Source organism: Aquarana catesbeiana, linkage group LG03 (genome assembly GCF_042186555.1).
Source record: "Aquarana catesbeiana isolate 2022-GZ linkage group LG03, ASM4218655v1, whole genome shotgun sequence".
Taxonomy (NCBI): domain Eukaryota; kingdom Metazoa; phylum Chordata; class Amphibia; order Anura; family Ranidae; genus Aquarana; species Aquarana catesbeiana.
The window spans coordinates 107,342,448-107,630,805 of record NC_133326.1 but is presented as its reverse complement, the minus strand read 5'-3'; the positions used below and the strand labels follow the sequence as shown (position 1 = coordinate 107,630,805).

General features: G+C 43.6%; 2 protein-coding genes across 10 annotated transcripts; both read right to left on the bottom strand.

The window, feature by feature from the left end:
* Positions 1-66,952: 66,952 nt before the first annotated feature.
* LOC141131536 (proto-oncogene Mas-like) lies at positions 66,953-191,798 on the bottom strand. Of its 8 annotated transcripts, none has more exons than XM_073618911.1 (4): positions 191,390-191,798; positions 105,013-105,103; positions 101,464-101,565; positions 66,953-70,779 (listed from the first exon to the last, which is right to left on the bottom strand). In XM_073618911.1, the coding sequence occupies exon 4, from the start codon at positions 70,562-70,564 to the stop codon at positions 69,533-69,535; it is 1,032 nt and encodes a 343-aa protein (XP_073475012.1). In that variant the 5' UTR covers positions 70,565-70,779; positions 101,464-101,565; positions 105,013-105,103; positions 191,390-191,798; the 3' UTR covers positions 66,953-69,532. The 8 variants fall into 8 exon arrangements, with proteins under 8 accessions (XP_073475012.1, XP_073475013.1, XP_073475017.1 ...); XM_073618912.1 differs by lacking the exon at positions 191,390-191,798 and adding an exon at positions 186,703-186,778; XM_073618916.1 differs by lacking the exon at positions 101,464-101,565.
* Positions 191,799-245,601: 53,803 nt separating this feature from the next.
* MRPL18 (mitochondrial ribosomal protein L18) lies at positions 245,602-269,481 on the bottom strand. Of its 2 annotated transcripts, XR_012242789.1 has the most exons (5): positions 269,253-269,481; positions 261,246-261,432; positions 254,842-255,073; positions 253,639-253,747; positions 245,602-246,171 (listed from the first exon to the last, which is right to left on the bottom strand). XR_012242789.1 is itself a non-coding variant. In XM_073618909.1 (4 exons), exons 1-4 carry the CDS (start codon positions 269,287-269,289, stop codon positions 246,100-246,102), a joined length of 528 nt encoding a protein of 175 aa, XP_073475010.1. In that variant the 5' UTR covers positions 269,290-269,481; the 3' UTR covers positions 245,602-246,099. The 2 variants fall into 2 exon arrangements, 1 of the variants encoding a protein (XP_073475010.1); XM_073618909.1 differs by lacking the exon at positions 253,639-253,747.
* Positions 269,482-288,358: the final 18,877 nt, after the last annotated feature.

The window sequence follows — 288,358 nt, the reverse complement described above, 5'->3', positions numbered from 1 at the left end:
AGTCAGACATGTCATCTGATTTATGAACTCGTCCCATCACTGATTTCACTTTACTTCCTATAATCTGATGTGTCAGAACAGAAACAAGTCTGAACTCAGCAAAGCTTACTGTAACATGCCGGACACATTGCTTACCAGAAGCTGCACCAACATTCTTACCAATCAGAAATGATTTCCTAGCTAAAGTAATAAACCCTATCACACATCAAAACTGAAACATCTATAACTGAATACATATTGTTCATAAATAGGAATCGTGTTTTTTCCAAGACCATATCAGTGCTCCTTAACTGATCTACACAGATAATCTGGGATTAGTGTTGATGATAAGATAAGATATGTATACAGAGGCCATCCAGATGATATACCAGTCTGAGTTTGTATTCCATTTGCTTTATGTGTTGTATTCTCATTCATACTGTAGAATACTGTGTACTGCTTCTGTTTTAATAACAGAAATGAATTATTCCTAAAGTGACCCACCAGGCCGTACAATACAGTGCTAAGGCAGGATAGTACAAAGGGATCACTGTCATTCTTTTATCCAAACTGTGCAGGTTTTGTGGAACTCCTTAACCACTTGCGCTCTGGATTTTACCCCCTTAATGACCAGGCCATTTTTTTGCTGTTCAGCACTGCGCTACATTAAATGGTAATTGTGCGGTCATGCAACGCTGTACCCAAAAGAAGTTTATGTAATTTTTTTTCACACAAGTAGAGTGGTATTTGATCAACACTAGGTTTTTTATTTGTTTGCGATGCAAAAAAAAAAAGACTGAACATTTTGAAAAAAAAATACAATATTTTTTACTTTCTGCTACAAAACATATCCAATATAAAAATGTAAAAAAATGTAATTTCTTCATAAATTTTGGCCAAAATATATTCTGCTACATGTTTATATTGATTGGTTTGCATGGAAGTTATAGCGTCTACAAACTATGTTATATATATTGGAATTTTAAAAGATTTTTTTATACTACTATATGGCAGTGATCAGCGACTTATAATAGGACTTTGATAGTGCAGCAGACAATCTGACACTACCTAACATGTGGGGGCAACTGATTAATTGCCACTGACATGACCAGTGATATTAATGCTTAGTACACACTGGCCGAATGCTGGAAGATATTGGTCGGTTCAATAAAAGCTGGCCAACATTCAGACCTTGTGTATGTCGTCCGGTCCAACAGAAGCCGACTGTTATGCCCCGTACACACAGTCGTATTTTCCGACAGAAAATGTGTGATAGGACCTTGTTGTCGGAAATTCCGACCGTGTGTAGGCTCCATCACACATTTTCCATCGGATTTTCCGACACACAAAGTTTGAGAGCAGGATATAAAATTTTCCGACAACAAAATCCGTTGTCGGAAATTCCGATCGTGTGTACGCAAATCCGACGGACAAAGTGCCACGCATGCTCAGAATAAATAAAGAGATGAAAGCTATTGGCCACTGCCCCGTTTATAGACCCGACGTACGTGTTTTACGTCACCGCGTTTAGAACGATCGGATTTTCCGACAACTTTGTGTGACTGTGTGTATGCAAGACAAGTTTGAGCCAACATCCGTCTGAAAAAATCCTAGGATTTTGTTGTCGGAATGTCCGAACAAAGTCCGACCGTGTGTACAGGGCATTAGGCCAGCTTCTGTTGTACAAGCATGCTGGAAAACCAGCAGCCGTCCGGCTCCGGATCAGTGCTCTCAGCCAATGGCAGAGAGCATTGATTGGAGTGTTCTGGCGGGAGCCGTCCCCCTATCAGAACACAACAGCTTAGCGTGGAAATCGCTGTACTAACGTTGGATCATTAGTACAGCGGCTCCCACCGGAACTGTCAGGTTTTTTTTTTCATTTAACCCGCTACGCTAATAAAGTGAACATAATGTTGTACATGCTTCTGGTACATCAAACTCTTTATGTCATATACTCTTGTAGCGCTACTCCACAGGGGCCACTTAATTATGTTCAGTCCCATACTCTGCCTCTCAACTCCAAGAATAGCCTCAGTCCCTCTAATACATCTGGCAATAGTGTAAGTGCAGGGACCAATGAAACCACACACATTATAAGAAAACACAGAAATGATCTTTACTGCACTACTTCTGTGGAAAAGGGTAACAGACAATAACAGTATATATTCAAGCAATGCCACTGAAGAGCAATAACTGAGATCAAGAGCAATATAGCTCAATACTGTATTAAGGCTGCTTTAAGGGGATTCCAAACCTGAGAATATCCCCAATAGCAGAGGCACACTTAAATGGCAAATAAATCACATATATCTGACACTTTATATCGTATTGATTACCTCTACTCGAATTTGGCTCTATAAGTCAACACAACTGGCCCGGATTATCAAGTAAAGAATGCAGGAGCTTCCTCAGCAAGGTGAAAGGACAATGGTGTCTGTATACAGTGTCTCTGTATCTGAATGGCCTTGTGTCCTGTGGCACTACAGGTGTCAGCAAGGTGGCTAAGAGCAATGATGTCTGTATACAGTGTTCATAAAGCCAGATGGTCAAAGTAAAACAACTCTGTGTGCAGTGTCCTTGTTTCCTGCAAATGGGCAAGTGCCCCCTCACCAAATCCTGCGGTCACCTCACACTGGAACGCTTCACACTGTCAGTGCAAGTGTGCCTGGATATGCACCTGATCCCCTCTCTCAGGCTGGATGTTTCTGACCGGCTGTGGAACTTGTAAATAAGTTATGGAATGATCCGGGAGGCAACATCTCTCCCCTGAGTCCAATCTCTTCCCCTGCCTTGTGGTAAGTGAACTTCCCCAGACAAACAAAATGGAGCCTTAAGTTCCTTTTCTCCCAGGCATGCTGGGTTCTTTAGTTCCTGCCACCATATAAGCCTATGGGGCAATTTGGTATGGGGACTACATGTCCTAGAATGCTTTTCTGCTGCTGCTCATTGGCTCTCTCCTCCTGCCAATAGGGATGTAGGGGAGGGAGCAGAACGGGTGGCCGTAGCTGTGAGAGCGCCGCTAGCCTTCACAGTGTGAGTGAAGAGGCGGGGGGGGAAATCCCCCACAGGAGCTGACAAGCGGCTCTCTCCCTGTGGAGAGATGGTGTCCATTCCAGCGGCAGCTGGCAGGAATTGTGGGCAACCCACTACACTCTATACTAAATTATTTTGAAAGAAACAAAAACAAAACAGTTGATATAACCCTATTATTTCTTCATACCTGTTACCTAAGGGGCAAAAACGTTACTTCCCATTTTATAGGTTTTCTGTCTGTGACCCCCCGTTGGGGAGATTTTCCTTCACTTCCTATCCTTGTGACTCTCATACAAGAACTGAGGGTGTGAGAGTAATCAGAACAAGAAGGCATTGATAAGGTTGGAAATAATGGACTAGAGTTCTACTTAAGTTGTTTTTCATTTCTCTGCATTATGTGTACGTGTCAGCATATGTTGCAAGACTAGCTTAAGGTTTTCCAGATGAAAGTCCAGCGTGATGTATGTTGAAATATACTGCTTGTTACCTTATATGGAAATTTGCTGAAACATATGTTTCTGTAACCAGCCCTATAAATGCTTAAATAAAGCAGGTCAGTTCAGTACGGGACCTTTAATGCTCGGAACTGACATACAGATACTCCTGATTCTGTGTCTTACTTCTTTGAGAGCTAAATTTGGCAAAGCAATATAAACTAGAGGCAATTCAGTTGAGAATTGCACTTAACATTTCTGGCGCCCGAAAACAGGGACTTACCGATGATACTACAAGAGGTGGATGAATGAGACTGACGGAACAAAAGGACAGGCATTCCGGGAACCACAGATTGAAAACCTGGCCAGGTAAGAAAAAGCTTTATTTTTCTTATATTCTGTGCTCCCCTGATTTGTGCCTATCCGTTCTGTCAGTTACGGTTCTCCTGGTTTTAAAACACCAGCCTCTGTAGTGGTGAGTCTAGAATTACTGCACATTTTGGTTTATATTGCTGGAATTATTTGTTGTTTTTTGTCTGTCTGTCTTGTTGAGAAAGTGAATGAGCCTTGTCAAGGATGGCATGAGTTAGAAGGTGATTGCCGAACTAAGCAACGGAATGCGCCCTTCCGGGGGGTCTGACGCTTATACTTAACCTCACATCTAATTCATAAACCATAGGCGGGTTGAGAGTATAAGCCCTGTCTGCTCCATAAAGCAGGGATAAGAGTGCATGAGAGGGATCCCAGATACGGGGGGGAATAAGGTCTCCATAAGCCCGGAGATCTAGTCGGATACCTGGTCACTTAAAGGAATGCTTGTATATGTTGTAGCTGTCAGTCTGATCATAATATTTGTCAGTTGGCTAGCATATAAAGTAATTCGATTTAAGAAATCTCATCCTGGAGAGGTTTTTAGTATTCTGGCACCCTAGGAGGAACGCAACGAGGAACTAGTGTAGCTTTTTCAGTGTTTTATATTGTACACTAAGTGTCCCACACGCTACCTAGGCACGGACTGTCAGAATGGGCCAGCAGAACACGAAACCCCGTCAGGGAATTGTGGCGCATTATACGGTGCCACAGATAATTAAAAACATCTATGGGAAAGATGAAGCGCTGGACTTAAAGGATGTCCTTCGTAAATTTAAGGTGAAAGGAGCAGCGGGTTTACACCCAGATGTATGGAGTGAAATAAAAAGGGACAGACAAGGAGAGGTGTTAGAGAAGCAATGGATGCGTCAGGTTCAATGCTTAATTAAGGTCTCAAATAGAGCGAAAGAAGAGGGGTGGAAATATAATCCAGATTGTGACAAAAAATGTTGAGGCTCTGATTGACCGCAGCTCAGCCATCCCACCCCCATATACTGACATAGAATGTAAACCACACAAGATATATCCAGTACTTGAGGGGAGAATGGGTACCACCTGATTCCTGTGTATTGTTACAATATGTGGATGATTTATTGTTATGCTGCCCGGACAAGGAAACTTGTTTGGCCACCACCCTTAATTTGTTGCGATTTTTGGCAGAAAAAGGTTGCAAGGTTAATAAGAAAAAGTTGCAAGTGTGTCAATTATCTTTTTGGGACATTGTATATCACAGGGTACAAGACATCTCACTGAGGAGAGGGTTCAAGTGATAAAGGGAATGTTACCCCCACGGAATTTCAAACAATTGCGTATGTTTTTAGGTATTGTGTCATATTGTAGACAATGGATACCACACGCTAGCGCTTTGATGCAGCCATTATACGATTGTTTGAAAATTGTACCGTATATGCTTACTTTTCAGCAGCATTAGATCCAGTGTCCAGAGGTTCACCGTCCTGTGTACGGGCGGTAGCAGCGGTGTCGATAATCCTACATAAGTCATCAGAAATTGTTCTAGACAATCCAGTTGTAGTGCACACCACACATGACATACATGCAATCTTGTCTCAAGTTCAGCCCAAACACATTTCAATGGCTAGGCAATTAAGGTTACAGTGTACTTTACTTTTACCTCCAAATGTCACTTTTCAGCGCTGTACAACTTTAAATTTGGCCACCTTTTTGCCTCTTCAGTCACCAGATTTGGCAAGGGGGAATAATAGTGCTAATAAGGAAGGAGATGAGGAAACTGACACCCTTCTGTTTAAAGAGATAGATGAGCACGATTGTTTTCAGCTCATGGAACAGGAGACAGTGGGATTCCCACATGTTACAGATACACCAATCTTAAACGCTGAGCACACTTTGTACATAGATGGCAGCAGGTTTGCTGATGACAAGGGTAAATATCACACAGGGTATGCTGTAGTGACTGATACACAGGTGATTGAAGCACAGCCCTTACCAGCCCACATGTGAGCACAAGAAGCAGAATTAAAAGCTTTAGAACAAGCCCTAGAATATTTAAAAGGACGAGAAGGGAATATTTATACTGACTCTGCCTACGCTTATGGTGTAGTGCACGATTATGGCCACATATGGAGGGCTAGAGGTTATCTGACAGCAGCAGGTACACCTGTAAAACATGGAGAAGGGATTAAGAGAGTCATGAACAATCTTCAAAAGGTTAAACGAGTGGCCATTATGAAGATAGCGGCACACACGAGCGCAAAAACAATTGAGGCAAAAGGAAATGCATTTGCAGATTTGACTGCAAAACAGGCAGCTCTAGGGGAAGGAAGCGCTGAGACCTTAGCAGCGGTAGAGGTGAGTATCCCAGAACCAACATGGCAGCAGCTGAGTAAATTACAGGAGTAAGCAGGGGAGAGCGAGAAAGATAAGTGGGTCAGGATGGGAGCAGCACCAGACCTTGACAGTGTATGGAGGGAAGGAGGCAAAGTATGCCTACCTGCCTCTCTGTACCCAGCAATGGCAGCGGCAGTTCACCTACCCACACATGTCAGTTCCAATTCCATGTATAGGATTGTGAACCAAGGATGGCTCGCCCCTGGATTCAGTAGTACTGCGAGAAACTACTGTGCAGCCTGCCAAATCTGTCTCCTGAATAACCCAGGACAGAGAGTAAAAACCCCACAAAAACACCAGGTCCGGGTCCAATACCCCTTCCAGAGACTGCAAATTGACTACATACAAATGCCTAAGAGCGGCCCCTTTGAATTTGTCCTCGTGTGTATCGATTTATTTTCAGGTTGGCCCGAAAGCTATCCAGTAAAATCAGCTACAGCAAAAGCCACAGCCAAGAAACTGATCACTGAGTTAATACCTAGGTTTGGTCTTCCTGAAACCATAGAATCAGATAGGGGGACACACTTTACAGGAGAAATCATGAAGAATGTGATGACCATGTTAGGGGTTCAACAAAGTTTCCACACCCCTTACCACCCACAGAGTTCAGGATCAGTGGAAAGAGTAAATGGGACAATAAAGTTGAAAATACAAAAAGCCATGCAAGAGTTAAACAAGCCATGGCCAGAATGCCTGCCTTTGGCTTTGTTCTCCATAAGATACACTCCAACAGGGAAAACAGGATTGTCCCCATATGAAATACTTTTTGGGAATGCATCTAGATTAGGTCTATACTTTCCACAGAGTATGCAATTGCAATGTGATAGTTTGACTGCATATGTGATACAATTACAACAACGTCTAACTAAGATCCACAAAAGTGTGTATTCTTCTCTTCCAGACCCTAACTCAATAGCAGGTACACATACACTGCTACCAGGAGATTATGTATATGTTAAGAAACACACCAGAAAGACATTGGAACCTAGATTTGAAGGTCCTTATCAAGTGCTTTTGACCACAGCCACCTCAGTGAAATTGGAAGGAAAAGCAGCCTGGATCCACACATCACACTGCAAAAAGAGTCCTGAACCGAGAGAAACAGAATGAAGATCCTTCTAACTATGATAATAGTGCTTGAATGTTTTCAAATGTTTGTTTATACATGGACTCCTGGTATTAATGTAACAGTTCATGAAAATAGTACTGATCTTAGATGGGTAAATCAGGATAAGAGTATAACGCAATGTCCTTACTACGAATGGTATACGGTAGAAAATTTCACGGTGTCAGGACAGGAGGGTCCTTTTTACATGATGCAGAATATGGAATCACCAGTAGTGTGGATAAAAGCCAAATCACAAGCACAAGTAAACATAACTTTCCATTGGAGGGACAATTTAACATGGCCCTTTAATAACACACCGCATAAATGTCATAAGTTAGGTCCATCTGAAACATGGAGAGAAGTAAAAGACAAATTACTACAGTTACTTAGAACTCCGAACTCAAAAGAATACGAGACAGCACAGAAGGAAAAAGGTCCTAGACCAGCAAGGGGAAGTTGGCAATTCAATCTAATAGGTCCTCTTAGTACCAATCAATCTGCAACTTATATTTGTACAGCATGGTATTTTGTACCAGTAAGGAAATGGGAAAACACAACAGGAGAATATATACAATGGCAACATTATGGTTTCAATATAAAGATAGAGGATGCTCTACCCACCATCTTCGAATCCTCTGTATTAACTCCTATTCCTAGATCTTGCATAAATGTTTCGGTATCACAACAGAAAACAAAAATCTAATTTAATGTAGGTATCGCCGAGAATGGTATGATACAGTTCTCGGGGCTGCAGGAACCGGAATGGGAATAATGAATGGGATACAGATGGAAATGATACAAAATAAGTGGAAACGTGCAGGAAGTCACATAGCTGATAGTTTAATAATCACAAGCAAATGGTTACCTACAACATTCGAAACACAAATTAGCCAGGTACAATTAACTAAATATCTCAATATTATGGTTAATCACACAGCACTAGCCAGTCTGGAGTTGTGGAAAGCAAATCAGAAGTTCATAAACATTACTCAATGTGTTTTTTCTACACTATCTTATCACATTCAAATTAATAGAGCTCGAGATGAGCTACGATTAGGGAATTATCGCACTTGGATGAACTATTTCAAGGGTTTAAATTTAGAAAGTACATGGTTTGAAGTACCAGGAAAAGAAGTTGAATGTGAGGAAAGATGGTGTGCTGGAAGGTTTGATGTATACAAAGTGGAGGAGGTCCAGGTAATGTGTAAGTTAATAGTGATGCCACTCCTGATAGGAAAGGATCTACCTGAATTTTGGTACCCTGAGATTTATGGACACTATGTAGATACACAAAACATGACTCATGATCTAAGTCTATGTGCTAAAACTAATAAGGGAATAGTCTGTGGAAGAAGTTCTCCAGTCTATGAACCTTGCTTATAGAAACATCAATCTAACATATGTAAGTTTCAGAGATTACCAGTAGGTGTAGGAAACAGATTTATGGAGATAGGACCACAACATATTTGTTTAGTCACAAATGATCAGGAAACTATGGAAAGTTTAACCACTTGACAACTGGGCACTTAAACCCCCTTCCTAACCAGACCAATTTTCAGCTTTTGGTGCTCTCACATTTTGAATGACAATTACTCAGTCATGCAACACTGTATCTTTATGAAATTTTTGTCCTTTTTTTCACACAAATAGAGCTTTCTTTTGGTGGTATTTAATCACTGCTGGGTTCTTTATTTTTTGCGCCGTAAAAGAAAAAAGACCGAAAAATCTGTAAAAAAATACATTTTTCTTCATTTCTGTTATAATATTTTGCAAATTAGTAATTTTTCTTCATATATTTTGGCCAAAATTTATACCGCTACATATCTTTGGTAAAAATAACCCAAATCGGTGGATATTATTTGGTCTTTTTGAAAGTTATAGAGTCCAAAAGCTATGGTGCGAATATCTGAAAATTGATCACACCTGAAGTACTGACGGCCTATCTCATTTCTTGAGACCCTAACATGCCAGAAAAGTACAAATACCCCCCAAATGACCCCTTTTTGGAAAGAAGACATTCCAAGGTATTTAGAAAGATGCATGGTGAGTTTTTTGAAGTTGTCATTTTTTCCCACAATTCTTTGCAAAATCAAGGTTTTTTTTTTTACTTTTTTTTTTTTTCCACAAAATTGTCATATTAGCAGGGTATTTCTCACAGACCGCATATGCATACCACAAATTACACCACAAAACACATTCTGCTATTACTCCCGAGTATGGTGATACCACATGTGTGAGACTTTTACACAGCGTGGCCACATACAGAGGCCCAACATGCAGGGGAGCACCTTCAGGCGTTCTGGAGCACCCAGGCCAATTCTGACATTTCTCTCCTACATGTAATAATCATCATTTATTAGCTAGAAAATTACTTAGAACCCCAAAACATTATATTTGTTTTTTTAGCAAAGACCCTAGAGAATACAATGGCGGTTGTTGCAACTTTTTATCTTGCACGGTATTTGCGCAGCTCGCACGGTGCTTTACAAAAACCAAAACAGTAAAGTTAGCCCAATGTTTTTGCATAATGTGAAAGATGAAGTTACGCCGAGTAAATAGATACCCAACATGTCACCCTTCAAAATTGCACGCGCTTGTGGAATGGCGCCAAACTTTGCTACTCAAAAATCCCCATAGGCGACGCTTTAAAATTTTTTACTGGTTACATGTTTTGAGTTACAGAGGAGGTCTAGGGCCAAAATTATTGCTCTCGCTCTACCGATCGCAGCGATACCTCACATGTGTGGTTTGAATGGCGGGGGCATTGCAGAGTATTGTGGGGGCATTGCAGAGTATTGCACAGCATTGCAGAGTATTGTGGGGGCATTGCAGAGTATTGCACAGCATTGCAGAGTATTGCACAGCATTGCAGAGTATTGTGGGGGCATTGCAGAGTATTGCACAGCATTGCAGAGTATTGTGGGGGCATTGCAGAGTATTGTGGGGGCATTGCAGAGTATTCCACAGCATTGCAGAGTATTGTGGGGGTATTGCAGAGTATTGTGGGGTATTGCAGAGTATTGTGGGGGTATTGCAGAGTATTGTGGGGTATTGCAGAGTATTGTGGGGGTATTGCAGAGTATTGCACAACATTGCAGAGTATTGTGGGGGTATTGCAGAGTATTGCACAGCATTGCAGAGTATTGTGGGGGTATTGCAGAGTATTGTGGGGGTATTGCAGAGTATTGCACAGCATTAGTAGTGAGGGATGGCTGAGCATGGATGGATGGATGTCTCTGTGCAGCGCTGTGGGCACTACACATACAGCCCACAGCGCTGCAGACATCCATCCATCCCCCTCCCCGCTCACAGTGTACCGATCGGTGCACAGGAGGGGAGGAGAGGAACCGGCGTCATCAGATGACGCCGGTCTGTTTACATGTGATCGCGCCGTCATTTGACGGCGCGATCACATGGTAAACGGCCGCGATCAGCGGCCATTTACCGGGATCCGTGATGCGCCGGGTCCCCTGGACCCGGCGGTCACGGATATGTTCGGGTGCGCGCCCCAGGGGGCGCGCGAGAGGGGAATTCTGGGAGGACGTCATAGTACGTCCACCCAGAGTTATCCAACCGCCCTGCAGCCGTCATTCGGCTATGGGCCGGTTGGTAACTGGTTAAATAAAACGGCCCCTTTTTCAGGATGCGTAAAGAATGTTAAAATGCTTAAATGGCAAAATGACACTTTCCTTTTTGAACCAGATGCACATAGAATATTTAATCTAGAATGGACGGTAGATAATCTTACTGATACTACACCTTTTATAATATCATTAGAGCCCTTACGGCAAATCTTAAATGAGTCCGAAATACTTAGAAAACACATAGAGACACAAGAACATACCCTTCAAAATAATCTAATATCTGCGGTTATAGATAAAGGGAAATTAATACATTTATCTTCACAAATAAGAGATGAAACAACACATCATTGGTATGATGTATTTGCTGGATGGTCACCCACTGCTACGGCAATTCTTAACTGGATGCTTAATCCGATACTTATTCTAATTTTAGCTTTTGTACTGCTTACCGTGATAAACTGTTGCTTATATAGGAAGATTAAGGCACGAACAAACAGAATAGAAAGAGAAAGGTATTAGGAACTCTAATGACAAAAAGGGTAACTTGACATCACCCCTTTTCTATTCTCTTTGCTTATAAGATGCAGGTATGGATTTGAGGGATGAGGGTAAATAGAGAAGACTTATCCTCCTCTGACAACCCGCGGTCAGGGATAGTACTCTTTGAAGTATCGGCTGTTCACTTGTTTGCAAGGACCCAGAATCGTGGAGGGGATGATGTCAAAGGGGGAAATTGATAAGGTTGGAAATAATGGACTAGAGTTCTACTTAAGTTGTTTTTCATTTCTCTGCATTATGTGTACGTGTCAGCATATGTTGCAAGACTAGCTTAAGGTTTTCCAGATGAAAGTCCAGCGTGATGTATGTTGAAATATACTGCTTGTTACCTTATATGGAAATTTGCTGAAACATATGTTTCTGTAACCAGCCCTATAAATGTTTAAATAAAGCAGGTCAGTTCAGTACGGGACCTTTAATGCTCAGAACTGACATACAGATACTCCTGATTCTGTGTCTTACTTCTTTGAGAGCTAAATTTGGCAAAGCAATATAAACTAGAGGCAATTCAGTTGAGAATTGCACTTAACAGCATTAAAATCAATGAAAAAAATCATCAAAAGATGTAACCCTTCTTCACTCTATTAAAAATGTGTTTTAGTTTTGTCTCTGTCACTACTGGAGAAATATATCCCGTTACTTCCATAAGGGTTACTTGCATATTAACCCTTAAAATTAGCACTTTTGATTTTTCACGTTCGTGTCCCATAGACTTTAACAGTGTTCGCGCTTTCACAAATTTTTTTTGCCTGTTCGCATATTCTGCTGCAAACTGAACCGGGGGGTGTTCAGGTCATCACTAATCACAATGTGTAAAAAAAAAATATTGATCCCCTCCCCAGAGTAGTACAATGTTACTATGGTAACATTATATTGCTCTGGTAACAGTGTGTTAAAAAAAATTTAAAAAAAAAAAGAAAAAAATGTAAGAAAAGGGAAAAAAGAAACTGAAAAAAATGTTCTTTTTTTTTTTTTGCATACTGTTGCCAGTCAATGTCCCTTGTAACCACCACACCAGTTATGCGATGATGCTCTGCTGCACTGGTGACAGTATGCAAAAAAAAACTGTGAACATTCTTTTTTTCGATTTTTTCATTTTTTTTTCATTTTTATGCCAAAAAAATACAACTCCAAAAAACCCACAATGCCTCTTACTAAATACCTTGGAGTATCTACTTTCCAAAAAGTGGTCATTTGGGGGATATCTGTACTGTCCTGATATTTTTGGGCCTCAGGCTGTTAGTACATGATTTATTGAGGATTGATCAATTGTCAGATATATATACCATAGTTTGTGGACTCTATAACTTTCCTACAGACTAATATATACACTGACTAAATCATGAAATAAAATTCACCACGCAACACTTGGGTAAAGTAATAACAAGCCCCATACTTACCCTAATAGGGCCAGGTGTGGTCTCTTAAGGGAAAAACAACATATAAAAAAGAAGGATTGCAGATCCCCAAGATTACCTTATGCAGAGACAACAGGGAGTTGTTGCAAAATAGAAAATAGAAAAACACACACTACCACCAGTGCAAAGAATTAAAAATGACAACATTGACAGATCAGTTTAGAGAAACTGCTAGCAGCACCCCACAGTCACACACAACTCTCATATAAACATTTGGGAAATGGGGAGAAGGGGCATAGGGAGTCCAGTCTGATTATATTTTATATTTTGCAACATTGTTTAAATAAAGCCATTTAATTACTAACTCCCTGTTGTCTCTGCGTAAGGTAATCTTGGGGATCTGCAATCTTTCTTTTTTGTAATATATACACTGATTTGGGTTACTTTCACCAAATATAGCAGAATACATTTTGGCCTAAATTTTTGAAGAACAATTATTTATTTACAAAATTTCATAACAGAAATGAAGAAAAACATGTTTTGTTTTTTTTTTCAAATTTTTTGCTTATGTAGCAAAAAATGAAAAACCCAGTGGTGAATAAATACCACCCAAAAAAATCTCTAGTTGTGTGAAAAAAATGATAAAAATGTAGTTTGGGTACAGTGTTGCGTGACTGCGCACTTGTCATTCAAAGTGTGACAGCGCTTAAAGCTGATAATTGGCCTTAGCAGGGAGGGGGTAAATGTGCCCTGTATTCAAAGTGGTTAATAAAGGATCTGGAAGCAGGAAAACCTCTTTTTGGAATGACAAACAAGGAATCAATGTTCCTGAAAGAAGCAGTGGCCAAACAGTAAACCCTGATGGCCCTCACCACACTCAGACTGTGGAGAGAGATCTTCATAGAGAAAACATGGTGCTGAAAAGAAGGATAGTAAAATAAAATACTCATGGAGGTGAAAACCAGAACAGGGCAATGTTGATAACTCGTAAACCCCTCTGGCCAATGTGATGGGTATAAGGAAGGCAACCCGATGGGATAAGAACATTTGAGGAGATGTCCTGAATAGAATTTGAGGGTGGTCTTTGAACCACCGCTAAACATGTAAAACTCATGAAGCGGTGGCCTTACAGGGAGAGCAATGAGTGCAACCCCAGGTAGGACAGTAGAAATCAGTGAATTATTAGCAAGAGGACATTGAAAACAATAGGACAGGGCAGACACCTGAGTATTGATGGGTCTAAGGCTCAAGTGTTGTTCTACCCCTAACTGAAGAAAGGAAAGAACCCTAAACTTCAGAGACTAAAACCAGTGAAAATCTGTTTTCCATATGTGGCATTTACTTCCTAGGAAGCTGCTGGATGCCCAGTGGTGGCCCATCCTAAAAAGCCCTGTAGGAAAGGAACTACGTAACTAGGTTTAATAATAGCAGAGTCAATGAGTTATTAACCACTTAAGCCCTGGACCATTTGGCTGCCCAAAGACCAGAGCACTTTTTGCGATTCGGCACTGTGTCGCTTTAACTGACGCGGTCGTGCGACGTGGCTCCCAAACAAAATTGACGTCCTTTTTTCCCTACAAATAGAGCTTTCTTTTGGTGGTATTCGTTCACCTCTGCGGGTTTTATTTTTTGCGCTATAAACAAAAAAAGCGACAATTTTGAAAAAAATGCATTATTTTTTTACTTTTTGCTATATTAAATATCCCCAAAAAATATATAAAAAAAACCCCATTTTTTTCCCTCAGTTTAGGCCAATACATATTCTTCTACATATTTTTGGTAAAAAAAATCGGGGATAGTTTTATGCCATTTTTATTAATAATATTTTTTTACTAGTAATGGCGGCGATCAGCGTTTTTTATCATGACTGCAACATTATGGAGGACAGATCGGGCACTTTTGGCGTGATTTTGGGACCATTCACATTTATACAGCGATCAGTGCAATTAAAAATTCATTGATTACTGTGTAAATGTGACTGTCAGTGAAGGGGTTAACCACTAGGTGGTGCTGTAGGGGTTAAGTGTGTCCTAGGGAGTGATTCTAACTGTGGGGGGGAGGGGCTATGTGTGACACGATGATCACCGCTCCCGATTACAGGGAGCGGTGATCAGTGTCAGTGTCACTTGTGTTTACAGTGTTTACATCAGCATTTCCCCATTCTTCCTCTCTGTGAGACGATCGCGGGTATCCCCGCGGACATCGAGTCCACGGGACCCACGGACATCGAGTCCACGGGACCTGCGAGCACACTCACGGAGGTCGTTTGTTAAAGGGCAACGTACAGGTACGTTAATCTGCCTGTACGTGCCCTTCTACCGACGTATATCAGCGTGAGCCGGTCGGCAAGCGGTTAAAGTATAACTAAAGGAAAACTTTTTTTTCAGTTTTAGAGTGGAGATGGATTAGAACACCTGCCAGTTTTTCTTGCTGTCTGTGCCCCCATTCGGGAGCTTCATCCTCTCTATGTGTCCTATTTACGTTTATCATTGAAAGTGAAAGTAAATCAAAGTCCCAAATTTTGGGTTGTGCCCACAAAAGTAAAAGAGGGGAAAACTTCCAATGAGAACAATAGTTCCGGTGACCTGGGATTCCCCAGAAAATTCCCTTAATTTGCAGAGATTTCCTCTCACATCCTGTGTGGCTATGAGACAGAAAGTGGAGGGAAATCACCGCAATGGGACACAGATGGTGAAAAAAGGGTTATAACCCTCCCTTACTCAACCCAAAATGAAAAAAACAACATCAACGTCTGGAAAATGAGTGACGAGATGAGCAATAGTTGAAAGCAATGTAGCGCTGGTAGATTTTTTTTATCTACCGCTGATAGGTAAATTTAGTGGGTCGCTTATTATAGGAAGTTAGATTTGCCTCTGTTCCAGCTTGGCTGACGTTGCATGCAGTTCCACATTGTGCCAGTGGGTGTCGTTGTCACCATCGGCAGGTGTTGGAAAAGCAACGTGTTGAAGCGAATGAGTGCGCCTCAGTCCCCGAGATAACTCGGTGGAGGTGGTCCTCCGAGTTGCATTCTGGGAGAGGGTATTTATGGGACAGACGCCATGTTTTAGGGTTCATTTTCAGCCACTTGCTGGCCCTCCTGGCCAACAGGTATGCACTAGGAATAACACCTTGTGGTCCTCCATTCCGGAGGGCCGCATCGCTGCGGCGTGTGGGTGGGCCCAGAAGCCTGTCTGGAGCCTACCACAGCAGCGGAGGAATGGTCCTGAGCTGTCTATCCTGAGTGAAGAAGCTGGACAACCGAGAAGATCCCAGGGGAGGACCCGTCATGGAAGGATCATGCAGAGTGCTGGTCTGGAGAGGGGCCTGGTGACTCGGTTGGAGGACGCATTCCGAAGTAATCTTACAGTATAGTACTGCCGGGTTGGCTTAAAGGTTCAAGTACTGTATCTGACATTCATCACAAACCCATACATCCTGTGGCAGAGGATCGTATGGGTTTTATTCCAGATAAGTCTGTGGCAGAGACTTTTGTTCGTGCCACGTGCTGGCTGCTAGGCAAGTGAGAGATGTCTATCCAGGCGGGCAAAGATTGAATCCTATGAAAGGGGGACTATTCAATTACAAGTGTTCAGTTCTAAAGAAATACAACAGAAAGGTATTTGAGCTTCCCTGCAGCTTTCCTGCTGCCTCTTTCCTGCTACTTCCGTTGTTCGTTTTATTAAAGCATTGGAAAACCTACTCAAGTGTTTGGTGCTTATATCGTCCAGAGGTAAACTCAATGGAACCCTAGACCCGGTGCCGGTGAAACAGAGGTATCGAGAGTGAAGGTAACAAGCCCGCTTAAACCAGCAGCTCCACCGAGAGTTATTGCTACATGTGGGGGCGTCGTCCGGGATTTGTTAGCCATCAATTCTCACAACCTGGAGAGGTGTTTCACCGGGAGTTTACGGTGAGAACTGGACTTTGTCATTTTCTCAGGAGAAGAAGAGGTTAAAAGTTGCAGGACTTTATTCCTGAGTGCGTAGGCGGCGGGCGCCAGTAAAAGCCCGGGAGCTACGTGATCAGAAGAACAAGTGGGAGGAGCCTACCCTACTTGATGCTGCGTGGGATGTGTTTGGCGCCAGAGAAGAAGAGAGGCCTCGTGATCGTGCTGAAAAGATCAGAGTGTGGCCATGTCTTTTTCGGCGATGCAGTCAATTATGGGACCAAGAATGTTCCCAGCGAGCACCATGTCGAGTACTGTGTTGACCGGAACCCTGCTTACAGATACTGGTATTCGTCTGAAGCCGCAGGGGAGGTTTGTTCTCGACACTGTTGGCGATATCGAAGGGCTGGGCATGATTTGCCACAAATGTGAGGGACTGGCCGTACATCTCCGTCCATTTGGTTGCTGCCCGCAATGTGGAGAATATTTGTTTGTGGTGGAGCAACCTACCATGTTGCCCCGTGCTTATCGTATGGACTGGGCTACAGGTGTCGCCACAGTAGAAGCTGCTACTTCTGCTGGAAGAGAACGGCAGGCCGTGACTTTGCCTGTTGCTACCGAGAGTATTCCGGAGAGAGACACTGCTGTTACCGATTCATCAGCGGACATTACTTTGATTTCCGCGTCCACTACACCTATCCCTGTTGTACCTGTCCAGAGGAGGGTGGGATATGTGAAGGCTTCCCGCGGCCGTGGTCGAGGCCTACCCCAAGACTATCCCGAACCGGATCCAACAAAGTGCACATCAGGAACGGGTGAGCAATTGTTGGGGAATGTATCTGGGACTGTAAATAGATATCTGCCAGCAGAAGAACTGGGAGATTCAGAGATAGAATGCATGTCGGGTCTCTCCGGTGATGATGACCTATTTGAGACTATGTCATAAGAACTGTTATGGGCCCAAGGCGAGGATGTCGCCTCTGCCATGACTTTCCCTGAATGGACAGCCCTGAGTTCTGGGAAGACGTCACCCTGTGTGGAGCCACACAGCACTGTAAATGAGACATTGTCAAAAGTTACTAGTTCACTTCAGACACCGGCTGGGTCTATGGTGAGCAAGTCATTGGATTCATGCGTGCCTCCTGGTATGGGGAAAAATAGATCCTTACCGAAACTTGCACGTTTGCAGAGAATGTTGAACAAGCGTGTAGCTACGGAGTATGTTTTGGAGTTCCCATATGTCCCTCTGGACATAATGCAAGTGATTGAAGCTAACCGGGAGCTTTGGTAAAGTGAAGCTGTTTTGGACTATTTGTCTGTGCCTAAGCCTTTCCGGAAAACTGGTTGTTCTGTTGCTATGGATGAACGCTTCATGTTTTATGCACTGGAATTGTGGTCGGCACATTCATGCTGACAAAGTGGTCATTTGCAGACCCGGAAAAGATGAAGTTGTGTATTTCATCACTACAGTGGATAAACTGGGAAAGACACTGATATTGCCAGATCCCTGGTTTTATTGGTAATTATGGACAAAAGAACTTTGAGTTAGTTAGTTAGTTAGTGTCAGTGCATAGAGGTCTTCGTGGTCAAGATCTGAATACTCATCTCAGTGTTTTAAATCGAAGGACTTCTTTTTTGCTAGCCGGATTTTCTTTAAGAAAAAATTGTGTATATATAGGGATGGACTCCTAAAGATTAATCTGATATAGATAATGGGAAGAGAGTTTCATTTTTTTTCAAATGAGACTTTGCTCCTGAAACAGTATAGGTTGCATGTATGTTTAATATGTTTTCCTTTTCAGGAACTATTTGATCCCCTATCAAGCTGTTAGGCTTTTCAGCTAAAATAGATAGTGAGGTTGTGTACAGTCATAGGATGGTTTTGTTTGCGGATGTGAACATAATGTTTTACAAATGTTGATCTTAAAATGTCTTTCTACTGTCTTTCTTTCTTCTTTAACTAAATCCAAGTTTTAAGCTCAAATACCTACTCTCAGGCTTGGGAGTTATTGTTTTGTTACAGACGTTGAGGACAACATCTATTGTACTGGGGGGAGTATGTAGCGCTGGTAGATTTTTTTTATCTACCGCTGATAGGTAAATTTAGTGGGTCGCTTATTATAGGAAGTTAAATTTGCCTCTGTTCCAGCTTGGCTGACGTTGCATGCAGTTCCACATTGTGCCGGTGGGTGTCGTTGTCACCATCGGCAGGTGTTGGAAAAGCAAGGTGTTGAAGCAAATGAGTGCTCCTCTGTCCCGGAGACAACTCGGTGGAGGTGGTCCTCCGAGTTGCATTCTGGGAGAGGGTATTTATGGGACAGACGCCATGTTTTAGGGTTCATTTTCAGCCACCTGCTGGCCCTCCTGGCCGACAGGTATGCACTAGGAATACCACCTTGTGGTCCTCCGTTCCGGAGGCCCGCATCGCTGCGGCGTGTGGGTGGGCCCAGAAGCCTGTCTGGGGCCTACCACAGCAGCGGAGGAATGGTCCTGAGCTGTCTATCCTGAGTGAAGAAGCTGGACAATTGAGAAGATCCCACGGGAAGACCCGTCATGGAAGGATCATGCAGAGTGCTGGTCTGGGGAGGGGCCTGGTGGCTCGGTTGGAGGACGCATTCCGAAGTAATCTTACAGTATAGTACTGCCGGGTTGGCTTAAAGGTTCAAGTACTGTGTCTGACATTCATCGCAAACCCATACATCCTGTGGCAGAGGATCATACGGGTTTTATTTCAGATAAGTCTGTGGCAGAGACTTTTGTTAGTGCTACGTGCTGGCTGCTAGGCAAGTGAGAGATGTCTATCCAGGCGGGCAAAGACTGAATCCTACGAAAGGGGGACTATTCAATTACAAGTGTTCAATTACAAAGAATGTTCTAAAGAAATACAACAGAAAGGTATTTGAGCTTCCCTGCAGCTTTCCTACTGCCTCTTTCCTGCTACTTCCGTTGTTCGTTTTATTAAAGCATTGGAAAACCTACTCAAGTGTTTGGTGCTTATATCGTCCAGAGGTAAACTCAACGGAACCCTAGACCTGGTGCCGGTGAAACAGAGGTGTCGAGAGTGAAGGTAACAAGCCTGCTTAAACCAGCAGCTCCACCGAGAGTTATTGCTACAGCAGTATATGTAATGAACTCGGAAAATGATGGCTAATTGGATATACTTCCAGGATTCCCAATATCTGGCATGAATCTCTACCAGTGGATGTTGATAGTGGAAAAATCCTCCAATTCAAGCAAAAAAATACAGCAGAAAGGAAAAAGACATTTATTCTCCTAATAGTAGATGTGAGGTGAGAGGAGCTATAGCCCTAGGCAAGATTTCTATGTGCCTAGTGTGTATTTATCCTGTAGGCAGCAGTATAACCTTAGATTTCCTATTTATTGTCAGGTTGTGTCCCTCAATGGATGGTATAGAAACGAACATTTGAAATTTGGCATAACAGATCCACTTAAATGTTCCATTGTACAGGACTAGCACTATATTGTGGTAAGTTAGTTGTCAGGATCTGTTTTACAGATATGTCAGTGAATGATACAGTTGCTTGACTGTTCAGGATCATAATATTCATGTGTTGACACTATAGAAGCTTCCTTGCAGACCATGATGTGCAAACAACGGTTAAATGGATATATTTATAGTACACTAATCAGTACATCTATGAAAGCTAATCTAGGGTTGCGCAATGTTTAGAAAATGAGGATATTGTTATATTTTGGCATTGTGTCATCCTGTTCTGGGAAATATTTAGCCTGTTAGGATAGGTGTTCAAAACAAACACAATCAAAAATCTGAAGAGGAAAACTAAATAGAGGCTGCTTAATAAGGGGATTTTGAAATCCAAACTATTGTGCTACTGGGTTTTATAATAACCTTAATATATCAAAGTCATCTCCAGCCGCGTGTTTCTCTAGGTTAAGTGTTCTCAGGGCCCATTTGGAAATCGTAAACAATGAAGAAAGGAATTCTGTTACAGAAGGTGGAAGTTGTCTGGTGACGTCATTTCTTGATTATTTCTTAATGATTGATGATCCATTTAATAGGTCAGACCACCCAAAATGGATATATTTATTTTGGGTAGATCTTGGAAAGTTAAAATTGCATACGAAAGAACAACCAGAGATCCAGCTCTCAAAAGGATAGTCACCAAACCAGGACAATGTGGTCTATAATCCCTCTGGAACAATGCTTCGGAGGTGAAGCCCGCCTCAGACAGGGGAATACAACCACATACAGCAAAAGAACACACAGGGGGCGCAAACGCCAAGTGCATTACCCAAGGTTTACTAAAAAAACAAAACTAAATAGCCAATTGAATACTCACAAAGAACAGAAGCAACATGCATAACAACAATCTCCGATGGTCAATCATTGTGGCAATGAGTGGTTGACAAGCTGTCAAGCTGGAGCATTTTGAGGACACATCCCCTTCCTTAACCGCTTCAGCCCTGGAAGATTTTACCCCCTTCCTGACCAGAGCATGTTTTACAATTTGGCACTGCATCGCTTCAACTGACAATTGCGCGGTCATGCAATGCTGTACTCAAATTAAATTTGCGAATATTTTTTCCCACAAATATAGCTTACTCTTGGTGGTATTTGATCACATCTGCGTTTTTTATTTTTTACGCTATAAACAAAAAAACAGCAACAATTTTGAAAAAAAAAAAAAATTTTTACTTTTTGCTATAATAAATATCCCCAAAAATGAATGTGTTTAAAAAACACATTTCTTCATGAGTTTAGGCCAATATATATTCTTCTACATATTTTTGGTAAAAAAAAACGCAATAAGCGTGTATTGATTGGTTTGCGTAAAAGTTATAGCGTCTACAAACTATGGGAAAGATTTATGGCATTATTATTATTTTTTTTTTTTAACTAGTAATGGCAGTGATCTGTGAATTTAAGCGGTACTGCGATATTGAGGCGGACAGATCGGACACTTTTGACACATTTTTGGGACCATTGACATTTATACAGCGGTCAGTGCTATAAAAATGCACTGATTACTTAGTAAATGTCACTGGCAGGGAAGGGGTAACACTAGGGGGCGATCAAGGGGTGATCAAGGGGCTCAAACCGTGTTCCCTAGTTAGTGTTTCTAACTGTATGGGGATAGGACTGACTGGGGGAGGAGACATACCGCTGTTCCTACTTAGTAGGAACAAACGATATGTCTCCTCTCCCCTGACAGAACAGGGATTTGTGTATTTACAGACACAAATCCCTGTGCTGGCTCTCGTGCCCGCGATCACAGGTAGCTGGTGGCAATCGCACCCGTCGGCCTCGCACATTGGGTCCCTCCGCCGAGCAGCGGCCATGCGTGTGCCTGCCTCCGGTGGCATGCACGAGCACCTCGGCAGCTCTTAAAGGGAACAATGTACCCATACGGGGTTTTGCCCAGCAAAGCCATTCTGCCGACGTATATCGGCATGAGCCGCCGGTTGTCAAGCGGTTAAAGCTCAAGCCAACCATTTCTATTTCTATTATTCCATGTAACTATAATAATAATATATATATATATATATATATATATATATATATATATATATATATATATATATATATAATATGTATAATATACAGTATCTCACAAAAGTGAGTAAACCCCTTACATTTATGTAAATATTTTATTATATCTTTTCATGTGACAACACTAAAGAAATTACACTTTGCTACAATGTAAAATAGTGAGTGAACAGCTTTTATAACAGTGTAAATTTGCTGTCTCCTCAAAATATCTCAACACACAGCCATTAATGTCTAAACCGTTGGCAACAAAAGTGAGTACACCCCTAAGTGAAAAGGTCCAAATTGGGCCCAAGTAGCCATTTTCCCTCCCCATGTGTCATGTGACTTGGTAGTGTTACAAGGTCTCATGTGTGAATGGGGAGCAGGTGTGTTAAATTTGGTATTATCGCTCTCACTATATAGTTGCATAGTTACATAGTTAGTAGATAGTTACACTATAGTGGTCACTGGAAGTTCAACATGGCACCTCATGGCAAAGAATTCTCTGAGGATCTGAAAAAAAGAATCGTTGCTCTACATAAAGATGGCCTAGGCTATAAGAAGATTGCCAAGACCCTGAAAATGAGCTGCAGCACAGTGGCCAAGACGATGAAGCAGTTTAACAGGACAGGTTCCATTCAGAACAGGCCTCGCCATGATTGAACAAAGCAGTTGAGTGTATGTGCTCAGCATCATATCCAGAGGTTGTCTTTGGGAAATAGACGTATGAGTGCATTGCTGCAGAGGTTGAAGGGGTGGGTGGTCAGCCTGTCAGTGCTCAGACTATATGCTACACACTGCATCAAATTGGTCTGCATGGCATCGTCCCAGAAGGAAACCTCTTCTAAAGATGATGCTCAAGAAGGCCCGCAAACAGTTTGCTGAAGACAGGCAGACTAAGGACATGGATTACTGGAACCATGTCCTGTGGTCTGATGAGAGCAAGATAAACGTATTTGGTACAGATGGTGTCAATCATGTGTGGCGGAAACCAGGTGAGGAGTACAAAGACAAATGTTTCTTGCCTACAATTAAGTATGGAGGTGGGAGTTTCATGGTCTGGGGCTGAATGAGTTCTGCCGGTACTGGGGAGCTACAGTTCATTGAGGGAACCATGAATGCCAACATATACTGTGACATATTGAAGAAGAGCATGATCCCCTCCCTTCGAAGACTGGGCCGCAGGGCAATATTCCAACATGATAACTATCCCAAGCACACCTCCAAGATGACCACTGCCTTGCTAAAGAAGCTGAAGGTAAAGGTGATGGACTGGCCAAGCATGTCTCCAGACCTAAACCCTATTGAGCATCTGTGGGGCATTCTCAAACAGAAGTTGGAGGAGCGGAAGGTCTCTAACATCCACCAGCTCCGTGATGTCGTCATGGAGGAGTGGCAGAGGACTCCAGTGACAACCTTTGAAACTCTGGTGAACTCCATGCCCAAGAGGGCTAAGGCAGTGGTGGAAAATAATGGGGGCCACACAAAATATTTACACTTTGGGCCCAGTTTGGGCATTTTCACTTAGGTTTGTACTCACTTTTGTTGCCAGCGGTTTAGACGTTAATGGCTGTGTGTTGAGTTATTTTGAGGGGACAGCAAATTTACACAAGCTGTACACTCACTACTTTACATTGTAGCAAAGTGTCATTTCTTCAGTGTTGTCACATTAAAAGAAATAATAAAATATTTACAAAAAATATGAGGGGTGTACTCACTTTTGTCACACACATTACAATCTTCGGTGGATGATCACGGAAATACCAATGGCCAGCCTCATCCATACATCCCCTTTTCAAAAAGTGACTTTTTCATTATTATTATAAATATTAATTTTATAATTTAATAGACTATAATTATTTTTTTTTTTTTTTAGTTAAAGCCCCCCCACCCCCGCTATAATCTAATATAATCTAATATATATGCTCAATACAACTAATATGATGACCTTTGATGATGAGTCTGATACTGCAACGCCCCGCCTAATTGGGGGGTGGAGCTATAAGGTGCCTGTTGTATTTATTAGGAGGCAAACTCCAGTTGGCTTTGAGCTCTGAGGAAGGGGATGCATCCCCGAAGCGCGTCAACTTGCCAACATCGCCTATAGCCTGGTCACTCATTGCTACACTGGTTGACCATCGAAGATTGTTCTTATGTATGTTGCTACTGTCCTTTGTGAGTATTCAATGGACTATTTTTTTTTTTTTTAATAAACCTTGGGTAATGCTCTTACTTGCATTTGTGTCCGACTCTTTTCTTCCTTTGGGGTTCAGGAACACCTGTTCCCAGTGTCTGAGGTAGGACGAGGAGGGCTTACCCGTACAGTGTCCTCAACCCTCCTCACCCATCTTTGAGGATTGATAAGGCCAAGGCTGAGTTCAGGTTAGGGAATGGAAATCCCTGAGGTTTGAGGCTTTGTTTTCCTTTCCCTGGATTAAAGGTGAACTACGGGAAGACCCGCAAAATGGTACAAGATCATTACTTGCAGGCTTTAAAACTCGACAATTTGCATATCTTGCTGTTTTGTAAATGGACAGTTGTAAAAATACTCCAGTTATTTCTTCTATACTATTTTTTTCATTCCATATACTGTGAAAACTTCAAAATAAAGAATTAAAAAGAAAAAAACCTGGCAATTTCTTATATCTCATGAGTACTCTCTTGGTTTCTGACTCTAGACGTGTGTTGTGGCTATTATGAAAATATTCCTGTTGGCTTTAATTTTTTTTTTTACGTTATGGAGTAACCAAATGGAATAGCTGGAACATGCAAAAGAGTTAAAAGACGTCCCAGGTGGGCAAGAAAATGTTCCATTTGTAACTAAAATATAACATACAACTGAAGCCTAAGGTAACAATGTATGATAAAATATACCTTTTGAAGCAAAAAATAGATTTCCTAATATCACTATAAGCTAGTTATAATAATTTTCCAACAGTACAGTTTTATTCAAAAACAGGGCGACCATTGATACAGGTTTTCATAAGAAATAAGCAGAGGTTATTTGTAGGTATCGGACAGTGTCTTCACCGATATTGTAATGTACAGTGGATATAAAAAGTCTACACACCCCTGTTAAAATGTCAGGTTTCTGTGATGTAAAAAAAATGAGACAAAGATAAATCATTTCAGAACTTTTTTGACCTTTAACTGCTTGCCGACCAGCCACGGCAGTTCTACTGCGGCAGAATGGCACGGCTGGGCGAAATTACCTTACGTCGCTTCACCTTTTGGCCACTAGGGACGTGCATGCCGGCAGCGTGTGCACGGAGCCGATGCGAGTGCCGGCAGGCCTGATGACCGCCGGGCACCGCGATCGCTCGTGACAGAGTGAGGACCGGGATCTGTGTGTGTAAACACACAAATTCCGGTTCTTTCAGGGGAGTAGAGAGAGATCGTGTGTTCATACTATGTATGAACTCCGATCTCTCTCTCCTCCTAGACAGTCCTATCCCCCCGTACAGTTTGAACACTCCTAGGGAACAGTTAACCCCTTGATCGCCCCCTAGTGTTAACCCCTTCCCTGCCAGTGACATTTATACAGTAATCAGTGCATTTTTATAGCACTGATCGCTGTATAATTATCAATGGTCCCAAAAATGTGTCAAAAGTGTCCAATTTGTCCACCGCAATATGGCAGTCCCGATAAAAATCGCAGATTGCTGCCATTACTAGTAAAAAAAAAAAAAAATAATAAAAATGCCATAAATCTATCCCCTATTTTGTAGACGCAATAACTTTTGCGCAAACCAATCAATATACGCTTATTGTGATTTTTTTTTTACCAAAAATATGTAGAAGAATACATATCGGTGTAAACTGAGGAAAAAATTAGTTTTTTTGATAAAAAACGTGGGATAGTTATTATATTTTTCAAAATTATCACTCTTCTTTTGTTTATAGCACAAAAAATAAAAACCACAGAGGTGATCAAATACCACCAAAAGAAAGCTCTATTTGTAGGAAAAGAAGGACATCAATTTTGTTTGGGTACAGCGTCGCATGACCGTGCAATTGTCAGTTAAAGCGACGCAGTGCCATATCGCAAAAAATGGCCTAGTCAATGAGCAGCCAAATCTTCCGGGGCTGAAGTGGTTAATGTGACCTATAAACTGTACAACTCACTTAAACAACAAACTGAAATCTTTTAGGTGGAGGGAAGTAAAAATAAAAAAAATTAACTAATATGTTTGCATACGTGTGCACACCCTTGAACTGATACTTTATTGAAGCACCTTTTGATTTTATTACAGCACTCAGTCTTTTTGGGTATGAGTCTATCAGCATGGCACATCTTGACTTGGCAATATTTGCCCACTCTTCTTTGCAAAAACAAACAAAATCTGTCAGATTGTGAGGGCATCTCCTGTTCACAGCCCTCTTCAGATCACCCCACAGAATCTGATTCAAGTCTGGGCTCTGGCTGGGCCATTCCAAAACTTTAATCTTCTTCTGGTGAAGCCATTCCTTTGTTGATTTGGATGTATGCTTTGGGTCATTGTCATGCTAAAAGATGAAGTTCCTCTTCATGATCATCTTTCTAGCAGAAGCCTGAGGGTTTTGTGTCAATATTGACTGGTATTTGGAACTGTTCATAATTCCCTCTACCTTGACTAAGGCCCGAATTCCAGCTGAAGAAAAACAGCTCCAAAGAATGATGCTGCCACCACCATGCTTCACTGTGGGTATAGCATGTTCTTTTGGTGATGTGTTGTGTTGTTGTTGCGCCAAACATCTTTTGGAATTATGGCCAAAAAGTTCAACCTTGGTTTCATCAGACCATAACACATTTTCCCACATGCTTTTGGGAGACTTCGCATGTGTTTTTGCAAAAATTTAGCTGGGCTTGGATGTTTTTCTTTGTAAGAAAAGGCTTCCATCTTGCCACTCTACCCCATAGCCCAGACATATGAAGAATACAGGAGATTGTTTCACATGTACCACACAGCCAGTACTTGCCAGATATTCCTGCAGCTCCTTTAATGTTGCTGTAGGCCTCTTGGCAGCTTCCCTGACCAGTTTTCTTCTCGTCTCTTCATCAATTTTGGAGAGACGTCCAGTTCTTGGTAATGTCACTGTTGTGCCATATTTTCTCCACTTGATGATAACTGTCTTCACTGTGTTCCATGGTATATCTAATGCCTTGGAAATTATTTTGTACCCTTCTCCTAACTGATACTTTTTAACAATGAGATCCCTCTGATGCGTTGGAAGCTCTCTGTGGATCATGGCTTTTGCTGTAAGATGTGACTATGAAAATGTCAGGAAAGACCTACTAGAACAGCTGAACTTTATTTGGGGTTAATCAGAGGCACTTTAAATGATGGCAGGTGTGCACTGACTCCTATTTAACATGAGTTTGAATGTGATTGCTCAATTCTGAACACAGCTGCATCCCCAGTTATAAGAGGGTGTGCACATTTATGCAACCACATTTTTTTTGTAATTATTTTTACTTACTCCCCTAAAAGATTTAAGTTTGTTTTTCAATTGAGTTGTAGAGTTTATAGGTCACATTAATCTCTTAATGCCCGCGCTATAACCGAAAGACGGCTAGAGCGTGGGTCTAAATTGCCGGGAGGGCGTCCATGAAAGTCCTCGTGTGTATGAGCTGCCTGGTGGCGCGCTCTGTGATCAGCAAGTCAATGAAACTCTGCTGATAACAGATCAGAGTAAGGGGATGATCCCAGCCCCTTACCACGTGATCAGCTGTCAGCCAATGTGTGATCGTAGTCAGCTGACAGTGTGAGGAGAAAAAAAAAGCCAATTACCGGCTTCTGTCAGAGGGACATTGGGACATTGGTCCCGCACATGGACACCCACTGCTGCTAAGCAGTGCATATCAGTGCTGCCTATCAGTGCCACCTACCAGTGCCACCTATCAATGCCCACCAGTGCCACCTATCAGTGCCCATCAGTGCAGCCTATCAGTGCCCATCAGTGCAGCCTCATCAGCGCACATCCATGAAGGAGAAAAATTACCTGTTTGCAAAATTGTATTAAAAAATTACAGTTACATAGTTAGGTTGAAAAAAGACACAAGTCCATCTGGTTCAACCATTAAAAAAAAAAAAGAAATCTTACAATCCTTACAATCCTTACAGTGCCCTTCGCTGCACTTTCTCCAGTTCCCCGATAACCTTTCAGAGAACTGGTGCTCAAAACTGAACTGCATATTCCAGATGAGGTCTTACTAGTGATTTGTACAGGGGCAAAATTATATCTCTCTCTCTGGAGTCCATACCTCTCTTAATACAAGAAAGGACTTTGCTCACTTTGGAAATTACAGCTTGGCTCTGCATGCTATTATTAAGATTATGATCTACCAAAAAACCCCAGATCCTTCTCAACTATGGATTCCCCCAGTTGTACTCCCCCTAATATGTATGATGCATCTATATTCTTAACCCCATTTTTTGCGATACAGCACTGCATCACTTTAACTGACAATTGCGCGGTCGTGCAACGCTGTACCCAAGTGACAATTTTGAAAAAAAAAATTTTTTTTTACTTTTTGCTATAATACATATTAAAAAAAAAAATGTATTCATCAGTTTAGGCCGATATATATCTTCTACATATTTTTGGGGAAAAAAATCGCAATAGGCGAATATTGATTGGTTTGCGCAAAATGTATCTCGTCTACAAACTGTGGGATAGATTTAGGGACTTTTATTTACTTTTTATTGTTTTAACTGATATTGGCGGCGATGTGTGACATTGCGGCGAACAAATCTGACCCCAAATTACACTTTTTCGGGACCAGTGACGTTATTACATTGATCAGTGCTTTAAAAATGCACTGATCAATGTAAAAATTACACTGGCAGTGAAGGGGTTAATACTAGGGGGCGATCAAGAGGTTAACTGTTTCCCTCAGCGTGTTCTAACTGTAGGGGGGATGGGCTACCAGGGACATGACAGAGATCACTATTTCCGATCACTGGGAACAGAAGATCTCTGACATGTCCCCTGTCACAAGAGGGAATCACCTTGTTTACAAAGGCAGATCCCCGTTCTAAGTATAAACAGAAAAGTAAGTGCTACTACCCATACAACACATAGATAGCAGAGCTCCCGGGTGCTCCATCCACAGTCATTGGCTGAGTAGAGTAATGTAGGAAAAATGATCCACACTCCGGTTGCGGCGGATTCACAGCGAGATCACTTTTATCGGTGGCGGGAGAGGCCCCCCTGCTGCCCTCCGGTGCCCTCCGCGGCTTACCGGAGCTGTCAGCAGCAGCGGATCCTCTTCCTTGCTGGGTATAGAGATGAACGAGGGGAACATGGCCCCCACCCATCTCCATACCATTGCAGGGCGGAAGCGATGTCAAAATGTCACTTCAGCCCATAGCTCTTAAAGGGACTTTTTTTTTTTTTTTTTTAATGACAACATTTTTTTTTTTTTATTGCATTTTAGTGTAAATATGAGATCTAAGGTCTTTTTGACCCCATATCTCATATTTAAGATTATGTGTACATTCCTTGTAATAGGAATAAAAGTGACGCAATTTTTTTTTCTAAAAAACAGTGTAAAAAAAAAAAAAAAGTAAAATAAATAAGAAAAAAAAGAATTTTTTAAACGCGCCCCGTCCCGCCGAGCTTGCGCGCAGAAGCGAACGCATACGTGAGTAGCGCCCACATATGAAAACGGTGTTCAAACCACACATGTGAGGTATTGCCGCGATCGATAGAGTGAGATAAATAATTCTAGCCCTAGACCTCCTCTATAACTCAAAACATGCAACCTGTATAATTTTTAAAACGTCGCCTATGGAGATTTTTAAGGGTAAAAGTTTGTCGCCATTCCACGAGCGGGCACAATTTTGAAGCGTGACATGTTGAGTATCAATTTACTCAGTGTAACATTATCTTTCACAATATAAAAAAAATTGGGCTAACTTTAATGTTGTCTTATTTTTTAATTAAAAAAAGTGTATTTTTTCCAAAAGAAGTGTGCTTGTAAGACCGCTGCGCAAATATGGTGGGACAGAAAGTATTGCAACGACCGCCATTTCATTCTCTAGGGTGAAAAAAAAAAGTATAATGTTTGGGGGTTCTAAGTAATTTTCTAGCAAAAAAAACTGTTTTTAACTTGTAAACAACAAATCTCAAAAAGAGGCTCGGTCCTTAAGTGGTTAAAAAACAAATTTCTTCATCAGTTTAGGCCAATATATATTCTTCTACATATTTTTGGCTTACAAAATCGCAATAAGCTTATATTGTTTGGTTTGCGCAAAAGTTATAGCGTCTACAAACTATGGGAAAGATTTATGGCACTTTTGCAACATTTTTGGGACCATTGACATTTATACAGTGATCAGTGCTATAAAATGCACTGATTACTTTGTAAATGTCACTGGTATTGAAGGGGTTAACACTAGGGGGCGATCAAAGGGTTAAATGTGTTCCCTAGATGTGTTCTAACTGTATAGGGATGTGACTGACTGGGGGAGGAGACATATTGTTGTTCCTACTTAGTAAGAACAAACGATATGTCTCCTCTCCCCTGACAGAACAGGGATTTGTTTACACACACAAATCCCCGTGCTGGCGCTCGTGCCCGCTATCGGGTCCCCCCACTGTGCAGCGGGTGCGCGCACTCTTACGGCTCTTAAAGGGTGCAACGTATCCCATACGGGGTTTTGCGGAGCAGAGCCATTCTGCCAACGTATATCGTCCCGGGCCAGTTGGCAAGAGGTTAAACAGTGCATTGAGGTCAGCTTGTAAATTGGAGACATCCTGTAAGGACGTTATTCCACTGCATAGCTTGGTGTCATCTGCAAACACTGAAATTGTACTTTTAATCTATGAAACTTTTAATATTTTAAACCTATGAAGTGGTTTTGTTTTTTTCAAAAATTTTCTCCCTTTTTGTGCTTTTTTGCAAAAAATAAACAACCCAGCAGTGATCAAATACCACCAAAAGAAAGCTCTATTTCATTTGGATACAGTGTTGTATGACCGCGCAATTGTCATTCAAAGAGTGACAGCACTGAAAGTTGAAAATTGGCCTGGGCAGGAAGGGGATTTAAGTTCCCAGTAAGCAAGTGGTTAAAGGTGGAAACAGTTCTGAAATGATTTATCTTTGTCTCATATTTTTACACCACAGAAACCTGACATTTTAACAGGGGAGTGTAGCCTGTTTATATCCACTGTAGTTGCTTATCTTATGACTTCCAAAGTAAATGAAAAAAGTACAAAAGTGGGGACTTTTTGAAGGTACTTATATGTATTTTAAATCACAGCAAGTGTTGAAAACAAATGTGACTACGTAACGTCACAAATATGAAACGTACAAAAATTTTCTGAATGATAAGAGCTTGTAAAAAGTGGGGAAGTAAGGAAGTAAACTTTGCCAGAAGTGACTGTAACTGAGAAAATAGTGTTGCTATTGTAGTTAGTAAATATTGGTCTCTCATGTTTCGTTCGAATGAAGTGTCTGGAAGTAGATTACAATGGGTCAAGTGTGTAGTCTGAAGGAAGCAAGAAGGTGATGAAATTATGAATGCAATTTTTAAGAAGATTTGAGAACAAAAAATGGAAGAGAAAATGTTATAATACACGTAAAAGAAACATATATAACTTGAAATTCATGTTATGTAAAACAAAGATATGGTTAACCCTTTGATGCCTAAACCTATTTCTGACAATTGTTACTTACAAGTTAAAATCTGTATTTATTGCTATAAAATTACTTAGAACCCCCAAACATTATATATATATATATATATATATATATATATATATATATATATATTTTAGCAGACACCCTAGAGAATAGAATGGCGATAGCTGCAAATTTTTTATGTCACACAATATTTGCGCAGTAGTCTTTCAAACGCAATTTTTTGGGAAAAAAGATACTTTCATGAATTCAAAAAAAAAAAAAAAACAGTAAAGTTAGCCCAATTTTTTGTATAATGTGAAAGATGATGTTACGCCGAGTAAATAGATACCTAACATGTCACGCTTTAAAATTGCGCACACTCTTGGAATAGCGACAAACTATGGTACTTGAAAAGCTTTAAAAAAAATGTAACAGTTACCATGTTAGAGTTACAGAGGAGGTCTTTTGCTAGAATCATTGCTCTCACTCGGCGATTGCGGCAATACCTCACATGTGTGATTTGAACACCGTTTACATTTGTGGGCGCAACTAACATATGTGTTTTGTTCTTATTTATTTATTTATTTATTTTTAACATTGTCCCTTTAAAAAAAAAAAAAAATCTGATCACTTTTATTGCTGTCACAAGGAATGTAAACATCCCTTGTGACAGTAATAGGTGGTGACAGATACTCTTTATGGAGGGATCGGGGATCTAAAAGACTCCATATCCCTCCTTTGCACTTTTCAGATCGCCAAAATCGGCGTTACTAAATACTGTTATTTTTTTTAAATCAGTGCCATTGGCAGCCTAGTAAATTGGAAGTGATATCATAATGTCGCTTCTGGGATTTTACATCGGCGACCCGATCAAAGCCGAATTCAGCTTTTTTTCTGGTCTCAGCCTAGCCAGCTGATGTGCTGGCTGGTGGCTCGGGTCTCCCGGTGGGACAGGAGGCCTAGGAAGAGCAGCGGGAGGGGGGACGTCCCCTACTGCTCCTTCAGGATAACAGCCGAGCTGCTTTTATCCGCATCGGTTGTTATCACTAAAAAGCCAACCACTGGCTCTTAAAAACAGTAGCGGGGTGATGCCCCTTCAAGCCATGAACGCATATTTGCGTACGGTTGGCATGAAAGGGTTGAAGTTCACCTTCAGCTTTAAAGTGGACCTTCCCCAACAAAAACAAATGTATTGTATCAAACTTCAGCCCCCTCCCTCTCCCACAGTAGGATATCTTTACTGATTTATTTTTACCTCTTTTTGTGTTGCAGGGCAGCACTTCTGCCTTTTTCACCTAGGCAAGAATTACGCTGCACCAAAGCAACATATGCTCAAATTTTCTGAAGGGCTCTGCCCGGCTTTCATTGCCCTGCAAAGGCCTTCATCACTTGTGCCAACCTACGGATGCTCCCCGCCCATGAGTGAACACAACACAATTAGGAAGGTACTACACATGCCCCAAAAAATCAGCTCATGCTCAGATTGAACATAGTACTTCCTAATTGTGCAGCACTTGCGCATTCCGTGTGCCGTTGGCACATCTGCTCATGCATGTCAGGGGGGACAGATTGGGCATAGCTCCCAAGGGTCCATAATTCAGAACAAAATCCCTCTGTCTCTCTTTCCTCCTCATTTGTCCCTCATTTTGGTCTGATCTATGGTATATAGTTGTACATAAAATGCACTTTTTAACTTTTTAAAAAGTGCTAAACCTTTCATCCAATTTCTAAATTGAAGCATTTGTAAATTTCACAAACCAATATAAAGGAATAGTAGTGGTAAAAAAAGCACTTGTGGGTTTAACCAATCTTTTTTTGTATAATTCTCCTTTAGGGGGGCGTGGCAGGGGGTGTGCCCTATGCCTACATACTTTTGCTGATAGGTGTCCCTCATTCCCATCTCAAAAAGTTGGGAGGTAGAAGATTAGGTTTCCTCTTATTTCAAATTGTTCATAGTAGCTTGCAGGCCCAAGACTTGCTTCAGACAAACACCTCGAAATGTAAGAAATGTTTTTTTTATATTTTAGGTGCATTAGTGTGTATAGCATGGGAAGCTTGCACATCTGGAAAGGCACAATCAATGCTGGAAGATATACAGTGGAACCTTGGATTACGAGCATAAGCCATTCCAGGAGAATACTTGTAATCCAAAGCTCTGGCATATCAAAGCGAGTTTCTCCACAGAAGTCAATGGAAATTAAGATAATTTGTTCTGCATTGACTTCTATTGCATGTAATACCTACTGCATGTCCCCAGAGGTGGGGAGGGGGGCGCCGGAGAGCCTTGGAAATACTGAGGGACAGCTCGGCTGAACTTGGAAACCCTCAGAAAGGCTCAGAAACCCTTGGGAACAGAGTATTTCCGATTTTTTCTGAATATTTCTGAGTGATTTCGAGTATTTCTGAACGGCTCCTAACGGCTCCGAACCATTCCGAATGCGGTACTGCACACCCCATTAGCTTGAATTCTGCTTGTTTTGCGAGGCAACACTCGCAAACCGAGTCAGGATTTTTTTTAAAAAGTTGCTCGTCTTTCAAAACGCACGTTAACCATGTTACTCGTTAACCAAGGTTCCACTATATCCAGGTTTTAGGACAGCATATGCTCAGGCAAGAATGGGACAACATTCCTCCCCCAAAACTCCAGTAAGTGGTTTCCTGAGTTCCAAGATGTTTAGGCTCCGCTCACACTGGCACAAACCCCTGCCATTCCTGGCGGGTCCCTGCATCCCATCTGAAACGCAGGTGGTTCACACTGACATCTGCAAACCGCTGCGGGTGTTAATGTAAAGGGAATGAAACCCCCCCAAATCCGTTCACAGAACGCAGTGCAAACCGTGGAATCAGATGAGTCTGAACAACATGCGATCTGATTCGTGTGGACCAAAAAAAGGCTCCTGCACCATTTTGGTGCGAATGCAATGTGATTTCAGCCATACAAACTGTATGAATTCACATCGCACAGACATCGCATGTGATGTGCCCAGGAATGCGGTGCGAATCACATGCGATGTCTGGCATCGCATAAGTGTGAACCTAGCCTTATAGAGTTTTGTTAAAAGAAGAGGGTTACACCGTGGTAAACATGACCCTGTCCCAACTTTTTTGAAATTGGGGTTGTACTTTGCCACCTGTCAAATCGCATGTCAAATTGTGTCGATGTGAACGGGGGCTTATTGTCAAATCAGAGCCTATTGCCGGCAATAGGAGCATCCCAATCGGTGCAACGTCGACTTTGTAGTGCCTCACTGATTTACAAAAGTATTTCCTGCACTACTTTTGGTGACTTCGGGGGGCGATTTCACTAGACATCTGTGCATGAACCCACACAGATGTCTTTCAAGTCGCCCCTGAAGTCGGACTGAAATGCAGCTTTGAAATCATGTGAGTTCAGATGAACTTGCACAATTTCAAAGCCGTGTTCAGTATGAACGAGGGCTAAGGTCTGGTTCACACCAGCACGACTTGTCATGCGACTTGACAGTTCACCCCATTGCGGCAATGGAACCATTCAAATTGCTACGACTCAAGTCACAGCGACTTTGAAAAAGGTTCCTGCGCTATTTCTGGGGGAATTCAGTGCAACTTGCATTGATATCTGTTAAATGAATTTGCACTAATATCAGCAAGCTGCACATGAAATTGAACTGCTTTGAAGTCGCGCTGAAGTAGCCAGGGCTAAAACCTGGAAGCTGATTGGTTTCTATGCAGAGTTGTACTAGATTTTGCACCCTCCAATTTTAGTAAATTAATCCCATTGACCCAACATTTTTGGAATTGGGGTTGTACATGTGAGAATACATTGCCACTTTCATGGATACTCAGAGCATATGAGATCATCTGCATTTAACTTCCAGCATAGTCCAACATAAATTTAGTATGAAATATGTTATCTGCTTTCCTAATGACATAGAAGCTTTGTTTTATATCATAAAGTGGGGTGGCACAGTGGTGTAGTGGGTAGCACTTTCACCTAGCAGTAAGAAGGGTTGCTGGTTTGAATCCCAACCATGACACTACCTGCCTGGAGTTTGCATGTTCTCCCTGTTCCTGCGTGCCTGCGTGCATAGGTGTGCACAGCCTATTGCATTAGGGTGTGCACCCCACAGCTTAAACACATATGTGTGTGTATATATACTGATGGTGTCAGTAGGGCAGAGATTGGTGTCAGTAGGACAGTGAACGGTATTGGAGTCCTGTTAGGGGGCTTTGGTGAAATATTATGGGTCTAAATCTGGAATCTGCACCACATGGTGTGATTAGGGTGTGCCCAAGTACACCCGGCACACCCTGTGCGCACACCTATGCCTGCGTGGGTTTTCTCCGGGTACTCCGGTTTCCTCCCACACTCCAAAGACATGCTGGTAAGTTGATTGGATCCTGTCTAAATTGTGAGTTAGGTACCTTAGATTGTAAGCTCCTTGAGGGTAGGGACTGATGTGAATGTACAATGTACAATGTATATGTATATGTAAAAAAGTGCTGCGTAAATTGATGGCACTATATACGTACCATAAAAAAATAAAATCAAGTGTAGACAAGTTCTCATTTTGTACCTGTATTTAACACCACAGAAGTACTTTAGCAGCCACTGTGATTATTAAGTGGGCCAAGCAGTATCAGTGTCCCTGGTTAGTACTGTCTGATGGAAACACATGTATGCCCTACCTGTTCATCACGTAGTTTAATGTAATTTCCTACCTTGAGTAAGCAGAGTGAAAAGGATTAGAGAGAGCGGTACTGTTTTCTATTTTTCTATACAAGATAATGAGTCATTGTATTCTACTGCATATTCTGGATACCGCAGGAAAATCCTTGTGGCTTCTGGGGTGAGCATGGAGTCTGCTGGATAGAACATGCAGTATAACTGAATAATTTTTTCTGTTCAACTACTGCTGTGCAGTTATTGACTTGCCAATTGTTCCGTTCTTTGAGTGGGCTTCAGCCTGTGAAATGATTTTATTGTATATATTAATAGAGAAGTACAGCATACCTTTTTAGAGTGCATAGTTTGAGCTATTTTGCAATGTTAACCTTACATCAATTTTGGATATGAGTTTCACATTTCAGCAAATTTGCATTTATGTTTTGTTAGGTGTTAAAGTGATGTTAAATAATATATCCTTATTCTCCAAAAATCATCCATATAGATCCACTACGTAATGGCCTCTTCTATTTTTGATTAAATAGTGTCTTATTGTGTTTGTCTGCCTCCTTGTAACATCATTCATGAACCCCTGAACCTCTTGATTTCTCCCTCACTTCCATTTGTTTGCAATGAGCAGTGCATGTTAGTTGCATTCATGCACACTACAACAGTCCCTTGTACACAGTTCATAGTCCCTAGTCCATGTTGGGCGTGGGCAAGAGAAGGTGGCTACATTCCTAAATATAGAGGGACTATGGAGAATGAATGTAGTCACCATCTAACAGGAAGTTGTAATACAGCAGCAAAAAAAACAGGAATTTGGAGGTGGCTGAGAGTAATAGAAGGTACTTTCGATTTAACTATACTTTATATACTTGAATAAAATTTTGTTTTTTAAACTGGACTTTAGTGTCCTCCTGATTATAGGACCCCCTATTATCACCAACTGTCTAGGCTTTCCTCATTGCCTTCACTACCCCTACTAGATGTTATGCTCTCCTATCTATCAGACATAGCAGTTACATCTAGGGCTGCTACCTTTGGGTTTGTTTGTGTGCTCAGACACAGGACTGGCCTTCCTTTGCTGTGATCCCCTACCACTCTTTTTAACTACAGTAACCCAGCTTCCTAACTGATCATCCAGTAATAGGCTTGGAACTGTATGCCTAGCATAAGAGGAGGGCCTTCCATAACTGAGTTTGCAGTCTAGGCTGTAGTCAGGCAGGTTAAATGATTTGGATTTAAAAAGAAGATAAACTTCACAAGCCCTCCCTCCCCTCATCGTTACGGTTTGGTTGGTTTACCCTCCTCTTTTTTCTTTTTTGTTTTTCCTTGACTGTGTTTGGTGAGTGTTGGGGTGCATGTTTCTTTTGCAATCTCTATGCAAGTAGGGTCTGGTTGAGTCATAGCAGGCAGAGATCTCAGGGTTTTAAAGACAGCTATGGTCAAAAAAGGCTTTGGAGAATGATGTGTTGGGCCCATCTCTGGTATGGGTGTATAGTAGCAATAACTGTCAGCGCAGGATACAGTGTAATATACAATAAAATAAATTAGAGTGGTAGTGATAAAAACATTAGTACTCAATATAACTTAGATGGGGGATCATAAGTTCATAAATATGATAGTGGTAGTCCAAATATACAGGTGGTGATGAGGTAATTAGGGAGGCTGCTGTCATCAGAGATCTGGCTCTGTATGCAGAAAAATAAGGGGGAGAGAACAAAGAAAGAGCCACCTAAGTGCAGTATTAAAGCTGATTTTTAATTGCACAGTATACAAGAAACACTCACAAGAGGTAGATAAAGTACGGGCTCATCTGTATGTATTATCCTGGAGATTCCTCGGATCCGAAAATGGTTCCTGGTACGTGGTGTTGCTATAGCGGATCTCCCTATTCTTGCCCATCTAGAGGAACTATATGCAGATAACTGTTATGAAGATTTAGAGTGACTCACCCAACACTGTCCTACCTCACCCCCCGGTCAGACATACTACATTACGGCCCAAATCTGTTTTTACCCCACACACAATAAAGGCCCGTACCTTCAGACCTTTTACCAGGTAGTTTATTCTGATCTACTAAAAATGTGCCAATCTGACTCTTTGAAAATCCATTTTAAATCCAACCTTCATCCTTTGAAACACAAGGCCCTTGAACAACTGACTCACAATGAGTCTATTGTTATTAAACCAGCCGACAAAGGTGACAGTATAGTGGTTCAGGACAAAGATGATTATGTCCTAGAATCACGTAGGTTATTATCAGATAGTATCACCTACCAAAATTTCCCTAGTGATCCCACCTCACAGTTTGCTGTAGAAGCCAACAAACTTATACAGAAAGCCCTTGATGATGAGATTATCTCTAAAATTGAAGCATCCTTTCTCAAAAAAAGCTTCTACAAAATCCTATATTTTTATCATTTACTCAAAGTCCACAAGGACCTTACCAACCCCCCTGGCCACCCTATCGTGGCGGCCATGGACAGTGTTACAAGTGGTTTCTTTGTTTATATCGACCAATTTCTTCAACCCTTGGCACAACACCTATCCTTATATATACAGGATGGACCCCACCTAATCGACATGCTCAAACCACATATATGGGAGCACACCTATTGGTGGCTTTCTTTAGCTGTGTCATCTTTATACACATCAATCCCCCATGAAGTAGGGTTACAAGCCGTTGAGCATTTTTTGGCTAATGACCCTTACACTAACTCCGGCAAGCCCATTTCATTTTGGAGGCCTTACAATTTTGCCTTAAACACAATTACTTTGAATCTGATGGTACCCATTTTTTACAGATCAATGGCACAGCTATGGGGGCGAACTTTGCGCCCAGCTATGCTAATCTTTCGATGGGTTTCTGGGAACACATGTATCTCATTGTCAATCACCCCTTTGCCGCCAATGTGATCTACTATAGTCGTTACATCGATGACATCGTGATCATATGGGATGGTTCATCGCAGGACGTAAATTCTTTGTGCAAAATTGCAATTTCTCTCATTTACTCATGTTGCCGATCCCAACACCCTTGCCTTTTTAGAATTAGAGCTATCTCACGACAATGGAGTCATATACGCAAAAAATGTTATCAAACCTACAGCAAGGAATTCTTTTATTCATTTCAATAGATGCCACCACCCCAGATGGGTCAGTAACATCCCGCGCCGCCAATTTTGTCGGCTTCACCGTAATTGTACCAGAGATATAGACTATGACCATCATGGCCAACTTCTTTCTAAAAAATGTATTGATAAAGGTTACCCAGTCTCACTAGTAGATCAAGCTTTTGAGAACTCCTGTAGCCTGCTAACTGATTCTCGCACACCAACATCCCCAGCTGCTAAACAACCCACAAGATTTATCACACAATTTCATACCAAATACAAGCAAATGGAAAAAATTCTAGCCGCACACTGGTCCATCCTACTTGAAGATCCTCATCTAAAGACTACAGTTACCACCAAACCCAAAATAGCCTATAGGAAGGCCTGAAACATCAAAAGTCGAACCATACCCAGAAAAATCCAACCCTACCTATCTATTTCTGCAGCCCCGATTCTCATCCCACTAATGGGGATGTATCAGTGCAAAAAAACCCTTTGCCTGATATGTAAATGTATTCACCATAGGCAAAAATCCTTCACAGTAAAAGGGAAAAATGACACAATTAAAGAATTCTACAACTGCTCCACGGACTATGTTGTATATTGTCTCACATATCCGTGCGGACTGTTTTATGTTGGGAGAACCATCAGGGCTCTCAGAGTGCGATTTGGTGAGCACATCCGCTTTATTGAAATGGGCCGCGACCACCATAGTGTTCCTAAGCATTTTTTAATACATCATAACCAGTCCACAGTTGGACTGAGAGTGTGGGTCATTGAGTCCATTCCAGGGTCATTTCCTGCAGCCGAACGATACAAACGTTTGTAGGAAAATTTTTGGATTTATTCTCTAGGTACTTTAACGCCGGGGGGGGGGTTAAATGAGGACATCGAGGTACACACAGTTTTGTGAGCCTCCTTGGCTCCATGGGACCCTCCATGCACACAAGTATGTGTTTGCATATGCCTTTATGTGAATGTGTGTATATACGTACATGCATGTACATTTATTTCTTTTTAATTAATACCGTCATCTTTTTTTGTAGCAGACCCATTCCATCATTTTACTACCATGATCCACTACCATAGTAAGTACAGTAATGCTAAGGCCCACATAGTGATAATAATGATAAATTGTGTTTCACGTGTCCCCCCCCTCACTTTTTCTTCCCCAGCATGTTGGACGCATGTATATGTTTGGGTGCCTCCATATGTGCTTGTGCATGCATGGGTATGTATGCCCTTGCACATAGATCTGTGTGTATATATATATATATATATATATATATATATATATATATATATATATATATATATGTGTGTGTGTGTGTGTATAGTGGTGTTATATATAGGCATGACTATTCCCTCCATTTAGGTATAACCAAGTAGTCAATCATTTTAATAACATACATTAACCCCTTGCCGACCGGCTCACGCCGATATATGTCGGCAGAAGGGAACGTACAGGCATATTAACGTACCTGTACGTTGCCTTTAAGATGCAGCATTGTGGGCGCGCCGCAAGCTCTGTGAGTGTGATCACGGGTCCTGCGGACTCCATGTCCGCGAGGATACCCGGATACCCGTAATCGTCTCACGTAGAGGAAGAACGGGGAAATGCTGATGTAAACAAGCATTTCCCCATTCTTCCTAGTGACAGGGCACTGATCACAGCTCCCTGTGACCGGGAACGGTGATCAGTGTCGTGTCACATGTAGCCCATCCCCCCCACAGTTAGAATCACTCCCTAGGACACATTTAACCCCTGCAGCGCCCCTAGTGGTTAACCCCTTCCCTGCCAGTCACATTTACACAGTAATCAGTGCATTTTTAATCGCACTGATCACTGTATAAATGTGAATGGTCCCAAAATAGCGTCAAAAGTGTCCGATCTGTCAGCCATAATGTTGCAGTCACGATAAAAGTCGCAGATTCCCGCCATTACTAGTTAAAGAAAAATGTTTAAATTATTAATAAAAATGCCATAAAACTATTATTTTGTATTATTATTTTATAGACGGTAGAACTTTTGCACAAACCAATCAATAAACGCTTATTGTGATTTTTTTTACCAGAAATATGTAGAAGAATATGTATCGGCCTAAACCGAGGAAAAAAAAATTTCTTTATATATTTTTGGGGGGTATTTATTATAGCAAAAAGTAAAAAATATTGCTTTTTTTTCAAAATTGTCGCTCTTTTTTTGTTTATAGCGCAAAAAATAAAAAAATGCAGAGGTGATCAAATACCACCAATAGAAAGCTCTATTTGTGGGGAAAAAAGGACATCAATTTTGTTTGGGAGCCAAGTCGCATGACCGCGCAATTGTCAGTTAAAGCTACACAGTGTCGAATCGCAAAAAACGCTGTGGCCAGCCAAATGTGTGTGTATATATATATATGTAAATGTGTGTGTGTGTGTATATATATATATATATATATATATATATATATATATATATATATATATATGTTAGAAGGCCAGTGTGCTGGCCTGAATTTATGGGAGGAGCCCGGAGGGTATTTAAGCTGACCACTTCCCCTTCCTCTTTGTCAGTTTCAGTGCACGATACCACATGTCACTGTGCTGACTCTTCCCAGCTTACCTTGTGTTCATAAGTCTGTGCGTTCGATTACAAGTGGGTTGCGGCGTCTTCGTCGGCGGTTCTCGCTTGCTGTTGCAGGTAGGGTTCAAACCTTTTTGTTCATATGCAATGTTACCATTGGATATGTTTCCTATACCTGCAAACTTGGATTTGCAGGCTCGCTCTGCCTTGCTTGTCATCCTATCCACAAACATACGATTCATTCGTAGATCCAAGGCTCTGAGCCATTGTCGGTTGTTCTCTGATATCACTCGATACAGGCTTCATTTTCTCATAGGATTCACTGTCTATGGGGTTGCCATCTCATCCATTTGGAGATCAGCATGTATTATTTGCATGGGTTTTGTGTCTGATTGAGGTGGTAATTAGACCCACATGGGGCCTTGTCTGCACTTTGATTAGCCTGGGGGGCTGGGTGGTTGGAATCTGTTCGGTTTTAGAAGTAAGGTGTGGTATACACGCTGCAACCGATTTGTATTGGATTCACTTCATACATCTTACAACCGATTTGTATCAGTGCCATCTCTTTACAACCGATTCATATTGCATACCTGCTACAATCCGATTCGAATCTAGTCGCATCGGCAGCACAACGGTTCGCATCGGATGCATCCCGCTCACTGATTCTTATTAGTCCCTGTTGTACCCCACAAATGGTTCGTTGTTTATGTAATTTTCTACTGACTGTTTCGTATTGCTTTCATGTCATACGAATCAGTCGGATTCAAGCCTAGTCGCCTCGGCGGCACAACGGTTTGCATCGGTCTTATCCTGCACACCAATTTGTAGTGGTTCTTACCATACCCTACGATTCATTATTTATTTTTTGTCCGATTCACATCACCTCAGCAGTTACATGCATCACAGTCCACTCCGAACCTAGTCGCACAAGCGGCACAACGGTTCGCGTCACGAGTATCCCACACACCAATACGTAACAGTCCCTATAACAAATCTACGATTCGTTATGTATGCCACTTCGCAGTTCCTTCCTACATATACAATTTCTGTTATCCTTTTCTTTTTCGCCTACCAGTAGGTGACCTTTCTTGCAATCGCTGCAAGCTACGCATCTCATCATAACTCCTTGCAATCGCTGCAAGAACACGCATCTCAACATTTACCCATTTGCAATCGCTGCAACATGCATCTCAGTATAAACTCCTTGCAATCGCTGCAAGAACACGCATCTCAACATTTACCCATTTGCTATCGCTGCAAAAACATGCATCTCAGTATAATCTCCTTGCAATCATTGCAAGATCACGCATTTCAACATTTACCCATTTGCTATCGCTGCAAAAAACATGCATCTCAGTATAATCTCCTTGCAATCATTGCAAGATCACGCATCTCAACATTTACCCATTTTTGCAATTGCTGCAACATGCATCTCAGTATAAACTCCTTGCAATCGCTGCAAGATACGCATCTCATGATAACTCCTTGCAATCGCTGCAAAAAACACGCATCTCAGCATATACCCATTTTGCAATCTCTGCAAAACATGCATCTCAGTACAAACTCCTTGCAGTTGCTGCAAATACACGCATCTCAGCATATACCCATTTTGCAATCACTGCAAGAACACGCATCTCATCATAGCTCCTTGCAATCGCTGCAAGACACGCATCCCATCATAGCTCCTTGCAATCGATGCAAGATACGCATCCCATCATAGCTCCTTGCAATTGCTGCAAGATACGCATCTCATCATAGCTCCTTGCAATCGCTGCAAGATACGCATCTCATCATAGCTCCTTGCAATTGCTGCAAGATACGCATCTCATCATAACTCCTTGCAATCGCTGCAAGTCACGCATCTCATCATAACTCCTTGCAATCACTGCAAGACACGCATCTCATCATAACTCCTTGCAATCGCTGCAAGACATGCATCTCATCATAACTCCTTGCATTTGCTGCAAAAAACACGCATCTCGGCATATACCCATTTTGCAATCTCTGTAAAATTATGCATCTCAGTACAAACTCCTTGCAATTGCTACAAATACACGCATCTTACCATTTACCCGTATACAATCACTGCAAAACATGCATCTCAGTATAAACTCCTTGCAATTGCTGCAAATACACGCATCTTAGTGTTTACCCACTTGCAATCGCTGCAAAACATGCATCTCAGCATTTACCCATTTTTGCAATCACTGCAAAACACGCATCTAAGTATAAACTCCTTGCAATCGCTACAAAACACGCAGTTCAGCATTTACCCCTTTTTTTTTGCAATCACTGCAAAACACGCATCTCAGCATATACCCATTTGCAATCGCTGCAAACATGCATCTCAACATATACTCCTTGCAATCCCTGCAAGCACACTCAGTGGTGCTCATACAGCCCACTTCATTTTTTAGTGGCACTTAATCGGTCACTCGTCTCCAGTGGCATTCATACGAGCCACTCATTGTTTTCGTCTATCTTTTCTCCCTCAGGTCAGTCGAGTTCAGGTTCCATCCTGTACCAGGTTGGACGTTATTTCCCAGGTAAAAAAAAAAAAACAAAAAAAAAAAACAAAAAAAACAAAAAAAAAAAAGCTATGTTTGCATCTTCACCAGGGCCAGTCGCATACAAGGGGGACACATAAAAAAAAGAAAAAAAAAAAGTAAAGAAATCTTGTTGCACTCATGTCACCCCTACTGCAGGTGTTCCCGGTCGACCGAGTTTCGATCATAACCAGGACCTCGCTACTAGAGCGTCAGTCAGGGTCTAGTTCATGGGCTTTTCTATCACATCATTCTGCAGCACCCTTTCACTATACTGTTACTTCACATACATCATTGGACGTGACCTCCAGGCGTTAGTTCTGTCACATATGTCTATACATGACACTCTGTTTTCGAAGGGCGACCCTTCACCTCGCAGACAAGGTCGCTTAACAGTAGACTTGCTGGCAGGGCAAGTGTTAGCAGGCCGAGCACACGTCACCCCCTACAGACCGCAACATTCCTACGTAGGCCGTACCAGACTTCTACTTCTCGCCCCAGTACGCCCTGGGCTTCTGGTCTTCAGGTTTGTGCTTGCCACAGACAGGCACCCGAGCTATCGGTTATCTGGCCAGTCACCTCCTGGCCCACCTCGGTCGCCACGCACTCTTCTGAGTTTTCTAAATTTCCACTCAACATAAGTTCTGCACAACAGAACTCTGTCAGCTCCTGTCTATGCCTATCATTCCTTTTTCTGTACTTCTTCCTTTTTCCTCCTCTCTGAGTTTTCTCTTTACCACTCCGCTCTCTATCCTATGGCTATGACTCCTCTTAAATATGAGCACCCAGCCCCCTTTTTGTCTTCTGGCAGCGAGGACTTCACACCCGCCCCTCTGTTACCCCCCCCAACGGCTCAGAGCGCGGCTGCCTGCAGTCCCTCAGGGGACGGAACATCCCCAAACTCATAGCTGAGTCGCAGGGATATTCCCTTTCCTGCTAACGGCCAGGAAGGCAAAGCTTTTCAGGCTCCTCTTCCCGCCTACAGCTGCAGCTACCAGCTCTGCAGGTACACCAGGCTCTGCACCTATCGTCCTCCCCGTTCATCTTGTCCCGACCAGCATCAGGGAGGATATATTGGAGGGAAAAGATGTCATTTGGCATCCCTGCTCATCTCAGTCCATGACTTGGCGGACAACAAATCATATGCCTGGGGGGATGTCTCAGTGGTTGTCAAGTCGAGAGACCCCAGCCTCAGTCGTAAGCTGTCAGCCACTGAGTTCTCCCTGGCCTTCGGGATGTTCAGAGATGTACTTTGTTCAGCCACCCTCAGCAGGAGGGAGGAGCTGGACTTATACCTTCATGCAGTGACAGATCTTGCTTACAAATATGGAGGTTTTGCCGTCTACGACCATCGGCCATTTTTCAGCCAAAGCAGCAGCGAGACTTGCCCAGTTCCAGATAAGCTCTGACTGGAGCCTCACAGACACGGAACTCTTTTGTCGCCACTTTGCTCACAAAGCTGACGGTTTCGCCCAATCCCTCACTTGAACCTGTCACACCAGGCCCAATGTCACAGGGTTATCCATAATCCGGACGATTTTCTGCTTATCGAACACCTATACATCCCCCCCGGTAGATCTAGACAAGCTAAGAGGTCTTCAACAATCTCAATGGGCACATAGTGGAAGGCCCAACACATTTCATAAGTTTCTCAGGCATCGTCCTGGATACGCATGCCATGCAGCCTAGCCTGCCTTCTGACAAATTAGCTTGTGTTAGGTTGGTCATTCAAGAGTTTACCCGGTCACAGGAATGTACTAAAAGACAGCTGCAGTCCTTGATAGGGATGCTCAATTTCGCTATGAGAACAATTCCTCAGGGGCGGTCGTTCATCTCAAGGCTCTTAGTCTTTCTTGCCTGAGTGCAGGACCCGACCAAGTCCTCAGACTAGACCCAGCAGCAATAGCAGACTTGGCTTTGTGGGACGAGTTCCTCTTCAACTGGAATGACATATCAATGTTTTTCCCTCAGTATCAGCTCAGTCGCCCCAGGTAGTCACAGATGCTGCAGCCTCCACTGGCTTTGCTGCAATTTTTGGCCATCACTGGTTTTCCAGACCTTGGCCCCCGGAAATCTGCCTGATTCCTGGCTTCCCTCGATCTTTGTCATTGTTCGAGCTGTACCTCATCACGGCAGCAGCCCAAGTCTGGGGCCACACGTGGACAGATCAGACAGAGCTCTTCACCAGACAACCAGGTTACAGCTGACATCATTAATAAGGGTAGATCCAAGTCGCTCCCCGTCATGTCCTTCCTGCGCAGTCTGCTGCAATTGTCACTACATCACCAAATTTAACAGTTACTGTAAGCATATCCCTGGCAAGTGCAATACCGCAGCCGATGCACTGTCCCGCTCCAATTTTGTCTCATTCTTCCAGCAGGAACCCGGAGTCGACCCATCATCCACTCCTATCCCACCTTGGTCTCAACTAACAATGGATTGAAGCCACACCTTGCCAATGCAACCCGGCTCATCAACCACTCACTGTCTAGCAACACACTAAAGGCTTATCCCACGGCCTGGTACACCTACCGTAGGTTCCTTGCCACTTGTCCCGGAACCACAGTAGATGACGTCACTCATGTCCTAGCCTTCATATCTTATTGCCACACACAGCTGGCTCTCCCTCATACCCCTATCAGGCTGTACCTGGCCGGTATCCAAGCCACTATGTCCTTTATCTTATGGAAAACGCAACAAACCGGACCCGGAGTGGATATAAACTTCTTTCGAACCAGCAACGCCTGGTGCCCAGCAACGATCTTTTGACCGTCTGCTCTTTCACCTACCCAGCCAGTCTCCAGCCCGTTACTGCCTTTTCAGGTCAACCCCCTGAGTGGAAATCAGTTTATTAAACATGTTTGGGTCCTACTGGTCAACTTAGGCCTAGACCCCCGGGCGGTATTCTGGATATTCCTTTGGATCGGCGCAGCCTCAGCCACATCTCAGCAAGGAGTACCAGACCATGTGACCAAGAAGCTAGGCAGGTGAAAGTCTGCCTGCTTTACCAGATATATATTCCCTCAAGATGGCCCTTTCTCCAAGCTCACTCAATGAGGTTAGAGGCAATAAAGATACTTCCCTACCTGGTTATTTTTGGCCCCTTTTCTTGCCATACCTACCAGACGACCAAAAGCCACACCTCAGGTCTATTTATGTTGTGAGTCTTGTCGCGTGTTTATGTGATCCACATTTGTCTCGGTCTTAGGGCCACGACCATAAGTTAGAAGGCCAGTGTGCTGGCCTGAATTTATGGGAGGAGCCCGGAGGGTATTTAAGCTGACCACTTCCCCTTCCTCTTTGTCAGTTTCAGTGCACGATACCCTCCCTCCCATTCCCCTTTTTACAGCACTTCTCAGCAAATTCTCCTCCACAATCATCCATTACTTATCTTGGGTATGGCCCCTTTTCTTGCCATACCTACCAGACGACCAAAAGCCACACCTCAGGTCTATTTATGTTGTGAGTCTTGTCGCGTGTTTATGTGATCCACATTTGTCTCGGTCTTAGGGCCACGACCATAAATATATATATATATATTTATTATTATTTATCTTTATAGTCATCATTTTTTTCTTTCCTTAAGGTATGTCCCATAATCTGACTTATATGACTTTTAAATCAGCCTTCCGGTTGTCTTCATATCATTAACCGCTATTAGCCCCCCCTCTTAATGTGTGCATAGATTTCTTATTACAATATATATTTACATATGTTTTGTGTATTCCCCCCCCCCCCCCCCCTTTTTTTTAGCTCATGCCTCAACCCATTAGGAAATACTTATCTATATTAATTTATGGCCATTTTTAGACAGTCCACGCTGTGACTTGTTGTCCCACAGCGCGGAGGTATAAATAGGACTATACAGCCTATCCCACCCCAGGCCAACAGAAGGAGCTGAAGCTCTGAGTGCGTAGCCTGTTATCATCAACTTCTTCCTGTGATCAGCACTCCCCGATGTGTTCCTGTGAGCCGTGACGTCACTTCCATGCGATCCACGCTGGTCCTGGCTCTCCCCCTGTGGCCACAGGATGCGCTGAGGACCTGCTATTGCAACACCACGCACCAGGAACCATTTTCATATCCGAGGAAACTTCAGGATAATACATATAGATGAGCCCATTATCTACCTCTTGTGAGTGTTTCTTGTATACTGTGCCATTAAAAATCAGCTTTAATACTGCACTTAGGTGGCGCTTCCTTTGTTCTTACCCCCTTATTTTTCTGGTATGGGTGTACCTGCCCTAATAAGTAATGTTGGTAATGAGATATCATTCTTCGTCTGTATCAGGTGGTAATTTAGTAACTAATTGTCCCCAAGGTGTAGTAATTGCATCTGAAGGCCGTGATGTGGAACTTGGTGGCTGATACAGCCAATTCGGTAGACCATGCGTGCCTTCAAAAACCTAAGCCCTAAGAGAAGGTTAGTTATCTACATTATCATTGTAAAGTTTGTTTTCATAGAATGTAACTTGAAGTCCTATTTGTTAATTGTGGTTTGTTAATAACCTAGTTAGCAAGCAATTTAGCCTTCAGAAGTTTGTTGCACAATTGCAGCAAGTCCGCATTGCAGGACTCCAGATCAACTTTCTTTGCAAACATTCTGCAAGTCTGCTGTAAGTGACACGCTGGATCTGGTGGCAGGCGATGGTGGCACGCTGCATCTGGTGAAAAGTGACACGCTCAGGGTTCCCACTGATTCTGCATTATGGTGAGTTAAACTATTTCATTATATATTACAATGTAGTAATAGAAATAATGTAGTTTGATCATCCTGACACCATATTAATCATGGTGTTGGGGTGATTTAAGTGCTAACAGCAGACATTCATCCGACAAATCACCCACCGCCGAATTCCCCGTCAACGGGGGAGGGGGGGGGGATGGCTGCCACATAGGATCCACCCCGGGTACCCAATGCTATTGGTATGCCCCTGAGAGTGCCTGTCAGCTTCTGTGGGGGATTTCCCTTCCTCTCCTCGCTGACTCCAGTGTTAATGCGGGCGGCATTCGCACAGCCAGGCCACCCGTCTGCTCCCTCTCCTGTATCCTTATTGTCAGGTGGAGAGGAGCCAATTACAAGAACTTCACAAGTAGAAGGGGCAGCTGCAAGGGATTCTGGGACATGTAGTCCCTAACCAGAATGGCCCCATAGCCTTGCATGGGACAGGGAACAACAAAGCCCAGCATGCTTTCTGACCGTGGGGGATTGACACACCAGAGGCTGCCTGTGAGAAAGGTCAGTCTACCACGAGGCAGGAGAAGTACGGACGGGATGAGAGAGGCTGCTGTTACCCACTGGGGCGACCATCCTGCCACGGTACCAGAGACCTCTGGTGCATCTCCAGGCATTTAAAGCGGAGGTCCGCTGAAAAAAAAATATTAAAAGCCAGCAGCTACAAATACTGCAGCTGCTGACTTTTAATATATAGACACTTACCTGTCCAGGGAGCCCGCGATGTCGGCAGCCAAAGCCGATCTGTCCTTCGGCTCTCGGCTGCTGCTGCCGCCATCCTCGGTAAGAGAATAAGGAAGTGAAGCCGTGCGGCTTCACTTCCTGGTTCCCTACTGCGCATGCGCGAGTCGCGGTGCGCGTCCTCTCAGGTCCCTGCTGTGTTCTGGGACCTGTGTGTCTCCCAGAATACAGCGGGGGAGGATGGGGTAGGCGGCGGAAGTGGCATAGGTCACCGCAAGCGCCGCGGTGATCTATGCCAGGAAGTGGGAGCAAATACCTGTATTAGATAGGTATCTGCTCCCTCCTCCACCTTGAAAGGTGCCAAATGTGACACCGGAGGGGGGAGGAATCCAAAAAGTGGACGTTCCATTTTTGGGTGGAACTCCACTTTAAGGACAAGAGGCGTTCCGGTCGCAAGGTGGCCAGGCAGGCCACCTGAAGAACCATCTGCCAGGACATCACCCTTTGTGCCTTGGTCGCAGGACTGGTGAGCGGGCACTTGCCCCCCTACTTTTGTTCCTGTCCCAACAATATGCCCCCCCTAAATATGAAAGCTGGAGACGTCACTGAATATGAAGCTGCTGTCCCATCCATAGCAAACCACTTCTTTTGCTGCAATACTTTTCTTTAACCACTTCGCGTTTCTTTGCCATTTAATAGAAGTGGCTATACCAGGATCATGACTGTAACTACAGTCACGAACCCCAATTATTTTTTTTCAGTCAGTGATTCTGCATACTGTAAAAGTAATCCTAGTGGCTATACAGCTGCTGGGTTACTTTTACAGGCAGCGGCAGGGGGCCACTCCTCCCGACGCTGCCTTTACCGGGCTCTCCCATCTTATCAGCGAGGCTGGAAAGTATGAGACCAGAGGCATCCAGCTCCTGAGACACAGTGAGAGGAACTGATTATGTTCCTCCCACTGTGTGATGTCAGAAACTGGAAGCGACAAGTATTTAGTCACTTCATGTAAAAAGGCCATTAATGGCTTGTGAAAGTATCTGATCAAACCAATCTCAGTTTGATCACATGCTTTGGAGGCCAGAGGAGAAGTCTGGGGGTCTAATAGAGCCCAGATCTCTCCATAAAGAGGACCTGTCAAGTCAGTGCTGTCACAATGTACAGGACCTGTCACATGTACTATTAGGTACTCGTTTAACATGGGATGGAGAGAGGATAGGCTATTCTCTCTGTCCCCACATGTTATACGAGTACCTAATAGTACATGGGCTAAATGTTCTTAAAGGGACCACAACTCAACTACTAAAGAGGAACTTCATAGTGGACGAGAGCACCCTGGTGACTGGGAGGCCATACTAGTACAGAGACACCTGGAATCCCAGAATTCCAAACTGATGAGAAAGAAGCGAGCTGGATATTATTCCACATGTGTGTATATTATACCAATAAGGTGAGGGCACTGAAGTGATTAGGAAGAAGTTTGAAGATTATTGACAGTTGAAGTCACATTTATTCACTCTTTTATGAACTGTGGTCACATCAGTATATTTGAATGTATTGGACTATTTTTTATTGATTTAATTACGGTAACACACCATATTTATTCACGTTGATACATTTTTTTATTATATCATCATATTTCTATAAATTGATTATCATATATTATACTTATTTATGGTGATACACCTTCTATTCTATGATAGCAATTACATTAATTGTTTGTGCTTCATTTTTATTACTATTTCATTTTGCACAGGTGTATCATTTGCAGCCTGACGCTCTAAATTCTATCAGGAAAACAACTGCCTGTGCCTTCTGTCGCTAATTGTTTTGCTCAATAAAATTGTCCTGCTGCTGGCTGTTTTTTACATAGTGATTCTGTGTCCTTCTTGGTTTGTAGCTCTCAATTCTTGTAGGAAAACACTTTCTTGTGTCCTGTGACTCAGCATTCCAGCTTATTCTTATTTATTTCAGGTACTTTTATACAGCACCGTCAATTTACAAATACATTGAATGCTGTAAGCTCTCAACCTTACAACCTAAGGCCCCTAACACACATTCATACACATCCTAGGGCCAATTTAGACAGTATCTGATTAATCTACCAGCATGTCTTTAGAGTGTGGGAGAAAATCCATGCAGGCACAGGGAGGAAATGCAAATTCCAGGTAGATGGTGTCATGGTCGAGATTCGAACCAGCAACCCTTTTTGCTGCTAGGTGAAAGTGATATCCACTACACCACTGTGCTGCCCTTATTCTTGCTTATTAAAACTATTCTGCTGCTGGACAATTTTATACAGCTCTCATCTCTTCAGGCTTGCACTCCTAATGCCCCGTACACACGGTCGGACTTTGTTCGGACATTCCGACAACAAAATCCTAGGATTTTTTCCGACGGATGTTGGCTCAAACTTGTCTTGCATACACACGGTCACACAAAGTTGTCGGAAAATCCGATCGTTCTAAACGCGGTGACGTAAAACACGTATGTCGGGACTATAAACGGGGCAGTGGCCAATAGCTTTCATCTCTTTATTTATTCTGAGCATGCGTGGCACTTTGTCCGTCGGATTTGTGTACACACGATCGGAATTTCTGACAACGGATTTTGTTGTCGGAAAATTTTATATCCTGCTCTCAAACTTTGTGTGTCGGAAAATCCGATGGAAAATGTGTGATGGAGCCTACACACGGTCGGAATTTCCGACAACAAGGTCCTATCACACATTTTCCGTCGGAAAATCCGACCGTGTGTACGGGGCATAATTCTTCAATGAAAACTCTTACCTGTGCCTTGTGTCTCTAAATGTCTGCCTTCAGTTTAAAAAAGAAGATAATTTATGTCATAATTCTGGGTTTCATCAGTCTTCCCTTGCCATCCTGGGCCATGTTCCTCCTTTCCCATTTTTGAGATAGCTCTAGTCCTGACCTGTATACTTTCCTTTTCTTCCTTTCCCTTTACATTTTCCTCTACTTGGTTTATCCATTTCTTCCCTACACGGTTCACATTTTCTTCATATGTCTATACCAGGGGCAATTCTTTTTGTTTCTCCTTCCAAATTGTTTTTGGTCTTTGTTATGAAAGGAGTCCCTTAATATTTCCTAAGCTGTCATATCATATCATTTACAAGTAATACCATCTTTTTGCTATTTGGTTATATTCATATTATCAATCTTTGTTCCGAGTGACTCAAAATTGGATATGGGAACCAATACCCCTTGTATCTTTGTTACATTGCTGTTTTTGTTGTACTGTAAGCTTTTCTTTTTTTTTAAATAAGGAAAAAAATATTGAAAACTCAACAAACCAAACAAGGGAAAAACATCATTCCAGAGTCCATACAGGGTGACACTCATCGACAGAGAGTGACTGCATAAAAAAATTATGACAGCTACATGTACATGGTTGAACAACAGTTACATGTACATGGTTCAACAAATGTGAGCTTTTCTTTTGCTAAGTTTATAAATAATAATAAAAATATATTCAACCTTAAAAAAAAGGATCCTCAGCCACAAATGCACTACCAAGGTGCACTATCTCTGAAAGTGTCTATGAAAATGATACTGTTCAAGAGCACCACATACAATTTTAAGGCATCCCACAAGCCTGTAATTTTGTAATGTAAGGGATATGTTTGCAAGTTTTTTTTTTTTTGTTTTTTTTTTACTTTTGCCATAAGAACATGTGCCCAGCTTACCATGCCTATTTTCTTTTCTTTTTTTGTACAATAGTTCACCTATTAACTCTGATGTCCCGTACACACGATCGGACTTTCCTACAACAAAACTGTGGAATTTTGTTCGAAGGTTGTTGGCTCCAACTTGTCTTGCATACACACGGTCACACAAATGTTGACCAACAATTTCGAACGTGGGAACGTGGTGATGAACAAGACATATACGACAAGCCAAGGAAAAGGAAGTTCAATAGCCAGTGCAGCTCCTTCTGCTTGATTCCGAGCATGCGTGAACTTTTGTGCATCGGACTTGTGTACACACGATCGGAAATTCCGACAACAAAGTTTTGCTGGCAGAAAATTTGAGAACCTGCTAGCCAACATTTGTTGGCGGAAAGTCCGACAACAAATGTTCGATGGAGCATACACAAGGTCGGACTTTCAGCCAACAAGCTCACATCCAACATTTGTTGTCGGAAAATCCGATCGTGTGTATGGGGCATGATATTTGCCAAAACTAACTAACAAGATTTCCCCCATCTCCCTCCATCAAGACTTCATAGACTTTGATGCAACTTGTGGCAAAGTCCAGGTTCTCCAAACTTGTAATAGGATTTACTGAACTCCTGGTGAATCGAACCCAGGCAGAATTGTATCTGCTATGCATTACACTGGACATAGCAGGCCTATTGAAATCCATATGCGTTGCAGGTCAAACCCAGATTTTTTTTGCTGCATTTTCATTTGGACAAAACGCTGAAGTTGATGTAATTAAATATAATAATTTATTTTTTTTAATAGCAGTAGAGTTCCTGATATAAACACAATTTATTTTCTGATGGCCATAGGTAAAAGAAAACATCCTGAATTTGCGTTATAGGTGTGGCTCTGTTTAACTACCATAACAAAGACAATCTGAGAAGTAAATAGCAGTTTTAAAAACAGTTGTGAAATTATGTTTATTTAGGAAGAATTTTAAGGCTATAGCTTTAATGTAGTACTAAACCTTTCCATATTACAATGCCGTCATCCAGTCAGCTGAATATTCAATATCGTGCATACACCTAATGATCATGGCATTTCATGACCCACCTAATATGACAGCTGTATTTCTCTTGGGAAATCATAGGCCATTGTCTGCAATGATATTGTTTGCTAGTTATATGTTTGGTGACCCATACAATAGTCAACAATCTTATGTTTGTTGTTGGCTTTAACAAGTTAGGTTATCAGCATATCCATCAGTTTCTGTAATGCACTGTACAGAACTGCTCTAAGCCTTGTTATCAAGGGACATGTTGTACCCTCGGAGCCTGCTAGCACAAATATTACCCTAATATGACTGTTCACATGGTGAAATAGAGACAGATACTCCCAACAGTTCCTTCACTATTGTTATAAATTTTAGTTCCTTCACTATAGTTATACATTTAACCAGGTATTCAGTCCTTCAGCTACACGCAGTACTGCTGTTGGCTCTTTCTATGGATTTCTTCTGTTTAACCACTTCAATACTGGGCACTTTCACCCCCTTCCAGGCCAGTTTTCAGCTTTCAGCGCTGACATACTTTAACTGACAATTGCGCGGTCATGCAACACAGTACCCATATGAAATATACACTGATTTGGAATATTTTCACCAAAGAAATGTAGCAGTATACATTTTGGCCTAAATTTAAGAAAAGAAGAAAGATTATTTATTTGCAAAATGTTATAACAGAAACAAAGAAAAACAAGTTTTTTTTTCAATTTCGGTTGTCAGTCTTTTTTTGTTTATTTAGCAAAAAATATAAAAACCTAGCAGTGATAGTGAAAGTTATAGAGTCCACATACTATGGTGTGTGTGTGTGTGTGTGTATGTATGTATATGTGTGTGTATATATATATATATATATATATATATATATATATATATGAAAATCGATCAATCCTGAAGTACGGGTGACCTGATCTCATTTCTTGATCCCCTAAAAATGCCAGGACAGTACAACTATCCCCCAAATTACCCCTTTTCGGAAAGTAGACAGTCTAAGGTATTTAGTAAGAGACATGGCAAGTGTTTTGTGGTTTGTAGTTTTTTTTTTAACACAATTTTTTTTGGAAAATGAAAATTTTTGTTTTTTAATTTTTCACAATTTTTTTTGTACATGCAGTGACCAAAGCAATACAGTGTTACCATAGTAACACTACTACTCTGAGGAGGTGATCAGGATTTTTTTTTTTTTACACACTATGGTTACTTATAACAGTGAATTTTACTGTTGCAAGCAACCATTTTTTCTGAATGAAAACTATTCAATTAGTGTTTACTATTATAATTAGCTGTGATTGGCCACAGCTAATCACATGGAACAGATGGGATGTGATTGGCCCTGTCGGTACCATGTGATCACTGTGACCAATCACGGAGATCAACACAATACAGGCAGTCCCCGAGTTATGAACATCTAAGTTGCGAACGACTCCTACGAACGGAGGCAGCGTGATATTACTGGTGGCCACTTGCACTCCACACTGGTCATGGATACCAAAATCCAACCATACTGCAGTGCCAAACACATCCCACACTGCAGTACTGCATGACCACAAGAGCCCCAAATACCATGAATACATGCCCAGAAGCGCCTGGAACATCCCACATCACTGAACAGGCTGGAGTTACACTTAAAAATGTACTCTTCCGACATACAAACAAATTGGACTTCAGAACAAACCTACAGTCCCTATCTTGTTCGTAACTCGGGGATAGCCTGTAGTACGCAATGGATGGCAGGCCGGTACACTAATCTGTTATCCACTGTGTCATGGTGTTCGGTGCAAAACTGAATCTGCATTGGTGTTCACTCAGTGCAAAACCCACTCTATGTTGGTGTCCAGTGCAAACCTTGCAGTGTATTGGTGCTCAGTACAATCCTCACATGTCATTGGTGCTCAGTACAATCCTCACATGACATTGGTGCTCCTCACACAGTGATTGTACTTTTATAGGGGTCTGGGTCCTGCCCTGGGACCCATAAAAAAAAAAAGTTTGTTTAAAAACTTAATTTTTAAATCAGCAGTAATTTTTAGATTTTTAAAGTGAAAGCATAAAAATTTAAAATTTGTTCCAATATAATGTATGGGGGGTCCCCTTAGTCTACCTGTAGAGTGGCAGATCTGTACCATGTCTAGAATCTGCTGCAGCAATAATTGCATTTATAAAGCCCCAAAAAATGAAATTTTCCCTGCAAGCTGCCTTTATTTTGCTCAGCAACAGCTGGGGAGCCAGTGTGTATGATGAGGCCACAATGTAGTGCACTGGGAACATGATTAGAGATTTTTTGGATACATTCTGGTGTCACTTTGACTTTGGATAGAAGTAACGGGTGCGTAAAAATTGGTCTTTGGGAGTCATGGCGCCTTCCCACCGTATCCCTATAGAGGTACTCTTGATGAAAGCATAAATTGGCCTTGCTGTAAAAAATTGCAATGATATGCACCTGTCAAACAGGTGCAGAAAAATTACTCTTTGGGTGTCGGGGGCGCCTTCCCACCGTAACCCTATAGAGGTGCTCTTGATGAAGGCAAAAAAAATTGCAATGATATGCACCTGTCAAACAGGCGTTAAAAAATTGGTCTTTGGGTGTTGATTGTACCCATAAAACCTATACCAAAAACATTCTTCCAGATGAAATGATTGAACACCCTCAAAGCTAGGCAGCCTTGAAGTCCTTCAGACATTCCAAAAAGACATAATCAGTGACATCGGCATCATGGGCTTCATAGTTGGTAATCCAGGACTGATTCTTTTTATAAAAGTCAAGCGGTCCACAGAGTCTGTGGACAGACACGTTCTATGATCAGTAATGAAACCTCCTGCAGCACTAAATGCCCGTTCTGAAAGCACGCTGGATGCAGGGCAGCCCAACAACTCAATAGCATACTGGGCACGTTCTGGCCAGTGGTCTATTCTCATGACCCAGTGAGTCAGTGGATCATCAGCTAAAAAACTCTCCATCTCTGTTTTGGCCCCGATGTAATCGTCCACCATGTGATGCAGACGCTGCCGATGGGATGTGGAAGCTGACAGTCCTGGGCGGCGAGGACTAAAAAAATTTTGAAATGCCTCACTTAGGCGGACGCCTTCTCCAACACCCCTCTCTTGACCAACCTACTAACCTACCAACCTAACCTACTGGAGTCAGGAAAAACATTCAATAAATTCCTCTTTTCCTCTTTTTTATCTTCTGCACTCTCTGTAGGCACGGAATGAGTTCTGAGACCGTCCCCTTATGGGTTAACGGTGGTCAAGGAGGGTTGCCAACCAGTAATCATCCTTCTCCTTTATGCCACGTATTCTGGCAGGCTTTGAAGCATGAGGTTGCCCATGTGCCTCAAATTTACCAAGGCTTGAAAAGAAGACTCCTCGGGGTCATTCAGGATGACAGCATATGGAACTTCCTCCTCCCAGCCATGTACTACTCCCAAGGGTCCAGGGGTTGGAAAGCCATCGCTTACAGATTGATCTTCCTCTTCTTCAAAGCCTATGAAAGTGCCAAAATCCTCCTCCTCATCCTCCTCCTGTGTGTTCTGTGGCATAGGAATGATGGTGTCTGGATAAAGTAGGCCTTGAGAGGAAGGGAAGTCCTCCTCTTCCACCTGCTGCTCTGCCTCCAGTACCCTGTCCATAATGGCACGCAGAGTCTGCTCCATCATGAACACAACAGGGATTGTGTAACTGATGCATGCACTGTCACGGCTCACCATCCTTGTGGCCTCCTCAAATGGTGCCAATACAGTGCATGCCATTGTCGTGGGGAAAAAAGCTGAGGCGGCCTGAGCCTGTCGTCGCACGGGTACTCATTGATGGCCCTCTGCTGCATGTATAGTCGCTGCAGCGTTGACAAAGTCGAGTTCCACCTGGTCGGCATATCACAAATCAAGCGGTTTACAGGCAGATGGACTTCCCGCTGAATTTCAGCCAACCGAGCACTGGCTATGTATGACCGCCTGAAATGGCTACACACTCTTCTGGCCAGCTTTAGCACATCTTGCAACCCTGGGTACGTATTTAGGAAATGCTGCACCACTGAATTGAGGACATGTGCCAGGCATGGCACATGTGTCAACTTTCCCTGTCTAAGGGCGGACAGGAGGTTTAAGCCATTATCGCACACCACCATTCCTGGCTCCAGCTGGGGTGGTGTGAACCACCTCTGGGCCTGTCCTTGCAGATCTGCAAGAATCTCTGCTCTGGTGTGGTTCCTGTCCCCTAAATACACCAGCTGAAGCACTACAAGGAACCTTTTAGCCCAGGGATATGCAATTAGTGGACCTCCAGCTGTTGCAGAACTACAAGTCCCATGAGGCATAGCAAGACTGACAACCATAAGCAAGACACCCAGAGGCAGAGGCATGATGGGACTTGTAGTTTTGCAACAGCTGGAGGTCCGCTAATTGCATATCCCTGTTTTAGCCTGACTCTGGGAATAGCCTTTTGAACGGGGTACCTGATGTTCATAGGACAATTCTGCAGAGGAGGGCATGGAGGTGTCAGAGGAGGAAGAGGGGGTAGAGCTCACAGGTCTGGCATCATCACCACCAGCTGTATGAAGACGTGGGGGCACAACAAGCTGCAGCACAGAGCCCTGTCCTGCATCCTTTCGAGTTGCAAGCAGCGTTACCCAGTGTGCTGTGAACAAAATATATCGTCCCTGCCCATGCTTGCTTGACCACGTGTCCGCAGTAAGGTAGATTTTACAGCTGACTGCCTTGTCCAAAGATGTCAGAACATTTCCATCCATGTGATGGTAGAGAGATGTGAAAGTGAAAAGTAGTAGCGACTGGGAACCTGCCATTGTGGTACAGCACATTGTGCGAATTCACGGAAGGGGCAGAATCCACCAGGCTGAAAGCCAGAAGTTGAAGAGTTAACAGCTTTGACAAGCTTGCATTTAGACGCTGGGCATGTGATCGTCAGGGACTGTATTTTTTCTTCTGCTGCAGCAGATGGGGCAGATAAATTTTCCAGCTACAGTCTACAGCTGGTGGTGTGCTGTTGGTAGATGTGCTGCTAGGACCTGGGACAGGTAATGACTCCGTATAGCAGGGGCAGATTGAAGTGGGTAAGAAGGAGCAGGGTCAGACTTGTGCCCCTTTTGTGTGGCTTTTAGGTGCTCTTGCTAATGGGCTGAAGGGTTGGACGTTAAATGCCTTGCAAAGCATGTGGTACCCAAATGGTTGGTATTTTTGCACATTTGATGCGCCTGAGACACAGTTTGCAGATAACAACAGTGCGATCTACTGCAGATGTGCTGAAAAAGGCCCAGACAGCTGAGCTTTGGGGAGTGGACCGGAAGATAACAGCTGCAGAATGTGATGGAATAGGGCGGCTGCTCTCTACTCTTTCTACTCTACTCCTTGGGGTTGTGCTGCCTCACTTTCAGTTTCCTCCACTGCTCTATCTGGCACCCAAGTCACATCAGTGAACTCATCATCATCATCTCCATTTCCTCCATCTTCATCATTACCACTGGAGACAACTTGGTAATACGCTGCAGCTTGGGAAACATGAATGCCAATTTGTCTACCAGTGTTCCTCCCTCTCTCGAGGCTCATGTTCCTGTCATCCTCAACCATATAACCAACATCTGCATCCAGTAATGGCTAGGCATGTGTTCAGATAACTCAGCTGACTCCTCAATGGCTGATGTTGGGGCTATGGCAGGAATAGATGTGGACAAGGAGTCAGGTTTATCCACTCTGGCAACTGCAGGGGACTGCACACTTGTCTCTGCTTGCGTGACAGAGGATGAGGAGGATATGGAAGGTTTAGTAAGCCAGTCCACCACCTCCTCTGCATGCTGTGGCTGGATAGCACGGGCAAACTCACTAAACAGAGGAAATGATGCCCTGCCTGAGTACTGACCACCATGTCCACCTTTGCCTGTGGACACATTTGTTGCTGGCCCCTTTACAGTACCGAGGGAACGTCTGCCTCTGCTTGTTGTCCTCCCAGACATTGGGAGGGAGGGGCGGTGCTTATAAGCAAATGTAAAGAAAAAGTTGAAATCGGTACGTAGATGCACTTTTGATAATGTAATTAGGTGTTTGGTGCACTTTAATTTGAGTACTCACACTACACAGACACACTCCATGGATACGCTATAATATACTGCAAAATAATGCGGCAAATGTACAGTGATGTACAGAACTATATGACGTTAAAATGGCAGTAACGCACACAAAACTATATTGTGTTAAACTGGCAGTAACGCACACAAAACAATATGGCGTTAAACTGGCAGTAACGCACACAAAACGATATGGCATTAAACTGGCAGTAACGCATACAGAACTATATGGCGTTAAACTGGCAGTAACGCACACACAAAACTATATGGCATTAAACTGGCAGTAACGCACACAAAACTATATGGCGTTAAACTGGCAGTAACGCACACAGACGTAAATGGCGTTAAACTGGCAGTAACGCACACAGAACTACATGGCGTTAAACTGGCAGTAATGCACACAAAACTATATGGCGTTAACCTGGCAATAACGAACACAGAACTATGTGGCGTTAAACTGGCAGTAACGCACAAAACTATATGGCGTTAAACTGGCAGTAACGCACATAAAACTATATGGAGTTAAACTGGCAGTAACTCACACAAAACTATATGGCTTTAACTTGGCAATAACTCACACAGAACTATGTGGCGTTAAACTGGCCGTAATGCACAAAACTATATGGCGTTAAACTGGCAGTAACGCACACAAAACTATATGGCGTTAAACTGGCAGTAACGCACACAGAACTATATGGCGTTAAATTGGCAGTAACGCATGCAAAACTATACAACGTTAAACTGGCAGTAACGCAGACAGAAGTAAATGGCGTTAAACTGGCAGTAATGCACACAGAAGTAAATGGCATTAAATTGGCAGTAACGCAATCAAATAGACGGTGTGCAACCATCAGTACACTGACACTATCTGAACTGTCCCTACTCTAGCTATACACTAATGTAAAGATTACTGACACGGTCTCACTACACTACACTGAAACTATGTGAGCTATCCCTACTCTACACTAATGTATGTATAAACGACATGTCTCACTACACTACAGTTAAACTATCTGAACTGTCCCTACTCTAGCTGCACACTATACAATGCTGAATGATGGTCCTCCTCACCAGGGGCGGACGGATAACATATGGGGCCCTCAGGCAATCAGAGATTATGGGGCCCCCAGGCAATCAGAGATTATGGGGCCACACAGTATACACACACACAGTATACAATCACACAGTATACACATACATGTACACACAGTATACACAAACAGATGTAAAAAAAACACAGATTTATACATACTGTCCCTGGTTTTACTGAGGCTGGCAACCCTGTTGGGCCCCCTAGTGGCCCAGGGCCCTTGGGCAGTGCCCGAGTGGCTCAATGGTCAGTTCGCCCCTGCTCCTCACTACACTCACACTATCCCTAGACTGACACTAAACTAAAATTCTACACTGACAATTGAAGCAAAATAGCACAGTATAGCACACTAATTAATAACACTGAACAGAGCCCTGTTCTATCTCTCTCCACGCGGAAATCACACTGAAAATGGCTGCCATTGAAAGAATACTTTTATGCTGTGGGGCGGGAATGAGCCATGATTGGGTAAAGTCATGATGACAGTGTCCAATCATGACTCTGACAGTGCTCTGTGCCCTGATTGGATGAAGCTTTCACTGCTTCAGCCAATCAGGGTTTGCAATGCACTGTTCAGGGCCGCAATGCATTGTGGTCGATCTGGGGGGCTGAACAAACGGGTCATTCAATTTGCTGAACGACCAAACAACGACTGAACTTATGCTCGGGCCAAACCATTCGCCCATCCCTAGTGCTCAGTGCAAACCCCATTTTGCATTGGATTTTAATGCTTGTGCATGTTAATTTTTCTTTTAAAGAAAAACATTGCATGTGTGCAGTTACCAAAAGCAACCATCACGCAGCAATTACCAAAAGCAACTATCAAATTTAAAGGCAGTTTATCTCACAGACTTCGACATTCCATGTTCTTTTCTTCAGTGTTCATACCAAAAAATAGACAAGAGATGAACGTGGCATTATGTGTGGGGTTATTACCTAACTATTAAAACAATTATGCCGCATACACATGACCAGTTTTTCTTTCGGAATAAACTCTGAAGGTTTTTCTGACGGAGTTCTGCTGAAACTGTCTTGCCTACACACATCACACCAAAGTCCGACCGTCTAGAATGCGGTGATGTACAACGGGACTAGAAAAAGGAAGTTCAAGAGCGAGTAGCCAATAGCTGCCGTCTCGTACTTGCTTCAGAGCATGTGTCGTTTTTGGTCCGTCGGAACAGCATACAGACGAGCGGTTTTCCCGATAGGAATTGATTCCTTCGGAAAGATTTAAAACATGTTCTATTTCTAGGTCCATCAGAATTTTCGAAAAAAAAAAAAGTCAGATGAGGTCCACACACGATCGGAATGTCCGATGAAAAGATTTCATCTGACTTTTCCTGACGGAAAGTCCGACCGTGTGTACGCGGCATTAGAAAATCATCATGTTTTTTTTTTTACAAAATAGTTTTTTTTATTTGTTTTGATAGAAAGTAGTTTACAGGTTCAGATAGTACAAATGCATCCATAAACAAATCTCTTTTACAAAATATAAAAGAAAGAACAATAGCCCAACGGGGGCCAACTGTTATAGTTATACATCATATTTACCAAATTCCTCAATGGAGGAATGAAGTATACCACTGGTCACATAAGAGTAATGAGTGTGGACCTCGTAGGGCACCACAACCTAAAATCACAATGCTATATACAGCAGGGATATTTCCATGAACACAACATCCACACCATACATGCACCCATCTTTAGAAAATCATCATGTTAGGATAAGTTTCGATGTGTAACTGAGGGGTGGTAAAAATGCACGGTTTAGCTGTATTTTTAGCGCCCCACCCTTAAAATGTTAGTAAACCCGCAAGAGTAAAATCAGTCTGTATATGCAGTAAAGCATAGTTGTTATACTAACTAAAGGGTTAATCCGCATTGTTTTAAAAAGGTTGTTTTATCCTGTCTTCTCTGATCCTTCCCTGCTTCCACTGTCTCCAATCCATCTCGTGATAAGACAGAGCCTTTGGAGTCACTCTGCACATGCTCAGTTTGGTGTGAATTGCTAGAGAGTTTTTTTTGGGGTGCATGTGATAAACACAGGGCCAATCAGCACTGTCCAGACAGAAGGTCAGGGGTCCTGCAGCCTCATAGAACAGTCAGAGCAAAATGAAAACTCCTCCTACAAGCTTTAACCAGTGCTCTGCTGGACACCGATAGAAGTCACAAGACTGCTATATACTGCTGATGAGAAAATAATTGCATTTCCGTGTTCTGTATACTGTGGGAGACCAGATAAAGTAAATGCAGGCTCCCAGTTTTAGTAACACTTTAAGCTGCAATGGCAGCAGACGGAGGTGTGTTCATGCTGTTTCCCTTTGTGCCCGCAGCAAAAAACTACCCAACATGTCACTTTCGGTGGGCGGCAAGCAATCTGTCAATCGACTCTGAAAACCAATCTGAATGTGGATCGCTCTTCAGAGGTGCACCGGCTTTGGCCACATATGTATACTATGAGTAGGTAACAGGCTGTGTATTACAGTTGTCATATTTGTACTATTTTTTAATCTGTACAACCGTTGAAGGGTCTTGTCCTCTTACATAGTTTTAGACTGTTTCACTCTCCCCATTGCTTTTAATCTCCATCTTTTGGATGTATAATCATATTTCACATCACTGATCCGTTTCTTCCATACTAATTTTTCCCAGAATTTCCCTCATATATTTGTTTTAGGATGGATTCTTCCACATGGCCAGGCTATCTAAGACATTGGATTCTGAAATCCAATGATTTAGTTGTATGTTTATAGCTACACTGACAAAAACAAAAATTCAGTTAACAATCTGCAGAAATGTCCCAATCCGAGCAGTTTTGTTTGTCTTATTTGGGTCAATTACTGGTAATAATTATCTATACTTCAAGCTAAATTAAACTTAGAAAGTGCTTTTCTATACAACACAAGTGCACTGTTACTAGTCTGCATTCTTTCAAAATCAAAACAGCTTTGTTCTCTAAGATCTAGGTTCTAGGTTCTCTAGGTTCTTCTATTGTTGAATTGTTTAGTGAATGCTGCATAGTTTCTATGAAACTCATTGTACAGTAAAGGCAAGCAGAGGAAAGCTTCTGATTTGTTCTATAGAGTACATTACTGGAAAGACACAAATGCTACTAGGCCACTCTAATTACTGAAATAGTAGTAGCATTGTAATTACTATACAGTTTATATGAATCGTCTTCCTCTGCTGTGTTTTGTATGAAGTTTTACTGGTTTCCTTTTGTGATGTAATTTAATTGAAAAGTAAGGTGCCTAAATTTTTATAATGAAATCCAGAGACACCCCACTGACCATAGCGGAGCACATTGCATATAATGCTGGATCATAGGTGTGGTCAAATTGTGCCAACATTGGGAGAGGCTCAAAGGGGTATTATTAGTTAAAACCTGAACATACTGTACTCTTGGTAGAGAGTGCATAGGTCAGGAGTGTGTAACAGACAGAGTGCAGGAACTGAAGGCATAATTAATGCACAGGGTGTAGAGGTCCACATCAGGGTCAACAGAGTGACTCTCAAGCAAAAATGTCCCTCTTTCTCCCAATACAACACCCGCCTCCCATGACAAATCCCCCCTAGCTCCCGGAATTGTACTTACCGGACTTTGGCATTGCATTGAATCTGCTGTTGAGTTCCTGGGCTCTGTCGCCTTGACCACCCACATGTTTTCTTCTATATATCACTTATGCTGTAATTGTTAAAATACATGGGTAATTATGACAATACGTGAGCAACATGCAGTCATGACAGTACGCAGTCATATGGAGGGATTGGTAGTCATGGTGACACACTATCACCCCCTGGGTTCTCACCATGAACAGGTTAGGTATAAGCAGGCAGGTGGAATGATCAGGTATGAGGTGGTAGGTGGGCAGGGCAGGTATACGGAGGTAGATGGACGGGTCAGATATGAAGGAGTAGATGGAAAGGTTAGATATGAGTAGGTAGATGGGTAGGTCAGATATGAGAAGGCAAGTGGATAAGTCACAAGAGAAAGTCAGAGGGGAACTGGGGCATGATAGGTGGACAGAGAGAAAATTGGGGTACAAAAAGGGATAGAGAAGAAACTGAAGCTCCAAATGTAACAAAAAGGTTCACTCTCAGGATATCACAAGCATGCTCCTCCCTACCTGACTCCCAACTTGTCACTGTAAGACCGCGCCTCAGGCCTCAACCCTCCTCCTCCTCTCTTCTCATTTCTCCTCTCTCTAGGCATTAATATCCGCATATTTACAAACATTCAGATCGAAAATTCATTCTCAAAAACGGGAACGTATCGGGGCACATTTTATCTGGTGACGGCCTCGTGAAACCAGAGCTGTCCCATCAGGTACATTTGGTCAACCTATATATAGAGACAATCTAATGAGGAAGACTGCTTTCAGGGCTATACTTCTAAGCTTCCATTCACAAAAATCACCTGTATCCTGATAATAATGTATATACTTTTCAGGTTTTGGTTACCTTATTGGGGCCCCTACTTATAAAAGATTAATATGGTCAACTTGTGCTTTTTTCTTAGCCATTTTGTTGGCATCGTTAGAAAGCTTATATGAAATTTGTTTCTTTATTCATTAGCTTGAAATGACACTATTGTTTGTCATTCTTACATATTGATTTTGTTACATTTATAAAGTGAATTTGGAATGTCACCAAAAAAAAAAGTATCCCAGGAAATAAAGTAAAGTGTATAAATACCTGGCTGTGATACAGCTTTTGGGTACGTGGAACTTTTACTTCACAGCTATTTTTCAAATTATGATGATGCTTTTTCTCTGAGTTTTGTATAATTCAGTGCCTCCAATTGGCATATTTTTTTTATATTTTCATAGTTTTCCTGTTTGCTGATTTATAAATATCTTAGAAAGTGATCAATGAACTAGATCAAAACAGCAGACAAATGCAAGTCGAATTGATACTATTTTTTTAATCAATTTATCATTTAAAAAACATAGATTGTTACATTCACCAAACATTTACTTTACGTGAACCAATCACTGTATTTTAAAACACATTCATCAGCAAGATACACCTACAGTAAATGTTTGGTGAATATCACATTTGCTTACTTATAAATATAACATCCCGCATTTTATTTTATGCGGGTTGTTCTACTAAATCTCCAAATGTAACAAACAGGCACTTTTTGTACATTCATTCTTCTTTAAAGAATGCCTGTCTTTGTGAATTTTTTCTTCTCTTTTGTCGTGCCTATTCATATTTCATGTAAAAATAGTGGTCATTTTGACTAACTGCATAAAAAAACCTACTAACACATTTGGCAGCAACACACTACACGTGCCAAGTGCTGGCCAAGCGAATTCATTTTTTATCTAGTTTGCAGATAATAGATTTTTATAGATACGGAATAACAAATCCCACCCATAGTTCAGCATATTGCTTCAGAAAGGACTGGTTAGTGCATTGGGTTGTGTTATATGATATATTGGTTTCTTGGTGCTGAAACAAATGTGTGGTAAAACACAACCCAATGCGCTTAATAGTACTTTCTGTGGCAAAAGCATGAGTGAGAGAGAATCTGTCACTTTGCTTATTCATACCGTGGAGTGTCACTTGACAGCTCTGAGTCTGCTGACATCCCATCCGAGATTGTGGCACCCAGCAGAACGAGAAACAAAAAGGTCCTATGCACCGCGCATCACTGTAAGACCCTGTGGACATGAAATGAGAGCCTCAGCCCGGGCTCAAGCCAAGACACGCCCCAACATGTTTCACTCACTTAATCATGATTTTATTGTCTCTTGTATCATTGGAGCTGGGATGAGCTCTGTCCTTGCCAGCACTCCCTGCGGTGTACTACAGAAGAGGATACGGCTGGAACCTTGAATGGCACCTCCTATTTGTTGTCTGGTTACCCCAGCAGAACAAGATTACTTACACCAATCAGACATAACTTTATGACCACCCACCTAATATTGGGTAGGCCCCCTTTTACGACTAAAACTGCCGCTTTTGCTGCCATAACAGCCCTGATCAATTGAGGCAAAGATGCCACTCGACCTTTGAATTTATACTGTGTTATCTGGCACAAAGCCACCCTCAGTAGCAGATCAGTTAATTCCTGTAAGTTGCAAGGTGGGGCTTCCATGGATCAGACTTGTTTTTCCAGCACACCCAACAGATGCTCGATTGGATTCAAATCTTACCTGGAAAATTTTGAAGTCACACCACAAACTTGTTGTGTTCCTCAAATCATTCTTGAATCATTTTTTGCAATGTGACAGGACACATTATCCCGCTGAAAGAAGTCACATGGAAATATTGTTTCCATGAAGGGGTGTACATGGTCAGCAACAATGTTTAGGTAGGCAGTACGTGTCCAGTAACAGCCACATGAATGGCAGGACCCAAGGTTTCCCAGCAGAACATTGCCTAAAGCAACACACTGCCTCTGCCTTTTTCCCATACTGCATCCTGGTGCCATCTCTTCTCCAAGGTAAGCAAGGCGCATGCACCTTGCTATTGACATGATGTAAAAGAAAACCTGATTCATCAGACCAGGAGATTTTTTTCCTTTGCTCCATGGTTCTTATGCTCACATGCCCAATGTAGGCACTTTTGGCTGTGGACACGGGTCAGCATGGACAACCTGACCGTTCTTGCTGAACAACCCCACACAAAACAAACTGCGATGCCCATTTTTTCTGCTTTCAAGACATCAACATGTTTACTTGCTGTCTAATATATCCCTTCAACTTTCAGATGCCATCATAACGAGAATAATGTTATTCACTTAACCTGTCAGCGGTTATAAAGTTATGGCTGTTTGGCACACATGGCAAGTTCAAGCGTTAATTCAAATGATTGTCACACTAAGGAAAATATTGAATTTGTTCAACCAAAGATGAATAATTAATTTTCAGATGACTGCCCATAATTGACAATATCAATTGCTTAAACCCTACATTGTGTTTTTATTATTATTATTATCAATGCTTGGATTAATCACCAGGCACACTTGGCGGACACCTTTCCCACTGTGTGCTGCCCGTTTGTAGCTTGGATTAAACAAGCAGCTGTCACTTCTGTCTTTTCAGCTTAGATTGTTCTCCTCGTGAGAGAAAAATCAAATAGCATAAAGCCAGATCTAAGCTGGTTAAACTTTAAACAGTATAATCATAAACTGAGATACATGCTAAGTATCCAAGCTGTCGTAGACATAGCCTATACTTGTATGTAAAAAGTTGATCTAACATGTCAGACATTGCTACTTTTACGTAAATACTCCTAAAAATAAATTCAATATGAAAAATGTAATTCTTAAAACTTTCAATCAATTTTTTGCACAAATTAATTCAATTATATTAACATTTATTTAATTCCTTTAGATACATGTGCGCATTATTCCATCATGATGCCCCTATCTAAAAAAAATGGCAGTTTGACAACAGAGTGCAAACAGCTGTAATGATAATAAATTGTAATCCAACCAGTAAACAGAACTACAGCAGCTCTTAATCCCAGATTTCCAGGCTAACCAACTTCCACTTTTCTATGTCTAACTAAAGAGGATACATATAACCTTTTAACCATGGTAATTTCACATCACTGTGTCCGCTTCAGCCGATATCTTTCTTTGTTCTCTTTTATACTGTGATCCTTCATCTCGAAATACAGCCTGAAGAATAGCCAGGATTGTTATTTTTCTACCGTGGGTGCCTTTGCGACCAACAAGGAAGTATACAAAAGGATTTATGGCACTGTTCGTAGAACAGAACATAGAAAATAAATCCATCATGGGGAAGGGTGGCATAATATGGTGTTTGTACCATGCTAGTAGCAAGATTCTCATGGGCATTCCAAACACAAGAAAGAAGACCACTGTCACTGTGATGACCACATATAACTTTCTAGGCTGCCGTTGCTGAGAACTTTTCCACACTTTAATAAGCAGAACCAAGCTTGATACTGTCATGGATGGAATAAAGATCATGAAGCTAAAGCAACAGATAATAATAAAGACAACTTTACATTCCTTACCAGATCCATCTTTTAAGCCTGTGCGATTGTATGTAATATTGTAACAAAAAGCTAACTCAAGGGCACTAAGCAGACAAGAAGTGAACCATATGAAGGCACATACAACAGCAGATAGATGTTTTGGTCTGTTGCAGTGATACCAGATAGGAAATAGGACAGATATACATCTTTCAATGCTTATAGCTGTAAGAAGGCATAAGCTGGTATTGTATCCAAAAATGCAAGCTTGGATGAGTGTATCAATCACATTGATAAAATGAACATGTTCATAGTGAGCTTCTAACCCTGGGGCCAGCGTAAAAACCATAGCAACAAGAGTAAATACAGTTACAAAAAGCAGAAAGGCAGCATCAACCAAGGCAAGGTTGAAGATATAGGTTGTGGAAGTGTTCCTCTTTATCTTAAAAGAGAGGTACCACACAACTAAGCTGTTTCCACATATACCAATTATTGATATTATGATAGTTATGGGTGAGATTACTATATTGAACACTGGTTTGAACAACATGGTATGATTATTCCAGTACATTGTCTCTGTCACAGAAGGTTGGTTGGTTATGTTCTCTGGACCCATGGAAATGAACGAAGACATTTTATAAACAGTTTATCATAATGCTATGTGGAAGTGCTTTTTAATGATCCTAAATGTTTGGATCCAACATCTTGTACATGATGATGTACTTTAGTCGTTCAGCTTGAGTCATACATGGTGTCCAGAAAGTATGCTTCATCCAGATGCAGACAGTTTTTATCTGTGGTGGTAGAACATATTCTTCTCTTTTCACTCTCAGCATTGTTTTCCATAGGCTATGAAAGAAAAGCAATATAATAATGAACCCAAAAAAGTTTAAGCAATAAACTAAACAGAACATTCAAGTACTGTGTGAGTTCAGTATAAAGAGTAGCAGTGGTAACAATGAAAGTGTATGCCAAGGCAAACCCCCAAATTACCACCAAACCTCCTTTCTCTGTCCTAAGCAAGTCCTTACATCTTTCTCTTATACTATGATCTTTCAGTAAGATACTCCCTGTGTCACTGTGACAAAGCTTGTACAATTCTTGCCTTTAATAAAACATTGCCTTTAGTAAACCTTTTAAAATAGACTTCTTGTGCGGACTGCTCCTTCCTCCAACCTCTCTAGGGATGTCTTTTGGAAATGGCCATTTGGACTAGGGCTTAGTGGGGTCTGTTGGTGGGCAAGACCAGTAGTGGATTGTAATAGGACCGTGTGGCTTTTTTTATGACAAGCTGGGTCCTTTTCAGAATGTTTCCCCTTGTAAGGTGGAGCCTTGGAAGCCCCAAACTACGGGCCTTAATTTTGCCCCATGGACCACCCGCCTGGGCCTCAACAGGCCAGAGGATGACTTTGTGCCATTGTTACACAACATAATCTTACATATGCTGATTTTTCACATCTTTGACCTCTTAAGAGCATTCTTGGTCATGTTTTTGCTGGGTTTGGCCATACAGAGCAATGGGTGTTTCTATATTAATTACCTATCATTCTCACAATTGACTTCCGCTGCCGTCAATTACAGCCCGTAAGGAGAGAGTGGGGGTGGGACGAGCAGCGATGTGTGTGTCAATGGACACACAGACCACAGTTCTGGATCAAGCCCACATGAGTGCCTCCATAGCAACTAGCTTGCTATGATGGCACTCAGAATGGGGAGGAGCCAGGAGCACTGGCGGAGGGACTTGAGAAAAAGAGGATCGGGGCTGCTGTGTAAAACCATTTCACAAGGCAGGTAAGTATACCATGTTTCTTATTTTGGAAAATATGAGTGTAACTACACTTTCAAAATGCACAATCTACTTGTCTTTAGTAAATGCAGTTGCACTCATTTTCCTTAGTAAATGTAGTGTGGTACATAGCTTTGCTTTGTAAAGAATACCCAATCAGGTGCAAAGAAAAAAAAAACATTCTTGCACACAATTGGATGATGGAAATCAGCAGAGCTTTACCTCATTTACTAAGCTCTGAGGAAAATGAGTGCAGTTGCACTTGCAACATACACATACTATTTGCATTTAGCAAATCCCCCCCCCCCAATGTATTTTATGATATGCCATTTTATGCTTTCTAAGCCATGTGAACCAGGCCTAAAGGAGTTGAGAATCTTCATAGGAAAAAAATGCCAAGATTCCCCTTAATTATTTAATCATGTGCAGAAGAAATAAACAGGAATTTGCATCACATGATTGGATAACTGTAAAGTGAAATGTTACTCTTTTGAGTGTTCTCCTTTAGTAAATCATCTGATATATCTGCCCTAAGGCTTATATATTTGGAACACATATCACTACACTGTATGTGTAGAACAGGGGTCTCCTGTCTAAACAAATGGCCAGTTTACTGTCCTTGAGGCTTTAGAGGGGCCACATTATGGCCAGTGGGATTAGAAAATGCCATGGTGTCAGTGAGGGCAAACAGTGCCCCATCATAGGTTTTATTGGAAGGAATGGTGCCCTACTGTTGGTATCAGTGGAAGGGATGGTGCCTCATTGTTGGTATTCAAGGTAGGAATGGTGCCCCATCATTGGTATCTGTGGGGGGAATGGTACCCCATCACTGGTGTCAATGGGAGGAATGGTGCCCAATCTTTGGAATCTGTAGAAGGAATGGTGTCCCATCATTGATATCTGTGGGAGGAATAGTGGCCCATCATTGGTATCTGTGGAATGAATAGTACCCCATCATTGGTATCTGTGGGAGGAATGGTAACCCATCATTAGTATCTGTGCGAGGAATGATACCCCATGATTGATAACTGGGGAGGAATGGTGCCTCACCATTGGTATCTGTGGAAGGAAAGGTACCCCATCATTGGTGTCAGTGGATGGCATGATGCCCCAAGGGCCAGATAAAGGCAAGCAGAGGGCCACATCTGGCCCACGGGCACAGTTCGGGGACCACTGGCATAGAACATGGACATGAGCAATTCATGTGCTGTTCTCAAAACTATTTGTGTTAAGTCATTTGCAGCTGCAGGGTATGTGTGTAGCCAGGGCTTTTTTTCAGTGTGAATGCGGGGGGAACGCAGTTCTGGCACCACCAGTACTGACTGTATGTAATGGCAAGGGGAGCTGGAGTGTGCTGCAGGGTCTATTGATGCTCACTGTTGGAGGATCTATTCTAGCTGGAGGGGATCTATTTTTGCACGGGGGGGTGTCTATTGTTGCTGAGGAGGTCTATTGTTGCTGACGGGGGACCTGTTGTTTTGCAGGGGGTCAGTTGTTGCTGGGAGAGATCTACTGTTGAGGGAGAGATCTATTGTTGCTGGCTGCCAGAGAGACTATTGATTCTGGTTGTGCGGAGATCTGTTGATGCTGCTGGGACTCTATTGTTGCTGTGGGGGAAATTTTGCTGTAGGTGGTCCTTGTTGTAAGGGGGCTCTATTGTTGCTGGCTGCAGGGGATCTATTTTAGTGCTTTTCTTTTTATCATTACCAAATCCCATACAAATTACTTAGCACCACAAAATTATACTTGGTTATGTATTGTCTAAAAGGGCAGAACTGGGAGGTGAATAGGGGATGGAACCAAGGAATGGTGCTCGGAGGTGGGTAGGGGTGGAGAAAAGGGGGAGTTCCTGCACCTATTCTTTGAGAAAAAAAGCCCTGTGTGTGTGTGTAGCCCTTTCATGGTGCATACCACAATATCAAACAAAAAAAACTCCATATTTTTTTACTGTGCATAGCTGAAAATTTGATTCACATCTATGAGATATAACACACACTGACTCCATTGAGCCCATTCATATCTATGCACTGCATTGCGTGTGCTGGTAAAAATTAGGCATGTCTCATTTTCTGTGAATTTTCACACACTGTGATGCCCAATAGAATAATGAAAACACATATACAATGCACATTAAAAAATGCACTAAAAAATGAACAAACATGGACATGGATAGATGTAAGCCCAGCCTGAGTAAATCAGCCTCATTTTTTTGTTTTAAGGTTCTCAAGTTCTTTAGTAAATCAGGCCAATAGTCCCAGTAGTATAGATGCAGATACAGTACATAGCATACTCGGGTGTTTCTCAACGCTGCATAATAAATAAGTTAGTGAGATTACACTAAAGCCAGTTCCTAACACTATGATATAATTTATTTTATAACATCATAATAATACACTAATTTCTGCTAAGTAACCAGTTCTGTAAATATGTGCACGTATTTAAAATAACGGATTACAGCATTACCAAAAGAACATTTTCACACCCCTGAACATATACAGACTATTACTTTCCATCACAAATGTACACAAAAAGAATGCCACTCTAAACTTGGGAGTTTCAAATATTAAGGCCAAGTGTGCCAATATAAACACTTCATTCCTAGCCAACCATTACAACAAAGAAGGCAAAAGTTTAATATCTGTCTGGCATGAGGAAAATCTCAAAATCATATACACAGCATAAGTAGTTCCAAGATCGTATGTTTAGCCTTTTTTTGGTTTCTAATGTCAGAATTTTTGTTAGGTATGTACATATGTATTTCAAAGGCCCAAAAAATTTCTTTAGTGTTGATTACAGCGGAGAAGTGATGGAAAACACGGCACTTTTTATTGCTGGCTGTGCCCCATTGGAGAGGTTTCCACTCACTTCTGGACCTGGTGATGGTGTTAGACAAAAAAGGATGTAAGCAGAAATAGTCCATCTCCTATAAGGCCCCTGTACACTGGGTATTTAGCCTCAGTAAATGAGACTAGGGTGTTTAGATATGGGTAGGAGGCACTGGCAGCATATGATCAGAGATGAATGCCCGGAATGCCTGCGTTTCAGCTGTCTGCGTCTTATAAAATTTAACAAGCTGCCAGCAGCAGGGCTGGATGGTGTACCCATGCCTTCCATGCAAACCTATATGCCAGAGCCTTCTCCACTAGGGCTAAATACTCAGTGAGCATGTGGCCTAAAAGAAATACACATGCAATATGTAGCGCTACCCACGAAGGAGATGCTTAGTAATTTGAGTTCTCTGTTCTGCACCTTGTCTCTAAGAACAGCCTCAGCCCCACGACATGCGATTTGACATGTCAAATCGCATGTCAAATTGGTGGCAATTGGCGGCAATGGCACCGTCCTAATCGGTGTGACTCTGCATTTGCGGGCCGCGCCGATTTCAAAAAGTCGTTTCTGTACTACTTTTTGCAATTTCGGGCTGCGATTTACATTGACATCTATGCAGAAACTTGCACAGATGTCTCTGAAATCGTGGCCAAAATCAGGACTGACATGCGGGAGTGAAATCGTGCGAGTTCAGCTGAGCTCGCATGGCTTCATTCCCGCAGCTCAGTGTGAACCTGGGCCTAAACTCAACTCCATAAAAGCCTGTGTCCATGTACACATAGGGGGTTATTTACTAACGCTGGAGAGTGCAAAATCTGGTGCAACTCTGAATAGAAACCAATCAGCTTCTAGGTTTTATTGCCAAAGCTTAATTGAACAAGCTGAGGTAAGAAGCTGATTGGTTACTATGCACAGATGCACTAGATTCTGAGTGCACCGGTTTTAGTAAATCTACCGCAGTGGCTTTAGCAGAGTTTAGGAGCTGCTACGTTTAGGTGAGGTTAAACCTCCCTCTCCCTCTAGGAAAGTTTAGACCACCAGCTGCGGGAAAATGCGAAACATGGCAAAAACAGTGCAAGACCGTAGCAAAAACATGCCACAATTTTGCGTTTTCCTATGGCCACAGTAAATGTAGGCCAGTGTACATGCCACAGCTCTTTGCTCCACCCCCTCCTCTTCTTCTTCCTCTATGGCCTCTTCTGCAGAATTGTCCTCTGAACCAGCAGTACTCCGTAAGCGTTCAAGTGGCTACGTAAGCAGGCAGGCTAAAAGATGCCATGTGGTGCTTGAGTTGGTCTGCCTAGGGGACAGGAGCCACACTAGGGAAGAGATTCTGTCAGCTCTGCAGGGGCAGGCTCAGAGGTGGTTGACACCACGCCAGCTTCAGCCAGGAATGGTTGTATGCGACAATGGCACTAACCTTCTCTCCACCCTCCGACAGGGACACTTGATCCATGTTCCATGTTTGGCACACGTCTTGAATCTGGTGGTGCAGCATCTCTTGACCAGGTACCCAGGCTTACAGGATCTCCTGAGGCAGGCCATAAAAGTCTGTGATCATTTCCGCCAGTCATACAATGCCAGTACTCGGCTGGCTGACATTCAAAGGGATTGCAACCTGCCCACCAACCGCCTCATTTGTGACATGTCCACCAGGTGGAACTTAACGTTGGCAATGCTGCAGCGGATGCACACACAGCAGAGGGCCATCAATGAGTACCTGTACGAGTATGGTACCAGGACAGGGTCAGGGGAGCTTGGCTTCTTTTCGCCACTCCAGTGGCTACTGATTAAGGATGCATGCATTGTCCTGTCACCATTTGAGGAGGCCACAAGCATGGTGAGCAGCAACAATGCATGCATCAGTGACACTGTCCCTCTAGTCTTCCTGCTGGAGCACACGCTTTGTGGCATCATGGACAGGGCACTTGAGGCAGAACAGTGGGAGGAACAGGATGACTTCCTTTCCTCCCCAGGCCCCCTTTATCCAGGAATTCATTCCTGCCAGGCCACCAAACACACAAAAAGAAGAGGAGGAGGAGGATTGTGTCAGCATGGATGTAGAGGATAACATGCAGCAGTCTTCAAGGGATGGTTTTCAGTCCACAGAAACCCAAGTAGTTTTACGTGGCTGGGAGGAGGTAGTTACAGATAATGTGATCCTTAGTGACCCAGAGAACTGGTGGTATCAAGGAGAGGGATCATTACTGGCTGGCAACCCTTCTTGATCCACGTTACAAGGGTAAAGTTGCAGAACTCATCCTGCCTTCGCAGAGGGAGCAGAGGATGAAACATCTTTAGGAGGCCTTGAAGAAAAGTTTGTGTAATGCCTTTCCAGACCCTGGGAGGTTACCATTTCCTGGTGCTGGACAACGTGTTTCTGAGGCTTCGCTTGGTCAGAGGAAGAGCGGTGGAGAAGGTGGCCAGCTGACCGATGCCTTTAAACAATTTTTCAGTCCTCAGCACCAAGGTCTGATAGGTTCAAGCAACCATCGCCAGCGTCTGCATTATATGGTGCAGGAATATCTAGGGGTAAGAGCAGACTTGGAGACCTTTCCAACAGAGCATCCACTGGGTTACTGGGTCTTGAGGATGGACCACTGGCCAGAACTTGCTCAATATGCAATCAAGCTACTGGCCTGTCCTGCATCTAGCGTGTTATGTGCATGCACATTCAGTGCTGCTGGAGGGTTTGTAACGGATCAAAGAGTGCGCCTGTCCACAGACTCCGTTGGTAGGCTCACATTTATAAAAATGAATCAGTCCTGGATCAGCAGCTATTAAGCACCTGATGCTGATGTAACTGATTGTATTTGCTATGGATCTGGGATCCCTTGAAGACTATGCTGCCTATCCTATTCCTCCTAAATCTTTTTTTTTTTAAATTCCTTTATTTTATTTCAACAATGCTTGTTACAGTGTGATATACATGTTATCAAGATCTATAACATTTAGTGAGTGATAAAAAAAAAAAAGATAAAACAGAGGCATGAAGAGGACTTTAACAGAAAACTACCATCGACTAAAGACGTGAACATATATTCATTCCTCTAGTTTACACGGTCTGCATAAAGAAAACAGAGCCTGAGTGTATGGGAAAGTCTGATGTTATGATTATCATACTATCTGTTTGCAAGCAGTTCCCTGAGATATGTCTCGTTTAAACTAAAGGCTCGTGTATTTATCCTTAGACAACAGGCATATAGATAAACCAAGATAACAAAGATTTTTCTCTTGAGAAGCTCTCCACTGACCGGGGGTGGAGATATTCCCTGCCGATCAGTAGAGTCCGGCAAGGGGCAACTAACGTAGAGTAATGAATACCATGATATTCAACATATCTGATCTAATCTTCCCTTAACCGAAAAAATATAGGGGGTTGTGTGAGAACCTAGGGAGAGAGGAGGAGGGGGAGGGGAGGGAAGGGGAGAAAAGCGGGAAACAGTAAGGGGGGAGAGGCCAGAGAGAATGAGAGGCGAAGTGGAGGGGGAGAGGAAGAGAGAGGTAAAGAGAGGAGGGTGGCGGTGTCACCCTCCAGCCAGGCAGGGTCCTCGTATCAAGGAGTGTCCGCATTAAGTCATCTCCCGGAGGTAGGCCTCGGTGTAGATGAAGTGTTGCCAGGGGCGCCAGGTCTCCCGAAAGGCTTCCTCCCTGTCATGCAGGGTGGCCGTAAGATCTTCCATGTCCCGCATATCATTGACCCTTGCATACCACTGAATCTTCGTTGGTGGGATTACCGATCTCCAAAATAGAGGGATGCAGGCCTTGGCCGCATTAAGCAGATGTATGGTGAGTGAGGCTTTATATTTCTTAATTGAACTTCTAGAAAGGTGCAGTAAACAGGCCCCGGGGTCTCCCCCCAGTGCGACACCCGTCAGATGTTCGACCGTATCCGTCACCTCTTTCCAGAACGGTTTAATCTTGGGACAGTCCCAGAAAATGTGCAACATTGTTCCCTCTCCTGCTCCACAACGCCAACATAGATCCGGCACCTGCGGGAGAAACCTGTGAAGAGTGGATGGTACTCTGTACCATCTGGTCACAATCTTGTAGCAAGTCTCCTGGACCCTTGTGGCCAGAGATGATTTTTGGGCAAAGTGTAAGATCTTTTCCCTTTGTGTTTCATCAAAATGCGCTCCCAGTTCCGTCTCCCATTTAGTAAGGAAGGGGGGGACAAAACCTTCAGCCGGGGCGATCAAAGAGAGGTAGATCAGGGATAAAGAGTGGCGTATGGGTTCTCTGCGGTGGCAGATACGTTCCAATTCCGTAAGTGGGCGTGGGGGACCTAGAGTTCGGGCGCTTCGGCGCAAAAAGTTACGCAGTTGGAGACCACTCAGGAAGTCCAATGGCCTGTCTAGGATTTCTATTCCCGCGGTTGTCTTGAGCTGGCCACCGGGATCCAGGAAGTCATGGAGGTGTGGCCATCTATCTCCCGCTGATAAGGCTCTAAAGATCGGCCCCTGGCAGCCCGGCATGAAGTCAGGGTTACCCAGGATCGGCACCATAGGGGAAGGGATAGGTGAGATCTGGGTTTTGCGAAAGGTTTCTCTGATCACTCTCAATGTGTTTCCCAAAGTTGGGTGTTCGGCAATGGATTTCGGGATCGGAGTGGTAAGCCACGGCCAACTCCTGGCCGTACCGTCTGAGTCCTCCATCTCCATGGTGACCCATTGTTTGGCCTCTAGGTGACAGTACCAGTCTATCAATCTGGTAAGATGCGTTGCCCTGTAGTAGGCTTTTATGTCTGGTAAACCCACCCCTCCCCTGCGTTTTGCCAAGTAAAGTAGTTGTAATTTTATGCGTGACGGCTTGTGTGACCAGACAAATTCTCGGAGGAGTGCGTCGATTCGCTTGAAGAAGGAGGGCGGGAGATGTATGGGGAGGGCCTGTAGAAGATAAAGTATCCTTGGGAGGGCTGTCATCTTGATGGCATTACAGCGTCCAAACCACGTTAAAGTGAGGGCGTGCCAATGCTGCAGGTCTGTTTTAAGTCTGTGTAGGAGAGTGGCAAAATTTGCTTGGTACAGGTCGGCGGGGTCCGCGGTGATGACCACACCTAGGTACGGAATGGAATCGGTTGCCCAGTGGAACTGGTAGTTCAGGCGCAATTGTCGGGTATTTTGCAAGCTCAGTGTGATATTGAGCATGGAGGATTTAGACATATTTATTTTAAATAGGGACAGAGCCCCGTATTCCCTCAGAGAATGAAGCAAGACGGGGAGTGAGGCAATGGGGTCAGCCAAGAAGAAGATAAGGTCATCTGCGAATGCGGCGACCTTGTGGGTTCCAGATGTTTTACGGAAGCCCTCTATGTGGGGGTTGGCCCGTATCTTACAGAGCAGGGGTTCTAAGGTGAGAATGAAGATTAGGGGAGACAGGGGACAACCCTGTCTGGTACCATTCCGAATGTCGAAATAGCCGGACCTGGTTTCGTTGACCCTGACCGCAGCTGTGGGGCTAGAGTAGAGTGATAGGATCCAGCTGAGCATCGACGACCGAAGGCCAATGTGTTCGAGAGTAGCTCTAACAAACGTCCAATCTACACGGTCGAAAGCTTTCTCTGCGTCTGTTGACAGCAGTAGAAGGGGTCGTCACGTGGTCCTAGCGGCATGTATGAGGTTCAGCACCCTAATTGTGTTGTCGCGTGGTTCCCGTTGAGGAACAAAGCCCGCCTGGTCTTTGTGAATTAGATTTGGTATATGTGGGAGCAATCTGTTTGCCAAGATCTTGGCAAATAGTTTCAGGTCGGTGTTTAGCAGAGCTATCGGTCGGTAATTTCCACACCTAAGTGGGTCCTTTCCCTCTTTGGGGATGAGAGAGATGTATGCCCTAAGGGAGTCTATGGGGAAGGAGTTGCCTTTCGTAATAGAGTTAAGTGCAGCCACTAACGGTGTGGAGAGCGTCTCAAAAAATGTTTTGAAGTAAGTTGAAGTGAGGCCATCAGGGCCTGGGGCTTTCTTTGGCTTGGAGCTCGCCATTGCCACTCCCAACTCCTCCACCGTGATGGGGTCTTCCAACCCCTCCACAGTGTCGGCCGGCAGAGATGGCATGCCTGAGGAAGCTAGATATTCATGTGGAGTGGATCCTCCAGTAGGGTTAGGGGCGCCGGGAGAAGTTTTATCTAGGTTATAAAGACCGCTATAAAATGAACAGAATTCCTCTGCTATTTCTGTTGAGGTAGAGACCCTCCGACCCGTGGGAGACAGAATGTGGGGGATGAAAGTTTTGGTGCGGGGACCGCGTAAAGCTCTGGCTAGGAGTGAGCCAGGTTTGTTAGAGAATTCGTACATTGTACGACGTGACCATGCTAGCCTCTCTTTCGTTTTATGCAACAGAAGCGAGCGAAGCTCTTCACGTGCTTTAAGTAACTCCTGGTATACGGAGCGTGCTAGGCTAGCCTTGTGCGTGCATTCGAGGGTCTTAATCTGAAGTAGAAGTTCTTCAGTTCTACGGGTTCTTTCCCTCTTGAGACGTGCCCCAATACCTATCAAAATGCCCCTGATAACTGGCTTGTGCGCCTCCCACACCACCAAGGGATTGGGGACCGAGGCTACATTAAGTGCGAAATATTCCCGCAGTTTGGCTTGGATCTCCGCGCGGGTCTCTGCAGATTGAAGTAGTGATTCGTTCAGTCTCCACGAAGGTGGAGATTTAGACATTGGTCCCATGTGGAGCGTCAAGTGTATGGGGGCATGGTCAGAAAAGGAAATGACATCTATGGATGAGTCCACCACCCTTGGCAAGTCCTGATGGGAAAGGAGCAGGTAATCTAATCTTGAGTACGAATGGTGGACTTGTGAGAAGTACGAGTAATCCCTATCCTTGGGGTGTAAGAGGCGCCAGGGGTCCATCAGACGAAGAGATTGAAGATCGGATTTAATACGTTTAAGGCGCGCGTATGAGAGATGAGAGGCACCCCGTGAGGTGTCCAACAGGGGGTCCATTGCGAAGTTCATATCGCCTCCGAAAATGAGCATCCCCTCCGTGAACTCAAGTAGTGTGGGTATCAGCCCGCGTAGGAACCGAGCATGGTCGGCATTGGGGAAATAGATATTGGCAAGAGTGACCTGAATGTCCGATACCCTGCCCTTGATCAGGAGATAGCGGCCCTGAGGGTCCGCCTGCTGTGCCATGAACTCCCACTGTACTGACTTTGCCACCAAAATGCTAACCCTCTTAGATTTGGAGATAGGTGAGATGCTGTGGTATGCCGTCGGGAACAGATTGTTAGTCAGTTTGGGAATATGCTCGCCATGAAAGTGGGTTTCCTGTAGAAAGGCAATTTGGGTTTTAGTTCTGCGTAGGACAGCTAGTAGCTGGGAACGCCTTTCCGGGATATTGAGGCCCCGTACATTAAGAGAGGTCACCTTTAGGAGAGCCATTGTGGCGGCCCGGGCGCTGAGGATCGTTGACAGAATGAGGAGGACAATCACCTCTGGTTTAGGTTCACGTCCCCTCCCAGCTAGAGGGCAACAGCACCAGAGAATAGAGAGGAATAAAGAAGGTGAAAACAGAGTCAGAGCAGGAAGAGGAGCGGGTAGGTGAGGGGGGAAGGGGGAGGGGAGGGAGGGAGCAATCTAAGTTAGTCAAGAGACTACGCTATGATCTCCCGGCCGAGGCACAAAAGGGATTGTGCAGCAATCGGGAGGTCGCCCTAAGGGGGGTGGTCGGTGCGTCAAAGTGCGCAACAATAAAAAAGAAAAAATTTTTTGCTCACACTTAAGTGAGCAAGTCAAGCAGTATGAGAGAGTACTTTTGGGAGTGGTAGGGAGATGCACTGAATGGGGGGCCTTCAGAATCAGAAACATTAAGAAAAAACAATATATTAACCATCATAAGTAGGGTGTAATTTACCACAAAACTGGGCATAACAATCATAAACGTAACTGTGTTTAAGGCTAGTATGTGCAACTAAGTAAACCTCTAACAGCTATGATCTACTGGCGTTGACGCATTGCAGAGGCGGCTAGGGGTCGAGGACCCCGGGGGTCAACTCACCCCTCTCCTGGACAAGGCCAGGAGGGGGCCCCACCGCCCGGCTGTCAGTGCGCCAAGGCAGCCTGACCAGATTTGGCTCATGAGAAGAATGTATGAGCCTCCTCCTCATCGACTACGTTCATATAAAATAAACTCGGGTGGAGTGCATGAAGTCTGGCCTACAGCAAAAATACCACATTTAAACAGTTATAACAATGCGTCCCCCCTCCCTCTTCCCCCGTCCATATTTGAGAGTTAACCCATGGATAAGAGAAAAAAAAAAAAAAAGGGGGGGGGGGGGGAGTCCTGGTGCATGGGTTTGAATGTTCCTGGAAAAATCACCATAAGGGGGGGAAGGAGCGGGGCATCTGCCCATAAGAGGTACTGAAAGCCTTACCAAGAACCAAAAAGTGGTGAGTGTTTAGTCCTCAGATACTGTTGGATGGGCTCTTCTGTCTTCTCGGTTTGGCGGGCGGGATCTTGGGCGTCGAGCTCTCTGTTGTCTGGGTGGTGCTGGACCTTGTGAGTTCTGGGAAAGCAGATAGTCAAACCAGTTGGGCACCTCGATCACCGGCCTGGAGATGAAATGAAAGAGGGCAGGGAGTTGGTCTGGCGTGCGGAGGTAGAATTCCGCCCCCTGCCTCCTGACGATGAGATGGAAGGGGTGACCCCAACGGTAGGTGGCATCTGCTTCGCGGATGATTTCCAGTAGGGGTCGCATGAGCCCCCGCATGGTGCGAGTTTGTCTGGAGATGTCAGGGAAAATCCTGATGTGAGCCCCGTCAAAGTCTATTGGGCCCTTTTCCCAGGCAAGGCGAAGAATGTCCTCCTTGATAGTGAAAAAATGCACCCTGCATAGTACATCACGGGGAGAGTCTAGTTCGGATGATGATCTCTGTGCAGAGGGTGGGGGTCTGGGACCTGGTATACGGTGCACCCTGTCTAGTTCCAGGTCATCTGTCGGTGGTTTGCCCAGGACCTGGTTTAAGATGGCGACCACTGTGGATCTGAGGTCTGGGCCCATGGTGGCTTCTGGGATCCCCCTTAGGCGCAGATTGTTCCGTCTGCTTCTATTCTCGCCGTCATCTAGGCGTAGCTGAACGTCGACAAGATGGCGGCGGAAGGCCCCATACTCCGACTCAAGTGTAGTGAGGCGCGCTTCTGTAGTAGATTGGGAGGCTTCGATCGTGGTGACTCTCTCCTCGACAACATCCACTTGCTGTTTTAGGTCATGCAGTTCTTTGGTTAGTGCATTAACAATAGAGGTGGCCATAGCGTTTAAGTCCTGTTTGGTGGGGAGACCTGACACTATGTCTCTTAGGGAGCTTTCAATTAGGCCGCTTAGGTCATCAGCGTTCTCTGGATGCAGTGGCGTGTCAGCGGTTGTGAGAGCCGGGGATACTATAGGAGAGGGTACTCTGTGTGGCAAGGGGGGAAAGTCCTCCTCCGCTGCAGAGGTAGTTGCCGGAGCGCCCTTCTTACTTGAGGGTGTAGCGCCCGCCGTGCTGACTCGAGGTGGCGCCATCTTGCTCTGTCTCGCCGGTGAGGGAATCTGCTGCTGCCGCAGAAAGTAGTGTGAGATTTCGGGTCCCCTCCGTTCCTCAGTGACCTGTGGGCGCCTGCGGCCTCCTGGCATGAATGAATGGCTTAGCTGATCGGTGCTACGGGTGATTCACGGCCCGTTTCAGTGCAGAGCTCCCAACGACACGTTCTTACGTTTCCATAGCTAGGTCACGACTCTCTCCTGTGATAAATTTTGATTTGGAGTTTCTGTGTTTCATGCAGGCGTTAGGGGGCCTACGCCAAGCAGTAGTGAGCAAGCGAGTGATGGAGCCTGTGTGCAGGGTCAGGGGTAATCAAGCAGTAAGTGTGGTACAGTGTGTGACCCCTTTTAAAGATTTACAATATTGGAGAGGACACAGGAAGGGTACGGGCCCTGAAAACCGCGGTTGTGTCACCCCCAGCAACAGTACCTTGTTGTAGAATCTGCAGACTGTTCTGTAGGATACAGGCTGGGAGGGAGAGGGAGGGACGGCTTAGCGATTTCACAATGTCCTTTTGTTGTTTGTTCCCTCTTGGGCAGACCCCAGGACGGGTGGCCACTCTCTCCCCCAGACCTCTGCACTCCAGGACAGTGTTAATTAAGGCCCTGGCCTCCAAGATGGCTGCCGCTGCATGGAGCCCACCAAGGGCCTTTATGGAGTTTCCTGCAGCCCCCTCTCGTGGTCTCCAGGTCCCGCTGCCGCCTTCAGGTAGGTGGCTCTTATGGGAGACTTGCGGTGGCCCCCTCACCGCCGATTGCGGTACCCGAGGCCGGGGATGGCGGGGGCTTCACAGGCCGCAGGATGGCGGGCCGCGGCCGGGTTGTGGTGCCGACCGGGGATCCTAGCAGTGCGGTCGCCAGCTGCCCGTCTCCCCCGGTCCACTTCTCCTCTTACCTCCAGGCGCGACCGATGCGCGGAGCGCCGGGGTCCCCCCGCCGCCGAGCGCGGCACTTTAGGCCGGGGATCGCGAGGCCGCCGCAGGCCGCAAGATGGCGGAATGCCTTCAGGAGGAGATGCCGGCCTGTTACCTCGCTCTCGGGCTGCTGTCTCGGTCAATATCCTCCTCCCCTGTTGAGGATGGTTCCCTGCTACGCTTAGGGAGCCTTTTGCTTTTAAAAGAGCGGGTTTTAAGGGCTGGATGGCTGTGGATGGAGCCAGGGCCGGCGGAGCTGCTCTGAAACACGTCCTGCTCCTTGCTGCATCCGGACACGCCCCCTTCCTCCTGAATCTTGATGATGCTAGCTTCCAACAATATTTTTGGTTAAGGACACCACCACCACCCAAGGCCCAATTTTTCTGCCCCTGTTTAACAGGGGCATGTAATTACAATTTTTGAAATAATATTTAACAGCAGGGCCCATTCCTGCGTCCAACAAGAGTAACTGTGAGGGGTTACAGTGTTGTGGCACCACCACCCAGGGCCCAATTTTTCTGCCCCTGTTTAACAGGGGCATGTAATTACAATTTTTGAAATTATATTTAACAGCAGGGTCTGTTCCTGCACCCAACAAGAGTAACTGTGAGGGGTTACAGTGTTGTGGCACCACCACCACCACCCAAAGCCCATTTTTTCTGCCCCTGTTTGACTGGGGCATGTCATTACAATTTTTGAAATAATATTTAACAGTAGGGATGGGAGAACTTTCTTTGTTCGGTTGTTCGGCGAACCGACCACAATGCATTGCGGCGCTGAACAGTGCACTGCAAGTCGTGATTGGCTGAAGCAGTGAAAGCTTCAGCCAATCAGGGCACAGAGCACTGTCAGAGTCATGATTGGACACTGTCATCATGACTTTATCCAATCATGGCTCATTCCCACCCCACAGTATAAAAGTATTCTTTCAATGGCAGCCATTTTTAGTGTGAATTCGGCGTGGAGAGAAATAGAACAGAGCTCTGTTCAGTGCTACCAGTTAGTTAGTGTGCTATACTGTGCTATTTTTGTTTTCAATCTCTTTTTATTATTTTACCATTTAACACAAATACAAATATATATTCATTGCTTAATAAAATTTCTCCACATGAACTCTATATTCTAGCTATATATTAATACTAATAATAATACATTAATACATTATCCTAAATAGAATTCATTACATTATCTTTCTACCATCCACAACAGACAACCACATCGTATCCCCCCTCCCCCCCAAAAAAAAAAAGGAGCCCAAAAGATCTCCCACCCCTCACCCCTCACAGTCCATTTTTTGCGATTCGGCACTGCGTCGTTTTAACTGACAATTGCGCGGTCGTGCGGCGCTGCACCCACAAAAAATTGATGCCCTTTTTTTCCCACAAATAGAGCTTTCTTTTGGTGGTATTTGATCATCTCTGCGGTTTTTATTTATTGCGCTATAAACAAAAAAAGAGCGACAATTTTGAAAAAAACACAATATTTTGTACTTTTTGCTATAATAAATATCCCCATTCTTTTTTTTAAAAAAAGCAAATTTTCCCTCAGTTTAGGCCGATATGTATTCTTCTACATATTTTTGGAAATAAAAATCTCAATAAGCACATATTGATTGGTTTGTGCAAAAGTTATAGCGTCTACCAAATAGGGGATAGATTTATAGTAATTTTTATTATTATTTTTTTTTACTAGTAATGGTGGCGATCTGCGATTTTTATCATGACTGCGACATTATGGCGGACACATTGGACACTTTTGACACATTTTTGGGACCATTGGCATTTATACAGCGATCAGTGCTATAAAAATGCATTGATTACTGTAAAAATGTCACTGGCAGTGAAGGGGTTAACACTAGGGGGCGATCAAGGGGTTAACTATGTTCCCTCTCTGTGTTCTAACTGAAGGGGAGATGGGACTTGCTAGGGGAAGAGATAGATCGGTGTTCATACTTTGTCCCCTCCCCTCATAGAACCAGGATCTCTGTGTTTACACACAGAGATCCCGGTTCTCGCCGTGTCACAAGCGATCGCAGGAGCCTGGCGGTCATCGCAGGAGCCGCATCGGCTCCAGGGGCAAACAGCGTGCACACCTCTAGTGGCCACAGGACAGAGCGACGTACGGTAACGTCGTTTCGCCCAGATGTGCCATTCTGCCGCAGTAAAACTGCGACGGCTGGTCGGCAAGTGGTTAAGGTGGTGCGCGTTAAGATGGTTCATTCCTTTTCATAAGTATTGTATTGTATAAAAAGTATTGACATTTTATACTCCCTTCCCTTGACCCTTATACCTTGAATATCCCTCTTATTTCGAATAGCTGTAGTCAAATGTTCCATAACTATCACATACAACAAGGGAGACAAAGGACATCCTTGTTGTGTACCATTTGATATTTTTACATAATCAGAAAGTATCCCATTCGTTCGTATTTTTGCTCTAGGATTGGAATACAACGCCATAATCCTATATAGCATCCTAGGTCCAATCCCAAATTGAATTAAAGCTTCTCACAGGAACCCCCAGTCTACCTGATCGAATGCTTTCTCAGCATCGATCGATAGGAGACATGCTGGAATAGCTCCTCTCTGGGCATATTCCACTAATGTTTTTATTGTATTATGCCTTGCCTCCCTACCCATTGTAAAACCAGTTTAATCCTAATTAATATGTGCAGGTAAAATGGGTGTAAATCTATTTGCAATGATCTTCGAATATAGAGGTAAGTCTATATTTGGAAGGGATATTGGTCGATAATTACCACACAACACCTGGTCCTTTTCTGGTTTTGGGATTAGTGCAATATGAGCTTCCATACTTTGTGGCGTAAATAGTTGGGGATCGGATATGGAGATAAATGTCTTTCCCAGGATGGAAGTAGTATCTCCTGAAATCTCTTATAGAATCTTGAAGTATATCCTTCCGGGCCTGGACTTTTGCCCAGAGCCAGTGCGGATATAGCTTGCTGTATTTCTTCTACTGAGATATCTTTTTCTAGTTCTTCCATTGTTTCTTTAACCACTTTAGCCCCAGACCATTATGCTGCCTAAGGACCAGAGGACTTTTTCCAATTTGGCACTGCGTCGCTTTAACTGCTAATTGTGCGGTCATGCAATGCTGTACCCAAACGAAATTTGCGTCCTTTTCTTCCCACAAATAGAGCTTTCTTTTGATGGTATTTTATCACCTCTGCGGTTTTTATTTTTTGCGCTATATACGGAAAAAGACCGAAAATTTTGAAAAAAAATGATATTTTCTACTTTTTGTTATAAAAAAAATCCAATAAACTCAATTTTAGTCATACATTTAGGCCAAAATGTATTCGGCCACATGTCTTTGGTAAAAAAAATGTCAATAAGCGTATATTTATTGGTTTGCGCAAAAGTTATAGCGTCTACAAACTAGGGTACATTTTCTGGAATTTACACAGCTTTTAGTTTATGACTGCCTATGTCATTTCTTGAGGTGCTAAAATGGCAGGGCAGTACAAACCCCCCCCAAATGACCCCATTTTGGAAAGTAGACACCCCAAGGAAATTGCTGAGAGGCATGTTGAACCCATTGAATATTTTTTTTTTTTTTGTCCCAAGTGATTGAATAATGACAAAAAAAAAATTTACAAAAAGTTGTCACTAAATGATATATTGCTCACACAGGCCATGGGCCTATGTGGAATTGCACCCCAAAATACATTCAGCTGCTTCTCCTGAGTACGGGGATACCACATGTGTGGGACTTTTTGGGAGACTAGCCACGTACGGGGCCCCGAAAACCAATCACCGCCTTCAGGATTTCTAAGGGCGTAAATTTTTGATTTCACTCCTCACTACCTATCACAGTTTTGAAGGCCATAAAATGCCCAGATGGCACAACCCCCCCCCCCCCCAAATGACCCCATTTTGGAAAGTAGACACCCCAAGCTATTTGCTGAGAGGCATGTTGAGTCCATGGAATATTTTATATTTTGACACAAGTTGCGGGAAAGTGACACATTTTTTTTTTTTTTTTGCACAAAGTTGTCACTAAATGATATATTGCTCACACAGGCCATGGGCATATGTGGAATTGCACCCCAAAATACATTTAGCTGCTTCTCCTGAGTATGTGGATACCACATGTGTGACTTTTTGGGAGCCTAGCCGCGTACGGGGCCCCGAAAACCAATCACCGCCTTCAGAATTTCTAAGCGTGTAAATTTTTTATTTCACTCTTCACTGCCTATCACAGTTTCGGAGGCCATGGAATGCCCAGGTGGCACAAAACCCCCCCAAATGACCCCATTTTGGAAAGTAGACACCCCAAGCTATTTGCTGAGAGGCATGGTGAGTATTATGCAGCTCTCATTTGTTTTTGAAAATGAAGAAAGACAAGAAAAAACATTTTTTTTTTCTTTTTTCAATTTTCAAAACTTTGTGGCAAAAACTGAGGTCTGCAAAATACTCACTATACCTCTCAGCAAATAGCTTGGGGTGTCTACTTTCCAAAATGGGGTCATTTGGGGGGGTTTGTGCCACCTGGGCATTCCATGGCCTCTGAAACTGTGATAAGCAGTGAAGAGTGAAATCAAAAATTTACGCCCTTAGAAAGCCTGAAGGCAGTGCTTGGCTTTCGGGGTCCCGTACGCGGCTAGGCTCCCAAAAAGTCTCACACATGTGGTATCCCCGTACTCAGGAGAAGCAGCGGAATGTATTTTGGGGTGTAATTTCACATATTCCAATGGCATGTTTGAACAATATATCATTTAGTGACAACTTTGTGCAAAAAAAAAAAAATGTGTCTCTTTCCCGCAACTTGTGTCACAATATAAAATATTCCATGGACTCGACATGACTCTCAGCAAATAGCTTGGGGTGTCTACTTTCCAAAATGGGATCATTTGGGGGGGTTTTGAACTGTCCTGGCATTTTATGCACAACATTTAGAAGCTTATGTCACACATCACCCACTCTTCTAACCACTTGAAGACAAAGCCCTTTCTGACACTTTTTGTTTACATGAAAAAATTATTTTTTTTTGCAAGAAAATTACTTTGAACCCCCAAACATTATATATTTTTTAAAGCAAATGCCCTACAGATTAAAATGGTGGGTGTTTCATTTTTTTTTTTTCACACAGTATTTGCGCAGCGATTTTTCAAACGCATTTTTTTTGGGAAAAAACACACTTTTTTAAATTTTAATGGACTAAAACACACTATATTACCCACCAAATGTTTGATGAAATAAAAAAGATGATCTTAGGCTGAGTACATGGATACCAAACATGACATGCTTTACAATTGCGCACAAACGTGCAGTGGCAACAAAATAAATACATTTTTAAAAGCCTTTAAAAGCCTTTACAGGTTACCACTTTAGATTTACAGAGGAGGTCCACTGCTAAAATTACTGCCCTCGATCTGACCTTCGCAGTGATACCTCACATGCACGGTGCAATTGCTGTTTACGTTTGACGACAGACCGCCGCTTGCGTTCTCCTTAGCACGAGAGCAGGGGGCGACGGGTGCTTTTTTTTTTTTTTTTTCTTTATTATTTTTTTGCTTTTTTATCTTATTTTTAAACTGTTCCTTTCATTGTTTTTTTTTAATAATTTTTATTGTTATCTCAGGGAATGTAAATATACCCTGTGATAGCAATAGGTAGTGACAGGTACTCGTTTTTGAAAAAATTGGGGTCTATTAGACCCTAGATCTCTCCTCTGCCCTCAAAGCATCTGACCACACCAAGATCGGTGTGATAAAATGCTTTCCCAATTTCCCAATGGCGCTGTTTACATCCGGCGAAATCTAAGTCATGAAATGCTCGTAGCTTCCGGTTTCTTAGGCCATAGAGATGTTTGGAGCCACTCTGGTCTCTGATCAGCTCTATGGTCAGCTGGCTGAATCACCGGCTGCATTCTCAGGTTCCCTGTTGAGACAGGAGAGCCAGAGAAAAACACGGAAGACAATGGGGGGGGGCATTCCCTCCCACTGCTTGTAAAAGCAGTCTAGAGGCTAATTAGCCACTAGGATTGCTTTTACATGAAAGCCGACTGCTGGCTGAAAAGAATGATACCAAGATGATACCTAAACCTGCAGGCATCATTCTGCTATAACCACTCAAAGTCGTGAATGGCGTACCTGAAGACATAAAAATGGTTAACAATAAAACACAGTAAACGGTAAAGTATATAAAATTGCATACCTGAAAAGCAAACATGATAAAACATAATAACAATAAAACATTGCAGCATAGAATACAGTAAAAAAGAGCAGAAAAATAGAGAGAGAATAGAGAGAGAGAGAGAACAATAAAACGACAACTATTTTTTTTATTTTATTTTATATATATATATATATATATATATATATATATATATATATATATATATATATATATATTTTTTTTTTTTTTTTCTTACACTTTTTTTGTAACTAACTTTTATAACTATAACCGGTTCCAGGTTCGGGTCTCTCAAAATGCGATGGCATCTTGGGAGACCCTGTGAAAGTGTGCCTAGTCTGTGCAATGCTGTACGCTACGCTAATACTCAACTAGTGTATGGTAGTGTTCAAAACATTCACCAATGCAAAGACCAGGATTGTCAGGACAGGAGGGACAATAATAGCGGGTGTCACGCCTATATCCGCGCTTGCTGCAGACACAACATCTTTTTTGGGGGGTTCGTTGGGTAGGGGTACTCGGGAGGACATAAAGAAAATGCCTCTCATGCAGCCGACTGAATTTGGTTGGGGATGTGAATGGGGGAAGTACGGGTGCTGCAGAAGTGGTGGGTTCCCAATTAGGATTGGCGAATGCAGCAGGAAGAGCACTATGGGCACGACAGGCCTGTGTTTGTCTTCTTCTTGGTGGCAGCGGGACACTACTTGTGCTTGCCACCTCACCAGCTTAAACTGCACTTATGGGACTCGGCACGTCACCAAGTGTTACTGCAGTGCTGGTTTGACTATGACCGGGGTGTACTAGGCTGCTGGTGCTTGCCAGTTCACCAAAACGCTACCAAAAAAACTGTTAGCGATCGCAGGGATCAGGCCTGACTTTGTGAACGCTGCAGTTATGCGTTTAGAGTTTTGTAAGTGACAGTGATCGATCGATACTGCACTTGGGTGGGCTGGGCTGGGCCGGGCGGAGGGGCAAAACGCAGGTGCTAGCAGGTATCTGGGCTGATCCCGCTAACACTGCGTTTTTGGGAACCCTAAACTGCTGGGGATGCTAGTATAGATTTGATCGGATCAGATATTGATCCGTTCAGATACTACACCACTAAGGGAGGTGTACGGTGCGTGCGTGGGTGATAGCGCTACTGGCAGTAACCTGACGCTGCCTGGGGCTGGTGCTTGTCAGTTCACCAAAACGCTACCAAAAAAACTGTTAGCGATCGCAGGGATCAGGCCTGACTCCGCGAATGCTGCAGTTATGCGTTTAGTGTTTTGTAAGTGACAGTTATCGATCGATACTGCACTTGGGTGGGCTGGGCTGGGCCGGGCGGAGGGGCAAAACGCAGGTGCTAGCAGGTATCTGGGCTGATCCCGCTAACACTGCGTTTTTGGGAACCCTAAACTGCTGGGGACGCTAGTATAGATCTGATCAGATATTGATCCGATCAGATACTACACCACTAAGGGAGGTGTACGGTGCGTGCGTGGGTGTTAGCGGTACTGGCGCTAACCTGACGCTGCCTGGGGCTGGTGCTTGCCAGTTCACCAAAACGCTACCAAAAAAACTGTTAGTGATCGCAGGGATCAGGCCTAACTCTGCGAACGCTGCAGTTATGCATTTAGTGTTTTGTAAGTGACAGTGATCGATCGATACTGCACTTGGGTGGGCTGGGCCGGGCGGAGGGGCAAAATGCAGGTTCTAGCAGGTATCTGGGCTGATCCCGCTAACACTGCATTTTTGGGAACCCTAAACTACTGGGGACGCTATTATAGATCTGATCGGATCAGATATTGATCCGTTCAGATACTATACCACTAAGGGAGGCGTATGCTGCGTGCGTGGGTGTTAGCGGTACTGGCGCTAATCTGACGCTGCCTGGGGCGACACATATCACCGCCGGGCGATCAGGGGGCTAAACCTTTATTCGGTAATAAACGGCGGGTGCCCTGACACTATAAAAAATAAACGAACTAACCAGCGTCACCCGTTACGGTTATACGGTGATCAGTGGTGAAAGGGTTAACTAGGGGGCAATCAAGGGGTTAAAACATTTATTAGATAGTATATGGGGGTCCCTGTCGATATAAAACGCTGACGGCGAACCTATATATTTACGTCCCTAACTATCGTCACCAGTGACACTACTACAGCGATCAGAAAAATGATCGCTTAGCGACACTGGTGACGGGGGTTAAAACTTTATTGGGGGGGTTAGGGGGGTATCCTAGACCTAAAGGGGGCTAACAGTAACTGTCCCACCACAGTAACTGTCACAAACTGACACCATGCAGTAATCAGAAAAAAAACAAAAAACTGCTTGGTGTCAGTGTGACGGGGGGGGGGGATCGGGGGTAATCGGGGGGGATCGGGGGTGTATTGTGTGCCTGGCATGTTCTACTGTGTGTGTGTGTTTGGTGCACTCACATTACAGTCTTCTCTCCTCGGCGCCGGAATGGAAAATGCCGAGCCGAGGAGAGATGACATCATTTCCTCTGCCTCTGTGTACAATACAGAGGCAGGGAAATGATCCCATTGGCTGGGAGCGATCGCGAGGGGGGCCACGAATGGATGGCCTCCCCCTCACCACCGATCGCCGGGGAGGATTTGACGACCGCCGCAGGCACCGGGGGGGGGAGCGGGGGTCCGATCGGACCCCCCACCCGCGGGCAGGCAAGGATGTACCTGTAAGTCCTTTTGCCTGCCCGTGCCACTCTGCCGACGTACATCGTCGTGCGGCGGTTGTCAAGTGGTTAAGTAGGCTAGGCAGTGCTGTTTCTCTCATATATTGGCGTTTTTCCTCTAAACTATCTTTCCTTACTTTATTTCCTTGCTGTATTGATAAATTATAAAGCTTAGAATAGTATATATGAAATGTTTTAGAAATTTCCCCAGGGTCATATGTTATTTCTCCAGACATCTTTTGAATTTTAGTTATGGGTCAACAGTTGTTGTTGTTTTAGATTTCTCGCTAATACCTTTGCTGGTTTATTCCCATATTGGTAGAACCAGGTTCTATTTTGATCCCTTATTCGCAGGGATTGTTCATTCAACATTGTTTGTAGTTCAATACGCTTATCCTTTAGGCTTATTCTATCTATTGGGTTGAGATTTTGTTCTTATTTTCCTTGTCAAAAGAAGTTTATTGAGTATACAATGTTATAAAGATACATAAAGTAAGTTTACAAGGATCTATAAAGTAAGCTCATTGTTTTACAGTAGGGTTTATATAGGTAAATATCATGAAATTTCAAATATTAAACATTGGGTTCACGTAAATATATCATTTCCTTAGTTACTTTTGTAGGTATTTAAATGATTTATACCTACTATACATATTGTTTACAAGTAGAGTGTATATAGGTCAAATAAATTCTGATAATGAGCTTTAATCGTCAGGTGGAGAAAAGGAAAGAGAAAGAAGAAAAAGGGTTGAAAGGTAGAGGTATGGTCCACAAGGTTGTCCCGCTCGTCAGTTTATTATTCTTTTTAGTTCTCTTTGAAGCCTTAGAATGGGTGTCTCTGTAAGTCATTTAATCTGTTACCATGGCAACAGGACAGAGTCATTGAAGTTTGACAGGAACTGTTGTTTTATCCAAGGATGCCAAAGTTTTTCAAATTTTGGAATTTGATTTTGATCGATGGCTACCATCTTAGCATGGGACATTGTATTATTCATTCTGTGAATTGTTTCTGCTAGTACCAATGTAGGAGATTTCCATGCCTTGGCCACTGTTTGTTTTGCAGCCGTTATTAGTTGGATCATAAGTTTGAATTGAGAGAGTGTTAACCATTCCGGTTTTAGATTAAGTAAAGTTAAATATGGATCTGGTTGTATTATTTTTTTAAATATTTTAGATGCAATCACGAAGACTTCCTTCCAGAAGGTTTGGATTACTGGGCACGTCCACCATATGTGTAAATATGTGCCTATTTCTGGGCATCCTCGAAAACAAAGAGCTGAGGTATTAGGTGAATATTTTGCCACTCTAGCGGGTACAAGGTACCAGCGAGTTAGGACTTTATAATTTGTCTCCAGTGCTAAGATATTGGGTGAAGATGACTTAGATGTGAGCCATATGTTAGACCAGTCCGTGTTTTCTAAAGTTCGTCCCAGGTCCTCCTCCCACCTCTGAACGTAAGAGGGTCTATTAAGATTTGCTACTCCATATAATTGATTATAAAGTGATGAAATTGTACCTTTAGCAAATGGATCTTTTGTACAGATTGATTCAAAAATGGATAATTGGGATAATGGTGTATCCCCCTTTAGGAATGGTGTATAGAAATTTTTGATTTGGAGATATCTAAATATCTCAGAGTTTGGTAGATCATATTTTTCTCTAAGCGATGGGAATGAAAGGAATGATTTCGATGCTATGAAGTCATTTAGTGTCTGAATGCCTGATGTTGTCCAAGCTTTAACAGAGTTTGGGTAGATCCATGCCGGATAAAAGGCCGGATTTCTGATAAAAGAAAGGAGAGGATTGTGTGGAGATTGTAACTGATATTTGATTTTTAGTTTATCCCAGAGAGATAAGAAGTGTTTAGTTATGGGATTATGAATTTTAAAGCGGTCTTTAGGATCAAGCCATAATAAATTTGATATTAATAGAGGGTCATTTTCTGAAGCCTCTATAAATACCCATAATGGGATTTCCTGTTTTGCATGGTATTTGGACAGACTGGCCAAATGTGCTGCTCTGTAGTAGTTAGTAAAATTAGGGTATCCCAGGCCTCCTTTATTTTTGGGAAGATGTAGTGTGTGTATAGGTATACGTGGTTTAGAAGAGCCCCATATAAACGAAGTTGCTCTTTTTTGTACTATTCTCAAAAAATAGGAAGGAATTGGAATAGGGAGGACTCTGAATAGATAAAGCAATTTGGGTAGAATAGTCATTTTGATTGCATTAATCTTCCCTATCCAGGATAAAGGAAGTTGCGACCATTGTTTTATTAGATTTGTGATCTGTCTTAATACAGGAGGATAATTGGTTGAGAATAAGTCAGAATGAGATGCTGTTAAATGAATTCCAAGATATGGGATTGATTTTTCTGCCCATGTGAATGGGAGTGCAGCCCTAGCCGGGATCAATTCCATGTTTGTGAGTGAAATATTAAGCACTAGGCATTTCTTAGGATTAATCATAAGGCCGGATAGGGCTGCAAATCCATCAAGAGCTGGTATTAAGTTAGGACCAGAGACCTGTGGTGATGATAGAAAAAGTAATATATCGTCTGCAAATATACATAATTTGTGTGTAATACCTCCTACTTCAATGCCAGTTATAGTTTGGTTTGTTCTGATGTATTGGGCCATGGGTTCGAGTATAAGGGCAAATAATAAGGGAGATAATGGGCAACCCTGTCGGGTACCTCTTTCGATATTAAAGGCTTCAGATTTGTATCCATTGTTCTTATTTTCTAATAATGAAATTTCTCCCAATATTTGCAATATTTTATGCTTTTTATCCCTTTTCAATCTTGTTTAATGAACAATCCTCGCAATACACATTTCAATGTTTCCCATTGTATAGTGATGTATTATCTGAATTTTTTATCTTTAAGGAGGTTATCATTTAACCTCCATGATCCTTGTGGTTTCCTATATTGAGTTATTGTCAGCTCCAAAAATATTGGAGCATGATCTGACCACAAAAAGTTACCAATGTCAGAGGAAGGGGTCAACATCAGGCCTATTTGACTGAAGAAAAAATAATCTATTCAATGATATGGGTTGTATATATTCGAATAGTATGAATTTTCGTTGTTCGGACCTTCGTCGAACATCCGAACAAACGGGTCGTTCAACCGTTTGTTCGCCCCCCGAACCGACCACAATGCATTGCAGCGCTGAACAGTGCATTGCAAGCCCTGATTGGCTGAAGCAGTGAAAGCTTCAGCCAAGCAGGGCACAGAGCACTGTCAGAGTCTTGATTGGACACTGTCATCATGACTTTTTCCAATCATGGCTCATTCCCGCCCCATAGTATAAAAGTATTATTTCAATGGAAGCAATTTTTAGTGTGATTTTGGCGTGGAGAGAGATAGAACAGGGCTCTCCTCAGTGTTATTTGTTAGTTATTGTGCTCTACTGTGCTATTTTGCTTCAATTGTCAGTGTAGAATATTAGTTTAGTGTCAGTCTAGGGATAGTGTGAGTGTAGTGAGGAGGACCATTATTCAGCTTTGCATAGTGTGCAGCTAGAGTAGGGACAGCTCAGATATTTTCACTGTAGTGTAGTGAGACCGTGTCATTCATACATACATTAGTGTGGAGTAGGGACAGCTCATATAGTTTCAGTGTAGTGTAGTGAGACCGTGTCAGTAATTTTGACATTAGTGTATAACTAAAGGAGGGACAGTTCAGCGTCAGTGTAGTGACGGTCTATTTGATTGTGCTACTGCCAGTTTAACGCCATTTACTTCTGTGTGCGTTACTGCCAGTTTAACGCCATTTACTTCTGTGTGCATTACTACCAGTTTAACATCATATTGTTTTGCATGCGTTACTGCCAGTTTAACGCCATATAGTTTTGTGCGTTACTGCCAGTTTAACGCCATATATTTCTGTGTGCGTTACTGCCAGTTTAACGCCATACTGTTTTATGTGCATTACTGCCAATTTAAGGCCATATTGTTTTGCATGCGTTACTGCCAGTTTAACGCCATATAGTTTTGCGTGCGTTACTGCCAGTTTAACACCATATCTTTTTTTGTGCATTACTGCCAGTTTAACTCCATATTGTTTTGTATGCGTTACGGCCAAATTAACGTCATATTGTTTTGCGTGCGTTACTGCCAGTTTTACGCCATATAGTTTTGCGTACGTTACTGCCAGTTTAACGCCATATTGTTTTGCATGCGTTACTGCCAGTTTAACGCCATATAGTCCTGTGTGCGTTACTGCCAGTTTAACGCCATATAGTTTTGCGTGTGTTACTGCCAGTTTAATGCCATGTCGTTTTGCGTGCGTTACTGCCAGTTTAACGCCATATAGTTTTGCGTGCGTTACTGCCAGTTTAACGCCATATAGTTTTGTGTGCGTTACTTCCAGTTTAACGTCATATAGTTTTGCGTGCGTTACTGCCAGTTTAACACCATATAGTTTTGTTCATTACTGCCAGTTTAACGCCAAGTTGAAGGGAATGTTCTGGCATCAATGAGCAAGGCAGTCAGCCGTTAAATCCACCTTACTGCTGACACATGGTCCAGCAAGCATGGGCAGGGATGATATATTTCGTTCACAGCACACTGGGTAACCCTGCTTACAACTCGAAAGGATGCAGGACTGGGCTCAGTGCTGCAGCTTGTTGTGCCCTTACATCTCCATACAGCTGGTGGTGAGGATGCCAGACCTGTGAGCTCTACCCCCTCCTCCTCTGCCACCTCCATGCCTTGCACATGTCCTCAATTTGGTGGTGCAGCATTTCCTAATTACGTACCCAGGGTTGCAAGATGTACTAAAACAGACCAGAAGAGTTTGTAGCCATTCAGGCAGTCATACGCAGCCAGTGCTCAGTTGGCTGAAATTCAGTGGCAATTCTACCTGCCCGTAAACCGCATGATTTTTGACATGCCCACCAGGTGGAACTCAACTTTGGGAATGCTGCAGTGGCAATACATGCAGCAGAGGGCCGTCAACAAGTATCTGTGCCAGTACGGCACAGCGACAGGCTCAGGCCACCTCTGCTTTTTTTCCCCACGCCAGTGGCTGATCATTAAGGAAGCATGCACTGTATTGTCACTATTTGAGGAGGCCACAAGGATGGTGAGCAGTGACAGTGCATGCATCAGTGACACAATCCCTGTTGTGTTTCTGCTGGAGCAGACTCTGCGTGGCATTATGGACAGTTCACTGGAGGCAGAGCAGCAGGAGGAAGAGGAGGACTTCCTTTCCTCTGAAGGCCCACTTTATCCAGACACCATCATTCCTATGTCACAGAACACACGGAAGGAGAGAGTGGAGGAGGATGAGGAGGAGGATGCTGGAACTTTCATAGGCTTCGAAGAAGAGGAAGACATGCATCAATCTGTAAACGATGGCTTTCCAACCCCAGGACCCTTGGGAGTAGTACGTGGCTGGGAGGAGGAAGTTCCAGATGCTGTGATCCTGAGTGACCCCGAGGAGTCTTCTTCTCAAGCCTTGGCAAATTTGAGGTGAATGGGCAACCTCATGCTTCAAAGCCTGCAAAAAACCCAAGAATATGTGGCATAAAAGAAAAGGATGATTACTGGTTGGCAACCCTCCTTGTCCACCGCTAAAAGGGGAAGGCCTCAGAACTCATCCCATCCCCACAGAGAGTGCAGAAGATAAAATCTCTTGAGGGCACGTTAAAGAGGATTTTATTGAACGTTTTTCCTGACTCCAGTAGGTTACAGTGTTGTGGAAAGCGCTGTTTTGAGTCTTCTGTTGGTCAAGAGAGAAGTGTTGGAGAAGGCGTCCGCCTAAGTGAGGCATTTTGGAATTTTTTAGTCCTCACTGTCCAGGGCTGTCAGCTTCCACATCCCATCGGCAGCGTCTGCATCACATGGTGGACGATTACCTCAGGGCCAAAACAGAGATGGAGAGCTTTCTAGCTGACAATCCACTGACTTACTGGGTCATGAGAATAGAACGTGCCCAGTATGCTATTGAGTTGTTGGGCTGCCCTGCATCCAGCATGCTTTCAGAACAGCATTCAGTGCTGCAGGAGGTTTCGTTACTGATCATAGAATGCGTCTGTCCACAGACTCAGTGGACCGTTTGATTCTTAAAAAAATGAATCAGTCCTGGATTACCAGCTATGAAGCCCCTGATGCTGATATCACTGATTAAGTCTTTTTGTGATGTGGAATCTCTGCAGAACTTCGAGGCTGCCTAGCTTTGAGGGTGTTCAATCATTTCACCTGGAAGAATGTTTTTGGTATAGGTTTCATGGGCACAATTAACACCCAAAGACCAATTTTTTAGCACCTGTTTGACAGGTGCATATCATTGCAATTTTTTACAGCAAGGCCAATTCTTGCTTTCATCAAGATTACCTCTATAAGGTTACGGTGGGAAGGCACCACCGACACCCAAAGACCAGTTTTTCAGCACCTGTTTGACAGGTGCACATCATTGCAGTTTTTTACAGCAAGGTCAATTCTTGCTTTCATCAAGATTACCTCTATAGGGTTATGGTGGGAAGGTGCCACCGACACCCAAAGACCAATTTTTATGCACCCATTTTTTCTTTTTTTTTTTTGAGATTTAAAAAAAACTTTATTAAAGAGCAGTGCAGTACAATGTAAATAAATCATTATACAAACTGACATAACCCATACCAGTAAGGGTATAGCCAACAAAATGTACAATAAAGTTAATCACAGCGACATATAAATGAAACTGGATATGTATGTAAAGCGGTATCTCATAACCCTTGAGCGGGTCGGCGTTCCCGACACCCCTTATGGGCTCACACTGTTTCAGGTGCCCCCCATCTCTAGGGAAAGAGTTCAGACTCCCCAGGGACCATTACTGGTCTCGTGTCCAGTGACTCACAATAGTTTCTGAGGAGACTGTAGAGGCTGCTAGAGAGGCAGACGATCCTCACCAACAGCTCCCCTCCAACTGGAGGTGATCCGCTATGAGTCTTTGAATCCTACGAAGGATTCAAGTGCTTACGTTGACTTTAACGGTTCTACTCCAATGAGGAATAGTAAGAGAAATAGTACTGGTAAACTGAGGCTGTGATAGTGAATCATAGGAGTAAAGGAAATAAAAGGAAGAAAAAAAGGGAAAAAGAAAAAGGAAGAAGGGTTGAGAAGACAGGTGCAAGGCCTGGTCTTACACTAGCTTGTCTGTACCGTTTGTATTCCAGGAACAAAGGATATGCCTATATGTCTAGCCCAGGGTTCCCATATTGCCTCAAAGGATTTAGTGGTGTCCGTCATATTACTGACCAGCTTTTCTTGGGACATGATCCACGAAATCTTTCTTTTGGCTGCCTGAAAAGACATCGTGGGTTGCTTCCAGGCCTTAGCTATGGTGGTTTTAGCTCCTAGTAGCATAAAGGCTATCAACTTTTGCGTGTGTTTTGCAATCTTAAGAATTTGGGCATTAAGCAGTGCCTGGGGAGATTTCGTGACAGGGAGACCCGTGACTTTTCGAATCAAAACGAACACTTTGTTCCAGAATCCTCTTAATCTCGGGCATTCCCACCATATATGGAGCATGGAACCCTGGGCTTGACAATCCCTGAAACACAATGGGAAGGTAGAAGAAAACATAGTTGCCAGTCGGGAGGGCACAAGATACCATTTCATCAACACTTTTAAATTAGCTTCTATCAAAGAAATATTTAGAATACCTTTGAAGGCTCTAGTTCCCCTCTTATGCCACTCCTCCAGGTTCCAGGTCTCCTGCAGATCCCTCTCCCACGCCTCCATGTAGGAAAATTTGGTGGTGGGTTCTAAAAGTGATGCGTATATGAGAGATATACCCCCCTTTATGTCTAAAGCTTGGCTGTACCATCGCTCATATTGTGTGAATTCTAGAGGGTTAGCATACCCCTTCTTTAGTGAGGAGAGAAAGTGAGAGATCTGGAGAAATCTAAATCTCTCTGAGCCCGGAAGCTCAAGTTTATCATTACAGTGTTTCAACGTGATCGGTCCAGAGGGTGTATAAAAGTGTCCTATACGGTACATCCCCTTGTCCAGCCACCATTGGAAGGACTTGATGTCCATGCCCGGTCCAAAGTGGGGATTATGGAAAATGTGGTCTAGAGGGCGGATGACTGAGGTCAGGGCTGGTAAGTGTTTCAGGGTGTCCCATAATTTAAAGGACTGGGATAATGCCGGTGACAGGATAGAGGGCCTAGATTTCATGGGGCACCAGAGGAGGAAGTCTATGGTGTGTGACGGGACTGCTTGTCTCTCTATATTTATCCAATCGGGTTTCTCGAATCTGAAGTATACCTTTGAGAGTTGGGCTAGTCTGGCTGCTTGGTAATAGCTATATAGGTCTGGCAGACCTAGCCCCCCCCCCCCTTGTTTTGGGACTATAAAGAATATTGTGGGCTAGCCTGTAGCCCTTTTTTCCCCATATAAATTTGATAATCTTCCCCTGGAACACCTTGAGATGATGTTTTTTAATTCCTATCGGGAGTGATCTAAATAAATAGAGGAGCCTGGGCAATAGGGTAATTTTAGTAGAATGTACTCTACCTAGCCATGAAATATTGTATTGGGACCAAGATAGGAGATCAGATCCTAGTTTACAGAACATGGGAGGAAAGTTAGCCTGATAAAGCTGCTCAAACTTGGGGGTAAGGTTTATCCCAAGATAACGGATCGAGGAGTCGCTCCATTTAAATTTGAATGAAGGTTTGAGCCTGTCTACTTCTGCCGGTTGAATTGAGATATTTAGAGCTTGGGATTTGTCCATGTTGACCCGCAGACCCGACAAGGACCCAAAGGTTTCTAAGAGCTTGCATAAATTAGGAAGGGAGGTAGTTGGGGATGTGACAAATAGAAGGATATCATCAGCAAAAAGAGCGCACTTGTGGGTGTTCGGTCCACATTGTACGCCCTTAATGTTTTGGTTAGATCTGATTGCAATGGCGAGCACCTCTATCGCCAACGCAAATATCAGAGGGGAAAGGGGGCATCCCTGTCTGGTTCCTCTGGCTATTTGAATGGGGTACGAATAGTATCCCTGTAATTTGACTTGGCATTAGGATCGGAGTATAGAGCTTTCAGAGTTCCTATGAACTTTTCCCCGAATCCCCAGCGTCTCAGGACTACAAAGAGGTAAGACCAAGAGAGGGAGTCGAAGGCCTTTTGTAAGTCCAATGACAGAAGTAAGCCTTCCTGGCGTGGGCCTCCATCCCATCCCGATTGTAGTAGTGAGACAATGTCTACTGCCCATCTAACTTGATCTGGGCCTTGCCTTCCTGGGATAAAACCCACTTGGTCTTTGTGTATATATTGGTTGATGAATGAATTTATTCTGTTAGCTAGGATTTTAGTAAGTATTTTTAAGTCGTTGTTAATAAGGGATATCGGTCTGCAGTTTTCTACTAAAGTTGGGTCCTTGTCGGGTTTGGTAATGACTGAGATGAAAGCCATATTTAGTTGGGACTCCACCGGGATCCCTTCCCGTTTGGAGTTGAAAAATTTAGTAATACGAGGTGCTAAGGTGTCTGCGAAGGTTTTGTAATATTGATTGGAGAAGCCATCTGGGCCGGGAGCTGAACTTCCTTTTAATTTTTTAATCACATCTAATGTTTCTTCTGTTGAGAAGGGTGTTTCCATGATTTCTACATGATCCTTACTTAGAGTGGGTATATTAAGGTCATCTAGGAAGGATTTTATAGTAGATTCTTCTATAGTGTCGTTTTTCTGATAGAGTTTAGAGTAGAAAGACTGAAAGGCTTGTAGGGTTTTTTGGGGATTAAGTGTTGTGGAACCATCCTGCAGCCTGATTTGGAAGTATAGAGGCACTATATTTAGGGGAGAGCTTTCTTGCTAATAGCGTACTCATCTTGTCTCTCTGAAAGTAAAATTTCGCACTATTCCAGTTTAGAGATCTCTCGGCCTTAACTGTGTGAGCTAAGTTTAAAGCTAGTCTGGCTGAGTCTATCTGAGCTATTTGGACTTTAGAAGGGTCCCCTTTGTGTTGTTTGCATAAGGCGAGAAGTCCCTCTCAAGTTTCTCAATCTCCGCTATTTTTTCCTTCTTTCATTGAGAAGACATTTGAATGAGCTTTCCCCGGATGGTAGCTTTATGAGCTGCCCATAGAGTCTCCGCCGAGATTCCCTCCACATCATTCCGCAAAAAATAATCTTTCAACTCCTTCTCAATCTCTGTCACTGAAATAGGGTCATTAAGTAGATTTTAATTGAGTCTCCAGTGGGGAGTGGGAGGTCTGTGGAATCTGCCTTGTAAAGAGATAACCACCATGGAATGGTCTGACAGGGCTGTGTTCTTGATATAGGCCTTGAGCACACATGGAATATGGATCGCTGAAATGAGGATGTGATCAATCCTGGAATAGGTTCTGTGTGGGTTTGAATAATGGGTAAAATCCCTTTCCGTGGGGTTATGTTCTCTCCAGATGTCGGCTAGGCCTTGTTGATAAATAAGTTTCGCTATCTTGGAACTTGATTTCGTGGGGCGGACGGGTTGTGCGACGAGAGGTTTAGATCAGTGTTTCTCAACTCCAGTCCTCAAGGCGCCCCAACAGGTCATGTTTTTAGGCTTTCCATTATTTTGCACAGGTGATTTGATCAGTTTCACTGCCTTAGTAATTACCACAGCCATTTCATCTGAGGGAAATCCTGAAAACATGACCTGTCGGGGCGCCTTGAGGACTGGAGTTGAGAAACACTGGTTTAGATTTATCTAGGCCTTGATCGAAAGCGATATTAGAGTCACCTCCGAATATTACTGTTCCTTCCAAAAGAGGGCTTAGGGTTTGAAACATTGCTTGAAAAAATTTTGTCTGGCCCTTATTGGAAGAGTAATATGATATGAATGAGTACAAACACTCATCTATCATGCCCTTGACTAAAATAAATCTACCCTCTGGGTCCTTGTGCACTAGTAGGGGCTTAAATTTACAAGTTTTCGCAAATAGTATTGCTACACCTTTGGTTTTATCCTCTGCGTTAGCTAGGAAGAATAGGGGGTAGTGAGCATGCAGAAATGATGGGTTATATCTCGAGGGGAAATGGGTTTCTTAAAGCATAACTACTGCCATTTTTTGGGCTTGATAGGACTGAAATATTTTTCGGCTTTTTATAGCTGAATTAAGACCTTGCACGTTATGTGATACTAACCTAATGGATGTTGGGGGCACGGTGTTAGTTGACATGGTGGCGGAAGGGAGGAAGTATATTAAGATAGATATTTCTTACCTCCTCTGGGATGCTGTGGAGTGTTGTTTCTTGAGGTGTGGAGCAGAACCTGGAACCTGGAGGAGAGGAGTGGAGCAGCATCACCTGAGGACTGGCACAAAAAAAGACAAGGTTAGAGGAAAAGAAAAGAAGAAAAGAAAAAGAAAAAGAAAGAGAGAGCGAGTGATATAGTACAAAGCGGCCCAAAAAGGGCCTGCGGCATCGGGAGGGCAAAAGGTGCCTCCCAATGTCGCCAAACCATAAACCATAGTAGCCCTCAAAAGGAGCTAACTGTCCATCTCCCGAAAATGGGGTACCCATTATCGTGGGATGGAGGTGCATGACTGCTACCCCAGTCAGCGCCATCCCTATTGGTCAACTAAAATAAAATACTTTAATTAAGCTCTTGGAGAAAACCAAATAAGAACTATAATATTATAAAACATATGAATCAAAGCCAGCCGTCTGATATAGTCTAACGAGTGGCATAATAAGCCAGGGAGGGGTATGGGGGAAAGGGAGAGGTGGGTAAGGGTGGGGAGGGAAAAGGAGGGGATTGGGGGAAGAGAGGGAGGAATGAGGGGGATGGGGGAGAATTGTGGGTTGGGGTGCACCCAAAGCTACTAAGGGATGAGTTTTCCAAGTCCTGGGTTGTTAGGGGTATGTATTAGTAGCCCACTGGTATGCCCTCAATAAGTCCCATTAAAGTCTTTGGAGTATCCTTCACAGGAAGTTTTCTTGTACGTCTGCATATCTTCAATTCCAGGAGCTGGTGCTAAATAAATCGAAGAGGGAAGGGAGTCAAAAGACTAGTCCTCTGGGACATGTTGTAGTGTCGAGAGAGAGAGAGCAGGGTAGTCCTCAAACAGATAGGGAACGGCCCATGAAAGTCCGTCCCACATGCACAGAACCCGAGAAGTGAGCAGAAATGTGTGCTTTGAGTGGCGAACCTAACTCTTGCAAGAATGGAGCCCGTCAGGCCTGAGGTCTCAGGGTCGTTAGGTGGACTGGGTTTGTGGGGACTCCGTTATCCCTTAGGAAACCGTAGCATGGTCACACAAACCATGGGGGGGATTCTGGGGGAGCCCCCAAATCAGAGAGGAGAGTTTTTAGGGAGAATAGCTCCCTTGACCTGTCCCTGAGGAGTTGGATGTATGATGTTGAGTTACTTCCGGAATCAGGTGGGCAGAGGTTCCCTCAAGCATCTGCTTTTGTTTTTTTTTTCATAAGGGGGGAAACTGGACTGGTAGGAGTAGGTCTCTTGGAGGATCCTGTTTGTACATTTGACGTGTCCATTTCTGAGTCCTGAGATATGAACTTCAGGGAAAGGAGGACCTGTTCTCCTTCCTGTATATTGGTGAAGGAGTGGGTTTTACCTTTGTAGGTAAATTTTAAACCTTAAAGGGAAAAGCCCACCAGTATCTGATTTCCTTCTGCGCCAGGATCGCTAAAAGTGGTTTGAGGGCTCTGCGCTTTTGTACCGTCATTGGAGAAATGTCCGCAAATATTTGAACATCATGTCCTTGGAAGGAGATGTGGGATTGCTGACGAGAAAGTTTCATAATGTCCTCTTTTACTCCATAGTAGTGCGGTTTTACCACCACATCCCTGGGGGACCCATCCTTCCTGGGGGGTCCCAGTGATCTGTGGGCTCTGTCTAACTCCAGCTTGTGTGGAGAAATAGCAGGTATGAGAGTTTTGATCACATCTTGGACCGCTGAGGGCACATCTGTGCAAGATTCTGGGATGCCTCTGACCCTGAAGTTCTCCCTTCTCGATCGGTTTTCCAGGGTCATCGATCCTATTTAAGGCCACATCCAACTGCTCTTGTATGACCTGAATATGATCTGTGTTTTGATTGGCCCTTGATACTGTAAAATCGAGTTTCTGTTCAATTGCTTCTATTCTGGTGCCCAGGTTCTGAAAATCAGAGCGAATGTCATTTGTTATTTTGTGGGGCGTATGAGCTAATCCCCGCTCCAAAAGCTCCAATAGTTTTATGAAGAGATCACCTGCATTCTGGGGCATGTCAGGGTCTGGGCCGCCCATAGCATTGCTAGTGTGCTGGGGGGCAGAGGTATTCCCCATAGGAGTTAGCATGAAGGTGGCCAGGGAGTGATCTTCCAGCGAGTCTGTGCTATTAATTGAGGGGGATGCGTTGAGGGGGGCTGTGGAGATCGCTTGAGGAGGGAAGGCTAGTGTAGCAGGGGCGATCACTTGCCTGTTCTCTGTCATTCCCCCTGAGACTGTGTCTCGTGGCTGAGGCGCAGCCGCCATCTTGGTTTTGACCTGCACTCCTTCGGCGGCGAATTGGGGTCCCAGATCCCTTTTTGCTGTTCCCCCTGGCACAGGGGGGATGCTGCTGTGCTCCCCGATCGGATCCCGCTGTGTGCGGGCTGGCGGCTGGCTCCGATTCGGCTTTAGGGTGGCTGGGGTAGTGAGGAGCTCCCGGCTTACGTGACCATCTTGGAGTCCTTCGCGCATGCGCCCTCGCACCCATTTTTTCTATCCAAAGTCAGAGTGACACCAGAATGTATCCAAAAAATCTCTAATCTTGTTCCCAGTGCACTACATTGTCGCCTCATCATACCCAGCTGTTGCTGAGCAAAATAAAAGCAGCTTGCAGGGAAAATGTCATTTTTTTGGCTTTACAAATGCAATTATTTCTGCAGCAGATTCTAGACATGGTACAGATCTGCCACTTAACAGGTAGTAGACTAAGGGGACCCACCAGGCACTATATTGGAAGAAATGTTTAATTTTTATGCTTTCTCTTTAAAAATAAAAAAATCACTGCTCATTTAAAAATGACGTTTTTCACAAACTTTTTTTTATTGATACATGTCCCCCAGGGCAGGACCCAAACCCCTATAACTATTTTATTCCCAATTACTTGCATATAAGCCTTCAAAATGGGCACTTTTGATTTTTGATGTTTGGGGCCCACTGACTTTAATTGAGTTCATTATTCGGGTCCGAACTTTCGCAGTGTTCGAAAGTTCTGGTGTGAACCGAACAGGGGTCCATTTGGCCCATCCCTATTTTACAGCAGGGCCCGTTCCTGCACCCAACAAGAGGAACTGTGAGGGATTAATGTGTTCTGGCACCACCAACACCTAAGGCCCAATTGTTCTGCAGAGTATATAGTGCAGTCCGTATAGTATATATACAGTGCAAGGTATATAGTGCAGTGTACAATATATAATATAGTGTATTGAAGTGGTTAAGGGGAACACCACGTCAAAATAAAAAAATTAAAAACGGCATAGGGTCCCCCCCAAAATCCATACCAGGCCCTTTGGGTCTGGCATAGGTTTTAAGCTTCGGAGCACACGCTTCGTGGCATCATGGACAGGGCACTTAAGGCAGAACAGCGAGACAGTTGTACGTGCCTGGGAGGAGGTAGTTACAGATAATGTGATCCTTAGTGACCCAGAGGACTCCAAATCGAATGCCTCTGCAAACTTACACTGCATGGCCTCCATGATTCTGCAAAGCCTGCGAAAGGACCCTAGGATTCATGGTATCAAGGAGAGGGATCATTACTGTCTGGCAACCCTTTTTGACCCACGTTACAAGGGTAAAGTTGCAGAACTCATCCTGCCTTCCCAGAGGGAGCAGAGGATGAAACATCTTCAGGAGGCCCTGAAGAAAAGTTTGTGTAACGAATTTCCAAACCCTGGAAGATTACCATTTCCTGGTGCTGGACAACGTGTATCTGAGGCTTCGTTCGGTCAAAGGAAAAGCCCAATTTTTCTGCCCCTGTTTTGGGGCATGTAATTACAATTTTTAAAATAATATTTAACAGCAGGGCCCGTTTCTGCACCCAACAAGAGTAACTGTGATGGGTTACAGTGTTCTGGCACCACCAACACCTAAGGCCCAATTTTTCTGCAGAGTATATAGTGGAGGCCGTATAGTATATATACTGCAGTTCAGAGTATATAGTGCAGTAAGTGTAGTATATATAATACAGTGCAGGGTATATAGTGCAGTGTACAATATATAATATAGTGTATTGAAGTGGTTAAGAGGAACTCCATGCCAAAATAAAATAAAATAAATAAAAACGGCCCAAAATCCATATCAGGCCATTTGGGTCTGGCATAGGTTTTAAGGGGAACTCCATGCCAAAAAGTAAATAAAAATTGGCTTGGGGTCCCCCCTAAAAACCATACCAGACCCTTATCCGATCATGCAACCTGGCAGGCCGCTGGAAAAGGGGTCGACGAGAGAGCGCCCCCCTCCTGAACCATACCGGGCCACATGCCCTCAACATGGGCAGGGTGCTTTGGGGTCGCCCCAAAACACCTTGTCCCCATGTTGATGGGGACAAAAGTCTCATCCCCACAACCCTTGCCCGGTGTAGGGGGAGCCCCAGATCCCACCCCCCCATCTATGTGAATGGGTAGGGGTACATTGTACCCCTACCCATTCACCAAAAAAAATGTCAAAAAGTAAAAACCACAATACACGGTTTTTGACAAGCCCTTTATTAAAAAAAAAAATTGTCCCTGGATGTCCATCCATCTTTATGGCACTGATAGGTCAGAAATTTATTTTTAAAAAAACCCTCCACCTCGATGGGAGGCGTCCCGCTGACTGCTGTCTCTTGTGACAGCTGTTATATAGGCAAGGACAGGGCCACCCAGTGATGTAACTGAGTGACCCCGCCCCTTCTGACTTCATGTGCTGTCAGAGGAGGGCGGGGTAATCCAGGTACGTCAGCGGGTGGCCCCGCCCTTGCCTATATAAGAGCTGTCACAGCAAAAAGACAGCAGTCGGCGGGACGGGAAATTGTTTCCTGTCGTTTTTACTTTTTTGTCACTTTTTTCGGTGAATGAGTAGGGGTACAATGTACTGTATACCCATTCACATAAGAGGGGCTGGGATCTGTGGGCTCCCTTGTGAAAGGGGGCGTCCAGATTTTCCGATAAGCCCCCCGCCCGCAGACCCCCACAACCACCGGGCAAGGGTTGTGGGGATGAGGCCCTTGTCCCCATCAAAATGGGGACAAGTTGCTTTGGGGGGACCCCAAAGCACCCTCCCCATATTGAGAGCATGTGGCCTGGTATGGTTTAGGAGGGGGGGCGCTCTCTCGTTCCCCCCCCTTTTCCTGTGGCCTGCCAGGTTGCATGCTCAGATAAGGGTCTGTTTTGGATTTTGGGGGGACCTCCATGCTATTTTTTTTATTTTGGCACGGGGTTCCCCCCACGCCATTTAAAAAAAATTTGGTGTGGAGTTCCCCTTAATATCTATACCAGACCTGAAGGGGGGAACCCACGCTGTTTTTTTCAATGATCTTTTTATGTATATTGCCGGGATCTGGTAATACATTACAGCTGTGAGCAATTTTAAATAACATTTCTTCCTTTAGAAATGTAATTTTTCTGTGGTACTGTTATAAACATGGGGAAGATGCGCTACTTTACAGGCAGACTAAGGGGACCCTCAGGCACGATATTTAAAGGAATATTTCATTTTCATTGCTTCACTTTAAGCATTATTAAAATCACTGCTCCTACAAAATCGTCCATTTTAAAAACTTTTTTTTGCATTGTTACATGTCCCCTGGGGCAGTACCCAGGTCCCCAAACACTTTTTATGGCAATAACTTACATATAAGCCTTTAAAATGAACACTTTTGATTTTTCACGTTCGTGTCCCATAGACTTTAAAGGTGTTCTCGTGTTCGCACAAATTTTTTGTCTGTTCGCATGCTCTGGTGCGAACCGAACCGGGGGGGGGGGGGGGGGGGTGGAGGTGTTTGGCTCATCCCTGCAAGCTGTCAAACACAAAGGATGTCCGTATTTGTAGTTCAGTCATTCACAGACATTTGTGCTCCACCCCACAAGGCCGCATTCTTTTCAATTTGTGACAGTGGGTGCGGGGAGAAGATCCCTAGCCCAGTGTCGCAATTAAGAAGGTGAAAATAGGTGGAACATGTAACATGTTTCTAAAGGTGAACTTATCCTTTAACTGCAATATGAATAATAATACTATACCTAATCTAGAGTGCACTCTTGGAGAACTGCTATGCTATGGTGCAATGTCCACGGAGAGGTACCTCTTAGCATAAGCAATAGGTAAAGGTCTGTGTGTAGCAGCTGCAAAGGGACAGTAATAGTTCTAAATCTTTAGCCAGCTAGCATTGGGGCTTGGTCGTACTAGTGGTGCACATAAGAATGAAGTCTTCAGGCAGCAATAAGGCTACTAGATGACTGTATGGTCAGTTCCTAGAGAGAGCTCAGTCTCTCTCTTTAGCAGCAGATAGTAAATCCCCACATCAGTAACTCACCAGTCCACACACAGCGATTAGTCCACTCTCTGCTCTGCACCCAGGTGATTCTGGCTGTTGGCATTTCCAAATTCAGCACTCCTAATCCTGCTCAGGCCTCCGACATGCAGAAGTGATGGTGCACACTGAACAGCGATGTGCAGTCGCCAGGCTTCCTCATGGCAAGAGGAAGCTGTGTCCTGTACAGCCTGAGAAAATGCAACTCTTTCCCCTCCTCCTGGCAAACTTCCTCTGGGAAATGCAGTTGATTACACGGTAGTCTTTCTCCTCTGGACTACAGTACCCACAGTGCAGTGCTGCCTGACTCAGCAGCGCCCTCCTCTCACTGATTCAGCTGTTAACCAGTTTAGCACCACAGCAAGCAGCTACAGATAGCACCTGTATGCATTAATGAACTACAGCAGTACAAAAGTAAAGAAAGGACTGCATGAAAGACCTGTGAAAATCTCAAATCTACGTGGACAGAAAAAAAAGGCTAGGTAAAACAGCTTCTATATGTGTAGTTCATCTGTGTATATGGTTGTTTTCCTGGATTCCAGTTCTAAAACCTGACAGCTGTTCTAACCCTTCTCTACCATATACAAAACTGAATATAACGTTTTGACTGTAGTTAGGTTTTTCGTTAAACAGTCTGAGCCAAAAGTCACACCGTCCTTGTAATACAAAGGATGTAATCCAGCTGTGTTTTGAGTTCATTTACAAACCATAATAGTTACAGTAAACATAGTTACAATTAGAACTTGTTGAACATCCACATGTTGCTTACTGAAGTTAGACAGATCAAAATGTGGCCTGGTTCAGCAGGGACCACCCAAATTTCAATGAGTGTATGGACGGCCCCGTTTAACGGAAGTCAGTTGTTAGATCGAATTCTGTCAAACGCACAAGTTGGAAAACTTTTGTCAGTGTATTCTGACAGTTCTAAATGTCACTGCTAGGATCTCCAATGTCCCCGTGGGTGGGAATTCCTACATCCACCATATTTGTGTGGATGGAGGAACCTGTTTTTTTTTTTTTTTTCGTTTAGCTCGCTGGTTGAACTAAAAATGACTGTAAGTAAAGAACTGCCTTCAGCACTCTACTTAATTCGACATTCTAATATGCAGTATATCTACTTTTAGTTATATAGGTATATAGTTTTGGGTAAACAAACCTTATGAGGGCTTTCACACTGAGCCCCCACCGGTGTCAGCGATAAAGCGGCGCTATTCTTAGCGCCACTTTACCGTCGTTTTAGCTGCACTATTCGTTAAAACCGCCCCCCTATCGGCCGAACAGGGGTTAAATCCGCCTGCAAAACGCTGCCACTGTGGTGTTTTGCCGGCAGTATCGCAGCGCTGTCCAATTGATTTCAATTGGGAGCAGTGGTGGAGGAGTGGTGGAGGAGCGGTGGAGGAGCGGTGAGTTCACAGCTCTTTCACCGCTCCAAAGAAGCTGCTGGCAGGACTTTTTGTGACACCTTGCCAGCGCACCGCTCCAGTGTGAAAGCCCTCGGCCTTTCACACTGGAGTGAATGGAGCCGCTTTTTTCAGGCACTATGCAGGCGCTATTCTTAGCGCTGTAGCGCCTGAAAAATGCCGGCAGTGTGAAAGGGGTCTTAGATGTGTTTATCACTATCATAGGCATGCGCAAGGGGTGTGCCAGGGGTCTTAGATGTGTTTATCACTATCATAGGCATGCGCAAGGGGTGTGCCAGATGCTCCTGGGCACAACCTAATCATTACATGTGGTGTCGGATTCCCCCTACTGCATGGCTTAGCCTCCCTCATGTTGGCTGCCCTGCAGTGCTGCTACTTTTTCTTCTCTCCCCCCCCCCACACTTCTACTGGGGGTGTTTCAGGATGGAGAGCGAGGGAACGGGCTAGTAAATATGTCATTTACCAACACCTTAGTTTTGAGCTTTGAGGTGCACACCCTAATTGGGTGGTGCCTCTTCGATCTCTGATGCAGTAGATACAATCTATCTATTCTGTAGTGATTTCTATGCCTCTACAAGAGCATATGTAGATGAATAACTAGGTAACTATTTTAAACAGATAACATTGCTGATTTTGGAGTTGAGAGAGTGAGAGTGATAACACCAAATTTAACACACCTGCTCCCCATTCACACCTGAGACCTTGTAACACTAATGAATCACATTACACCAGGGAGGGAAAATGGCTAATTGGGCCCAGTTTGTACTCACTTTTGTTGCCAGCAGTTTAGACATTAATGGCTGTGTGTTGAGTTATTTTGAACGGACAGCAAATTTACACTGTTATACAAGTTGTACACCCACTACTTTACATTGTAGCAAAGTGTAATTTCTTTGGTGTTGTCACATGATAAGATGTAATAAAATATTTACAAAAATGTGAGGGGTGTACTCACTTTTGTGAGATACTGTATATAGTAATGGATAGATTGAGGCCAGGTTTTCCAAGGCAGATTTATAGTCAGGACTGCACATAATCGCAGGCCTCTGCAGCTTGCACATGTATTTGCAAATGTGTGCAAACTAAACCCCTGTTTTTTATGTGAACTATTAGACAGGATAATTCAGTTTGTTGCAGGCTGGTTGGTAAGTTGAGCTGGGAGTTTTCTTTGTTTTTGTTGGACATGCGGCACCCTTCCATGTGCTCCTTGCTGTTAAGGCCAGTTATGGGATAGACTTGAAGCAAACGTATACAAGACACAATTCTCTTGCCATTAATATTATATATATATATAATATATTATATTTATATAATATTAATGCATCTTTTGTGTGTTGACAACCTGTATTTATAGGGGATACATCTTGAAACTAGGACTAGGCAGATATACACACATTGTGTGTGTATATGTTACGTCACCTTGCCATTTCCTATTTCATATGTTGTTTTTTTTAATAGATCCTTTATTTCTCAGTTGCGCACAGAAAAAAACAGGCAGTTTACAAATATAAGCGGGTCAACTGAAATGATCAAAACAGAATGCAATGAAGGCCTCTTGAGCCCCTCCCTAGGGAAAGAGAGCCTTGACTGATGGGGGCATCGCTAGGTGCGTGACAAGGGGAACGATTGGTTGGGACATGTGGGATGGGATGGGCCTGAGCTCAGGAAATTGTGTGCCCCAGGGAATTCTGGGTCTTTTTCGGAAGAGTCGTTGGAAGAGCTGCTCTCTAAGGACATGGTGACTTGTATTCTTATCCCTGAAACGTCCCCCCCCTTCCACCTCCTCCCGGGGGCCCCAGGCTGCTTGGGCCAGGAGATGTACCCATCCTCCCTCCTTCCTCAGCCCCAGTCCCTCGAGGCCTTTCTAAATGTCACCCCCCACATTCCCCTGGAAATCCAGTTGCCATGGGCCCCTGCCCTCCCCCCTGCTTCTCCCCGCTGCCAGAGCTCCCCCCGGCGGGTCTCCCCCATCTGTCCGCTCCGCGGGCCGGGATTCCTCTCACCCAGCCTGCTCCAGGACCACCAGGGTCACATGGCGTTGCGCTTGGGCTCCGCAGCCTGTCTCCCCCCTATGGCTCCTGCTCATCAGTTCGGGCGGGTGCCACTGTGCTCCCCGCCTCCCACAGCCTGTTGCCTTCCCTGTCCCCCCCCACTGCTCCGCTGGCACTCGGCGGAGCAGGGGTGGGGGGCGCACGTAGAGTGTCCCGCGGTGTCAGATGCCGGGCACGCTAGCCTGGAGCTCTGGCACTGGCCGCCCGTCCTCCTCCCTCCTCCGTGCAGAGTCACAGCTGGCGTATCTCCCTGCGCCCAGCTGGGCGGGAGATTCAAATTCAGCTCCAGGCATCACAGCCTCTGCCAGGTCCCCTGTGCATCCACATCCCTCTGCACCCAGCTGGGTGGGGGATAGTGGAGCAGCACAGGCCGCTCACACCCCGCTGACTTCTGCCCTTATGCATCTCCCTGCACCCAGCTGGGTGGGGGATGGCGGGTAGACGCATGCCGCTCACTCCTGCCACTGACCTCTTCCATCCCACATCCCCCTGCACCCGGCTGGGTGGGGGATGGTGGAGCTGCACAGGCAGCTCACCCCCCACCGCTGATCCCTGCCTTTATGCATCCCCCTGCACCCGGCTGGGTGGGGAATGGTGGAGCTTCACAGGCCACTCACCCCTGCTGCTGACCTCTTCTATCCCGCATCCCGCATCCCCCTGCAGCCGGCTTGGGGCAGGATGGTGGAGCTGCACAGGCTGCTCACCCCGCACCGCTGACCCCTGCCTTCATACATCCCCCTGCACCCATCTGGGTGGGGGATGGTGGGTTGGCGCATGCTGCTCACCCCCTGACTCTGACCTCTTCCATCCCACATCCCCCTGCACCCGGCTGGGTGGGGGATGGCAGTGCTTTTCAGACTTCTCGCCCCCTGCCTCATACCCCTGCCGTCTCCCATCTCTCTGAGCCCGGCTGGGCGGGGGATGGCCGACGGTCCCCTGCTCCCATCCCCATCTTTACTGATCTCTGACTATCAGCAGCTGGGCTGGAGCTTCCTTCCGGACACCGACTGCCACAGCCTCGCCCCACCATCTCCCTGCACCCGGCAGGGCGAGAGATTCCCATTGGGGGCCTGCTGATGCGACCTTGCACCTGCCTGCGGTGTAGCTCCGGTGATGCTGGCGTATCGGGTCCACCGGATGAACGCATTGTGACAGCAGTAAAATCAGTCCTGTCTCACATGGGTGTGTCGGGTTCGGCATGAAGTACAGCCTCTTTCGTGGGTGGCACTTTGTGTGCGGTTTAGCACCTGTCGGAAGATGTCAAGGATAAAATCTGGCAACGCGAATTTATGGATTTCCTCACCTTAGCCCCCCCTGACCGTGAAACAATCAACAAATCCTGTCGAGTTGACGTGGCAGCGCAGTGCGAAAAATCTAAGCAGCTTCCTCGGACATTCAGGAACTGGCTGCAGGGGTTCTGTGCTTATGCCGGAGTGCTTTGCGAGGGTTTTTCAGAGTTGGTACATAATTTTTTTGTTATCTTGATCTCATTTGGGGTGCCTACAAAGCGTACGGGGGCCAGTGTTGGTTCCACTACGACAGGCAGTTTCGCCAAAAAGAGGCATCAAGGAAGGAATTACGCTTTGATTGCCAGGATGGTAGCCTGTGGTTATTGCTTATGCTCTTTCCTGGCCGGGGGCCAAGCCTGACATTTCTAAACCGGAGGACCCCAGTGATCGTCTCAGAGATGCTTCACTGGTTGGACCGGTACCCCCCTTCATAGAGAAGCCTTGACCTTGAGGGATGGTTTACTTTACTCCTTTACTCCTTCGGATGTGTCGACCATGGCACCTAATTTAAAAAAAAAAAAAAACTGCCGTTCAATTTGAGTCCATGGTGGCCGATAAACTCAAGAAGGAATTGGACTTGGGGCGCATGGCGGGCCCCTTTGATCTCCCCCTTTCCACAACCTGAGGGTTTCCCCCCTCGGTGTTGTCCCCAAGAGGGCGAAGGAAAAAGTCCGCCTTATCCACCATTTGTCCTATCCTTCTGGCTCCTCGGTCTATGACGGCATCGACAAGGAGGAATACAGGGTCCACTACGCCTCAATTGACAAGGCACTCCACTTGATCAGGACTTGCTGGCCAAAGCGGACATTGAGTCCACCTCCTGCCTCCTTCCGGCCACCCGGAATGCTTCCATCTGCTGGGATGCTAATTTCAGGGGCTGTGCCATTTCTTGTTATTTCTTTGAACTCTCCAGTAGTTTTCTTGAATGGGTAGTTGTCCAGGCGGCTGGTTTGCAGTCCGTGTTACACTATTTGGATAACTTCCTCTTCGTGGGCCCAGCTGACAGCTGTGAGTGCCATCCCGTTGTCAGCCGACAAGACCGAGGGCCCTGTGACGGTTCTGGTCTTCTTGGGTATTGAAATCGACACCGTGGAGACGGTTTTCCAGCTGGCCAGGATACTATCCCTGGTTCGTTTGCCAAAAGGGGCTAAAAATAAATAAATAAATAATAAACTGCAGTTGAAACAACTTCAGTCTTTGCTGGGTCACTTGGTCTGCATGGGACAGATTTTCTGTAGACGTCTGGCATGGGCCACAAAGGGGGTGGCTGCCCCCCACCATTATATCCGTATCACCAAGCCCGCGCAGGATGACTTGGGGATGTGGCTATCCTTCCTCCAGTCCTACAATGGCCAGTCATGTTGGTTGCTGGAGGAGGTACCAAACTCACAGCTGGAGCTATACACTGATGCGGCAGGCTCCTGTGGTTTTGGTGCCTTTTCCAAGGGGAGTGGTGTGCTGAATGTTGGCCAGCCTCATGGGCCCACATGGATCTTTTGCGCAACCTCACACGGCTGGAGCTCTTTCCGATTATTGTCGCCATTGAGCTGTGGGGCAAGCGGTTGAGCAATCGCTAGGTGGTTTTCTGGTCCGATAACATGAGTGTGGTGCAGGTGGTCAATCAATAGTCTGCCAGATCCCTTCTGGTCATGTTGTTGCTGCAGTTTTTGGTTTTAAAGTGCCTTCAGTTTAACGTTTGCTTTAGAGCTAGGCATGTCCCTGCAACCGCTAATGATATTGCCGATGCTCCCTCTCGTTCACAGCTCCATCGTTTCCGCGCCCTCGCCCCATTGGCTTCCCTGGAGGGCCTCCCCTGGCCGGCCTATTTGTGGAACCTCGTTTCCAAGGTTTGCTAGTCCTCTGGGTCTTGCTGTCCCCTCGGACGTGGGCGTCGTACTGCCGAGTGTGGGATAAATGGTTCCAGGTGTCGGGGAGTTAGTTTTCCATCTTGTCTTCACAGGAAAGACGCATGGCTTTAATTTCTTACCTTATTTATTTACTACAAAAAAGGTTATTCGGGTTCCACGGTTTTGTTGGCCATGCCTTCTTTGTCCTTCTTGGTTTCAGCTCCTTGGGTGGGAGGACATCAGAAAAGCATTCCCGATCTATCGGGTCCTGCGGGGTTGGAGGTGTGCGACTTATTCCCCAAATTCCCAGCGTCCAGTTTCTCCCTGTTCTCTCCGGTATCCTTTCCCTGTTGCTGTCCATTTGTTTCCCCTTTTGAGACCCTTCTCTTCTGGATCATGGGAGATTTCTTCATTTACTGGGCCGCGCCTTGGGCGGAAGTTCGGAGCTACTGGAAGAATTGGGGTTTTACCTATGATCTCGCCAGGATCCACTGGCTTGGGCTTCGCGGTTTACGCTGGCCTCAGGTCCTTCCAGAGTGTTCACGAATTTGGTCCCACGTGTCTGGCCCCATCATTTTGATTCTTCACGCTGGGGGGAATGATGTGGGTTATACACGTTCTGTGGACTTGATCTCTGACATCAAGCCGGACATTGCTCAATGCTATGCAGTTTACACTAATTTGGTGCTCATCTGGTCGAAAATTGTGTCTCTCCTGCTGTGGGCCAGGGAATTACATGGCCTCCTGGCTAGAATGCTTCCGTCAGAAAGTGAACGCTCAGGTCGCCAAGTTTGTTCGGCAAATAGGGGTGGTTCGTCATCAGTCACAAGGATCTGGAGGGTAATAATGATGATCTGTTGAGACCGGATGGCGTTCACCTTCATGATATTGGGTTGGATATATTCAACCTTGGCCTGCAGCGAGGTGTGGAACAGGCGCTGGCTGCAGTGGGGCGCTCATCAGTTATTAACTGATGGGCGGTTGGCGGTTTTCTTGACCTTGCCAGCAGTTAAAGTTGCTGAAATGGGCTATGCCCTTGATGGAAAAGGCTGTCTATCCAGCACTTATGGTAAGGACAGGCCCCACTTCCCTCATTTGGTTAAGTGCTCACAGTACGACTGTGACTGGTACTGGTTAAATATGTTCACATGTTATGTGTTGGAATTTAATAAAGCTGTGGCCTTGCCCTTTCCAACCTAATGGTTGTAAGTGTCTTATTTAATGGAGTAAAGGGCAAGGGTGGTGGGGGATTTGAACCCTTGGTGTTACGTTAAGTGGGACCTAAGCCCATTGCGCCTCAGCAGTCATGTCTGTCAAGCAGCGATGACGAGACTGCTGTTGACAGTAGGATATGTCATATGTTCTTCAACTGTCTGCACTATATGATGTGTCTATAGGTTGGTGCCTTCTAGTCCGGAGAGAGTTAAATTGATTTTTTTTCCTTTCCTTGATGTTTATGACGCTGCCCCCTAGTGGAGGCCATAAATATCAGGGGATATCTGCCAGGGCTCGCTCCGTGTATGAGAACAAGAGAGGGGACTGTGCTGCCATGTAATTGATTTTTGTCCTATACACACCCTTAGGAGTAATCTGGTTGGGGTTCAAGTACATGGACATTATGCTCAACCAGAATGAACATTTTAAATACTAAAGGTATGATCAACTATTGGGCAAGGGTACAGGAGGCATCAGAGAGATTACTATGTATTAGGAGCTGAAAGCATATCTATTGGAATGGAGCTGTAAGATTTATCAGTAACAAAAGAAGTGCCTGCAGTAAAATGAGTTCTTGTAAACTGATTTTTTGTCTGGTCTGAAGTTATTTAAGGACGCACAAAGCATGGAGTATCACTTCACATGGTCACACTAAGGGGAGAGACATTACATGGAGAAGATACAGTACAGGTATCCTATGAGCAGCCAAGTTAACCCTTGGGAGTTGGGTTGTCGTTGCCAGTGACTACAGTACAAGTTTCTAAGTGCAATACAGCAACCAGTCAGCCGGAAAGCTGAGGTAACTTGGTATAGGTGATGGAGGACCCTGGTATTGTGCTAGGGTTTCTTCACTAGTGATTGGTACCCAGAGGCACAGCTTGAAGCTTGTGGGCCCCGATGCAAAAGTTGACAAGGGCCCCCCCCACTACCACCCACCACTTCCACCATGCTTGCAGATACACCCACCGCACGCCAAGATACTCAAAGTGGCTTAAGAGTTTTGAGTTCCCAGAGTTCCTCCTTACATCAGAGGACAGGGATCACAGCTGGGGAATCAGAGGACAGGGATCACAGCTGGGGTATCAGAGGACAGGGACCCCTAGCAGGTCACTTGGCAGAGCTCCTTTCCCACCCCAGCACTGTATACAGCTCCTCCCCCCACACTACACAGGGCTGGAATCACATTCCTTTACACATTGTCTGTCAGTCTTCACAGGGTGTTTCTGCCTTTTATGTTGCACTTCTGACCTGTGAAATTCTCTGGTCGGAACGGTAGTGTAGTTGCAGTAGGCAGATACACCCTGTGAAGATCGTGGCTGACTGGCTGTGTTGTAAAGAAATGTGATTTCAGCCCTGCGGAGGAGGAGCAGTATAGAGTGCCCCAATAGGAAAGGAGCTCAGCAGCCGGGCATAGCATCCAGGTTGGAGGGGGTGGTCAAGGGGCTTGGGGGGGGGCGCAACTTAGATCTGGGAGGGGCAAAGCCATGTGACACAAAATCTGGAGCTTGCGGCCCCTCGGAGCCCTCTTAGGAGGTGGTAAGGGATTTGTTTTAGCAACTTCTGAAGGTTTCTTTGTCAATGTTGGCAGGTGTTGGGGGAAGGTCACCTCCCAGAGGAGGTCTTTTCCCAAGTTGTCAGGGAAGTGGGGTAAGCAAACATGTCTGGGTGGGGGGTACAAAGAATCCCAGCTGGTGACTAAGAGACACTGAGCACTGTCTTACCTCACCAGTAACATCCGTCCCATCGTGACTCACAGAAGATTGTGCAAGGCCTCAGGGAATCAAAGCAGAGATAGAGAACAGTACAGAGCTACCTGGGAGAAACTACAGTACCTAGCTAAGTGCTGCATACGATGTTGGGGCAAAGAGTCAATAAGCTGTAGCGATGTCACTGGGATGAGGTGACAGGTGCTGAGCTGGTGGAGTCCAGTGCATGTTATGCAATGCTGGCTCAGAAATGCTGCATGGAGGGAGAAGTGTATCAAAAAACTAATGTCTGTAGTGTTCAGTTAAAGAAAGGAATGAACTGATTAATGAATATTTGACTGCATTTTTTATTGTTTATTTTATTTCAGCAATTTACAAGACCTGACCAACCATGTTGCTTATCTATGCTTAATCTGAAGGGCACGATTATTGCACATTTTATATAACAATTCTGAAGGTTTTGGATTGCTAAACTCCAATTGTAAATACTATCAAGCAATGTTTGTATAAGTAATTAAGCACAGGTGGTTGACAGAATAGACACGTCAGTTGTTTATTGCATCCTATTCAGTAACTGTACCTAAGGCAGTGTGTTGACTGAAGCCTGCATTTACTTTCTCACCAATCATTCATCTTATCACGGGGTTGGAGTGATCTGGTGTGTCTTGTAGGAATGATCACATTGTGTAAAGGATTCTATGCTAGTGCTTTCATGCAGCTTACAAGGTCTTAACAGCTTTCTAAAAAAATAAAAGTATTATTGCAAACATACAAAACAGAACTAAAAATACACATAGAGGAAGAGGACAAAGTTATTGAAATTGGTGAAAGAAAAATCATCAATTTTCTGTAGCCAGGAGCTAGCTATTATGCCTGCAACTCAGGGACAGTGTTAGTTAATGTGGGGTTGTCTCCCTCTAGTGTTGGCTTGGACTCAATGTGTTGATTTCTGTTCAGACTAAACTTAGAGCAAAGCAAAGCATTGTGGGATGTGTAGTTCAGAATGCTGAAGTTTCAATTCCAGCAGGACTGGCTTGAACTACCACTACCAGAATGCTGAGAAGACCGAGCAGACTTCTGGGAGAGGATATAGAAGGACTGGCCACAGCCTACATCGCTCTCTTGGGATGCCGGCTTGGATTCTGCCAGCAGGAACTCTGTGTCAGTGTGAGCTGCTGCTGATTTGTGGCTTGCACAGCAGGGAGTCGTATAGCTGCAGCCAGAGGGACCTCTGCGGAGAGCATCACTTCTCTATTACAGCGGTCCAGAGACTGTTCCAGATCTTCCAGCGATGCCTACACTTCAGATCTGAGTAGGCCGCGGCGTGTTGTGAAGGGGTCCGACACCATTCGCAGAGCCAGGAATCAGGAGGAGTTCCTGAAAGAGCCTTCTTCACCATCACCTGCATCACTGCCAGTGGCTTCTGTATCCAGTGTGATTAGCAGACATTTGCCCATATAGATTCATTAGAACACTGCATATAGACATCATCTACCTAATCCAGCTTTCTGGTACTTGTGGTGCCGCTGATGTCAGGCCTTTCACTCTATGAAGACTGTATGAAGACATCTATATCCTATTCACATCTTTATTAACAGCAATCCTATTGGATACAACATTATCAAAGCCATATGGGAAGTTTGAATTGAAATATAGAAACCTCATAGATCAGTCAACTTTGCTATATCCTACCATCCAGGATTACTTTATTCATAACACAGCAAGGCTAGCTGAAGACTGCCGGATTCCAAGGACTAACATTTCAACCTTTATATCCCCTCTTTTTTCCTCACGTGACTAAAGTTATTTAGCACAAAAAGGATTACTTTCATCCTCTGGAACTCTATTTAACCACTTCCTGCCCGGCCTATAGCAGATTGACGGCCGGGCGGTGGTTCAGTTATCCTGACTGGGCGTCATATGACGTCCAGCAGGATAATAGCCGCCGGCGCCCGTGTGTCAGTCTGGTACACTGCTCCACCGATCTTGGTAAAGAGCCTCTGGCGGAGGCTCTTTACCATGTGATCAGCCGTGTCCAATCACGGCTGATAACGATGTCAATAGGAAAAGCCGTTGATCGGCTTTTCCTCACTCGCGTCTGACAGACCCGAGTAGATCAGAGCCGGTCGGCAGCTCTCCTGAAAGGGGGGGTCTGCGCTGATTGTTTATAAGCGCAGCCCCCCCTCGGATGCCCGCACTAGACCACCAGGGTAGCCGCCAGGACCACCAGGGGCAACATGTGGATGGCCAGGTATGTACCCCAAGGCCATCCACATGTGCAAATTATGCCCAATCTGTGCCAATCAGTGCCCACAAATGGGCACTGACTGGCACCATTATATATTAGTGATGCCCAGCAATGCCACCCATCTGTGTCATCAGTGCCACCCATCAGTGTCCATCAGTGCCACCTGTCAGTGCCCATCCGTGCCTATTAGTGCCCATCCGTGCCACCTATCAGTGCCACCCATAAGTACCCATCAATGCCACCTACGAGTGCCCATCAGTGCTGCCTATGAGTGCCCATCGGTGCCACCTATGAGTGGCCATCAGTGTCGCATACCAGTGTCACCTATCAGTGCCCCCTATCAGTGCCCATTAGTGCAGCCTATCAGTGCCCATCATCAGTGCCCATCAGTGCCACTTCATCAGTGCCACCTCATTGGTACCACCTCATCGGTGCCCATCAGTGCCACCTTATCAGTGCCCATCAGTGCAGCCATATCAGTGCCCATCATTGAAGAAGAAAATGTACTTATTTACAAAAATTTTTAACAGAAACAAAAAAAAACTTGTTTTTTTTCAAAATTTTCGGTCTTTTTTTATTTGTTGCGCAAAAAATAAAAACCACAGAGGTGATCAACTACCACCAAAAGAAAGCTCTATTTGTGGTAACAAAATGATAAAAACTTTGTTTGGGTACAGTGTTGTATGACCGCAATTGTCATTCAAATTGCGACAACGCTGAAAGCTGAAAATTGGCCTGGGCAGGAAGGTGTCTAAGTGCCTGGTATTGAAGTGGTTAAAGGAGACAGCCGATTTAGATACATTATTTTGCATAGTGTTCGGTTATGTTGTATTGATGTTAATAGCCTGTGGGTCGAGGAGACAGAAGTGAGTGAATCTGACAGAGAAAATAGTCGGACAAAAACTCTCCCCCAAATGGGGTACTCACATTTTAAGGGTGCGCCAGTGCACCACTCTAAACAAGCATGTAGTTGGATAAAGCAGTAAGGATATGGCGTCCGTCCCAACACCGACAGCTGCCGCTGCCTAACACTCCGTCCTGGCTACTGCTTTATCCAACTACATGCTTGTTTAGAGTGGTGCACTGGCACACCCTTAAAATGTGAGTACCCCATTTGGGGGAGAGTTTTTGTCTGACTTTGGAATAAATATTTTAAACGATATTACACTATATGGTCCTTTTTTCCTATCTATTGTTATTCCCGTGCTGGAGCCTGTGATCCTGTGATCCATACAGAGCCCTGAGTGGCTCAAAAGCGTTTTCTGACTTTGTCTAGTGACTTAGTCACATTCTCTAAGGTGAGCGCATTACCTTGGGGGGTCACTTATGTTGCACCATCGCATGACCTGTGGCACGTGGAGATTTAAGCACGTTTGGATTTATTACCATTGAAGATCACACATCAGCACTTTTTTGCTTTTGCTCATTATATATCTTTGTAGTTCAAGATGGACTAGTATGCACATGAATTGTGGAGCACTTAGCGCTTTTGTTTGGCACATGGCACTTTTTGGCATCTATTTGCACTTATGAATTATATTTGAAGCAAAAGTGTTTTAAATGATTAATTATTATTTGCAATTGTTAATTGCATTGTTTACTTGTGCACATTATGTTTATCAGTTTTAGGCAATATAGTATTTAGCGTGGTATATTATTTGCAATTGTTAATTGCATTGTTTACTTGTGCACATTATGTTTATCAGTTTTAGGCAATATAGTATTTAGCGTGGTATATTATTTGCATTTGTTAATTGCATTGTTTACTTGTGCACATTATGTTTATCAGTTTTAGGCAATATAGTATTTAGCGTGGTATACACCTTTGTAATTATTTGTATATGCGCCATATCTCTTTGTGCCGTGATAGGGGCACATCTAGCACACTTTAGCGCATCATCATTTATTTGAGAAAATAAATTGTTAGTTCCCTACACTTCTGCTGACCTGTTCACAAAGGTCTCTGTGAACGTATAAGGGTTTGAACTAAGTTTGGATCATACTGTGTACTTTGTACTTCCTTTATTATTGCAAGATTCTCACAGTGTTATATTGTTCAGATAACAATACCTCTATAATCTACAGTGTTTTACACTTTCACGTGTCCCTTTTATTACAGTAAACAAATTTAAACTGTTTCATTGCTATTTTGCAAGTCTCTTATTATTGGTAACAGTTGGTAAAAAAGATTGAACCCAGAGGATTCAGAGGTGATGGAGGTGATGGATTTGCAGAGTCAGGGCAACCAGTGGGGTACAGATTCTATCAATGGCCCTTACGAAGGTAGCGCTACACTTCTATATGCTGATGACACTATGGGGGTTATTTACGAAAGGCAACTCCACTTTGCACTACAAGTGCAAACTACAAGTGCAAAGTGCACTTGAAATTGCACTGAAAGTGCACTTGGAAGTGCAGTCACTGTAAATTCGAGGGGTAGATCTGAAATGAGGGGAAGCTCTGCTGATTTTATCATCCAATCACGTGCAAGCTAAAATGCTGTTTTTTATTTTCCTTGCATGCCCCCCCCCCCCCCCCCCCGGATCTACAGCGACTGAACTTCCAAGTGCACTTTCAGTGCAATTTCAAATGCACTTTGCACTTATAGTGCAAAGTGGATTTGCCTTTCGTAAATAACCCCCTATGTTCTTAGCTGAAAATGCAGAGGACCTTAAAGCAGATCTTCAGTAATTTTTTCAACTTTCCATCTATTAAATTCTTCTGCCCTTGTTGTTTTAACTTTGGATAGTAAAACATTTTTTTTTCTGCCAGTAAATACCTTATACGGCCCACTTCCTGTTTCTTGTCTGCTAATTAGCCTAAACTTATGACATCATGCACAGCTCTCTCTCTCACTCTCGTGAGAGTTTGCCATGAAGGGAGGGGGGATGAGTCATAAGAGGGCCAATGAGAGCTGCAGAGCTGGAGGTGTGCCTCTGTGTGTCTGCGTAAATCCAGGAAGTGAACAGGCATCGGCTTCAGCTGGCCACAGTTAAAATAGTTGCAGCCAGACTCAGTGGAGGGAGCTTTCTGTAGCATATTTGGCAAGTACAGAATCACAGAATATATGAAACAATATGCAAAGTGGTTGGAGGGAAGCTTCAGAATGGCAAAGATGTTTTTATTACAAATGATGTGAGCTGACTGCAGTTCCTCTTTAAAAACCCTATGAAGTAAAAGAACAAAGTTAAAACATGGGCTATATATTAAGGGAACTAAAGTTACCTAAAGTTATGATAACAGGAAAGAAAGTTAACTTCCTAGTTTATGGTGCCAGCATTTAGAAAATATGATGCACACTGGCATTTGGAAGATCAAGGATTAAAGACCTAGAAAATACTGATACATCTATAAGTACACAGATCAGAATTTTCCAGGCCATGGTATTTTCTGCATTTCTCAATGTATGTGAATGATGGAAAAATGACGAAAAAAGTGGAAAAGTATTGGTGCCTAAACTTTGGCACTAGCAAAGAATTCTACAAATACTGTAGACAGCAAGTAAAACAAACAAATTGACCCTTGAACAAATCAAGCCCAGTCTTTCACGAGAAGCTCAAATGACTATGATGACTTGGCGGTGTCTTTCTTATTTTGTACATATTATGAAAAGAACTTACTCACTGGAAAAGACAATTATGCTTGGAAAAGTTGAAGGGGAAAAAGAAGAACAGGATGACAAACAATAGGGTAAATGGATACAATCACAGAGAAATGAATATGTCATTGTGAAGATTTAAGACTCAAACAGAAGACAAATCATTCTGGAGAAACACCATCCACATGGTAGCCAGGAGTTGACACTGTTTTAAAAGCATTTAATAAAAATAATTTTATTTTACTTGCACGTGATTGGGTCTTATTTGCAAAGTGACATTTTACCACAATCACTAATTCCCTTACAAATTGCAACTTCCCTTGCAAAGTGGACAGCCTATTTGCCTTTAGTAAATAAACCCCATTGCACAGTATTGTGACCACAGTGCTAGAGCTCCAGTACTTAATTGCTGTAATGAGGAGTCTTTGTTAAGAGTTACCTAAAAATACTATGCATTTATTTTATCCTCCCAGTTAGAAGAAACTAGGGGTTGAATATTAAGAGGACATAACCAGTTATTTGTTAATCTGACTGGTGAGCTTTAAATTCTATTATTTGCTCAAAATGATCTGCACAATATAGATATTTTAATGGGTTTTGCCTGAATAGCTAATTAGTAAATAGTGTAACCAGCGCGCATCATATCTTAGTGTGTATTAAATATAAGTGATCCCGATAGTTATGACTACTATTGGTATACCACACTTAAAGCCATTTCAATCCGGCCAAAAACTCATGAAAAACGTTATTACTATAGACATATATTTAAAAAAAATCGTGAAATTGACTTATTTTTCTATATTAGGAACATTTAAATCCTATACTCACACCACATGTTCAACAGTGAAACAAAACATGTGTTATTAATTACAATGTTACTTATGAAAATCAATCCGCAACAATGTAGTGAGCACCCTGAAACATATGTTGCTAGTAACAATGTTACTTGTGACTATCAATTCGCAACAATGTGGTGAACACCATACATATCCAAATTAGTGCTAAAAATGTTTATCAGTGGGACACTTATTCCCCTTGAACATCTTAGATGTAGAAACAATGATCAGTCCTTGATGGAAATATGCTAGGTTGATATTAGCACCAATCTTCTTTATAGAAAGACACACCGATATTCCTCCTTTTCACAAATATGGTAAAAAAGGCCGCTTACCGGATCAGATGGATCTCAGGTTAGTGAGATCAGATGAGCATGTTGCATTAGCCTGCCGGCCTTAGATTATCACCTGGGCGTTTTCCTGGGAGATTTCCTCAGCCACTGTGCTCCAATTCACAGGCAGATCTGGGCGTTTTCCTGGGAGATTTCCTCAGCCACTGCGCTCCAATACACAGGCAGATCTATCCTCACTGATACAATGTATCCGGTTTCAAAATATTAGTTCATCCATACAGAAGATACACCTCAGTGGGAATAAAACGAAAATGGCTCCATAGTGCAAATGTGTTTTATAGATTTATTCAAAATCTCTTTCACACTCACTTTAAAACAATTCTTTCCACTGCAAATGTTCACAGCAACACTCCACTGCACATCAGGAACTACAAATCAAAAAAACTCCCAAGTATACACCAAACGGAACTCAGATAAAAAATGGGAACCAGATAAAAATTAGCTAAAAATCAGCATACATGCAGAGCGGGAGCAAACCGGCTGACTCCATGGAGAAAGACCAGACAAACGTGATGGCGTCACAGCCTCTAGCTCCACCCGACGCGTTTCCCCCAAACAGGCCTCCACTGGGAACGGGTGCTCACTACATTGTTGCGGATTGTTGCGGATTGATTTTCATAAGTAACATTGTAATTAATAACACATGTTTTGTTTCACTGTTGAACATGTGGTGTGAGTATAGGATTTAAATGTTCCTAATATAGAAAAATAAGTCAATTTCACGATTTTTTTTTAAATATATGTCTATAGTAATAACGTTTTTCATGAGTTTTTGGCCGGATTGAAATGGCTTTAAGTGTGGTATACCAATAGTAGTCATAACTATCGGGATCACTTATATTTAATACACACTAAGATATGATGCGCGCTGGTTACACTATTTACTATTTATTTTTTGGGTCTTTTGTATTTATGGACTAACACGAGCAGCAGCACAATTTTTTTTAAATTTTTTTTTTTTTTTGTATGGTTAGCGCAAAATCACGTTTCTTTATATATATCTGAATAGCTAATTGCCTTAATGTTTCATGGTGAAACCCATTTATTAGATTCAATTAACATTTTATTTTCTAATCTTTCCCTGCAACACGAAAGAGCGTTGCTAATAGTTTGCTATTATTTCTCCAGATATGTAATAGATAGTATCTGTATGTCATTGTTGATTTTCTTTGTTTCAGGTTCCCATTGATATCTGAAGTCAAGCCAGCTTTATAGTTATTCATAGTGCAATTTGTTTGGAAATATGGCAGTGAGGAAAGTGGAAAGAGAAAGGCTTCCTAATTTTGTTCTTCAGCTTAATAACTGATTAAAAATGAAGGAGCCAAAGGTAGGTAGGAATTATTGCCAGAAAGCCTCATGAGTAGACAACTGCAAAGTACTAAAAAAAAAATACAACAGAGTTTTAGGAATGTGGAATCCTCCATAGTCTAGGACAGTGGTCTCCAAACTGGCCCTGGGGCTGGATGCAGCCCTTTGCTTGCCTTTATCCGGTCTTTGAGGCATTTTTCCTGCCTCTGGCACCAACATTTCGGCACTATTTCTTCTACTGACACCAATGATGGGGCAATTATTCTTCCCACTGATACCAAACAATGGGGCACTATTCCTTCCAATGGCGCCAACAATAGGGCATAATTCCTTCCACTGACAACAAGAATGGGCCACTATACCTCCCACTGACACCAACTATTTCTCCTGCTAATATCAAAGATCAGGCATTGTTTACTTCCACAGGGCACAGTCCGGCCCCCCTAAAGTCTGAAGGACAGTAAACTGGACCTTTCTCTAGAAAATTTGGAGTAGCGCTAAAAGGCTGTGGCCTAATGAAAGGAAACATCCCAGAGGTCGACCTCAATGAGCTGAGATCGATGTGAGGTGACCCAAAACAACCTACAAAATAGTTATATAAAGGATAATAAACCATACACACAAAAATATGTGAAAACAAATATAAAAAATAGAGACATAAACAAAAACAACAAGTATCAATTTCCACACAGATATATATATGGGGGGTGAAAGGTTCTTTCTCCTCAATCACCAACTGGAGTTAATACATATGTTCAGAGTAGACTGTTAAATACACTTGTGGACACTCCAGACAAATAGATAAGAGGTCGGGTACTCTTACTAAATAGGGTGGACGCACCTACTATACAGCAGTGCATCAAACAAGCTTGTAATGCTGGATTCCAGATGGTATACGGGTGCCAGGCTGAGTTGTATCAGTGGGTCTGCGACTCCAGGACACTCGCTAGTTGATATGCGGTTCCAGAACTCTCGACACCCAGACCAATCCAAGGGATGATGTTAACGGGAAGGTAAACATCAGTGCCCAAATATAAAAAATAAAGAAGAAGGGAGCTTCATATGGCGCAGGCCAAACAAAAAATGGTTTATAAAGATAAAATTATCTTACAGCGAAGTGCAGGATAAAAAATAAAAAGTGATCACAGGCGAATAAAAAGCAATGTGGGAAGCAGGAGGTGCTGCAACACATTTCGACTACAAAGTCTTCCACTAGGCCCATCGGCTTTCGCTGCTATCAATCACAGCCAGTGAGCCAATGAGGAAAGAGAGGGCACGGGGCCGAGCTGTGGCTTTGTGCCAGAATGGATATACAGATCAGCGGCTTGGGAGCACGCCTGCTTGGGTGCCCCCATTGCAAGCTGCTTGCTCTGGGGGCACTAGACAGGAGGGAGGGGCTAGGAGCACCGGCAGGGGATTGTGGAAGGGGAGTTGCACAGAGTAAGTAAGTATGACATGTCTGTTATTTTAAAAAATGCCTTTAATGTCATAACATGAATGCATAGAAACCCAAATATGGAAATATGGATATCATTGGGGTTGATTTACTCAAAGTATAACTAAAATAACTGGATAGAGTGGAGGTGGATTAGAACATCTGTCAGATTCTTATTGCTGTCTGTTCCCCCTCTATTTGTCCTGTTTACTATTATCATTGAAAGTAAAAGAAAATCCCAAATTTTGGGTTGTCCCCAGAAAAGTAATAGAAGGGAAATATTCCAATGGGGAACACAGATGGCAAAAAAAAAAAAAAAATTGCCCGGGGGTTATAACCCTTCGTTACTCTATCCAAAATGCAAAAAAAAAGTTGTACCTATAGTTCTACTTTAAAGTGTTAGTAAACCCACAACAGTAAAATCAGTCTGTATATGCAGTAAAGCATGCTTGTTATACTCACTGTGGAACCTAAGGGGTTAATCCTCTGCATTGTGTAAAAAGGCTGTATTCTCTGATCCTCCCCTTCTTCCACAGTCCCCAATCCATCTCCTGATAGTACAGAGCCTTGGGGGCATTCTGCACATGCTCAGTTTGGTGTGTATTGCTAGGGAGTTTTTTTTTCTTAGGACAGTGCATGTGATCAGCACAGGGCCAATCAGCAATGTCCAGACAGAGGGTCAGGGGCCCTGCAGCCTCATAGGACAGTCAGAGAATAAAAACTCGTCATACAAGCTTTAACCAGACACTGATAGAAGTCACAAAACTGCTTTATACTGCTGATGAGAAAAGTTATTTAGCAGTTTATATTTACTAAAATAATTGCATTTCCATGTTCTGTGTACTGTGGGAGACCAGATATAGTGAATGCAGGTTCTGGGTTTAGCAACACTTTAAGGCAAATAGACTGTGCAACTTGTAAGTTGCTCCAGAGCTTAGTAAATGAGGTATACAAGGAACATACAACATACAAGGAAAAAAAGGAAAAAAAACAAGGAAAAAAAAAAGCATTTTTGTTTGCGCATGATTGAATGATGGAAGTCAGCAGAGCTCCCCCTCCTTTACTAAGCTCTGGAGTAACTGCACTTGCAAAGTCCTCAGTCTATGTGCCTTTAGTAAATCCACCCCATTACATGTAGTGAAATATATGTATATTCTCCGGTCATTTTGCCAGATTTTTGGAGACTTTTATTGTGTATATACAGATATACAGACATATCCATCATTTGCTGCAAACCTCCCAATCACTCCTAACATAATACACTGTACATGCATATCACAATGATCTAGTCCCCTTGTTAGAACGTATGTCATATGTAGTGGGAACACTACTTATTCACAGTTATTTTTGGAGATATCTTTGGCTCAAATATTCGCAAGACAGAATGGGATTATGAATAGACAAGTATTTCTACAAAGGTGTACAGCTTGAGCTGTTAGGAGAGGGGTGTTATCAATTTGAAGGTTTGACAGATGGATACTAGGGATGAGCTGAACACCCCCATGTTCGGTTTGCACCAGAACATACGAACAGGCAAAAAATTTGTTCGAACACGCGAACACCGTTAAAGTCTATGGGACACGAACATGAATAATCAAAAGTGCTAATTTTAAAGGCTTATATGCAAGTTATTGTCATAAAAAGTGTTTGGGGACCTGGGTCCTGCCCCAGGGGACATGGATCAATGCAAAAAAAAGTTTTAAAAACTGACGTTTTTTCGGGAGCAGTGATATAGCAGGGAGCATTTAATAATGCTTAAAGTGAAACAATAAAAGTGTAATATCCCTTTAAATTTCGTACCTGGGGGGTGTCTATAGTATGCCTGTAAAGGGGCGCATGTTTCCCGTGTTTAGAACAGTCTGACAGCAAAATGACATTTCAAAGTCATTTAAAACTACTCGCAGCTATTAATGAATTGCCGGTCCAACAGAATAGAAGATAGAAGTTCATTGATAAAAACGGCATGGGAATTCCCCACAGGGGAACCCCGAACCAAAATTTAAAAAAAAAAATGACGTGGGGGGTCCCCCTAAATTCCATACCAGGCCCTTCAGGTCTGGTATGGATATTAAGGGGAACCCCGGCCAAAATAAAAAAAAAAAACGACGTAGGGGGGTCCCCCTAAATTCCATACCAGGCCTGAAGATATTAAGGGGAACCCCGGCCAAAATTTAAAAAAATAAATGGTGTGGGGTCCCCCTCAAAATCTATACCAGACCCTTCAGGTCTGGTATGGATTTTAAGGGGAACCCCGCACCAAAATAAAAAAAAACAGCGTGGAGTCCCCCCAAAAATCCATACCAGACCCTTATCCGAGCACACAACCTGGCAGGCCACAGGAAAAGGGGGGGAGGAGAGAGCGGTCCCCCCCTCCTGAACCGTACCAGGCCACATGCCCTCAACATTGGGAGGGTGCTTTGAGGTAGCCCCCCAAAACACCTTGTCCCCATGTTGATGAGGACAAGGGCCTCATCCCCACAACCCTGGCCGGTGGTTGTGGGAGTCAAGGGGACCCCCCAGATCCTGGCCCTCCCCCCTGTGTGAAATGGTAAGGGGGTACCCCTACCATTTCACTAAAAAACTGTCAAAAATGTTAAAAATGACAAGAGACAGTTTTTGACAATTCCTTTATTTAAATGCTTCTTCTTTCTTCTTTCTTCTTTCTTCTATCTTCTATCTTCCTTCGGTTTCTTCCTCCTTCTTCTTCTGGTTCTTCTGGTTCCTCTGGCTTTTCTGGTTCTTCCTCAGGTGTTCTCGTCCAGCATCTCCTCCGCGGTGTCTTCTTCCCTTCTTCTCCTCAGGCCGCTCCGCATCCATGATGGCGGGAGGCTCCCGCTGTGTGATGCTTCTCCTCTTCTGACGGTTCTTAAATAACGGGGGCGTCACGGGGTATGCCACAGGGAAGTCCCGTCAAGTCAAGTCACCATGCGTCAGAGGGGGGCGGGGTCACTGGGTGGCCCCACCCCCCATTATTTAAGAACCGTCAGAAGAGGAGAAGCGTCACACAGCGGGAGCCTCCCTCCATGCCATTATGGATGCGGAGCGGCCCGGAGAAGAAGATGAAGAGAAGAAGATGAAGAAGAGAAGAAGATGAAGAGAAGAAGATGAAGAGAAGAGCGGGAGCCTCCCTCCATGCCATCATGGATGCGGAGCGGCCGAGGAGAAGAAGGGAAGAAGACGCTGACGCCGCAGAGGAGATGCTGGACGAGAACACCGGAGGAAGAACCAGAAGAACCAGAAGAAGAAGAAGATGGAGGAAGAAACCGAAGGAAGATAGAAGATAGAAGAAAGAAGAAAGAAGAAGCATTTAAATAAAGGAATTGTCAAAAACTGTCTCTTGTCTTTTTTAACATTTTTGACAGTTTTTTATTGAAATGGTAGGGGTACTACCCCCTCACTATTTCACACAGGGGGGGAGGGCCGGGATCTGGGGGTCCCCTTGTTAAAGGGGGCTTCCAGATTCCGATAAGACCCCCGCCCGCAGACCCCCACAACCACCTGCCAGGGTTGTGGGGATGATGCCCTTGTCCTCATCAACATGGGGACAAGGTGTTTTGGGGGGCTACCCCAAAGCACCCTCCCAATGTTAAGGGCATGTGGCCTGGTACGGTTTAGGAGGGGGGCCGCTCTCTCGTCCCCCCCTCTTTTCCTGTGGCCTGCCAGGTTGCGTGCTCGGATAAGGGTCTGGTATGGATTTTTGGGGGGACCCCACGCCGTTTTTTTTTTTAAATTTTGGAGCGGGGTTCCCCTTAAAATCCATACCAGACCTGAAGGGTCTGGTATAGATTTTGAGGGGGACCCCACGCCATTTTTTTAAAAAATTTTGGCCGGGGTTCCCCTTAATATCCATACCAGACCTGAAGGGCCTGGTATGGAATTTAGGGGGACCCCCCACGTCATTTTTTTTCAAATTTTGACCGGGGTTCCCCTTAATATCCATACCAGACCTGAAGGGCCTGGTATGGAATTTAGGGGGACCCCCACGTCATTTTTTTTTTTTAATTTTGGTTCGGGGTTCCCCTGTGGGGAATTCCCTTGCCGTTTTTATAAATGAACTTCTATGTGTATTGTCGGACTGGCAATGTATTAATAGCCGCGAGTAGTTTTAAATGACTTTTTTCCTTTGAAATGTAATTTTGCTGTCAGACTGTTCTAAACACGGGAAACATGCGCCCCTTTACAGGCATACTATAGACACCCCCCAGGTATGAAATTTAAAGGGATATTACACTTTAATTGTTTCACTTTAAGCATTATTAAAATCACTGCTCCCGAAAAAACATCCGTTTTTAAAACTTTTTTTTGCATTGATCCATGTCCCCTGGGGCAGGACCCAGGTCCTCAAACACTTTTTATGACAATACCATGAATATAAGCCTTTAAAATTAATTTGAATGCCACGAACACCCCAAATTGTTCGCTGTTCAGAGAACTTGCGAACAGCCGATGTTCGAATCGAACATGAGTTCGACTCGAACTCGAAGCTCATCCCTAATGGATACCAGAGTGACACTTTTAAGAACATCAGAGAATGACAATGGCTTTTCTCTAACAAGGAAAAACAGACCTGTCCAAAAATATAAATATCCCAGCAAAAATGACTTTAAAGTAGGGTTTCTCAACCAGGATTCCTTGGAACTCTAAGATTCCTTCAGAGGTTACTAGAGGAAAACAGTGTACTGACAGTTGTCCTCATAAGTTTACATACCCTGGCAGAATTTATGATTTCTTGGCCATTTTTCAGAGAATATGAATAACACAAAAACATTTCTTTCACTCATGGTTAGCCATTTATTATCAATCAACTGTGTTTACTCTTTTTAAATCATAATCACAACAGAAACTACCAAATGACCCTGATCAAAAGTTTACATACCCTGGTGATTTTGGCCTGATAACATGCACACAAGTTGACACAAAGGGGTTTGAATGGCTATTAAAGATAACCACCCTCACCTGTGATCTGTTTGCTTGTAATTAGTGTGTGTGTATAAAAGGTCAATGAGTTTCTGGACTCCTGATAGACCCTTGCATCCAAGGCTGTCTAAATGAGAGGGCACCCATGGGCACTGCCCAGGGGCCCCAGCTGCATGGGGGGCTCCTGCACTTTACCTGTCCCCTTGTAAGCATGTACTGCAGTGCTCTGCTTTGCCATGGCTGAGGGGAGGGGAGGGGGGCTGCGTATAACACTCCCCTGCCATTTATTCAAGTTAGACTGTCCCGGACCCTCAGGGATCTTCACTATCTCCCGAGGCAGCAGGAGTTGGTGGGCGTAGCCAAGGGTGTGTCTGCCTCCTCTACTCCCAAAGACTCAACTTCACTCAGGAGCAGGAGAGACCACAGCAGCCCTGGGAGTCTTTGCATCCAGGAATCCTGTAAGTGACTGAACACATGTCACTGCATACTGCACTAACCTTCCAATATTTCAACCTATACTATCCAAACCTACCACTATACCTCCCTAACTACCCACATCTGCCACTAAACCTCCCTATCTACGCACATCTGCCACTATACCTCCCTATCTACGCACATCTGCCAATATACCTCCCTATACTACCCACATCTGCCACTATACTTCCCCATCTACCCACATCTGCCACTATACCTCCCTATCTACCCACATCTGCCACTATACCTACCTATCTACCCACATCTGGCACCATACCTCCCTATCTACCCACATCTGCCACCATACCTCCCTATACCCACATCTGCCACTATACCTCCCTATCTACCCACATCTGCCACTATTCCTCCCTATCTTCCCACATATGCCACTATACCTCCCTATCTACTGACATCTACCACTATACCTCCCTATACCCACATCTGCCACTATAGCTCCTTATCTAACCACATCTGCCACTAAACCTCCCTATCTACTCACAATTGCCACTATACCTCTCTATACTACCCACATCTGCCACTATCCCTCTCTATACTACCCACATCTGCCACTATACCACTTATACTACCCAAATCTGCCACTATACCACAATATGCTACCCAAACCTTCCACTACACCACCCTATGCTACCCAAACCCTCCACTATACTACCCAAACCTGTCACTATACCACCCTATACTACCCAAACCTCCCACTTTACCACCCTATACTACCCAAACCTCCCACTATACCACCTATACTACCCAAACCTCCCACTATACCACCCATACTACCCAAACCTGCCACAATACCACCTATACTGTACCCTCCTGACCTCCCCTTTACTGTGTCCTCCAACCCCCTGTACTATGCCCTCCTGTCCCCCCTGGGGGATAGTTTCAAAAAGGAGTGGGAGTAGTGTGTACAGGGAAAAAGTCAGTGTATACAGATGGTCAGGGTATATGGGGGGGGGGGCAGTGTGTAGAGAAGGCGGGACAGTGTGTATAGGGGTGAATTTAATTTGGGATAATTCCCTGGTTGCGTGTATTTTTTGTTGCTGATCAGACTCGAAAGCAATGCCCAATATGTAGCATCATTTAGCCACTCCTTGCCACCATGCGCATAGCGCGTCACTTTGCCCAGGGGCCCATGATTTTAATAAGATGGCCCTGCTTGTATCTTGCATCCAGTGCTGCACTGATGTTTCTGGATTCTGAGTCATGGGGAAAGCAAAAGAATTGTCAAAGGATCTGCTGGAAAAGGTAGCTGAACTGTATAAAATAGGAAAGGGATAGAAAAAGATATCCAAGGAATTGAGAATGCCAGTCAGCAGTGTTCAAACTCTAATCAAAAAGTGGAAAATGAGGGGTTCTGTTGAAACAAAACCACGGTCAGGTAGACCAACTAGGATTTCAGCCACAACTGCCATGAAAATTGTTCGGGATGCAAAGAAAAACCCACAAATAACTTCAGGTAAAATACAGGACTTTCTGAAAACATGTGGTGTGGCTGTTTCAAGATGCACAATAAGGAGGCACTTGTAGAAAGATGGGCTGCATGGTCGAGTCGCCAGAAGAAAGCCATTTCTACGCAAATGCCACAAAGTATCCCAATTAGAACACATCAAACAGCACAGAGACAAACCTTCTGGTACAAAGTCATTTGGAGTGATGAGACCAAAATTGAGCTTTTTGGCTACAACCATAAACGCTTCATTTGGAGAGGAATCAACAAGGCCTATCATGAAAGGTACTGTACACCATTCCTACTATGAAACACGGAGGTGGATCGCTGATGTTTTGGGGATGTGTGAGCTACAAAGGCACAGGAAATTTGGTCAAAATTGATGGCAAGATGAATGCAGTATATTATCAAAAAATACTGGAGGAACATTTGCATTAATCAGCCAGGAAGCTGTGCATGGTACGTACTTGGATATTCCAACATGACAATGATCCAAAACACAAGGTAAAGTCAACCTGTCATTGGCTACAGCAGAATAAAGTGAAGGTTCTGGAGTGGCCATCTCAGTCTCCTGACCTCAATATCATTGAGCCACTCTGGGGAGATCTCAAACGTGCAGTTCATGCAAGACAGCCCAAGAATTTACAGGAACTGGTAGCTTTTTGCCAAGAGGAATGGGCAGCTTTACCATCTGAGAAGATAAAGTGCCTCATCCACAAATACCACAAATGACTTCAAACTGTCATTGATGTTAAAGGGGGCAATACACGGTATTAAGAACTGGTGTATGTAAACTTTGGATCAGGATCATTTGGGTAGTTTCTGTTGTCATTATGATTTAAAAAGAGTAAACATAGTTATGTTACAGTTACAATTGTGTTATCATTCATTTTCTCTGAAAAATGGCCAAGAAATCATAAATTCTGCCAGGGTATGTAAACTTATGAGCACAACTGTAAATACCCTTCCACCAATAAAAAATATGCTGTATTCTTTATTGATGGAAGAAGGGTATTTATATATTTTCGATACTATTTTAATTCAATATTTGAAATTTTTATAGATCTCTTGTATTTACTTAATTGAACTTAGTTGTTTTTGATACACCACATGTGCCCTGTGCAAGCAGATTCCCACTGGTATTCTAGTCACTTTTTTCTTTTGTATTAATACATATGCTGTAGGGATCACACTGATTTAGTGAGTTGGCATATTTCTACAGTTTAAACCATTTTGCCTCTCTATTAGCTGTATCCATCCTACTGGATATCGCATGAGATAAAATACTGCATGGTTTCATGAGATAAATACCGCATATTTCCTTGTCAAAAGAAGTTTATTGAGTATACAATGTTATAAAGATACATAAAGTAAGTTTACAAGGATCTATAAAGTAAGCTCATTGTTTTACAGTAGGGTTTATATAGGTAAATATGAAATTTCAAATATTAAACATTGGGTTCACGTAAACCTAAATTAAAGATATATATCATTTAGTTAGTTACTTTTGTAGGTATTTAAATGATTTATACCTACTATACATATTGTTTACAAGTAGAGTGTATATAGGTCAAATAAATTCTGATAATGAGCTTTAATCGTAAGGTGGAGAAAAGGAAAGAGAAAGAAGAAAAAGGGTTGAAAGGTAGAGGTATGGTCCACAAGGTTGTCCTGCTCGTCAGTTTATTATTCTTTTTAGTTCTCTTTGAAGCCTTATGCCGCGTACACACGGTCGGACTTTTCGTCTACAAAAGTCCGACAGCCTGTCCGACAGACTTCCGGCGGACTTCCGGCGGACTTTCGGCGGACTTGCAGCAGACTTTCTAACGAACGGACTTGCCTACACACGACCACACAAAAGTCCGACGGATTCGTACGTGATGACGTACACCGGACTAAAATAAGGAAGTTCATAGCCAGTAGCCAATAGCTGCCCTAGCATGGGTTTTTGTCCGTCGGACTAGCACACAGACGAGCGGATTTCGGGGTCCGTCGTAGTTACGACGTAAAGATTTGAAGCATGTTTCAAATCTAAAGTCCGTCGGATTTGAGGCTGAAAAAGTCTGCTGAAAGTCCGGAGAAGCCCACACACGATCGGATTACCAGCCAGCTTTAGTCCGTCAGCGTCCGTTGGACTTTTGTAGATGAAAAGTCCGACCGTGTGTACGCGGCATTAGAATGGGTGTCTCTGTAAGTCATTTAATCTGTTACCATGGCAACAGGACAGAGTCATTGAAGTTTGACAGGAACTGTTGTTTTATCCAAGGATGCCAAAGTTTTTCAAATTTTGGAATTTGATTTTGATCGATGGCTACCATCTTAGCATGGGACATTGTATTATTCATTCTGTGAATTGTTTCTTCTAGTACCAATGTAGGAGATTTCCATGCCTTGGCCACTGTTTGTTTTGCAGCCGTTATTAGTTGGATCATAAGTTTGAATTGAGAGAGTGTTAACCATTCCGGTTTTAGATTAAGTAAAGTTATATATGGATCTGGTTGTATTATTTTTTTAAATATTTTAGATGCAATCACGAAGACTTCCTTCCAGAAGGTTTGGATTACTGGGCATGTCCACCATATGTGTAAATATGTGCCTATTTCTGGGCATCCTCGAAAACAAAGAGCTGAGGTATTAGGTGAATATTTTGCCACTCTAGCGGGTACAAGGTACCAGCGAGTTAGGACTTTATAATTTGTCTCCAGTGCTAAGATGTTGGGTGAAGATGACTTAGATGTGAGCCATATGTTAGACCAGTCCGTGTCTTCTAAAGTTCGTCCCAGGTCCTCCTCCCACCTCTGAACGTAAGAGGGTCTATTAAGATTTGCTACTCCATATAATTGATTATAAAGTGATGAAATTGTACCTTTAGCAAATGGATCTTTTGTACAGATTGATTCAAAAATGGATAATTGGGATAATGGTGTATCCCCCTTTAGGAATGGTGTATAGAAATTTTTGATTTGGAGATATCTAAATATCTCAGAGTTTGGTAGATCATATTTTTCTCTAAGCGATGGTAATGAAAGGAATGATTTAGATGCTATGAAGTCATTTAGTGTCTGAATGCCTGATGTTGTCCAAGCTTTAAAAGAATTTGGGTAGATCCATGCCGGATAAAAGGCCGGATTTCTGATAAAAGAAAGGAGAGGATTGTGTGGAGATTGTAACTGATATTTGGTTTTTAGTTTATCCCAGAGAGATAAGAAGTGTTTAGTTATGGGATTATGAATTTTAAAGCGGTCTTTAGGATCAAGCCATAATAAATTTGATATTAATAGAGGGTCATTTTCTGAAGCCTCTATAAATACCCATAATGGGATTTCCTGTTTTGCATGGTATTTGGACAGACTGGCCAAATGTGCTGCTCTGTAGTAGTTAGTAAAATTAGGGTATCCCAGGCCTCCTTTATTTTTGGGAAGATGTAGTGTGTGTATAGGTATACGTGGTTTAGAAGAGCCCCATATAAACGAAGTTGCTCTTTTTTGTACTATTCTCAAAAAATAGGAAGGAATTGGAATAGGGAGGACTCTGAATAGATAAAGTAATTTGGGTAGAATAGTCATTTTGATTGCATTAATCTTCCCTATCCAGGATAAAGGAAGTTGCGACCATTGTTTTATTAGATTTGTGATCTGTCTTAATACAGGAGGATAATTGGTTGAGAATAAGTCAGAATGAGATGCTGTTAAATGAATTCCAAGATATGGGATTGATTTTTCTGCCCATGTGAATGGGAGTGCAGCCCTAGCCGGGATCAATTCCATGTTTGTGAGTGAAATATTAAGCACTAGGCATTTCTTAGGATTAATCATAAGGCCGGATAGGGCTGCAAATCCATCAAGAGCTGGTATTAAGTTAGGACCAGAGACCTGTGGTGATGATAGAAAAAGTAATATATCGTCTGCAAATATACATAATTTGTGTGTAATACCTCCTACTTCAATGCCAGTTATAGTTTGGTTTGTTCTGATGTATTGGGCCATGGGTTCGAGTATAAGGGCAAATAATAAGGGAGATAATGGGCAACCCTGTCGGGTACCTCTTTCGATATTAAAGGCTTCAGATTTGTATCCAGCATATTTTATATAGGCTTTGGGTTTATTATATAATGCTTTGATCCATGTTAAAAAGTGGGGTCCAAAATCCCATTTTTGTAATGAATATTGCATATATTGCCAGGATACTGTGTCAAATGCCCTCTTAATATCGAGAGATAGAAAACATAAAGGGATTTTCCGTTTTTTAGCAATATGTGCCAATAACGCTGCCCTGCGTATATTATCGCCTGCCTGTCTATTTGGCATGAAGCCTACTTGATCTCTATGTATTAATTTACCTATAATGCTATTGAGGCGTTTTGCTATTATTTTTGCTAATAATTTAATATCGAGGTTTAACAGAGAGATAGGCTGATAATTCACACAGGAAGTATCATCAGAAAGGGGTTTTGGGATCATACAAACAATTGCCATTAGTGTTTCTTGCCGAAAAGAATGTCCATCTAGAAGTTTGTTAAAAGTTTCAGTGAGAATGGGAGAGAGTATTTCTGAGAATGTTTTATAGTATAAAGCCGAGTAGCCGTCTGGGCCTGGTCTTTTGTTAAGTTTTAGGTCTTTTATAGCAACTTCATCTATACTTATAGGCTCATCCAAACTGCTTTTTTGATTCTGAGATAACTCAGGTAAGGTTATTTTTGAGAAGAAGGATTCAGCCTCTGTAGGATTAAATTCATTGTTTGTCTTGTATAAAGTTGCGAGATGTGAGTGAAATTTATGGACTATTTTAACTGGATTACAAGTGTAAACATTTTTTGATAATTTCAAACGTATTGGTTTGAAAGATTTGTTAGTTGAATTTAATGCCCGAGCCAAATATGTACCTGGTTTGTTTGTATTCATGTAGAAATTGTGTTTGGAGCGTTTGAGGGATTTATCAACTGACTCAGTGAGAAATAGATCGTATTCCAATCTAGATTTTTCCAGATGAGATTTTGTACTCTGAGATGGATTATCTTGAAATGATATGTAGGCTGCATTAAAATTGAGTTCTAGTTTTTTTGCTAGATTTTTGCGTTCCCGTTTAAATAGTGCCATTTGTCTTTGTATTGTACCACGCAAGACAGGCTTATGAGCTTCCCACAGTGTTATTGGGGAGATGTCTGTTGTATTATTAATTGATATGTATTCCTTTAAAGCTTGTTCAATGGACATCTGATGTAGTGGGTGTTTGAGCATTATGTCCGGTAAGTACCACGTTGGGTCATGCGCTTTTGGTATGGCTGAGGCTATAGTAGTGTATACTGCATTATGGTCAGACCACGGAATCGGAATTATATCTGATGCAATAATTTCTGGTATCATTCCTATTGTTAGAAAAATATGATCTATTCTGGTGAAGGTTTGATGAGGGTGCGAGAAATAAGTGAATTTCTTTTTCATTGGGTTACTTTCTCTCCACGAATCTACCAGATTGTATTTGGAAAGAAGTTGAGAAAAAGGTAATCTAGAGGTTATTTTGGATGGTGTAAAAGGTGATTTATCTAGAAATGGGAGGAGGACCTGGTTCGAATCCCCACACATTATCACTGTTCCTATTTTGTGTGTATTAATCACTTGTAATATATGTGAGAGGAATGGTGTAGGTTGTTTGTTAGGAGCGTAGTAGGAAATCACCGTGATTGCTGTATCCATTATATAACCCATGAGTATCAGGTATCTACCTTCTGGGTCTTTAATTTCTGATGATAAGGTGAATGGTGTGGATCGGTGAAATGCAATTAGAGTTCCCCTTTGCTTGGTACAGGCAGAAGCCGTGTAAATTTGTTGATAAAAAGGAGAAATATATTTTGGAGTAGAATCTTTGGTGAAGTGTGTTTCTTGGAGGCATACTATGTGAGCCTTCTTGTTATGGAAAGTACGGAAGGCTTTGGTCCTTTTTTGAGGGACATTTATTCCCTGAACATTCAGGGAAAGTATATTCAGTGGTGCCATGGCAATAGATCAAATAGTTTTGACTTACTTTTTGTTATGCAGAGCTGACTGCGCAGATCAACCTGTGTGGACTGAAGAGATGAATAGATAGAAAAGAAACCAGTGAATTCTGGAGTAAAGAGTAAACAAAAAACATATGAGATTAGATGATACATTGTATAAATTATTTTTTGCAAGTAATCACAATTTACCCGTGAAAGAGAATAAATATCTCTCTCAGGGGAATAAGTGCCTTCGTCACACTCCCACATAATATGGTTGGGAGAATGAGGAGGGCTAATGGGGGTACACGGATCTTCCGCTTACAGGAGAGAAGTGCTATGTCAAAAGACATCAAAATGATGTTTCATTAATTGGAGTGCAGAATATAGTTTTTGTTGAAATTATTTATTCCAGGGTGGTTGTATATGGTTAGTCTTGCCCTAGGCTAAATAATTCAGTTAGAAAGGTACTGTTAATAACTTTGGTATTGATGAAGATAGTTTGAATTATTTTGGGATTTTAACCCTTTTAGAGTAAACAATTACATATTTTATTCATATGTAACTGTTTAGATATGTTAACTCATAAAATTGAGGTTGTATTGCTTCAGATTAGAATAAACAAAAACATAATTCTAGGAACTAGTTAGGTAATAATATATTTGTTTTAAGAAAAGAAAGAAAAAGCTTCCATTACTTCTGGATTATTGAACATATTTGTCCTAAAAAGTAATAAATCTATTGTTATTACCTGATAATATATAACTGAACAAGAATTTCCTTATTTCACTTATATATTCTAAGGCTATATGAATCAGAAGTAATAAGAAATATAACTGGAATGTAACATGATCCCACACAGTGTGTGACTATCAGAATGCAGTTACATTCAGTTATAAATATAGGTTTTTTATAGAGAACCATCTCTTAGTATAATAAATGAAGAGATATCAGGAATTAGGATGTCAGTCCATTGAATCTTCTTGGTCCATGGATGATGTGGCATAACGGCCTCTTTTGTGAGAATGATGATTCCCATTTTGTTCTGAAATTTTCTGGGTGCTGCCTGAAGGTGAAGATGATGCCATTCTTCTGCGTGTGGGGGTGTTGCTGCTTGTGGGTTCTGTCAGATTTAATTTTAAAAGGGTTTGTTGTAGTTCATCTGCTGATCTGCTTCTGTAAATTGTACCTTGGTAGTTAAATCTGACTGAAAAGGGGACGCCCCATTGATATATAATGTTGTGGCGTTGCAGTTCCATTAGTTGGGGTTTCATGGATCGTCTTTTAGTAATAGTAAGTTGGGATAGGTCAGCAAAAATTTGATAATTGTGTCCTTGAAAATTAAGTTCCTTTTTTTCTCTTGCAGCAATTAGTATTTGTTCTTTCGTTCTGTAATAATGAAATTTTGTGATTATATCACGTGGGGGTCCATCTTTCTTTTTGGCTGTGAGGGCTCTGTGTACTCTGTCCAGTTCTAAACGTTCAATAGGGATATCTGGCTTTAGTTCTTGTAATAGAGCAGTAATAGTAGATTGCAGGTCTGTCACAGTTTCAGGTATTCCCCTTATGCGCAAGTTTGAACGTCTGGCTCTATTTTCGTAATCTTCGAGCTTAGTTTGAAGTATTAAATTCTCTTTTTTTAATTGTTCCAATTCTGTTATATTTTCTTGGGTTGTAATTTCAATTTCATCCATTTTTATTTCTAAGGCTGCGGTGCGGTTTCCCAGCTCTCTTATTTCTTTGGTTAGGCTTTTTGTTATTTGGTCTGAGGTTTGTTTTAAAGCCTTATGAAGCATCTTTTCAAATTGTAATAATATTACTGGGGATACTGAGGAGGCTTGTGGAGAAGTTTGTGAGAGGATTTGTTCTGTATCTGACTCAAATGGAGAGTCTTGCTGTGACATTTTCTGTCTGTGAGAGTGCCCTGATGCTGTATCTTGTGAGGTGACTGGAGCTGCTTCAGCTGCAGTGAGTGCCTGTGAGCTCTTTGTGAGGTGATTTTTATTTCTGCCACGGCTTCCTCCCAGTACCATATTTCCTGCCCAAACTTTCACAGTTTGTTCCTTGGGGCAAAAAGGTTCAAATGGATACCTTTTGAGCCTGCAGGCTCCGCTTTGTCCTTCTCTTCTCTCCTCAGCGGTGTGGAGCTCTAACAATGCATGTCTGCTCCGCTAGGCTCCGCCTCCTGCCCCCCAATACCGCATATTTCAACCACATGCGGTATTTTAGTAGCGCTTTTTTGTGAATTGCAAAACATTTTATGGAAACTGCTATGAGCTAATTTATTGCAAATTTTAAAGAGGAAACTATCGCTTTGTGAATGAAGCCTGGTGTCCCTTGTTTAAACATTGCAGAGGACACTAGTTGTAGAAAGCAATATTATTAGGTTTTATTTGATGACTTTTCCAAGAAATCGACTCAAAACTAATAATAAGTACTGAATACCAAAATACATGGCCAAGGCAACAAAGGATTGGCTCAAGAAGAAGAACATTAAGGTCCTGGAGTGGCCTATCCAGTCTCCAGACCTTAATCCCATAGAAAATATGTGGAGGGAGTTAAAGTTTCGAGTTACCAAACGTCAGCCACGAAACATAAATGACTTGGAGACGATCTGCAAAGAGGAGTGGGACAAAATCCCTCCCGGGATGTGTGGAAACCTGGTGGCCAACTACAAGAAACATCTGACCTCTGTGATTGCCAACAAGGGGTTTGCCACCAAGTACTAAGTCATGTTTTGCGAAGGGTCAAATACTTATTTCACTCATTAAAATAAATTTTTCAGGATATTTTTGTTGTTATTCTGTCTCTCGCTGTTAAAATAAACCTACCATTAAAATTATAGACTGATCATTTCTTTGTCAGTGGGCAAATGTACAAAATCAGCAGAGGATCAAATACTTTTTCCCTCACTGTACTTGTGTTAAAATGTATTCTGTTCTCTTTGTATTTCCTCCTTTCTTTGAAATACCTGGTGATCCTACCAGTCCCCCTGCTTTCCTTTTTCAAACTGACCATGCGTGACATGAGAGCATCCCAGTGTGATCGGTTTTCTGACTGTGCTGAAAGCACAGCCTGCCTGTCCTCCAATGGCTAATGCCCCGTACACACGATCGGACTTTGTTCGGACATTCCGACAACAAAATCCTAGGATTTTTTCCAACGGATGTTGACTCAAACTTGTCTTGCATACACACGGTCACACAAAGTTGTCGGAAAATCCGATCGTTCTAAACGCGGTGACGTAAAACACGTACGTCGGGACTATAAACGGGGCAGTGGCCAATAGCTTTCATCTCTTTATTTATTCTGAGCATGCGTGGCACTTTGTGCATCGGATTTGTGTACACACGATCGGAATTTCCGACAACGGATTTTGTTGTTGGAAAATTTTATATCCTGCTCTCAAACTTTGTGTGTCGGAAAATCCGATGGAAAATGTGTGATGGAGCCTACACACGGTCGGAATTTCCGACAACAAGGTCCTATCACACATTTTCCATCGGAAAATCCGACTGTGTGTACGGGGCATAAGACTCTTCACAGCCTCTACACAGCCCTTCACTGGAAAGATCAGTATGCTGCTGTTTCTCTGCCTCCTGTTGACATGCTCTCCTGAAGTCTCCACCACCACCTCTCTAAGCCCCTTATACAGCTGAGATTATGTGATCACTTTTAAAAAAAGTATTTAAAACTTTTTTTTTTAATATACATAATGCTTTGCCTTTCATTTCTGTTTTAAAGTGAATGGGCTGTTTTACAAGGTAAGGTTTCACATATCCTAAATCAATGTACTGCGTTACTATAAATTTATAAATAACTTATGCAATACAAAAATTGATATTTAACAAATCCAAATTTGCAAACAGTTCTATAAATTATTATACACAAAAGTGCAAAAAAGTCTGTGAAATAATATTATATAGGTGAATCCAAAATAATGTTTGGTGAATCCCACGCCAGAAAGGTCTCCGCCACAGTATAAACACAATGAGAGTCTGAAGGCAAAATATTACACTATATTGTCAAAAGTATCAGGATGCCTGCCTTTCCACACACACAAACTTTATTGTCATCCCAGTCTTGGGTGGAGGAACTTGACTGGCCTGCACAGAGTCCTGACGTCAACCCGATAGAACACCTTTGGGGTGAATAAGAGCGGAGACTGCGAGCCAGGCCTTCTCGTCCACATCAGCGCCTGACCTCACAAATGCGCTTCTGGAAGAATGGTCCAACATTCCCATAGATACACTCCTAAACCTTGTGGACAGTCTTCCCAAGGGATGTAGCTGTTATAGCTGCAAAAAGTGAGCTAACTCCATATTGAACCCTACGGACTAATGCCCTGTACACACGGTCGGATTTTCCGACGGAAAATGTGTGATAGGACCTTGTTGTCGGAAATTCTGACAGTGTGTAGGCTCCATCACACATTTTCCATCGGATTTTCCGACACACAAAGTTTGAGAGCAGGATATAAAATTTTCCGACAACAAAATCCATTGTCGGAAATTCCGATCGTGTGTACACAAATCCGACGGACAAAGTGCCACGCATGCTCAGAATAAATAAAGAGATGAAAGCTCTTGGCCACTGCCCCGTTTATAGTCCCAACGTACGTGTTTTACGTCACCGCGTTCAGAACGATCGGATTTTCCAACAACTTTGTGTGACTGTGTGTATGCAAGACAAGTTTGAGCCAACATCCGTCGGAAAAAATCCTAGGATTTCGTTGTCGGAATGTCCGAACAAAGTCCGATCGTGTGTACGGGCCATAAGACTGGGATGCCATTAGAGTTCATGTGTCCCAATACTTTTGGTAATATAGTGTACTTCAGTATAAACAGTGGGCAAGAGGCTGGGGAATAAGAAAGCTTTCATCCAAGATTCCTGAGACAGGACCTGTCAATCTACACATGCAACTGAGAAATGTCACGTGTGGAGTTATCTTTTATTTTCAAAGCTGCATAGCTAGCATAATACATGGAATATACACTGCTGTAAAAGCCAATAGATATCCTTCACAATCACTGTTTTTATTTTATTTCTGAATTGTCATATTACTGTTATTATGATTAACATATAGCTTTGCTAGGCACTGTAAGCATGATGACCAGAGTGCTGCCCCTTTAGGCTGTATACAGGCCCGGATTTACTCCCTTTGCCGCCCCAAGGCCGGGTCCTTCAATGCCGTCTCCCCCCCCCCCCACACACACACACACACACCCACACCATTCTCGTCCTTTATCGATGACTGCTACAATAGATCAATTAAAAACATATCTCCATACACGAGAACACTGAAAACAACTGGCTTTAATTGTACTTCAGGGTAAGAGCGCGGGGTAACAATTTTTCAGGGCAATTTTTCAGGGCAATTGCTGGTGTTAGTGCCTCAATCATCCCCGGCACCATGGTTGTTATGGTGTCAGGATGATTGAAGCACATTATTTCTATCATTACATTGTAATGTAAAATGAAATAGTTCAACTCACCATAATGCAGAATTATTGGGAGTCCTGAGAGCGTCACTTGCCACCATCGCTTGTCACTTGACACTATGCCTGCCACCAGATGGAGATGTCACTTGCCATGCTGCCACCAGATGGGGATGTCACTTGCCACACTGTCTGGCTGCCACCAGATGGAGATGTCACTTGCCACACTGTCTGGCTGCCACCAGATGGAGATGTCACTTGCCACGCTGCCTGCCACCAGATGGGGATGTCACTTGCCACGCTGCCACCAGATGGAGATGTCACTTGCCACGCTGCCACCAGATGGAGATGTCACTTGCCACACTGCCTGGCTGCCACCAGATGGAGATGTCACTTGCCACGCTGCCTGCCACCAGATGGGGATGTCACTTGCCACGCTGCCACCAGATGGAGATGTCACTTGCCACGCTGCCACCAGATGGAGATGTCACCTGCCACACTGCCACCAGATGGGGATGTCACTTGCCACGCTGCCACCAGATGGAGATGTCACTTGCCACGCTGCCACCAGATGGGGATGTCACTTGCCAAGCTGCCACCAGATGGGGATGTCACTTGCCATGCTGCCACCAGATGGAGATGTCACTTGCCACTCTGCCTGCCACCAGATGGGGATGTCACTTGCCATGGTGCCACCAGATGGAGATGTCACTTGCCACACTGCCTGGCTGCCACCAGATGGAGATGTCACTTGCCACTCTGCCTGCCACCAGATGGAGATGTCACTTGCCACGCTGCCACCAGATGGGGATGTCACTTGCCATGCTGCCACCAGATGGGGATGTCACTTGCCACGCTGCCACCAGATGGGGATGTCACTTGCCACGCTGCCACCAGATGGAGACGTCACTTGCCACACTGCCACCAGATGGAGATGTCACTTGCCACGCTGCCACCAGATGAGGATGTCACTTGCCACGCTGCCACCAGATGGAGACGTCACTTGCCACGCTGCCACCAGATGGAGACGTCACTTGCCACGCTGCCACCAGATGTTGATGTCACTTGCCACACTGCCACCAGATGGAGACGTCACTTGCCACACTGCCACCAGATGTTGATGTCACTTGCCACGCTGCCACCAGATGGGGATGTCACTTGCCATGCTGGCACCAGATGGAGACGTCACTTGCCACACTGCCACCAGATGTTGATGTCACTTGCCACGCTGCCACCAGATGTTGATGTCACTTGCCATGCTGCCTGTCTGCCACCAGATGAAGGAGGGCGGAACAGCGGTGCTGGCAATGAGAGATGTCATCTCTCTCCCCCCGCCGCCGCACCGCTGACATTACTTCTTAATCTTTTTCAAAAATGGCGCTGGGCGGCGAAATCACGCTACTGCGCATGCGCCGCCCGGCCGAGCGCATACGAGTTTTCCCGAGCGCGGCCGCTGCACCACTGCCGCCCCGAGGCCTGGCCTCGGTGGCCTTATGGCAAATCCGCCCCTGGCTGTATAGCGTCTTTGAGTGCTTTTCCAACATTTTTTCCTGAGTTTTTATGCGCAATTTTTGGGCTTTGCTGTTTTGTTATTAGCCAATAGAGAAAACTATTATCTGTTGCATCATTTGTTGCTAGGTATTTCAGTTTTTTTTAGCTTTTCCATTAGCTTTTATTTCTTCTTTTATTATTATTAATTTATTATAATGTTTTTTCCTTAGGGTAAAGGGTCTGAGTTCAGTTTAGGTTAGGGTTAGGATTAGGATTTCTGGTTAGGGTTATTTATTATTATTATTATTTTTTAATTATTTCTATTTATTATTATTATACGAATAACAATACATGAATAAATAAATGTAAAATAAATACACAAATAAATAAAAATACAAAATAAATTAATTCAATAAATAAATCATTAACCCTTACCTTTAACCCTTAACTTAAAAAATAAAATAATAATAAATAACTAAACACCCTAATACAAAAAAAATATTATTATTAAGTGTTCTTGCATAGCAAGACCACTTACTGTTATCTCACATATATATTATTCTTATTATTATAGCCAAATTTACCACCCTAACTCCTCCCACAGTTTTTACACTACATAGACAAGTAATATACCGAAACGTGCGGATTGTTCCCGAATGGTGTGCTATTACTTTGTGGAACGTTTCGCCAAATGGTTCACGAAATATCGTCATTTTTGCGGCGAAATTGGTCCCATAGGAATGAATGGGGAAACTAGAGTGGGAGATGACAAAAGCTGAAAAATCAGAACATGATTTCTAAACTGCCGCCACTCCCTCATTTTCAAGCCCACCTACACAAATCTTATATCAAAACGTTCAGCTATCCCTGCTGCCACTAAACATGTCCACGGCTAAGCCATAGTCCTGATAGTTTTCACAATATGACCATTTGTTTGTAACTCACGCCGTCCATTGACATTCATTGAAACTACACTCTAGCCCCCTCCAAATTTGAAGGGCAATTTCTAAACTGCGACTGTGCCTTCATTTTTAATTTTTTACAGACATACTATACATCAAAATCTAGGTCTGGGTCTTGTGATTCTCACAATATAAAGATCTTCGCTGTAGGATGTATAGTTTTTAAAATACGGCCATTTGTTTAGAGGTCATTTCAGGAAATTTTAGCCATTAATCAGAGTGTACTGTTAGTGTTTGTTTTTGTTGCCATGGTTACCAAAGCTTCTGTTATACACAGGGGGGGAGGTTGCTGGAGCATCTCAGCTCTGATTACAGAGCCCGGGGGAGGGGACAGACACACCATGTACTGATTTATAATAGAGGAATATGATGGGGCAGTTTTGATGGAGTAATTCTGATGGGGCAGATTTGATGAAGCAGTATTTGGAAAGCATAAACAGGGCATGAGCGTTGCTAGGAAACAGTGGTTGTAAACACAAGATGCTGAGACACCCCAAATGCATGTGACTTGATAATGCTTGTAGACTCCTCCCACAGTTTTTACACTACAGAGACAAGTAATATACCGAAACGAGCGGATTGTTCCCGATTGGTGTGTTATTACTTTGTGGAACTTTTTTCGCCGAATGGTCCACGAAATGACGTTTTTGCAACGAAATTTTTCCCATAGGAATGAATGGCGAAATGTTCAAAACTAGAGTGGGAGGTGACAAAAGCTGACAACCCCCTGATTAGCCAAAACATTATGACCACCCCATGATCAGCCAAAACATTATGACCACCCCATGTAAAAAAAAAAAATATTTTTGAAAAAAAAAAAATTCATTTTTGAAAAAAAAAAATATATTATTGAGAAAAAAAAAATATTTTTGAAAAAAAAAAAAAATATTTTTGAAAAAAAAAATTTATTTTAAAGAAAAAAAAAATTTTGAACCAAAAAAATTCATTTTTGAAAATAAAATTATTTTTGAAAAAAAAAAATCATTAAAAAAAAAATAATTTTTGAAAAAAAAAATCATTTTTGAAAAAAATGTTCAGCTCTTTCAGCTAATGATGGGACTTCAACTGTTTTACTACTATTTATACTTTTTAAAATACTAAGCTTTTTAACACTTTTCACAGTTACTCCGCCCACTGCACCCAGTTACTCCGCCCACTCCAGTTGTAGAGGCAAGAACACTTTCACAATTTCCCCAGAAATTGTACCTTTTCTAGTTATTATTATTATTATTATTATTATTATTATTATTATTAATGTATTTTATTGTTGGAGTTTGGGTGTTTATTGTTATTTTATTATTATTATTATTATTAATAATAATAATAATAATAATGATGTATTGTAAAGGAAATTTTAAAGTTCTCTATATAATTGTTTTATATTCTATTTTGTATGTAGTGCACACTGCCCTCACTGTGCACACGGCACTAATAATGTTTTCAGTACATGTTTGCATTCTTTCGAGTCCTGATTAGAATTAGCCTGCCTATGTTAAGCCCCTTGTTACCATAAAAGTACAATTGTAATATTAATGTGATACCTACGTAAACATGTGTATAAAAACCTTCAATTGCGTCATAATAAAGCAAACCGTTATTTGCAAAGATGCGGAGTGTATCTTTTGTGTCTGTTCCCTACTGCAGTAGTTATTAATTTGGAACCACTAATCAATATGAGGATAGGAGTTGCCTATATAAAAATTCCCATGTCATGTATTTAATATATTTTAAGGTTAGAGGTTGATTATTATTTATTAATATATTATTACATATTATTCATTTATTTTACTTATTTATGATGATTTTTACTTATTTGTGTATTTATTTTACATTTATTTATTCATATATTATTACTAATCTATTTTGTACTTTTTTTCATTTGAGCAGAAAATCGCGCAAAAATGCACGCAGTAACACGCAAAAACGTGTTTCCATTTATTTCTATGGGAATACAAACGCGACAAAAACGCCCAAATCTGCCTGATTCGAGCGACAAAAAAAGCTTCAGAACTTGCTTGAGCTTCAGGTGGTTTGGAGTGGAGATGTGAACCATCTCCATAGAGAATAATCGATTTTTTCCCCTCAAGCGTTTTGTAGCTTCAGGCTTCAAGCTACAAAATGATCAGGTGTGAATGGGGCCTTAGGGTTGATCAGTAGCTGAAAAATTACAAATAAACCAACATCATTTTTAAAAAAAGACCTCAATAATGCCTTATCTCTGTGAAGGTTAATCCTTCAGGAAGCAACAATGGCCTCTAAAGAGTATATAAGTGTAACTAAGGAAGGAAGCAGGGTGTGTTGTATTTGTAATAGATTAACCGCTCACAGGTTTCTGGGCAGAAATAAATACAGTTCACACTTATGTGAAATCATAAACAAGCATATTTAAGTATATAGCAGTGTTGCCAACCGTCAGTATTTTTACTGGTAGCCAGTAAAAAACAGGCACTTTTCTCCTGTCAGTAAATGCCAGTGACAGGAAAAGGTTGCCAGTAAATAATATGGCTGTGGCGCTCTGCTCGAAACTCCGCATACGCAGTTCTGGTTCGCAGCCGTTTTAAACCATGTGAATGCCTGCTACAGTGTGTTCAGGCAGTGCTGGTGGGGAGGCGAATCTGGTGGAGGCGGTGCCTGAGCATGTCGTGTGATGTCATGGTGCAAGGGAGCCAAGCGGTGCGGTCCGGAGTCTCATGTGCGGGTCTGCGGGACGGCATCAAGGCAAGCCAGGAGGAGGGCTGTCAGTGCTGATTGGACTGGAGTGGACTAAAGGGATCACCTAGTGTGGAGAAAGACTGTCACTGTCACTGTCACTGAGACTGTCAGGAGGGGACATGACATGTCGGTGAGGTGCCATCTGTGCTGCTGTACACTGCTGCCAGTGTCACTGTGAGAGTCAGTTTCATGTGCATGCCACCTATTCTAATTTCTTGCCCTCCTGAGTCCTGTCCCTGAGCTACTTACTTACTATATCCAAAATAAAATAAGAAATATGTTTTTTGCCTTAATATCTACCTTACATCATATTGCTAATTGCATATTGTACTTATTTGTAGCCTAAATACTGAAATTTGCACTTAAAACTGTAATTTTGTAACTTTAGGACATGCCAGTAAAAATGTAACTGTGCCAGTAAATTTTGAGTATCACGTCAGTAAATTTCAGTCTGGTAGGTTGGCAACACTGGTATACAGTGCCCTGAACTTTGCAAACGATCTGGAAAAAGTACACTTGTTAGGAAACCCGCACTGTGAAGGTATATAGTATAGATCCCATATATAGTATAGTACCTGATATTGAGGGACTGTCCCTGATTTGGAGCAATGTCCCTCTGTCCCTCTTTCCTCCTTATTTGTCCCTCATTTTGGTCTCATCTACATAGATGTATATAAAATGCACTTTTTATCTTTCAAAAAGTGTTTTCCCGTGCTAAACCTTTCATCTGATTTCTAAATTGCTGCATTTGTAAATTCCAAAAGCCAATATAAAGGAATAGTGGTGGTAAAAAAAGCACTTGTGGGTTTAACCAATCTTGTTTTTTTTTTTTGTTCTCCTTTAAGGGGGGCGTGGCAAGGGGTGTGTCCTATGCCTGCATACTTTTGCTGGTAGGTGTCCCTCATTCCCATCTCAAAAAGTTGGGAGGTATGTATACAGTATAGGCTGCCACTGCTAACATTTTATTTCACCATCCTCAGACAGACAGAAATAGTTCATCAGGTTTGGTATCAAGAGCAGTGAAAGTTTACAGTATCTCCTCATCAAGGCAGTTGAGCTGAGTTCAGCTGGCCATACATGTATGGGTACTGTGGTTGTACAGAAGCTGATTTACCAATCGACTTCTGTCGTGTTTTCCCCACTCAATCAGTGCTGCAGTGCTGATAAGTGTATTCTGGATGCAGGGAAGAATTCCCTCTGTCAGAATACAATAGTTTAGTAGGAGAATTCCACATTCCAGTGCCAGGATAAAGTCATCCAGCACCAGGGCAGAGATGCCACACTGTGCCCCCCCCCTCCATTAGGGTTAGGGTCAGGGTGCCCCCATCCCTGCCATAAACCATTGCACCCAGGGCAGCCTCCCCTCCTGCCCACGTCATGTCCCGGCCCTGCTCCCATCCACATTGAATGTGTGGATGCGGGAATCAAGTCTTTTTTTTTTTTTTTTTGCTGGTTGAACGAAAAAAATGACTTATGAGTGGGTTGCCTTACTCCCCTGGGCAATATTTACCTAATACAACCAATGAGTCATCTGGGTCTTCCCCAGTAGTATGTGGATTTCACCCCATAGTTCCTCTTTTTACCCCCAGTTTGTCTAATGTTTAAGCCTAACATTTAATGTCCTATTAAATAGTTTGTTTGGGCCAAGCTGGCCTAAACAAACTATTTACTGTACCAACGGCTCAGCTACATATAGTATACAGCGCTGTGTTTCGGCAGTGGGACAAAGATTTCCTGTCCTCCTCTCGGAACTAAATCGAGTTGGGCTGAGCGCTTCTCAGCCATTCACGGGAAGCTCGGTATACTATGAATTAATACAAAAGTTCTTCTGATTGTCCGAGGTGGAGAGGTGGGCATCTCTGCTGGCCCTGACCTTCTACTTGTTTCCTCTACTCTGCCTGTCTGCCACTTACCCAACCTTACACTTGACTAGGACTCCACCTTATGATTATGATCTAACTGTCACTGCATGTCTTCTAGGAGATTCCAAGGACCATAATCTTGCAGCTGCCATGCAGACAACATTAATGAGTATGGCGCTAAGGCTGGCTATACACTAGAAGATTATCAAACAAATAACCCGCATTAGAAAGTCAAATTAATTTAAAATTTTGAATGAAAATTTACTAGTGTATGTCCAGCTTAAAGTGTAAGTAAAGACAAAACTTTTTTTTTTTAGCTCTGGATATTGTGGAGAGGGATTAGAACACCTGTCAGTTTTTATTGCTCTCTGTGTCCCCGATCAGGGAGATTCACCCTGTATTTGTCCTGTATACCTTTATCATTGAAGGTGGAAGTAAAGCTGGCCATACATGGATCAAAATTCGACCTGTTCAGCAGGGACCGGCCTAATTTTGATCTATGTATGGGCACCCTGGTTGCACACAAGTTGATCCATTGATAAACTTGTGTACGACCAGCCTTTCGTGTTTTTCCAGAAAGATTAATGTCTCCAGTTATAAGATGGCAACAATAATCATTGTATTCTGCCAGCAGCAAAGGTTTCCCGCACTCAGTGCAGTGAGAGGGATGCTCATGGTGGAAGGAAAGAAAATTGCAAAATGTATAACCTGACCCTGGTGACACCCTGTGATTCACTCACTTTAGAGGGATTTCCTCTCACTTCCTGTTTTGGCTATGGAACGTGAAGCGAAGGAAAACTTCTCCAATGGGACACAGATGGCCAAAAAACTTGACCCCCTCCTTTAATCAAAAATGAAAACAAGTTTTTCTTCGAGACCTACTTTAACCACTTGACCTCCAGAAGATTTACCCCCTTTATGACCAGGCCACTTTTTACGATACAGCACTGCGTTACTTCAACTGACAGTTGCGCTGTCTTGCAGCGCTGTACACAAATAAAATGTTGCATTTGACCACCACTGCGTTTTTTATTCTTTGCGCTATAAACAAAAAAAGACAGACAATTTTGAAAATAAAAAACAATATATTTTACTTTCTGCTATAAAACATCCAATTTAAAAAAAAATCTAATTTCTTTATAAATCTAGGCCAATATTTATTCTGCTACATATTTTTGTTATAAAAAATCCCAATGAGTGTATATTGATTGGTTTACACAAACGTTATAACATCTATAAACTATTTTTTTACATTTTTTTGAGGGGACAGCAAATTTACACTGTTATACAAGCTGTACACCCACTACTTTATATTGTAGCAAAGTGTCATTTCTTCAGTGTTGTCACATGAAAAGATATAATAAAATATTTACAATAATGTGAGGGGTGTACTCACTTTTGTGAGATACTGTATACTGAAATTTGTATTTATTTATTTAATTAGTAATGGCGGCAATCAGCGACTTCAGTGGGACTGCAATATTGTGGTGGCCAATCGGACACTAACTGGCACTTTTCACACTTTGCAAGAACCAGTAACACTAATACAGCGATGAGTGCTAAAAATATGCACTGTCACTGTACTAATGACACTGGCTGGGTAGGGGTTAAACATCTAGGGCAATCAAAGGGTTAACTGTGTCCCTAGCCAGGGTTTGTGTTAATATGTGAGCTGCTTTTACTAGGGGAAGTGATGAATTGTATTCCCTACTGTGCCGGACCACAGAATCCATCCCTTCCTCCCTGTCAGAATGGAACTCTGCCTTGTTTATTTATGCAGAGCTCCCTTCTGAGTCTCTGCCTGACAATTGGCAAGTGCAGACATCAAGTGCCAATCACAGCAAAAGTGGCGCGCCGGTGGCGTGTGCTTTCCCCCTGAAGACGGAAGTGCGTGATCACGTGTATATATATATATATATATATATATATATACATATATGTAGAATTTTGTTTGAAACTTTTAATTCTAAGAACTTTAACCACTTCAATATAGGGCACTTATACACCTTCCTGCCCAGACCAATTTTCAGCTTTCAGCGCTGTCGCACTTTGAATGACAATTGAATGACAATTGCGCGGTCATACAACACTGTACCCAAACTAAATTTGTATCATTTTGTTCCCACAAATAGAGCTTTCTTTTGGTGGCATTTGATCACCTATGGGGTTTGAATTTCTGCTAAACAAATCAAAAAATGACAGAAAATTTGGAAAAAAAAAGTTTTTTTTTGTTTCATTTACAAAACTTTGATGGGCACTGATGATGGGCACTAATATGTGCCACTGGGTGCTGATAGGTGGCACTGAGGGGCACTGATATGCGGCACAGATGGGCACTGATAGGTGGCACGGATGGACACTGATAGGCAGCATGGATGGGCACTGATAGGTGGCACTGATGGGCACTGATAGATGGCACGGATGGGCACTGATAGGCGGCACAGATGGACACTGATAGGTGGCACGGATGGGCATGGATGGGCACTGATAGGTGGTACTGATGTACTGTAATGTATGTCACTGATGGATGCCAATCAGTGCCAAACAATAATGCTTGCCAATCAGTGATGCCCATTGTGGGCTCTGATTGGCATCAATTGTGGGCACTGATTGGCATCCATTGTGGGCACTGATTGGCATCCCTGGTGGTCTAGGGTGACATACCTAGTGGTGACATCCCTGGTGGTCCTAGTGGCCTACCTGTTGGTCCAGTGTGGGCATCCTCGGGGGGAGCTGCACTGATAATCGATCAGCACAGACCCCCCTGTCAGAGGAGTAGCCAATCGGCTCTCCTCTACTCGCGTCTGACAGATGAGGAGAGGAGAAGCTGATCACCGGCTCTTCCTGTTTACACTGTGATCAGTCGTGATTGGACACGGCTGATCACGTGGTAAAGAGTCTCCGCCAGAGACTCTTTACCTAGATCAGTGTTGCGGGCTGTCAGACTGACACACCGCAACAACGATCGCAGTGATGCGCGTCCCTGGGGGCGCGCCGTGGCTCAATATCCTGAAGACGTCATATGACGTCTGATCAGGATATTAAAACCCCTTTGCCACCGTCATTTTGCTATGTGGTGGGCGGCAAGTGGTAAATTTGATATTCTAATATCTTGTGAGAGCAAATGGACTTTTGTTTTCAACCACAGTTACAGGACAATTCAATGGAGTAGGATGGAAAAGAACAAATTTGTAATAGAGAATTGGTTTTCGTTTGGGAAAGTCCACTCATTCCAAAATTGAATGTTAATAGAAAATTTACTTATGAATCCATATGAATTTTCATGAGGACGTTCGTTTAAAAATCTTCAAGTGTATGGCCAGCCTTAGACTAAACCAGGCAAAGTACATTTGAAACTGAAAAAGCTTCATCTGTGGACTTTACCTTATCCTAAAAGCTTCACAACAGTCATTAATCATGGTATATAAAACTATGGGAAAGCCGGTAGCTATGCCTATACATTTTATTTTCCTTAATATCTGTCTTGTATATGTAAGCATGAGAAATGAGTGCCACACCTTAGCTGACGAATGACAAATATGTTGGCACAGATTCTAAAACAAGACCCCCCACCTGTTTATTTATGTGTTGTGCAGAATAATCCTTCAGATACCAAAGATGGCCCCTGAAGCAATGAGAGTCTGCCGGCTCCCGCAGCTGATTGCTGCTACTCACATTTCAATACGGCTGCCTCCTGCAGCAAATCACTGGGAACCCCCTTCTGATTTCCCCCTATCTACATGCTGTCAGGCAAAAACACAGGTGTGAATGTAGCCTAGAGAAAAAAGCCGAAGCATATCTTATAGATGAATAATATTCATGTTTCTGAGCAGAAATAAATACAACTTCACACACCTGGGGAATCAAGTACCGACACCAATAAAATAAGAACAACAATGTGAACTTGGCAAGAGGAATGACCTTGTAATGATTGCAGATTCCATTATAGCACAAATGGCTCGAAAATATGGTTTATGTGGTTTACTTAGTGTTTACTATTCATTGGCCACATTGAAATCATGCATTTAAATTCCAAAGCACTCTAACAACAGTTTGTAACAGGCTGTCAAACAAATTTCTACTTTATCTAAAACTTTTCACAGGCAAACTGATGTCTTGTAAGGTCACCATGCATATTATGTATATGCATTTACAAAGAAAAGTATCCATATCTTCAGCTGTGTTTGCACTGGGTCTGTTTATTTATATACTTCTCAATCATGTACTTATCATCTTTAGACTAGGTTCACATTAGAACGCAGTGTGGAAAATACGCATTCTATGCGCATTTCCTGCACCGCGTTCAAAAAGCACTGCAGTTGCGATCTGCAGCAGGTGTTAATGTTATTCTCTGTTGTAACGCAGGTCAGTGACCAGATTTGAACCTAGTCACTCTTCCCCACCTTGGGTCTTTATGCCCCATGTTGGCATGGTGTCCACCTTAGCATTTGCAGAGACAAGGCAGTGTAGGACTGGCCAGAAGAGGGATTACTTTGGCACAGTTGGCCAGCTTAAACATGTATTGCAATACATGCAAACTAAATATACCTGTTTTTCATTGCATAGTTTGCAGGGAATTGTATAGTGGTGTGCAGAGGATCCAACCAGAATTTGTAGTGTTAACATGTGGTCACACCGCTTTAGCACCTGATAGTTCAAATACATGTACAAGCTATTGGTATTGAGCACAGGTATATCTTGTTTGTAATGTTAATTTAACAACACCCCAAATGCAGGTCACAATTGCAGTGTGTCTGCCTGCACCAGATCGCACAGTACAAATGTACCATATGATCAGGTTGCAGTGTGTTTCTGAAAGTAGAGCATGCACTACCTTTGGTGCGATGCAGTGTGACAAATCACACCGCACTGAATCACATGAGAATTGCACAGGAATGCGCGTCACATTTCTGTGTGCTTCATAGTGTGAACCGGGACTTACTCTCCTCCCACATATACTTATACTCTTTACTTTCTTTTTTTTTTTTTAACTATAAATCTTTTTCCCCAACAAATATTCCAACAATCCCTCAGTGTTACAGATTTTGCCCCATTAATCCCTATTCATGACTTCATCAGGGGACAAAAAATGTTGCTGTTCAGATATAATTAGTGATGAGCCAATCTGCCCTGTGCTCAGTTTGAGTAGGATTTGGCGAACTTCAAAAAAGTTCGGATGCTGAACCCGAACCCCATTGAAATTAACACGGGCCGAATCTGTCAAATAAAAAAGGCCTATTTTATGGGCTAATAGGCAAGGGGTGTAAAAAAAATTACATGGGGTGGTCACTGCCCAATCCTCAATCATCTGATTGACTTCCGTACTTCAATACAAGTATACTGCAAATGAATAGGTGCTGTAATAAATAAATTAAATATAAATTAGAAGGTGTCATTTCCACCCGTCCAACCGCCCCCTCCCCCATAAAAGATGTTCAAAATGTACAATCATGAGACACCCCCTATATGTATTTATGTTTCTTTCTTATGATCTTCTTTTATTTTTGTTGCATCCTTATTTTCCGAGATCTCAATCATATTGTTACTGGTAACTGACCTCTGTATGCTGACATACCTCCCAACTTTTTGAGATGGGAATGAGGGACACCTACTAGCAAAACTATGTAGGCATAGGACATGCCCCCTGTCATGCCCCCTTAAAGGAGAAATAACCAAAAATAAAAATTAGTTAAACCCACAAGGGCTTTTTTTTACCTCTACTATTCCTTTTACTGGCTTTTGAAATTTACAAATGCAGCAATTTAGAAATTGGATGAAATGTTTAGCATTGGGAAACAGTTTTTGATAAAAAGTGCATTTTATATACAACTATATAGATCAGACCAAAGTGAGGGACAAATGAGGAGGAAAGAGGGACATTGCTTCAAATCAGGGACAGTCCCTCCAAATCAGGGACAGATGGGAGCTATGTGCTGATGAAAAGTAAAAAAGGTCTGTTCCTCTTTGCACCGACTTTCTAAATAGGCCCCAGAGACATTGGGCATATTTATAAAACATTAGGGTTGATTTAATAAAGTGCAGTTGCACTCTGCAAAAGCATTTGCTCCAGAGCTTAGTAAATGAGCAGAAGCTCTGCTGACTTCCATCATCCAATCATGTGCAAGCAAAAATGCTGTTTTTTTCTTTCCTTGCATGTGATTGGGTACTCTTTGCAAAGTGAAGCTTTACCTAATTTACTAAGCTCTGGAGCAACTACAATACTCTGGTGCAACTGCAAAGTGCACAACCTATTTCCCTTTAGTAAATCAACTCTAGTGAGTCTGATATTCAGCAAACATTCTCTGCAGGTGAATCTTCCAGGTCTGTGTGTTTTAAATGACAGTAAGTGATTCTTCACCGGAGAAGCCACATCCATTGCTTTATAAATAGACCCAATTCCTCCTGTATCAAATTGTAGTGTAACTGTGCTTTCTGCCCTCATGTTGTAAAGCGCTGCGCAAACTGTTGGCGCTATATAAATCTTGTATAATAATAAAACTAAATGATGAATTCCAACACAATTCTATAGCAGATATCGTATCACAACTCAATAACTACTAGAGAACTAGTAGCAAAACTCTCTTTTTGACAAACTTTCTACAATGTGTTTCCTAAACGTATTGTGTTTTTCTTCTATATCCTATAAAGTAGAGATCTAAATGCTTCTAGGCTACAGAAATCATATATTTCAGTTATCAAACATTTTCATTTATAATGACTTTTAACCACTTGGCGACCGGGCCATAGCTGAATGACAGCTACAGCGTGGTTGGATAATTTTGGCAGGGCGTACAATGACGTCCTGCCAGAATCATGCTTCCGCGCGCCCCCAACTGGATGGAGCAATCACTGTCAACAAACCGGCGTCATGTCCAGTTCTCTCCCTTCTCACACTGATCGTGTGAGGAGAGGAGGGTGAAGCTGCAGTGTGAGGCTTCTTAAGTGTGGAACAGTGCCCAGGAGTGCCACATCAGTGCCAAGGAGTGCCTCATCAGTGCTAAGGAGTTCCCCAATAGTGCCAAGGAGTGCCCCATCAGTGCCCATCAGAGCCCAGCAATGCCAAAGAGTGCCCATCAGAGCCCAGCAGTGCTAAGGAGTGCCCCGCCAGAGCCCAGCAGTGCCAAGGAGTGCCCCATCAGAGCCCATCAGTGCCCCATTAGTGTCCAGCAGTGCCAAGGAGTGCCCCATCAGTGCCCAGGATTGCCCCATCAGTGTCAAGGAGTGCCCCAGCAGTGCCACATCAGTGCCAAGCAGTGCCACATCAGTACCCAGGAGTGCCCCAGCAGTGCCACATCAGTGCCTTGGGGTGCCACATCTGTGCCCCAGCAGTGCTCTACAGTGCCACTAAAGTGCACATTAGTGCCAATAAAGTGCCCATCAGTAAGTGCTCATCAGTGGATTCTCGTCAGTGCCCGTCAGTTCCGGAAAAAAGTGTACAAAATGCATAGAAAAATGCATTTTGATTTTCTTTCCACATTTTCCAATAACGTGGAAAAAAATGACATGTTCAAAAGACTCATTATACCCCCTAGAATATACATTGGGGTGTTTTCTTTCCAAAATGGGGTCATTTTGTGGGCGTTTCCATTGTCCTGGTGCTCCAGGACCTTCGGAAGTGTAAGAGGTAGTCAAGAAATTCTATGCGTAATTTATGTCCCTAGAATGCCTGATGGTGCTCCCTGCATGTTGGGCCTTTGTATGTGGCCAGGCTGTTTAAAAGTCTCACACATGTGGTATTGCCATACTCAGGAGGAGTAGCAAAATGTGTTTTGGGGTGTAATTTGTGGTATTTACAGGCCATGTTAGAGAAATAATCTCTTAATATGACAATTTTGTGAAAAAAAATAAAAAAAAATAAAAATCTTCATTGTGCAAAGTATTGTGGGGAAAAAACTCGCCTTGGAAGGGGTCATTTGGGGGGTATTTGCACTTTCCTGTCTTGTTAGTGTCTCAAGAAATGACCATCAGTACCACAGGTGTGATCAATTTTTAGTGATTGGCACCACAGCTTGTAGAATCTATAACCTTTACAAAGACCAAATAATATACACCTAGTTTTTGCCAAAGATATGTTTTACTAATATGTTTTACTAATTACTAATTGCTACATTTTTTAACAGAAACAAAGAAAAAAGCATTTTTTTACAAAATGTTTGGTCTTTTTTTATTTATAGCGCAAACAATAAAAAATTAAACTGATTAAATACCACCAAAAGAAAACTCTATTTGTGTGAAAAAAGGACAGCAATTTCATAAGGGTACAGTGTTGAATGTCTGAGTAATTGTCATTCAAAGTGTGAGAGCACTGAAAGCTGAAAATTGGCCTGGTTAGGAAAGGGGTTTAAGTGCCCGGTGGGCAAGTGGTTAAATGTGTTGTATGATTTTAGTATGAAATAATAAAATTACATTTAAAACTAGAGCAGATTTATGTTTTATGCAATTCAAGCAAGTCTATTTGCAATTACATGTTGCCATACTGTATAAAATCACATATCATTAATCTTATTATTATTATACAGGGTTTTTATAGTGCCAACAGTTTGTGCAGTGCTTTACAAAATCAACACAAAAATGAATATACAGTGCTAAATGACGCACTAGGTTTTACTTTGTGACTGAAGAAATTCTACCCTGGCATCATTGTCCCAATCAATCCTGAAAGCCTACTAATATTTGCCAAAAGCTGTCACTTGATCTCATTTTGCAAAAATTGTTACAGACGATACTTTTACTTCATATTTTTCTCTTATTTAGTTTAAGTGTTTCAAAATATAAGTGTCATTATTGTATAATTGCCTAATGCAAAACTCTTTACAAATAAGATTTAAAGTGGACCATCAGTCTAAAAAGTTTAAAAGTCTGCATTAATAAATTCCTGATATGTTACAATGTACATTAACAGTAATTGTTTTTTTTTTCCTTACTAAAAAGAAGTTCTTGAGCTCCAAGCAGGTAACTTTGCCTAGACCTGTGAGGAGTATTTTCGGAGAATGATGTCATTAGTTTTCTGCAGACAGGCGGAAATTATTTTCTTAGTCCCTGCGCCCACTGGCACTGTCCTAACGTTATAACTTGACAGCGCAAGGGGATAAGTTATGTGACTGAACACAGCCAAGACCCTAAAGGCTAAATGGTTGTGTCATCCATAGGCCACCGTCTTAGCTGAAAATCTTGACCCTTTATTATGCCTAAATAATATGGAACAGTACTGATTTACAGGCATACCCCACTTTTAAGTACACAATGGGGTTTGATATTAATAAGATATTGCAGGAGGAATACTGTAGTAAAAAGTAGAGGTGCACCAAATGGAAATTTTGGTGCCAAAATGGAAACCAAAAATGTAGGATGCGATTGGCCGAAAACTGAACACGAAAACGAAAATGAGTTTTTAAAAAAGTATTTATATTTTTATCTATAAATTGCAATATATTCGACTTTTTAATTAATATAACCAATTTAAATGAATATAAATTTATTGCAGGCCATTACTGGCACCTTTAGCGCAAGAAAAGCTAAAAAAAAATGTATCCCTTTAAATTCTATGTATGTCATCACAGTGATCCCTTGCGCTACCATTGTAATGTTAAAAATCCAGCTTGGTGCATTTTTGGTCAGTTAAAAAAAAACGCACAAAAAATGCACCTCTCAGTTCAAATGCATTGAAAATGCAGCAAGAACGCATCATTAACGCACCTGTGTTACGTTTTTTATGCGGATTTTGAGTCACATGACCTATGAAAAACACACCATAAGCACAGTAATCGTGGTAAAATTGGCCTAATACTGTGGTAAAATTGCAGCAAAATCGTTGTGGATTCGCAGTAAAATCGTGGAAAAGCCGCAGTAAAATCATGGCAAAAACTCTGTGTGTTTTTGGTGCCACTCTGCACCATTTCTCCATCCAAAATTCCAATTTTTCGGCGGCTGAAATTTCAGTGCATCGCCAGTACAAAGTTATGAGGGTTACACCTGCACAAATATTGTCTTTAAGGCTCCATTCACACTTGTGTGACTTGCCATGCAACTTTGGACATCAAAGTTGCATGACAAGTAGTTCTCAATGTTTTCCAATGATACCCATTCATATATGTGTGACTTAAAGTTGCAGCACCTTCAAAGTAGTTCATGCACTATTTTGGTCCGACTTTCTTGCAACTTGAAGGCCATAGACTTCAATGTTAACCCTCAGAAGTTGAATGAAAGACGTACCTGAATTTTAAACAATGCAACTTGTGTGTAATAGTTGTCCATTACCACTGGTTAAAGCCAAAGTTGTATCCATGTTGCATCCATCCAAAGTTGCGTCAACGTTGCACTGTAAAGTCGGCACAATTTTGGAGTCGTACAAGTGTGAATGGAGCCTAAAGCATTTTACATTATTTTGTTTTCTAACATCTTGAAAAGAATAAATTTACTTCACAGACTTATTTATTACAGGTACTTATTAGGGATGGGCTTGATGTTCGAGTCGAACATCAGCTGTTTGATTCGCCTTTGGCCAATCATGGCTCAGGGGTTAAGACTATGCCCCACACTACATAAGGCTGCTGCTTACACGGTGGCTGAATATAGTGAATGAATAGAGATTAGGCAGGTAGTTAGTGTATAGTGCAGTCAGTGTAGTATATATAATACAGTTGAGAGTATATAGTGCAATCAGTGTAGTATATATGTAATACAGTTAAGAGTATATAGTGCAGTCCATGTAGTAAATATAATACAGTTGAGAGTATATAGTGCAGTCCATATAGTCCATATAGTATATACAATATAGTTCATAGTATATAGTGCAGCCCGTGTAGTATATATAATACAGTTCAGAGTATATAGTGCAGTCAATGCAGTATGTATAATACAGTGAAGAGTATATACTGTAGTGAAGTCAGTGTAGTATAGCAAATACAGTGCAGAGTATATAGTGCCATCAATGTATTATATATAATACATTGCAGAGTGTATAGTGTATAGGCATTGTAGTATATATATTACAGTGGAAAATATATAGTGTAGTCAGTGTAGTATATGTAATACAGTGAAGGGTATATAGTGCAGTGCAGAGTATATAATACAGTGTATTGAAGCGGTTAAGGGGAACCCTATTACAGAATTAAGAAAAAAAATGCGTGGGGTCCCCGCCAAAATCCATACCAGGCCCTTTGGGTCTGTTATAGATTTTAAGGGGAACTCTACCCCAAAATTTAAAAAGAAAACAGCTTGAGGTCCCCCCCAAAAATCCATACCAGGCTCTTTGGGTCTGGCATAGATTTTAAGGGGAACTCCACGCCAAAATTAAAAAAAAAAATTGGCGTGGGGTCCCGCCAAAATCCATACCATACCCTTATCCGAGCATGCAGCCTGGCAGAGCAGGAAAGGGAGGGGACGAGTAAGCGCCCCACCCCCTCCTGAACCATACCAGGCTGCTTGCCCTCAACATGCGGAGGATGCGTTGGGGTGCCAAAGCACCTTGTCCCCATGTTGATGGGGACAAGGGCCTCTTCTTGATAATTCTGGCCGGTGGTTGTCGGTGGCTGCAGGCGGGGGGCTTATCGGAATATCAAAGCCCCCTTTAACAAGGGAGCCCCCAGAACCCGCTCCCCCATGTGAATGGGTATCGGGAACATTGTACCCCTACCCATTCACCAAAAAAAGTGTGAAAAAGTAAAAACCACAAGAGACAGTTTTTGACAATTCCTTTATTAAAAAGAAGAAAAAACCCTCCTGGGGCAATCCTGTATCCCCCCGCACACCCCACATTGGGCTAATCCCATGATCCCTCACCTACTTTCTATCACTGATCTGGCGAGTTGGGCCAAGAAGGGTATTGTTAAATTGAAACAGGAAGGGGAAGGGGCTAGCTCAAATGTGTAGAGAGGTGAGTGAAAAAATAAAAAAAATTATTTAAAAAGTATAATAAACATGAAGGCTAGTATCATACTAGCACATGAAAAATATTATAAATACTGAAACAAAAGAAAAAAAAAGTTCTCAGTGCAAAAGGGCTAGTATCATACTAGCACATATGTGGTAACTTAGCAAATACTTATTGGTGACTCCAAGTAAATAGATAAATGGTGAACAGTCCCACCACCTAGTAGTACAAAGTGCTCAAACAATGAGTCATCAGTTCCAAAAAGGCAAAATGAAAAAATTATACAAAATATAACAGTATAATGAAATGGGCACTAAATCCGAATAGACTGAGGAAACAAAATTGCCTAAAAAGTATAAAAAGCTATAAAATGAGTGACAAATACAACGTGGGTACAAAAAAAAAAAAAAATATATATATATATATATATATATATATATATATATATATATATATATATATATATATATATATATATATATATATATATATATATATACGTATATATATATATATATATATATATATTGAACCAAATAAAAATATATAAATCAAAAAAAGTCCATGTGCATGAGGGCTAGTATCATACTAGCACATGAAAAATATTGTAAATACTGACATGAAAAAAAAAAATCTCAGTGCAAAAGGGCTAGTATCATACTAGCACATATGTGGTAACTCAGCAAATTCTTATTAGTGACTCCAAGTAAATAAATAAATGGTGAACAGTCCCACCACCTTGTACTACAAAGTGCTCAAACAATGAGTCATCAGTTCCAAAAAGGCAAGTCCACAAGCCACAGGAAAGGGAAAAAAATCTTCAGTGGGGACACCTCTGTGCTCGCAAGCAGCTCACCTTACTGCTGCAAGACAACAGCTTGTAATCCAATAACAAATCACCAGCAGGCAAGGGTCCCATCCAGTAGTTCAGGCGATTCGGGTGGTGGGTGTGCAGGATGGTATATAAAAAACATAAGCAGACAGTATATAGTATACCTCCGTGGCGGCCAGAGTGGAAAAAGGGACAGGACACAGAAGGGGGATGCACTCACTTTTGTAAAATGAGTGTGGGCGTCAATCCAACGAACGCCGAGTTTGTATACCTTAAAAGGGTGTCTTCAAACCGTCCCCATTTCCTCAATGCTCGTCACAATGGGATGAATATATGTGGAGTGTTGGAAGAGAGTGCACATAGCGTTATCCCGTATATAAATCAGTTTATTAGGTTAAAAACAACATAGTACACTTACATTTAGCAGAAGGCTATAGTAAAAAACATCCACGAGCACCGAGCTCGTATCCTATCGTCAGTCTGTGACAGTTCCCGTGCTCCAATCCTGACGCGTATCGTCACGTCACGTGACTTCATCAGGTTATCCAAAGGGAGGGTATAGTTCTGTTCCGGGAGCTGCAGTCGAACCATGCATTGCCGCGGTCCTTCTTATTTAGGTAAAGGCAGTTACATCATGCTCTTAGAGCTCAGTTTCCCTCCCAGGTGACTCTCGAACCAAACCCGATTGAGCGTCTCTTGATCTCGGGAATACTGGATAAACCTCTCTCATCCCTATACCTCCACCTCACAGTGGCACACGATGTTAAAACCAATAGGTCGATGACCAGGTGGCAGGCTGATATACCCTCTCTAGGGGAAGAGGAATGGGAGGAGTGCCTAACTGCCTTCATCCCCTCCATGATTGCGGCTAAGGACAGGTTTGTTCAGTTAAAATTCTTGCACAGAGCATATTACACGCCACAACGGCTGGCTAATATCTATCCTGGACTTAGCCCCAGTTGTAATAGATGTGGTGTGGAGGTGGGCTCCTTCTTCCATGTAGTCTGGTCCTGTACTAAGCTGCGCCCGTACTGGACTTTAGTGGCAGATATCCTAGGCACAATATGTGGAGTCAAAGTGCCGCTTGATCCTTTAACCCTGTTACTGAGTCATTTAGATGATATAGAGGGGGACCGCTATGTTAAACTTTGTCTAACCTACTCCCTATTTTATGCTAGAAGGGAAATACTTCTTAGGTGGAAGCAAAAAGAACCTCAATCTATAAAAGCATGGCAGAAATCAATCAATGGTGTGTTACCCTTGTATAGACTTACTTATGAAAGTAGAAACTGCCTGCAGAAATATGAGAAAATTTGGTCGAACTGGGTAGATGCATGCGGCTGAGTATTGTCGAGGATTGCTGAATTACAATGCTAGCTAACACTTGTAATTTATCTTGCATGGTGAGGTGGGAATGAACTAGTGCTAGCTTTCTGAACCTGGAGCTACAAATTTAGCTTATTATTAAATCGAGAATGGGTTGATGCTGCCTCCCCCCCTCCCCTCCTCTGTTCCTGGTCAGGGGGACAGGGACTAGCCACCATCGCATAGGTTGGGCTTTTTTGCCCTTCTTTAACTGTACCTTTCACATGAATGCTTCTGACGTTATAATACACCTATTAATATCAGAAACTTTAATGAGAGCTATGGATACACTATACCTTGTTAGAGGAAAGCATGCAAAATATTGGGTATATACTACTGTAGAATTCTAGCTGTTTATTTATCAACAGATCTTATGTATGACACCTTCTAAATCTGTACTGTCTTATTGCTCAATAAAAAACTTTTTCTGTTAAAAAAAAAAAAAAAAGTGTCCCACCATGTACATCCATCTTCAATTATGCTGCCCGATGCCCGGGTCCATCGGGCAGCGTGATTGATGGTGGATGTACTTTTTTTTTCTTTTTTAATATAGGAATTGTCAAAAAAAGTATGATTTTAGTATGAAATAATAAAATTACATTTAAAACTAGAGCAGAATTATGTTTTATGCAATTTAAGCAAGTCTATTTGCAATTACATGTTGACATACTGTATACAATCACATATCATTATTATTATTATTATTATACAGGGTTTTTATAGTGCCAACAGTTTGTGCAGTGCTTTACAAAATCAACACAAAAATGAATATACAGTGCTAAATGATGCACTAGGTTTTACTTTGTGACTGAAGAAATTCTACCCTGGCATCATTGTCCCAATAAATCATGAAAGCCTACTAATATTTGCCAAAAGCTGTCACTTGATCTCATTTTGCAGAAATTGTTAAAGATGATACTTATATTTCATATTTTTCTCTTATTTAGTTTAAGTGTTTCAAAATATAAGTGCCATTATTGTATAATTGCCTGACGCAGAACTCTTAACAAATTATATTTAAATGGGTTGTAAACCTTCATGTTTTTTCACCTTAATGCATCCTATGCATCAAGGTGAAAAAACATCTTGCAGTCACCAGCCCCCCAGGCCCCCCCCCCCCTTTTACTTACCTGAGCCCCGAATTTTCTGTCGGCCGTCCCTCTCTCCATGGGTTCCCAGCTCTTGATTGGGTAGATTGATAGCAGCGCATCCATCGGCTCCCGCTGCTGTCAATGAAATCCAATGACGCGGGCAGCAGGGGGGGGGGGGGGCGAGTCCTGCTTTCGGCCTCTATGGATGCCTAAGGCTGGACTAGGGATCGCGCCTGCAAGGTAACCCTCTTGGGAGAGTGCTTTTCCAAGGGGGTTATCTGGTGTGGGGAGGAGCCGCAAGAGCCGCCAAGGGTCCCCAGAAATGGATGTTCAGGGCCACTCTGTGCAAAACGAGCTGCACAGTGAAGGTATGAAGTGAAGTATGATATGTTTGTTATTTAAAAAAAATAAAAAATGATCCTTTAGTATCACTTTTAAATGGACCATCAGTAATTTTAGAAGCATTCATTAATACATTCCTGCTATGTTACAATGTACATTAACAGTAATTGTTTTTTTTTTGCTTTCTAAAAAGAAGTTCTTGAGCTCCAAGCAGGTAACTTTGCCTAGACCTGTGAGGAGTATTTTGGGAGAATGATGTCATTAGTTTTCTGGAGACAGGCGGAAATTATTTTCTTAGTCCCTGCACCCAATGGCACTGTCCTAACGTTATAACTTGACAGCGCAAGGGGATAAGTTATGTGACTCAACAAAGCCAAGACCCTAAAGGCTAAAGTGTTGTGTCATCCATAGGCCACCGTCTTAGCTGAAAATCTTGACCCTTTATTATGCCTAAATAATATGGAACAGTACTGATTTATTGATATTGATAAGATATTGCAGGAGGAATACTGTAGTAAAAAGTAGAGGTGCACCGAATGGAAATTTTGGTGCCGAAACCAAAACCAAAAATGTAGGATGCGCTTGGCCGAAAACCGAACATGAAACCGAAAATGACAGTTTTTAAAAAATACTTATATTTTTATTTATAAATTGTATTATATTCAACTTTTTAATTAAGTTAATCAATTTAAATGAATATGAATTTATTGTATAGACTTTAGGGGGAAGTCCATGCCAAAAGTTAAAAAGAAAACAACGTGGGGTCCCCCTCCCCAAAATCCCTATCAAGCCCTTTGGGTCTGGCATAGATTTTAAGGAACAAATTTTTTTTTTAAATTGGCGTGGGGTCCCCCCCAAAATCCATACCAGACCCTTATCCGAGCGTGCAGCCTGGCAGGCCAGGAAAGGGAGGGGACGAGTGAGCGCCCCCCCCTCCTGAACCCTACCAGGCTGCTTGCCCTCAACATGGGGAGGGTGCTTTGGGGTGCCATCATGCACATCCAGTGTCCCACCATGTACATCTATTTTCAATCACGCCGCTTACGCCCGGGTCCATCGGCAGCATGATTGATGGTGGATGTACATCGTGGGACATTTTTTTTTTAAAGAAATGATCAAAAACTGTCCCTTGTGGTTTTTACTTTTTGGCACTTGTTTTGGTGAATGGGTAGGGATACGATGTACCCGATACCCACTCACATAGGGGGGGCGGGATCCGGGGGCCCCATGGTTAAAGGGGGCTTCCAGATTCCGATAATCCCCCCCACTCACAGACCCTGACAACCACAACCACGGGGCAGGGTTGTCGGGAAGAGGCCCTCAACAACGTGCTTTGGGGGGAACCCATAGCACCCTCCCCACATTGAGGGCATGTGGCCTGGTATGGTTCAGGAGGGGGGGTGATCGCTTGTCCCCCCCATCCTGACCTGCCAGGCTGCTTGCTCAGATAAGAGTCTGGTATGGATTTTGGGGGGCCCACGCCAATTTTTTTTTAATTGACGCCAAAGGGCCTGGTATGTACTAGGGGGGACCCCACGCTGTTTTTTTTCATTGATTTTTCATCTATATTGCCAGGAGGCGGCAATCATTATAGCCGCGAGCAAGTTTAAATTACATTTTCTCCTTTAAAAATGTCATTATTGCTGCGGCATGTTCTACACATTGCACAGAGGCCCCACTTTATAGGCAGACTAAGGGGACCCCCCAGCCACATTATTTAACATAATATTTCATTTTTATTGTTTCACTTTAAGCATCATTAAAATCACTGCTCCTGAAAAAAACGATTGTTTTAAAAACATTTTTGCATTGATACACGTCCCCTAGGGCAGTATCCAGGTCCCGTATGCTTTTTATGGCAATAACTTGCATATAAGCCTTTTAAATTAGGACTTTTGATTTTTCATGTTCGTGTCCCATAGACCTTAATAGGGTTTGCATGAATTTCTGGTGTTCTGGTGCGACCCAAACTAGGGGGTGAAGTTCGGCCCATCCCCAGCACTTATATAGTACTGACAATTTACACAGCACTTTATATCTATATTGTATATTCACATACCTCTCAATGTTTTGAGATGGGAATGAGGGACACCTATCAGCAAAAGTATGCAGGCATAGGAAACACCCCTGGCCACACCCCCTTAAAGGAGAATTGTATAAAAAAATAAGATTAGTTAAACCCACAATTGCTTTTTTTTTACCACTACTGTTCCTTTATATTGGCTGTTGGAAATTAAAAATGCAGCAATTTAGAAATCAGATGAAAGGTTTAGTGCTGGAAAACACTTTTTGATAGATAAATCTATATAGATCAGACTAAAATGAGAGACAAAGGGACATTTCCCCAAATCAGGGACAGTCCCTCGAAAACAGGGACAGTTGGAAGCTATGCATTCACATCAGTGTACACTGTGAGGTCACTAACTCACATTCATACATACTGTGCAAGGGCCAATCTAGACAGCATGTCTTTGGCGTGTGGGAGGAAACCCATGCAGGCACAGAAAGAACATGCAAACTCTAGGCAGGTAGAGCTGTGGTTGGGATTCAAACTTACAACCCTAGTGCTGCTAGGTGGAAGTGCTAACCACTTAGCCACTGTGCTGTCCTATTTCCAGTGCATAATGCATTTTTCACATAAAATAGTGTGATTGCAGAGAAAAAGGTTGTAGGTTGTAGCAACTGCTGCTGGGCCTATGGCCACTTTGGAACCCTTACTCGGGAATAGCTTTTTTCTACTTTATCCCCCCAACAGAAAAATAGAGATACACTTAAGCTAGAACAGCCTTTCTCAACCTTTTTAACCCAATGGAACCCTTGAAACAATTTCAGTTCTCAGACGACCCCTGCTAAAAGTGATCATACAGTACCTATGGCTCTGTCAGGGCTGGGCTCAGCACTTCCTTCTCAAAGCTGGCCGCTCAGCTGTCAGGTAATTGCCAGCTCCTTTCTCTCCACAGTGACTCACCTGTTGATGATATCCTGCTCGTCAGTCCTACCTACTTAAGCTGTCCAGTCCAGATGATCTCTGCCTTCGCCTTGGTCACATCTCTAGAAACGCTGTCCTGTGTTCCTGTTAAAGACTTGCTTGCCTGACATTCCTTCTGGCTCCAGATCCTGCTTGCTGTTCAACTACGCTCACCTCTGGCTCCCTTTGGCTTGTCTGACTATCCATTCCGGTTCATGAACTCTGGCTATGTTTTGACTGCGTTTACTCTATTTACCTTTTTTTATTATTAATTTTAACAACTTGCTTACTGGGCACTTCAACCCCCCTCCTGCCCAGACCAATTTTGAGCTTTCAGCGCTGTCACACTTTGAATGACAATTGCGCGGTCATACAACACTGTACCCAAATGAAATTTTTATCATTTTTTTCCCACAAATAGAGCTTTCTTTTGGTGGTATTTGATCACATCTGGGATTTTTATTTTTTGCGAAACAAACAAAAAAAATGGAAATTTTTGAAAAAAAAAAAAAATCATGTTTAATAGTTTGTTATAAAATTTTGCAAACAGGTAATTTTTCTCCTTCATTGATATGCGCTGATGAGGTGGCACTGGTGGGCACTGATAGGCTGCACTGATGGGCACGGATAGGCACAGATAAGGCGGCACTGATGGGCACAGTTAAGGCGGCACTGATAAGCACAGTTAAGGCGGCACTGATGGGGACAGATAAGGCGGCACTGATGGGGACAGATAAGGCGGCACTGATGGCCACGGATGGGTGGCACAGATGGGTGGCACAGATGGGTGGCACAGATGGGTGGCACAGATGGGTGGCACGGATGGGTGGCACGAATGGGTGGCACGGATGGGTGGCACGGATAGGTACCACTGATGGGGGGGCACTGATGGGTGGCACTGATGGGCACTTATGGGCACTGGTAGGTGACACTGATGGGCACTGATAGGTTGCACTGATGTGGGTGTTGATGGGTGGCACTGATGTGGGTGCTGATGGGTGGTACTGATGGGTGGCACTGTGGGCACTGATGGGTGGCACTGTGGGCACTGATGGGTGGCACTGTGGGCACTGATGGGTAGCACTGTGGGCACTGATGGGTGGCGCTGATTGTTGGCACTGTGGGCACTGATGGGTGACGCTGGTGGGCACTGGTAGGCAGCACTGCTGCCTATTGCCTTGTGTCAGAAGATCGCCGTGATCGGGACTGATGTCCCGATCACGGCCGCCGGTGATCGGGTTTTTTTTTTCCTCCTCGCGCTGTCAGCGCGAGGAGGAAAAATAGCCGTTTACCGGCTCTGTTTACATCACATGATCAGCTGTCATTGGCTGACAGCTGATCATGTGGTAAGGGGTCGGGACCAACCCCTTACTCTGATCTGTGATCAGGCGAGTCTCATAGACTCGCTGATCACCGAGCGCGCCGCGCGCGCCCTGCAGGGGGCGCGCAGGCCGCTCATGCACCGTCGTCCCGGCAATTTAGATCCGCGCTGTTGACGTCATTTTACAACGGCCCGGATCTGAAGCAGTTAAACAAGTGTGATTTAACTGTACTTCTGTCTCAGTCTGATTCATTGTTTCTGACAGGCTCAGAAAGTACATTAGCTTGAACAGGAAGTAATTTTATATACAAGAGTAAAGAATGTAGAGAACGTAAAGTATTTAAACCCTTATAAAAAAAATTAAAACCCAGTGCAGATCACTTTTTAACACCCATCTTCTGTGTATGGTAAAATTATTTTCAGTAATAAGCCTAAAAACAAGTAATATTAAGTAGCACACAATGACAAATGATGGGTGGAGCCACATTGTAGTAAAAGTGGGAGGGGCTTAAAGGGACATGTTTAAATAATACAAAAGCCTTCTTGTACTCATAAAATATACTGAAATTGCTGTCCCACAAGCCAGAGTCTCACATACATGCACAAACCTCAGCACAATCATTATTTAAAATGAAACACTTCCATTAGAGCTAATACTTTGACTGAGCCTACCTTAAAGAAGAACGTCATTAAAATAGTCAGGAACTGCCTAGCAACCAGAGGAAGAGTTTATACCAATATAATGCTGGATAGTGTATTACCGTTTTAAAAGTTTTATTTAAAATGACAATATTCTGTATATTAGGGTACTCACATTTAATAGTTGCTATGAGCGCACCACTCTGTAACAAGCCAATCAAATATAAAGACGCTGCATTGGTGTGTCCTCTCCCACTCTGAGATCACTCCACTGTCTCACAAACCGTCCTGTCCCCTCCCCAACACGTGTCGATACCTGGAAATAACGTATCCTCCTCAGGGGGAGTATAGGGAATATAGAGAATATTGTCATTTTAAATAAAACTTTTAAAACGGTAATACACTATGCAGTTTCCTCTGTTTCCCATATGAATATTGTTGCAAGCAACCTTCCAAGGATCTGAATGCTGACCATAAACCCAGAGGTGGTTTAAAAGTGTGTTTTGACCGAGCTTAGGTGCAAGGTCACACGCTCTAAGGTGAGCGCATACACTAAAGGGGAGCACAAGAGTGGACACGAGCACTTTACTGTTATATCATCTGTTTTATCGTCTGCAATAAGTACCAGAAGAATGGAGTATGTATGGAGTTATGAATGGACTTTATGTTGCGATTTTGTGGACACAGATTAATGCATGAATTCATTTGGCACAAGAGCACTTTAAACACGGTTCACTTTATTTCTATATTGATTATTGTATATTGATGCACTTTTATATAGATTTATGTAAATTACAGGTTGTCACTGCAATTATCGCATTTATCGCAATTATTGCACAGGGTTGCATATTTCTCTGTTGCATATGAATGCAACATGTGTATATAGAGGTGTGTATGCTACACAGGTTGACATTGGGAGTATCGCATAGGATTGCAATTGCATTTAACTAAAGGAATTGTCAAAAACTGTCTCTTGTCATTTTTAACATTTTTGACAGTTTTTTAGTGAAATGCCCTTACCATTTCACACAGGGAGGAGGGCCAGGATCTGGGTGTCCCCTTGTTAAAGGGGGCTTCCAGATTCCGATAAGCCCCCCGCCCGCAGACCCCCACAACCACTGGCCAGGGTTGTGGGGATGAGGCACTTGTCCTCATCAACATGGGGACAAGGTGTTTTGGGGGGCTACCCCAAAGCACCCTCCCAATGTTGAGGGCATGTGGCCTGGTACGGTTCAGGAGGGGGGCCGCTCTCTCATTCCCCCTCTTTTCCTGCGGCCTGCCAGGTTGCGTGCTCGGATAAGGGTCTGGTATGGATTTTTGGGAGGACCCCACGCCGTTTTTTTTTTTCAATTTTGGCGCGGGGTTCCCCTTAAAATCCATACCAGACCTGAAGAGTCTGGTATAGATTTTGAGGGGGACCCTACATCATTTTTTTTTTACATTTTGGCCGGGGTTCCCCTTAATATCCATACCAGACCTGAAGGGCCTGGTATGGAATTTAGGGGGACCCCCCACGTCATATTTTTTTAAAATTTTGGTTCAGGGTTCCCCTGTGGGATGCCGTTTTTATCAATGAACTTCTATGTGTATTGTCGGACCGGCAATGCATTAATAGTCACGAGTAGTTTTAAATGACTTTTTTTCCTTTGAAATGTCATTTTGCTGTCAGACTGTTCTAAACACGGGAAACATGCGCCCCTTTACAGGCATACTATAGACACCCCCCAGGTACGAAATTTAAAGGGATATTACACTTTTATTGTTTCACTTTAAGCATTATTAAAATCACTGCTCCCGAAAAATCGGCAGTTTTTAAAACTTTTTTTTGCATTGATCCATGTCCCCTGGGGCAGGACCAGTGGCGGCCCGTCCATAGGGGGCGCCTGGGCGCCGCCCCCCCCTCCAGGCAGCAAAAAAAAAAAAAAAAAAAAAAAATTTTTAATACTGGCCCTTTAAAAAAAAAAAAAAGGAAAAAAAAGGTCCTTAAGTGCACTGTGTTCGGACGCCGGATACAGTGCGACGCCGGACACAGTGCACTTATAGGAAGCGCCACGTCTATGCAATCACGAGATTGCAGACGTGGCGCTGCATTTGCGGGCGTTTAGCCCGCCTTGGGGCGTTTTCTGAAGCGCCAAGTAGCTTCCGCCCGGCCATAGTAATACATACTACAGGCGCCGGGCGGAAGCTACTTGGCACTTCAGATTTGGTTGACATCTGCCCTGAGTCAGATGTCACTTCCTGGTTCTCTCTCTCATTGCGCCCGAGAGAGGAAGCAGGAAGAATGCTGGTGCCAGTGTGAGGAGGAGGACACCGCAGGAGACCCAAGGTAAGTACCGTTGTGTGGAGAATAAGGGGGAACACTTGCTGTGGGGGGCTCTGATGGGGGACACCTGCTGTGGGGGGCTCTAATGGGGGACACCTGCTGTGGGGGGCTCTGATGGGGACACCTGCTGTGGGGGGCTCTGATGGAGGACTCTGATGGGGGACACCTGCTGTGGGGGGCTTTGATGGGGGACACCTGCTGTGGGGGGCTCTGGTGGGGGGCTCTGATGGGGGACTCTGATGGGGGACACCTGCTGTGGGGGGGCTCTGATGGGGACACCTGCTGTGGGGGGCTTTGATAGGGGACACCTGCTGTGGGGGGCTCTGATGGGGGACTCTGATGGGGGACACCTGCTGTTGGGGGGCTCTGATGGGGGACACCTGCTGTGGGGGGCTCTGATGGGGGACACCTGCTGTTGGGGGGCTCTGATGGGGGACACCTGCTGTTGGGGGCTCTGATGGGGGACACCTGCTGTGGGGGGACTCTGATGGGGGACACCTGCTGTGGGGGGCTTTGATGGGGGACACCTGCTGTGGGGGGCTCTGGTGGGGGGCTCTGATGGGGGACTCTGATGGGGGACACCTGCTGTGGGGGGGCTCTGATGGGGACACCTGCTGTGGGTGGACTCTGATGGGGGACACCTGCTGTGGGGGGCTCTGATGGGGACACCTGCTTTGGGGGGCTCTGATGGGGGACTCTGATGGGGGACACCTGCTGTTGGGGGGCTCTGATGGGGGACACCTGCTGTTTGGGGGCTCTGATGGGGGACACCTGCTGTGGGGGGACCCTGATGGGGACACCTGCTGTTGGGGGGCTCTGATGGGGGACACCTGCTGTGGGGGGCTCTGATGGGCGACTCCTGTTTTGGGATAACTCTGATGGGGACACCTGCTGTGGGGGACACCTGTGGGGGGCTCTGATGGGGGACACATGCTGTTGGGGGACTCTAATGGGGGACACCTGCTGTGGGGGGACTCTGATGGGGGACACCTGCTGTGGGGGGCTCTGATAGGGGACACCTGCTGTGGGGGGCTTTGATAGGGGACACCTGCTGTGGGGGGCTTTGATAGGGGACACCTGCTGTGGGGGGCTTTGATAGGGGACACCTGCTGTGGGGGGCTCTGGTGGGGGGCTCTGATGGGGGACTCTGATGGGGACACCTGCTGTGGGGGGACTCTGATGGGGACACCTGCTGTGGGGGGGACTCTGATGGGGACACCTGCTGTGGGGGGACTCTGATGAGGACACCTGCTGTGGGGGGACTCTGATGGGGACACCTGCTGTGGGGGGACTCTGATGGAGACACCTGCTGTGGGGGGACTCTGATGGGGACACCTGCTGTGGGGGGACTCTGATGGGGACACCTGCTGTGGGGGGACTCTGATGGAGACACCTGCTGTGGGGGGACTCTGATGGGGACACCTGCTGTGGGGGGACTCTGATGGGGACACCTGCTGTGGGGGGACTCTGATGGGGACACCTGCTGTGGGGGGACTCTGATGGAGACACCTGCTGTGGGGGGGACTCTGATGGAGACACCTGCTGTGGGGGGGACTCTGATGGAGACACCTGCTGTGGGGGGGCTCTGATGGAGACACCCTGCTGTGGGGGACACCTGCTGTGGGGGGCTCTGATGGGGACACCCTGCTGTGGGGGGGCTCTGATGGGGACACATGCTGTGGGGGGGCTCTGATGGAGACACCCTGCTGTGGGGGGCTCTGATGGGGACACCTGCTGTGGGGGGCTCTGATGGGGACACCCTGCTGTGGGGGACACCTGCTGTGGGGGGCTCTGATGGGGACACATGCTGTGGGGGGGCTCTGATTGAGACACCCTGCTGTGGGGGGCTCTGATGGGGACACCTGCTGTGGGGGGCTTTGATAGGGGACACCTGCTGTGGGGGGCTTTGATAGGGGACACCTGTTGTGGGGGGCTTTGATAGGGGACACCTGCTGTGGGGGGGGGCTTTGATAGGGGACACCTGCTGTGGGGGGCTCTGGTGGGGGGCTCTGATGGGGGACTCTGATGGGGACACCTGCTGTGGGGGGACTCTGATGGGGACACCTGCTGTGGGGGGGACTCTGATGGAGACACCTGCTGTGGGGGGACTCTGATGGGGTCACCTGCTGTGGGGGGACTCTGATGGGGACACCTGCTGTGGGGGGACTCTGATGGGGACACCTGCTGTGGGGGGACTCTGATGGGGACACCTGCTGTGGGGGGACTCTGATGGGGACACCTGCTGTGGGGGGACTCTGATGGAGACACCTGCTGTGGGGGGACTCTGATGGAGACACCTGCTGTGGGGGGACTCTGATGGGGACACCTGCTGTGGGGGGACTCTGATGGGGACACCTGCTGTGGGGGGACTCTGATGGAGACACCTGCTGTGGGGGGGACTCTGATGGAGACACCTGCTGTGGGGGGGACTCTGATGGAGACACCTTGCTGTGGGGGACACCTGCTGTGGGGGGCTCTGATGGGGACACCCTGCTGTGGGGGGCTCTGATGGGGACACATGCTGTGGGGGGGCTCTGATGGAGACACCCTGCTGTGGGGGGCTCTGATGGGGACACCTGCTGTGGGGGGCTCTGATGGGGACACCCTGCTGTGGGGGACACCTGCTGTGGGGGGCTCTGATGGGGACACATGCTGTGGGGGGGCTCTGATGGGGACACCTGCTGTGGGGGGGCTCTGATGGGGACACCTGCTGTGGGGGGCTCTGATGGGGACACATGCTGTGGGGGGACACTGATGGCAACTCTGATGTAAGGGGACAGAGGCTGTATTTGGGGGGGGAGGCAGAGGCTGCATTTTGGGGGGGGACAGAGGCTGCATTTGGATTTGGGGGGGAGACAGAGGCTGCATTTGATGTGACAGAGGCTGCATTTGATGTGACAGAGGCTGCATGTAAGAAAGGACTGCTGGGGACACCTGATGGCATCTGGTTGTAGGCGACGTGGCTAGTGACACACTCGGGGCTCCCACTGATTCTGCATTATGGTGAGTTGAACGATTTCATTTTATATTACAATGTAATAATAGTAATAATGAGCTTCAATCATCCTGACACCATAACAACCATGGTGCTGGGATGATTGAAGCGCTAACACCAGGTGTTTGGAGTATCTTTATCTGCTGATTGTTAAACTGTCTAGAATACACATTTCTTTTGTTGTGTAGGATCTAGGCCTGCTGTCCCTCTCTCCCTCTCCCTCCATCCCTCGTTCATCTCAGACGCTAACCACACCACCTTAGAGCCACGCCCACTATTTTGCTAAAACCACGCCCATTTTCACCAAGTGGGAGGGGTCAAAAAGGAAGGGCGGGGTCTGGCGCTCCCCCATCCTAAAACTTCACCAGCCGCCACTGGGCAGGACCCAGGTCCCCAAACACTTTTTATGACAATAACTTGCATATAAGCCTTTAAAATTAGCACTTTTGATTATTCATGTTCGTGTCCCATAAACTTTAACGGTGTTCGCGTGTTCGAACAAATTTTTTGCCTGTTCGCATGTTCTGGTGCGAACCGAACAGGGGGGTGTTTGGCTCATCCCTAGTGGTGGGTAGTATGACCAGGAGAGGAGTGTATGGTGGTGGGTAGTATGTTCAGGAGAGGAGTGCATAGTGTATGGCTGAAGGGTAGTATGTGTATTAAAGGAGTGTGGAGTGTATGGCGGTGGGTAGTATGTTCAAGAGAGGAGTGGGTAGTGTATGGTGGTGGGTAGTATGTTCAGGGGAGGAGTGCATAGTATATGGTGGTGAATAGTATGTGCAGAGAGGATTGTGGAGTGTATGGCGGTGGGTAGAATGTTCAGGTGAGGAGTGCATAGTATATGGTGGTGAATAGTATGTGCAGAGAGGATTGTGGAGTGTATGGCGGTGGGTAGAATGTTCAGGTGAGGAGTGCATAGTATATGGCGGTGGGTAGTATGTGCAGAGAGGATTGTGGAGTGTATGGCGGTGGGTAGAATGTTCAGGAGAGGAGTGCGGAGTGTATAGGAAAGGGGGTAGTATGTGCAGGAGAGGAATGAGGAGTGTAAGGTGGCGGGTAGTATGTGCAGGAGAGGAATGAGGAGTGTATGGTGGCGGGTAGTATGTGCAGGAGAGGAATGAGGACTTTATGGTGGCGGGTAGTATGTGCAGGAGAGGAATGAGGAGTGTATGGTGGCGGGTAGTATGTGCAGGAGAGGAATGAGGAGTGTATGGTGGCGGGTAGTATGTGCAGGAGAGGAATAAGGAGTGTATGGTGGCGGGTAGTATGTGCAGGAGAGGAATGAGGAGTGTATGGTGGCGGGTAGTATGTGCAGGAGAGGAATGAGGAGTATATGGTGGCGGGTAGTATGTGCAGGAGAGGAATGAGGAGTGTATGATGGCGGGTGTAGTATGTGCAGGAGAGAAGTGCAAAATGTATGATAATGGGTAGTTAGTGCAGGAAGAGGAGTGCAGATGGTAAGAAAGTACATGGTGTGAAAAGTCACTGCTCCAGCACTACAGAGGCCACTGGGCAGTGGCATGCATGGAGCAACTGACGCTGGCTACAGGCACACAGCAGCAGTACTGACCTTCCATCCTCCTGCAGACACTACTCTCACTCCCACTCTCCCTCTCAATCCCTCTCCTTAAGTCCCTACATACAAGTCCCCCCTGACATCTTACAAAACCCTTCAAAATGACGTCCACACACATCTGTCTGAGTTGATACACCATAGGGCTGGATTCTCCTCCTTACACTAATCTCAGAATGAACTCCTGCAGCAGACATCCCTGCCAGCAGGATCTCAGAACTCGGACAATGAGCCCCCATCCTGCCAGCACTTGTCCACCTCTCCTCATAGGCATTTTTCTGCAGGCAGAGCAGGAACATAGTGGTCGAGAGTGCCAAGAGAGTTGGAGGGAGGATAATTCAGGCCGGTGGTGTAAAAACTTAGCAGCGCTGTATGTACTTAGTGACAGGTGCATCTGTAGCGCCTGAAACATGTCTCATCCATGGGTGCAGTATCTGTCGGAGCACAGTGGCCCCCATCCCCCTCGGGGGCCGTGTGTACTGCACACTTTGCTCCCAAGGATGATATGCCACTGATTGGTGGTCAGTGTAGGCTGGCGATCAATTCACCACTGCTGAAGAAACACCTTGCAATCTCTGGAGTAGCCCTAGGGTTTCACAGTTTCCTAGTTGGGAAAGACTGAGCTAGAAAATACTTGTGTGAGGCATTTGTGTGTATTACAGTGATAAATAATGATATGGCACCCTCTGTCCAGGGCTCACATTTTACATGGGCCAGAAGAGGTCACCTATATTCCTGACATAAATTTGTATTGCAGCTATTTATATATAGTATTTATACCTGTGCAGACAATTTACACAGCGCTGTACATACTGTACATACACATCAGCCCCTGCCGTCATGGAGTTTACAAACTAAAGGCTGTATCTTACACACAGTAAGGCTAATTTTCAAAGAAACCAATTAACCTACCAGCATAACTTTTGAGTATGGGACAAAACCTATGCAAACAAAACCTATGCAAACAAAAACTATGCAAAACAATAAACCATGAGTTGAAAAAGGGACCCCTGAGCTGCAAGGCAGAAGGGCTAACCACTAAGTCGCTGTGCTGCAAACATTAAAACTTAAAGTGACTGTAAAAGTTCAAATTAAAGAAAAAAAAAAAACAAGTCATACTTACCTGCTCTGTGCAATGGTTTTCGCAGGGCAGCCCCAATCCTCCTCCTTTTGGGTCCCCATAAGCGCACATGGCTCCTCTCCCCCACTGAGTGCCTCAATAACAAGCCGCTTTCTATGGGGGCATTCATGAGGGCTCAATCTAAAGTCAGCTTTGTGTGTCCATAGACACACAGAGGACGGCTAGGCCCTGCCCCCCGCTCTCTCCTCACTGACTGTGATTGATGGTGTGTCTGAGCCTATGAGAAGGCAGAGTGCTGCTGCTCGTGTGCACATTTCTGGATCGAGATCGGGCTCAGTTAAGTAAAAGGGGAGGTGAGGGGGGAGCTGCACACAGGTTTTAGAACCCCTTTAAATTTGATCCTATTGGGGATTTGAATTGTCAATAGGATTGGAATGCTTTGTGGTTCTAAAGCAGGGATATGCAATTAGCGGACCTCCCGCTGTTGCAAAACTTCAAGTCCCATCATGCCTCTGTCTCTGGATGTCATGCTTGTGTCTGTCAGTCTTGCTATGCCTCATGAGACTTGTAGTTCTGCAACAGCTGGAGGGCACTTATTGCATATCTCTGTCCTAAAAGCTCAAGGTTTTTTACCTTCATGCATTCTAGGCATGAAGGTAAAAAACCTTCTGTGTGTAGCGGCCCCCTCCCCCAGCCCCCCCCCATCCTTACCTGAGCTTCCTCCGATCCAGCGATATTCACAATAGCCTCGGCTGTCCCGGGACTCTCCTTTCTCATTGGCTGAGACAGCAGCAGGAGCCCATTGGCTCCCACTGCTGTCAATCACAGACAGTGAGCCAATGAGGAGAGAGCGGGGGGGGGGGGGCGGGGCTGAGCTGCGGCTCTATGTATCTTATGGATGCATAGAGCAGTGGCTCCGGAGCGAGCATGCAGCAGTGCCCCCAGGCAAAGCAGCTTTCTCTGGGGGCACTGCTCGAGGAGGAGGAGCCGGGAGTGCCAGCGGGGAACGCGAAAAGAAGAGAATCGGAGGCCATTACAAATGACTTTTTGGTACATAAGGTGAAGAGAATTTGTCAGAATTACATCCCATCAAGGAAACTTCAGCATTTGCAATTAAGGCCCTAAGGGGTATATTCATAAAGCAGTGAATGTGCCTCTCACTAAATATTCACTGCACATGTATGGTAATAGTGCATGTTTTTTAAATTACACTTGCTGTGAATATTTGTTGAATTTTACACTCAGCGCCTTATAAAAATAGGTGTTAGGGATGCTTGTCTTTGCTGGTAGTGTATTTTGAAAATTCATTTTGCCTTGCATTCTTAGGGAAAGTGTATCCCTCGCATCAATAATATATTATATTTTCAGTTTTTTTGTCCCCTAGTCCACACTTTTTATTGTATACCAATGTCATACTTCTCTCATTTGTCACCTAAGTAAGCAACTTGGAGCACAGCACCTGTAGACAACGGCAATGTTTTTATAGTGCATTAAAACATGTATGTGGAATTCTAGTTTGTATACTTAAGTGTATGGTGCCATTGCTGACCTTATAAAAAAATAAAAGTATAGCTGCCAGACTGTCATGCTGATCACCTACCTTATATCGTTTTTAGGTCACTTACCTGAAACCATTGTGCAACAACTAAGTAAAAGTGAAGTCAGAACTCCTCTTTAGTGTACTTGTTTCAGGCCAGTGACCTACCTACATTGTAGAACATAGTTCTGAGATCAGAGTATCAGCAAGAAAGCCAGGCAACTAGCATTTCATGAAATTAGTAATAGCAGACTATAGGTTGCAATCACGCTAGATCCCACTTAAACACCATTAGTATTGTTAAGTTAATCAAGATATTGCCACTCTTGGCAAAAACTTGTACTTGAAAGTGATGTTTTATATTATCTTGTTGATGATGCCTTTTATCCAGCAACAAGGAACCCTAAAGCCCAACTCTGGAAAATGTGAAAATTCTGGGGCTGCATCTGCACTGCAAGGGCTAACAGCTTGTTTATTCAAGGGGGAGTAAAAGCACTTTCACTTACCCAATCCTCTACTCCCCCAGCAGATGGTCCTCCTCCATGCTTCGGTGGTGGACTGTTCCTTGGTGTCATTATGTCCATTGTAGGGCAATGGACCCTTCATCAGTCTTAATGACATCGAGACCTTAAACCGCTGGAGTACAGGGAAGACGATATTGTGGGGGCTGGTCTAGCAGTGCTGAGGATCCGGTAAGTAAATCTTCTTTTTCATACCCCTACACTTAAATGAGCAGTAATTCATTCAGTGTAGTACAGCCCCACTGCAAGGGAGAATTTGCAAGTTTCTTGGAGTCGAGCTTTAGGTAAATCTTCCTTTCCTTTAAATCATCTTTCTTGAGTGGAATTCCATACATTGCCTGTTAAAGTTGAGCTTACCTTTTAATGGGTTGAATATCGTTTCCGTATGGAAAAAAAGACCTCTAGATAAGCAGAAAGGACATCTGTGGTAAGTGACACTTTTGCGAGGCAAGTCTTTAAATAAATGACCCGCCCATTGGCCTTTATTAACCTGAACGCCAACTCATAAACAGGATGTCGATGTTGGGCTGTTCTGCCTATTTTGTAAAATCCCACAGGAATTACTATGGTGAAGTGGAGACTTCAGGCAATACTCACAATACTCATAAGACAAAGTAATTTGTCTAATTTGGGAAATTGTTGTGTGAATACATTTTATGGGGAATCTACCTGAAGCCTATTTGTACTTTGTCCCCTCTGAATACACTACAAATGGACTTCTAAAATGTGATTCTACTTCTTGTTTGCATGGATAAATGGAGGGTCTGTTTGGATTTACTCTAACCCAAATACATTTCAATAATTCAGATGCTTGCCTTTAAATAAATGATAACATATGATTAGCATCTGTTCATTGCTGTTGCTGGTAGTTCAATTTACAGAACAATACATTTAGGATTCTTTAATCTCCTAGTCATGATAATTATCTTGTGTTCTTTCTTATGGAATAAAATGCTAAAGGGGTTATCTTGCATATATTTTAAAATCACTGAAATGAGGGAAATTAAAAAAAAAAGTATGTTCCCACTAATCTGTTTCATTTTGACACTTGAAGTTAAAGTTCTATAGTCTCAGCACTGAAATGAGCATAACCCAAAATACCAAACTCATTGTTGCCTCCCCTGATGCTTGGATCAATTCAAGGTGCCACCATCGTTACTTACTGTGTCAAGCTGGGGGCTGAATTCTGTGCAATGCTATGTGAGATCTGAGTACCTCACCAACCCTCATGTGCTCTTTGCCCTCCACAGCTGCTGGCCAGATCTGGAAGGCTGCCGAGGTTGGGGAGGCAACCAACTGTATGAATCAAGCTCAGATCTTTATGATCAGGAACACCAAACAATGGCAGATGAGAATGCATTTTTATAGTGGCTATTATAAATTTGTCTAACACATGGTTGGTATGTCAGTGTAATAAATAACACTTTAGCAAAAGACGCCCTTAAAGTACAACTAGTCAAAACTTTTTTTAGTTTTGGATAGAGTAGAGATGGATTAGAACAGTTTAGTCAGTTTTCATTGCTGTATGTGTCCCGCTAAGGAGATTCCCCCTCTCTATTTGTCCTATTTACCATTATCATTGAAAGTGAAAGTAAAAGAAAACTCCAAAATTTGGGTTGTCCCCAGAAAAGTAACAGAGGGGAAGTCTTCCAATGGGGACACTAGTTCTAGTGACCTGGGGGTCCCCAAGGGATTCCCTTAACTTGCAGGGATTTCCTCTCTTTTCCTGTTTTGACTGTGGGACAGGAAGTGAAGTGAAATGTCCCCAATGGGACAAAGATGGCAAAAAATAAACTGACAAGGGTTATGACCAGTGGTGGCTGGTGCTCAAAATTTTTGTGGGGGGGCAAACAAACTGAAAAATTCTGAAAAAACTCATCAATTGCAGCCTCCCTGTGCCCATCAAACGCTGCCGCTGTGCCCATCAAACGCTGCCGCTGTGCCCATCAAACGGTGCCACTGGGCCATCAAACGCTGCCACTGTGCCCATCAAACGCTACCAATGTGCCATCAAATGCTCCCACTGTGCCATCAAATGTTCCCACTGTGCCATCAAATGTTCCCACTGTGCCCATCAAATGCTGCCACTGTGCCCATCAAATGCTCCCACTGTGCCCATTGAATGCTGCCACTGTGCCCCCCCAGCGGGCAGTGAGCGGTGTCCCCCATGCTCCATCTATATTCTTGATGTGTTCTCCCGTCCTCTCCTATGATTGGATGCCTGATAGGCGTCCAATCACAGCGCCTGTCATTTTAGCCAATCAGGTGACGGGTAACAGAGTCGAGCACCTGATTGGCGGAGAGGCGGTTCAGTGTTAGGACAGCAAATATTCATTCACTTTTCTAACACAGCTGGGTGAACTGCGTGCGCCAAGCATGGCGTTCCCTGTTTACCTTTTTTGACGCCTTTTAGAGCCTATGGCTCTAATCAGGTGCTTCAAAAACACCCCCCGCCGCTGTAATTTAGGTGCCCGGTGCCCGAAAAGGGGCTGGGCGCCTGAATAGGGGGAGGCAGTGGCGGCCATGGATAGATTCATGCAATGCATGAATCTATCTATTGGTGATAGAGGGGGGGCTGGAGAGAGGGGGTGGCGACCGTACGCCCTTATGGACACACCGCCACTAGTTATGACCCTCCCTTCCTTTATCCTAATTGGAAAAAAAGATTTGCCTGTAGTTCTACTTTAACCACTTTACGTCCACCCTGTAGCAGTTTTATTGCTACAGGGCGGCTCTCCTGTGCAGAATCACATACATAGCGGCCTGCTTCTACTGTGAATATATGCAGCAGAAGCCGATTTACGGGTGCTGGGCACTCGATGTTCTCCGCCACCCGCCGATCGTCAGTAATACACAGAGAACTGGGATCTGTCTATGTAAACAAGGCAGATTTCAGTTCTAACAGAGAGGAAGGAATGGATTCCGTGTTCCTGCAAAGCACCTCACTAGTAAAAGCACCTCACAGTACACACATAAACACTGGCTAGGCACACAGTTAACTCTTTGATCACGCTAGATGTTTAACCCCTCCCCAGCCAGTGTCCTTGGCACAGTGTCCTTGGTACAGTGACAGTGAATTTTTTTACCACTGATCACTGTATTATTGTAACTGGTTCCGCAAAATGTCAGAAGTGTCAGTTAGATTCCGATTGTCCGCCGCGATATCGCAGTCCTGCTATAAGTCACTGATCGCCACCATTACTAGTATAAAAAGAAAATTCCATAAATATATCACATAGTTTGTAGACGCTATAATGTTTGTGTAAACCAATCAATATACGCTTATTGGGATTTTTTACCAAAAATATGTAGCAGAATACATATTGGCCTAAATTTATGAACAAATTCAATTTTTTAAATTTTAATTTTTTTTTTTATTGGATATGTTTTATAGCAGAAAGTAAAAACTATTGTTTTTTTTTTTTTATTGTCAGTTTATAGCACAAAATTTGTTTTTAAAAACGCAGTGGTGATCAAATACCACTAAAAGGACCCTCTATTTGTGGGTAAATATTACATAAATTTTATTTGGGTACAGTGTTGCATGACTGCACAATTGTCAGTTAAAGTAACGCAGTGCCATATCGCAAAAAATGGCCTGGTCAGGAAGGGGGGTAAATTTTCTGGAGGACAAGTGGTTAATCTACCCATACAAACCATCACATGTCTCCATACGATCCAGCTGGATCTGGCTCCTTGGCCTCATAAAACGAGGGTGTATGGAGTAAAAACGGATTTAAAAAATCGATAACGATGAAGTACTAGCAATGGATAATAAATTGGCATGATGGACTGGACCTCTATTCCTAATGTGTGTTTTGTTAACAAGCAAGTGCTGTAATAAAACATTTAATCCTGGATATGTGTGTACATGCGACCTTTCAGATGACAAGAATTATAGGGTGAGTGACCTAGTAATACATATTATTGCAAGTCCTTACAGTACCTTCATTTGACTCCTCTGCCCCTAGAGAAAATCAAAAACATCCTTGATAATGGACCCCATGTTGCATTTTTTCTGCTACCCCTTTTTAATATGTTATATTATGCATTTATATGTCAGTCTTTTACAGTAAACAAAAGTTCCATTTTTATCCATAATGATATTTCCGAAATTGGTGGATATTGAAGTTTTCAACACAGTCAACACAAAACACATTTTTGTTGTCTTTTTCCACAATATACACTGTAAAAATGTAATATTGTAACGTTTGCACAGTCAACACAAAACACATTTTGTTGTGTCTTTTTCCACAATATACACTGTAAAAATGTAATATTGTAACGTTTGCACAGTCAACACAAAACACATTTTTTTGTGTCTTTTTTCACAATACACACTGTGAAAATGTTATATTGTAACTTTTGCACAGTCAACACGAAACACATTTAATATAGTAGTTTCTGTCCATGATCTAAAATATGAAAATGTAATATTTTTGTAACTTTTGCATAGTCCACACAAAACACATTTTACAGTCGTCTTTATCCATTATATACTGTACACTGTGGAAATATAATAATGTTTTAACTTATTCATAGTGAATACAAAATACTTTTTATAGTCGTTTTTATCTATAATATACACAGTGAACATTTTTAATTATTTTACCATATGCAGAGTCACCACAAAACACATTATAGTCATCTTTATCTATGACAAACTCTGCAAAAATTAAATATTGTTGTAACTTATGCATCGTCAATGCACAACACATTTTATAGTCATCTTTATCAATGATATACACTGTGAAAATGTAATATTATTACAATTGTCCTAATGTTACATCTTTATGGTAAATCAAAGTCTTTCAGCATTTTCACTTCATTGTAATTACAATTAAAAATATATATATATATATTTTATCCTAATGCCTTTTATTTCCAAGAACAGTGACAGTGATTATCACTGCTTTATTATCTGTATTAAACACTTATCTGCTTTGAACAGAAGGGAAAATGGCATATCAGCTATTATTTTGCACAATGTCCACTCCATCCTCATCATCACAGCACCAATACAGCAACTTAAACAAACACTTACCTTGTTTATCTGCCTCCAGCAAGATGCAGCCTTGCTCCATACTCTTCATGCTTCAGTCATTTGGTACAAGGAGTACACATCCCTATTTATCCACACAGTGCTCGGTTAAAAATATCAAAGCCAAACTTTCCATCAGCAGACAAAAACGTGAACACACTTAATTCTTAGAGATGAAAAGTATTATAAAAAGACGGAAAACAGAAAATAATAATGCAGCTTGCTGGTCATACAGTCTTGGAAGATATGGAGGAATGATCTGGCTCTCTCATTTGATAGAGTTTATAATAGATAACATTTGCTTGTAAATAAGGAGTAAAACAGAGATAAATATTATCATTCTGTTAGAGTGAAATTTAGTAAAAAAACAGCAGCTATTGAGAATAAAAACAGACACACCAGACTGAGCTAAAACTGGATGCTCAACCCAAACGTTAACCGTTTGCTGCCTTCAAGAGAATGCTGTGATGCTTAAATGAGTTCCCTGGTGATCGAATACAGTTACACTTTCATTTTAGTACATCAGCATTGTAATAGCATTGTAATAGGAATACAAACAATCAATATTGTTGACAATCCAACAATCCAATATAAGCATTCTTTAAAAATCTCCTTTTTTATGTTGTGAGTGCTGCCTTGTCTTCTGGTCATCTCTTTCCATAACTTACTGAATTCTCTGCTTGCTTTACAGCTTCCCCTCTGCTGTCTACTGTCAAATTATAAGGACCACATATCCCAAGGTGCTATGCTACCTGCAAACTGTATTTCCTGTACTGACTCCGCCTCTTGAAACTCCTCCTCTTAGCACCTAGTACAGAAGGCAGGCTCTGTGAAATGTGTGACACAGTAGTGCCTACTCACAAGACATAGTAAATACATGTCACAGAATTGATGGAAGTAACTGTGTGAGGACCTTCACAAAATACATTTACAAACTTAACCACTTGCCGCCCACCATATAGCAAAATGTGGTTTCAATATCCTTGACGGACGTCATATGACGTGATCAGGATATTGAGCCGCTGCGCGCCCCCGGGGGCGCGCATCGCGGCGATCGTTGTTGCAGTGTGTCAGTCTGACACACCGCAACTCTGATCTAGGTAAAGAGTCTCTGACGGAGACTCTTTACCACGTGATCAGCCATGTCCAATCACGGCTGATCACAATGTAAATAGGAAGAGCCGGTGATCAGCTTTTCCTCACTCACGTCTGACAGACGCGAGTAGAGGAGAGCTGATCGGCTGCTCTCCTGACAGGGGGGGTCTGTGCTGATTGTTTATCAGCACAGCCCCCCCTCGGATGCTACCCAGGACCACCAGGGAAGCCACCAGGACCACCAGGATGGCCACCACACTGGATCACCAGGTATGCCCCCTAGACCCCCAGGGAAATACCAATCTGTGCCCAGGCAGCTGCCAATCAGTGCCCACTCCAATGCCTACCACTGCCAATGCCACCAGGGATGCCTATCAGTGCCTCATATCAGTGCCGCGTATCAGTGCCCATCAGTGCCATGTGTCAGTGCCCAGCAGTGCCGCCTATCAGTGCCCATCAGTGCCCAGCAGTGCCGCCTATCCGTGCCCATCAGTGCCGCCTATCAATGCCACCCTATCAGTGCCCATCAGTGCTGCCTTTCAGTGCCCATCAGTGTCGCCCATCAGTGCCAACCATTGCCACCCAGTGCCTCCCATCAGTGCCGCCTATCAATGCCCATCAGTGCTGCATATCAGTGCCACCCATCAGTGTCACCTACCAGTGCCGCCTACCAGTGCCCATCGTCAGTGCCCGTCAGTGCCCACTCATTGGTGCCACCTCATCGGTGCCACCGTATCAGTGCCTGTCAGTGCTGCCTTATCAGTGCCCATCAGTGAAAGAGAAAACTTACTTATTTACAAAATTTTTTAACAGAAACAAAAGCAAAACTTTTATTTTTTTCAAAATTTTCGGTCTTTTTTTATTTGTTTAGCAAAAAATAAAAACCGCAGAGATGATCAAATACAACTAAAAGAAAGCTCTATTTGTGGGAACAAAATTATAAAAATTTAGTTTGGGTACAGTAATGGATGACTACGCAATTGTCATTCAAACTGCGACAGTGCTGAAAGCTGAAAATTGGTCTGGGCAGAAAGGTGTATAAGTGCCCTGTATTGAAGTGGTTAAACATCATTCAGAAAAATAGGAGTAGGCTAGAAATAATTGAAATATCATGTGGAAATTAATATACAATTTTACATATTGACCATAGATATGCTTTATAGTGATTGTAAAAGAAAACATTTTTAAATTTTTTTTTAATAACAAACATGTTATACTTACCTGCTCTCTGCAAAGGTTTTGCACCCTGATCCTCTTTTTCTAGGATCCCCCCACTGACTCCTTCCCCCTTATGAGTCCCCCAGAGCAAGTCGCTTGCTATTGGGACACTCGCATGGGCTCGATCCCGAGTGGGGTCTCTGTGTCTCCATTGACACGCAAAAAGGTGCATGGCCCTTCCCCCCGCTCTCTCCTCACAGGCTCTGAATGAGAGCAGCAGGAGCCAATGGCTCCAGCTGCTGCGTTCATGTCCTATGAGGAGGGAGAGAGAGAAGAGAGCCGCCATTATTGGACACAGCACTGGATCAAGATCCGGCTCATGAAAATATAAGGGGGGTTGATTACAGAAGTTTTTTTTTTACCTTAATGCAGAGAATGCTTTAAGGTAAAAAAAAACCTTCTGCTTTTAGAACCACTTTAAAGTGGTTGTAAACCCTTACAATCCACTTTTTGCTACAGGTAAGCCTATAATAAGGCTTACCTGTAGCTACCCCGGATATCTCCAAAACCTGCACGGTTTAGGAGATATCCCCTGTATCAGCATTAGGGATGAGCTTCAAGTTCGAGTCGAACCCACGTTCGACTTGAACATCGCATGTTCGACCATTCGTCGAACTGCGAACGATATGGGCCATTCACACCAAATTTAAGTGGCGCGTCACGGCCCATAATGCACTGCGGCATCGCATTGCATTGCTGGCTGATGATTGGCCAAGCATGCACTATGACCCGCATGCTTGGCCAATCACAGCGCCGTCTGTACAGAGAGCCGTAATTGGCCAAAGCCAGGGTGGCTTTGGCCAATTATGGCTCAGGGGGTTTAGTACACGCCCCACACTATATAAGGCCGTCTGCACGCCGGCCCTGTGTAGTATGTTCCGGCGTTGAGAGAGAGATAGAGAGAGAGATAGTGTCATTTGATTTAAGTTAGAATAGATATAGTAGGCAGGCGAGTCAGTTAGCTGCACTTACAGTGTATTGTGTATATGTATGCATCCTAGGTGTTGTATATATATATATATATATATATATATATATATATATATATACACACTGTATTCAGTTTAGCTAGAACCATTCCTGTTATTCTCTTCCTACTGACAGACAGTTTTACAGTATTTACAGCTACCTGAAGAAAATTGCTGATGTTCTTCTGATCCTATTAGTCCTATTAGCTACAGTATTTACAATTAGTGTAGTGCGTCCTCTGCACAGTGTGCACCTAAAGCTACCTGAAGAAAATTGGTGGTGTTCTTCTGATCCTATTAGTACTGCAGGCAGCTGCAGTATTTACAAGTTAGTGTAGTGCATCCTCTGCACAGTGTGCACCTAAAGCTACCTGAAGAAAATTGATGGTGTTCTTCTGATCCTATTAGTACCGCAGGCAGCTGTAGTATTTACAAGTTAGTGTAGTGCGTCCTCTGGACAGTGTGCACCTAAAGCTACCTGAAGAAAATTGGTGGTGTTCTTTTGAAATTGGTGGTGTTCTTCTGATCCTATTAGTACCGCAGGCAGCTGTAGCATTTATAAGTTAGTGTAGTGCGTCCTCTGCACCTAAAGCTACCTGAAGAAAATTGGTGGTGTTCTTCTGATCCTATTAGTACCGCAGGAAGCTGCAGTACTTACAAGTTAGTGTAGTACGTCTTCTGCACAGTGTGCACCTAAAGCTACCTGAAGAAAATTGATGGTGTTCTTCTGATCCTATTATTACTGCAGGCAGCTGTAGTATTTACAAGTTAGTGTAGTGCGTCCTCTGCACAGTGTGCACCTAAAGCTACCTGAAGACAATTGCTGTTGTTCTGCTCCTATTAATACCACAGGCAGGCAGCACTAGTATTTACAGTTAGTGTACTGTGTCCTCTGCACAGTGTGAACCTAAAGCTACCTGAAGAAAATTGGTGGTGTTCTTCTGATCCTATTAGTACCACAGGCAGGCAGTTGATTCTGCTAGCTGCAGTATCAGTATATATATACATCCCAGCTTTGTGCAGCTACATCTCACTGCAGGCCATTAGTATGTCTGGAAGGCCAACAAGGAGAGGCAGACAGTCACAAGCCGATAAAAGAGGGCAAGCAGGCTCTGTGTCTAGAGGCAACAGTGCTGGTCGTGGAGACAGTGCATCCTCATCAGCACGTGGCCGTAGGACACGCTTGTCCTTTTTTTCGGCAGCTGGCCGTGTTGAGCTGCAACATGCGGAAGACTTGGTAGAGTGGATGACCATCATCCTCCTCATCCTCTTTCACCCAGGCTCAGGGTACTTTGTCTGGCAAAGCAGCTGCCAACGCGGCCTCTTCCCTAGGCTAAATGGCATCAGTCACTCCTTCCCTAGCCCCACCATGTCCTCCTGAGGAGTCCCCCGAACCCTTTGACCACAGTGTTGTGTACATGCTCCAGGAGGATGCCCAGAGTTTTGAAGGCTCCGATGATGGCACCCAGCTAGTGGAAGGCAGTAACGTGAGCCCAGAGAGAGGGGGTGCCCAAGAAGGACAGCAATCTGGCAGTCATGTTCCCCCTGCTGCAGCATACTGCCGGCTTTGCTCCAGTGATGAGGAGGGAGGGGATGATGAGGTCACTGACTCCACGTGGGTGCCTGATAGGAGAGAGGAGGAGGAGGCACATCTCCAACGAGGCAGGATGCCCTCCAGGGGCCAGCTTAAGGGCAGCACACCAACTGCATCACACTGCAGAGCTCCGCATGTGCAGGGCGCTGCTATCTCTGCGAGTTATTCCAAAAGTTCTTTGGTGTGGGCCTTTTTTGAGAGTGCATCAGATCCCACCGCTGCTATTTGCAACATATGTCTCAAGTGTATCTCGCATGGCCAAAACATCACACGTTTGGGCACCACATGCTTGACCAGACATAATGACCTGCCATGCAGTTCGTTGGCAAGCGTACCTAAAAGACCCACACCAAAGAACAAAGCGGACCTCTCCTTGCTCCTCATCAGCTGGGATCTGCAACCCCACTATACCTTCAGTCCTCTCTGAAACCTGCACTGAGAGGAATGAAGGTGTAGAATTAGATGTTTCACAGCCAAGTACTTGCGGGCAATCTGCTATCGGTACACTGACGTCAGATTGTACCAGGCAAATTTCCCTGCCCCACCTGCTACACCGCCAAAAGTTCACTCCCAGCTATCCACGTGCCCAGCGTTTGAATGCTAGCTTGGCTAAATTGCTAGCACTTCAACTGCTGCCTTTTCAGTTGGTAGAGTCTGCCCCCTTCCGTGAGTTTGTGAAATGTGCGGCTCCTCAGTGGCAGGTTCCCAAGCGCCACTTTTTCTCACGGAAGGCGATTCCAGCTCTCTACCGGTATGTGGAAGGCAATGTCTTGGCCTCGCTGGACAGGGCGGTCAGCGGTAAGGTGCATATTACCGCTGACTCATGGTCCAGCAGCCATGGACAGGGACGTTACCTATCTTTCACCGCGCACTGGGTGACTCTTCTGGCAGCTGGGAAGGATGCAGGACAGGGTGCAGTAGTGTTGGATGTTGTTCCGCCACCACGCCTCCAATTCTACTAGTGGTGATTCTGCCACACCTCTCTCCTCCACCCCCTCCTCTTCTTCTTTCTCCATGGCCTCTTCCTGTGCTGATTTGTCCTCGGAACCAGCGGTGCTCCGTAGGCGTTCAAGGGGCTACGCAAATATGAAGGCAAAAAGATGCCATGCAGTGCTTGAGCTGGTGTGCTTGGAGGACAGGAGCCACACTGGGGCAGAGATTCTGTCTGCTCTGCAGGGGCAGGTTCAGAGGTGGTTGACGCCATGCCAGTTTAAGGCAGGTATGGTGGTTTGTGACAATGGCACCAACCTCCTTTCCGCCCTCCGACAGGGACAACTGACCCATGTGCCCTGTTTGGCTCACTTCCTTAACTTGGTGGTGCAGCAGTTCTTGGGCAGGTACCCAGGCTTACAGGATGTACTGAGGCAGGCCAGGAAAGTCTGTGTGCATTTCCGCAGGTCATATAATGCCAGTGCTCGGCTGGCTGACCTCCAAAAGGAATTTAACCTGCCCAAAAACCGCCTAATCTATGACGTGCCCACCAGGTGGAACTCAACGTTGGCCATGCTGCAGTGGCTGCACACGCAACAGAGGGCCATCAATGAGTACCTATGCGACTATAGCAACAGGACAGGGTCAGGGGACCTTGTTTTTTTTCCCCACGCCAGTGGGCTATGATCAGGGATGCATGCACTGTCCTGTCACCATTTGAGGAGGCCACGAGGATGGTGAGCAGTGACAGTGCATGCATCAGTGACACTGTCCCTCTTGGCAACCTGTTGGAGCACACGCTGCGTGGAATAATGGACTGGGCACTTGAGGCAGAACAGAGGGAGGAAGAGAAGGACTTCCTTACCTCTCAAGGCCCCCTTTATCCAGACAGTGTTCCTGCGTGCCCGCCGATCACACAGGAAGAGGACGAGGAGGACGATTGTGTCAGCATGGAGGTGGAGCCTGGCACTCAGCATCAGCAGCAGTCTTCAAGGGATCATTTACAGTCTGAAGAAACCCATGGACTTGTATGTGGCTGGGAGAAGGTGGCTGCTGGACCGAATGCCTCAGCAAACCTACACTGCATGGCCTTCCTGATCCTGCAAAGCCTGCAGAAGGATCCTCGTATTCGTGGTATCAAGGGGAGGGATGATTACTGGCTGGCAACCCTCCTTGATCCACGTTACAAGGGTAAGGTTGCGGACCTTATCTTGCCGTCGCAAAGGGAACAGTGGATGAAACATCTTCGGGTTGCCTTGCAGAAAGGTTTGTGCAATGCGTTTCCAGAGCCTGGGAGGTTACAATTTCCTGGACCTCCTGGACAACGTGTTGCTGAGGCTTCGGTCAGTCACAGAAGGAGCGGTGGAGAAGGTGGCCGTCTGACCAATGCGTTCAGACAGTTTTTTAGTCCGCAGCCCCAAGGTCTGATCGGTTCCAGCAACCATCGCCAGCGTCTGATTCACATGGTGCAGGATTACATAGGGGGAAGATCAGACTTTGACACCTTTCCCACCGAAAAATCCTCTGGGTTAATGGGTCTTGAGGATGGATCACTGGCCAGAGCTTGTACAGTATGCAATTGAGCTACTGACCTGTCCTGCATCCAGCGTTCTTTCGGAACGCACATTCAGTGCTGCTGGAGGCTTTGTAACCGATCACAGGGTGCACCTGTCCACCGAATCGGTGTTAGTCAGTTTTGGATCACCAGCTACCAAGCACCTGATGCTGATGTAACCGATTGATTTTTTTTTTTAATGTGAGATCCCTTCAAGACTGCCTATGCTGATGTTGAGTGAAAATCCTGTTATGCTGAGTCCCAATCCTCTTTCTCCTCAATTTTCATGCTGATAGCTTGTAAGAACATTTTTGGTTCTGGGCACCACCACCAGTGGCCAAGGCCCAATTTTTCCATGTTTAACAGGGGCGTGTAATTACAATTTTTGATGCAATACTTTACAGCAGGGCTCATTCCTGCGCTCAACTATAGTATCAGTGAGGGGTTGCAGTGTTGTGGCACCAGTGTTGTGGCACCAGCACCAGTGCCTAAGGCCCAATGTTTCAGCCCCTGTGTAACAGGGGCGTATAATTACAATTTTTGATGCAATACTTTGCAGCAGGGCTCATTCCTGCACTCCAACTATAGTATCTGTGAGGGGCTGCAGTGTTGTGGCACCAGCACCAGTGCCCAAGGCCCAATTTTTCAGCCCCTGTTTAACAGGGGCATATAATTACAATTTTGGATGCAATACTTTGCAGCAGGGCTCATTCCTGTGCTCCAACTATAGCATCTGTGATGGGTTGCAGTGTTATGGCAATTTTTCTGCCCCTGTTTAACAGGGGCATTTAATTACAATTTTTGATGCAATACTTTGCAGCAGGGAAAAAAGGAAATGCAGCTCACAAACACTCTTGCTCTGGAATGACACCGCCCTAGTAAGAACTGGTTCCAGGTGCTGGCTTTGCTGGTTTGCAGTGAGGTAGAAAGAAATCCTGGATAGCCGCACTCTGGGATAAGGACATCTTTATTTCAATAAAATCCAACAATACAGTCAATTGCAGAGACGTATAGGGTGGTAGACTTCTAATGCGTTTCACATCATTTGGATGCTTATTCGTAGCTACGAATAAGCATCCAAATGATGTTAAACGCGTTAGCAGTCTACCACCCTATACGTCTCTGCAATTGACTGTATTGTTGTATTTTATTGAAATAAAGATGTCCTTATCCCAGAGTGCGGCTATCCAGGATTTCTTTATACCACTTTGCAGCAGGGCTCATTCCTGCGCTCCAACTAGAGTATCTGTGAGGGGTTGCAGTGTTGTGGCACCAGCACCAGTGCCCAAGGCCCAAATTTTCAGCCTCTGTTTAACAGGGGCGTATAATTACAATTTTTGATGCAATACTTTGCAGCAGGGCTCATTCCTGCGCTCCAACTATAGCATCTGTGAGGGGTTGCAGTGTTGTGACACCAGTACCTAAGGCCCAATTTTTCTGAACCCGTCCAACAGGGACATGTAATTACAATTCTTGATCTAATATTTCACAGCAGGGCCCATTCCTGCACCCACCAAGAGTAACTGTGAGGGCTTACAGTGTTGTGGCACCACCACCAAAGGCCCAATTTTTCTGCCCCTGTTCAACAGGTGCATGTAATTACAATTCTTGATATAATATTTCACAGCAGGGCCCGTTCCAGCACCCACCAAGAGTAACTGTGAGGACTTACAGTGTTGTGGCACCAGCACCACCACCACCAAAGGCCCAATTTTTCTACCACTGTTCAACAATGGCATGTAATTACAATTCTTGATCTAATATTTCAAGGCAGGGCCCATTCCTGCGCCCACCAAGAGTAACTGTGAGGGCTTATAGTGTTGTGGCAACACCAACACCTAAGGCCCCAATTTCTGCAAAGTATATAGGGCAGGCCCCTACTTTCAAACATCCAACTTACAAACGATTCCTACTTGCAAACGGAAGGAGACAACAGGAAGTGAGATGAAATCTACCCCTAGGAAGGGAAATTCTCTCCTGTAAGAGTTAATATGGGAAAAACGTGTCTCCTCTTCACTGATGCTTTATCACCAATCCTTGTTTCACTAAAAACCCCAAATTTTCAAAAAACATTTATCATTGGGACAGAAAGTGAGGTGAAATCTTCTGAAGAGGTGCACAGACAGCAAAACAAATATTACAGGGGTGATAACTCCTCCCTATGTTTTCCAAAAAGCTTAAAAATAGATTTTTTGGCTGGAGCTACAATTTAAAAATGTACCAGTTCAAAATTACAAACAGATTCTACTTAACAAAAAACCTACAGTCCCTGCCTTGTTTGCACTGCCTGTATACTGCTGTTCAGAGTATATAGGGCCTGGGGGCCCCACACCTTTCCTTTTTTTAATTTGGGTGAGGGGTTCCCCTTAATATCCATACAAGACCCAAAGGGCCTGGTAATGGACTGGGGGGTGGGGGGTACCCATGCCGTTTGTCTCACTGATTTTCATCCACATTGCCGGGACCCGACATTACATTAAAGCCGCAAGCAGTTTTAAATGACTTTTATTCCTTTTAAAAATGTCATTTTGTGCAGGGACTGTTCTAAGCACGGGAAACACGCGCCACTTTACAGGCATACTATAGACACCCCCCAGGTACGATATTTAAAGGAATATTTCACTTTTTTTTCACTTTAAGCATCATTAAAATCACTGCTCCCGAAAAAGCGGGCGTTTTTAAAACTTTTATAGCATTGATACATGTCCCCTGGGACAGATCCTGGGTCCCCAAACCCTTTTTAGGACAATAACTTGCATATTAGCCTTTAAAATTAGCACTTTTGATTTTGAATGTTCGAGTCCCATAGACTTTAATGGGGTTCTAAAGTTCGCTCAAACTTTCGGTCCGTTCGCAGGTTCTGGTGCGAACTGAACTGGGGGGTGTTCGGCTCATCCCTAATCAGCATGTGCCGACGTCATCAGCACATGCTCACTTAAGCAATGGCACATATGTGGCATTTGCTTCAGTGAGTGTGCTGTTACCAGCAGCTCCTGACATCATTGCGGCTCCAGCCAATCACAGCACCAGAGCCGCGATACCCGGAAGCAACTCCGGGAACGATATCGCTGGCCGGTGCTGTGTGCGAGCAATGTAGTGGGGGCTATGCTATGCATACTATCTCATTATGCCTTTGTTTTGCAGGTCTTTTTTCTTTTTCTTTTTTTCGATGTGAGTTTACAACCATTTTTAAAGTGTTATTAAACCTATTGTAAAAATGTTATTTAGATCTTACTATACATTATACGGAAAAATAAGTTGTCTAAATATCTTTTTGCAGAGTGCATATGCTGCAGTTGCGTAATGCCATGAAACTGCTCCCCTCCACAGTGTAATATCAAGAAGTGTATAGATTGGCATTGTTTCAGTCAGGTGTATAAAAAAAGAAAAAAGCTTTCTAGGTCAAATAAAAAAGCATTACAAAAGTTTATGATGTGTATAAAAATAACCTTTATTTAGTCAATATTTGTCATTAGAACCATGGCGGAGACAGAGTTTGTGTTGATTTAGGCTGGGTTCACACTATTGCGAATGGGATGTGGTTTTCTCCGCATCCAATTCGCATAGCAGGAGATTGTGACCGAATCTCTATGGAGCCGGTTTACACATCTCCGGGACGGCTGTGGTGCGAATTGCACAGGAGTTCTGTGCGTCTTTTGGTCTATTTCAGGTCCCAATTCAGCCAGAAATTTGAGCTGAAATTGGACCCGAACCGTTGAATGGAGACGCACCGGACTGTTGTGAGCCGCTCCATGCTCTAGTGTGAATCCAGCCTAATAATCTTTATCTCTCTTCGAAGGAACTGCTACTAATCACAATGTGAAATACACCGTTCAGTTTTGAGGAATGTTTGTCATGGGTGGTGGCTAGCAGGAGAAGGAAGCCTCTACCAATCACCCCTGTTAGATAACACTTAATCATGTGCCGCGGCATGGCAGTGGGTTGTTGGGAGACAGTGTGGAAACATCAATCGAGTAGCCCTTGAATATAGTCGCCCTTGAAATTGACGAGTCACATGGGGCAGCTTGAAGAGAAGAACAGAAGTAATTGTCTTCTTCTGGATTTACTTGTGGCACATGTGCAATAAGGGTGGCAACGCTGCAGCCAGAGAATCACTTCTGTTAGGTTGCCATCTGCAACTAGGAAGTGAATAGAAATGGTTAGGTCAACCAGGTATTTACAAATACAGAGGAAATACATACATGACAGTTGCTGTTACAAGAAACACTACTTACGGTAGTTTTGCATATAAATGCAATTGAAAAATGTGTGCGTTTAGTGACACTTTAAGTTTGTCTATCAGCCAGGAGCCCCAGTCTGCAGTAAATGTAAGGGGTGGAATATGAGGTATGTGTAAAAAGTTTGGTGAATGGACCAAGATCTCAATGGCAACATGGGCAAGGTGCATGCGCATGCACATGGCTATCCAGAGACACGTCGAGACGTGCCATCTAGCGTGGCGTACATGTGAACATCAGGGTAAACCGGCTGCAGGCATTTCAACGTAGTTAGTGTGAGAGGCAGGGTCACAGTGCAATGGAGCAATGAGTGAAGATCAAGTTCTGCTACAAATTGGGACAAAAAGGAGACTCCTGAAATGTTGGTGCAAGTGTACGGGATGGAAGCCACAAGCAGAAAATGTGTTTCTGACTGGTTCAAACGCTTTCGAGACAGGAAGGAAACAACTAATGATTAGCCACATTCAGGTCAGCCATCGACAAGCAGAACTGCAGATATGATCGAGTGAGTGGGACAAATGCTGTTACGAGATCGCCGACTGACTCTACGATTGATGGAAGAGGAATTGAACATTAGCAAGTGTGCGTCATGGTCTGCAAAGATTTGGGTAAGCGGAAGATCTGTTCCTGTTTTTTTGCCACACAAACTGACAGATGAACAGAAAGCAAAACCGATGGAAACCCGTGGAGATTTCATTACCATGTATGACCAGGATCCATCCTTTCTACGAACCATCATAGCAGGGGATGGGACCTGGTGCTACCAGTTCGATCCGAAATCCAACCAGCAATCGCTGGAATGGTGTTCACCTTCTTCCCCGCAGCCCAAAAAGAGTCGTCTGAAGACCGTCATGAAAGGCGCACGATTTGTGGACAAGGCGGCATTTCAAGAATGTGTGACAGCGGTTCTGCCATTGATTACTAAAGAGGCCTTCACTGACAGCCCTCCAGAAGCTTTATGAACGTTGCCAAAAGTGTGTTGTGAAGAATGGCAATTATTTTGAAGTTTTCTGATACCATTCACCATACTTTTTAGACATACCTCAAAAACAAAAATTTTTTTTTTGGGGGGGGGGTTTGTTTGGGTGGGGTTATTTGTGGGAAATGTTTTGTGTGTTTTAGAATTGTTTTTGTATTAAGAAAAATTTATAAAAAAATGATTTGATTGAAAAAAAAAAAGTTGAAAACCAGATACACAGTTAGATACCCAGATGAAATACATACAGTATCTCACAAAAGTAAGTACACCCTTCACATTTTTGTAAATATTTTATTATATCTTTTCATGTGACAACACTGACGAAATTACACTTTTCTACAATGTAAAGTAGTGAGTGTACAGCTTGTATAAAAAATTTGCTGTCCCCTCAAAATAATTCAACACACAGCCATTAATGTCTAAACCGCTGGCAACAAAATTGAGTACACCCCTACGCGAAAATGTCCAAATTGGGACCAATTAGCCATTTTCCCTCCCTGGTGTCATGTGACTCATTCGTGTTACAAGGTCTTAGGTGTGAATGGGGAGCAGGTGTATTAAATTTGGTGTTATCGCTCTCACTCTTTCATGATGGTCACTGGAAGTTCAACATGGCACCTCATGGCAAAGAACTCTGAGGATCTGAAAAAAAGAATTGTTGCTCTACATAAAGGTGGCCTAGGCTATAAGAAGATTGCCAAGACCCTGAAACTGAGCTGCAGCACGGTGGCCGAGACCATACAGCGGTTTAACAGAACAGGTTCTAAAGCCCACAAACAGTTTGCTGAAGACAAGCAGACTAAGGACATGGATTACTGGAACCATGTCCTGTGGTCTGATGAGACCAACATAAACATGTTTGGTTCAGATGGTGTCAAGCATGTGTGGCGGCAACCAAGTGAGGAGTACAAAGACAAGTGTTTTTTTGCCTACAATCAAGCATGGTGGTGTGAGTGTCATGGTCTGGGGCTGCATGAGTGCTGCCGGCACTGGGAGGCCACAGATCATTGAGGGAACAATAACCTCCCTAGCGGTAATCCCGAGTGTGACTCTGGGTTAATTTTCAGTACCAAAAGCGGTAACCTCAAGCCACACTCGGGATTACAACGCAGTATGCAGGTACAGGTACTTACCTTGTCCCTAGGATCCTGCAATGTCCTCCTGCTATATCCTCTGGTCGGATCCTCCGCCAGATGTATCAGTGTTTCGGGCTCTGTTCCCTGTGAGCATTGCAACGCATGGGGGGGGAGCCCATGGCAAATTTTTAAAAAAATACAAAAAACATAACACTCACAATATATTGTAATCTGTAGGTTGCATTACTGTATCAAATGATTTACCCTCAGTTTTGTCCCTAGTGCTTTGTCCAGTGCCCTGCAATGGCGGCTGGTGGGTTTTTTTGTGGGGGGCGGCAAACAACCCCCCCCAGGGCCACCAGTGGAGCGGCACTAGCACAACTGACACATACCCCCCCACGCACCACGAAACTAACCACCACCCGCTGTCCTTACCTTGAATACAAGGCTTCCTCTGACTGGCCAAAGTAAAAATCATGACGTCATTTGCCCACCTCTCTACCTCGGCTAATCAGAAGAAGCCTTGCATTTATCAATAAAAATACAAGACTTTCTCTGAATGGCAGAGAAACACTCAGCCAACAGACCCAATAGGCGACGGGAAGTCACCTGTATTACTTCTGGCACACATCGCCACCCACTGTATGTAGCCAATACTATTACACAGTGGTGGCTGGTGCTGTATATTTTGGGGGGTGGCAAACAAGACACCCATCCCCACCCCACACCCCTCCAGCTGATTGGTCAGTCGCTCGCCCATCCCTCCACCAGGCCTGCACTTACCCCATCTAGCAGCTTTGGCTCTTTTCTGCATCTCCTCCTCCTCCATGGTGGCAGCTTCCCTCCTTTCCTCGGCAGGCCAATAGGACCGCCACTGCAGTATTACAATATATTACAACACACACACCAAGCGAGCACATCATGCTATAATGGAAACAGTTCATTTGGGCCAGCTTATATTAAACTAGAATTCTATTTACTTACAATTTCTAAGGCCTCGTTCACACCATGTGCAGAAAAAATTATTATGTTATTCATAACTTCCTAAAGGAGACATCTGATGACCAATAACCCTAATAAGACTTCGTTCACACCAGGGAGCAAAGACATCAGTTTTCTGCCCGCGTTCTGCAAGGGCTCAAAGAAAACAGTGGTTCCCTATGTGCCCTGTTCACACCACAACATGCAGATTTTTTTTCTGCACAGGAATCTGCAACGTGTATGCAGTTTTCTGCACAGAAAAAAAACTGACATGAAATCAACATAGGTGTGAACAGATCACATAACTAACGTGCATAGAAATTCACTGAAACGAGTATGAAAACTGATGTGAAAATGATGTAAACTGATGTCTCTGCAAGTGAAATCTGGGTGGTTTTCCAATCAGTTTTTAATGCACATAAGCCTAAAGCCTAGTACACACTAAAGCCCTGTACACACGGTCAGATTTTCAAACAGAAAATGTTCGATGGGAGCCTTTTGTCGGAAATTCCGACTGTGTGTAGGCTCCATCGGACATTTTCCATTGGAGTTTCCGTCATGCAAAATTTGAGATCTGGTTCTCAAATTTTCCAACAACAAAATCCGTTTGCGTAAATTCTGATGGTGTGTACACAATTCCGACGCACAAAGTGCCACGCATGCTCAGGATAATTTACGAGACGGAAGTGCTCAGTCTGGTAAAACTATCGTTCATAATGGAAATAGCACATTCGTCACGCTGCAATTTTTTAAATAGTTTAATGCAGCGCATTCTCTTCTTCTTTATAATGCTAGAATAATTAAGTTGTTTTGATGCTCATATTCACACAGAGTTCTCACAAACTGATTTCTTTATTATTTCTCGTGATCTCATGAATAATATTAATTTTGTTTTTCGTCAGATCTCCATAATAATGTTTATATATATATATATATATATATATATATATATATATATATATATATATATATTGTTTTTTTATCAAGATCTGCATTTTTAATTTTTTTCTAGTGCTCTCCATAATACTATTTCTCATTTTGTGTGTCAAGTTACCACAACACTATTATTATCTTGTATTTTTTAACCTCAAGGAGGTTGGTTGGTGTGACAGACTCACCCGGGACAGAGGCTTTTGGAACGGACTGAATGCTAGCCTCTTGCCTACCTATTATGGGCCCTGGCATTTGGGGGGAACGGTGCGCTTTGTGAGCTATATGCCTGGGGAGGTGTTACTTTGGATTCTGGTCCTTGTTCCCCAGGACACACAGATTCTGGGAACCCTGTGTGTGCCATATTGGAAATGGTGACTGGGAGAGTATGTCTTGAATTTCTTAAAATGGGACAGTAATATTTATCCACAATGTCTCCCAGGATATATGTAAAGACTATTCTTGGTTTGTTTGATTCTGAACTCAACATGTTAGTTGAGAGAGCTGATCACATTGGCCTCTAGAACTGGGTAGGAGCCGGACAGTCTACTCCTACTATAGTTTCTTGCCTACTAAGCTGAGGAAGTAGAGAGATCACTGTTTGTATTGTTAATTGTAATTAGCTCCTGCTATTGTGAGAAGGTGTCCTGTGTTTATCAAGCAGAAAAAGGGTCCCACCGCTCAGGTAGGCAGTGTAATTTTATCCTTCAAAGGGGAAGAGTCCCAGGTGCTGGCTGATGCAAGATGAAGCAGGAAAATCGAGGAAAGCTGGAAGCCGCACACCGGTGTAATGTTGAATGCTTTTATTGGTAAAAAGCTAAATCATAAAGGAACACAAAACACTACAGCAGAAGTGTACAGAAACAGCTGGCGCGTTTCACACACGATGAGTGCTTACTCATAGCTAACCACTCATCGTGAGTGTGAAACGCGTGAGATGTTTCTGTACGCTTCTGCTGTAGTGTTTTGTGTTCCTTTATGATTTAGCTTTTTACCAATAAAAGCATTCATCATTACACCGGTGTGCGGCTTCCAGATTTCCTCGATTTTTCTGTCCTGTGTTTATACTACTGTGTGAAGCTCGGTGACCACAAGTCTGACCTGTAATGAAATCCTGATTAATCATAATAATGCTCAGGATGGCATGGAGTCACATCGGCTGCTTTAAGGGATTAGTTAATTAGCTCATGTTAATTCTGTTTCTGGTTACAGATGTATTGTTAGAGTAATATGAGCAGGAGGGGGGACCTCCTCTTCTACTGTATATAAGACTTGTAATTTTGGTTCTAAAAAAGAGTCCATGTTCAGCAATCAAACAAGTATTGTCTTGTTTTGTGCTTGTGAGTGGTTGGAATATCTGATATCTGTATTCAGACTGGGAGGAAGTGGTATATGATGAAAGCACTCAAGCGGAGTCTGTGACGTTTCGTTACAGTTGGTGTTTGTGTCCCTTGTTAATTTGTCATTGTATTTAGGAAATGTACCTGCCTACTTACAAACAAATTGTCTCTTTTGAAGTAAAACACATAGGCAAGTATTTGTGAAAAATAAATAGCCATTTATTCTGGGTCAAAACGAAAGAAAGAGGAAGGCAACGTTGGAGAAAATGGTGAAATTTGCGAAGCCTTTGTACCCCAGGACACACATCAATTATTTTTCAGTCAAAATTTGTGGCCTGAGGAGTCCTTATAATAGTGAGCACAATCCAGTCCAGGACTACAAGAGATCAGGACCACCAGCAGATGACATATCTGTCCCCAGGCTGTGGTCATACAACAGCCTGCGTCATTTGTCAGACCAGACTGAACCCAGGCAATCACTCTCTGCTCTTCCTTACACGCTTTCTTCCAGGCTCTGGTGTTGGAGTTGTGGCAGGAGGGGGAGGAGGAGGACCATGGTTCAACTCACAAATGTGGCTTTGGCTTGTGAGTTTGCCCCTCAACCCATTATTTAGGGCTTGTAAGATTACTTCCTCACATAAGAGGCGTTGGCCCTCCTCCATCTCCAGCATTTTGCAGGCTGTCATGCAGGCATAGTCCTCTTGAAGACTGGGGGAGGTTTCTGAGGGCCGCAGTAGCCTTCAAAAATAGGTCAAGTGCTGCCTCCTCCAGGTCACTCCTCTTCCTGGCACTTTTTTGTGGAAGGCCGATGAGAGGAACCTGGGATTTGGGCAGGATACTGGGCCCGGCCACCTCCTGGCTGACACTTACCCCCGCCACTTCCTGGCTGCCACTTTCCACGGCCTCCTCCTAGCTGAGGCTTTCCTGTGTATGAAAAAGGGACATAGTTTTAGTTTTTGGTTCATCAGTCACACACAATTTTCAGCTCATGACTGTTGCAAATTGAATGTTAAGAAATAGAAAAGACTATCATTCTGACTCCAGCATTTTTCATTCTTGTCCCAATCATTTGTGGCCACTACTGTCTATTGATATGTAAAACACTTTGTGAAATCAGAAATTAGTTATCAAAACTAACATCTATTTAATATCAATAATTTGACAACCAGAAATATTTTCAGGAATGCTATACCTGACTCAAGCTGGGTTCCTCCACATGTTGCTGCCTGGAAGGCCCAGGTTGGTCGTCGTAAGCCTCAGCTGGGGGGGAAGGAAGCCTTGAAGGAAGACTGGAGAGTGCTGGCCTGGGTTCAGTCTGGCCTGCCAGAAAATGCAGTCTGTCATAGTACCACAGCTCGGGTACATAAATGTCATCTGCTGCAGCTCCTGATCTCATGGAATCCTGGACCTTCTTGCTCTCCCTATTATAAGTGCTCCTCATGCCACCAATTTTGGACGTTAAATACTTAATGTGTGCAGTGGGGATCATCGGCTTCACAAATTCAAGCAGTTTCTCCAGCGCTGCCTGCCTCTTTGTTTGATTATTATAAAATGGGTGGTTCAGCTGCCAAAGACAGGGCAGCTCCCTGAACATATCAATGAATATTCCTAGAAATTCCCTATCCATGAAGGGATCCATTTCCTCTGCAAGACCCAACACAAGACAAACCCTAATGTCAGACGAAACTCTCCTAATCTTGACCCAATATAGGCCTCAATCTATAAGCAGTATAGGCCACTGATGCACCAAGTTAAAACTGTACCTTAGTTATAACGATCGTCGCTTCCGTTACTTTGTCCTCCGCTCACAGATCGTACGCACGACGCAGGCGTGTTTCGCTTTATATACACTGTGCATGCATGAAACTCCGCTGCCCCTGACGTTCTTTCCAATATATTCCCCGCCCCTTCTCTTTCGGCACAGTGAGAGAGCACATGGCGGAGAGACAACAGGCACATGCAGAGGAGAGCAGCAACAAAGAAAAGGCTGGAGCCATGAACGTCCCGATCCCGGAGGATATTGAAGGCCTTTATAGAGATGGTGGAGACGGTGGACATCTTCAAGAGGGCCGACTATGATGGGAAGTATGGACTTTACGCAAACCCAAATGTGAGAAATGCCAAGATCAGGACTAAAGTTATGAACAGTCTGCACAGGAATTTTGGGATACGGAGATCCAAGGATCAACTGAGGAAACGATGGTCAGACCTCAAATTGAGGGAGCAGGATCAGTACAGAAGGATCAGGAAACTGCTTCTAAAAAGTTAGTATTTGTCCTGTGTTTCTATTATTATTATTACTTGCATGCTGCTCCATGTGCTTTTCTTTACTGTTGTACAGTTTAAAATGGCAACTTTCATGCTCATGGGCACAGTAATCGGTCATAGGAAACATTGTTCGTTCGCCCACTTATAAGATGTTTTGGCAGATACAGGTTAACTACATTTGCTCAGGCCTATTTGTATTAAAAGAAGTTTGTTGTATAGATGGGTTTGTAACTAGAATGAAATGCAAACTTGATTCAGTGTAAGGAGAGGACACTCAGCAGCTGTTTACACATCTGGACACAGGAGCACTAGTGTGGGACACCAGAACAAACTTTTTAGGGTGTCCCACACAGGTGCTCCAGTGGATACTAGGGGTGTCTCCATATGTGATACTTTACCAAAAAAGTTAAGTGTTCCAGCTTTAGAAAGGAAATAAAATGTTCTTCAGCTTGGAACTCTGCCAAAACAGACAATTGTACGACACTTCCAATCAATGTTTCATATTCCTATTTCTGCTCTCAAATATCTGTGTGCTAAGTATACCTATTTGTATTCGCATAGGGGAGAAAAGACTCGGGACATCTGAGGACACCATAAACCCCACACCTCCTAAAGAAGGGGAAATCCCAAAACCACAAGCAGAGGATGAGGAGGGAGAGGTTTATGAAGTGGACGAAATTGTCACCACAACAGGTGAGTGTCTGAGACCACAGCTTCAGGTAATAGATGTATGCCTGCATATTTATAATACATGGTGTGTTTTTTTCTTTTAGGTGATGTGGATGTTGTGGAAGAAGAATCTCATTTCACAAGTGAAAATGCCCAGATCCTCATCGATGAGGGGTGAGGGGTGCAATCGTGATTTAGAAAATATAAAGGAAAACTTCAGTGATGTTCAACAAAAAATGAAGAACATCATTGGTGTTTTAGGAAGAATATAAAACACACAAAAATTGTACTGTTTATATACTCGTGTATTTTTGCTTTGAAAAAAAATTTATAAATTATTTTAAAAGCCAAATTTTGAAGATGCATGTGCTATCTGCCATCATGGGATATCACTGTACGCGTTTTGTGGCTGCAACCCCTTCCTTGCAACTCAATTAGGTGAGAGGAAGGGGTTGCACCCCCAAAACATGTCCATTGATCCCCCATGATGGGAGCTAGCACATGTTGACATTAGGCATGGGATCAGGAGGGAAATCCCCAGTTTGAAACACAATTTGTGTGCATCTTCAAAATTTGGCTTTTACAGGGGTGACATCACCCCATCTGATGAAGGCAATATCAACACAGTTTGGACATAATAATGACTGATATTGCCTTCATTTTATCAAAGTTGAACTTTGGAAGTTCCTGAGTTGTGTATGTTATGGTTTGAAACATGCCTGTTTAACCCAAAAAAAGGATATTTACAATGGGAAAAAAAAAGTTATACGCCAAAGATGTTGGTTTGTTCAAAAACCCTTTTCTAACGCACATGTGAATGTGATTTGAGTAAAATGTTTTCTTCTCAACAATGTGTGGCTTCTTTCAATGCTCAATAGCAATTTTAGTAGTAAGTTGGTTTTTACAGTGACAATGGGGGTTATTTACTAAAGGCAAATCCACTTTGCACTACAAGTGTACTTTCAGTGCAGTTTTAAGTGCACATTTGCAGTGCACTTCGAGTGCAAAGTGGAATTTCCTTTAGTAAATAACTTCCACAGTGCTTTATAATTTGCCACAATCACAAAAAATCACAAAATGTCTGCTATCACACTACAACCTAAACACACCTCAAAGTAAATAATTTCCATCTACATCACTTCACCTTTAAGCATTTCCTCTCTAGAAAAGCAATCCTTTCATCAGCATTTGACAAGCTTTCTTGATGCTCTTTTTTAACATGTCACAAATGCATCAAAAATGCTAAAGATGCTTTAATGAGCAATTTCTTCATTCTTCATAATCAACACATGAGTGAATGAGCCATATTAAGTAACGTGACAAATGCATACTGATATCTAAAAAATGTGAGCCATCCCTCCTAATAAAGTTCATTTATTTTGGATATAAATGTGAACCCTTGAACACGTTGATAATACTACTATCATCTACACAGATGTCATCTGGAGTGGTGTTCTTTATTTGTAAATGATGATACTACTACTACTACTATCACTTCCCACTTCCCTACCCGCGTATAGACATATGACGTCCACAGATGGGATCTCCCATCCTGGGTGGACGTCATATGACGGCCTCGGTTCCCAGCCGTCTAGGGGGTGCGCGTGCGCCGCGATGTCCGCCAGGCACCCGCGATTGCCCGTTAACCGGGCCGGACCGTGGATCTGTGTGTGTAAACACACAGATCCACGTCCTGTCAGGTGAGAGGAGAGCGATCATGTGTTCCCAGTACAGCGGAACACTGATCGGTCTCCTCCCCTTGTACGTCCCCGCCCCCTACAGTTAGAAGCATTCCCTAGGAAACACATTTAACCCCTTGTGTCCCCCTAGTGGTTAACCCCTTCACTGCCTGTCACATTTACACAGTAATCAATGCAATTTTATAGCATTGATCGCTGTATAAATGTGAATGGTCCCAAAAATGTGTCAAAAGTGTCCGATGTGTCCGCCATAATGTCGCAGTCACGAAAAAAAATCGCGATCGCCGCTATTACTAGTAAAAAAAAAAAAATAAATATTTTTTTTTTAAAAATGCCATAAATCTATCCCGAATTTTGTAGACGCTATAACTTTTGCGCAAACCAATCAATATACGCTTATTGCGTTTTTTTTTACCAAAAATATGTAGAAGAATACGTATCGGCTGAAACTGAGGAAAAAAATAGTTTTTTTTTTTTTTTAAATTGGGATATTTATTATAGCAAAAAGTAAAAAATACTGTGGTTTTTTTCAAAATTGTCGATCTTTTTTTGTTTATAGCGAAAAAATAAAAACCGCAGAGGTGATCAAATACCACCAAAAGAAAGCTCTATTTGTGGGGAAAAAAGGACGTCAATTTTGTTTGGGTACAACGTCGCAGGACCGAGCAATTGTGATTTAAAGTGCAACAGCGCTGAAAACTAAAAATTGGTCTGGGAAGGAAGGGGGTGAAAATTCCCTTTATTGAACCGGTTAATAATAACAACAGATTTTAGCTGGTTGCAGTTTTGTCATTTTTATCTTTTTCTTCTAACATCGTCTTTTTTTCAGTAAGATTCCATTTTATACAGTATCTAATTCTGCAAATATGTTTTTTTTCCTTCGGTTTTCATGCCTTGCGTCATCACTGGTATACATGAGCTAATTTTCTCTTGCTAAACATGTTGGTAAAGCCTTCATTATAATTGAAAAGTGTGGATCAGCATCTCAAGGGAAATTGTTTGCTTCTCAAGGTCAGTAAAGCTATTAGAGAATAGCTGAAATGTCATTATGGGTTTGTTTATCGTCCATGTTTCTGTTTAAAGTCTTTTTTGCAACTTGCTTCCAATAAGTATCTCTAGAAATGCAGGATTCATTTACACAACATGGCTGCAAAAATAGGAACTGTATGTGTGTAACTGTGACAGAAACATGCAACCACTAAATAGAAATCAATCAGCACAACCACACCGAATGTAAATGTAAAAAACAAAACATCATATAATGCAGGGGTAGGCAACCCCCGGCTTGCAAAGCCTCTTTTGCCGGCACTCCACTCCCTCCCCATCAGCAGAGCAGAGCAGGGAAGTGTCAGTGAGACACTAATGCATTCCAATTTCAGAATTCCCCACACCGCCCCTGCACTGAGGGGGAGGCACTGTGCCCCACACATTGTAAAAGATGGGAAACTTTGTTTGGTCCTCTAACTTTGCTGTAGCTGCGAACGTGAGCTTTTGTGATGGGGAAGAGATTGGGTGCAGTTCTGCCGGGGGGGGGGTGGTCCCTATTTCCAAGAGGAGGAGGACTGTCATTGGCCACTGCTAAAGCCAATCACAGTCCTGCTAGCCCCGCCCACCATCTGGAGGAAGATGACTCGCTTGGTTGCCACTACCGATCTCAGAAAGAAGGGATTTCACTGTGATTGAGAAAACCACAATCAGGTGACAGTTTGTGGAATTACTGTTGAGCTTCTGGGAACTTTGTTGAAATTATTCCTGAACCTTTGCGTCACTTACTACTAAACCCCGGCACTCTGTGTCCCTTTAATCCACAGCCAGTATTCAACGCAATGAAAATCACACCAAACTTTTCCTGTGGCGAAGAGCGACGCACTTTTTCTCAGCTGCGGGGGGCCAACTTATGATCCTGCACACAGGCCCACTGCTTTCAGAAAATGCCTGTAGGTGACATCCCATATATCACATACATCACATTGCAGCACATGGGCTGGATATGAGAGGTGGATCAGCAGGATGAGTGTGCCAGGACAGGTAGATGTGTCTCATCTCAGCTTCCTTTCACCACGCTGCATAACACGCATCTCATAGATGAGTAGGAAGGTACAGTGGTGGAGCAGATAAGTAGGATGGGTTCAGAGGTGGGACAGAAGAGCAGGAGGGTACAGCAGTGGGGCAAGTGTGCAGGGAGGTACAGTGGCGGAAGAGATAAGCAGGGGGGTTCAGCAGTGAGACAGATGAGCAGGGGGTTCAGTGCTGGGGCAGATGAGAAGGGGGTTCAGTGGTGAGGCAGAAAAGAAGGGTGGTAGAGCAGTAGGGCAGATGTGAAAGGGGGTGTATTGGTGGGGCAGATGAGCAGGGGGTTACAGTGGTAGGGCAGGAGAGCAGGGGAAACAGAGGTGAGACAGATGTGCAGGAGGTACATTGGTGGGGCAGATGAGAAAGTGGGTTACAGTAGGGGGGGCAGATGAGCAGATGAGTTCAGTGTTAGGACAGATAAGAAGGTGATTCAGTAGTGAGACAGAAGAGCATGGGGATACAGCGGTGGAGCAGATGTGAAGGCAGGTACAGTGATGGGGCAGATGAAAAAAGGGGTACATTGATGGGGCAGATGAGCAGGTTGTTACAGTGGTGGGACAGATGAGCAGTGGGGGTTCAGTGTTGGGCCAGATGAGAAGGGGGTTACAGTGGTGGGAAAGATGAGCAGGGGGGGTTCAGTGTTGGGGCAGAGGAGAAAGGAGGTACACTGGTGGGACAGATGAGCAGGGCGTTACAGCAGTGGGGCAGAATAGCCGGGGGGCACAGAGGTGGGACAGATGTGCAGAGGGGTGCAGAGGAGAAAGGAGGTACATCGGTGGAACACATGAGCAGGGGGTTACAGTGGTGGGGCAGAAGAGCAGGGGGGAACAGAGGTGGGACTAGGGTTACCACCTGTACGGGATTCACCTGGACAGTCTGGTATTTGAATCATCTGTCCGGGTCTGAGTGTGTTTGAAATCCGGACACATTATTCAGACTCCCTAAGTAGCGTTGCCAGAGGAGGGCAGAAGTGCAGAAGGTACAGTGGTGGGAGGGATTAGAAGGGGGTTCAGCGGGGGGACAGAAAAGCAGGGGGTACAGTGATGGGGCAGATGAGCAGGTGGTTACAGTGGTGGGACAGATGAGCAGTGGGGGTTCAGTGTTGGGCCAGATGAGAAGGGGGTTACAGTGGTGGGAAAGATCAGCAGGGGGGGTTCAGTGTTGGGGCAGAGGAGAAAGGAGGTACATTGGTGGGACAGATGAGCAGGGCGTTACAGCGGTGGGGCAGAATAGCCGGGGGGCACAGAGGTGGGACAGATGTGCAGAGGGGTGCAGAGGAGAAAGAAGGTACATCGGTGGAACACATGAGCAGGGGGTTACAGTGGTCGGGCAGAAGAGCAGGGGGAACAGAGGTGGGACTAGGGTTACCACCTGTACGGGATTCACCTGGACAGTCTGGTATTTGAATCATCTGTCCGGGTCTGAGTGTGTTTGAAATCCGGACACATTATTCAGACTCCCTAAGTAGCGTTGCCAGAGGAGGGCATTCAGTCCCGATGGTAGCAGTGCCGAGGCACTTACCAGGTTGAATTTATCTGGGGACGGATGTCTCCTACAGAGGGACACTCCATGCATGTGAGATGTCCTCTCTGCGGCTCTTATCACTGATTCCCTGGAGGAGTATGCAAAGAGAGAGAGAGAGATGGAATTTCCCTGTCCCCGGCTTTCCTTGAGGATCTTGTAGGAAGAAGGGAGATATGCTGCTGATGGGAGGAGGTGGATGGGGGCTCTGTCATGTGAAGTCAGTGTTCCGCAAGCAGGTGTCAAACTTTCCACCCGCTGGACCAGTGACTGAGGACCGGTGGGGGTCAGCAGTAACGGCATTCACCTTAGGCTAATGCACCATGCACAACAGCCTGAATATGGTCAGCCAATGCCTTACATCATCAGTTCATTCAGCCAGGCTGCTATCCAGCACATAGCATTGTAAAGCTAATCCTCAGCACCACAATACACATCCAGCATCCAGGGTTTAATATTGGACTTGCCTCTGCACACTGGAGTTTCTTCAACAGCATACTGCAATGGGATTGGCACAGGACAAGCCAATACTGGCCATATCAGACCTCATGGGGAGAGCCCATCCCGTTCTACCACACAGACAGAGTCCCAGGACACCCAGAGGGGAGAGGAAACACTGGAGGTGTGCAGGGATTATTTTCAGAGTGGGTGACATGTAGTTCCAGGCGAAATATGTACCCACAAAGTCAGGGTACTGCCAGGAGTCCTAACACTGTACAGCCCACCAGGACCGCGACTGAGACCAAGAGCACCTACTGAACCCTGTGTGACCTACTGGGTAGTGTACTTATTGGAGGAACCCCTCCCCCACCAGGAGAATACAGTACACACCAGGAGATCCCTTCTCCCCAATTCTACATCCCCTTCCCCCATACTGTACACTCCAGGGGACTCCCCTATGTCCCATACTACACCAGGTGACCTCCCAACTCCCCCCCCAAATTTACACTGTGAGATACCCCGAAACACTACACACACCTGCACTTTGGTGTCCATTTATGAAACTGTGATCAGCGTTGATCCCGAGGATCGCCACTGATCACAGTCCATTAACGGTTTATGAAACAGAGACGATCGGGGGGAGAACATGTTCTCTGACGATCATCTCCACACTCTGAGTGTCACAGAAATGGCCAGTTTATGAAGCTGCGATCTCAGGACCTCACTGGCGATCTGAGTCAGAATTCACCCTCCCCAATTCACCAGCTCAGAGATGGAGAATCGGGGAGTGAAGAGAGAATCCCGGGGAAACTGAGGAGGAAGATTTTTCACTTCCTCGTTCAGACCCCCTCATGCCACTACCATGTCCCCCTGCTATGTATATGTATATGTATATATATATATATATATATATATATATATATATATATATATATATATATATATATATAATATGTGTATATATAGTGTAGGGGGACAGATATTTTATTAACTAGGTGGGCGGTCTCCTCCAGGAATGCCTGTGTACTGAGGCAGGGTGCCTTTGGCCAATCATGGCTTAGTGGGACTAAGTCCACTCCCCACACTATATAAGGCTGCCTACATGGAGGCCCTGTGTAGTGTTGTTGGCGTGGACGGAGAGATAGCTTGATTTAGATTAAGTAGGCAGGTTATTCGGTTAGTGGCAGTGTATTTGATATATAGATATACAGTCAGACTAATATATATATATATATATATATATATATATATATATATATATATATACACAGGTATATATATACTCTGCATCCAGTGCAGCCTATATCTACAGTGCATTCCGTGGTGTACTGTTTCTACTACACTTCTGGTGGTGTACACAGTACACAATAAAGTGCAGCCATAGTGCAGTTGCTACTACTTTTCTGGTGGTGTACACAGTACACAATACAGTGCAGCCGGAGCACAGTTGCTACTACTTTTCTGGGCAGTACACAGTACACAATACAGTACAGCCGTAGTGCAGTTGCTACTACTTTTCTGGTAGTGTACACAGTACACAAAACAGTGCAGCCATAGTGCAGTTACTACTACCTTTCTGGTGGTGTACACAGTACACAATACAGTGCAGCCGTAGTGCAGTTGCTACTACATATCTGGTGGTGTACACAGTACACAATACAGTGCAGCCGTAGTACAGTTGCTAGTACTTTTCTGGTGGTGTACACAGTACACATTACAGTGCAGCCTTAGTGCAGTTGCTACTACTTTTCTGGTGGTGTACACAGTGCAGCCGTAGTACATTTGCTACTACTGTTCTAGTGGTGTACACAGTACACAATACAGTGCAGTCGTAGTGCAGTTGCTACTACTTTTCTGGTGGTGTACACAATGCAGTGCAGCCGTAGTACAGTTGCTACTACTGTTCTGGTGGTGTACACAGTACACAATACAGTGCAGCCGTAGTACAGTTGCTACTACTGTTCTGGTGGTGTACACAGTACACAATACAGTGCAGCCATAGTACAGTTCCTACTACTTTTCTGGTGGTGTACACAGTACACAATACAGTGCAGCCTTAGTGCAGTTGCTACTACTTTTCTGGTTGTGTACACAGTGCAGCCGTAGTACAGTTGCTACTACTGTTCTAGTGGTGTACACAATACACAATACAGTGCAGCCATAGTGCAGTTCACAGTACATAATACAGTGCAGCCATAGTGCAGTTGCTACTACTTTTGTGGTGGTGTACACAGTACACAATACAGTGCAGCCGTAGTACAGTTGCTACTACTGTTCTGGTGGTGTACACAGTACACAATACAGTGCAGCCGTAGTACAGTTGCTACTACTTTTCTGGTGGTGTACACAGTACACAATACAGTGCAGCCGTAGTACAGTTGCTACTACTTTTCTGGTGGTGTACACAGTACACAATATAGTGCATCCGTAGTACAGTTGCTACTACTGTTCTGGTGGTGTACACAGTACACAATACAGTGCAGCCGTAGTACACTTGCTACTACCTTTTTCGTGGTGTACACAGTACAAATACAGTGTAGTGTGGTGTTGCAAAACAAAATATACATCACCAAGGAGAGGCAGACACTCACAGGCCACTAAAAGAGGAGCAAGCAGCCTCTGTGTCTACAGTCAACAGGCTGGTTGTGGACATGGTGCATCCTCTGCAGGTGGCCGTGGGGCACGCTTGTCCTTTTTTTCTGCTGCTGGCTGTGTTATTGAGCCAGAACATGCAGAAAAGTTGGTGGAGTGGATAACAAAGCCATCCTAATCCTCTGTCACCCAGACTCAGAGTAGTTTACCTTCCAATGCAGCTGCCAAAGCGGCCTATTCCACCGGCTCCTTGTCCACAGTCACTACTTCCATAGCCCCACCATCATGCATGGAGGAGTCCCCCAAACTATTCAACCACAGTGTCGGGTACATGCTGCTGGAGGATGCGCAGCGATTGGAAGGCTCCGATGTTGGTTTCCAGGTTGAGGAAGGGAGTAACGTGAGCCTAGAGAGAGGGGGTGCCCAAGAAGGACAAGAAACTGGCAGTCATGTTTCCCCAGCTGCAGCATACTGCCAAGTTTGCTCCAGTGACGAGGATGGAGGGGATGATGAGGTCACTGAATCTACTTGGGTGCCTGATAGAAGAGAGGAGGAGGAGGAGGCGGCACAACTCCAACGAGGCAGGATGTTCTCTAGGGGGCAGCTTAAGGGCATCCACCCTACTGCATCACACCGCAGAACTCCGCAGGTGCAGGGCGCTGCTGATTCCCGCTGATTTTGAAATGTTCCTTGGTGTGGGCCTTTTTTGACACGTGTGAAGCAGATCGCACCATTGGTGTTTGCAACCTATGTCTGAAGCGGATCAAGCATGGCCAAAACAGCAGCCGTTTGGGCACCACATGCTTGACCAGACATATGACAACCTCCCATGCAGTCCGTTGGCAACAGCACTTGAAAGACCCACATCAAAGAAAAAGACAGACTTCTTCTTGCTCTTCATCTGGGATCTCCAACCCCACTATACCTCCAGTCCTCTCAAAAACCTGCACTGAGAGGAATGAAGGTATAGCAATAGGTGTCCCAAGTACTTGCAGCCAATCTGCTATCAGTACACCTCCATCTGATTTTAGCAGGCAAATTTCCCTACCCCAGTTGCTAAACCATAAAAAGAAATTCGGTCCCAGCCGTCCATGTGCTAGCTTGGCCAAATTGCTAGCACTGCAACTGCTGCCTTTTCAGCTTGTAGACTCTGCCCCCTTTCGTGAATTTGTGGAATGTGCTGTACCTCAGTGGCAGGTTCCAAAACGCCATTTCTTTTCATGGAAGGCCATTCCGGCTCTCTACCGGCATGTGAAAGGCAATATTTTGGCGTTTTAGCAGTAAGGTGCATATTACCGCTGACTCATTGTCTAGCAGGCATGGGCAGGGACGTTACCTTTCCTTCACAGCACACTGGGTAGCTCTGCTGGCAGCTGGGAAGGATGCAGGACAGGGTTCAGTATTGTTGGAGCTTGTTCCACCACCACGCCTCCAAAATGCTAGTGGTGATTCTGCCACAGCTCTCTCCTCCACCCCCTCCTCTTCTTTCTCTATAGCCTCTTCTGCAGATTTGTCCTCTGAATCAGCGGTGCTCCGTAACCGTTCAAGGGCCTACGCAGTACAGTCGTGGGGCAGATGAGAAAGCGGGTTATAGTGGTGGGGTAGATGAGCAGATAAGTTAAGTGTTAGGACAGATGAGAAGATGAATCAGTGGTGGAGCAGATGTGCATGGAGGTACAATGATGGGGCACATGAGAAAAGGGGGAACATTGGGGGGGCAGATGAGCAGGGGGTTACAGTGGTGGGACAGAAGAGCAGGGGGGTACAGAGGTGGGGCAGATGTGCAGGGTAGTACAGTGGTAGGGCAGATGTGCAGGGGGTTACAGCTGTGGGGCAGATAAGCAGGGGGGTTATAGTGATGGAACAGATAGGCAGGGGGTACAGTGTTGGGGCAGATGTACAGTGGTGGGGCAGATGTGCAGGGAGGTTACAGTGGTGGGGCAGATGTGCAGGGGGTTACAGTGGTGGGGTAGATGAGCAGGGGGGTACAATGGTGGGGCAGATGTGCAGGGGGGTACAGTGGTAGGGCAGATGTGCAGGGTGGTACAGTGGTGGGGCAGATATGCAGGGTTATACTGTGGTGGGGCAGATGAGCAGGGGGGTACAATAGTGGGGCAGATGTGCAGGGTGGTACAGTGGTAGGGCAGATGTGCAGGGTGGTACAGTGGTGGGGCAGATATGCAGGGTAGTACAGTGGTGGGGCAGATGCACAGAGGTGGGGCAGATGTGCAGGGGGGCAGTGATCTGAGGTGTGAAGGTGCGTGAATTGGGGCTGATCTGATGCGTGAGAGTGCAGGATGTTAATTTCTCATTACTAAAGTTTGTTTTATTTAACCATAACATACAAGGCCATCCACAACATCGCCCCCAGCTACATCCCCAACTTCAGCTGCAGGTATCGCTCCAAATCTTCCCCTCCGCTCCTCCCAGGACCTCCTTCTCTCTAGCTCCCTTGATACCTCCTCTCATGCTCGCCTTTAGGACTTCTCCAGAGCCTCTCCCATCCTCTGGAACTCCCTGCCCCCATATATCCGATCAGCCCCTAATCTGTCCACCTTTAGGAGATACCTGAATACTCACTTATTCAGGGAAGCCTATCCCACACCCACCTAACAACTGTCCCCGAGCCAGCCCAATCAAATCATTTACTGGATCTATTACCTTTTGTACCACCACCCCCTCCCTTTAGAATGTAAGCTCTACGAGCAGGGCCCTCCTGTCCCCTGGATTTTACATCAACAGCCAATAAAGGGGGATTTCTACACTGGCCACCAATGTAAGGGGGACTTACCACCAATTTAAAGGGGGCTTCTACATGGACCAGCAATGTAAGGGAGGATTCAAAACTTACCACAAATGCAAGCTTGGATTTTTTTAACGATTACCAATATAAAGAAGGGTTTCTACACCGGCCACCAATGCAATGGGGATTTACACTGACCACTAATGTAATAGGATCATTCACAGTAACCACCAATGTAAATAGGGATTTACACTGACCATCAATGTTAGGGGGACCTTCACACTGGCCACTAGTGTGAATGAAAGGATTGTACACCAAGCCCCAATGTAATGAGAAGATATACACTGACCACCAATGTAACTGAAACATTTAGCCTGCGTTCACATTTGTGTGTGTGTGTCGGGAATACATGTAAAATCACTTTCCTGACACCACAGAAACATGCTGCCCTTTAGCAGATACATAGCAGTGCCATTAATTGTTAATGACACTCTCATGCATCGGCTGAGATGTGCGTAATCACATGCACTAAAATTCAGGGTGCTGTGGCACCATGTTATTTTGAAGAAGGGTTCCACCTCCAATTTGCTTACCTTTGCAGAACAGGCCGATGTTAGGCTTAATGACTATAGTTGTAGGCAGGACTTTCAAGCATGCTCCTTTACCTCCCCAGTGGGCAGCATTTAGCAGAAGTGAAGGTAGATATGACCTCAGGGGACATGATATACATATGAATGCCGCCTCTATTTACATATCAATGCTGTGGTCTGTGACTATTTACATATTCATGCTGCCGCTATTTACATATCAATGCATGTTATTTACATGTAAACACAGGGTCTGCAGGTAAGTCATCTGTACATGGCAATAGGGCAGAGCTGGGCAGCAGCAACAGAACTTTACACTAAGATATCGGGACAGATCATGGGACTAAAACTTCAAGGGATAAGGGAATTTAAACTGGGATACTTGGCAAGTATAAGGCGGCTGCTTTGGGCCCCACAACAATGACAGGGCCCAGGGCAGACGCCCCTTTTGCCCTGCCTTAAAAACGGTCCTGGATTACATACATCCCAGGAGTCTTCAGGAGGAGAGAAAGAGGGAATTTTTCAGCTAGGCACACCCTCCTGCATACATGCTTGAGCCAAGGGCAAATGGATTACAGCAAGTAAATGCTACATGAATCATCTGCCCTTACTTAAGATGGCCATAGGCAGAAATGCTACAGGAGTGTGTTTCAAAGTGACAGTCCCCCGTCAGAGCACAATAGCCCAGCGGAAGATTGTACCCAACATAAGTTTTCTATTGTGATGTGCTTAATAAATGTACTTATTCAATAAAGATTAGTTTAACCTTTCTTTACCTTAACCTGGAGCTTTACAAAACCTGGCCTTTTACAATAAGAAACATTAGGGTGCATTCACACTGCTCCAATGCAGCAAGGATGCAGCGCAGTGTATCTGCGGTTTTCGCGTGGGTCACCCGCGTTTTACCATAGACTTCTGTTAGATTGTGTGTTTTTAGTGCGTTTTCTAAAAGTGAACCAAAAATGCAGCATGCAGTACCTTTGGTGTGCTTTCAGAAAACGCACCAGAAACACCCGATCTAATAGAGGTCTATGGCACCTGCGCTGTGGGGAAACCACACTGGAGCAGTGTGAATGCACGCTTACTGCTTGGAAGGGTCACAATAACATAGGAAACGTATCTAGCAAACTAAAAACAAAAAATAAGATTCATGTAAACAGGAAACAATGATCCTCTCAAAAGGCTGCAGACCTGTGAATTGGGTTGTACCTATGACATGAGTGAATAATATTAGTACAAATACAGTATATTCCTTCAAGCTGAATTGTAGACTGCTTAAAAAACACATTCAGGTAGAATTCCAGCTTTAATATCGCTTTATTAGCTGTCCCAAACAAACTATTTCAATTACAGAATGATGTGGCTGCTGTAATTGACTGTAGTACTATGAGTTACAGTGAAAAACACCCATGTTTTTAACACAGGTGGAAATATCGCAAAAATAAAGAGTACAAATTTTGCATTGACATTTGTATATTCTAGACCAGGGGTGTCCAACAAGAGGAATTGTCTTAGGCCACATACAGTATTAAATACACTAACAATAAGGATAGCTGATGAGCAGAGGAAGTCTGGCTGATCACAAGTTAGTGATCACTGATATAGATAATGTATTTATCTGAGTAATAAAAACTATATTTTTTGTAATATTTTTATTATAAAAGTAAAAGAAATTAACATAAACCTAGTGTGATATTTCACACTGTTTTGATACTAACATATCAATATCTGGGTGGGTGGATGTAGTAGCGATTCTCAATGAATTCTCAAGGTGCTCATCAGATATTTTGGTTCTAATTTTGCCCTTCGTGTGCTTCAATCCTTGAAAATAGTTGCTCACAAATATTGGTGCTGCCGAAAACTGATGACATGAATAATGCATGATTGTGAAGAGTGGGAGATTTTTCTTTGGGAAGATAAAACTTATTCAAGTCCAGTAAAGAGACACTGTAAAATTTTTCTTTGGTCACACGTGTTCGCTAGTAGTGTAAACACATTTTTTACAAAAATATCCAAAAAAAAATCAAAATTTTTAAGTAAGTTTGCAATTTTACAGTTGCAGTTAGTCAGACTGAAAAAAGACACAAGTTCATCTAGTTGCCGACGCAAGACGGACTTCTCGGTGCCACAGGGAGAGAGGTCGCGGCCTACTACGCAGAGTCGTACTTCCAACTCGAGGCCTAAGGGGCCTAGCTCTATTATACGCTGTTGGACATCCTGTCATCAACATCACTTGGATTGCCTGCCTGTCGGTGTGGGTGCATGTGGCAAGCTTCACTTCGGAAGATCGAGACAGCAGATCCACTGCACGAGTGCCGCTACATGAGTTCCTGTACAGAAGGCATCAGAGCGATTTGGTTGCTAGTGCAATAGCAATTTGCTCAACCTTTACCTATTCATTGCCACCTCTACAGAGACACTGTGCACAGACATCTTTACCCCAATAACACTTTACTGCATTGCTTAAACATTGTGCTCAGGCATCTTTAGGTGTTCACCTTTAGATGTTCTTGCTTTCATCAAACCCAAATGGATTACAGTTAATTAGCTCCAACTAGCTAGCGAAGAACATCAGATCTGCAACATGGAACTCTTTTGTCATTACCTTTCATTAGGATAGCATAGGCTGACTAGATTACATCTTTACTATTGTGGCCGCATAAGTAGTTAACTGAAACATCCACTAGGAGGTGACCTCTGATCAAAAAAGGGGGTGCACATATATATGTATATAATATTGTTGTAGCTGAATCACTGTTGGTGTTTTTGGGAGGAATTTGTTTGCTGAGTTGATGCTGTTATCTTGACTCAGCAGATTTATAACCCCTCTCTTTGAAGTAACTTTCCCTTATTGGGTCTAAGTAAAATATTTCAGAACCTAACTATACTGAGTTGTTTGATTATTGCAACACAGCGTTACAAGGATGTCTGAACCCAGAGTGTCAGGTGGGTTGAAAGGTTCACTTGGTCATGGCCGTGCAGATGAGCAGGTAATTCTCAGAAGTCCCCAAGGGGGCAGTGCTACATAGTTTATTACCACTTTCAATCGCATATAAAATCAGTTTCCTTGGGGTCATTGCAAGATTATTTTTTAAATGAAATGTACCAGGCAGCTGGACATCTTTTCAAGATCTGGTCACTGAATTAGGATCGAAAGCACTACAGAGAGTCAGAAAAAAGTGCTAATAGATTAAATATATTGAGACTTCCATTTTCTTCATAGTCAGTAAGTATACACATCACAGCGATAAGTCAATAGAAAGGTATGGGAGTGGGCAGTGGATAAGGCTAGCCCTCAACACCAGAAGAACGTGTCAACATTTGTAAACGCAGGACTTCCAAGCTGCTTGTGGAGACATTTAAAGGTGTGTACATGCAGTGCTTGATTGGAGAGGTGTGAAGGGGTGCTGATGTATTTAGATGTATGCTCCCATTCCATGTCGAAATTCCAAGTTGCGTTCAGGGCCAAAATGTAAAATATGTAATAGCTTAGTGGTCAAATCGCATGGAAATGGATTCTCTAGCGAATGTTTCCAAAGTTGTGACACTGCAAGGTCAGTTACTTTGTAGACGTTTCCAAGAGATAGTCCAGTGGATGTTTGAGAGAAGTGACCGTCTTCCTGACCTTTTATTAGATAGGCCTTTCATGCTTAAAAGAGTGTTTACTTGAACTATGGGTTAAGGATAAGAATGTCAAGCTTTACTGCCCTGTGTCTTTAACAGCTGGCCTGTAGATGTAGATGTTTGGAAGTTTTCTGGTGCATTGCTTATAAAGCACATTATTCTAACTGTATAAAATATCCATATTCTACTGTGAATCAGGAATTATCTGACATTTTTATAGTTTATTTTTTAATAAATTCTATATTCAATGTCCCATTAAATCTAGAACGCAGACAAAAAAATAAAAAATAAAAAATCTAATTTTCCATCCTAAAATCTAGACTGCTGAATGAATGATGTACAAGATTTAAACGGGGACATGTTATTATATCAGCCACGTCATTTAAATGTTTGTTAAATTCTCATCACCCCAGCTCAACTTTCCCATACCCTTTTTTATTCTTTGAGCTGTCATCTTATCTGCAAAGGTTTTATTTCATAATTAAAGAGACTAGTCAGAAAGTAAAAAGGGCAAAATTATCTGGGTGGTCCACAGAATAGCAAAAAAAAATAAAAATCAATACACTGTGTGAGATAGATTACTGTGTGAAGAGTAAAGTGCATCTAAACCCAAAACCAAAATATGTAACATATTGCAGCTTACTAGTCCTTGGTGTTATGGCTGCATTTGTTTTCTTTTTTAGCTTCTGTTGCTTTATTTTCACCTGGTAATTCTGAAAACAACACAGTTCCTGTCTCTGGGTCATGTCACACTTCCATTGTATATATAGAGGGAGCTGTGGTTATCATCCTATGGTGCTCTTCTGGTATGGACTACAAGCGTGTCTGAATGCATCCATCTATATTATTCGTGGGCAGGGCAATACGTAGACTACAGAAGATAGCTAGGAAGAAATACTTTCCTTCTGTGCAGCTCACAGTAGATGACAAACTGCATTTCTGTCAAGATTAGGAGGGTAATATCACAGGATCATACAGCTGTACCTCTAGTAATGTGGTGTACCTCATCTAATGCCAAAGGTGTAGCAAGGGATCTTATGTTGGTGAAACAGGACAGAAGCTGCAAGCGAGGATGAATTTGCACAGACATACCATCAAGGGACATAAAGAAGAGAGTTTCTGCACACCTGTGGGACATCATTTCTCACAACGGGACCACACTATAGAAGACCTCAATGTTTTAGTTCTTAACCGGTTCAATACCGGGCAATTTCACCCCCTTCCTTCCCAGGCCAATTTTTAGTTTTCAGCGCTGTCGCACTTTAAACGTCAATTGCGCGGTCGTGCGACGTTGTACCCAAAAAAAATTGACGTCCTTTTTTCACCACAAATAGAGCTTTTTTTTGGTGGTATTTGATCGCCTCTGCGGTTTTTATTTTTTGCGCTATAAACAAAAGAAGAGCGACAATTTTGAAAAAAACACAATATTTTTTACTTTTTGCTATAATAAATATCCCAATTTTTTTTTTTTGAAAACACATTTTTTCCTCAGTTTCGGCCGATACGTATTCTTCTACATATTTTTGGTAAAAAAAATCGCAATAAGCGTATATTGATTGGTTTGCGCAAAAGTTATAACGTCTACAAAATACAGGATAGAGTTAAGCATTTTTTAAAAAAAAATATTTTTTAATTTTTTTAGCGGCGATCACGATTTTTTTTGGTGACTGCGACATTATGGCGGACACATCGGACACTTTTTACACATTTTTGGGACCAATCACATTTATACAGCGATCAATGCTATAAAATTGCATTGATTACTGTGTAAATGTGATAGGCAGTGAAGGGGTTAACCACTAGGGGGCGGGGAGGGGTTAAGTATGTTTCCTAGGGAATGATTCTAACTGAAGGGGGAGGGGACGCACAAGGGGAGGAGACCGATCAGTGTTCCTCCATTCTGGGAACACAGATCGCTCTCCTCAGAGCTGACAGGACATGGATCTGTGTGTTTACACACACAGATCCACATGCCGGCCCGGTTAACGGGCAATCGCGGGTGCCCGGCGGACATCGCGGCCGCCGGGCACACGCAACGGGTCCCGAGGTACGCGGCGGGCGCGCGCGCCCCCTAGACGCCCGGGAATCCCAGGACGTCATATGAAGTCCACCCAGGATGGGAGATCCCATCTGTGGACGTCATATGACTATAGGCGGGTAGGGAAGTGGTTAAATGGAATTTCAGAACTGTTCAGGAAAGGAAACCTTTTGAACTAAGAATGATACTTCTTTTTTACACAAAAAATAACGGCCTAAATTTAGATATGGGTTTCCTTACCCATTACTCTACAGTTTTACGACCCCCTCTGTGACTGTCATTCCCCCCAGTCTATAGCTCCCCCTCTGTCTTATCTCACAAACTATGCTAGTTTTATTACCATTGCCATGTACATTTGTTAGTTTTTCTTTTTTTTTCCTTTCGCTCAGAGATTGTGTTTTTTTATTTTTTTTAACATTCTGCTAAAACTTTTGTGAATCTGTACTGCTGGGACCTTAAAGAAGGGGACATACCCCGAAAGCTTGTCCTAAAAAATTGAGTGTTAGTGCAAATAAAAAAAGTATCCCGGACAGTACTCAGTTGTCTCTGTCACAAGTGCACTAATACGGCTACAATCACCTCAAGCATGTATTTTCTGTAGAAAAACAAAAAAACTGCGCTTGGAAAGTATGGTAAAGCTGCGGTTATAAGTGAGGTACACCAATACAGAAAAGAAATAAAGAAAAACCGCGCTAAAAAATGATATCCAAAATAATTGAAATTATAAAGTACTATATGGTGAAATGTCCAATCATCACACAGTGAATAACGTGAATGTTCATGTGTTATTAGGTAAAAATTGAAGCAAATCTTATGTGGTGAACTGCTTACCAGAAAGTAAGCCAAACGGGCGAGTGGCTTAAAACCCAGCCTGGGCCTTTAAGGAAAACGATCAAATGAGACAGCATGGGTCACACTCGTCCCGTGGGTTCGGATCCACGAAGGATTACCCAAAAAAATTATTTCAAAAACATAGCGTAATACTGACAAAAAATGTGAAATAAAAAAAAAAAGTAAAATGTGCACCACTCACCAAAAACAAAATCATATATAATCATAAAAAATCCAGTGTTGAGAACACATATAGGATCATTAGGTGGGTGACATGCAATCGTACACCTTATTGCACGATTGCATGTCACCCACCTAATGATCCTATATGTGTTCTCAACACTGGATTTTTTATGATTATATATGATTTTGTTTTTGGTGAGTGGTGCACATTTTACTTTTTTTTTTATTTCACATGTATTTTCTGTACTTGCTGAAAAATAAACAAAAACTAAGTTATCGTTATATTTTTTATATTTAGCTTTACAATACAATTTTTTTCCCCATACTGCATTTTTGCCTATATTGGGGGCCCATCCATATGATTGGGCATTCTTTACTTTTGAACTTTATGTCACCTTTAAAGCTAAACTTCTGGCATTAACTTACCCCCTCCATGGCTGTTACCTAAACAAACAAAAAACACCATTCAAAAAGACAATACCTAAACCCATGTTCACATAATGCACCAAGTCCAAGTCTTCTATCTTCTTTACTGCAGAGGAGTATTCTTCTTTGGGTGTCCATGCCTCTGCCTGGGTGATGCCGAGACTTCCTACTGGCTGTCCAGTGACCAGGTCCTCAGGCTTTAGAAGACTGCACCTTAGGAAGAGGCAACTGGACAGCCTGGACCCAGACTGCAGTATTGGATCACCAGTGGTTACTTCTAGAAGTGGTGCCAGCGAGGGACATGGATAACAGAGTAACAGTGGGTATAGAAAAGCATCACCCCCTTTAAAAAAATTGCCATTTTTTTGCTTTGCAGCCTGAAATTAAGACAGACACAGTTTTAGTTTTATCCAGCTGTATTTACTCAGTGCAAGTTATATCACCCAAGTAAAAGATAGAACACCAACATGTCAGAAAAAAAAATCAAAAACAGAATCACTAAGTTGGAAAAGGATCACCCCCTTGTGTCAGTATTTTGTTGAACCACCTTTTCTTTTAATTACAGCCTTTAGTCTGTTGGGATATGTCTCTACTAACTTTGCACATCTAGACTTTGTAATATTTGCCCAGTCTTTGCAGAACTTCTCAAGTTCAGCTCAATTTAATGGTGGCAGTTTGTAAACTGCAGTCTTTAAGTCATTCCACAGATTTTCAATGGAGTTTAAAGACGGCCATGCATAGGTTGTATTTCGAAATAATTTTTTTTCCTAAAATTGTAACTAAGAATTTTCGTTTGAATTTCGCTCCTTTAGTGGGCCGCAACAACGATTTTCGTACGACCATCGAATTTGAGTGATCGGGTATGTTGGAAATTTTTGGATGATGGGAGAATCGTGAGAGAAATATAACTAAAAAATAAATGCCCATGAGCGCAAGAAAAGGAAATTGCTGGAAAGAAAAGATTCCCAGTCACAAAAATTATCTTCTGTAGCAACATGAGGTGAAACTGAAGGCTTGGTCAGTTGAATTTGGAAATCAATGTGGGGAACCATCGGATCACAAAATGCCCAAACGAATTCTGATTTTTGAAAGAAAATTTGTTCCATATTCGACCCATGTATGGCCTGCATAAGATTAGGCTCTGACTAGGCCATGCAAGGACATTCACCTTTTTTTTCCTTTAACCACTGTGTGGTCATTTTTTGCTGTGTGCTTTGGGTTATTGTCATGTTGGAAGGTCAATCTTTTTCCCATTGACAACTTTCTGGCAGAGGGCAGCAGAATTTTTTCTCAAGAATTTGACAGTATTTTGCCCCATCCATTTTTCTTCTATCCTGACAAGTGCTTTAGTCCCTGCTGCAAAGAAACACCCCCATAACAGAATATAACCACCTCCATGCTTTACTGTAGGAATGGTGTTCTTTGGAGGGTAAACAGTATTGGATTTCAACCAGACACATCGTTTGTTGTTGAGGGCAAATAATTCAATTTTAGGCTGGGTTCACACCAGAACATGCAGCGGCTCACAGCAGGAGTCTGGTGCGTCCCAATTCACCGTTTCAGATCCAGTTTCAGCCCGAGTTCAGACCTGAAACAGACCAAAAGATGCACAGGGCTCCTGTGCAATTTGCACCAGAGCCGCTGCGGAGATGTCTGAACCGGCTCCATAGAGGGCCGGACACAATCTTCTGCTATGCAAATTGGATGTGAGGAAACCCCCATTCCAATTTGCATAAGTGGGAACCCAGCCTTAGGCTCATCTGACCAGGACACCGTTTTTCATGTGGTCTCAGAATCTTCAAGGTGCATTTTGGCGATGTTAAGTCGCGACTGCATGTGGCTTTCCTTGAGGAGTGAATTTTTTCTGGCAACCCTCCCATAGAAGCCACATTTGTGGAGAATTTGTGATATTGTTACATGCACATAATGACCACTCTTTGTTATAAATTCCTGCAACTGCTTCAGAGTTTCTGAAGGCCTCTCTCCTGGCTCTTTCATGCATTTTGGAGCGACGCCCTGGTCCAAGGAGGGTCTGTGTTGTACCAAATACCTTCCACTTCTTAATAATAATTATGCTGGAGATCTTTTGACAGTGCCTTGCCACCCATAGTTGATTGCTTCATTTGCACTACCAGGGACTGAAATGCTCCAGTAAAGCTCTTTTAATGCTGAGCTAATAAAAAATTACCACAGCTGATCACAGTTGAAAGTCAAATGGCTTTGTGTGCCAATGAGAAGATGATTAGCTACACCTTCTCATTGTTGATCTTTTTTCCAACTCAGTAATTCTATTGTTGACTTTTTAAAATTGAATTTAATACATTTTCTGACATGTTGGTGTTATATGTTTGGGTTATTTTTCCTATACCCACTGTAGGTGAGTAAACAAAAAAGTTCATTTCTTTTTACAGCTGGTGAATAGGGTTGAGGGAGGGATGGGAAAGAGGCCTTTAAGGGGGACCTAACACCAGATATATAGCTGTGCTCAAAAGTGTGCATACCCTGGCAGAAATTGTGAAATTTTGGCATTAATATTGAAAATATGACTGATCATGCCAAAAAACTGTCTTTTTATTTGAGGCTAGCAATCACATGAACCATTTATTATCACATAATTTTTTGGATCCTTTTTAAATCAAAATGATAACAGAAATCACCCAAATGCCCTGATAAAAAGTTTACATACGCTGGACTGTTTGGTCTTGGTACAGACACAGAAGGTGGCACACACAGGTTAAAATGGCAATTAAAGGTTAATTTCCCACATTTATGGCTTTTTAAAACACAATTAATATATGTGTATAAATGTAGTCAATGAGTTTGCTAGCTCTCACGTGGATGCACTAAGCAGGCTAGACACTTGAGCCATGAGGAGGTAGAAAAGAACAGTCAATAGACCTGCGTAACAAGGTAATGAAACTTTACAAAGATGGAAAAGGATATAAAAAGATATCCAAAGCCTTGAATATGCCAGTCAGTACTGTTTAATCACTTATTAAGAAGTGGAAAATTAGGGCCTCTTTTGATACCAAGTCAAGGTCAGGCTTAAATGTGAATATCCGAATGACTCGGCTCAGGTGCCCCCATACCAAGCTGCTTGCTGTGGGGGCACTCAAGAGGAGGGAGAGACCCGAGAAGGAGGATCCGGGCTGCTCTATGCAAATCCAAAGCACAGAGCAGGTAGGTATAACATGTTTGTTATTTTTATTGAAAAAAAAAAAAGAGACTTTACAATCACTAAGTGCATGCATGCTGAGTTCTGTGTAAGTGCAACACTTGTATTCACAGAATTTACAGTACACCACCTTGACAATACCTCCATCTGCTTATATCAGAAAGACAGAGTCATCTTTGTTCAGGCATCATCTACCTCCTGGGCTGAGATACTGGCTCAGAGATGAAACAATCATGTAAATGCTGGTGCTAGTGGTGTTTTTGGCTGTGTTCACAAATCTTTGTCACAGTACAAAGCAAACATGCAGGATTTTTGTCAAGACTAGTGAAATGCTTCTTCCTGCCTGAAGCCCATTGATGACATTGTCTTGCCTTTTTTTTTTTTTGCTTAACCACTTCAGCCCTGGAAGATTTGTGTACGGGCCATTACTGACCATGCTTCCCCCAGCCACATTTCTTCTTTTAGGAAAGCTATTCTCATACCAACCCTGCCTGAGGCAGCCATGAGTAGGCTTTCCGATAAGAAAGAATGAATAATGCCAAGGTGCTCATGTGCAATACGGAATGGCCATTTTTGAGAGAAAGCCTGTGCAACTTGGACAGGGCTGCCCCCCAGTGCACCCGTTTTACTTACCTGAACCCTCTTTTTCTCTCGCTGGGGATGAGCACACCAGCTCTAGCTGGTGTCTCATGTCCTGATTGGCTAGATTGATAGCAGCGCAGCCATTGGCTCTCACTGCTGTCAATCAAATCCAATGACGCGGGCACCAGGGCTGAGTCCGGCATTCGTGTCTGTGGACGCAAATGCTCGACTCGGGAGCGCACCCGCAAGGTAACCCCCCTCTTGAGAGCACTTCACCTAGGGGGTTATCTGATGCGGGGAGGAGGGGCGAGAGCCGCTGGGGGGACCCCAGAAGAGGATGTTTGGGGCCATTCTGTACTGCACAGTGGATGCAAGTATGACATATTTAAAAAAAAAAAAAAAAAAACCAACACAAATGATCCTTTACAATCACTTTAAGTATAACAAAAGGTGGGCAGCAAATTAAAATAATAAAAAAAAACAAAAAACACACACACACCACATTAAACGTATATTTATGCTTCAAAGAATATACTGTAGAATTATAGTGCATTTTTATATTTGCCTGGAGTTCAGCTTGTGTTTGTTTCACTAAGACCCCTTTCACACTGGGGCAGTTTGCAGGCGTTGTTGCGCTAAAAATAGTGCCTGCAAACCGACCTAAAACTGCCGCTGCTGTTTCTCCAGTGTGAAAGCCCCAAGGGCTTTCACACTGAAGCGGTGTGCTGGCAGGAGAGAAAAAAAACTCCTGCAAACAGCATCTTTGGAGCGGTGAAGGAGCAGTGTATTCACCGCTCCTAAACCGCTCCTGCCCATTGAAATCAATGGGGCAGCGCGGCTATACCGCGGCTGTAGCGGAGCTATGCAAGCGGTTTTAACCCTTTTTCGTCCGCCAGCGGGGGTTAAAACCGCACCGCTAGCGGCCGAATACCGCCGCAAAAACGACGGTAAAGCGGCACTAAAAATAGCGCCGTTTTACTGCCGACGCCCCCACCGCCCCAGTGTGAAAGGGGCCTAATGCCTGATGGAAAAAAATTACAAATGGAGCCTCAAACAATGCATGTATGTATGGCTTGTAAGTATAAGAGCATGACACACCTAATGTCTTCCTTTATCCAGCCCATTTTGACTGGGCGCAATACATCAGCTAGGGACACCTCTACACAGTAAATTATGTGTGATGCAATATTCTCAGACACACACATAAATAAAAAGATCTGCCAATATACCAAAGACTGGCAAACAGACTTTCAAGGCTGTAAACAAAGGTTGATACTTTGACTAGACTAGAAATCTTTTTCGTTATTTCTCTAGTCCAAAATGATGATGCCAAATAACTGCAATGGTGCTTTGTCTATGCAGTGTAAAACAAAGCTTATCACTTCAAAGAAGAAGCAAGGCAAAAAGTTGCAGAGAGCAAGGTAAGAATGCCCTGTGCGAGGTCTAAATCACGCTAATCAGGGCTTAAAGTGATTGTAAAGTCTTGTTTTTTTTTAAATAACAAACATGTTATACTGTGTAGTGGATTAGCAAAGAGTGGCCCAGATCCTCCTCCTCTTGAGTCCCTCTTTGCTGCTACTGGCCCCTCCCTCCTGTCGGGTACCCCCACAGAAAGCAGCTTGCTATGGGGCCCCCTCAGCCGGTCCGTCCTCCCCCCCTCCTGATTGGCTGACTTTGACAGCAGTGGGAACCAATGGAGTCACTGCTGTGGCTCAGCAAATCAGGAGGGAGAGTCCTGGACAACCGAGGGACTTGTGGACATCGCTGGATAGAGATGGGGCTCAGGTAAGTATTAGGAGGGGCTACTGCACACAGAATGTTTTTTATCTTTGCATTAAGATAAAAAAACCTTCTGCCTTTATATATAACCCTGCAAGACAAAGACATAATGAGCTAGTATGCATAGTATTCTAGCTCATTATAAATTACTTACCTGAGATCAAAGCCCACGAAGCGGTCCTCGTTACCCTCCTCCGTCGCTGCCATATCTCTCGGAGTGACTTCCGGGTATCGCAGCTCCAGCCAGTCACAGCACCGGACCTGCGATGATGTCACTCCTGCGCATGCGCACGGGAGCCGCCACTAACGGCACGATTGCCCTTAGAATCGGTACGCTCAGTGCGCCTATGCGTCGTAGACAGCGGTGCCGGTCTTTTGCAAATATCTCCTAAACCGTGTAGGTTTAGGAGATATTTCTTGCACCTACAGGTAAGCCTTAATCTAGGCTTACCTGTAGGTAAAAGTGGTCTGTAAGGGTTTACAACCACTTTAAAAGGAGAAGCTCACTTACCTGTTGCCGACCGCCTCACGACGATATACGTCGGCAGAATGGCACGGGCAGGCAAAGTAACGTACAGGTACGTTACTTGTCTCCCGCGGGCGGGGGGTCCGATCGGACCCCCCCCGATGCCCGAGGCGGTTGGTATTTCTCCCCCCCCGGCAAACGGAGGTGAGAGGGAGGCCATCCATTCATGGCCACCCCCTCGCGATCGCTCTCGGCCAATGAAATCATTCCTATGCCTCTGTAATGTAAACAGAGGCAGAGGAAGTGATGTCATCTCTCCTTGAGCCGGTCTTTTCGTTCCGGCGCCGAGGAGAGAACACATCAAGTAAGTGCACCAAACACTACACTTTCAGTAGAACACACTAGGCACACTTTTCACCCCCATCACCCCCCTGTACCCCCTGTCACAGTGACACCAATAGCAGTTTTTTGTTTTTTTTTGCATTGGTGTCAGTTTGTGACAGTTATAAGTGGTAGGGCAGTTAGTATTAGCCCCCTTTAGGTCTAGGATACCCCCCTAACCCCCCCTAATAAAGGTTAACCCCTTGATCACCCCCCCGTCGCCAGTGTCACTAGGCGATCGTTTTTCTGATCGCTGTGTTAGTGACACAGGTGACGCTAGTTAGGGAGGTAAGTATATAGGTTCGCTGTCAGCGTTTTATAGCATCAGGGACCCCCATATACTACCTAATAAAGGTTTTAACCCCCTGATTGCCTCCTAGTTAACCCTTTCACCAGTGATCACCGTATAACTGTTACGGGTGACGCTGGTTAGTTAGTTTGTTTGTTATAGTTTCAGGGCACCCACCGTTTATTACCTTAAAAAGGATTAACCCCCTAATCGCCCGGTGGAAATATAAGTTAAGTTTTAGGGTCAGATAAGGTCTGCGTCACCCCAGGCAGCGTCAGGTTAGTGCCAGTACTGCTAACACCCACGCACGCAGCATACACCTCCCTTAGTGCTATAGTATCTGAACGGATCGATATCTGATCCGATCAGATCACATCTATACTAGCATCCCCAGCAGTGTAGGGTTCCCATAAACACAGTGTTAGTGGGATCAGCCCAGATACCTGCTAGCACCTGCATTTTGCCCCTCGGCCCAGCCCTGCCCAGCCCACCCAAGTGCAGTATCGATCGATCATTGTCACAAAACACTAAACACACATAACTGCAGCGTTCGCAGAGTAAGGCCTGATCCCTGCGATCGCTAACAGTTTTTGTTGGTAGCGTTTTGATACAGTCGCTGACAGTCAGGAGCTTTTTTGCCTGTGTACCACTAAATTTAGAGCCCAAAATGGCAAATCGAAGGTACACTAGTGAAGAGGCCTACACGTTTCTGAGCATGACAGATAGTGAAGAGGAAGTCACTCATCTGTCAGATTCAGGCTCAGTATACGATCCTGTAGAGGTCAGTGGCTCCATGACAGATAGCTCTGGCGATGGAGTTGTGGTCCCTGCCAAGGTCAGACGTACCAGACCCCGAACTTCTTCTGTCCTTGATGTGCAAGAACCGCAGGTCCCTCGTATGGAGCAGAGCAGTACTAGCGCCGCTATTCCTTCTGGTGAACTGGCAAGCACCAGCGGCCTAGTACACCCTGGTCGTACATCCAGCACTGCAGTAACACTTGGTGACGTGGCGAGTCCTATAAGTGCAGTTCAAGCTGGCGAGGTGGCAAGCACAAGTAGTGTCCCGCTGCCACCAAGAAGACGAACACAGGCCTGTCGTGCCCATAGTTCCCTTCCTGCTGCATTCGCCAATCCGAATTGGGAACCCACCGCTTCTGCAGCACCCGTACTTCCCCCATTCACTGGCCAACCCGGCATTTATGTGGAAACAGTTGATTTTACGCCACTGGATTTTTATTTGCTGTTTTTCACCGAAGATCTCTATAGATCTATTGTGGACCAAAGCAATTTATACGCTATTCCCCAGTCCTCCCTTGCCAGAGATTGGAGACCAATTACAGTCTCCGAATTTAAACTCTTTCTGGGTCTTTCCCTCAACATGGGCATAACTAAAAAGAGTGAGTTGCGCTCATATTGGTCCACTGACCCAATTCACCATATGCCCTTGTTCTCTGCCTCCATGGCCAGGGCACGATACGAGCAGATTTTGTGGTTCATGCATTTCAACAACAATGAACTCTGTCGTCCTCGTGGAGACCCTGAATACAATCGGCTCTACAAAATTCGGCCCCTCGTAAACCACTTCAACCAACGTTTTGCAGACTTGTTTACTCCCCATCAAGTTGTCTGCGTTGATGAGTCCCTGATTAAGTTTTCTGGACGCTTGTCATTCAAACAGTACCTTCCCAGCAAGCGTGCCAGATACGGGGTCAGGATGTAGTTTTATGGTTTACGAGGGAAAAGATAGCCACGTACAGCTGACAACCTGCCTTGACTACATAGGAAGCGCTGGCAAGATTGTGTGGGACTTGGTGTCACCCTTATTCGGAAAGGGGTACCACTTGTACGTGGACAATTATTACACAAGCGTGCCACTTTTTAGTCACTTGTTTGATCAGCAGATTGGAGCATGTGGCACCGTGCGACCTAATCGCCAGGGCTTTCCCCAGCGGCTTGTAGATTCCCGTCTTAGGCTGGGGGAGAGAGCCTGCTTCAAGTGTAATAACTTGCTTGCTATGAAGTGGAGGGATAATAAGAATGTTTTCGTTCTTACCTCCCTTCATGCAGACACAACGGTCCAAATGACTACGGCGACTGGTGTTGTGGAGAAACCCCTCTGTGTCCACGAATATAACCAAAATATGGGAGGGGTGGACCTCAACGACCAGTTGTTGGTGCCGTACCTAATTGCCCGTAAGGCCAGATGCTGGTACAAGAAAGTGTCTGTTTATTTCAATTGGCTTTGCTGAATGCTCATGTGCTATACAGAGCTTCAGGACGGACTGGATCCTTCCTTAAATTCCAGGAAGAGATCGTCAGAGCCCTTCTGTATCCAGACGGTGCTCCACCTCACCTTCCCCAACCAAATGCAGTAAGCCGGCTGCATGAGTGGCATTTTCCTTATGTCCTCCCGTGTACCCCTACCCAACGAGCCCCCCAAAGAAGATGTCGTGTCTGCAGGAAGCGCGGATATAGGCGTGACACCCGGTATTATTGTCCCTCCTGTCCTGACAATCCTGGTCTATGCATTGGTGAATGTTTTGAACGCTAGCATTCACTAGTTGAGTATTAGCGTAGGGTACAGCATTGCACAGACTAGGCACACTAACACAGGGTCTCCCAAGATGCCATCGCATTTTGAGAGACCCAAACCTGGTACCAGTTACAAAAGTTATAGTTGCAAAAAAAAGTGTAAAAAAAAAAAGTGTAAAAAAAAAAAAAACACAAAAAAAAAAAATTAAATAAAAAAAAAACAAAAATAGTTGTCGTTTTATTGTTCTCTCTCTCTATTGTTCTGCTCTTTTTTACTGTATTCTATTTTGCAATGTTTTATTGTTATTATGTTTTACCATGTTTGCTTTTCAGATATGCAATTTTTTTATACTTTACTGTTTACTGTGTTTTATTGGTAACCATTTTTTTTGTTTTCAGGTACGCCATTCAGCTGCAGAGCGGATTTATTTTACCTAAAGCCGTGACTCCAGCGCTGTCGGCAGTTACATACTTCAGCATATATGCCGAAGCGTGGGGACAGCAGTGGGTGGAGGAGCGATTTGCTCCTGCCTTTTGCAGGAGGATGCCCCCATGCTTCGGCATATATATATTTTAGGCACAGGCTGCGTTAAATGTTTTATTTTTTACAATGTTTTTTTGTATTTGCTTTGCAGGTATGGTAATTCTTACTATTATACTGTAATGTTACTTTGTTTTATTGTTAACCATCATTTGCTTAGCAGGTACGCCATTCAGTTGCAGCACGGATTTGTTTATCTTGACAGCAACATCGTTTGCTCCCACGATACATAAAGACGTGACTCCAGCGCTGTCGGAGGTGATTTCACCACCACAGTTACATACTTCAGCATATATGCCAAAGCGTGGGGGCAGCAGAGGGCGGAGGAGCGATTTGCTCCTAACCTTTGCGGGAGGATGCCCCCATGCTTCGGCATATATATATACGGTGCATGTATGCCCATCATTAGAAGTGGGTGGATGAAGGGAGGTATTCTAATGCTGGGCATACTCACCGATCAATCTCTTTTTTTCGTTCAGCCCACAGGCTGCATGAAAAAAAAGTTTACAATATATGCCCAACATGGACCAGCAATGTACTGGTATGTTGCTGGACTTTGAGTGGTTATACCAGAATGATGCCTGCAGGTTTAGGCATCATCTTGGTATCATTCTTTTCAGCCAGCGGTTGGCTTTCATGTAAAAGCAATCCTAGCGGCTAATTAGCCTCTAGACTGCTTTTACAAGCAGTGGGAGGGAATTCCCCCCCCCCCCCCACCATGAGAAAAACCATGTTTTTCTCTGGCTCTCCTGTCCCAACAGGGAACCTGAGAATGCAGCCGGTGATTCAGCCAGCTGACCATAGAGCTGATCAGAGACCAGAGTGGCTCCAAACATCTCTATGGCCTAAGAAACCGGAAGCTACGAGCATTTCATGACTTAGATTTCGCCGGATGTAAACAGCACCATTGGGAAATTGGGAAAGCATTTTATCACACCGATCTTGGTGTGGTCAGATGCTTTGAGGGCAGAGGAGAGATCTAGGGTCTAATAGGTACTCTTTTTTTGAAAAAACTGGGGTCTGTCACTACCTATTGCTATCACAGGGGATATTTACATTCCCTGAGATAACAATAAAAATTATAAAAAAAAAATGAAAGGAGCAGTTTAAAAATAAGATAAAAAAAGCAAAAAAATAATAAAGAAAAAAAAAGAAGCACCCCTGTCCCCCCCCCTGCTCTCGCGCAAAGGCGAACGCAAGCATCAGTCTGGAGTCAAATGTAAACAGCAATTGCACCATGCATGTGAGGTATCACCGCGAAGGTCAGATTGAGGGCAGTAATTTTAGCAGTAGACCTCCTCTGTAAATCTAAAGTGGTAACCTGTAAAGGCTTTTAAAAATGTATATAGTTTGTCGCCACTGCACGTTTGTGCGCAATTTTAAAGCATGTCATGTTTGGTATCCATGTACTCGGCCTAAGATCATCTTTTTTATTTCATCAAACATTTGGGCAATATAGTGTGTTTTAGTGCATTAAAATTTAAAAAAGTGTGTTTTTTCCAAAAAAAGCGTTTGAAAAATCGCTGCACAAATGTTGTGTAAAAATATCTGTAGGGCATTTGCTTTAAAAAAAAATATATAATGTTTGGGGGTTCAAAGTAATTTTCTTGCAAAAAAAAAAAATAATAGTGTCAGAAAGGGCTTTGTCTTCAAGTGGTTAGAAGAGTGGGTGATGTGTGACATAAGCTTCTAAATATTGTGCATAAAATGCCAGGACAGTTCAAACCCCCCCAAATGACCCCATTTTGGAAAGTAGACACCCCAAGCTATTTGCTGAGAAGCATGTCGAGTCCATGGAATATTATATATTGTGACACAAGTTGCGGGAAAAAAGACAAATTTTTTTTTTTTAACAAAGTTGTCACTAAATGATATATTGCTCAAACATGCCATGGGAATATGTGAAATTACACCCCCAACATACATTCTGTTGCTTCTCCTGAGTACGGGGATACCACATGTGTGAGACTTTTTGGGAGCCTAGCCGCGTACGGGACCCTGAAAACCAAGCACCGCCTTCAGGCTTTCTAAGGGCGTAAATTTTTGATTTCACTCTTCACTGCCTATCACAGTTTTGGAGGCCGTGGAATGCCCAGGTGGCACAAAACCCTCCCAAATGACCCTATTTTGGAAAGTAGACACCCCAAGCTATTTGCTGAGAGGTATAGTGAGTATTTTCCAGACCTCACTTTTTGTCACAAAGTTTTGAAAATTGAAAAAAGAAAAAAAAAAAAAAAGTTTTTTTCTTGTCTTTCTTCATTTTCAAAAACAAATGAGAGCTATACTCACCATGCCTCTCAGCAAATAGCTTGGGGTGTCTACTTTCCAAAATGGGGTCATTTGGGGGGGGGGGGGGGGGGTTGTGCTATCTTGGCATTTTGTGGCCTTCGAAACTGTGATAGGTAGTGAGGAGTGAATCAAAAATTTACGCCCTTAGAAAACCTGAAGGCAGTGATTGGTTTTCGGGGCCCCGTATGCAGCTAGGCTCCCAAAAAGTCCCACACATGTGGTATCCCCGTACTCAGGAGAAGCAGCAGAATGTATTTTGGGGTATAATTCCACATATGCTCATGGCATGTTTGAGCAATATATAATTTAGTGACAACTTTGTGCAAAAAAAAAAAAAAAAGTTTGTCATTTTCCTGCAACTTGTGACAAAATATAAAATATTCCATGGACTCAACATGCCTCTCAGCAAATAGCTTGGGGTGTCTACTTTCCAAAATGGGGTCATTTGGGGGGGGGGGGGTTGTGCCATCTTGGCATTTTATGGCCTTCAAAACTGTGATAGGTAGTGAGGAGTGAAATCAAAAATTTACGCCCGTAGAAATCCTGAAGGTGGTGCTTGGTTTTCGGGGCCCCGTACGCAGCTAGGCTCCCAAAAAGTCCCACACATATGGTATCCCCCATACTCAGGAGAAGCAGCTAAATATATTTTGGGGTGCAATTCCACATATGCCCATGGCCTGTGTGAGCAATATATCATTTAGTAACAACTTTTTGTAAATTTTTTTTTTGTCATTATTCAATCACTTGGGACAAAAAAAAAAATGAATATTCAATGGGCTCAACATGCCTCTCAGCAATTTCCTTGGGGTGTCTACTTTCCAAAATGGGGTCATTTGGGGGGGGGGGGGGGGGGGGGGGTTTGTACTGCCCTGCCATTTTAGCACCTCAAAGACATGTGGCCGACTACATTTTGGCCTAAATGTATGACTAAAATTGAGTTTATTGGATTTTTTTTTTTTATAACAAAAAGTAGAAAATATAATTTTTTTTTTCAAAATTTTCGGTCTTTTTCTGTTTATAGCGCAGAAAATAAAAACCCCAGAGGTGATCAAATACCATCAAAAGAAAGCTCTATTTGTGGGAAGAAAAGGACGCAAATTTCGTTTGGGTACAGCATTGCAATTAGCAGTTAAAGCAACTCAGTGCCAAATTGTAAAAAGTGCTATGGTTAGGAAGGGGGTAAATCCTTCCGGGGCTGAAGTGGTTAAAGAAAAAAAAAATAAATGCAATTTTTTTTTTTCCCCCTGCAAAAAAAAAAAAAAAAAAAAAAAAAAAAAAAGGAAGTGCATTTATTATTTTTGGTTGCAGGAGCCTGGAAAGTATTGTACCAGTGATCAGATCGCTGATGCCATGCTGGCCTCCTGCACACTGTCAGTGTATCTGTACATCCCGGACGGATACGCTGATATTTCCTGACAGGAACACTCAATGAACTAGCACAGCACCGTGGTATTTCATGAAAACCTACAAGCCAATAGCCGCTAAGGACATCTCATTCAGACACACGAGATGTATGTCAGCTGCAGCACTGGGAACATGATACATGTTCCACCTCAATATTGGGTGGGACATGTAACATTTTCACAAAGGTGAACTTATCCTTTAAAATGTCTGAGGCTGTATCCTTACCAGCACAGTTGGAGATGAGAAAGAGTGGATAACATGCTCCTCCATGTCCAAAGATAGGCGCTATATTTGAATTTTAAAACTCCTATTTGGGAAGAGGGCATCAAAGCACATCTCATAATTTCCACGCAGTTATCAATTTCACACAATGAGATTACTTAACCACTTCGCGCCCGCGATATAGCCGAAAGACGGCTACAGCGCAGATGCCAATTGCCGGGAGGGCGCCCCTGGACGTCCTCCTGTTTACTTCCGCGATGCATGCTCCCGCGGGTGTGCATCGGGGAAATTCTGTGCTGGCCATGTCCCTTGGACAAAGCCAGTCACAGATCATTGTAAATGGCTAATCACAGTGGCCGTTTACAGCGCGATCGGAGCTTCCAATGGGAGATCTCATATGTAAACATATGAGATCATCTCTCATTGCCGGCTCTCTCTCCTCACACAGAGACAGCGTGTGAAGAGGGAGAGCTAACGGGTGCAGCGGTGAGTGTCAGAAAAAAAAACAAAAAAACAACTGAATAAAGTGACCACAGTTCCTGTCAGTGCCATCTGTCCCCACTGCCACCTGTCAGTGCCATCTGTCCCCAGTGCCAAGTATAAGTGCCATGTGTCACGTGCCATCTGTTATCAGTGTCATGTGCCATCAGTGCCACGTATTAGTGTCATCAGTGCCATCTGTCAGTGTCACGTATTAGTGCCATCTGTCATCAGTGCCACATATATTAGTGCCATCTGTCATCAGTGTCATGTGTCATCAGTGCCACGTGTCATTGTCCTGGTGCTCCAGGGCCTTCAAAAGTGTAATAGGTAGTCAACAAGTTAGATGTGTAATTTATGCTCCTAGAACACCTGATGGTGCTCCCTGCATGTGGGGCCTCTCTATGTGGCTAGCCTGTGAAAAAGTCCCACACATGTGTTATCGTAATACTCAGGAGGAGTAGCAGAATGTATTTTGGGGTGTCATTTGTGGTATACACAAGCCACATGAGAGAAATAACCTATTAAAATGACAATTTTGTGGGGAAAAAAATAAAATAAATCTTCATTTTGCAAAGAATTTTGGGAAAAAAATGACATCAAAAAGCTCACCATGCATCTTACTAAATAACTTGGAATGTCTGCTTTCAAAAAAGGGGTCATTTGGGGGTTATTTGTACTTTCCTGGCTTGTTCGGGTCGCAAGAAATGATAGGCCACCAGTACATCAGGTGTGATCAATTTTTTATGATTTGCACCATAGCTTGTAGACTCTATAACTTTCACACAGACCAAATAATATCCACTTATTTGGGTTATTTTTACCAAAGATATGTAATAGTATAAATTGTGGCCAAAATTTATGAAGAAAAATAAATAATTTGCAAAATTTTATCACAGAAACTAAGAAAAATCAGTTTTTTTTTTTAATTTTCGGTCTTTTTTCCATTTATAGCACAAAAAATAAAAAACCCAGAGGTGATCGAATACCACCAAAATAAAGCTCTATTTGTATGAAAAAAAAGGACAAAAAAATTCATTTGGGTACAGTATTACAAGACTGAGTAACTGTCAAAAGTGTGAAAGCTGAAAATTTATCTGGGCAGGAGGGGGGGTTTAAGTGCCCTGTAGGCAAGTGGTTAAAGGAGAACATAGAAGAGGGATAATGTCAGTAATGGGTCTTTATTGTCTATGCAGCAGACAGGCAATTACCAAAACTCAAGTGGCAATTTTTTTCCATGCGAATGTATGGGGATGTGGTGAAGGCTCATGAAGTTTCTAAATACAAGTATAAAAGAGCAATAAAGTAGAATACATATGTATACATAAACAGAGGTCCTGAGATCATGATTTTTGGCAGAAGTTTCACTTTGTTATAATATTAGTACATTTTTAATAATACTTTGCCATTTAAAGCATGGCAAATTTCTTCAAATACATCAAAGCATACCTATGCACCACACGAAAACAAGACAGTTTTATAGACCAAAATTTATTTTTCAAACTTTTGCACAAGTATTATAAGAATGTCCTGTATAGCTTTTAATTCTTTTTATGTTGGCCTGCAGTTCCAGAGCTCACCAAATAAATTCATGGTAAGATTGGCATACACTTTAAAGAGAAAACATGAACATACATCACTTTGTAAAGTCAAAAGTCAAACTTGATATGGGGTTCTGTAGAAAAAAAAAAAAAAAAAAAAACACCCATTGAGGGTTAGGGGGCAGTTGGGTTTTTATTGTAGTTCATCCTGGGGACTTTCCTAAGAGACAGAAAATGGTGGCAAATCGGTCCAACAAAAATAGAGACTTACAAAAAAAAAAAAAAAAAAAAAAAAAAACACATCACACACCAAGAAAAGAGTTGTAATCTCAATAAAACAAATCCAGAATATTGTCCAAAAAACTGATTAATTTTGCATATTGACCAGCTTGGTTAGTCTCCTTCACTAAAATCTATTTGTTCTTGGCAATGTTATTCATACTTGCGGGGGGGTTCTGTTAATAATATTCCACCTTCGATCATTGCTTTCCGAAGCCGCTGCACCTAGAAAACAAATGCACAAATAAGACATAATTTGAATTGCTGCTTGCAATAAGACAATGCAATCTGCATACATAAAAAAAAAAAAAAAAAACACAAACACACAAACACTATAATAATCATTTACTTAATTATATGCTTAGTATTGCTATAAATTATTATTGTTACACAGGAGGCTGAGAAAATAGTTTCAGCCAAAAGGAGCTAAAGGAAACTGAAAGTTTTACTGCATGAAACTTTAATAATCAGACTTTGCGTTTACAAATAATCACTGAATATATGACAAAGTATTCTTGGAGCACCATGGATTTTCTAATGAGCACAGTGGAAGCTCCCTGCCTCTCTCTGATAGGAAAAAAAGAAGAATTTTGACTTACCAGTATATTCTAATTCTTGGAGTAGAGTACAGGACACAAGCAGAATATTCATACACCAGGGCTGTAGGTGTGTACCTTCAGGTGATTGGACATTGGTCAAAGCTTTATAGAGGGCACTCCACATTGGTGCTTCCTACCCCACTCAGTGAGGGGAGAGAACACAAAGGAATGGAAGGGAGGGTTGCCAGTGTCCTTTACTCACAGATATGGAATTTACAGGCAAGTCAACATTCCTCCTAATTTTACAGTACAAGAGACAGGCAGAGTATTCATACACCATGGGATGTCCCCAAGCAATAAACAGGAAGGGTAGGGACCAATGAGGAAAACCAAACTGTACCAACAGGCCCAACAAGGGTCAGAAGACCCAACCCCCAGAAGCCACTGCATGGTGGACGTGAATTTATCATTACTTTTTCTCTGCAAGACTGGGCAATTTAAGTAATAATAGATGCCAATATGTCCCCTTTCTGCAGGGAAAAAAAAGGAAAAAATGCTTTCTGCAGAATTTAAAAAAATGGAGCTTTTACAATGCATGCTCTGCACCAGTTGAGTTGGGCGATACCACAGCAGGTTCTAGAGGATCAATACAAGGAGGCAGCATTTTAAAATAATAAACTCGATCGTGCCACCCTGGGTTGACGGGGATGTTGTACAGATCATAGCAGCCAGTAGCACTCTACACACAGCACTTTAGAAAATTGCGCTTCCACAATTTTTAAATGTGCTGTGTGTAGAGCGCTGCTGTGATCTGTACAATGTCCATGGCTACCCAGGCGGCTCTGATCCCGGCACAGCGAGCCACGGAGAACAGGACCGTTCTGAGTAGGATGGCGTTAGATTATTATAGAACATGTAGTTGGGCCAATATTGTGTGGCCGCACCTTCTGGAAAGCGATTTGTGTGCCCATGGGTGTAGTGGTGGAGGTGCACCGAAGTGATGGAAAAGAGGCAGCAGGATATCAGTATTGGTCCACTTTATCCTGATGAACACTTGCAGACAGTATTTATTGCACAAGTCACTTTTTGGTGGATGGACATTGAAATAGCCCCCAATAGGCTTCATGTGATTTGCATAATATATGAATTATGATTAGTATGTTGCACGTTATTTTGCATTTATTTGAACTTTTTGTTACGATTGTAATTGATTTGCACTTTGTATTATATTTATGAATTTGTTTATCATTTGATCACAGAGTGAGATAGCACATCTTCTAAATATTTAAGATTTATAGTGTTGGGTACTCCAACACAATATAGTTTTGCTGCTTGCCCTATGTTATTATTGTCACTATTTACACAAAGCAAACTTTCTATAATTAAAGTGGCTGTAAAGTCAGAAGGTTTTTTTTATCTTAATGCATTCTATGCATCAAGATAAAAAGCCTTCTGTGTGCAGCAGCCCCCCTAATACTTACCCGAGTCCCATCTCTGTCCAGCGATGTGCACGAGTGCCTCGGCCGAGTGAGACTCACTCCCGATTGGCTGACTGACTTTGACAGCAGCGGGTGCCAAAGGCGCCGCTGCTGTGTCTCAGCCAATGAGGAGAGAGGGGGGGCGGGGCCAAACCGCAGCTCTGTGTCTGAATGGATACATGGGCCTGCAGCTCGGCTCAAGTGCCCACATAACAAGTTGCTCGCTGTGGGGGCACTCAACAGGAGGGGGGGTGGGCCAGGAGCACCAAAAAAAAAAAAAAAAAAAAAAAAAGGATCCGAGAAGAGGAGGATCCAGGCTGCCCTGTGCAAAATCAACTGCACAGAACAGGTAAGTATAACATGTTTTTATTTATTTTTTTCTATAAAAAAAAAAAACGAAAAAAAACCACAACACACACGAGACGAGACTTTACAATCACTTTAAGGGGCAGCACTTGGCTAACCCGATTGTGTTGTTGACGAGACGTCACGCTGTCCATGACCAATCTTAGCTTGGGTTAATGTTGGTCTTTAACAAAATTCAGATTCAACCTCTGATTATCTGATCTGACACATTCCCTCCCACAATTACTTAATCAGCTGGGAACAGTCACGGGCAATGTGAGTGCCAAATGGACTGATGAGCTTTCAATGTTTAGATATCCATCATCCAACAGACTAATGAATACATTTATGAACTGCTACTTTTTACATCCAAGATAAATAAGGATGCTTTTAAGCTCAAACAGAACAAATACAGAGACACACAAGTGTACAGTAATATGATAAAACAATAAGGGCACTCCTGTGTCTATATTGACATGGCAATATGCGCTGCTTGTTTTTTCACCCACTGAACCGAGTGTCAACCACAGGAGTTTACATGTGAGCAACCATGAGATTAATGAGGCTTATTATTCCATATAAAATACATACACACTATTGTAGCTTAGACTGTGCAATTTAATAAACCTTTGCAATAATGAGCTATGGTTATTCATTTCAAGGGTTTCCATTTTCTCAGGAAATACAAAAGCTGCACACAAAGAGTGCAATCATAAAATGATTCTTCATTTAAATCAAGCGTTATGTTTTCATGGAGAAAAAAAAAAAAAAAAAAAAAAAAAAAACACCAAATAATTATAGCACTCTATATTCAGCAGCCAAGAAAAACACTACACACAGAAAGGAAAGGGCATGAACCTTTTGTACCACGAGACCTGTGGTCTAATGACCACGGCAGAGACACTCACAATACAGAGCCATGGGAGATCAGTAGATTCACATTTATAGATCTCTGCTAGACTCTGCTTTCCTAGGCTTGAGACTTCAGGTCTGTGCAAACCCCAACGATGAACTTCTCTCTCCTTTTTGCTCCGTTTGATCTGCTAATTATACCACGGAAGGTTTTTTCATTGTAATTGTTCAATAAGTGGGAAAAAAAAAAAAAAATACCTGTCAATTTTGCAAGAAATCTTGTGAGCCGATAACTTCCTTTGCTCTGTATATACAAGAGGGGGTTACGGAGATGGTCTTTGTAATGCATCAGAATCAAGTAGGCAGGGCTGACACCACATACTTTTGAACGCAGAGCCAAAAGTACACTGTGCTGGTATGTCAAAGAGGAAGGTAAGAGCACATTTCTGGCTCACCGACAGTTATTAAACTGGAACTAAACCACTTTCATCCCAGGCCTATTCTGGCACTCCTCTCCTACATGTAAAAATCATAATTTTTTTGCTAGAAAATTACACAGAACCCCCAAACATTATATATGCTTTTTAGCAAAGACTCTAGGGAATAAAATGTCATTACAAAATGTAATGTCACACAGTATTTGCGCAGGAATTTTTCAAACGCGTTTTTTTTTCTGGGAAAAAAAAAAATAGTTTTGTGAATTTAAAAACAGTAATGTTAGCTCAATTTTTTTGTAGAATGTAAAAGCTGATGTTACGCCGAGTAAATAGATAGCTAGCATGTCACGCTTTAAAACTGCACACACTTGTGGAATGGTGCCAAACTTTGGTACTTAAAAATCTCCATAGGAGACGCTTTCATTTTTTTTTTTTTACAGGTAAACAGTTTAGAGTTACAGAGGAGGTCTTGGGCTAGAATTGTTGCTCTTGCGAACGTACGTGGCGATACCTCACATGTGTGATTTGAACGCCATACATATGTGGGCGTGACTTGCGCATGCGTTCGCTTCTGTGCGCAAGCATGCAGGGCGCTTTACTTTTTTTTTTTATTTGTTTATTTTACTTTTTTTTGACACTTTCTCTTTAAATTTTTATTTATTTTTTAATCACTTTTATTTCTAATTTCAAGGAATGTAAACATCCCTTGTAAAAGGATTAGTGCATGACGACAGGTCCTCTTTATGGAGAGATCTGGGGTCTACAAGACCCCACATCTTTCCTCCAGTTTGAAAAAAAAAACGAGATATAAAAAAAAAAAAATAAATAAAATTATGAACAGTGTCTGCCTTTCCAGCCGAGCCCCCATCATTGTTTACATCCGCCGGCTCGGACGTGACATCATAAAGTCGCGCCCGGGCCTCTGAAGGTCATAGAGATGATTGGGACCAGCTGGTCACCAGAAATCTCTATGATCAACTTCCAGCAGCAACCGACTCATTCCCTGGCTCGCCGATCCCACGGGAGAGCTGGTAGAAGCACCAGAGAGCGGCGGGGGGGGGGGGGGGGGGGGGGGGAGATGGGATGTCCCCTCCCGCCACCAGGAGGAACAATCAAGCGGCTGAACTGCCGCTATGATTGTTCTTACGGTACACAGAATCGCCAGCCAAAAAAGATATCTGAATGATGCTTGTAGCTGCAGGCATCATTCAGATATCCCCACTCAAAGTCCAGGACATCATATGTATATATGTCATTGGGCTGGAAGTGGTGTTTGTAAAGGTAGGCGTCTTATCAGAATGCATCTTTGTCCAGCTCCTCCCCCCCCCCATATACTTACCCGATTCTGATCTTGAACCAGTGCTGTGCCAGAGAGCAGTGGTGGTGCTCTCTTTCTCCTTAGTGGACATGGAGGCAGCAGTGGGAGCCATTGTAAATCACAGCATGTAAGGAGACAGAGTGGGAGGCAGGGCCTAGCTGCTCTGGGTGTGTCTATGGACACACAAAGCACAGCTTGGAATCACCTCCCCCAAGAGCTCCGATAGCAAGTGGCTTGCTATGAGGGCAATCACAAAATACTAAAGCACTTGGGCCTTTAACCACTTCAGCTCCGGAAAGGTTTTACCCACTTTCTGACCAGGCCATTTTTCGCGATACGGCACTGTCACTTTAACTGACAATTGCGCGGTCGTGCGACAGTGTACCCAAATAAAATTTATGTCCTTTCTCTCCCCCCCAAATAGAGATTTCTTTTGGGGGCATTTGATCGCCTCTGCGCTTTTTATAAATAAACAACATTTTTTACTTTCTGCTATAAAACATTCCCAATAAAAAAAAAAAAAAATAGTATTGCATTTGTAAATAACTTTTCAATGTTTTGTACCATTGCTGACAGCTGAAGTTAAAAAAAAAAAAAAAAAATTATATATATATATATATATATATATATATATATATATATATATATATATAAATAATGGTATTTGTGCATCCCTACTTATTTGTATATGCATCCAAGTTGATTTTTAATCATGTTACACCTCCACGATTTTAAACTTTTCTAATAAAATATAAAGAAGTTTTCAACACTGTTTGATTGCTAAGGAGTTTCTGCCTTTCAAAGTCCCATAGAGGAAATTGTTTCTGTATTTGTACCAATTCAGGGATGTGGGTAAAAACTGCTATTCTACAAATCTTTGGCATAACTGCAAAACCAGAATTGGCAGGTGCGCCACTGGCGCTCTGTGCTTTTCACAGATGAGAGCAGGTTCACCCTGAGCACATGTGACAGACGCGAAAGGGTCTGGAGAAGTCGTGGAGAACGTTCTGCTGCCTGGAACATCATTCAGCATGACTGGTTTGGTGGTGGGTTAGTGATGGTCTAGGGAGGCATAGACCTCTACAGGCTACACAATGCAACCCTGACTGCCATTAGGTTTCAGGGTGACCCATTGTCGGACCATACACTGGTGCAGTGGGTCCTGGGTTTCTTCTGGTGCACAACAATGCCTGGTCACATGTGGCGAGATTATGCAGCCAGTTCCTGGAGGATGAAAGAATTGATATCACTGAATGGCCCCACGCTCGCCTGACCTAAATCAAATAGAACACCTCTGGGACATTATGTGTTGGTCCATCTGACACCGCCAGGTTGCACCTCAGTCTATTCAGGAGCTCAGTGATGCCCTGGTCCAGATTTGGGAGGAAATACCCCAGGACACCATCCATCGTTTTTATTAGGAGCATGCCCCGAAGTTGTCAGGCATGCATACAAGCATGTGGGGCCATACAATCTACTGAATACCATTCTGAGTGGCTGCAATTAAATTTCAGCAAAATGGACTTGCCTGCTTCATAATTTTTTCACTTTAATTTTCGGGTGTCTTTGAATTGAGCCCTTTATAGGTTGATAATTTTCATTTCCATCAAACGACGTGGCATCATTTAGTTTCTAACACATTCCCCATTCCATATTAGTATAGATATCCTGCATGATATTTTCCCCATTGAGATCTGATGTGTTTTCAAAGTGTTCCTATAATTTTTTTGAGCAGTGTACATAAAACATTAAAAATGTGGGGAAAAGATTTAGAATCATTAGAATAGGTGTACCCAAACAAATATCCAGCCCTCTACAAGCTTATCACAATTGTAAGTGAAAATAACCAACTGCTCTGTCAAAAAATGGACCATGTACATTACATAGTTACATAGTAGGTGAGCTTGAAAAAAAACACAAGTCCAACCTATGTGTGTGATTATATGTCAGTATTACATTGTATATCCCTGTATGTTGTGGTCGTTCAGGTGCTTATCTAATAGTTTCTTGAAACTATCAATGCCCCCTCCCATTGAGACCACTGCCTGTGAAAGGCAATTCCACATCCTTGCCGCTCTTACAGTAAAGAACCCTCTATAGGGTTCTTTTCTTCTAATTTTAATGAGTGGCAATGAGTCTTGTTACACTCCCTTCTGCAAAAAAGTTTTATCCCTATTTTGGGGTCACCAGTATGGCATTTGTATATTGACGGGCATTCCTTCCTTTTTGGACGCTCACCTCCTAATAGAAGGTTAATAGATTGGTTTGGCAAGAACAATTCTTCATGAATCCATGCTGAGTACTGCTAATGATACTGTTCTCGTTACTAAAATCTTGTATAAAGTAGTCCCTTATCTCCTCCAAGAGCTTGCATACTATTGATGTTAGGCTAACTGGTCTGTAATTCCCAGGGATGTATTTTGGGCCCTTTTTAAATATTGGTGCTACATTGGCTTTTCTCCAATCCGCTGGTTCCATTCCAGTCAGATGGTCAGGAAAAATTAAGAACAACGGTTTGGCAATTACTTGACTGAGTTCTCCAAGTACCCTCGGGTGGTGATTTATTAATGTTAAGTTTCTCAAGTCTAATTCTGTCCTCTGTTAGCCATGAGGGCGCTTCCTGTGACATGTCACAAGGATAAGCACTGCAGTTTTGGTTGCTAAAGCCCATCGCCCCCACCCGATTCACTCATGAAGACTGAGGAGAAAAATTAATTCAATACCTTCGCCATCTTCCCATCCTTTGTAACCAGATGTCCTTCCTCATTCTTTATGGGGCCAATATGGTCTGTCCTCCTTTTTTACTGTTTACATACTTAAAGAATATTCATTCTATACAAAGAGGGGGGAGAAGAGGGTCATCGATGAGCTCTACGCATTTCACGGTCCGAGCTGCTTCATCAGAAGAAGTACATATCAGAATCTATATAACAATCTAAGATGCATGTGGCTATCCAGGTCTAACCACAGTCCATGACCCCATTCACATTATGACATTATCTTGCAGGAGGATTTTTTAATAGCGCTTTAACATTCTGATTATTAGGTTATTAACTAATCCTTATTGAGGCAGACATGGCTGTCGAATGGTTAGTTCCTTGCACACTATACAATTCATTATTTTAACTTTGGATCTATAAAGTAAAATGCAGTTAAATATCAAGGAGAAAAAGGATGAAACTTTGTACTGGCCTTAAATGACGATGTTACAATTTTTCAAGGAATTCTAAGGATTTGAAAAGGAGCTGCGGCAACCTGGTGACATTTGGATAAAGAGGTACCAAGTGTCTAAAAGTAACAAACTGGTAGCACTGGGCACAGAAAAAAAAAAAAAAAAAAAAAAAAAAAAAAAAAAAAACCACACACACACACACACACACACACACACACACACACACACACACACACACACACACACACACCTTAGGCCAGCTATATGCGAAGCAAATGTTTTTCCTGCAACTCAAGAAATTTGCTTGATTTCGCCATCAACACAGACAGTGTTGATGTGGGAATCCCTCCTGCCGGGCCACTGTCTTCTCCCTGCCAGGGGGTTGCGGAAGACTTCCCCACCGGGAGCAGACAGGGATTATTGCTAGTGGCTATAGCAGCTGCTAACGACAATTGCACGTAAAACCCGGCATGCTGGTTGTACCCAAGTTGATCGATCAACTTGGTACATCTGTGTGCCAAGTTGTACGTGCCCCACCGTGTACGGCCAGGTACATTCAGCCTGCCCATACACGGTTTGAATCTCGGCCGTTTTCTGCTGAACCGACTGAGAGTCGAAGCTTGCTGGAAGAAGACATTGTTGGGCAATTTTTGTATTTTTATGCCAGAGTCCGCTAATGAAGAAATCCATTGATGAAACCAGCTTTACAAATAGTTTACTCCTACACACAGGATTGGGTGAGCATTTATCTTACCGATTCAGATCGAAATACCCAAGGAATGTCTCGATAGAGCATATATTGTATTCCCGCTTCCAGACAGCGCTGAGCCAAAACTCTGCCTACATTTTCACAAGCCATTGCATCTACGGTGCTATAGAGATGTTTTTTCACACACCATTCTCTGGTAGAGGCAGAGAGCACAATGCTGCCATCTGTGTGCTCCACCAATGCGGTAACATGGTGTCCAGTGCGTTCCAAACGTAACCTGAAAAACACAAAAAGGAAGAAATTTAAGATGAAGTTATGGTGACAGTAATCAGCTAATGGCCATCTACGGATGCTATTTATTTTAAATAAGTAAAGATTATTAAACTTTCAGACATACAGTCCAGGAAAGATCACCAAACAAAAAATGTCAGTGTATACCAAATGCCATAAGAAAGTAGCTTACAGTGGAAAAAGATTCACAATAAGTTACACTGGTATAAGTACAGTAAATCCACTGACATAGAACAGATATCCACAAGAGTAGTCCCGACCCAGACTCCCAGGGTTTGGAGGAGTATAGGATTACAATCATCTGTAGAACACTAAATCAAAGAGGTGCCTGGGGAAGCCAACCAGGATTCCCACAATCTTTCAAACTTTGCTGGGCATCCACAGTGGAGGTATATTAGCTTATCAAAGTATTCCCCACAGCACATATCCACTCCTCTCTAGGTTGGGGGAAGTCTCCAGTTTCCTGTGCTAAACGAGCAATTTAGGAGCCTGAAACAGCGATTTGGATAAAGCCTCAATCTCATACGATGACAAGTTACTATCATCCAATATTCCCAGTATACATGGTTTTGGTTTGAAAAACTGTATTGAGGGCGTCTACCGACACCCAGTAGCAATAAAATATGGGACACCACCAAAGCATGTGGATGAGATCTCCATGATTCCTCTTGCATTTATTATAGATTGGGTCAGCTGTTGCTATTTAAAAGTCATTTTGACATTATGCATTTGTAATCCAGGCTTGAAAAAGACTGTCTTTGTGATCTGGAGGATTTTGTACTTTAAAGCGGACCTTCGGTCATTTTTTCAAGTTTCCATCTATAAAATCTTCTGCCCTTGTTTGGACTTTGGATAGTAAAACATTTTTTTTTTCTGCCAGTAAATAACTTATACAGCCCACTTCCTGTTTCCTGTCTGGAAAACAGCCTAGGCGTATGACATCATGCACAGCTCTCTCCCTCAGGCTTGTGAGAGTTTGACAGGAAGGGAGAGGGGGATGAATCAGAGGGCCAATGAGAGCTGCAAAGCTGGAGGTGTGCCTGTGTGTAAATCCAGGAAGTGAATAGGCAGCAACTTCAGCTGCCCACTGTTAAAATGGCTGCAGCCAGACTTAGTAGAGGGAGATTTCTGCAGCATATGCAAAGTGGTTGGAGGGAAGTGTGTGTGTGTGTGTGTGTGTGTGTGTGTGTGTGTGTGTGTGTGTGTGTGTGTGTATGTGTATATATGTGTGTATATGTGTATATATGTGTGTATATGTGTATATATGTGTATATATGTGTATATATGTCAGAAAACCATCCACCATGGATCCTTTTTCAGAAGAGTAGCAAAGTGTGCCAGATGTGTAAACTTAAGCTTATTGATAGGGTTGTCCCAATACCGATTCTAGTATCGGTACCGATACCAAGCATTTGCCCGAGTACTTGTACTCGGGGACATGCTCCCGATGCTTCACCCGATACCTGGACAGTCAGCTGTGATCGGTGAGAGGGGGAGCTACAAGCTTCCCCCCCAGCGGCTTTCAGCTGCTTTAGTGAAATCTATACAGCGGTGATCGGTGCCTGTAACTCTCCCACACATGATTACTGCTGACTGTCCCCACATCCTCCTCCAGCCCCCCTCCATGCCCCCTCCTTTCTGCTGTCCCCCGCCGTTGTGCTGCTGTCCCACTCCAGTTTTCCTCTGTGTCCCCCTCCATTCTGCTGTTCCTCTCCATGTCATCCTCCTTCCTTTTCTGTATGAACAGTCAGTGATCACTGACTGTCCATTCACATAACTGAAACATTGTAACATCTGATTCCGATGTGTCAGTTTATGAATGGAGAGGAGCCGCTGTCTTCTCTCCATTCATTTTCAGTGCAGCTGAGGCTGCAGAGAAAGGGACTGGGGAATCTCTATCCTTGGTCTCTTTCTCTGTCTCAAGGGGGAGATTTCAGGGGTCTATTAAGACCCCTGATATCTCACAAAGCCCCCCCAACAGGGCCAATAAAAAAAAAAAAAAAAAAAAAAAAAGTATTGCAATCAATAATAAAAAAAAATTATTGTAAATAATAAAAATGAAAATAAAAAAAAATAAAAAAAACACAGATACCATCCACCCCCTCCCTCCCTAAAAAAAAGAAAACAAAGAAAGCATTGTAAAAAAACAAAACAAAACAAAAAAAAAAAAAACACTGTCACGTGACATTAAAAAAAAAAGTATCGGTAATCAGTATCGGTGAGTACTTTAAAAAAAGTATCGGTACTTGTACTCGGTCTTAAAAAAGTGGTATCGGGACAACCCTACTTATTGAAATCCCTTTTCCTAACGGTAGTTTACTCAATGCAGCATCTAGTGTCCTGATGCTCTTCTCCTGAAATTCAACAGCCTGAAGATTATTTTTTTCAGTTCAGTTTAGTAGAACTATAGTCAAAACTTTCTTTTTCATTTTGAATAGAGTAGAGTAAAGTGGGGGGTTGTAACTCCTGTAAGGTTTATTTCTGCCATCTTTGTCTCATTGGGGAGATTTACCTTCACTTCCTATCCCACAGCCAAACAGGCAGTGAGAGGAAATCCCTGCAAATTAAGGAATTCTCTTAGGGACCCCCATCTCACCAGAACTAGTGTACTCATTGAAAGATTTCCCTTCAATTACTTTTCTGGGGACAACCCAAAATTTGGAATTTTCTTTACTTTCACTTTCAATGATAATGGTAAACAGGACAAATGGAGAGGATGAATCTCCCTAACGGGGACACAGACAACAATACAAACCTAATCTAACTCTAACAAAAAAAAAAAATATGGGTCGACTATAAGCTAACAATAAGATTTGCTGAAGCGATGGGATAATGTAAAAAACTTAGAGGAACAAATAAGTTAGATATATAGAGGGAGAAGAGGAAGAGGTGAAAAGAGGAGGATAGATCTGGTGCGAGAAAGGGAGATGGGGTGGGTATAGGGAGAGCGGTCTGGGGTGGGGGTTAAATATGTATTAAGAACCTGTGTATATTGTTGTTACTGTGAGGTTGCACCTCGCTAATTGTGATATGTTTTGATACAGATAAAACTTATAAAGAAATTGAAATAAAAAAATAAATAAATAAATAAATGCTTTGAAATGTATCCATGTGTGGCTGCTTCTGATCGACATCTGTCGAACAGACTTCTTGAAAAACTTCTCGATTAGTGGCTGTAGATACTCATCAATGTATTCTGAAAGCACAGGGTCCTGCTGTCAGAATACAATGTCTCAGTGGGATGGATTCCTCTATTTATCCTCTACCTTGGTACAGTTCTGTTCTTTTTATATGCTGGCCTTGCCACTGAGCCCCACTCTTATTAGGAGTGAGTGGATGAGTATATAGCGGTACCATCGCTTGTACCTTGCTATTACTGGTAAACTTGATGGTTCTGCAGAGAATGCCCCACCATTTTTTGGCATTAGAGAAATTACATTTTTTTAATAATTTTACACAAATAATATACTTTTAAAACAGTCTGAATTTATTTATTCTGTACTTCCCTTACATCTTTAGATATATAGAAAAGCTGATAAAGGACAAATTACATGTAAGGAACGTAATACCTTTTCCTCCCTCCCCTGATATAGTAAAACTCCTCTGTAGTCCTATGCTACAAGGAGGTGGTATCTGGAAACAGATACCCTCTATGCCTCTTACTATACAAATCACTCGGTCTGCACTCTTTGCAATACTTGGATATCTTGTTTGAAAATTGGTTCAAAATTCTGCCTCTCTCCAGACCATTCATCTTTAAGAAACCTATAAAAAGTATTTGCTAGTTTTAGAAGTTGCAAAATGGCATTACATATCAATAAATCTGCAAGTTAAAAAAAAAAAAAAAAGCATACCTGCATTTCTGGCATATGTCTCTGAACATATATGGTGCTAAAAGCAAGTACTACTGAGTACAGTGTTCAGCCCCGCCCAGCTGCAGCGCATTTCAGCTTGTCATAGATTTTGGACTTGTGCCTCCCAGGCAAACCTAAATGCCAGGATTGGATGCAAGTAGCCCTAAAGGCTAAGTTCACATTTTTTATTTTCCTAAATTTCAGCTCCCATATGTACCAATATAGCATTAATTTACTTCTTTTGCATAAAAAAAAAAAAAAAAAGGCAGCTGTCTATCTGTCCATTAATTCTATGCAGGCTTACCTCACTCTCTTCATAGCTGTTTAAACAAACTGTTCCATTACTTCTGCCTTACTTCCTGTTCAGACTTTAGGTCACGACACAGGAAGGAGTTGACCAGCTGAGGGTAGATGATGCAGGGCGTGTGCTAAATGAGGTCAGCTGGTCAACTCCTTCTTGAGTCATGACCAGGAAGTAAGGCAGATGTAATCGAGCAGTGTGTTTAAACAAGAGAGTGAGGTAAGCAGGTGAAGAATTATAGGAAAAGTATTTTATTTCTGCAAAAGAAGTATATTCATGCTATATTGGTACATATAGACTCAGCCCCGCCACCCGGGTCAATGGATTTGATTGACAGCAGTAGGAGCCAATGGCTGCGCTGCTATCGATCTACCCTATTAAGAGTCGGGACCCCGTGTAGAGAGGGACAGTGCGTCCTCGCCGAGGGGGGCGGTCACTGCCAGGTGTTTTTTCACCTTAATGCTTAGGATGCATTAAGGTGAAAAAACATGAGGGTTTACAACCCCTTTAAGTCGTGTAGGGGGTTTTTCACTGTCAGGGCAATAAGGATGTTGAACTCTCTTCCACAATGAGTGGTGTCAGCAGGAAGTATTGATGGTTTTAAAAGATTTTGGCATGCATCTTTAAGAAGACAATATACAGGGATAGTTGAAAAATATTCAACATGAACACACACACCCACACAGGTTGAACTGGATGAACAAGTGTCTTTATTCAACCTTACCAACTATGTAACTATATGTAACAGCGCATTGTTTTCAATGGGCCTGTACACATAGGAGCATAAGTAAAACTAGCACCAGGTTCAATCAAAAAAAAATCTCCATCATTGTCAGTAAATCACACCTCCCCTTGTATGTCAGTTTTTAAATGAACTGAATAAGCTTGCTTACGTAGACTGTTCCTTTTTCTAATCTGCCTAAGAAATTATGCATATTTATCCACATATAAAATCAGAAGTACTATATGCACTAAAATGCTCCCTTGTATAATAATATTATTATGCCCTGTTAAAAACAACTGACAGCATGCTCCCAGAATGGTAGCCGGCAGGGATCAATAAGCTCCCGATGCATAATTTCGATCGGGAGCTTTCCGATCATGTAACCGCTGTGACAGCCAATCACAGTGGTTACATGACCCGAATTAGTGGTACACCGAAATTTCAGTCACTGAAACATGTTAGCCAAAAAGCTGAGAGGGAGGACTCTGAGCCACCAGGATGGGGTGTGGGGGTGTCATCCTGGGGGCTCAGAGTCCCTCTCAGAGCTGCCATCTCTGTCACGGAGCGGAATTGCCCGGGCCGTAGTAACAATGTCCTGCCTCCTGTGATAGACAGCACACTGATCCGATGCCGGGACATTGAATCAGTGTGGCGTGATCACAGGAGGCGGAAAACTGTTACTGCAGCCCGGGCAGTTCAAATCCAGCTCCGCAACACAGCGGGAGATCGCCACTCTGATCCAGACACTGGCAAGGCTGCATCCCACAAGCACTGGTGAGGCTGCATTGATCTCTTCTATTATGTCTGCAGTCTCTGACCATCTCCTGTATCATGTCTGCTATAGGTGCACCAAATTGAAATTATGCTAATACTATTAGCAGCGTGTTTAAGTAAGAGATTGCAGACACGATACAAGAGATGGTCAGAGACTGCAGACTGCATTTTTCTTGAGCTTTTCTTGTACTAAAGGTGCCAATAATGGCAAACAATAAATTCATATTACTTTAAATTGATATTAATTAAAAAGTCGAATACATTAGAATTATATATAAAAATATGAATAATTTTTTAAAAACTGTCATTTTTGGTTTTCAGCAAAGTGCATCCTACATTTTCGGTTTTGGTACCAAAATTTCCATTAGGTGCACCCCTAACCCGAATGCCTGCCTTCGCCTCTTGGCTTTTAGAACTCTTAAAGGGCCAGGAGGCAGTCCACGTAAAGAGGTTAAAGATAGAATTATTATTAAAAGGAAGACTATTTGGTAGCGCCTGACGTTACCTATGCCAGTATGCCCTGGTTGGCCATACTGTGCCCCAGCCACGATCCTTAACTGCAAGAGACAGACGTTCCAAGTTACGAGGATTCCGATTGGTGAATTCAGGGTTTACAATTTCGTTTTCATGCGTGTCCACCTCAACTGCTGGAGAGACATGAACACTGGCAGTACTACTGGCTGGACGGATAGCTAAAACAAAAAGAATAAATAATTAGATCCTTAGTGATATTTTAAAGCTGAGCAATCGGTGTACAAATTTTGCATTAACATGAAAAACTTTAAAAAATTTTAAATTTTCAGTTAGAATTTTTATTTTTTAAATTTAAGGAATTGTTGGATTGAGGAAACATCACGGACTGAAGACATATAACAAATTATATGTTGGCCCCCCCATTTGTAAGTAGCCAGCCTGTCAGCTGGATGATGTTTTTAGACATTCTCTAAATATCTGGGGGAAACACCAGTTCTGCATCTTTTCCGTCCTGATGATATGGATAATTGCACTTCCAGTACTTTTATCAAACTGGAGGAGAGTTTAGGATTTCATTATCTGGCGTTCTGTGATTGGACAAGGGGAGATTGTAAGGTTTATATGCCCCTTGTCAAACCTCAGAATGCCTTTTAATCTTTAACAAAAATATAAGACATTTTCTGAATGGAGGAGCTGCACTGCGAGCGACCCACTGTCATCACTGTGCTCCAGTCTCCACTGTCAGTTTCACTGCCAGATCATCAGTAGAGACGTCCCATCAGAGGCTACATGTAGAAAAACAGTTTTTAAAAGAAAGAAGCAGCAGCCACCGGTAGAATGCACATCATTTGAGATACCTTATTGGTAGTAGATAATACTGTAATAACGTTTTTTCCTATACCTCAACTTTAGAAGAGCTAACACTTTTCTGGTGGTACGGCTCTTTAAAGTGGCCTGTGCCGGATTCAAAAATCACTACCACCAGTTTCAGCAGCTTTAACAACACATTTGGAAGATTCAGGCAGTTCTTAATAGTGTCACTTTTACAAAGTGGTGCTATAAATGCACCAAATTAAAAAAAAAAAAAAAAAAAAAAAAAAGAACGTACTGTAAACTTTAAAGCAGAGGTTCGCTGAAAAAAAAATATTAAAAGCCAGCAGCTACAAATACTGCAGCTGCTGACTTTTCATATATGGACACTTACCTGTCCAGGGAGCGCGTGGTGTCGGCAGCCGAAGCCGATCTGTCCGTTGGCTCTCGGCTGCTGCCGCCACCATCCTCGGTAAGGGAATAAGGGAGTGAAGCCTGACGGCTTCACTTCCTGGTTCCCTACTGCGCATGCTTGAGTCACGCTGCACATCCTCTCTGGTCCCTGCTGTGTTCTGTGTCTCACAGAATACAGCGGTGGGGGGAGGACAGAGTGGGCGCCGGAAGTGGCGTAGGTCACCGCAAGTGCCACGGTGTTCTATGCCAAGAAGTGGGAGCAAATACCTGTATTAGGTATTAGACAGGTATCTGCTCCCTCCTCCCCCTGAAAGGTGCCAAATGTGACACTGGAGGGGGGGGGGGGGGGGGGGATCCAAAAAGTGGAAGTTCCATTTTTGGGTGGAAATCCACTTTAAGTTGGCATACAGAGACAGGCATAGTGCCCGTCTCTGTATGCTGTGTAGCACAGTGGCATGTTTGTTGCTGCTAACGACTCCCCCCTACACTTCTCACTATGCATTAAGGATGCTTTCGGCTTCACAGCCAACAGCCTCCAGTGATGCTGACAGTAAGATGAGCCTGATAGGGAAGCTGAGACACTAGTTCTCCAACAGGTTCACTATCACCTTGTGATTGACAATAAGAAGTGGGCAGATTCTTTAGCCAATGGATCTGCCCACTGCCTGCTGGAACTTACAAGGGGAATCAGTCCTGGCTCTGCCCGAGCTTCAAAAATGTTAAAAAAAAAAAAAAAAAAAAAAAAAAAAAATGTTCCTCTCTCTCTGTAACTCCAGAAACCGGGAGCGAAGAGTAGTTGGTCACTTCTGGTTCAGTCTCTTTGTTTACCTGGCTGTTAGCGGCCAGGAAAGCAGCTGATCAGACCGATCTGTGTCTGATCAGCTGCATGGGAGGCTAGAGGAGAGATTTGGGGTCTAATAGACCCCAGATCTCTCCATAAAGAGGACCTGTCACAGCCCATGCTGTCACAAGTGATGTTGTTTATTCCTGGTTAAAACAAAAAAAAAAAAAATTAAAAGTGCCCCTGTCCCACTGTGCTTACGCAGAAATGTGAAAGCATACATACTCCCGCAGGCATATGTAAACGGTGATTGCACCATACACGTGAGGTATTGTCGCAAACGTCAGAGGGAGAGCAATAATTCTAGCACCAGACCTCCTGTACAACTCTAAACTGACAAACTGTAAAGGCGTTTAAAGCATCACTCATGGAGAATTTTAAGCACCGTAGTCTGCTGCCATTCCACAGGCAGATATCATTAAAGCATGACATGTTAGCTATCTATTTAGGATAAGAGAGGAGGGGGAGGGAATGGATGGACGTGGACCTAACTGATGTTGTACCATGGGTCAGGGTCTGGGAAAAGTACCGACTCACCAAATCTTGGGTGGAGTTCACCAATAGGACCTGGACATCACTGAAAAAAAGAGGGGGGTTAGGGACAAGGATAGTCCCAAAAGAGATCCGTATCTCAAAAGAGGAGGGGGAACTGTTAGTGGTATACTCAAATATATTTTTGAGTATACCGCTGACATTTCCCACTCTTCTTGAAGTATAGACCTCTTTTGGGACTATCCTGATCCCTAAAACCCCCCACCCCCCTTTTTGGTATATCCATTTACACAGCAATTCACATAATATCTTTCACATTATCCCTTTCATGCCTAAGCCTATTTCTGACGTTTGTTGCTTACAAGATAAAATCCGTATTTTTTGCTCGAAAATTACTTAGAACCCCCAAACATTATATTATAATATTATATATGAGAATCTAGAGAATAAAATGACGATCGTTGCAATATTCTTTCAAACGCAATTTTTGGGGAAAAAAAAAGAAAAAGAGAGACACTTTCATGAATTAAAAAAAATAAATAAACAGTAATGTTAGCCCAATTTTTTTTTTTATAAAGTGAAAGATGTTACGCCAAGTAAATAGATATCTAACATGTCATGCTTTGAAATTGCCCACACTCGTGGAATGGCGACAAACTACAGTACCTAAAAATCTCCATAGGCGACGCTTTAAAAAAAAAAAAAAAAAAAAAAAAAAAAAAAAAGTTACCAGGTTAGAGTTACAGAGGAGGTCTGGTGCTAGAATTATTGCTCTCGCTCTGACGATCGCGGCGATACCTTACGTGTGTGATTTGAACACTGCAGGAACGCTGTAAAACTTTAATTTTTTATTTTATTATTTTTTATACATTGTCTGTTTTAAAAGAAAAAAATTAATTTGATCACTTTTATTGCCGTCACAAGGAATGCAAACATCCCTTGTGACAGCAATAGGTGGCGACAGGTACTCTTTATGGCGAGATCGGGGGTCTAAAAGATCCCAAATCCCTCCTTTGCACGTAAAAGTATTCAGATCGCCAAAAATTCTGAATACCATCATTTTTTTTTTTAATCGGCGCTATTGGCAGCTGAGTAAACCGGAAGTGACACTGTGACGTCGCTTTCGTGTTTACACTTAGGAGACTGGAAGGAAGCCGCATGATCCAGTGATGCGGCTGCCCGAAGCCTCACTTCTCTCCTCCACTTCTCCATGATGCCGGCATCACTAGTGTGGGCACCCGGCTGTGACAGCTTGCGGCTTCACAACTGGGTGTGCACTGCGCATGCGCAAGCTGTGCGTCCTGAATGTCCAGGCAATCTTCTGGGACCTGCGACGTGTCCCAAAAAAAGTCCTCTATATTTCAGTAAGATCCCAACGATGAATCAAAAAACAGTGATATTTTCTTCATACAATACTCTTCCTTTGCATTTGTCCCCTTGTAAAACTAATATACAATAGCATCGTCCTCCCCCAACATCAGATGTGCCCTTAGCTGATAGCAAACTACCTCCCAATTAAGGGAGGAAAAAAAATGCTTATTTTCATGCCCAGGATTATAGTAGGAACTCTCAAGTACTACTTCTTCCTCCATAACATTCCTGCATCAATGTCCTCATTAAATACCAGATGTAGTCATGGCCATAGGGATAAGGAAAAAAACTGGATTCCCCCTGAGGAAGCCACGTGACCCTGTGGCGTAATGCGTATGGGAGGGGCAAACTGACATCACAACATGCGTAGTCCAGAGGGGAGGAAGTGTATACAGACTGTTAAGCTGACTGCGATACAGTGTCAAGGATACAGCCATAATATATGCAAATGCGATGTGCAGTGTGGTCTCATGCACACTGGATGTAATAAAAACACCAGTAGTGTTAGCGGTAGAATTAGTTTTTCAGTGTTTCTGCAGTAGCATTTTTTAGCAAAACTATACTCCCACAAAAGTGCTGACAATTGCGTTTTTAAGCTTCTATCAGAGTTACAGCGTTTTTACTGAAAAACTTCTCTTAAAACCCACTAGTTCTGGGTTTTTTTTCCAGCCAGAAAACGCCCCTGCCGAAAACTGCTGATAACAGTCTATGTGTGCATGGACACATAGGATAACATGCTGGGGAGTTTACTGGCTGCAGAAACGCCTGAAGCTAAAAACAGCAGCTGAAAAAAGGCTAGTGTGCATGAGGCCTAAAACACCAGGCGTAGGTTTTTATTTATTAGTGTAAATAAAGTTTTTACACAAAAATGATATAAGCACGATGGTTGCCTTTTTTTACCTATCCCTATGGCCATGACTACATCTGATGTATAATGAGGACACTGATGCAGGAGTAAAAAGGAGGAAGTAGTACTTGAGAGTTCTTACTATAGTCCTGGGCAAGACAATAAGCAACTTTTGACCTCACTTTACTACTTGCCTACCAGCCACTGTGTATTTACTGCAGCAATGTGGTGCTAATGCGAGAAATGACGTACCTCTACGTCGTTTCGTTCAATAGCCACTAGATGACGTGATCGGCTAGTGGGGATGTCAATCAACTATGTAAACAGGCAGATCGCCGTTCTGCAATTGGACAAGATGGAGATCCTGTGTTCCCCCAATCAGTGCAACCACAGTTAGTAAGCACCCCCTAGGAACACACTTAACCCTTTGATCACCCCTGATAACCCCTTCCCTGTCAGTGTCATTACTGCAGTGACAGTGCTTTTTTAGCACTGATCACTGTGTTGGTGTATCTGGTCCCCAAAAAGTGTCAAAAGCGTTACTTAGATGTCCGATTTGTCCGCCGCAAGTCCCGGCTTGCCATTACTAGTAAAAAATTAAAATACATTTAAAAAAATTCCATAAAAATATATTGCATCGTTTGTATATTGCAACTTTAGCGCAAAACAATCGATATACACTTATTGGGATTTTTTTTTACCAAAAATATGTAGCAGAATACATATTGGCCTAAATTGATGAAGAAATTAGGAATTTTACATTTTTTTATTGGCTAAGTTTTATAGCAGAAAGTAAAAAATATTGTTTGTTTTTTTTCCGCTCTTTTTTTATTTTTATTTATAGTGCAAAAAAAAAAACAAAAAACGCAGAGGTGATCAAATACCACCAAAAGAAATCTCTGTGGGGAAAAAAAGGACATACATTATATTTGGGTACAGTGTTGCATGACCGTGCAGTTGTCCTTCCGGTCCAGAGGTAGTTAAAGTGTTTGTAAAGTCTCTTGTTTTTTTTTTTTTTCCTATAAAAATAACAAATGTTATACTTACCTGCTCTGTTGCAGTGGATTTGCACAGAGCAGCCCCGATCCTCCTCTTCTCGGGTCCCTCTTTGGTTCTCCTGGCCCCTCCCTCCCGTTGAGTGCCCAAACAGCTTGCCATGGGGGCACCCAAGCCGAACTGCAGCTCTGTGTATCTATTCAGACACGGAGCTGCGGTTCGGCCCCGCCCCCTCTCTCCTGATTGGCTGACTGTGATTAACAGCAGCAGGAGCCAATGGCGCTGCTGCGGCGTCTTAGCCAATCAGGAGTGAGAGTCCCGGATGGCCGAGACACTTGTGGACATTGCTGGATAGAGATGGGGCTCAGGTAAGTATTAGGGGGGGCTGCTACACGCAGAAGGCTTTTTATATTAATGCATAGAATGCATTAGGATAAAAAAAAAAACCTGACTTTACAATGCCTTTAATTGGGAGGTGACACGCTATCAGGTAAGGGCACATCTAATGGTGGGGGAGCACGAGTACTATTGGACATTAGTATCACAGCGGGACGAAAGCAAAAGGAGGAGTATTGCATGAAGAAAATATCACTGATTGAAAGATTGTTTTTTGATTTATCATAGGGATCTCACTGAAATAGAGGACAATAATTTTGGCACTGCACACATTTATTAATTTTGCAACATTTTGGCTAATAATACATACACAGCTTTGTTGGCATTATTAAATTGCAGGAATCAAGCGCATGCAAATATGCGGTCTCTCATCTGGCAGGGCCTTGGAGCCGAGCAGCCGCATATTTGTGTGCAATAGCGCCAACAGAGCTGTGCCAAGAGTGCGCGCCCCCGACACAGTGACCGGCAGCTCATGGAATGCTCCCGATCGCAAGAAGAGTTCTCCAAACATGTGACCGCCAATCACATGGCCATAAGCCCCTCCATTCCAAACCCCTTAAAGGGCCGATGGGAGTCAGTGCCAAGGGGTTTAATAGAAGCATAGCTTCTACATAGGAGTCATTTATGTTTAATCACATTAGACACAGTCATTCTATTTGTAGAAGAGGAGCGCGACACAGTTTTTGATTTTCGTAAGATTTCACATGCATGTGGTAGGTGTTAGCAGCTCTCAAATTATTACAGCTCTATCGTTGCTCACAAGGCTTTGTACATATAGGAATACACGGACACCGGCAGCAGATTGCACACAGTCAGAATCGGCGACCCATCAGATTAGGTAACAGAAGTGACGTTCAGTCAGCTGCGCATGTGTTCCACCGCTACCTGGTTTGCTCATCTGACAGAACACCTGCAGTCAGAAGAAGGACATCTTATTCACAGTCATTTTAGCAATAAAGTGAGCGTATATAAATATATATAGTATAGTGACATCTGTGGTGCTGTTTGGATGCTACATTTTGAAAGCCTCAAGGTTTAGCGCTGAGCAGCGCTGAGTGTACCAACATGGCCGCCGCCACCTTCCTACTGCTGCCGTCCAGCTTGTTACAAAATGTAACTTCCAAACAGCATCACAGATTCCAATACACTATATTTATTTATATCCGCTCACTTTATTGCTAAAATGACTGTGAAATTCAAGACGTAGCTGGGTGTAGGAAGATGTCCGCTGCCTTCTTCTGACTGCAGGTGTTCTGTCAGATGAGCAAACCAGGTAGCGGTGGAACGCATGCACAGATGTCAATTCCGATACCTAATCTGATGAGTCGCCAATTCTGGAGGAACACCGCGTGCGAGATCTGCTGCCTGTGTCCGTGTATTCCTATATGTACAAAGCCTTGTGATAAAAAAAATAAATAAATAGATAGATATATATATATATTCTGGAATAATTTGAGCGCTGCTACCGCCTACTACATTCTGAACGTGTTGTAAAACCCAGGTATGGAGCGCACACAGGTTTCCCTCACTGTACTGCAATGTGCACCGGTCCTAACAAACATCTCCTCCATTAAAAGTAAAACTATACGGGGGCAGAGCGCAGTCACTGATTCCGCCATTGAACACAATGAATCTGAAAACTGTGAGGACTCAGAAAATACCAGTTACCTGGCTGTCTCTGGCAGTGACCCAGGACAGGTATGTAGCTCAGGGAAGTCACAAATCTGACTCTTCTTCATACCTGTTCTCGGACAGGGACTTGGTATAGTGAAGCCGGAGGATTAACATGACATCCAGGAAAGTAGCATTTCCTGACACAGAGGAGGGCAGTGGAAGACTCCATGGCCCCCTTATGACACACAGCTCCTTACCCTGGATGAGAAATTTGCCTCGTAGGAGAACGGACATTGCTGTGGAGAGCGCCTCCCGATCGTTACCCGGACATCCAGCGGCTGTAATAAACGTCCTCCGGTTAGATATGTAATACACCGAACACAGGGACAGTTCAGGACACTGACATGCTTTACACAGGGCACTTCCGGTAACCTTACAATGTCCGCTCAGCGAGCGGCCATCTTTGTTAAGGGCGCCTACTGGCTTCCGCACATGCGCGTTTTATGAAAGACGCTATACGCTGTGGAGATAGCTGTCTGAGCAATGAGTTTAGCTAAACAAAGCCATGTGCTGGTACATAGGAGCTTCCAGACAAGTACAAGGGCAGCTGTAATAAAAATAATAATAAACAGGTAACTGTTGCTGTGCTTATCTCCCAACTTTCTGAAAAAGGAATGAGGGACACCTATTAGGGAAAGCACGTAGGCATAGGACACGTCCCCTGCCAAGCCCCCTTAACCACTTGCCCACTGGGTGCTTAAACCCCCTTCCTAACCAGACCAATTTTCAGCTTTCAGTGCTCTCACATTTTGAATGACAATTACTCAGTCATGCAACACTGTACCTATATGAATTTTTTGTCCCTTTTTTCACAAAAATAGAGCTTTCTTTTGGTGGTATTTAATCACCACTGAGTTTTTTATTTTTTGCGATATAAATATAAAAAGACTGAAAATTCTGTAAAAATATTTTTTACTTTGTTTCTGTTATAAAATTTTGCAATTTAGTAATTTTTCTTCATACATTTTGGCCAAATTTTATACTGCTACATATCTTTGGTAAAAATAATCCAAATCGGTGTGTATATTTGGTCTGTGTGAAAGTTATAGAGTCCACAAGCTATGGTGCCAATCTCTGAAAATTGATCACACCTGAAGTACTGACGGCCTATCTCATTTCTTGAGACCTTAACAAGCCAGGAAAGTACAAATACCCCCCAAATGACCCCTTTTTGGAAAGTAGACATTCAAAGGTATTTAGGAAGAGGCAATATGAGTTTTTTGAAGTTGTAATTTTTTCCCACAATTCTTTGCAAAATCAAGATTTTTTTTTTTTTCACAAAATTGTTATATTAGCAGGTTATTTCTCACACACAGCATATGCATACGCACAGGGACTTCAGAGAGGGGTGGGGTCCCTGGGTGGCCCCGCCCTCAATTATATAAGAACTGTCAGAAGAACAGAAGCGTCACACTGCAGGAACCTCCTATGGATGCGGATCGTCCGAAGAATGAAGCAGGGAAGAAGAAGCCGGAGGAAGATGCGGACGAGAAGACCGAAGAAAGAAGCAGAGGATCGGAGGAAGAAAAAGAAGAAGCAGAGGAAGAAGCGGGGGAAGAACAGGATGGAGGAAGAAAACCAAATGAAGACCAGAAGAAGATGGAAGAAGAAGCAGGGAAAGAAGACATTAATAAAGGAGTTGTCAAAAACCATCTCTTGTCTTGAACATTTTTGACATTTTTTTTGTGAAATGGTAGGGGTACATTTGTACTACATTACCATTTCACACAGGGGGGGCGGGATCTGGGGGTCCCCTTGTTAAAGGGGGCTTCCAGATTCCGATAAGCCCCCCGCCCGCATACCCCCACAACCACCGGGCAGGGGTTGTGGGGTGAGGCCCTTGTCCCCATCAACATGGGGACATCCTCCCCATTTTGAGGACATGTGGCCTGGTATGGTTCAGGAGGGGGGGCGCTCTCTCACTCCCCTCTTTTCCTGCGGCCTGCCGGGTTGCATGCTCAGATAAGGGTCTGGTATGGATTTTTAGGGGGACCCCCATGCCATTTTTTTTTTTATTTTGGCGTGGGGTTCCCCTTAAAATCCATACCAGATTTGGGTCTGGTATGGCTTTTGAGGGGGACCCCCACGCCATTTTTTAAAAAAATTTGGCGCAGGGTTCCCCTTAATATCCATACCAGACCTGAAGGGCCTGGTATGGAATTTGTGGGGGACCCCCACACATTTTTTTTTTTTTTTAATTTTGGTTCGGGGTTCCCCTTAATATTCATACCAGACCCAAAGGGCCTGGTAATGCACTGTGGGGGAATCCCAGGCCGTTTTTTTCAATTATTTTTATGAGTATTGCAGAGACCTGACAATTCATGATAGCAGCCGGCACTACTGCTAGTACTTTTAAATTACTTTTTTTCCCTTTAGAAATGTCATTTTGCTCTCCGACTGTTGTAAACACGGGAAACATGCACCACTTTACAGGCATACTATAGACACCCCCCAGGTACGAAATTTAAAGGAATATTTCACTTTTATTGTTTCACTTTAAGCATTATTAAAATAACTGCTCCCGAAAAAACGTTTGTTTTTAAAAGGGTTTTTTGCATTGATACATGTCCCTTGGGGCAGGACTCGGGTCCCCAAACACTTTTTATGACAATAGCTTGCATATTAACCTTTAAAATGAGCACTTTTGATTTCTCCCATAGACTTTTAAAGGGTGTTCCGTGGCTTTCGAATTTGCCACGAACACCCCAAATTGTTCGCTATTCAGCAAACGGGCGAACAACCAATGTTCGTGTCGAACTCATGTTCGACCCGAACAGACAGCCCATCCCTAGTGGCCATATTTATTTATAGGCCCAACATGCAAGGAGCACCTTCAGGCGTTCTAAGAGCATATATTACACATCTAATTTCTTGACTACCGCTTGCACTTTTGAAAGCCCTGGAGCACCAGGAAAATAAAAACGCTGAAAAAATGACCCCGTTATGGAAAGAAAACACCCCAATGTATAATTTATGAACCATATCGAGTCTTTTGAACATGTCATTTTTTTTCTACAAGTTTTTGGAAAATATTAATATAGCATATATGGTAAAAATTGTCTGCTACTCCTCCTGAGTATGGCGATGCCACATGTGTGAGACTTTTACACAACCTGGCCACATACAGAGGTCCAACATGCAGGGAGCACCATCAGGCTTTCTAGGGGCATAAATGTCAAATCTAATTTGACTACCTATTACACTTTGAGGCACTGTAGTGGCATGTATGAGCAGTGGAAGGGGAAGGCTGGGTATGGCTGAGTATGGATGGGATGGCTGAGTATGGCTGAGTGTGGATGGGATGGCTGAGTTGGGTATGGCTGGGTGGGTATGGATGAGATGGCTGGGTGGGTATGGCTGAGTGTGGATGGGATGGCTGGGTCGAGTATGGCTGAGCATGGCTGGGTGGGTATGGCTGAGTGTGGATGGGATGGCTGAGTATGGTTGAGGATGGATGGATGGATGAGTATTGCTGAGCATGGATGGATGGATGAGTATTGCTGAGTTGGATGGATGAGTATTGCTGAGCATGGATGGATGGATGAGTATTGGTGAGCATGGATGGATGAATGAGTATTGCTGAGTTGGATGGATGAGTATTGCTGAGCATGGATGGATGGATGAGTATTGCTGAGCATGGATGAATGAGTATTGTTGAGTATGGATGGATGGATGAGTATTGCTGAGCATGGGTGAGTATGGATGGCTGAGCATGGATGGATGGATGAGTATTGCTGAGTATGGATGGGTATGGATGGCTGAGCATGGATGGATGGATGAGTATTGCTGAGCATGGGTGAGTATGGATGGCTGAGCATGGATGGATGGATGAGTATTGCTGAGTATGGATGGGTATGGATGGCTGAGCATGGATGGATGGATGAGTATTGCTGAGTATGGATGGATGGATGAATATTGCTGAGCATGGATGAGTATGGATGGCTGAGCATGGATGGATGGATGAGTATTGATGAGGATGGATGAGTATTGCTGAGGATGGATGAGTATTGCTGGATGAGTATTGCTGAGGATGGCTGAGCATGGATGGATGGATGGCTGGATGAGTGCAGGAATGGGCACAGAACAGCGCTATGGGCAGTACACATCCAGCCCACGGTGCTGCTGCACCTGATTTCTCCCCTCTCCTCTCTCACTGTACCGACGCCGGTTTGTTTACAAGTGATCGATCCATCATTTGATGTCAGCGGCCATTTACCGTGATCCGGAGGACCCGGTAGTCACGGATGTTCCCAGGTGAGTGCCCCAGGGGGTGGGCGGGAGCAAGATTCTGGGAGGACGTCCATGGACACCCTCCCACAATAAGCCGACCGTGCTGCAGCCGTCTTTTGGCAATGGCCCAGTCAGCAAGTGATTAAAGGATAATTGTACAAAAAAATGATTGGTCGAACCCACTATTATTCCTTGCTGGCTTGTGGAATTTACAAATGTAACAATTTAGAGTTTGGATGAAAGGTTTAGCACTGGGAAACACTTTTTGAAAGATAAAAAGTGCATTTTATATACAACTATATAGATCAGACCAAAATGAGGAGCAAAGAGGGACAGAGGGACTTTGTTCCAAATGAGGGACAGTCCCTCTAAATCAGGGACAGTTGGGAGATATGGAAGTGCATATGAATTAGATCCTCTTGTGATATAAATAAACCATATATTCCAAGATATTCATGTACTTCACAGTGTATATATAACTTGTGTTAATCACATCAAAACCGCATAATAAAATAAAAAAAAACATATAAAAAGAATAGTTAAAGAACATATACAGTAAAACCTTGGATTGAGAGTAACTTGGTCTGAGAGTGTTTTGCAAGACAAGCACATTTCTTTTTTATAAATGTGGACTGGATATAGAAGTGATGTCTTGATATACAAGTAGCATCATATCACAACTGAGTGTAAAAGAGAAGAGAGGCGCCTCTAAGTGTAGCAATTTGGTTACATTTAATGAAGGTACAACATTTAGGGCCCATTCACACCTGAGCGCTTTCAGCTCAGAAAAAACGCTCATCTCAAAAGTTCGAAAACGCCCAACAAGCAAAATCCCATTCATTTAAATGGCCACTGTTCACATCTGAGCGTTCTGTCACCTGAAGCTCAAAAAAGTATATGAGCTTCTTTTTGGGCAAATTACAGGCATTTTTCTGCTTTTTACATTGGTTACCTTTTGACCTGTACAAAAACTGCAAAAACACGCAAAAAAACACCTGAAAACGATACGCTCAGGTGTGAATGCAGCCTTAGCAATTCACATGGTTGATGATTAAAACAGGCACATCTAAGTATGCAGGCATCTGGGGTAAAGCTGTCCTAACTATGCAGGCATCCGGGGTAAAGAAGATGAGGAGGGGGTGGAGGATAGAGCCATGGCAGAATCACCAGCATTTTGAAGGCGTGGTGGCGGAACAAGCCAAAAACAACACTGAACCCTGTCCTGCATCCTTCCCAGCTGCCAGCAGTGTTACCAAGTGCACTGTGAAGGAAAGGTAACGTCCCTGCCCATGCCTGCTGGACCATGAGTCAGCGGTAATATGCACCTTACTGCTGACCCCCCTGTTCAACGAGGCCAAAACATTGCCTTCCACATACCGGTAGAGAGCCGGAATGGCCTTCTGTGAAAAGAAATGGCGTTTTGGAACCTGCCACTGAGGTACAGCACATTCCACAAATTCATGAAAGGGGGCAGAATCTACCAGCTGAAAAGGCAGCAGTTGCAGTGCTAGCAATTTGGCCAAGTTAGCATTTAGATGCTGAGCATGTGGATGCCTGGGACTGAATTTCTTTTTACGGTTCAGCAACTGGGGTAGGGACGTTTGCCTGCTAAAATCAATTGATGGTGTACTGCTAGCAGATTGGCTGCAAGTACTTGGGACACCTATTGCGATACCTTCATTCCTCTCAGTGCAGGTTTTTGAGAGGACTGGAGGTATAGTAGGGTTGGAGATCCCAGATGAGGAGCAAGGAGAAGTCTGCCTTTTTCTATGATTTGGGTCTTTCAAGTGCTGTTGCCAATGGACTGCATGGCAGGTTGTCATATGTCTGGTTAAGCATGTGGTGCCCAAACAGCTGCTGTTCTGGCCACACTTGATCCGCTTCAGACATAGGTTGCAAACAGCAAAGGTGCAATATGCTGCACACGTGTCGAAAAAGGATCACACCAAGGAACATTTAAAAGTCAGTGAGGTGTCAGCAGCGCCCTGCACCTGTGGAGCTCTGCGGTGTGATGCAATAGGGTAGCTGCCCTTAAGCTGCCCCCTAGAGGACATCCTGCCTCGTTGGAGTTGTGCCTCCTTATCCTCACTTTCCTCTTCTCTTCTCTTAGGCACACAAGTACAAGTGAGTGACCTAATCATCCCCTCCCACCTCGTCACTGGAGCAAACTTGGCAGTATGCTGCAGCTGGAGGGAACATGACTGCCAGTTTCTTGTCCTTCTTGGGCACCCCCTCTCTCTAGGCTCACATTAACTCCCTTCCTCAACCTGGGAACCAACATTGGAGCCTTCAAATCGCTGGGCATCCTCCAGCAGCATGTACGCGACACTGTGGTTGAATAATTCTGGGGACTCCTCCGTGCATAATGGTGGGGCTGCGGAAGGAGTGACTTTGGACAAGGAGCCGGTGGAATAGGCTGCTTTGGCAGCTGCGTTGGAAAGGCAAACTACTCTGAGTCTCGGTGACAGAGGATGGGGAGGATGTGGACAGCTTTTTTATCTACTCTACCAACTCTTCTACATGTTCTGGCTCAATAACATGGCCATCAGCAGCAAAAAAGGAGAAGCGTGCCCCATGGCCACCTGCAGAGGATGCACCATGTCCACGACCACCACTATTGACTGTAGACACAGAGGATGCTTGCCCTCTTTTAGTGGCCTGTGAGCGTCAGCCTCTCCTTAGTGGCCTTCCAAACATGATGTATTTTTTGTTTTGCAACACCACACTACACTGTATTATATACTGTGTACAACGCCTGAAGTGTATTAGAAACTATACACCATCGAATGCACTGTATATATGGGCTACACTGAATGCAGAGTATATATATTGTGATATTGGGGTGTTTAGCTCAGTGGTAGATGCATCTTCACGTAGTGAGTCCACAGTAGTCAGTTATCAGGTTTGAGGGCATGGCAGCCCGTTTTTATTAACAGGAACAAAATAAAAGTTTATACACAGGATTTCCAACACAGGGGTCCTTCTCCAGTAAATTCATACGACAGAAAATGCCAAGCCTCCTGGCTCCTAGGCTTACTTTGCCTTGCAGTTCCCTGCTGAACCGGCCTACTCCTGGCCTCAATAGGATTCTCCAGGCCCCTGGATTTGCTTACTGTCCCCAGACTTCAAGACTTCCTTCAGTCCCCCTTGGACTTGCTAGTCGCCTCGGCTCTCCCAGCCTCCCAGACCCTTCTTGTAGCCGTCCCAACCTTCCCAGTCCTTCAGACACGAAGTCCCCCCTTACCAATAGGGATGAGCATCGGCTGTTCGATCGTTCGCCGAATTGCGAACGTTATGGGCCGTTCGTGCCAAATTCGTGTGGCGCGTCACGGCCCATAATTCACTGCGGCATCGCAGTGCATTGCTGGCTGATGATTGGCCAAGCATGCACTATGACCCGCATGCTTGGCCAATCACAGCGCCGTCAGTAGAGAGAGATGTAATTGGCCAAAGCCAGGGTGGCTTTGACCAATTATGGCTCAGGGGGTTTAGAACACGCCCCACACTATATAAGGCCACCTGCACGGCGGCCCTGTGTAGTGTGTTCCGGCGTGCTGAGAGATAGAGAGAGAGACAGTGTCATTTCATTTGAGTTAGCTAGATTAGGCAGGACAGTCAGTGAGTTAGCTGCACTTACAGTGTATTGTGTATATATATGCATCCCAGGTGTTGCATATATATATATATATATATATATATATATATATATATATATATATATATATATACACACACTGTATTCAGTTTAGCTAGATCCGTTCCTGTTATCTTCCTACTGACAGGCAGGCTTGTCTTGTTACAGTATTTACAGCTACCTGAAGAAAATTGCTGGTGTTCTTTTGATCCTATTAGTACCACAGTCAGGCAGCTAGACTATTTACAGTTAGTGTAGTGCGTCCTCCTCACAGTGTTCAGCTAAAACTACAAGTTAGTGTAGTGAGACCTCTGCACAGTGTTCAGCTAAAGCTACAAGTTAGTGTAGTGCGTCCTGCTCACAGTGTTCAGCTAAAACTACAAGTTAGTGTAGTGCGAACTCTGCACAGTGTTCAGCTAAAGCTACAAGTTAGTGTAGTGTGTCCTCCTCACAGTGTTCAGCTAAAACTACAAGTTAGTGTAGTGCGACCTCTGCACAGTGTTCAACTAAAGCTACAAGTTAGCGTAGTGCGTCCTCCTCACAGTGTTCAGCTAAAACTACAAGTTAGTGTAGTGAGACCTCTGCACAGTGTTCAACTAAAGCTACAAGTTAGTGTAGTGTGTCTTGCTCACAGTGTTCAGCTAAAACTACAAGTTAGTGTAGTGCAACCTCTGCACAATGTTCAGCTAAAGCTACAAGTTAGTGTAGTGCGTCCTCCTCACAGTGTTCAGCTAAAACTACAAGTTAGTGTAGTGAGACCTCTGCACAGTGTTCAGCTAAAGCTACAAGTTAGTGTAGTGCGTCATCCTCACAGTGTTCAGCTAAAGCTACAAGTTGATGTAGTGTGTCCTCCTCACAGTGTTCAGCGAAAACTACAAGTTAGTGTAGTGCAACCTCTGCACAGTGTTCAGCTAAAGCTACAAGTTAGTGTAGTGCGTCCTCCTCACAGTGTTCAGCTAAAACTACAAGTTAGTGTAGTGAGACCTCTGCACAGTGTTCAGCTAAAGCTACAAGTTAGTGTAGTGCAACCTCTGCACAGTGTTCAGCTAAAGCTACAAGTTAGTGTAGTGCGTCCTCCTCACAGTGTTCAGCTAAAACTACAAGTTAGTGTAGTGAGACCTCTGCACAGTGTTCAGCTAAAGCTACAAGTTAGTGTAGTGCGTCCTCCTCACAGTGTTCAGCTAAAACTACAAGTTAGTGTAGTGCGACCTCTGCACAGTGTTCAGCTAAAGCTACAAGTTAGTGTAGTGAGACCTCTGCACAGTGTTCAGCTAAAGCTACAAGTTAGTGTAGTGTGTCCTCCTCACAGTGTTCAGCTAAAACTACAAGTTAGTGTAGTGCGTCCTCCTCACAGTGTTCAGCTAAAACTACAAGTTAGTGTAGTGAGACCTCTGCACAGTGTTCAGCTAAAGCTACAAGTTAGTGTAGTGCGTCCTCCTCACAGTGTTCAGCTAAAGCTACCTGTAGAAGGTTGGTGGTGTTTTCCTGATCCTATCACTACCGCAGGCAGCTAAATAAGCTACAAGTTATTTTTTGTCGAGCTCTGCACAGTGTTCACCTAAAGCTACCCATAGAAGGTTGGTGGTGTTTTCCTGATCCTATCACTACCGCAGGCAGCTAAATAAGCTACAAGTTAATGTAGTGCGAGCTCTGCACAGTGTTCACCTAAAGCTACCCATAGAAGGTTGGTGGTGTTTTCCTGATCCTATCACTACCGCAGGCAGCTAAATAAGCTACAAGTTATTTTTTGGCGAGCTCTGCACAGTGTTCACCTAAAGCTACCTGTAGAAGGTTGGTGGTGTTTTCCTGATCCTATCACTACCGCAGGCAGCTAAATAAGCTACAAGTTAGTTTTTTGCGAGCTCTGCACAGTGTTCAGCTAAAGCTACCTGTAGAAGGTTGGTGATGTTTTCCTGATCCTATCACTACCGCAGGCAGCTAAATAAGCTACAAGTTATTTTTTGGCAAGCTCTGCACAGTGTTCACCTAAAGCTACCTGTCGAAGGTTGGTGGTGTTTTCCTGATCCTATCACTACCGCAGGCAGCTAAATAAGCTATAAGTTAGTGTAGTGCAAGCTCTGCACAGTGTTCACCTAAAGCTACCCGTAGAAGGTTGGTGGTGTTTTCCTGATCCTATCACTACCGCAGGCAGCTAAATAAGCTACAAGTTATTTTTTGGCGAGCTCTGCACAGTGTTCACCTAAAGCTACCTGTAGAAGGTTGGTGGTGTTTTCCTGATCCTATCACTACCGCAGGCAGCTAAATAAGCTACAAGTTAGTTTTTTGCGAGCTCTGCACAGTGTTCAGCTAAAGCTACCTGTAGAAGGTTGGTGGTGTTCTCATACTGCAGGCAGGCAGTTGATTTTGCTAGCTGCAGTATCAGTACATATATATATATATATATATATATATATATATATATATATATATATATATATATATATATCCCAGCTTAGTGCAGCTACAGGCCATTAGTATGTCTGAAAGGCCAACAAGGAGAGGCAGACAGTCACAAGCCAATTAAAGAGGGCAAGCAGGCTCTGTGTCTAGAGGCAACAGTGCTGGTCGTGGAGACGGTGCATCCTCATCAGCACGTGGCCGTGGGACATGCTTGGCCTTTTTTTTGGCAGCTGGCCGTGTTGAGCCGCAACATGCGGAAGACTTGGTCGAGTGAATGACCAAGCCGTCCTCATCCTCCTCATCCTCTCTCACCCATGCTCAGGGTACTTTGTCTGGCAAAGCAGCGGCCTCTTCCCTCAGCTCAATGTCATCAGTGACTCCTTCCCTAGCCCCACCATTTCCTCCTGTGGAGTCCCTCGAACTGTTTGACCACAGTGTTGGGTACATGCTCCATGAGGATGCCCAGCGTTTGGAAGGCTCTGATGATGATACTGAGCTAGATGAAGGCAGTAATGTGAGCACAGACAGAGGGGGTGCCCAAGAAGGACAGCAATCTGGCAGTCATGCTCCTCCTGCTGCAGCATACTGCCAGGTTTGCTCCAGTGATGAGGAGGGAGGGGATGATGAGGTCACTGACTCAACGTGGGTGCCTGATAGGAGAGAGGAGGAGGAGGAGGAGGCGGCACATCACCAACAAGGCAGGATGCCCTCCAGGGGCCAGCCTAAGGGCAGCACACTGACTGCATCACACCCCAAAGCTCCGCATGTGCAGGGCGCTGCAGTCTCTGCGCGTTATTCAAAAAGTTCTTTGGTGTGGGCCTTTTTTGAGACGAGTGCATGAGATCGCACCGCTGTTATTTGCAACATATGTCTCAAGCGTATCTCGCGTGGCCAAAACATCTCCCGCTTGGGCACCACATGCTTGACCAGACATATGTTGACCTGCCATGCAGTTCGTTGGCAAGCGTATTTAAAAGACCCACACCAAAGAACAAAGAGGACCTCTCCTTGCTCCTCATCAGCTGAGATCTCCAACCCCACTATACCTTCAGTCCTCTCTGAGACCTGCATTGAGAGGAATGAAGGAGTAGAATTAGGTGTGTCACAGCCAAGTACTTGTGGGCAATCTGCTTTCGGTACACCAACGTCAGATTGTACCAGGCAAATTTCCCTTCCCCAGTTGCTGCACCGCCGAAAGAAGTTCGCTCCCAGCCATCCACATGCCCAGCGGTTGAATGCTAGCTTGGCAAAATTGCTAGCACTTCAACTGCTGCCTTTTCAGTTGGTAGACTCTGTCCCCTTCTGTGAATTTGTGGAATGTGCGGTTCCTTAGTGGCAGGTACCCAAACGCCACTTTTTCTCACGGAAGGCGATTCCGGCTCTCTACCGGCATGTGGAAGGCAATGTCTTGGCCTCGCTGGACAGGGCGGTCAGTGGTAAGGTGCATATTACCACTGACTCATGGTCCAGCAGGCATGGACAGGGACGTTACCTAAGTTTCACCTCGCATTGGGTGACTCTGCTGGCAGCTGGGAAGTATGCAGGACAAGGTGCAGTAGTATTGGAGGTTGTTCCACCACCATGCCTCCAAAATGCCACTACTAATGATTGTGACACACCTCTCTCCTCCACCCCCTCCTCTTCTTCTTCCTCCATGGCCTCTTCCTGTGCTTTGTCCTCGGAACCAGCGGTGCTCCGTAGCCGTTCAAGGGGCTACGCAAGTATGCAGGCCAAAAGATGCCATGCGGTGCTTGAACTGGTGTGCTTAGGGGACAGGAGCCACACTGGGGCAGAGGTTCTGTCAGCTCTGCAGGGGCAGGTTCAGAGGTGGTTGATGCCACGCCAACTTAAGGCAGGAATGGTGGTTTGCGACAATGGCACCAACCTCCTCTCTGCCCTCCGACAGGGACAAATGACCCATGTGCCCTGTTTGGCTCACGTCCTTAACTTGGTGGTGCAGCGGTTCTTGGGAAGGTACCCGGGCTTACATTATGTCCTGAGGCAGGCCAGGAAAGTCTGTGTGCATTTCCACCGGTCATATAATGCCAGTGCTTGGCTGGCAGACCTCCAAAAGGAGTTTAACCTGCCCAAGAACCGCCTAATCTGTGACATGCCCACCAGGTAGAACTCAATGTTGGCCATGCTGCAGGGGCTGCACACGCAGCAGAGGGCCATCAATGAGTACCTGTGCGACTATGGCACCAGGACAGGGTCAGGGGAGCTTGTTTTTATTCCCCACGCCAGTGGGCCATGATCAGGGATGCATGCACTGTCCTGCCACAATTTGAGGAGGCCACGAGGATGGTGAGCAGTGACAATGCATGCATCAGTGACACTGTCCCCCTTGTCCACCTGTTGGAGCACACGCTGCATGGAATAATGGACAGGGCACTTGAGGCAGAACAGAGGCAGGAAGAGGAGGACTTCCTTAGCTCTTAAGGCCCCCTTTATCCAGACAGTGTTCCTGCGTGCCCACCGATCACACAGGAAGAGGACGAGGAGGAGGAGGATTGTGTCTGTATGGAGGTGGAGCCTGGCACTCAGCATCAGCAGCAGTCTTTAAGGGATCAGTCCCAAGAAACACATGGACTTGTACGTGGCTGGGAGGAGGTGGCTGCGGACCATGTCGTCCTTAGTGACCCAGAGGACTCCGGACCGAATGCCTCAGCAAACCTACGCTGCATGGCCTCCCTGATCCTGCAAAGCCTGCATAAGGATCCTCGTATTCGTGGTATCAAGGAGAAGGACCAATACTGGCTGGCAACCCTCCTTGATCCACGTTACAAGGGTAATGTTGCGGACCTTATCTTGCCATTGCAGAGGGAGCAGAGGATGAAACATCTTCGGGAGGCCTTGCAGAAAGGTCTGTGCAATGTGTTCCCAGAGACTGGGAGGTTACAAACTCCTGTTTCTGGACAACGTGTTGCTGAGGCTTTGGTCAGTCAAAGAAGGAGCGGTGGAGAAGGTGGCCGTCTGACCAATGCGTTCAGACAATTTTTTGGTTCGCAGCCCCAAGGTATGATCGTTTCCAGCAACCATCACCAGCGTCTGTTTTACATGGTGCAGGAATACCTAGGGGCAAGATCTGACTTGGACACCTTTCCCACCGAAAATCCTCTGGGTTACTGAGTCTTGAGGATGGATCACTTGCCAGAGCTTGCACAGTATGCAATTGAGCTACTGGCCTGTCCTGCATCCAGCGTTCTTTCAGAACGCACAGTCAGTGCTGCTGGAGGCTTTGTAACCGATCACAGGGTGCGTCTGTCCACCGACTCGGTCGATCAACTGACCTTCATAAAAATAAATCAGTCTTGGATCACCACCAGCTACCAAGCACCTGATGCTGATGTAACCGAATATTTTTTTTTGAAATCTCAGATCCCTTCAAAGACTGCCTATGCTGATGCTGAGTGACTATCCTGAGTAATTATCCTCTTCCTCCTCAATGATCACGCTGATAGCTTGTAAGAACATTTTTGGTTCTGGGCGCCACCACCAGTGCCTAAGGCCCAATTTTTCAGCCCCTGTTTAACAGGGGCGTGTAATTACAATTTTTGATGCAATACTTTGCAGCAGGGCTCGTTTCTGCGTTCCAACTAGAGTGTCTGTGAGGGGTTGCAGTGTTGTGGCACCAGCACCAGTGCCTAAGGCCCAATTTTTCAGCCCCTGTTTAACAGGGGCGTGTAATTACAATTTTTGATGCAATACTTTGCAGCAGGGCTCGTTTCTGCGTTCCAACTAGAGTATCTGTGAGGGGTTGCAGTGTTGTGGCACCAGTGCCTAAGGCCCAATTTTTCAGCCCCTGTTCAACAACAGGGGCATGTAATTACAATTCTTGATCTAATATTTCACAGCAGGGCCCGTTTCTGCGCCCACCAAGAGCGAGTGAGGACTTACAGTGTTGTGGCACTAGCACCACCACCACCAAAGGCCCAATTTTTCTGCCTCTGTTCAACAGGGGCATGTAATTACAATTCTTGATCTAATATTTCACAGCAGGGCCCTGTGAGGGCTTACAGTGTTGTGGCCACAACAACACCTAAGGCCCAAATTTCTGCTGAGTATATAGGGCAGGCCCCTACTTTCAAACATCCAACTTACAAACGACTCCTACTTGCAAAGGGAAGGAGACAACAGGAAGTGAGATGAAATCTACCCCTAGGAAGGGAAATTCTCTCCTGTAAGAGTTAATATGGGAAAAACATTTCTCCTTTCCACTGATGCTTTATCACCAATCCTTGTTTCACAAAAAAACCCAAATTTAAAAAAAACATTTGTTATTGGGACAAAAAATGAGGTGAAATCTTTTGAAGAGGAGCACAGACAGCAAAACAAATGTCATAGGGGTGATAACCCTTCTCTATGTTTTCCAAAAAGCTTAAAATAGATTTTTTCGCTGGAGCTAAACACGTTAAAAATGTACCAGTTCAAAATTACAAACAGATTCTACTTAACAACAAACCTACAGTCCCTGTCTTGTTTGCACCACCTGTATACTGCTGTTCAGAGTATATAGGGCCTGGTGGCCCCACGCCTTTCCTTTTTTTAAGGTGCGGGGTTCCCCTTAATATCCATAGAAGACCCAAAGGGCCTGGTAATGTACTGGGGGGGTACCCATGCTGTTTGTCTCACTGATTTTCATCCATATTGCCAGGACCCGACATTACATTAAAGCCGCAAGCAGTTTTAAATGACTTTTTTTCCTTTAAAAACGACATTTTGTGCAGGGACTGTTCTAAGCACGGGAAACACGCGCCACTTTACAGGCATACTATAGACACCCCCCAGTTACGGTATTTAAAGGAATATTTCACTTTTTTTTTGAACTTTAAGCATTATTAAAATCACTGCTCCAGAAAAAACGGCCGTTTTAAAAAGTTTTTTTTGCATTGATACATGTCCCCTAGGGCAGGACCCGGGTCCCCAAACCCTTTTTAGGACAATACCATGCAAATTAGCCTTTAAAATGAGCACTTTTGATTTTGAACGTTCGAGTCCCATAGACGTCAATGGGGTTCTAACGTTTGTGCAAATTTTCTGTCCGTTCGCAGGTTCTGGTGCGAACTGAACCGGGGGCTGTTCGGCTCATCCCTACTTACCAGGGATGTAGTTTCACACAGGGCAGACAGCTTTTCAGACACAGTTATATGGGCTGTGTGCACCTGGGCACACAACCTGCTGGCTATCTATAAGACCTGGACACAGGGTTAGAGATCCTATCCCACCCAAGTCTCTGCGGGATCTCCAAACTACAGAGCCCTATCCGAACATAGCAAAACCTGGAGAAAGCTGCCAAAACAGTTTTCTCCCTTTCAAAGCTATGCTCTGTAGCACTGCAGTCCGCTGACATGCAGACTCTGTGTCCATTTTCCATCCCTTTTCACAGAGACAGGGACTCTCACTATTACAATATATATTTATAAATAACCTATTACAGGACAATTTTATGGTCCAGTTTATTGAGGCCCCAACTAGGAATGAAGCTCTGTTGGACCTGGTAATCTCAAACCATGCAGAGCTTATTACTAATGTTCAGATAAAGGAACACCTGGGTAGCAGTGATCATAACATGATTTAATTTGATGTTAACTGTAAACAAGTAATACATACGGGAAAGATAAAAACACTTAACTTCAAGAGAGCAAATTTTCCAAGGATGAGGGCTGCTCTCCAGGATTTAGACTGGGAGGGAATATTTGCATCGATAAACAGGGAACAGAAATGGGAATTCTTCAAAAAGACTGTTTGGGACCTCACTGCAAAGTATATTCCCATGGGCAATACGTTTAAAAGGCTAAAAATAAAACCTATGTGGCTCACGGTCAAAGTTAACAAAGCTATAGACAATAAGAAAAGAGCTTTTAAAAAATATAAACATGAAGGAACACTAGTATCGTTTAAATGTTACTTGATTTGATTGTAGCCGTATTAGTGTAATTGTGACAGAGAAAATTGAGTACTGTCCGTGATACTTTTTTTATTTGCACTAACATACAATTTTTCAGGACAAGCTTTCGGGGTATGTCCCCTTCTTCAAGGTCCAATGCAGTTTGCTGCATTTCTTCTTAAATAAGTCTTAAGCAGATGTGGTCACCCTCCTCTTCAAGGTCTTCTTCTCTCTCTAGGAAAAAGCAGGAAGGATATTTTCACTTCTATTTTTCCCAATTTAAGCAGGATTGCTTAATACTTGCTCAGCCTTGCTGATGACAAATGTTTTGTCCTTGCTCTTTTCAAGATTTAATTTGCATATTTCTTCAAAACATCCATTCTAAAATCTTCCGTTTTGCACAGCACCATTGGCACAGGTTGCAGCTGCAGTTTTCTTTTTGTGTTCTTGCCACAACATGGATCTTGGTGCATCCACCAACCGGATTGATTTCATACACGGTTTTAAAGGGTTTGCGGTCAACAGGGCAGGATATACAGAAAACGTGACAACATACTTCTGGAAAGCCAGCCTCCAGGGAAAGACTGTTCAGACAAATTGGACACCTCTCAGTTGAACTTAATGCTAAAGTACTGGCACCAGTCCCATCTTTGCCTTCGGCACCATCTTTTTCTTCATGCTGGTCTCTAGCATCAGATGAGCATAAACATTTGTTCCTTCAAACTGGAAAGCAAAGAGTTCTTGGCTCATATAGTGTAGTAGAAACTGTACACACTGTATAAGATATGGTGTACACCGCCTGCACTGTATTAGAAACTGTACTACGGCTGCACTGTATTGTCTACTGTGTACAACACCAGAAGTGTAGTAGAAACTGTACACACTGCATTAGATACTGTGTACACCGCCTGCACTGTATTACAAACTGTACTACAGCTGCACTGTATTGTGTACTGTGTACACCACCAGAAGTGTAGTAGAAGTGTAGTAGAAACTGTACACACTGTATTAGATACTGTGTACACCGCCTGCACTGTATTAGAACTTGTACTATGGCTGCACTGTATTGTGTACTGTGTACACTACCTGAAAAGTAGTAGAAACTGTACACACTGTACTAGATACTGTGTACACCACCTGAAGTGTATTAGAAACTGTACATGCTGTATTGTATACTGTGTATACCACCAGAAGTGTAATAAAAACTGTACACGCTGTATTAGATAATGTGTACACCGCCTTAAGTGTGTTAAAAACAGTACACCACCTATTTCACTGTAGATATAGGCTACAGTGGGGACGTAAAGTATTCAGACCCCCTTACATTTTTCACTCTTTGTTATATTGCAGCCATTTGCTAAAATCATTTAAGTTCATTTTTTTTCCCCATTAATGTACACACTGCACCCCATATTGACAGAAAAAAACAGAATTGTTGACATTTTTGCAGATTTATTTAAAAAGAAAAACTGAAATATCACATGGTCCTAAGTATTCAGACCCTTTGCTGTGACACTCATATATTTAACTCAGGTGCTGTCCATTTCTTCTAATCATTCTTGAGATGGTTCTACACCTTCATTTGAGTCCAGCTGTGTTTGATTATACTGATTGTACTTGATTGACCATGTGATATTTCAGTTTTTCTTTTTTAATAAATCTTCAAAAATGCCAACAATTCAGCGTTTTCCTGTCAATATGGGGTGCTGTGTGTACATTAATGAGGAAAAAAAATGAACTTAAATGATTTTAGCAAATAGCTGCAATATTTAAGGGGTCTGAATACTTTCCTTCCCCACTGTAAATCCACACATATATGAGTCCAGTGTTATCATTTTATTTATATGTGAAAGTTTAATTACATAGTTCTGCCTAGCATACCATAAACTGTTTTCACATCTCCAGCGATACTGTTTGTATACCTTGGCTGCAGGCTATGTTGTCAGACATGTCATTCGGTGACTCTCACCAGTGTAAGCTTATGTTGTCAGATGCAGGAATGCCGGTCTTGCACAAACATGTTGCAACTGAAATATTAGTAACCCTATTGGTGTACAGAGATTAACCCCTTAAGAGCCATAGGCTTGCTCGTGTTTTACAATCCATGTGGCTTGGACTGTTTTCATATTACTAATTTACATTAATAAAAGATGCGATATAGATATCTGTTTTTTTTCTATAAAAATAACAAACATGTTATACTTACCTGCCCTGTGTAGTGGATTTGCACAGAGCAGCCATGATCCTCCTCTTCTCGGTTCCCTCTTTTGCTCCCCTGGCCCCTCCCTCTTGTCGAAAGCCCCCACAGCAAGCGGCTTGCTAAGGGGCACCTGAGCCGAGTCACAGCTCCCTGTGTCTATTCAGACATGGAGCCGTGGCCCGGCCCTACCCCCTCTCGCTCCTGATTGGCTGACTGACTTTGATTGGATCCAGTGGTGCTGCTGCTGTGTCTCAGCCAATCAGGAGGGAGGGTCTCAGATGGCTGAGACACTCGTGGACATGGCTGGGGGGAGATGGGACTCAGGTGTTATTCCTTGTATGCATATGAGGTGATTACTGAAATACCAGGAGGAAGCTGTGGTTTTGTTGACCAGCGTTTTTACCAGGAGGTGGAATTAATCTGGGATCTATGCTTAAAAATTAACCAGCCACTATATGGATGAGGAAAACATATGATGACCATTTAAACTGTTGCCATTTACTACAGGCTTGTTTTTATAGCCCTTAAGGTGAGGGTACACCTGGTGGGGAGAGTGCACATTGCATGAAGACACAATTTTTCACCTATTGCTTTGCTATTTTTATGGACTATTATCATTGTTTGCTTGAAAACATCATTAAGCACTGTGTATATACACACTGAGCACTTGCACTTTACTTTTACTTTTATTATATAGCATTATTGAGCACTTGCACAAATATCTGGTTTTGTGTACAGTTTATATATATATATGTGCTACCCTTATGGTTGCCACCTCATCCCTTTAAACCCGAACACATATTAATTACACAGGTTCTGTGGCTGATTAAGGTGGTAATTAAACTCACTTGATGCCTTATCTGCATTTAATTAGCCTCAGAACCTGTGTAATTCAAAGGTGTTCGGGTTTAAAGGGATGAGGTGGCAACTCTAGCTACCCTGCATATGTTCA

Excerpts from the sequence above, each read along its gene's own strand:
- LOC141131536 (XM_073618911.1), bottom strand. The coding sequence starts at position 70,564 with ATGTCTTCGTTCATTTCCATGGGTCCAGAGAACATAACCAACCAACCT.
- MRPL18 (XM_073618909.1), bottom strand. The coding sequence starts at position 269,289 with ATGTCCGTTCTCCTACGAGGCAAATTTCTCATCCAGG. Across the intron at positions 261,433-269,252 it reads AGGCAAATTTCTCATCCAGG|CTATCCGTCCAGCCAGTAGT; the intron begins GTAAGGAGCTGT and ends TTTTTGTTTTAG. Across the intron at positions 246,172-254,841 it reads GGGTATTTCGATCTGAATCG|GTGCAGCGGCTTCGGAAAGC; the intron begins GTAAGATAAATG and ends TTTGTTTTCTAG.